This window comes from Pan troglodytes, chromosome 23 (genome assembly GCF_028858775.2).
Source record: "Pan troglodytes isolate AG18354 chromosome 23, NHGRI_mPanTro3-v2.0_pri, whole genome shotgun sequence".
Lineage (NCBI taxonomy): Eukaryota > Metazoa > Chordata > Mammalia > Primates > Hominidae > Pan > Pan troglodytes.
The window spans coordinates 28555263-28839737 of NC_086016.1; the positions used below are offsets into that span (position 1 = coordinate 28555263).

At 47.5% G+C, this 284475-nt stretch overlaps 8 protein-coding genes, 2 long non-coding RNA genes, 1 other non-coding gene and 2 pseudogenes across 68 annotated transcripts; 6 read left to right on the plus strand and 7 right to left on the minus strand.

The window, feature by feature from the left end:
* Positions 1–32192: 32192 nt before the first annotated feature.
* LOC100610752 (small ribosomal subunit protein eS1-like) lies at positions 32193–33319 on the minus strand (annotated as a pseudogene).
* Positions 33320–39130: 5811 nt separating this feature from the next.
* ASPHD2 (aspartate beta-hydroxylase domain containing 2) lies at positions 39131–53300 on the plus strand. The gene is made up of 4 exons (XM_003953855.6): positions 39131–39357; positions 43283–44392; positions 52157–52270; positions 52795–53300. The coding sequence occupies exons 2-4, from the start codon at positions 43507–43509 to the stop codon at positions 52902–52904; spliced, it is 1110 nt and encodes a 369-aa protein (XP_003953904.1). The 5' UTR covers positions 39131–39357; positions 43283–43506; the 3' UTR covers positions 52905–53300.
* A 1928-nt stretch (positions 53301–55228) lies between these two features.
* Positions 55229–55567, plus strand: LOC134809733 (uncharacterized). Its single transcript, XR_010156177.1, has 2 exons — positions 55229–55318; positions 55423–55567. It is a non-coding gene; the product is annotated as an uncharacterized LOC134809733 (long non-coding RNA).
* Positions 55568–61175: 5608 nt separating this feature from the next.
* HPS4 (HPS4 biogenesis of lysosomal organelles complex 3 subunit 2) lies at positions 61176–93523 on the minus strand. 46 transcript variants are annotated; one of them, XR_010156165.1, is made up of 17 exons: positions 93334–93514; positions 91382–91900; positions 88910–89000; positions 86663–86806; positions 82510–82617; positions 81982–82098; positions 80399–80493; positions 78214–78286; positions 75894–75930; positions 75721–75774; positions 75125–75221; positions 74284–74519; positions 73610–74136; positions 68133–68265; positions 67553–67661; positions 62434–63092; positions 61176–61522 (listed from the first exon to the last, which is right to left on the minus strand). XR_010156165.1 is itself a non-coding variant. In XM_063808258.1 (16 exons), exons 2-16 carry the CDS (start codon positions 91420–91422, stop codon positions 62921–62923), a joined length of 2034 nt encoding a protein of 677 aa, XP_063664328.1. In that variant the 5' UTR covers positions 91423–91900; positions 93405–93514; the 3' UTR covers positions 61783–62920. The 46 variants fall into 46 exon arrangements, 28 of the variants coding, with proteins under 28 accessions (XP_009436334.3, XP_063664324.1, XP_009436335.3 ...); XR_010156159.1 differs by adding an exon at positions 91065–91251 and having other exon boundaries at positions 73610–74519; positions 93334–93486; XR_008541687.2 differs by having other exon boundaries at positions 73610–74519; positions 93425–93523.
* Positions 93513–104257, plus strand: SRRD (SRR1 domain containing). Of its 2 annotated transcripts, none has more exons than XM_515044.9 (7): positions 93513–93717; positions 95634–95674; positions 97627–97886; positions 97988–98086; positions 99642–99796; positions 100611–100656; positions 101063–104257. In XM_515044.9, the coding sequence occupies exons 1-7, from the start codon at positions 93551–93553 to the stop codon at positions 101270–101272; spliced, it is 978 nt and encodes a 325-aa protein (XP_515044.2). In that variant the 5' UTR covers positions 93513–93550; the 3' UTR covers positions 101273–104257. The 2 variants fall into 2 exon arrangements, with proteins under 2 accessions (XP_515044.2, XP_009436340.1); XM_009438065.5 differs by having other exon boundaries at positions 93531–93717; positions 97581–97886.
* TFIP11 (tuftelin interacting protein 11) lies at positions 101527–122008 on the minus strand (the record flags this gene model as incomplete). The annotated part of the gene is given in 15 exon segments (NM_001080152.1): positions 101527–101968; positions 103738–103903; positions 104396–104538; positions 105621–105864; positions 106271–106439; positions 108424–108530; positions 108659–109186; positions 111470–111622; positions 113236–113363; positions 115867–116023; positions 116333–116486; positions 119619–119836; positions 120172–120257; positions 121631–121707; positions 121926–122008. Coding segments are annotated over 12 exon segments (2514 nt in total). The 3' UTR covers positions 101527–101612.
* Positions 122009–122041: 33 nt separating this feature from the next.
* Positions 122042–124099, plus strand: LOC107970385 (uncharacterized). The gene is made up of 2 exons (XR_001712943.4): positions 122042–122566; positions 122944–124099. It is a non-coding gene; the product is annotated as an uncharacterized LOC107970385 (long non-coding RNA).
* Positions 124100–135221: 11122 nt separating this feature from the next.
* Positions 135222–199439, minus strand: TPST2 (tyrosylprotein sulfotransferase 2). Of its 10 annotated transcripts, XR_010156173.1 has the most exons (9): positions 199329–199436; positions 154046–154117; positions 150217–151146; positions 145737–145935; positions 144371–144427; positions 142142–142192; positions 137661–137709; positions 137053–137134; positions 135222–135716 (listed from the first exon to the last, which is right to left on the minus strand). XR_010156173.1 is itself a non-coding variant. In XM_009438068.4 (7 exons), exons 3-6 carry the CDS (start codon positions 151056–151058, stop codon positions 137668–137670), a joined length of 1134 nt encoding a protein of 377 aa, XP_009436343.1. In that variant the 5' UTR covers positions 151059–151146; positions 154046–154117; positions 199329–199439; the 3' UTR covers positions 135222–135716; positions 137661–137667. The 10 variants fall into 10 exon arrangements, 5 of the variants coding, with proteins under 5 accessions (XP_009436343.1, XP_063664339.1, XP_003317201.1 ...); XR_008541693.1 differs by lacking the exon at positions 144371–144427; XR_010156172.1 differs by lacking the exon at positions 137053–137134.
* Positions 164635–164745, minus strand: MIR548J (microRNA mir-548j). The gene has a single exon (NR_035891.1). It is a non-coding gene; the product is annotated as a microRNA mir-548j (primary transcript).
* LOC100608082 (high mobility group protein B1-like) lies at positions 169902–170671 on the plus strand (annotated as a pseudogene).
* A 6694-nt stretch (positions 199440–206133) lies between the features above and the next one.
* CRYBA4 (crystallin beta A4) lies at positions 206134–239227 on the plus strand. 2 transcript variants are annotated; one of them, XM_063808270.1, is made up of 6 exons: positions 206134–206339; positions 217069–217309; positions 232107–232225; positions 234288–234429; positions 236854–236996; positions 238905–239227. In XM_063808270.1, exons 2-6 carry the CDS (start codon positions 217307–217309, stop codon positions 239050–239052), a joined length of 555 nt encoding a protein of 184 aa, XP_063664340.1. In that variant the 5' UTR covers positions 206134–206339; positions 217069–217306; the 3' UTR covers positions 239053–239227. The 2 variants fall into 2 exon arrangements, with proteins under 2 accessions (XP_063664340.1, XP_024208484.3); XM_024352716.3 differs by lacking the exons at positions 206134–206339; positions 217069–217309; positions 232107–232225 and having other exon boundaries at positions 232947–234429.
* Positions 208535–227076, minus strand: CRYBB1 (crystallin beta B1). Of its 2 annotated transcripts, none has more exons than XM_001172375.7 (6): positions 226870–227076; positions 225029–225227; positions 220958–221076; positions 217136–217268; positions 211138–211280; positions 208535–208930 (listed from the first exon to the last, which is right to left on the minus strand). In XM_001172375.7, the coding sequence occupies exons 2-6, from the start codon at positions 225206–225208 to the stop codon at positions 208747–208749; spliced, it is 759 nt and encodes a 252-aa protein (XP_001172375.2). In that variant the 5' UTR covers positions 225209–225227; positions 226870–227076; the 3' UTR covers positions 208535–208746. The 2 variants fall into 2 exon arrangements, with proteins under 2 accessions (XP_001172375.2, XP_009436345.1); XM_009438070.2 differs by lacking the exon at positions 226870–227076 and adding an exon at positions 225488–225569 and having other exon boundaries at positions 208552–208930.
* A 13069-nt stretch (positions 239228–252296) lies between the features above and the next one.
* LOC129138475 (iron-sulfur cluster assembly 2 homolog, mitochondrial-like) lies at positions 252297–254067 on the minus strand. Its single transcript, XM_054675674.2, has one exon. The coding sequence runs from the start codon at positions 254030–254032 to the stop codon at positions 253580–253582; it is 453 nt and encodes a 150-aa protein (XP_054531649.1). The 5' UTR covers positions 254033–254067; the 3' UTR covers positions 252297–253579.
* Positions 254068–284475: the final 30408 nt, after the last annotated feature.

Below are 284475 nucleotides of genomic sequence, written 5' to 3' on the forward strand. Positions count from 1 at the left end.
GGGGTTGTTGTTGTTGTTGTTTGTTTGTTTTGTTTTGTAGAGATGGGGTTTCACCATATTGCCCAGGCTGATCTTGAACTCCTGAGCTCAAGTGATCCACATGCCTCAGCCTCCCAAAGTGCTGGGATTACAGGCATGAGCCACTGTACCCGGCCCCACATCTTTCTTCTTTAGCTTCCTGTAGGATAGAGAGTTTTTTTAAACGAGGGTTTGCAGGTAACCTAAGAGTTTTGTAACCGCTTCTTGATCTACCCTTTATACACTGGAAGTCTATTAACATGCAGACACAGATTGGCAGTGTAAGATAAGTGTGTGTGTGTTTTTGTTTTGTTTTTTCAAAAGCCTACAGCACTTGTAGGCTTTTGTATTCCCAGGCAGTCTCCCATCCAAGATACTAAGTAGGCCCGATCCTGCTTAGCTTCCAAGATCAGATAAGATCGGGCACATTTACAGTGGCAAGACCTTATGGACAATTATATGTTTTCATGCCATGATCCCGCATGAGAATTCATTCACCATTGTTTGCTTCCTCACGGATTGTTTCCTAAATCTACAAAAAAGTTGAATTGACAGTATAAAACAAGACTTTGATTACAGTAGTGTCCCCTACCATCCTTAAGCAACAGAGAAAATGCCTTTTGGGTGAGTTTCCTTGGCCCTAATATACCCAAGTACCATCAAATGTTTCCTACACATTACATAGGATTTAGAGTCAGCCATCAAAAAGATCACATTACAGCCTTTCCAGAAAGTGATGTGAAGCGGGCAAAACTGGTGTCTTTTTAGTTGATGTTTTCTCCCAGGCCTGTATCCATTTGACAAACCAATTCTCCCGATGATGCCCAGAAGAAAGGACAGAAGACAAATATTGATGGGAATTAGAGCGACACAGCCCAAAGAAAACAATTTGGCCAAGCAGTGGCACCAAAATTGCTGTTCTTAAATCCTTCAAGTTCAATCTGTTCCCCAGCAATTGGGCAGAAGACCAAGGGGTGAGAAATAAGAAAGACAGTTCCATCTACAGTCTTTCCTCTGGTGTGAAATGCAACAAAATATTCAGCACACACACACATATACAAAGAATAGAAAAACTAGCTGTGATGTTTTGTGACTGTGTTGGTTATGAAATAGAGATCAGCAAAAATATCAGAATCTCTCTCTTGAGCCTGGTAATGCCAAGTTCCCGTAAGGGGAATGAATATTTATTCATTCAAAAATTGTTTATTGAACATTTGCCTCCAGTTGCAACATAAAAGGCTCAAGAAATCATTGCTTCCACCCAACCCTGAGAACAAGCCAGTTAAGATTAATAAATAAAAAAAAAAAAAAGTTTTTTCAAAAACCCCAAAGCTGTCAGAGATCTGGGGATACAAACGCACCCAAATTACTTAAATGCCAGAAAGAGATGAGCCCTTCTTGAGAGACAAGAATTTCCATGGCTCTTAATCTCTGGGGGCACTGTGGAAGAGTAAGAAGACAAAGAGCTGACTTTTTTCAAATGTGTAATGGCCACCTGGGAATTCCAAAAAGCCCCAGCCATAAAGGGAGTCAGTGTCCATCCTTCAACTGTATCCCACAGTGCTCCCATTGAACATACTGGCCATGCCTGAAGCTCAGAGCAGGACAGGAGAGCTTGGAGAGATGCCCTCTGTACCCAGGAAGGCACAGTCACCACAGGGCCAATCAGAATCCATGCAATCCTAGGTGGCCTTCAAAGAATTCAACCAGGCGCGGTGGCTCACACCTGTAATCCCAGCACTTTGGGAGGCCGAGGCAGGTGGATCACTTGAGGCCAGGAGTTCGAGACCACCCTAGCCAACATGGTGGGACCCCATCTCTACTAAAAATTAGCTGGGCATGGTGACGCACACCTGTAATCCCAGCACTTTGGGAAGCCGAGGTAGGTGGATCACCTGAGGTCAGGAGTTTGAGACAAGCTTGACCAATATGGTGAAATCCCATCTCTACTAAAAATACAAAAATTAGCCAGGCGTGGTGGCGGGTACCTGTAGTCCCAGCTACTTGGGAGGCTGAGACAGGAGAATTGCTTAAAACCGGGAGGTGGAGGTTGCAGTGAGCTGAGACCACGCCACTGCACTCCAGCTGGGCAACAGAGCAAAACTCCATCTCCAAAAACAAAAAAAACAAAAACAAAAAAGAAGCCTCCCCTAGAAGGTCCAAAATACCAGCTGGAGATGTTCCTGTCACTCTTCTCCAGCCATCCCATCATCTCTCTCTGTAGTTTAACTACAGATGTTTCTGAGACTGGGGGTTGATTCACACTGAAGCTCAACAGAATCATAATATATAGGCTAGGATTTTATAAGTACAGAGCACCCGTAACTTAGAATCCTATGAATAAATGCTCCCATGTGATTGTATTCTATAGTATCAGTGTCATATTTTTATTTGATTAACCAACTAATCACTTTGCATGATCTCTAGACATATTTGAAACTTCAAAGACCTTTTCTGTTTGCTAAGAACTGTATTGGCTATTGTTCTAAGATCATTGAGAAGGTAGCTAGAAGTTTTTCGGTATTTATTTATTTATTTATTTATTTATTTATTTATTTATTTGAGACAGAGTTTCACTCTTGTTGCCCAGGCTGGAGTGCATTGCCGCGATCTCGGCTCACCGCAACCTCCACCTCCCAGGTTCAAGCGATTCTCCTGCCTCAGCCTCCCAAGTAGCTGGGATTACATGCATGCGCCACCACACCTGGCTAATTTTGTATTTTTAGTAGAGACGGGGTTTCTCCGTGTTGGTCAGGCTGGTCTCAAACTCCTGACCTCAGGTGATCTGCCCGCCTTGGCCTCCCAAAATGCTGGGATTACAGGTGCGAGCCACCACACCGGGCCAGCTAGAAGTTTTTATATGTATGTGTGTGTGTGTGTGTGTGTGTGTGTGTGTGTGTGTGTGTGTGTATGTATATATATATGTTAGGTATATATACATGCACCTATATATACAGTCATGAACCATGTAACAATGTTTTAGTCAATGATGGACCACATATATGACAGTGGTACCATAAGATTATAATGCTTTATTTTTACTGTACCTTTTCTATGTTTAGACACAGAAAGATTTACCATTATGTTACAATTGCCTAGAGTATGCAGTATAGTAACATGCTGTACAGGTTTGTAGCCTAGGAGCAATAGGCTATGCCATATAGCTTAGTTGTATAGTGTCCTATAGCAGCTAGGTTTATGTAAATACACTCTATTATGTTCACACAATGATTGAAATTGCCTAATGATACATTTCTCAGATCATACCTCTGTCTTTAAGTGACACATGACTTGTAGTAGCACTGTAGTGTCCTCTGGTTAAGTATACGTGACTGTAGCAGACAGCAGCATGACTGACTGTAGCATGTGGCATGTAGCATGTAGTATGTAGCATGTAGTAGTATGCTGTGGCCGGCCGTGCACAAGGATCTGAGGCTATAGCAGAGAATAAAACATGGTCCTTACTCATTTAGATCTTATAATCTACTGGGAAGACAGACGCTAATCAATTACCTACACAAATAAACATATGAGCACAAGCTAGGAAATGTGCCAAGAATGAAAGATACAGGGGTGCACCAGGGGGACTTGTGATTGGGGGTGAATGGTCAAGGAAGTGATTGGTATTGAGACCTAAAGCAAGAGTGGAGCAGTAAAGGAACGTCAGAGAAAGTTTTCAGGGCAGATCGAGGATGTGGAGGGAGGACAACAGGTGCTTGGCACCTCTGAGGGACAACCAGTGTGGCTGGAGGCTGGCGAGAGGGGCGTCACATAGTGGGAGGGGCTGAAGAGGCCGCAGGGGCAGACCTCAACCCAGGGAAGTAGGGGAGAGACGAGAGTGGACCTCATGTGTGACACTCCTTCTGATGGCCACATGCGGACTCCAATAGTTTGAGTAGTTTCCAAGGAGGAGGATTTGGGGGCTCCACGCTCACCCTTTACCTTCATGGAGGATGCACAACACACAGAGAAGCGGGGGAGGCTTGTCAGGGAAGCATTCTAGGTGCATGTCGGGCTGCCCCTTTCCATTAGGGGTCCAATTTTTTCCCATTGGAAAACTGAGGGCTGCTAACCAGCCATGGTGTTATGCACCTGTACTTCCAGCTGCTCGAGAGGTTGAGGCAGGAGGATCGCTTGAGCCCAGGAGGTCGAGGCTGCAGTGAGCTATGGCTGCACCACTGCACTCCAGCCTGGGCAATAGAGTGAGACACTGTTTCAAAAAACTTGAAAAAGGGCTGGGCGTGGTGGTTCACGCCTGTAATCCCAGCACTTTGGGAGTCTGAGGCGGGAGGACTACCTGATGTCAGGAATTCGAGACCAGCATAGCCAATATGGTGAAACCCCATCTCTACTAAAAATACAAAAATTAGCCAGATGTGGTGGTGGGCACCTGTAGTCCCAGCTACTCAGGAGGCTGAGGCAGGAGAACTGCTTGAAACTGTGAGATGGAGGTCGCAGTGAGCCGACACCATGCCATTGCACTCCAGCCTGGGTGAGACAGCGAGACTCCATCTCAAAAAAAAAAAAAAAAAAAAAAAATTGAAAAGAAAGAAAGGAAAAAGCAGACAGAGGGCTAGGCTTCTGACAGGCCCCATAGGGAGAAGCCTATTCAGTGAACCTGGGACAGCTGGCAGGGCCAGAGCTCAGCTGATCATTCATGGGCTTGTCACTCAGTCAGTAAAAGAATGGGGATTCCGAGGAAGGACAAACAAAGGAAAGAAAAAAGATGGAAAGGTCACTCCATGCCCCAGATGCCTCAGAAACCCAGATCCTGTTTCCCAGGCCTGGCTGTCCTCCAAGTTTAGAATAATAGTGAAGAGAAAGAGCTTCTCCTGAGATCAGAACCTACCTCACTAGTAGATGTACTTCAGACAAACAAAACAAGGTAGAGAGACCTGGGCCAGGAGAGAGAAAGGACCCCAAAAAAGTGACCAAAGAGATCCCTGTCAGGATAACACAGTAACGACAATAATAATAATTGCTGGCATTTGTTGACTGCTAGCTAATTATTTTTTGTTTGTTTTTGTTTTTTTGTTTGTTTGTTATTGTTTGTTAGTTTTTTCTTTTTTGAGACAGAGTCTTGCTCTGTCACCCAGGTTGGACTGCAGTGGTGTGATCTCGGCTCACTGCAACCTCCGCCTCCTGGGTTCAAGCAATTCTCTTGCCTCTGCCTCTGGAGCAGCTGGGATTCCAGGCACCCGCCACCACACCCAGCTAATTTTTGCATTTTTAGTAGAGACGGGGTTTCACCATGTTGGCCAGGATGATCTCGAACTCCTGATCTCAGGTGATCCACCTGTCTCGGCCTCCCAAAGTGCTGGGATTACAGGCATGAGCCACCACACCCGGCTTGTTTTGCTTTTTGTATTTTATTTTATATATGTTTTTATTTTAGAGACACAGTCTGGCTCTGTCGTCCAGGTTGGAGAGCAACGGTATAGTCACAAGCTCACTGCAACCTCACACTCCTGCACTTACACCATCCTCCCACCTCAGCCTCCCACAGTGTTGGGATTACAAGTGTGACCCACCACACCTGGCTGTTTTTTACATTTTAAATACACCTTTTAAATTCTATAATACTTTTTAGATTTCCTAGCTATTCGATGCACTTTAATATCTCATTTACTTTTGTGGGTAAAGAAATTAGCCGTCTTCTTTTACAGATGCAGTGTCTGAAGTGCAAATAGGCGAAGTCACTTACCCAGGTTCACACAGCTGGTACATAAGGGAACGGCACCCAGGAGGTCTGGCTACCCCGTGAATGCCAGGGTAGAAATCACTAAAGGCCAACCTTCAGAGAGCAGAGCTACTTCCTCCCAGGGTGCTCAGAACAAAGCAGGGCTCTTTCAGCCTGGGGATGCCCTGGATGCAGGAGCCCGGCCTTATTTGGCTCATATCCCGGGAGGTGTTAGGGATGGATTAGGCAGTGGCTAAGAGCTGGAACTTTGGGTTTGAATCTCAACTCCATCTGTGATTAGCCCCTTAGTGGGGTGAGGGACCCTGGAGGGGATAGATTTCCTCCTGCCTCATTGTGGGACTCTCCAAGAGGGGGTTCCTACCTCCCCATGCAAAAGAAAGAGAAAAAGTTATACTAACTGTCATAGAATGTTGGGGCAGACACTCAAAAGTACCTAGCCGTATCTGTTTCCTTTCCCTTTGCTAACAGAATCCCAATCTTGTTCGGAGCAACTATGAACCCGGCCACAGAAAATGCATCATGGTTGGTTTTACTTAGGATAATCCTGTCACTCATTTTTTTCAGCCTCCCCTGCTGCTAGGGTTGATCCTCTTGACTCCTTTTGGCCAATGAGCCTCAGCAGAAATTGGCTTGGGGTAGAGGGCCTGTTCTCAGAAAGTATTCGCTTTCCTGATAAAAGAGGGCAGACACAATTGAAACAGCTCCAGCCCCAGGCCCCTGTCTTCCTACCCTGAACCCCATCATGATGTGACATAACTTCCACGGCCATCTCACAATGGAAGTGATCAGCTTGAAGACAAAAGCAATACACGAAGAATGATGGGGTGGACAAGCAGAAAACCCTGGGTCTCAGAAATCCTACTACTGGGCGCCTACCCAAAGAAAAAGAAATTATTGCATCAGAAAGACACCTGCATTCATGCATTTATCACGATACTATCCACAATAGCAAGTCGTGGAATCAACCCAAGTGTCTATCAGTAGATGATGGGATTAAAAAAAAAAATTGATACATATGCCCCATGGAATACTATGCAGCCATTACAAAGAATAAACTCATGTCTTGCAGCAACATAGATGGAACTCAGGCCATTATTCTAAGTGAAATGACTCAAAAGGAGAAAATCAAATACCAAACATTCTCGCTTATCGGTGGGAGCTAAACAATGGGTACTCATGGACATAAAGATAAAAATAATGAACACTGGGGACTCCAAAAGGGAGAAAAGGTGGGAGGGGCAAAGGGAGGAAGGGTTGTGGCGGCTATAGCCTTAGAAGATGTATTTCTTAAACAAGACTTAAAAGTTAAAATTACTCCTTCATCCATGGGCTGTAGAATGGATTTTATGTTAGTAGGCAGGAAAACAACAGTAATCTTCTTGTACATCTCCATCAAAGCCCATGGCTGACCAGGTGCATTGTCAATGAGTAATAATATTTTGAACAGAATCTTTTTCTGAGCAGTAGGTCTCAAAAGTGGGTTTAAAATATGTAGTAAACTATACCATAGACAGATGTGCTGTTACACATGCACAGGCAGAGTAGTGGATTTTGCATAATTCTTAAGGGCCCTGGGATTTTTGAAACAGTAAATGAGCACTGGCCTCAACTTAGAGTCACCAGCTGCATTAGCCCCTAACAAGAGAGTCAGCCTGTTCTTTGAAGCTTGAAAGCCAGGCATTGACTTCTCCTCTCTAGCTATGAAAGTCCTAGATGGCATCTTCTTCCAATAGAAGGCTGTTTCGTCTATGCTGAAAATCCATTATGTAATGTAGCTACCTTCCTCAATGATCTTAACTGGATCTTCTGGATAGTTTGATGCAGTTTCTACATCAGCACTTGCCACTTCACCTTGCACTTCGATGTTATAGAGACAGCTTCTTTCCTTCAACCTCATGAACCAACCTCTGTTAGATTCAACCTTTTCTTCTGCAGCTTCCTCATCTCTCTCAGCCTTCACAGAATTGAAGAGAGGTAGGGCCTTGCTCTTAATTAGGCTTTGGCTTAAGGAGATGTGGTGGCTGGTTTCATCTTCTATCCAGACTTTTAAACTTTCTCCATATCAACAATAAGCCTATTCTGCTTTCTTTTCATTTGTGTTTTCACTGGAGTGGCACTTTTTAATTTTCTTTAATAACTTTTCCTTTCCATTCACAACTTGGCTAAGTTGCAAAAGAGGCCTAGCAAAAGGCCAGTCTTGGCTTCCAACGTACCTACTTCACTAAGCTTAATCATTTCTACCTCTTGATTCAAAGTGAGAGATGGCAACTCTTCCTTTCACTTGAACACTTGGAGGCCATTGCAGGATTATTAATTGGCCTAACTTCAATATTGTTGTGTCTTAAGGAATAGAGAGGCCCAAAGATTGGAAGAGAGATGGTGAAACAGCCAGTCTGTGCAGCAATCAGAACACATACAGCATTTATGGAATAAGTTTGCCATCTTCTATGGGTGCAGTTCATGACACCCCAAAACAGTTACAGTAGTAACATCAAAGATCACCCATCGTAGATCACTGTAATAGACATAACAATAATTAAAAAGTTGAAATATTGTGAGAATTAACAAAACATGACACAGAGACATAGAGTAAGCACATGCTGTTGGGAAATTGGCATCAGTAGACTTGTTCCATGCAGGGTTGCTACAAACCTTCAATCTGTAAAAAAATCAGTCTCTGCAAAGTGCAATAAAGCAAAGCCCAATGAAACAAGGTATGCCTGCATCATTCTAAAACTATGTCACTAATACTATTGTTGGTGGCGCTATCACAGTGCCCAGCACAGAGTAGGCACTCAAATATTTGGTGAAGAAATGACTATCAGCCAATAGAGAAGCCCAAAGCAGGGCCGGTGTCACTGGCAAGCTGGGTCCCTTTAAACCACCAGATGGCATCCTCAGCATGGGATTCTCAAGGAAGGCCTTGAGAATCCTACAGAAACTGAATCACACTTCTGTTTCCTCACAACGGTTATTTTCTTTGGACAAAGACATCTGATGAAATGGATTCTTTCCGGTAAAACAAAATATGATTTGGAGAATTAGCAGGCTGCCCTTCATTCTTGGCAGTAAAAGAAACCAGCATCATTGTTACTCATTCTTGCCCAGGCTGTGTGTTACAGATAAAAAATGGGGTGGCTTTGGACCCAGGGCTCATACAATGCTGCCCCCAAACAGAGAACCACACAAAAGACTTTCAAAGATTCTAACTTGTACTGATGTTCTCTAGAAGGGACTGAGTGGAAAGTATATTACCAGGCACATCACACAGAAAAACTTCTATAAAATCCTCTGTACCCATTTCTGTCCCTAAGAGTCTCACATTCCTGGGAACCTACTTGAATCTCTCTCCTTCCCCAAACTCAGGAATTCTCCCACCCCCTACCCATCTGACTTTCTTCCACGTAGGGTTACCAAATGTACAAAATAAAAATGCAAGACACCCAATTAAATTTGAAAATTAAATAAATCTGTAGTATTAATAATAAAGTTCTGACTGTGGGACACCTGACCATGGTCTGGCCAATCAGAGGTTCCATGATTAGTGGAGAGATGGTCACATGAGCCAAGCTGGGCCAATGGGAAAGTGCAATATTTGGGACATATTTATACTTAAAAAAAAAAAGTGTTGTTTATCTGAAATTCAAATTTAACTGGGATCCTGCATTTTCTCTAGCAACCCTACCACCACACCCTTCTTATATTAAAATAATGCATAAGATGAACAAGTTCTGCAATGCTATGTTGTAACTTAAAAATCTGTTCGGGGCCAGATGCAGTGGTTCACGGCAGTAATCCTAGCACTTTGGGAGGCCAAGGTCTGAGGATTGCTTGAGGTCAGGAGTTTGAGACCTGCCTGGGCAACATGGCAAGACCCTGTCTTCACAAAAAAATTAAAAACTTAGCTTAGTGTGATGGTGCATGCTTGTAGTCCTAGCTACTGGAGAGGCTGAGGCAGAAGGATCCCTTGAGCCCAGGAGTTTGAAGTTACAGTAAGCTATTATCACACCACTGCATTCCAGCCTGGGCGACAAAGCGAGACTCTGTCTAACAACAACAACAAAAAATTTAATCTGTTAAAAGTTGAGATCTCATGTTAAGTGTTCTTGCCACAACCAATTTTTTAAAAAGAAAGAAAAATAAAATATGCTATTCATAGTGCATAATCAACATAATCCCACTAGCAAGTACAGTATCATACAAAATGAACCATTTGATTTGCAAATTTTCCAACGTCGTGAATCTCACAACTTTTGTGCCAGGTGAAACAGCTTGAGAGGACTTCCTTTACTAATAAAATCTCAGGCTGAATAAATTCATACATAGATACATACAAGCAAGGTCTCCCTTTTCAGTTCCCCATCCACCAACCTGCAGGACCCTCCTTGGTGTCCTTCCTTCTAAGAAGGCAGGGGTAGGGGCAAGTAGATATCCGTAGAGTTTAATATTGGGGGGCCGTTAACAAATACAGTAATTTTTTTTTCCTTTTCACATTTTGTTTCATGGCATGTGAAATATATACATGCTTTAAAATGTCACATGTGGCTGGGCGTGGTGGCTCACGCATATAATCCCAACACTTTAAGAGGCTGAGGTGGGCAGATTGCTTGAGGGGGGTCAGGAGTTCGAGACTAGCCTGGCCAACATGGTGAAACCCCATCTCTACTAAAAATACAAAAATTAGCCAGGCATGGTGGTCCATGCCTTTAGTCCCAGCTACTCTACTCAGGAGGCTGAGGCAGGAGAATCGCTTGAACCCGGGAAGAGGAGGTTGCAGTGAGCCGAGATTGCACCACTGCATTTCAGCCTGGGCGACAGAGAGAGATTCTGTCTCAATTAAAAAAAAAAAAAAAAAAAAACAGACAGAAAGAAAAAGGTCACATGCGATTATACGATCCAAGCAACACACAGGGCTAGTAAGCAAGTTAGTAATCTTTCTCAACCCCTGTCGTCCCACATCTTTGAAACATCAATGTTTCCGGTACTCTTTGGTATAGTTCCTTCCACATCATTCTCTTTGCTCATAAGGATACATATAAGAGACTTTGTTTTCCTCAAAAGAAGTTATTATGTGCTTTGCTTCCCCCATGCCCCCGCCCTTGATATATCTATATCTTTATGTCTATCTCTCTCAACATAGATTCAGGGAGAAAGAACATATCTCGAATGGACATCTCTCCAGGTCATTACACAGAGCTCTAAAGCTGAGTTATGGGCCAGAGTGTGCTGCATCCTAATTTATTCCACGGATCCCACAGAAATGCTCAACACCTTGGGTCAGGATTTTTATACAAGGTTGTTTATCACAGCACAGTTTGTTCCATCGAAAGCTAAAAAGACTATGAAGGACAATCAGCAGGAGGGTGTGCTTTTTTTATCTCGAGAGGCTTTACTAGTGGCTCTAGAAGTCATCTTTTCTTATCAGTCTGGACCTGACCTTCAATACTCCAGGATCCCATCTGGAGGAAGATGGCTTCCACCTGGCCCTCCTCTCCAGTGAATATTTGAAGCCTCGCTCTGCTCTGCTTCCCCAGCTTCCCTCCCCATAGTCCTTCCTTCCTTTCTTTCAACTATTTTCTACTGGAGAATTTTCTGAGAGGTTATATAATCAAAAGGATTTCATCAAATGATGAAAGAGCAACCATACACCATGGCCAAACAATTGCATGTCTCTCTAGAAAGACCCTGGTACATTTTGGCCTAGAACTCAACATTTTCCAAAAGAAGGGTCCCTTTTTCACTTCAGGGACTCCATATGTTGGTTATAATGGAAATCCAGGCCCTCTTCTCGTGGTAACAGTTCCTCAATTTTTCCTTTGAGGAAAGAGAGAGGGGCTCTGGGGCTACAGGCTTAAGTGGAACTGATCCTCCCTCCTGACACCATGAGGATCTGACCACAGCCTGGGCAATCAAAGATTCCACGGTAGCTCAGAGAAAGTCACGTGGTCCAAACTGGCCAATGGGAAACCGACTGGCTCTTTTGGCAGGAGCTCCCAGGCCTCTAGGAGGTGTGCCTGGATCCATTGGCAGCCATTTTATTGCCGCGCAGGGCAATCATGACTGCAAATGAAAACAAGAGAAAGTAAAACAGAGCCTAGAAAGAGAAAAAGACAGATCCCTGGTGATGTTGTTGGAGTTTCTAGATTCAGCTGGACTGAAAGTGAGACCCACTCACCTCTCACCTTTGTAATCATATGAACCAAACATTCTCTTTGGGATGAAGTCAGTTTGAGTTGGGTTTCTGTCCCTTGAAATTAAAAGAGGTCTTGGTAATAGAACACTATTTGTATTTCAAGTAATTAAGAAAATACATCCTATCGGCCAGGCGTTGTGGCCCCTACCTGTAATCCCAGCACTTTGGAAAGCTAAGGCAGGAGGATCCCTTGAATTTGGGAGTTTGAGACCAGCCTGGGCAACATAGGGAGACCCCATCTGTATACATAATTTAAAAATTAGCCAAGTGTGGTGGTGTTCACCTGTGGTCTCAGCTGCTTGGGAGGCTGAGGCAGGAGGATCTCCCGAGCCCAGGAGGTCAAGCCTGCAGTGAGCCATGATCATGCCACTGCACTCCAGCCTGGGCCACAGAGCAAGATCTTGTCTCAAAAAAAAAAAAAAAGAAAGAAAGAAAGAAAGAAAATACATCCTGTGTCCCCACCCCACCCCAACTTCACACATACAGAGAGCTATTAAGAATTCAGTCATACTTGCAAAACACCTATACTTCATCTGCAAAGTTATCATATCGATGTAATGTACAAACAGTTTTCCTACTTCTAAAAATAAGTCTGAGATCCGTAAGGATTCAAGACCCACAGGTAAGAATCAAATACTCTATGTTGGTGGCTCATAAGGCATCTTGAACTGCCAGAGAGATATGCCTGGAAGCGGACCTCAGCTAAAGAGGGATGGGGTTGAGGGGTAAATACCAGCTCCCCCTTTCCTTGGGAGGGACACCTTTGAGGCATGTTCTGCGCCGTCCCCAGAGTTCCCAGGGAGATCGGGGCCTCGGTTGTCCACAGCGCTCAGTAACATGCCTTTTATTGGCGTTCTTCCTTTCCGAGCCTCACTTCTCTGTTCCTTTTCTGGTGCATTCTGGTATCACCTCCAAATGAACCACTTCTAGAGGAATCCATGACTCAGGATCGGCTTCCAGAGAACCAAACCAGGAAAGCTCTATCCTAACTCAGGAGACTCCCAACAAACCAGAGTCCACCCACATCCTCAGACTAAAAATCCCTGTTCTAAAGGACTCCACACACCAAGCAAGCGGTGCTCACTGCAAAGCCACCTGATATGGTGAGTTAGCGCCTTGTTAAAAAAAGAAACAAATTTCCAAGACCCTGTAGCTCCTTATACCTGATATTCTAATTGTCATCAGTTTGTGAATTTTTGAACTCTTCTAATCCTCGTGTTCCTAGGACACAGGCATGTTGTGCTTTTAGGGGCATGATTTATTGTTCCTTGCCAATTCTGCCCATCCCTCCACTGTGTTAAAAACCCTATGTTTATGTGGAACAGCCTTCTTACTGTTTTAATTCAGCTCCCCGTGATCTCCCTGCCCACAAGAAGAATTCCTGAAGCAGATGCTCCTTCCCTACCCGCTGAGCCTCACTTTCTGTCTCCTGTCCCATTTAGAAGAGCAATAGTGAGCCGGGAGCAGTGGCTCACGCCTGTAATCCCAGCACTTTGGGAGGCCGAGGCAGGTGGATCACCTGAGGTCAGGAGTTTGAGAGCAGCCTGGCCAACATGGCAAAAACCCATCTCCACCAAAAATACAAAAAGTTAGCCGAGCGTGGTGGCGGGTGCCTGTAATCCCAGCTATGTGGGAGGCTGAGGCAGGAGAATCACTTTAGCCCAGGAGGCAGAGGTTGCAGTGAGCCAAAATCATACCATTGCACTCCAGCGTGAGTGACAAAGTGAGACTCTGTGTCAAAAAAACAAAAAAAAGAAGGAGGAGAGGAGAAAGAAGAGGAGGAAGAAAGAAAGCAGAAGAAGGAGGAGGAGGAGGAAGGAGGAAAGAGGAAGGAGGAAGGGTAATAGTGATTGGCCTAATGGCACAGTGAGAGATCTAGGCAGGCAGACCTGGCTCTATCACGTAATACCCCTGGGACTTTGGCCAGAGGTGTCAGTTTCCCAATCTGTAAAATGGATCTATAATAATAATAACTACTCTATATAGTTACTAGTGAGAACAAAGTGAGATAATACAGGTAAAATGTTTAGCACAGTGCCTGGCACATGGAAAATGCTTGAGAAATGGAGGCCTTTGTTGCCACTCAAGTCTAGCAGTCTTAAATATTTGTTGAATGAGTGAATGAAGTCAAGAGAAGGCCAAGCTGTGGGCAGTGCCTTTGGCTAAATCCCAGAGGACCTGAGGTCCTGCCTGTCTTAGCCACTCTCTCCTTTGTCTGTCTCTGTCTCTTCTAGTTCCATCCCTGCCTCTCTGTGTGTGTTTTTCTTCTCCTATTCTCTTTTTTTATGGTCTATTTCTCTCTCTCTCTCTCTCTCTGTGTGTGTGTGTGTGTGTGTGTGTTTCTGTGTGGCTCTGTTTTTTTCTCTCTGTCTCTTTTTCTCACTTTCTGTTTCTCTCCTGGTCTCTGTCTGTATCCCACCCCCGCCACATCACCCCCACACCAGCCTCCTCTTGCAGGGACCAAGTTGTCAGGCTGCTCACGTCGTGGGCTGCCTTGAAACCTGCCACGCACGTTCTCATAGTTAGATTTCTCCTGCGTCCACCTCTACTTAAAACAAAAAAATATATTTTGACCTTTGAGATTCAAATAAAAAGACCATAGAATGGCCTCAGGGAATAGCAGTGCCTGGAAAAAACAAACCTCGTTCCTAAACTTTGTGATTATTTTTTATTTTATTTCTGTCTCTGCTGCCTGAAGCAGAATAAACTTTGTGTTTTTGAAAGACACATAGCACGAGGGTATGGGAACCCCTGCAAGCCCTCAGTGGGAGTTGCCCCACAACCAATCCTCCAAGTGAAGTGCTCCCCACTACCCCAGTGCCCACCATGAACACCAAAGTGAGTTGAGCTGATAACAATTTTGTTTTCTGGAATCTGTCAACATGCGCAGCAGTTGCTTCCTAATCCTGCTGAGCCATTAGCCACAAGTTCCTCTTTTGTTACAATTTAGCTGCGAGCGTCAGAGAGTGACAAGAGTCAGGAGAAGGGAGAGCAGGGTAAGGCTGTGAAAAGATCCTGAAGAGGTGTTAAGAGCTCAGCAGTTGAGCCAGACATCCCTGGGTTCAAGCCTGGCCAGAACACTTAAGGGCTGGCTAACCTTGGGCAGACTGACATCTAACAAGTGTTCGGTAATTGCAATGTGTTTGGCATTGTGATAAGCTCCGTAAAGATGATCTCATTTAATCTTCCCCGCAATCCTGTAAATGACAAACTGGCTGCAGCTCAGAGAGGCTGGCTAACTCATCCAATGTTACGCAGCTTTGAATGTCTACTCTTTGAACAGTCCAATTCCTTGGCCCAATACCTGGAGACTTTGAGTGGGGGGAGGGCTGGTTCCTGGTACTCCCCACCTCACCTCTGAGTGCCCTAACCACCATGGTCACTCCCAGTGGAATTTTCACCCATCATACAGCTGCCTCTGGAAGCTGTGTAACTGCCTTTAGTGCTGGTGCCTCACTGGAGTGGAGTCCATGTGGTCCTACAAATTCAAAGAACCAGAACACCCTGGTTGTCAAGGCAGATGGGTAAGTGAGTGCAGGGCATTTTCAGCAAGCCTTTGGGGGTGGGGTCTGGGGGTCTGTTTCTTGAGCATCCAGAGCTCCAGCCAGTAGCTTCCTAGTGCATGACTGTGGGCCACTGAAGAAGGGGCAGGAAGGTGTGGAGGGTTAACCAGGAAGCTGGGCATGGTGGCAGGTGCCTGTAGCCTGTAGTCCCAGCTACTTGGGAGGCTGAAGTGGGAGAATCACTTGAGGCTAGGAATGTGAGGCTGAGTGTTCCATGATTAAGTCTGTGAATAGCCACTGCACTCTAGCCTAGGCAACACAGAGACCTCATCTCTTAAAAAAAAAAAAAAAGAGGGTGGGGGTAAACACTACTCAACTCTTCAGGTAGACTGTCCTCCAGGGAGGGTGAGATGACCTCCAGTCCAGCAATCTAAGACAGTTTCTTTCCTTTCACATATGAACATTTCTGAAATTAAGGTATATCTTACAATTGATGCTATTTTATAACTACTTGGCAGCACCATCTTCAGCATATGTAAAAGAACAGTGAGTCCTACAAAGATGTACCTTATATTCAATGATCTATGGCAGCTCAGAGGCTGGCTCTTATTGGCCCAACTTGGGCCACGTGCCTCTCCCTGGCCAATCATGGCGTCTCTAGTTGTAATGCCTCAGTCACATGCACCTCTGGGGTTGGAAGTTGAGGTCAGCCTCATCTGAGCAGCTGGATCGACAAAGGATGAGTGGTTTCTGGGACGAAAATCAAAATGTCATTACCAGGAGAGAGAGCTGTGGATTCTAGGGAGGTAGAAGCAACCACTGCATCCTCTACCCAGAATCATCATGAGATTCCATGAGAATATCGGTGTGAGACAATTGGCCCATAGAAAACGCTCAGTACTCTCTCCTGCTAATATTATGAAAGATGCCAAGTTGAAATGTTTTACCTGAACCTACTCAAGCCTCTACACAAAACTTCTAGTTTGCAGGAAATGCCCAATTAGAAGTGGAGGGTATACACAGGAGGTGTTCTGTGTCCTTTTTTTTTTTTAAACTTCTCAATGTGTTTGGAATTTTTCAAAATAAAAACAAATTAGTAAGACAGATGCCTAGGATGGGTGTGATGGCTCACAACTATAATCCCAACACTTTGAGAGGCCAAGGCAGGAAGATTACTTGAGCCCAGGAGTTTGAGACAAGCCGGGCAACATAGTGAGACCTTGTCTCTACCAAAAAAAAAAAAACAAATTAATTAAATTAGCAAGGTGTGGTGGTGCATGCCTGTAATCCCAGCTACTTAGGAGGCTGAGGTGGAAGGATCACTTGAGCCCAGGAGTCTGAGGCTGCAATGAGCTATGGTCATGTGCACTCCAGCCTAGGCGACAGAGCAAGACCTTGTCTATAAAAATAAAGAAAAAAGATGCTTACCATCACTAATAATTAGAGAAATGCAAACAGAAACAGAGATTGCCACTTCACACCCACTAGTATGCCATAATAAAAACAAAAACAGAAACAAGGTGGCAAGCATTGGCAAAGATGGGGAGAAACTGCAATCCTTGTATAGCTGCTGTGGAAACAGTTGAGCAATTCTTCAAGAAGTTAATGGAATTGCCATGTGATGCTACAATTCCACTTTTAAGTATATGCTCAAAGGAATTTAAAAAACAGGTTCTTAAACAAATACTTGTACGTGGATGTTCAAAGCAGCACTCTTCAGCCAAGAGGTGGAAACAACCCAAATGTCCATTAATGGACAAAAGAATAAGTAAATTGTGGCCTATACAATGAAATATTATTCAGCCATAAAAAAGGATGAAATGGGCCGGGCGCGGTGGCTCACACCTGTAATCCCAGCACTTTGGGAGGCCGAGGCAGGCGGATCATAAGGTCAGGAGATCGAGACCACCATGGCTAACACGGTGAAACCCCGTCTCTACTAAAAATACAAAAAATTAGCCGGGCATGGTGGTGGGCGCCTGCAGTCCCAGCTACTCGGGAGGCTGAGGCAGGAGAATGGCATGAACCCGGGAGGTGGAGCTTGCAGTGAGCCGAGATCGCGCCACTGCACTCCAGCCTGGGCGACAGAGCGAGACTCCGTCAAAAAAAAAAAGATGAAATACTGATACATGCGGTAACACAGATGAACCTTGAAAACATTATCCTAAGTGAAAGAAGCCAGACACAAAAGATCACATATTCTATGCTTCCATCAATATGAAATATCCAGAAGAGGCAAATCCATAGAGACAGGAAGCAGATTGGTGGTTGCCAGGGACTAGGGGTAGGAAAGAAGGAGGAGTAACTGCTTGATGTGTTTAGGGTATTCTTCTGAGGTGATGAAAATATTTTGGAATTAGCAGTGGGGTTGCACAACATTGCACCTATACTAAATGCCATTGAACTGTTTACTTTGCAAAGGTTCATTTTATGCTACGCGAATTTCACCTCAATAAAAAAAAGTTGATGGGAAAATGAAATAAAAATAAATACATAAGAAGCCCTCCCAGGAAATATTTATAGGAAAGTAGGGAAATAAGACAGGGAAGAGGCGACGGTTAGTAAAAAAGTACATCGAGCAAGTTAGTCCTGTGGGCGACTGGAGCTCCATCCCTCTGGGGACCCCAGGGGACCAGTGGAGAATACACACTTTGGTCTTCCTATTCCAAATGGTGAAGGAGTAGAGATATTTGTCTTCCAGCTCTCAGCAGTCATTGTATGAGGGCTGCTGTCAGAGGATGTTAATCCCTGATACTTTCAGGCCTGCCCCCTGTGTCAACAAACGGAGGTCTCCAGAGAAGGCCCTCAAGGCAAGGGACACAGGTGCACATAAGTGGTCAAGAACAAGGGCATATGTGGCATCTCCTGCAAGTTCTCAGATGAGAGTGTGTGATGAGACAAACAAGAGTGCCTCTTCTGCGGTCAAATGGCTTTTAAAAGCCAGAGGAAATATATATAACAGTTTCTCCTTTTGCGTTTGTGAGAGCAGTGAAGTGTTTTTGCTGAATCTTATTGAAAATTACATTTCTTTGCTTCTTTTCTTTCTTTCTTCTTTCCTTATTTCCTCCCTCCTCTCTCCCTCCCTTTCTCCCTTTCTCCCTCTTACTTCCCTCCCTCCCTTCCTTCCTTCCCTCCTTCCCTCCTTCCTACCTTCCTTCCTTCCTTCCTCCTTTCTTTCCTTCCTTCCTTTCTTCCTTCCTCCCTCCCTCCCTTCCTTCCTTTTTCTTTCTTGAGACACAGTCTCACTCTGTTGCCCAGGCTGGAGTGCAGTGGCACAATCACAGTTCACTACAGCTTCGACCTCCTGGACTCAAAGGATCCTCCTGCCTCAGCCTCCCGAGTAGCTGGGACTACAAGCACATACCACTATGCCCAGCTTATTTATTTATTTTTTATTTATTTATTTAATTTTATTTTTTGAGACAGAGTCTCGCTCTGTCGCCAGGCTGGAGTGCGGTGTCACAGTCTTGGCTCATTGCAGCCTCCATCTCCTGGGTTCAAGCAATTCTCCTGCCTCAGCCTCTCGAGTAGCTGGGACTATAGGTGCACACCACCATGCCTGGCTAATTTGTTGTGTTTTTTTAGTAGAGACGGGGTTTCACCGTGTTGCCCAGGCTGATCTCAAACTCTTGAGCTCAGGCAATCCTCCCACCTCGGCCTCCCAAACTGCTAGGATTACAGGCATGAGCCATCGCACCTGGACTTTTTTTTTTTTTTTTTTTTTTTTTTTTTTTTGTAGAGACAGGGTTTTGCTCTGCTGCCCAGGCTGGTCTCAAACTCCTGTATTCAAGCAATCCACTTGCCTCGGCCTCCCAAAGCACTGGGATTACAGGCATGAGCCCCCACACCCACCCTACATATATTTGTTTCCATAAAAACGTATCATTACCAGCTGATTAGGAAGCTGGAGTGGAAGGTCAGTACTGCTCTCCTGTTGATAGTGCTCCATGCCTGGCTTACAAGTAATTGGATTTTTGCAGGTGGGTCCCGCCTCTACGGATCAATCAGGAATGTGTCCCCAAATCCAGAAGAATCCCAGGGTTTGTGAAAAATGCATGCTCCTCTCTCCCCCACACATGCATATGTGAAAACCATGAATTCTTAAAGCAAATGCCCCAACCTGAAATTTACTAGTAAGAAAAGCTAGGGTTCCTGGGAATGAATCCCACAAGTGAGGAAATACCAGCCAATGGAAAAGTAGCCTCCCCTTGCCAGAGCCATCTCCCTAGCACTGTGATCACAAGATTCACACAGGCGTCAGTCACCGCATCTGCCCCACTGGTGGCTTAAAAGTGGGAGTGCTGAAGATGAATTGGAACAATGACTTGGTGATGTAAAGAGGAACCAGTGTATAGGCTTGAAATGCTGGGGGGAGAAATGACTTCATCTTCATCATTCTGCTTCTCTTCCTTCGGAAGGTCAAATTGGGTGTGCCATAGAAAGCCCCAGAACTGTGGGTATTTTGCCATTGACTTTAACTGATAGACTGACATGCACTCCCCATGGTAGCTCATATGTGCTCCACCTGTCACCGCCTCTTCAAAACATTGTTGGTTTCCATGGAGACAAAAAAGCACTTGCTGTAAGAGCTGCTGGAAATTTCAAGTCAAGATGTCCAGAACTACCCGGCCATATATTTTCTAAGACCTGATGTGAAAGAGAAACAATAGCACAACTTTGCAAAGAGGACAAAGGAAAACAAACCATCATAAGAATGGCTTGACACCGTTTCTAGATCCCAACATCCTGTCTGGATTTTTCTGTCCTTTTAAAAACAAGCTCTGGGCAGCTATCGGGTGAAGCAGACCTGCTGATCTGCAGGCTCCTGACTTCAGACATGATTTTATTATGGGCAAGAAACCAGTTTGCTCTTCTCAGAGTTTAAATCTTGACAGGTCAGTGCAACAACATGACTGTGAATACGCTTACAAAATGAACCCAGCATCTCTTGCATGCCAATCTACCTCCCACTCTCAGGGCTAAAAAAGAGCTCCTCGACTTGTGTGATTATACAGTATATCTATTTTTTAAATCTATTCTGTAAGGCAGTAATGCGAAATGAAAGATAATAGCATCTTCTAACAGCTGTCAGATTAACATACCATAAGACGAAATTTTAAAAGACAGCTTCTAAAGAGAACCCTCAATTTATTTTTAAAAAATAGATTCAAAAAAATAGAGAAACTAAAATTTTTGTTTCTCTGTTATGATATAAAAACTTAGCTATTCTGACAAAGGTCCCATTCTTGGCCTTTACTTTTCTGGTAAACTTCATTTGAGCCATTAGAAAACTATGACCTTAACCTTTTGGTTTTTATCCATGATTCCAGTAGTTAATGGAAAACTTCTGACTTCTCCATTTCAGTTGCTGGAATCACTATCCTTCTTCCAGTTACCCAAGGTAGAAAGCTGGGACTCAACCTGGATTCCTTCTTCTCCCTTAACCCCCACATCCATCAATCACCAAATTTTGTTCATCTCCTAAATGTTTCTCAAGTTCTCTTGCTCTTTTTCATTGCCACGATCATTGTCCCAGTTGATATGCTTGCTAAGACTGGTGCAGTAGCATCCTAGCTAATCTCTCTGCTCCTGATCTTGCCCTCCTCAGATCCACCCTCCATGTAGTAGCCCTGTTTTCCAAAAATTGAGGCTAGATATTATAGTATGAAAGCTGGATATCATAAAAACGCATAAGTATAGCTGAGGAGTTCCAGGGGTGGACTGTATCAGTCACAATTGATGCTCCCCCTCTTGGAAAGCCCAGACACCATTATCACAGCCAAAGCCTCCACTGCCCCAGTGCTGACCTTCTTGCCTTCTCTGAGATAAGGCTGGGGTCAGACACAATCTTCACTGCATTCACCATGGCGGGAGCCATAGCAGCTGGACACCCAAGTTCCTGACCACACCAGCCTCATGGAGACTTGACTCTGCTCATGATGTCTAGATACAGATGAAGCACCATGCAACAGAGCCTGGGATCTGGCCTTCCCAGCAGCTTCCCAGAAATGCTAGTTTAAGTGTGGAGACTGACTGCTCCGTGAAATAAACTTTAATTAATGAGAGTCAAGAGTCAAGAGGAAACATGGGAAAAATTCATCTCTCTTCCTCTCTTTGATGAACTGTTCTGAGGCACAGTGTTTCTCTACAGTCTGCTCGGAGATGTCCCACATGACTGAGCAACTGGCTGTGCCTCTTCTTGGAGCTGTGGCTTGCTCAGTATCCCATCCCTTTATGTTTGTTCCATCTCCATCTTTGGCTCATGCCTTGCCCTGCAATCTTCACCTAACTTTTGCTCACCCCTTAAGACTTGGCCCAAGTATCAACTTACCTATTCTCTTACCATTTCCATCCCACAAAAAGGTCTAAGTCAGGTGCCCCTTCTCAGTACTCCACAGAAATCTGAATCCTTGGAACTATCAGCTTTATTGAATTACCTGCTCTTCCGTCCCTCTTCCCTATCAGTCTGTGAACTCCTCCGAGAGCAGGGACCACGCTTTATTTATTTGCTTCCCTAGTACCTAGCACTGTGCCTAAAACTCAGTAAAGATCGGCTAAACCAAAGGGCTGATTTATAGGCACTTCATGAGGCTTCAAATGGTGAAAAAAGATTTTTACAGATGCACAACACCAAAGGAAGGCATTCCTGGACATAGACACAGCCTGAGCAAATACCTAAAGGAGGAAAATGTCCGTGTATAGGGGATATGCTTAGCCAGATAGGGGCTTTCTTGTGCAAGGTCTTGACAACCAGGCTGATGAGCTTGTATATCTTTTCCATTGGTTAACTGAGAGCCATTGAAACCAAGTTGTTCATTTAGGAGGCTTAAACCATGAATGATATGTAGGAGGAATGGGGAAGAGGGTACAGATTGGGGAATTGTGCAGATTGGAATTACCATGGTAGCAAAGAGAATGGGAAAGAGATGCTTGTGAGAAAGACAAGGGAGGTAGACTGTACGGGATGTGGCAAGCATTTATAAGTGAAAAGGATCAAAGTTGGCTTCTAATATTCAAAACAAGGGCTCTGGGAGAATGGCAGCGTTGGTAACTGAAAAGGAAAAGATGGAAGGATTTCAGATTTAGGGCTGGAAGTAAGGACTGAAGAATCGTCAGAAGCATTTTAATAAAAGATGAGACTGTTTGCTGCAACACACATGCACAGATACACATTATCACTATCACCACCACCAGCAGCAGTAGGTGCCAATCAAGTGAGTTCCAGCCTTCATTCTCCTACCACTGCTTTTATCATCAGTGAGGGGCACAGGAGTAAAATAACATTTCCACAAATTCAGAGGGCAAGAGCCATCTGTCCTGCCAACATATGCCTCTTTATTAATTTTTTTGACAGAGTTTTGCTCTGTCATCCAGGCTGGAATACAGTGGCATGATTATGGCTCACTGCAGCCTGAAACTCCCAGGCTCAATCGATCCTTGCACCTCAGTCTCTTGAGCAGCTGGGACTACAGGTGCACACCACCATGCCTGGCTAATTTTTCTATTTTTTGTACAGATGGGGTCTCCCTATGTTGCTCAGGCTGATCTAGAACTCCTGGGCTCAAGCAGTCCTCCCATCTCAGCTTCTCAAAGTGCTAGGACTCCAGGCATGAGCCACAATTTATGCTTTAAATGTAAGGTGAGTCAGCAACAGCAAAATTGTTAGCATCCCCGTTTGTTCATACTGCAAAGTCCCATCTCTCATGTTAACCTAGAAATCCATACTGTAAACATATTCTTGAGTCTACATGAATAATTTCCTTTAGAGCCAGATAATTTTGATGGGTTAGAAAAGAAAGCAAAAGAGTAGGGAAGAAAAAGTGAAAGTTACATAGCAATATAAAAATTCCTTTTTTGCCTGGCACAGTGACTCATGCCTGTAATTCCAGTACTTTAGGAGGCTGAAGTGGGAGGATAACTTCAGGCCCGGAGTTTGAAACCAGCCTGAGTGACATAGTGGGACCCCATCTCTACAAAACATACAAAAATTAGCCAGGCATTGTGGCATGTGCCTATAATCCCAGATACTTGAGAGGCTGAGGCAGGAGGATCACTTGAGCCCAGTTTAAGGCTGCAGGGAGCCATGATCATGCCACTGCACTCCAGCCTGGGTGGAGACTCTGTCTCAAAAAAAAGAGAAAAGGTAAATTCCTCTTTCCTTACATCAAGTCATTGGTGTTATGGAAAGGGAGAAACTTGGAAGCTGTTATTATTAGTATTGCACTTGTCCTCATTTTCACGTTTCAAGCCCCTACTCAGGGCCCTGCTGTGGCTGTTAATTGGTCCAGGAGTTAAGAGCATTAAGCGAGCATCCTCTTGAACAGCTGGCACTAAGAGAAGATAGAAAATAGAAGTTGCAATCTTCATTCTTTGAGGTTACTTTCTAAAATGAGCAATCCAAACACAAAGGATCATTTAGAAATAAGAGACTAGAGACTATTAGATAATGGACACTAACGGGCTAAAAGTAAAAATAAATAAATACGTATCTTTATAATGTGAAAGCAAGTGGGGCATTTAGGAAGGAGTGTTTTGGGAGACCTGGAGCATCATTTTTGAATGGAGCGGTTTGGAGAAATCTGTCTCTTCCTTTTCATAAAGTTATTCTGGGTGGCCTTCACCAAGGCGATCTATAAAGCTGTGAAGAGCTATTAGATCGAGTGTCTGGATGTTGCAAAGTGATTCGGAGATAAGTAGAGAGGAAAAGTCTACTCCAGAAGGGAGATATATTGTTGGGGGAAATCCATCCATTTCTATGAGGCAAGTATTTCTCAATGTGGTCCTCAAAACATCTGCATTCGAACTACTAGAGCAGCTGATAAATACAGGCCTCCATGTTCCTGATTCAGATTCTGATTGAGTAGGTCAGGAGTTTCAACCCAACCACAGGTGAGTCTCAGGCAACTGAGGTTTGAGAAGCACTGCAAGTCTTTCTCCCAGGCACTCTCATTCCCACCCACCTCTATAATAGCTCTCATGTCTACAATCACTTATTTAAATACACTTACTGAAGGTCGGGCATGGTGGCTCCTGCCTGTATGCTTAGCACTCTGGGAGGCGAAGGCAGGTGGATTGCTTGAGCCCAGAAGTTTACGACCATCCTGGGCAACGTGGTGAAACCCCATCTCTACAAATATTAGCCCTACTAATTTTTTTTATTAGCTGGGCTGCTCAGCTACTCAGGAGGCTGAGGTAAGAGGATCACTTGAGCCCAGGGAGGTAGAGACTACAGTAAGCCATAAGTGCACCACTGCACTCCAGCCTGGGTTACAGAGTGAGACTGTCTCAAAATAAATAAATAAATAAACAAATTTACTGAGTCTCGGTGCCAAGCTTTACTCTAGTCACTGAAGATACAGGAGAGACCCAAAGAGACCGCATCCCTGCCCTCATAGGGCTTATATGCTAGTGGATATGACAAACAGTAAACAAGAGTATAATAAATATGCAATATGGTTGGGCGTGGTGTCTCACACCTGTAATCCCAACAGTTTGGGAGGCCAAGGTGGGTGGATCACCTGAGGTCAGGAGTTTGAGACCAGCATGGCCAATATGGCAAAACCCCATCTCTACTAAAAATACAAAAATTAGCCAGGCATGGTGGCATGTGCCTGTAGTCCCAGCTACTTGGGAGGCTGAGGCAGGAGAATCACTTGAACCTAGGAGGCAGCAGTTGCAGTGAGCTGAGATCATGCCATTGCACTGCAGCCTGGATGACAGAGTGAGACTCTGTCTCAAGAAAAAATAAATAAATAAATATGCAATATGATAATAAGCACTGTGAGAAAGGACTGATGGAGTGCTGTTGTGCTTGTCAAAGAGGGCTTCTCTGATAAGGGGCATTTAAGCAGGAACTCAATCTTCTAAGTTCCCTGAGACCACCAATGGTTTGCCCGTTCAGCCAATCCTCCAAATGTATTCATTCACCAATATTAATTGAGGGCCTCTTGTGTGCCAGGCAAACCTGTCCAATATCCCCACATGGCCCCATTAGGGAGGCTTAAATTTCATTCCCTAGGATTCTCAGCAGTCCCACAGTTTTTCACAGCCCCTCTCAAGTCCCCTGAGTCCCTGGCACACCCTTACATTCCATGACCCCTGACCACCCACCTTCTGCATTTCTAGTTCATTGCTCTGAATCTACCACTTCCCAAATCAACATCGTGCATCAAACATCACACTCTTCATATGACACAACCTAGCAGAAGGTTTGATGAGGACGCTGTGTTGCCCGGGTCAAGGGAGCTACAAGGGGTAATGAAAGCTGTGAGTAACAATACAGTTGTTCATATTCATGCTAACTCTTCTTGTGGTCAAGCAAAATCCTGGAGTCAGTAGCTTGAATAAAAATGGTTAAAATGTGTGTGCTTTGGTGGATAAGGAGGCTGAGGACAGGAGAAAACTAAAAGTTGTTGGGTACTCCTAAGTCAGACTGTGTGTAAGTGGTTTGCTTATATTATCTCATTTGATTGCTATGACAATACTGTGAGGTTGGTAATAAGCCCATTGTTACAGATGGACAACTGAGGCTCCGAGAGCTTCAGTAACCCATGTCTAAGGCTGCATAGCCAATGATGGGTAAAACGGGGATTCAAACCTACATTTGAGCCTACAGCTCCTTGTTTTCTTCCACCAGGTGAAGTAAGAGTTTGTAAAGGCAAAAATTCTGAACTGTGCCTCTTAGGTTAACAGAAATCATGATGACTTTGCCAGCAAAAGACTGGGAGGAACATTGAGTACACAGCCTCTCAGTTCTAGGTAGGTCATATGTGTCAGCCAGTAGGTTGAGTTTATAACAGTCACGTCGTGACCTGAACACCCTCCCACTCCACTGCTGAATCAACTAGATAGAATCTGGCAGGGATGATATATAACTACCTTAGACAGGTGTAAGGGAGGGGAAAATACAGACAAAAAGACAACAAAAAGGAAGCTTGCAAGAAAAACGAAAAAAACTGAACTAACCCCTAATGCATCTGATTGAGGCTTCTGCAAAACTACCAGATGCATTCAGATCAAACTAACTATTAAGAAATGCAAAGAATTGGATGCTGTCTTAGGCTGAAACAAATCAAAACAAAAAAGAAATGCAAAGAAAACTTAGCTCCTTGGAGCTGTCCTAAATTCATTTACCATGCTTGAGCTTGTAACATTGATCCAGGTGACTCCCAGTTACAGTGTTCACTTTGTTCCCTCTAGGTATGTGCCAGGTGATGAGGAGACATACTGTCTGGGCTCTTCAGACAGGCTTCTTTCTCCCTGAAACTCAGAAAATTCCAACTACCTGCAGTGTGCAAAGGCAGCCGGCCAGGGAAGGATGCTGTCTCCAGGTCCTGGGGCCCCTCCCTGGAGGGAACAAATGCCTCTCGGATTGCAGCTGCAGAAAGAGAGAGGAGAATCGGGGAATGGAATGGTGTGCTGCAGAGGCAGTGGTTTGGACAGCGACTGGGTGACTCATGCCCCAGGCAGCTTTTTACAGGAGTTGCAAATTCCAGTAATAGCAGATCAGGAACATCTCTCGAGGGACACCCTACCAATCGAAGGTGTCTCTTGCACCATCTTGGCAGTGCTGAATGGGCATCTGAATAGCTTATCTATTCAGATCCTTTGCCGGATCCCAAAGGTTCTCCTTGCTTTGGCCCCTGGGCTTCCTGAAACCGGGCGGTTATTCTCCCCGGAAGTTGGAGGAATTGGATAATATTGTCTACAGACACCACACCTGAATCTTATCCCTACTACAAATAGGGATGCTATTTTCTTGTCCTGTGTCCTGGATGGTGAATTGAGTATCTTGTGTCCTGCCAAAAGCCACTCTATGGCCACCTCCTCTCTGTCCTAGGTTCCTGGAGGCTAACTTCCATCAATGAGCGTCCTCTCTCTGGCTTTTAGTTGGGTATACTCTACAGGCAGCCACGGCAGGAAATAAAAAGGTGGGAGGAGAGTGAGGTCATTTCTCCTGGCTTTCTCTTTGTGGAGTTACCACAAGCTGACTGTGTCCCTTATGAGAATAATCCAGCCCTCTCTAAACAATATGGGTCTCTCCAGGTTCTGGTAGCCACTCTCCAGGTTCTGGTAGCCTTCCTTTGTCCATTCAGGCCCAAGGAGATGACATCTCCCCTGTTCCTAGTCTCCCCCTGTTACTAGTCTGTTATTAGTCTGGGGTACCATATCCTTCTCGGAGTTTTCTTCAACGCTGTTCAATCCCTTTATTAAACCCTCTTCAGGCTGGGTGCGGTGGTTCATGCCTATAATCCCAACACTTTGGGAGGACAGGCAGGAGGATCACTTGAGGCTAGGAGTTCCAAGACCAGCCTGGGCAACATAGCAAGACTCCATCTCTACAAAATATTTTAAAAATTAGCCAGGTATGATAGCCCACACCTATAGTCCCAGCTACTCAGGAGGCTGAGGCTGAAGAATCACTTGAGCCCGGGAGTTGAAGGCTGCAGTGGGCCATAATTGCACCACTGCATTCCAGCCTGGGTGGCAGAGCAAGACCTGATCTCTAAAAATAAATAAATAAATAAATAAATAACTAGCAAGCCCTCTTCAAAGGACCCAATGTGGGAGCATATCATTTCCCCACTGCTGGACACCTGAGCGATACTAATAGTTTAGGTAGATGCAAACCTCACCCGCCTCTCCTGTCTTGTAGTTGAAATTGCTATTGCTATTGCTATTACCGTAGCTACATGAAGTAACAAGATCCAAGCCTTGTTAAGGAGAGGAGAGCAGAAACTATGTCATGCCACTTAGAATGAAACGCAAGTTGCTTACCATGGCTTAAAAGGTCTGAGCTGGTCTCCAAATTCCTCTCCCTCCACACTCCCTCTCGTCTGTCCCAGCCACAGCAGGCCTTTTGCCATGCTTGAAGCCAAGCTTATTCACACATATAAGCCTTTGTACTTGCAGTTTCTTCCTTCCCTCTACTTGCTACTGGGTCCTGGGTGAGGGATTACCTTAGGTTGTCAAGTTTAATCCTTCCTCCTGCAAACTCCCTGAGGCAGACTCTTTTTTTGTTGTTTTGTTGTTTTGGTTTTTGGCATCATTGTGTTCCAGGAGCTGCAAACTCAAGTGTCTTTGGAACATGACAGGTAACAGAAACAAGAGAAGGAGCCAAGACTAATAAAAATCATTCAGCCCTCTTGGTCTGGCTTTTGTTTTTCCCCTTTTGACAGAGACATGGGAGCAGAGAAATATTTCCTTACTATAAACACACACACACACACACACACACACTCATACACGTACTCATACATAGTGCAAAGAGGATGAGAATGGCAAGTGACAATTGTCACTGGAGCTGGAGAGCAAGAGGGATTGGGTGAGCACTGCAGCAAACCACACACCAGCCAATTTGCTGTTTTGCAGAAATCTGACCCAGGGTGACCAGATATTGCTGTTTTCCAAGAGAAACTGAAAATCTAGATTTTTATATGGTGTCTCCTAATTTTTAAATGTTGGCAATTTTTAAAACCCTGTGCAGGCCACATTAAGCATATCTTTGTGCTGGATTTAACGCAGAGGCTGCTGGTATACAATCACTGCTGTATGTTCAGTGGGCTTAGCATAGTATATGCTCAATAATTATATGTTGAATAAATGAATAGCCTTCCCAGTTGACTTCTCAGCATTTAGAAGCAGCTGACAGGTAGTTCACCTCCCCTGTGTTGGGAACATTTTTTTTTTTCTTTTTAATTTCTTTATTTAATACTGTTTTTCTTTTTCTTTTTTTTTTTTATTATACTTTAAGTTTTAGGGTACATGTGCACATTGTGCAGGTTAGTTACATATGTATACATGTGCCATGCTGGTGCGCTGCACCCACTAACTCGTCATCTAGCATTAGGTATATCTCCCAATGCTATCCCTCCCCCCTCCCCCCTCCCCACCACAGTCCCCAGAGTGTGATATTCCCCTTCCTGTGTCCATGTGATCTCATTGTTCAATTCCCACCTATGAGTGAGAATATGCGGTGTTTGGTTTTTTGTTCTTGCGTTAGTTTGCTGAGAATGATGGTTTCCAGTTTCATCCATGTCCCTACAAAGGACATGAACTCATTTTTTAAAAGTAGATTCAGAACAGGAAGAAGCTTCTCCATTATAGCTGGAAGCTTTAAGGTATAGCTGCTCCTGGACTCAGACGCAACCCATCAGAAATTTCTTGAAGATTAGATTTCTGTATCACTCAGACTGGGGCTGGTGTATGAATCAGTAAGTAATGACATGGCCATGTCCGTTTTTTACAGCCAGCATCCGTTCTGATGGTTGGCACCATGGTGTACAGATTGTTAAGTAATTTTAATATCACCCCCAACTGGGTGCCGACATGGAAACCTATTACTGGTCATAGTCTGTTACCACCAAGAAAGGCTCATGGAGGTGGGAAATGATGCGTGTTGTCAAAACAAGATCTAGTTCACTTAGGTGTTGAATTCTATTCCAGGTTTTATAGAGGGCTGATTCTCTCAAATCTCTTATTGGAACCTGGCCACGCTTCTCATTTCTATTTTTCCATCTGGGAGACATACAGGCTCTCACACCTAGTTTCCATGCCCAGCCAAAGCTATTGCAAAGCTCCTAGAGAACATGGAATGACTGGAGACATCCGGATAAAGGTCACAAGGTGGAAGAAGTGCAGGGTGACCCAGTGGAAAGCAGTGGTGGAAACAGGTGGATGGCTTTGGGAAGAGGTTCTAACTAATTCACTTTCCCTAGTGTATAAAAGCAAGCTTTCCCCCAGGCTTCACAAACAGCAGGCTCGTGTCTAGCTCTACCTACTTGCACGTAAGCAGGAAGTTCATCGTCTGTTCAAATGCTAAATAGATGTTAGCAGCACTTTATTGGATCAGCTCAAGGTGATTTCGATTTGTTCTGGGAACACATTTATCATCTTATAACACATGTGTGTGGCTCTGCTTTCTGGACAGATAGAATTACTCATGTGTATGTGTCAACCAACCAAATTAAATCATCCAATGTGATAAACCCATTTGGAGGGCTATTCCCTTTCATTTATTCTAGGGAAATAATATTCTAGGCAAACTTATTCCCTAGAATTTGTGACTCAGGTTTAACTTCATATTTCCCAGAGCAAAGCTTCCCAACTTTTATTTGGGGCAGTGGTTTACAAAGTTATTTTAGTCCTGGGGTCTTTTATAATAGCTTCCAAATACAGAGGCCAATATATAAAGCTGAGAAAGGTCAAGCAGATCAGAGGGAAGAACTGGGAAACCTGGGCATTTCCTCTGCCCCTGTCTCTTGTTGCCGACGTGTGGGGACTACCAGGAACCTCTGGAAACACACTTGAAACAGCTGCACTTGCAAATCTCCAAATAGCCCAAGCTGTGTTGGAAACTCACAACTCAAACTTTCAAAAACAAAGGGTTAATTTTACCGTGTCAAATTGCCTTCTTATAATTTATAATCTCATAATATTTCCAACATTCCTAAAGAAAAATAGAACAAATGTTTATGTACCCATCACTCAACTTTATCAAATCTTAACATTTTGTTTTGGTTATTTTTAAAGGAGTAAAATATTACAAATATTGTTGAAGCCCCTTTATGTGCTCCTCCCAAATCTCATTCTCCTTTCCTCCTTCCTTCCTCCTCAGAAATAACCACTACACTGAACTCGTATTGATCATCCCCATGAAAGATTTTTCCTATAAATACATATTAATATATAGTTTCCCCTAGTGAGAATATGTATATATGCAGTGGCTCATGCCTATAATCCCAACACTTTTGGAGGCAGAGACAGGAGGATGTCTTGAGCCTAGGAGCTTAAGGCCAGCCTGAGCAACATAGCAAAATCCCATCTCTACAAAAGATCAAAAAATTAGCCAGGCATGGTAGCATGTGCCTATAGTTTCAGCTACTCAGGAGGCTGAGGTGAGCCCGGAAGGTTGAGGCTGCAATAAGCCAAGATCATGCCACTGCACTCCAGCCTAGGCAACGGAGCAAGACCCTATCACACACTTACAAAAAATAATAATGTTGCAAACATCAATCTGCAATTTGCTCTTCTAGCTCAACATTGTGTTTTGGAGATTTATCCATCTTGATGCATTTAGCTCTGGCCCATGCACTTTAACTACTACATCATATAGTGTTGTATGAATTTTTTTTTTTTTTTTGAGATGGAGTTTCACTCTTGTTGCCCAGGCTTGTGCAATGACATGATCTCGGCTCACCGCAACCTCCGCCTCCAGGTTCAAGCAATTCTCCTGCCTCAGCCTCCTGAGTAGTTGGGATTACAGGCATGTGCCACCATGCCCAGCTAATTTTGTATTTTTAGTAGAGATGGGGTTTCTCCATGTTGGTCAGGCTGGTCTCAAACTCCTGACCTCAGATGATCCGCCCACCTCGGCCTCCCAAAGTGCTGGGATTATAGGCGTGAGCCACCGTGCCTGGCCTGTTGTATGAATTTGTGTGTGCATTTTCCTTTTTATCAATGCTGCCTCAAATTTTTCACGAAATGTTGCAACGAACATTCTTGTGCATGTATCTACTCTGAAAACTTCTCTAGGACCCAGTGCAACACACACACACACAAACACAAAGTAAAACAAAGTTTCACAAAACAATTGTCTTACTACACTTTCAGAAACTTTGTCATAATGTATATCATAGTTCTTTTTATCAGGTTGACATTTCCCTTCCATTCCTAGTTTGCTGAGAGTTGTTAATCATGAATGGGTGTTGAATTTTGTCAAATTCTTCTTTTTTCACAAATAGGACTTTTTATTTCCCACTGATTATAAGTCCGAACTTTAAACAGATTCTTGGACTGGTGGTTCATATCCATCAGCTTGCTCATCTTTAGCACCTATCTTGTCCCCAGTGGCTTTTCCAGAACTACTTCCTTCACCATGAAGCTCCATGAGTAGTTTTTCCAATTCATACTTGGGCTTCTTCAGCATTTTTACTTTTCTTTTTCCTTTTCTTTTTTTTTATTTTTTATTTTTTGAGACAGAGTCTTGCTCTGTCACCAGGCTGCAGTGCAGTGGCATGATCTTGGCTCACTGCAACCTCTGCCTTCCGGGTTCAAGCGATTCTCCTGCCTCAGCCTCCCGAGTAGCTGGGACTATAGGTGTGCACCACCATGCCCAGCTAATTTTTGTATTTTTAGTACAGACAGGGTTTCACCATGTTGGCCAGGATAGTCTCGATCTCTTGACCTCGTGATACACCCACCTCAGCCTCCCAAAGTGCTGAGATTACAGGCATGAGCCATTGTGCCCAGTCAGCATTTTTACTTTTCTAATGAAAACATCTGGAGAGGATAAATGGATTGGCAAGGCTTTTCTATGTCTTTTCCAATGCTGTCTGGAGTCAGTTTATTGACCACTTCTTTCAAGTCATTTGTCTGCACCTCTCAGTTCATGATTTCCATCATCTTCTTCCAGATTTGGTGGACCTGTTGATGCTAAGCATAAGAAGTCTTCCGTATTTGATTGTTGCATTTTTTAGTAAAACCAACACAGAACAGACAAAGCAAGTAACCATTGGTAGTCTTGACATCAACACAAGCTTCGATCACTGTCTGCCATTTTTTGACCATGGAACACATTTTGTCATGGGTAAGATTCATGCCATGGAAGTTAGTCAGGTAGCTTTTGCCCTGAACATCTTCAATAATCAGCTTGAATTTTCTAAATGCAACTTCATCATTCTGCAAATCAGCAAAACTCACTTCAAACACATGACCCATGAGGACATCAGATGCAATTTTGGTTCATTGGGTCCTGGTGACTAGCATCTTTCTGATATTTCTTATATTGAACATAGCAGGTGCTTTCACATTGTACAAGTCTTCCTTAGAAAATGGATCAACCACTTTCTTCTTGGCTCCCTTTTTGCCACCTTTCATAAGGTGCTTGTTCTTGCCAACCACCATGGTACTGCTCAGAAAGCCAAAAAGGGATTATAGGGGTTTTTAAAAGAAATTCTGTCAATAAGGTAAACTACAATAATTAATTTTCAAATGTTGAACCAACCTTGCATTCCTGAGATAAGCCCCACTTGGCCATAGGATGTTGCAATGAGTGCCAAGCTGCAAATATGAGGGCAGAGTTCTCCACAAGACTGCCCTCACTTCAGACTTCAGATACCAGCAGCAAATCTAGGGGTCCCTAGGGCCATCCTTATTTCATACTAGCTGGCAACAAGTTTGAGCATCCCAAAAGACTTCCTCAGGTTTGATAATTCAGAAAAATGAGTCACAGAACTCAGGAAAGCAATATACTTACAATTACAGTTTCATTACAGCAAAGCATACAAATTGGAACCAGCCAAAAGAAGACATATATAGAACAAAGTCTGAGAGGGCTTGAAACATAAAGGACACATTGATCTCTGGGCATCAAAGTGTGGCAATACTCTAAAAGTATGGCCAACCAGGAAAGCTTACCCAAGCATCAGTGTCCAGAGTTTGTATTGTGGCTTCATTATGTAGATATGATTGATTGAATCACCACCTATATCATTGAACTCAATCTCCAGTCCCCCTCCCTTCCCTGGAGATGATACCATTTAGCTCAAAGTCTCCACCCTCTAATCACATGATTGGTCTTTCTGGTGTGGCCAACCCCCATCCTGAGTTATCGCATTAGCACAAACTATTGAGTAGGGCCTGAGGGGTCTACCACAAATGCACAGATAACAAAGACACACTTATTATTCAAGAAATTATAAAGGTTTAGGGGTTAAGAATTGGGGACAAAGATGAGCTAAATTCTTCATTATACACACATGTTATGTTTTCTAATGTTGCTTGACTTGATTAGTTATTATTTTGTTAATGATGCATGTGTCTGTGCTCATGAAGAATATTAACCTGTAGCATGGTAGGTTTTGACAGATACCTTTTATCCAGTTTTTTAAAGTTTTCTTTTTTCTTTTTCTTTCTTTTTTTTTGAGATGGAGTTTTACTCTTGTTGCCCAGGCTGGAGTGCAATGGCATGATCTGGGCTCACTGCAGCCTCTGCCTCCCAGATTCGAGCAATTCTCCTGCCTCAGCCTCCTGAGTAGCTGGGATTACAGGCACCCACCACCATGCCCGATTAATTTTTTGTTGTTGTTGTATTTTTAGTAGAGATGGGGTTTCACCATGTTGGCCAGGCTGGTCTCAAACTCCTGGACTCAGGTGATCCACCCACCTTGGACTCCCAAAGTGCTATAGTGTGCACCACCACACCTGTAGTGTGAGCTACCGTGCCCGGCCTAAAATTTTCTTATATTCCCAGTTTTCTAGGAGTTTTAATCATAAATGGATGTTTGACTTCTGTCAAATGCTTTTTCTGCATCTGTTGAGATCATGGTGTCATTCTTCTCCTTTACTTTGTTAACAGAATGAATTCTATTAAAATACTTTCTGATGTTGAACAATTCTACATTCTTGAAAAATAATATTTAATGTGAATAAAATTTCTCTTTTATTTAAATTTTTTTGAGACAAGCTCTCATTATGTTGTCCAGGGTGGTCTTGAAATCCTGGTCTCAAATAATCCTCCCACCTCAGCCTCCCAAGTAGCTGAGATTACAGGTGTGAGCCACCATGCCCGGCTTTAAAAACCATTTTAATATCACAAATAACATACTAATACTTATTTGTTAAAAGTGAAACTTACTTTTTAAAAGTTAAAAGTTAAGCTATTTCTAAATATTTGCAAATGCAAAGCGTATTCCTGAAAAGATGAATAAGAAATTTGTTATAATGGCCATCTTCACTAAAGAAAACCAAGTGGTTGAGGGATAGGAGAGTGACGCGGTCCCAGTAACTTTCTGCATGTTGTTCCGGAGTATTTAAACACCTTTGAAAATATTAAATTAAAACATCGCAAAAAATGCTGGCGTTTCCCTTGCCTACTGCTCCCAATTCCTTGTTCCTTCTTGGTCCCCCCTGAAGTTACAACTCTTAGGAATTTGGTACGCTTCCTCTGAGGGATATTATTTGCATTTACAAACATGTAATTATTTTGCATTTTATATAGGAGAACATACTAGTGTGTTCTTCTAGTGCTTTCCCTGATTTTATATAAATACATATGTATACCCACATGTGTACAGGTGCGTGTTATGTAGATAAAATCACACCACAATCATAATTCTGCTTTTCTTTATTTTCACCCTATTATTTTTCTAGGAGCTTTATCCACGTTGCTATATATACATCTAGCTCCTGCTTTTAGTAGCTTCACAGTATTATGTAATATGAAAAAACAACTAGTCTTCCATCTATCCCAGAATCCCTCTAGGTTAGATATAGCATAGCGAAATTGTTGGTTTCAGTGTATACATATTTGTTGTTGTTTTAAGGAATACTACCAAACTGCTCTCCAAAGTGATCATACCAGTTTCTTTAATGCACCAAGCAAGCATCCCTCCCTCCCTTCTTTTTTTCCTTCCTTCCTTCCTTCCTTCCTTTCCTCCTTCCCTCTCTCCCTCCCTCCCTCTCTCTTTCTTTCTGTCTTCTTTCAGAGAGTTTTGCTCTGTTACCCAGGCTGGAATGCAGTAGTGCAATCTCAGCTCACTGCAACCTCTGCCTCCTGGGTTCAAGCAATTCTCCTGCCTCAGCCTCCAGAGTAGCTGGGACTACAGGCGTGCACCACCACACCTGTAGTTAATTAATACAAAAATTAATACAAAACTTTTTGTACTTTTAGTAGAGACAGGGTTTCAACATGTTGATCAGGATGGTCTAGGACTTCTGACTTCAGGTGATCCACTGGCCTCGGCCTCCCAAAGTGCTGGGATTACAGATGTGAGCCACCACGGCTGGCCGCAAGCACATTTTCCACTGACTTGCTGCAACCTTGATTGAGCAAGGCATGTTTTCTCTCTGGGCTTCCATCTGTAGGAGGAGGGAGTTGAGTGGACCCCGTGAGTGTATGAGACGGTGTAATGATAGGTTGTGTAGTCTCGGAGTGGGTAGGATGGCTGCGCTAAAGAAGGCAGCGAGAGCAGGAGGATGCAGGTGGCAGCCAAGCTGAAGGCAGGCAATTCAGATGCCCTTGGTCCTCCTCTCCACCTCTCCATGAGCACAGTAACAATTTATCTGGAGCTCTCACCCAAAATCCCCCTCTGAAAGGCATGGATATCCTTTTCTGCAGAATTCACCTAGTAGGGTCTCCAAGGGGTTGACAGAGGCCCAGGTCATTTCCATTTATTGAGACTCCCAGCTAATTAAAAAGATGAAGAAATGGTAAGCAGGGCTAACAAAATTGCGTGTATAGTAATATTGCCATTGAACAAATAAATACTAACAAATGCAGAGCAGTGGTCTACAGATATCATATAATTGCACTGGTCAAGGACACTTATAGGATTGATAGACAATATTAATTCATAATACAGTACAGATAAGATGGTGCAGGAATGGAACACATATTTACAATATAAAAATATCTTTTGTTTTTCAAACCTGCCAGGATAATGCTGTGATAGAATGTACGAGTGCCTTTGGAGAATTTTAAGTTTGAGCAACTTTCTGAATGTGAGATGAGTCAAATACCCCCCACCCCATTTTCTCCACCACCCAGGCTCAACCACTCTTAGGCTGACAGTGAAGACAGACATCCCATTTAATGTTTCTAAATCTGATGCCTGTGTTGATTATCCACACTTTGAGCAAATCTGTGCATATTATGGTTTCCCAATGCATGTGTTTTGGTTTATTTTAGTAGAATAAAAGAGAAAAAACATTCTTCCTCTTTTGGAGTTGAGAAAAGGAGAGAAATGACAGAGATGAAGTAGGGTCTAAGACATGGAAGAGGTGTATTCTGGGACATGGGAGAGGTGTACTCTGGGACATGGAAGAAGTGGGTTCTGGGACATGACAAACTGGGTTCTGGAACAGGGAGGAGGTGGGTACTGGGACAGGGTGGAGGTGGGTCTTGGAACAGGGAGGAGGTGAGTTCTGGAACAGGGTGGAGGTGAGTTCTGGAACAGAGAGGGGGTGGGTCCTGGAACAGGGAGGAGGTGGGTCCTGGGACAGGGTGGAGGTGGGTCCTGGGACAGGGTGGAGGTGGGTCCTGGGACAGGGTGGAGGTGGGTCCTGGGACAGGGAGGAGGTGAGTTCTGGAACAGGGTGGAGGTGAGTTCTGGAACAGAGAGGGGGTGGGTCCTGGAACAGGGAGGAGGTGGGTCCTGGGACAGGGTGGAGGTGGGTCCTGGGACAGGGTGGAGGTGGGTCCTGGGACAGGGAGGAAGTGCGTTCTGGAAGAGGGAGGAGGTGGGTTCTGGAAGAGGGAGGAGGTGGGTTCTGTAGCAGGAAGGAGGTAGGTTCTGGCACAGGGTGAAGGTGGGTCCTGGGACAGGGAGTAGGTGGGTTCTGGAACAGGGTGAAGGTGGCTTCTGGAATAGGGAGGAGGTGGGCTCTGGGACAGGGTGGAGGTGGGTCCTGGGACAGGGAGGAGGTGGGTCCTGGGACAGGGTGGAAGTGGGTCCTGGGACAGAAAGAAGGTAGGTTCTGGAAGAGGGAGGAGGTGGGTTCTGGAAGAGGGAGGAGGTGGGTTCTGGAAGAGGGAGGAGGTGGGTTCTGTAACAGGAAGGAGGTGAGTTCTGGCACAGGGTGGAGGTGGGTCCTGGGACAGGGAGGGAGGTGGGTTCTGGAACAGGAAGGAGGTATGTTCTGGAACAGGGTGAAGGTGGCTTCTGGAATAGGGAGGAGGTGGGCTCTGGGACAGGGAGGAGGTGGGTCCTGGGACAGGGAGGGAGGTGGGTTCTGGAACAGGGTGAAGGTGGCTTCTGGAATAGGGATGAGAAATGGATTCTGGGACAGACATGAGGTGGCTTCTGGGCCATGTTAGAGATAAATTCTGGGACACAAGAGAGGTGGGTCTGGGACAGAGACAGATGGATTGTGGGCGGGCCATCCTACTCTATGCTCCCAGAACCCACCCATGCAGTTTCCCTGGCGCCCCTAACACATCCCGTAGCCACTGTTAGTCTCCCCCAGGTCTTAGCTCAAACGTCACCTCCTCCAAGCAGCCTCCTTGGGGCCTCCATTCGCAGCTCATCAGTCCCCTGGTCAGACAACCGTCCTGCCTGTACTTCCCCTCCTAAACCCTACCCGGGGGTGAGGGTCCCCTCCCGCTAGACGGTGGCTCACTGAGGGCAGGGCGGGCCTGAGCGCTCACCGCGCACGCTCAGCGCAGCTGGCAGGGACGGGGACCCAGGCTGGCCCATCATTACTGTACTGAGCGAATGAGTTTTCCATGAGACTAAGAATCCGGTTTGATTTGCGGTTCCATTCCAAGTGCCTGAGGGCCTCAGAAGTCCGTGTTGAGTCCATCAATAAAGGAAAGAAGGCGTTAGGGCGAGAGGTAGTGAGGTGGGGGGGGAAGTGAAAGAGAATGAAAAGGAGGAAATGGAGACGAGGGCGACTCACAGAGGAACAGAGAGACAGAGGGAGGGAGAACTGAGAAAGACACAGAGCGAAAAACGAAAGAGCGAAGGAAGCGACGCGAGCCTTTCTTAATGAATGACTGCACGCCCGTCGCCGCCTGCGCGCACCCTCGGGCTGGGCGGGCGCTGCGTCTCGGGGCGCACTGCCAGGACCCTCCGGAGCGGCGGCGGGCGCGGCCTCGGGTCGCCTCCCGCACTGCGAGCGCAGGTGCCGGGTGCAGGGGGGTCCCCGGCTCCGCCCCGCAGGCCCCGCACCCCCGTACCCCCTCCCCCGGCGGCCCAGCGCGCGCGGCATTGTGGGAGTTGTGGTCTTCGCGGCCCCGCGGAGCGCAGCGCGGCGTCGGCACCGGCAGGGGCACCGGAGCGGCTTAGGCTCGGGCTCGGGCTCCGGCTCGGGCTCCCGCGGCGTGGGCTGGGCAGCAGCTGGGCGGCGGCTCCGCGGCGCCGGGCAGGGGCCGTCCGCGGGTCCGCGCCCTCGGGCGGCGGCGTCTCCTGGGTCCCGGCAGCCGTCCGCGCGCCCGGGCGCAGGTAAGCTTCGTCTCCGGGGGCTGCCGGGGCGGGAGGGCGGCGCGGCCGGGCCGACCCCAGGACAGGGGTTGGAGGCGGGAGCCCGGCAGCTGCAGGCCCACGGCCCTCCCTTACCGGCGGCGCCGCCGCCGCCGCCGCCGCGCCCGCCGAGGATGCTCCGGGACCCGGGCGCCCGCATCCCGGCCCGGCCGAGGCCAGTGCTCGTACGTGCTAAGCGCCGCCGCCTCGGAGCCGGGCATCACCCTCCCTAGACCTCCTCCTACTCCTCTTCCCTGCCCCATCGTGGTCCCTTCCTCCATCTCCCTTCTCCCCTGTGACCCCTCTTTCCTCACCTCCTGTCCCCTCCCCCAGCCCTCAGCATCACCCACTTCCCGTATTTCACGTGGTGACCCTCCTCCCCGTCCCACGAATTATGAGGCGCCATAAACCTCCTTCCACAATCTTGAGCTGATCGTCCACTTTTCCGGGCAACACTCACCTTTCCATCGTCCCATCCCCCTCCTCCCCTGACCTCCTGGTGGTCACCATCTGTGCTAACCCATCTTCAGCCCTCCCCTCTTTCCCACTTTCCAGGGCAGGTGGGTGCTGAGAAGCTGGCCAAGAGAGGGAAGGTCCCCAGGTCTGCGCCGGGAAGGGCTGGCCCCACGGCATCTCTCTGGCTCCTGAGTGGAGAGGGTGACAGGCATCACACACCTTGCCCAGTGCTGCTCACTGGGGGGCTTCCAGGGTGACTTGGCCTCATCCTGAGGGTGAGCAGACACTCTTTGGCATTAGGCAGCCTCTGGGAATGGACATCTGAACTAGGCTGACCAGGTCAGGCCTGAGACCGGCTCTCCCAGGTGTTCATGGTGTGAGAAGTTGTCTTGGATTGGACTTGCTCTCCAACTGGCCATGGATTTGGACTCAATTCCCCAGAGCCAACTGAGCTGGAAGATCTGGGGTTGCTTATTATTAAAGTGCAGAGCTGCAATGAGATGTCCCCATCCCTGATGAGGACAGAAATAACACAGATGACAATGAACAGATGCGCGAAGGAAGCTGGAAGCTACTGTGGTCACTGGGCAAGGAGCTGTCGGGGGAGAGAGTCTCTCCTCTCCCCACTGGGTAGATGGGGAGTTGTCACTAGGTAGCTGTGAGGATCAAATGTTTGAAGCAGTGCTTAATAAACTGCCAGTCACTCTGCAAATGTGTTTCTTTTATTGTCATAGTTCAGCTTTGAGCTTGTAAATCCACCTCCGGGTGCAGGGGCCTGTTGGCATATTTTGGCTAAAAGTGACTGACAGATATGAAAAGTCCTAACTTGAGCTCTCAGTGCTATTTATGATCTCGGGAGGAGGGTCTGAAGCTGGGGTTCAGAATCTTTTACATTCTTTTGCTTACAGCTCAGCCTTAGGGAGGGCTCATGGCTGGCTTAGTACAGAAGAAGGCTTTCCTGAGAAGAGTACAGGGCGGGGGTGTCCAGTGGAGAGGTTTCTCCATCATCCACCCTGTTTTCTGTGTCTGCATTTTGCTTGACTTAAGTGATCAGCAGGGCTGATGGGAACTAACACTTTACAGGTGCTTGTTAAATTATCACCGTCTCACTCGTAGAACATTTAAGAAAAAAACCTTTCCTCCTGACAGACTCAGTTGAAAAGTTCCAGTAGGGGTTAAGCTCAGTGATGGGGGAAATCCTTTTAGTAAAAGTGCTTGGTGTCACATAGATGATTGTTTCACACTGAATTTCAGGAACTCTGAGGTTCTGTTTGGGAGATGGCTTGCAAACAAAACATCTTTCATCTGGATTTTCTTTCCTTTTCCTAAAGAGTAACAGCTGCCAGTTTATGGTCTAACAAGGAGAGAAACAGGGGGCTGAAGGGGTTTCTTAACCTCCAGTGAGTCATAGCCTTTTCCTCTTCTCCTGAATCTGAGAAGAAATTGAGAATGTGTGGGAAAGAAAAAAAAAAAAACAAAAGAAAACAAAAAACAACTTAGCTTCTAACCTCCCCACTCTTGTATTTTTCCTAGAAACATAAAAAATTTCCATGAATATTCAGCATGTGTGTTTTTGACTTACTAAACATTATAGTCAAGTGATTATTCAACCGAAACTGGGAAAAAGCAAGTAGGCAGTTAATGAGCACCTAAGGTTTCCCTTTCATTTTTAGCTTAGCAAGTCTGGGGACAAAAAAGCCACTCAATACATGAGGCAACAAGAGTGTCCAGGATTTACCTTTAACTGTTGGAATTCCGAGTCTTGCTATACCTTTCTCTCGTGCCCCACCTTTGGAACGCTGGCTACTCATTATGGGATGCCACCCATCCTAGCCGTCGCCTGCATATATTGGGTGCTCATTATGACGTGGTCGTAAGTGCTGTCCATCCGCCATCATTCATCTTCATCCAGTGAGATGAACACGAACCCCATTTCATGGATAAAGAAACTGAGGCAGCCGGGCGCAGTGGCTCACGCCTGTAATCCCAACACTTTGGGAGGCTGAGGTGGACGGATCACCTGAGGTTGGGATTTCAAGACCAGCCTGACCAACATGGAAAAACCCCATCTCTACTAAAAATACAAAATTAGCTGGGTGTGATGGCGCATGCCTGTAATCCCAGCTACTCAGGAGGCTGAGATAGGAGAATCACTTGAACCTGGGAGGTGGAGGTTGTGGTGAGCCAAGATTGCACCATTGCACCCCAGCCTGGGCGATAAGAGTGAAACTCCGTCTCAAAAGAAAAGAAACAGGCTTAGGAAAAGCGATCTGCCCAAGGTTGGGATGAATCCTCAACTGGGCCCATCTCTAATCTGGCTTCTCTCTGCTACGACGCTGCAAGAATTTTCAGGCCAAATTTAGTCCCTGGGTAAAGGGAGGGTACAACTTTTCCATTTTTTAAGCTGTGAGAGGGTAGAGTACAAAAGGGATATTTGAAATTGTGCTCCCTGAGTATCAGACTTGTAGAAGCAGAGACCTGGCTGTTCTCATTGTATTAGAAGAAGCAGGATGAACAAAAGGTTTTGGAGAATGCTGGGAAACACGGCTGGGGTTTGAGAGACTTAGGCAGCATGACATTCAGGCCCTTTTAGGTTATTAGGACAATGAGAGTTCCGGGCCCTGTCCCTAACCCCCAGCTAGGTAAGTGGCAAAGCACTTCTGGCTGTTTTGGAGATGCTGTCAGCTGTGGGAAACTGAGGCAGAGGCCTGGAAGGGCTTTTATTTTCATTCTACCTCCCTCATTTTCCTTTCATGACCCTATGGGTGAGACCATAGGTAGTCTCCAAGTGGGTAGACAGAAAATGCCCTTTGCCGCAGGCATGACCTCAAGAGGGCCTACTTCCTCTTCCAACTTGGTATTAGCCCAACCTCTGTCAGAAGGGCAACAGAATGAAATAAGGATGATGAAATGCTTGCAAAGAGAAAGTGAAATGGAGAATATGCAGTTTTAAAGTCCCTTTGCCATTTTTAAGATGCTTTTGAATCCAGGATTCTTTTGAATTAAAGGTACAGCCATTACAGGAGTATAAGCATTGATTAAATACCTATGATGAAATAGCACAGCAAAATGGGTAGACATGGGCCTTGAAGTCAGATGGGGTTTGAGTCTCTGCCCTGGCTGTATAACTCTCGTGAGTTATGTAACTTCTCTGAGCCTCAGTTTTCTCATCTGTAAAATGGGGATAATAGCACCTCCTATGGAGGGCACAAAGCAGATGGGACCACTGTAATTATAAGCAGTACCTGATGCAGATGAAATACTACTGGCCTTTTGGGAAATGGGAGTGGCAGTAGAAAGGGGAGGGAATACACAAGATTGCAAAGTGTGACCCCCACCAGAACCAGATCCTACGTTCTGTAGGATCCTACAGAACGATCTAACACTTTACATTTCAGTTGAGGACTTTTCCAGGTGTAAAATTTATGCTGATTTTTTTTTTCCATCCCAGGTTTGGTTTTCCTAAACAAATCCTTTCACAGGGACCGACGGCACTTGATAATGTGACAAAAACCAGCCTCTTCCACCCCACTGCAGTGACTTTTGCTGGAAAGTGGAGCAGTGGGCACGGCCAACCTTGTCGTTCATCAATGCCGCCCCTGGCAGGATCTGAGGATCGGTGGCAGCCATGCCTCCCCCTGCCCCAGCCGCTCCTTCCCCCCGACGCTAATCTGCATGGTGTGGGCGCCCTTGGGACCCCCGAGGACTGATTGTCTGACCTTGCTTCACACGCCCAGTAAGGACTCCCCCAAGATGTCGCTCGAGTGGCTGGTGGCCTGGAGCTGGTCGCTGGATGGCCTGAGGGACTGCATCGCCACCGGCATCCAGTCCGTGCGGGACTGCGACACCACCGCTGTCATCACTGTGGCCTGCCTCCTGGTCCTCTTCGTGTGGTACTGTTATCACGTGGGCAGGGAGCAGCCCCGGCCCTACGTCTCCGTCAACTCCCTCATGCAGGCTGCCGATGCCAACGGGCTGCAGAATGGCTACGTGTACTGCCAGTCCCCCGAGTGCGTGCGCTGCACCCACAACGAGGGCCTCAACCAGAAGCTGTACCACAACCTGCAGGAGTACGCCAAGCGCTACTCCTGGTCCGGCATGGGCCGCATCCACAAGGGCATCCGCGAGCAGGGCCGGTACCTCAACAGCCGGCCCTCCATCCAGAAGCCCGAGGTCTTCTTCCTGCCCGACCTGCCCACCACGCCCTACTTCTCCCGGGACGCACAGAAACATGATGTGGAAGTGCTGGAACGGAACTTCCAGACCATCCTGTGCGAGTTTGAGACCCTCTACAAAGCTTTCTCAAACTGCAGCCTCCCGCAAGGATGGAAAATGAACAGCACCCCCAGCGGGGAGTGGTTCACCTTTTACTTGGTCAATCAGGGGGTTTGTGTTCCCAGGAACTGTAGGAAGTGCCCACGGACGTACCGCTTGCTCGGAAGCCTTCGGACCTGTATTGGGAACAATGTTTTTGGGAACGCGTGCATCTCTGTGCTGAGCCCTGGGACTGTGATAACGGAGCACTATGGACCCACCAACATCCGCATCCGATGCCATTTAGGTATGTTGCAGGGACAGGGGTCTCCCGGCATGCACATTTGCGAGCTCAGCCCCTCTCCATCAAAACATCGCGAAAGCTCAAATGGTCAGAATTGTGCCTTTTCGCATTGTTCACTTTTAGCAAAACCTGATGAATTGCATGTAAACAATTTGACAGCAGAGATTGAGTCAAAAAGAAATCTTGTGATCAGTGCAAACCTAATTTCTGACAGCAGCTCTGTGCAAAGAACTTTCTGCAGTGACAGAAATGTTCTCCATCTTCATTGTCCAAAATGGTAGCCACTAGACACATGTGACTAATTGAGTGCTTGAAACTTGGCTCCTGTAACTGAGGAACTAAATTTTAATTTAATTTAAATAGCAGTGACACATACGGCTAGTGGCTACCGTATGGGGACAGTGTCGTTCTAGAGCCAAGGACTTGTTAAAATGATTACCGAGCTTCATAATGATGTCCAGGAGGCTGTGAAAGATACTTAAGCATCTTTGCAGTCATCAAGGATGAAATGATCCTTGGTGATAAGCTTGTTTTACTCCGATTCTGAGAAAATTGGTCGTATGCGTACTGTGTGTGCGGCTGTGGTTTTGCAAACAAAGACTGGAGTTAGACGGCCTTTGTTTGCATCTTGGCCCCACCACGAGCTGTGCTACTGTAGGCAAGTCATTTCACCTCTCTGAGCCTCAATTTCACCATTTGGGAAGTGGAGGTAAAAAGATCTTCTCCTAAAGAGTTATTCTGAGGATCCAATCAGATAATGTGTATTGTATGTATGCACACAGAGCCTAAAATAGAGCAAGTATTCAATAAAAGTAGGCTTAAAACAACTTAATCATGGAGGTATTAGTTCCCCAGAATGCCTTATTCCTGGTGAGTGGCGATAAAAAGCTCGTCTCTGGGATGGTGGCATCACCGGTTAGTATCTCAGATTGGAGTGTGCAGAGACAGCCTTGGCAGCGTCCAGCTTTACAAAGTTCACAACGCTGCCTCAGCTTCAGTAGGGAGGAAGGAAGAGCAGCAGGAGGAACCTGGTGCATGGGTTGGAGTGGGAGTTTCATAACCACGTTCTGCAGAGGAGCCTCAGGGCTGCCTGGGAAGGAGCCGGAGCTGGGGGCCCCCGAGCCCTCTTCACCCTCAGCAGCTCTGCTTCTCCTGCTGTCTGTGTGGGGGTTCTGAGTAAGACGTGGTTTGGATGGAGGATATCACTGCACTAAAAGAAAAGAAAAGAAAAGAAAAGAAAAATATAACGAGATTTGAGCAATTGACATGGTAGGAATTTCAAGAGTAAAGGGCGGACTGGGTGGAGGCTTTGGGGGAGGTGGCCTGAATTCCTGGTCAGCAGTCAGCCGTGAGACTTTGAGCAGGTCACTGAGTCCCTCTCTGCCTCAGTTCTTCATCTGTAAAATGGGGAGATGGTACTTACTTCACAGGATTGTTGAGAGGATTCAATGAGTGGCATCTTACATGGCCCCTTGGCAGGATTCCTGGCACGTGACAGCATTTGATGAATGGGAGCTAGTAGCTATTATCAAGGACTGTGTTGGACCATGTGAAAAATGATCCATAAGACATGGACCCTGCCCCCAGGAAACAGTGGGAAAGGAACAGGCTTCGGAAGCAAACAGATCTGGACTCAGGTCCTGGCCTCGCCCCATTTGCTGAGTGACCTTGGGCAGGGCTCTGAACCTCCTTAAGCCTCCGTTTTATCTTCTCTAAAACAGAGATGACGATTCCCACTTGCGGGCTGTTTTGAGGAGTGGGAAGTAATATGTGTAAAATGCTTGGCAGGTAGAGGGCAGTGGACAGTAAGCTAATCTAAGTGATGGGATGATAATCCAGGTGATGGTCATTAGCAAAACTGCTGTGCGAGGCCCCAGGCCTCACTTGGCTGCAGACGGGGTGCCCTGGGGAGGTGGGTCTGACACTGGAGGATCCCCACACAGAAATCAGGTGCCGCCAGGGTGGAGCGAGGGAGCGGAATCATCCCCTGGGGCTTGGGGAAGCCGGGTCTAGGCTTGCTGGGGAGGCCAGTAGTGTGGGCTGAGGTTGGACAGGTCAGGTGGGAGCAAACCTCAGAGGCCCTTGATGCCAGGCTTGAGAATGGAGGCCGTGGGCAATGGGGAGTGATGCTCTTCTTTTGAAAGGTTTGCCTTTATGTATTGTTTTAAAACTTCAGAATGACATCTGGGGAAGGGCATTTGAGGACTGATGTGGTAGAATTTCAAAGAGGTGTGAGTAGGAAGTGATGGTAGCAAGGAAAATCTGGGGTTTGCTTTCTGTAGATTAACGCTTGTTGTTCATCTGTATGATATGCATGCATGTGTGTGTGTGTGTGTGTGTGTGTAAAACATGCCCACGCCGGCTCACACTGTGGCCTGTGGCCTGTCATTCCCTTCTCAGCCCAGCTAGGTACTTGCCAGAAAAAGTAGGCCCTCCGTGTTCCTGTAGATAGCAGGAAACCTTCTTGGAAGATGTCCCACTGTGGCGTGGCTTGTTCTCCACGGCCAAGGCGAGCTCCCTGGTTGGGTTTTCTCAGCGTTTCCTTCTTTACACTATCATGCCCACATTAATATCCACAAAGGTGTGTCGGATTTATGTGACCTTGTGTGTTGACAGAGAGGGAGTCCAGAGAATGAGGTCAGAAGCAGGATAAGCCTGGTGCGTACCTGGTGGCCACACCTCTGCTGGTTACCTGGCTGAAGGTAGAAGCGCCTGCAGTTCCAGAACCGTGCTCTTGAAATGCCAATGCTTTCTTTTCTTCTGCCTTCTGCCTGAGCTGTGACTGATGGAATTGTCCCTGTGGACCACTGAAGACCCAGCCACTGCTCCTCACTAACACAGCCCATTTGTTCGAGACATATTTGCTGAGCCCTGCTGTGAGCTACTTCTAGAGGTGGCATCACCTAGTCCCGACTTCATATGGGACCACAGGACAGCTTCAGGCCCACCCCCCACTCAGCATCGTACACAATGCTGGGATATTCCAGATGCACTGCCACAAACTTCCAGAAAACCACCTCTGAAACTCCTCTGAAACTCACCAGGCAGATGTTACCAGGGAGGCAGATACTTCATGAAAATGCATGAATATGTTCAGCAAATTCTAGCTAAAGAAGCACAGTTAGACTCTTGTTTTTCTTTTCTGCATGTCATCAGATTTCTAGGTGGTCTAGCCGGGTGGTAACAGTAGATCAGCTCATGTTCCCCTTGCCCACCCTGAGTGCCCGGTTGCCAGCCGCCTGAAGTGGGGGCCGCTGGTGGACACAGCCCTTTCTCTACCCTCCTTCCTGCCTCTTTCAGGGCTCGGTAGGGACAGAGCAGCAAAGCTTAAGCCATAGAGGAGCATATGGGACTATCTGAGGCCATGTGTGGGACCTGTCACTGTCCTTAAGAGCCACTGGAATGATCTGTTTAGGGAAGAATTGAGCTCTTCTGCCAACTAAGCTGGTTTGTGGGCAACAGGCAGGAATGGGGGCAGGAGCAGAATGAAGGGGAGGCGGAGAACAAGAAGCAGGGGGGTGTCAAGCCAGCAGGCCAGGCCATTTTTCTATCGCACCATGGCACGTGGCGATAAATCATTTAGTGGCCCACAGAAAGGGGAGCTTCTTTCTGAAACCCCGGGGTGGCTGTCCCTGCAGAGAACTGCCCATTCCTAAAGGCCTTCGCCACCTGAACCAGCCAGTAGGGGCACACGCCAAAGGAAAACGTAGCCTCTGAGTCCCTCCATCTGGGCGTCTTTACAGCCCTGACTCCCCCAGCTGCTGTTAACCATAGCGGGAAATCATGGCTTCTGTCAGGATGAGCGGTCTCAGCTGATTTAATGAAATGTACTATTGAGAGTTGAAACATATTAGGGTCCTCTTAGAGGGACAGAACTAATAGGATATATATATACACATATATATATACACATACATATATATACACACACACATATATATACATATATATACACACACAGACACACACATATATACATATATATAGATACACACACACACATACATATATATATAAAGGGGAGTTTATTAAGTATTAACCCACATGATCACAAGGTCCCACAACAGGCTGTCTGCAAACTGAGGAGCAAGGAAAGCCAGTCAGTTTCCAAAGCTGAAGAACCTGGAGTCCGATGTTTGAGGGCAGGAAGCTTCGAGCACTGGAGAAAGGTATAGTCTGGGAGGCTAGGCCAGTCTCACTTTTTTGTGTTTTTCTGCCTGCTTTATATTTGCTGGAAGCTGATTAGATTGTGCCTGCCAGATTAAGGGTGGATCTGCCTTCCCCAGCCCACTGACTCAGATGTTAATCTCTTTTGGCAACACCCACATAGACAAACCCAGGATTAATACTTTGTATCCCTCGATCTAATCAAGTTGAAACTCAGTATTAACTATCAGACATGTTAACTACAAGAAAATCAGCAATCAGGCCAGGCACAGTGGCTCCAGCCTGTAATCCCAGCACTTTGGGAGGCCGAGTCAGGTGGATCTCTTGAGGCTAGAAGTTCGAGACCAGCCTGGCCAACATGGTGAAGCCCCATCTCTACTAAAAATACAAAAATTAGCCGGGCACGGTAGTGCACACTTGTAATCCCAGCTACTCGGGAGGCTGAGGCAGGAGAATCGCTTGAACCCGAGAGGCAGAGGCTGCAGTGAGCTGAGATCATGGCACTGCACTCCAGCCTGGGCGACAGAGCACGATTCTGTCTCAAAAATAATAATAATAAATAAAGAAAAATCGAAAACTCCACAATCACTTTAATTCCTCTGTTAATAGTATAACAACTAGCATTTATATCATCATGTCCAGTTTTATAACAGCCTGTTCTTTGGAGTCAGGCTGACTCAGCAACACTAAATGGTAACTTTTTAGCAGGTCGTTTAACTTGTTAGTTACCCCATCTGGAAAGTGGGTGAAGTGATACCTGTTAAGTGTGTATTTAGCACAAAGCTGAGTAGGAAGACACAGTAGGTCTTCAGTTATTGGTAACAAGGATGAAAGTCCCATAGCAGCCCTGGAAGGTTCAGTATGCTAATGTCCCCTCTTTACAGGTGAGGGTATGGCTCAGAGAGGCTGAGTGCCTTGCCCAAAGTCACACAGCACATAAGAGTCACAACCAGTCGTCTGTCCCCAAGTCCTCCGTCCTTCTGTCTCCTCCATGTGGCCTCTTTATTTGAATTATTACTCTGAACGTACTTCCTGGAACCATTATTTCTGGTTCAAAGAATACATTAAAATACTCTGGCTGCTGGAAGGAAAGCTATTTCATTTTTATGCTAAAGGACATTAAATCAGAAGGGAATGCCAACTTGCCCAGGGTCATTGTGGTCACAGTGAGTCACTGAAGACAGACGAGACCACCACCCATCCCAGCTCCTCTTCCAGGACTCTGCTTCCCCCTGGGTGGGCCTTCCTGAGAGCTGTTGGGCTGACCCAACCCCTTCTGAAATCATCAGACAGCCACGGTGGCCCCTTCTTTTCTGGACATCAAGGTAGTGATGGGGGCCAAGTGTTTCTGCAGACACTTGTGTTGGAAAGGGCGACTGAGGGTCACACATGGCAGTGTTCCAACTGGACCCCACTGGCCTTTGAAGCATACGGCTTATTTTTTATTTTTTATTTTTATTTTTGAGACAGAGTCTCACTCTGTTGCCCAGGCTGGAGTGCAGTGGTGCGATTCGCCCAGGCTGGAGTGCGGTGGTGCAATCTCGGCTCACTGCAACCTTCGCCTCCTGGGTTCAAGCAATTCTCATGCCTCAGCCTCCCGAGTAGCTGGGATTACAGGCGTCTGCCACCATGCCTGGCTCATTTTGGATAATTAGTAGAGAGAGGGTTTCACCATGTTTGAGACCAGGCTGGTCTCGAACTCTTGGCCTCACGTGATCTGCCCACCCCTCAGCCTCCCAAAGTGCTGGGATTACAGGTGTGAGCCACCATGTCCAGCCAAGCATACGGCTTCTTACAAAGCTGCCGGTCTATTTCCTCTTGAACCTAAGCCATTACCTTAGAAGTGTCCTCCAGTTTCCCAGAATGAGGGCAGACGAAGAGCACACCATCCTCCAGCCTCAAAACGGATTAAACGGCTAGAACCCAAGGAGGAGAACACTGTGTGAGCCTTTGATTCTTTGATCGCAACTGAGATAGTCCTAGAGGGGAGACTACAGTAAACACAGTTACTGGGTAAGGCAAGGTTCTAAACCCAACCTCCCTGGATTTCTGGGGGTCCCCTGGTTGGGCGTCAGAGTGTAGTACAAATGTCAGTCTGTGACTTTCATCAAAGGAATCCATGACCCAGAATAGATGAAGCCAATGAAGGAATGAATTTTTGCCAGGAGTGCAGTGAAGATCTAGATGGTGGCTTATAAACAACAAAAATGTAGAACTCACAGTTCTGAGGCTGGAAGCCCAAGATCAAGGTGCCAGCAGATTTGGCGTCTGGTGAAGGCCTGCTTCTGGTTCATAAATGACACCTTCTCACTGTGACTTCACATGGTGAAAGGAGGTGGCCAGGAGCAGTGGCTCTTGCCTGTAATCCCAACACTTTGGGAGGCCAAGGTGGGAGGATAGCTTGAGGCCAGGAGTTCGAGACCAGCCTGGACAACGTAGCAAGACCCCATCTTTACAAAAAAAAAAGTTTAAATTAGCTGGGCATGATGGTGCACACCTGTAGTCTCAGCTACTCAAGAGGGTGAGGCTGGAGGATCTCTAGAGCCTAGGAGGTGGAGGCTGCAGTGAACTATGGTGGAGCCACTGCATTTCAGCCTGAGCAACAGAACAAGACCTTGTATCTAAAAAAAAAGATGTCAGGCCAGGTGCTGTGGCTCATGCCTGTAATCCCAGCACTTTGGGAGGCCGAGGCAAGCAAATCTCTTGAGGTCAGGAGTTCGAGATCAGCTTGGCCAACATGGTGGAACCCCATTTCTATTAAAAATACAAAAATTCGGCCAGGTGCAGTGGCTCACGCCTGTAATCCCAGCACTTTGGGAGGCCGAGGCGGGTGGACACGAGGTCAGGAGTTCAAGACCAGCCTGGCCAAGATGGTGAAACCCCATCTCTACTAAAAATACAAAAATTAGCCTGGCACAGTGGCAGGTGCCTGTAATCCCAGCTACTCGGGAGGCTGAGGCAGGAGAATCGCTTGAACCCAGGTGGCAGAGGTTCCAGTGAGCCAGGATCGCGCCACTGCACTCCAGCCTGGGCAAGAGAGTGAGACTCTGTCTCAAACAAAACAAAACAAACAAAAAAATTAGCCAGGTGAGGTGGTGGGTGCCTGTAAGCTACTCCAGTGCCTCCCAGCTACTCCGGAGGCTGAGGTAGGAGTATCATTTGAACCCGGGAGGCGGAGGTTGCGGTGAGCCGAGATCACACCACTGCACTCCAGCCTGGGCAACAGAGAGAGACTCCATCTCAAAAAAAAAAAAAAAAAGGGAAAAGAAAAAAAAAGATGTGAAAGGAGGCAAAGAAGCTCCCTTGGGCCTGTTTTATAAGGATGCTGCTCCCATTTATTAGGACCCCACCTTCATGATCTGATCACTTTCCAAAGGCCCCACCTCCTAACACCATCACCTTGGGGTCAGGTTTCCACATGGGAATTTTGCAGGGACACAAGCCCACAAGCCTTCAGACCATAGCACGGGCTCCAGAGGGGTGAGGCAGGTCAGGTGCTTTAGAAGTCAAAAACTCGCAGTAAGGCAAATCACCCCCTACCTCCTGGCCTTCCCTGAATCTTGCCTGCCTTCACTCTCCTTTCTCTGGTTTTCCTACAAGGTCTGAAAACTCCAAATGGCTGTGAGCTGGTGGTGGGGGGAGAGCCCCAGTGCTGGGCAGAAGGGCGCTGCCTTCTCTTTGATGACTCTTTCCTGCATGCTGCGTTCCATGAAGGTGAGTGGCTGCCTTTCCCACTTCCTTTTTTTCAATGAATAGACTTTTATTTTTTTAGAGAAGTTTTAGGTTTCCAGAAAAATCAGGCAGAAAGTACCAAGGAGGCCCCTTCATATCACCCCATAACACATATACACACACAGTATTGACGTGTTATTATTACCTAAAGTTCATGGTTGACATTAAGGTTCCCTCTTGGTGTTGTCCATCCATTCTGTGGGTTTCGCCAAATGGATAATGACACGGACCTACCACGACAGTATCATACAGAATAGTTTCACTGCCGTAAAAATTCCCACTTAAAGATCCCTCCATCTCCCCATTTCCTTTTGTCCACCCTGCTCAGAAGCCCATGAAGCCAGGTTTATGTTCTCAGTGAGAGAGGAGGTGGTCCGATCCGAGCCGAGGGACAGGATGGGGTCCCTGCCCCGAAGCTGAGCACGTAGGGTCCAGCCCTGCCTGGATCCTGGGTCCTGACTCCAGGGTGGTTTGAACCTGTCCTCTCACCCCTCCTTCCCCCCCAGGTTCAGCAGAGGATGGCCCACGGGTGGTTTTCATGGTGGATTTGTGGCATCCAAACGTCGCAGCGGCCGAACGGCAGGCCCTTGATTTCATCTTTGCTCCGGGACGATGAGAGTATTTCCCATGCTGGAGTCGGCGAGAAGGGCCGAGGCGGGGCCTGGGCAGACTGTGGTCCGGTCCAGTCCCTACCGGTGTTGTTTCCATGCTCAGAAACCTGCCTCAGCGGAAAGCTCTTATTTGGGATTTTATATCATGTCGGGTCCCTCTTTCCCTTGGTTATTGTAAATGGAAACTTTTCAGCTTGTATTTCCTTAGATTTTTTTTTTTTTCCTTCCAATCATTTGCTTCAGAGACTCCTTTCTGGCCTAACAGCGCATTCCTTTGATTGGTCCTTGAGTGACCAGAGACTTAGTGCCCTTGTAAGTCTGTCTTCTGTTGCTACTTGTTTTTTTCAGTGCTCTGAAATAGAGTAACTAAATGGTTGTCTGAATATAATAATGTAAAACTTCTTGTGGTCATCTTAAAAAAAAAAAAAAAACTAAACTAAAAACTGCAAACCAGAGAGCTAGAGAACTTGGCCTCTGATGCTGGCACACAGAGGACCCTTCAGCCACCTGACGGCAGGGGGACAGTCTGCAGCCCCCGGCACCTGACTGGCTTCAGTAGCCAGGTGGAGAGGCTGCCAGACACGGTCAGGGTGGCACACAGTGTCCAGGCCCAGGGATACTGTCACCATCGCTCACCTCACCCTAAGCCTTGTCAGGTCCCTGATGGCAAAAGCATTGGGCCAGTAGGACTGGAGGCTACTCTTTAAACATGGCTTTCCTGCAAAGCTGAAGCTGGTGTCCCCCAGCACCAAGCTGCGGCTCACACAGATCAGCCACGGAACGTGTGATCCGCTTACCTCACTGCCTACAGAAGCCCTACTGCCAAACTGGGCCTGGAAAATTCCCAGTTTTAGGTGTTTTGAGTCCACAGTGATGAACATTAAGGCCACCAGGTTGGCTGATAGGAGCTGTAGGGGGATAGGACCACGCTCACCCAGCGACATTTGGGGAAAGCCTTTCTCTGGCAAAACTGGAATAATAGATCTGACCAAAGTTTCTGTTTTGCTTTGGAGTTCTGTTGCCTATGTTTTTTTTTTTTTTCATTTATTTGTCTGTACATAAATGTTCAAACACTAGACTTGGAGATAGTGGAAGAGTTGGCCCTGTGTCTTTGTCATGGCACAAAGGTGTGCACTGCGTGACAATGACCCAAGCCAGTGTGTACTATTGAGGAGACAGAGAAGACCTACATGCCCAGAGGACCTGTGGCCGTTGTGCTGGTTTTCTGGTCTCCTGTGAAGAACATGTGGATCTCTTCCCGAAGGAAAAGGTCCCAGGAGACCAGTTTGAGGCACTCAGTCTAGAAATAGCCTGTGTTAGCTGATGTGTGAAAGCGTAGCCGGCCAGCCACACTAGAGATGCCTTTTCTGAATAATGTATTATGAGCAGTGTCAGATTTATAAAGCCGAGGAGTGGTTTGGAATATACAGCTGGTCGCAGGTGCAGGTCCAGTGTTTAGATCCGAATGGAAAACAGCAGCTTCTAAGAGGTACAACTGTCGGAAGAAAACACAATTGAAATGCACCAGGCAGGTACTAGCAAGTGTGCAAAGAGCACATGTCTACATTTGAGTAAAATGTCTACACAGATATTTGTCAGTGATGAGAATGCAGGAAAAGGCAGACATTTCAAACATACCTGAAGTCTTTTTACTCATTAAGTATCTTGTTAAAGAATCACTGAGGTGCATGATTTCTACACATCCTGACTACTCTGCTCTGTGTTTACAAAACCAACAGCCCGCGCAGGTACCTAGCTACCTGCATTCATGTGACGTGTCTGGGGAACAGAAGATAAATAAAGGATCTTGCTGAAAACCAGAGTGAAGTGGTGAGGTCATCTGTTGTAAAGAAAGACTTAGGCCAGGCTCGGTGGCTCACGCCTGTAATCCTAGCACTTTGGGAAGCTGAGCGGGGAGGATCGCTTGAGCCAAGGAGTTTGAGACCAGCCTGAGTAATATAGTGAGGTGTTGTCTCTACCAAACAAACAGACTAGCTGAGTGTGGTGGTGCACACCTGTAGTCCCAGCTATTTGAGAGGCTGAGGTGGGAGGATCACTTGAACCTGGGAGGCGGGGCTGCAGTGAGCCTAGATCGCGCCAGTGCACTCCAGCCAAGACGACAGAACAAGACCCTGTCCAAAAAAAAAAAGACTTGCTAGGCAGAAGGGGGCAAGTGACTTTGAGGCTCTTGTGTTTTGAGTGATGTCACAGAGACAGGTGGGTCACTAGAACTGATCGTGGATAGTGAATGAAGCAAAATGTCCCAAAGTAATGGGACTAGTGGGGTGGGGACAAGAGCACATCTAGGGTATGTTAAGGAGCAATAGATGTCTAACTGGGCAAAGAACAAGGACTCTGGCTTCAGAAAAGCTGAGGATTTAGGACTCCGTGCCAGGAGTTTGCACCCTCGGGACCTTGGGCAAGTCCCTTAGCCTCTCATAGCCTCAGTTTCTCCTCTGTGGGTATGTGCAGTATCTGGCATATAAAGGGCACTCAACAACCTTGTTTCCCTTTCTGCCACAGCTGAGTAGAGAAACAGGTGAAGAGGAAGGCTGCCAAACGGAAGAGATGGGAAAACACATCGGGACAGCAGTGGGTGTGGCCAGAGAAGCCAGTGGCTACTTTCAATTGCCTGTGTCTAATCACAGAGGAAGAAACATGTCCCTCAGTAGCTGTGTTTTTCATGTTTTTCCCTTTAGAAGAGAGGGAGACAGGGGGGTCTCCCAGCCAGGAGCCCTAGAAGCAGCCGGGCTGCCACGCGTTTCCACCTGCAAGCGAGGTTCCAGCCAGCAATCCTGGCTGGGCTGCCACAACAAGCGGAAGGGAAGAGCGCCACTCACCTGGGATCGCGATGTTTCTCACCCTCCTCAAGTGTGCATTGCCAACTAGGCATTGCTAAACTAATTTACATGTTGTAGCTCTGGAGGCTCAAGGTGAGAAAGGGGAGCCAGCCGGCTGCAAACGGGAATCCTGCCTTCCACCCAAGACAGCCTGGACTGGCCTCAAGCTCCCTCTGTTCCCATGTACTCAAGGCCAGACCAATTACTATTTGTAGAAGGTCACACCCCAGGTCTTCTGATCCCAAACCCTTTCTCCCAGGCACCTGTTCATCAGCCCCTAGAGTCACCCAGATTGTCTGGGTTCTGTCCTTGGTGACAGCGATTAAACTTGTAACACTGAGTGCTCCGTAGCATACCGTGGGGGAGAGGAGTGATCCTGGTGTGCTGGTCCTTGACTGTGGCTGCATGATGCAGTCACCTGGGAACTTGTTGGAAACCCCAAAGCCCACAACCCACTCCCAAAGCATCTTTTTTCATTGTTCTGAGAGTGGGGTCCAGGCACGGGTCTTTGTTTTAAACTCATTTCCGGTCATGATTCTAATGTGTAGCTCGGGCTGAGGGGGTCGCTGCTGTGAGTAGCAAGAATGATAAGGCCTTTGAAACCATTCAGCCTGGACGTTAAAGTCTGAGCTATGGCCCTGTGTAACACCGGGCAGGCCACCTAAGCTTGGTCTCTAGAGGACAGTCACTGTTTTTTGTTATCTGTTTTTGTTTTTTTGAGACAGAGTCTCCTCTGTTGCCCAGGCTGGAGTGCAGTGGCGCAATCTCGGCTCACTGCAACCTCCACCTTCTGGTGATTCTCCTGCCTCAGCCTTGCGACTAGCTGGACTTACAGGTGCCTGCTTCCACGCCTGGCTAATTTTTGTATTTTTAGTAGAGACAGTTTCATTATGTTGGCCAGGCTGATCTCGAACTCCTAACCTCAAGTGATCAGCCTGCCTCTGCCCCGCAAAGTGCTGGTATTACAGGCATGAGCCACCACGCCTGGCCGGCAGCCACTGCTTTTAAACCTATCCTGCCAACAGTATGAGCCTCTTGCAAGACCATAACATCCCCATGCTCAGTCCTTGGGTCTCCAGGGCTGGGCCCATGATCCAGATCTGACCAGTCTTCCAAACTCTGGGCCACTGAGAGATTGGGTCAGGGCTGGACACGTGATCCAAGTTCTTTTTCTGGGACGACTGTGAAAGAGAGGCCACTTTTTATTAGGTGGGGTGGTGGTGGGAGGTGAAGGGAAAGAAGCTGAGAGAGAAACCCACGGAGGCAAGCGGGGCCTGCGCTGTGGAGATCACGTGAGTCCTGAACGCAGCTCTGCCGAAAACCAGCTCTACCTCTGGACTTTTCTGTTACATGAGCCAATAAATGCGCCTTTTATTCGTAAGCCAAGTTTGAGTTGTGGTTTCTATCCTTGGCACCAAAAGTCCTAATCCACTCTGTGAGTGTCAAGTGAGGTTTTGGTAAGATGCTATTATGTCGTGGTCTGGGTGGATGGGAGAGGTGCTCCATACACATTGTCAAGATGTAAATATGAGTAGCAGAGGCTAAGCACAGAATGAGGTTTTTGAGGACCGTCATGCCTGCTGCCAGCAACCTTCCATAACATTTAACTCCCCAGCCGAATCTTGCTAACCAGATGTAAACACAGGGAACAGGACAGAATAAGGCCACATATTTTAGAACTGCTGACAGATGGCAGGGAAATACTCAAGCAGATTGCAGCATTAGGAGGCAGGAGGCAGCACACACAGGGATTGGTTTACTTTCCGCCTCTTTCCCAGGCACACACGTTGCTTCTAACTTCTGGGTACCTGCCCTTCCCCATATCTCCCCGCTTCCCATACATTAGCCACCCCCACGTTCAAGGTGAGGGCACCTGCTTCTTTGAGCATGGAGAGCACTGTGCACCCTACGAGGTTCCTTCCCCTACCTCATCCTTGTCAATTGCACATTTAACACATGAGGAAACAGGCTCAGAGCGGGCAGTTGACATGAACAAGGTCACGCGGCCAGCTGCAGGGTGAGCTGGAATTGGAAGCCGAGTATCCAGGCTCGCAGCACAGCGCATCTTCTGAAGTCTGGACACACATCCAGGCCTCACTTCCTCAACATGCAGAAGGACCACACCCCTCCGGCCCCCAGGTCCTTCTCCCTGTGCCGGGAGGCCATTTGCCTTCTCAGAACACTCAACAGGACCCTCCATTTGCTGAGGGCCCATGATAGGCCAAGTCCTTACGTCCATTTCCTTCTCCTGTCCATTTTAAAGAAGAGGACACTGAGGCTCAGAGACAGAAAAGCAACTTGCCCTGATTTCCAGCAATAAGTGGCAGAGCTGCGATTTGAACCCAGCTGTCTGACACCAAAGCCCATGTGCTCCTGCCACAGCCACACGAGCCAGTCCAGCCTGGGTGGGGAGGAAGGATGCACAAGGTGTCTTTGAGCAGCACACTCGGTAGAGGACTTGTCTCCCTCTCCCTCCCATGGGTTTGGCAGCCCGGGCCTCAAGCCCTTTCCTCGGGGTGCTTGGCCCAGCCGATAGCGAGGCAGGGCAGGGGAGAAGGGTTGCAACTTTTCGGCTTGTACCTCGGCATGCACAGGCAATCATAAAACACCTCCCAGCTCTTGACAGGATTCCAAAGCACTCTCTGGGTTTTATTTTCAGGGGAAGTACAGCTAATTTCAGGTTTGGACATTTAAATCCTGGATCAACAGAGAAGGTGTCCTATTTTCACCTTGAAGCCCTTAGAATCTTCACTGTAAGCTTCCCAAACTCAACAAATATGTTGAAGAAACATCTAGAGTATGTTTTATTTCTAAGCTAGGATGCTGAGCGTGGGTCTGACACCTGCCCTCCCCTGTCTCCTCACAGAGAGCCGGGTGGCAGTCAGAATCAAGAAGCAAAGCAGGAGACAAGTGCTTTCCCACACCCACTGCCCTTTTCCCAGGAGCAGCGGTGGGTTCAGGGGTTGGGAGAGGAGTGTGTGTGTCGGGAGCACAGGCTGAGAGTATTAGTGTGGGTTTCCTGCTCACTCCGTCCGCCAGCTCCTTCAGGGCAGGAATCTATCTCCTTGGCTGCCTTCTCCACTGGGGCTGTCCCTCCCCGCCCCAAACCTAATCAGTGCCCAGGCTCGTCTGCCCATTATCTGGCCTCCTCTCTGCTTCAGCCATTCCACTTCCCACCTGGACAACCATAGCCTCCTGGTGGTTTCCACTGTTGCCCAGCTTATCCCCTACTCAGGAGCTAGTGACCTTCCTCATGAGAACCAGCTCCAGTCACTCCCCTGCATTTTTTTTTTTTTTGAGACAGAGTCTCACTCTGTCACCCAGGCTGGAGTGCAATGAATCTCAGCTCGGCTCACTGCAACCTCCGCCTCCTGGGTTTAAGCGATTCTCCTGCTTCAGCCTCCCGAGTAGCTGGGATTACAGGCATGCGCCACCCCACCTGGTTAATTTTTGTATTTTTAGTAGAGACGGGGTTTCATCACGTTGGCCAGGCTGGTCTTGAACTCCTGAGCTCAAGTGATCCACCCGCCTCGGCCTCCCAAAGTGCTGGGATTATACAGGCATCACACCGCGCCCATCCCACTCCCCTGCTTAAAGGCTCCCCTGTGCCCCGCGCCATGGCAACCTCATGTGGGGCCCCAGCTCTTCTCACGCCCTCCCTGTGCTCTGTGGCTCGGCGCTACTGAGAGAGAGGGAACTGGGCATCACAAGGAGAAAGCAAGTTGGCAGGAGGATGGATTTGTTTCCTCTGGCTGCTGTAACAAATAAGCACACACCCAGAGGCTTACAACACAAACCCATGCTCTCACGGTTCTGGAGGCCGAAGTCTGAAATCAGTTTCACGGGACCGAATTCAGTATGTTGACAGTCACAGTCCCTCCGCACACTCTAGGGCAGAATCCACTTCTTGCCTTTTCTGGCACCTGGTGGCTGCTGGCATTCCTTGACTGGCAGCCACATCACTCCAGTCTTTGCCATCTTCACGTGGCCTTCTCCACGTGAGTAACCTCCCCCTGCCCCTCTCCTAAAAGCACATTTGTGAGGGCATTTAGGGACCACGGGATAAGCCAGGATCATCTCTTCATCTCAAGACCCTTCACTCAACCACATCTGCAAACATCCGATCCAACAAGGCAACAGTCACAGGTTCTGGGGATTGGGACCTGATCTTTGGGGGCCACCATTCAGCTCACTGCACACACAGGGAAGTGGCCTGTGGCACGGAGGCTCACACCAGAGAAAGGTCTGCTGCTACTCATCCACCCCCAGCAGGGCGGGGTGTTAAGAACGCAGTAACTGGGTGGCATGGGAAGTACATCTTAGCCACATTGGAAAAGACCACCAAATATGCAAGACAGACACCATGGAGGGCGACTTCAACAAAGCCCCTGGGCTCCACTTGCTACCACCCTCTGTCGGTTGAAGTGACAACGGCCCAGAAGTCTAGATGCTTCCCTCCAGGGGAGGAGACAGTTTGATTAGGCTCAAACATCCCCTCTAGGGGTCCTTTCCCAGTAGGAATCTGATTGCCACTTGATATGGTTTGGCTGTGTTCCCACCCAAATCTCATTTTGTAGTTCTCATAGTCCCCACATGTCTTGGGAGGGACCTGGTGGGAGGTAATCGAATTATGGGGGTGGTTACTTCCATGCTGTTCTTGTGATAGTGAGTTCTCGTGAGATCTGATGGTTGTATAAGGGGCTTTTCCCCCCTTTCACTCTGCACTTCTCTTTGCTGCCACCATGTGAAGAAGGATGTGTTTGGTTCCCCTTCTGCCATGATCGTAAGTTTCCCAAGGTCTCTCCAGCCCTGCGGAACTGTGAATCAGTTAAACCTCTTTCCTTTATAAAGTACCCAGTCTCGGGTATGTCTTTATTAGAAGCGTGAGAACGGACTAACACACCACTATTAATCACTCATGCGACCTTTATCCTTACAGTTCACAGGTGGCAGATGGCTGGCACAGACGAAGCCAAAACAGAGGCTTTTCTGCCCTGAAGAGTCACTAAAATCTGTGGTCCTGGATCACTGACAGTGGCACTCGGTGTCAACTAGGAGTCCAGGGTGGGCAGGCTGTCCTGCACACTGCCTTCCATTGGGAAACATGGCCATAAGAGGTTGTGGTGCCCATTCCAGCAAGAACATGCTGCTTGGCTGTCCGTCGCTGGGCCTGTACTCTGGGGGGCGCTAATTTTGAGGGGATGGGCCTGGGGCTGTGGGATTAACCGTGTCCTGAGTGACCCCCTGAAACCTCTGAAATATTAAAAAACGGGAAAACAGCAGGTTAAGTGTTTCTTCTCTGCAGCCTCTGGGCCACAGTTACCAAGCTTTAGAGATGACGGCTGCAGCTGCCAGTGCCCTGGGGCTCTGAGCAGAACCTCCACTGCAGAAACTAAGCAGGATCAGAGGAGGAAAGAAAGGGGCACACCTGCAAAGTGAAGTTTCAGGACTTTACTTTTCCTGAGTTAATCCAGGTGCATGAGACTTTTCCATATACACGGATAGGCTTTGTACGGTTCCATTTTGGGTCAGTGGAAGAATTTTCACAACACAAATGACATTATAAAGTTGTCTTCTCTGGCCTGGTACTGGGGACCACTGGTCAAAGGCAACGTGAGACATTGCGGGGGCTTCCTGGAGCTGCAGCAACCACAGCAGAGAACTTAACTTGTAATCAATTTTTTCTGGGAGAACATAGCAGAGGAGTAAGACAACATTTATCCTAGCTTCGGATAGGATCCTCTTCCATCTAGGCAGATGGGATCCAAGAGACAGCAGAGATCCTGGAGAGAGGTGATAGAAGAGGGAGACACAGGCTTGGTGTATTGGATCAGCTGCAGCTGGTGCTCCCTGGAGCAGCAGGCTGCAGCCTGGCACCCCTACAAACAGACGGTCCTTACCCAGCCACACTGAACCCAGGGAAGGAAAAGAGGGATGCGCCCACGTTACGCGTGTGCGTGCACACACACACACACACACACACATACACTGTCTTAACCCTTACCTTTGTCACAAAAAATGCTGCCATTTAATTACTCAGAACTCTAGCATTTTTTGGCTATTTTATTTCTAGCCCTTGGAAGCTTGTTTCAAGAAAAAGACACCATATCATAAACATCAGATATCAGTTCACTGACATGAAATTATTAACAATACAACTCTCAAATGGAATCTCAAGTACTTCCAGTAAACATTCAGTTAAGATTTTGACAAATATTTTCATCCTGCAATCTGTCTCATACTGTCAAAAAAAAGTCTGACTATAATGTAATAGAACTGAGGTTTTAAGTACCACACAAGCCCAGGAACACACAACTGAATGTCATTCCCTTTCACGCAGCCACCACTGAAAAGCACAGTTGCTTTTACCCCCAGACATCTTGTAAACTCCTATTTAGGGACACTCGCTCGAGAGGAACCAGCTGCACGGCCCACTTGTAGTCAAAGGCAGCGCAGGTTGGTCCTGTTGTCACTGAATTCTCAGGGCTCAGCCCCCAGGGCTTTTATAAAGGGATCTCTAAAGCCCAAACTCCCTTCCATATTATTAAGGCTTGCCCCCATTGTGGGTCCAAAGAAGACGCCCCTAGATTTGAGTAGAGTTCCAACAGAATTCAACCAAGTGGTCTCCGTGTGCTGCCGCTTCCCTGCAGGAACGATCCGGACCTCCCAGCAAGAGCGCACTGGAGAAACCTACCTGCGGCGTGGGCGTGGAGTCCGCCTGCTCACAGATCCGGCACCTCGCTGTGCAGTCACACCGCCTACCACCACCTGGTGTGGGGGTTGAACACACACACTCTGGGCTAGTGGACGATCAGGTTCTAGAAAAAATGCCAACTTGGAAGCTTGTGGCACCAATTCAAGCTGGGATGGAACAGCAGCAGGAGATATGAAATACCTCAGGCTCAGTATGGCAGAGAGGGAGCCAAGCCCGTCCCGGCCCCAACACCACCGATTAAATACAGTTCTTTATCAAGTGCTCTGGGTCTGCCGACCTGAAGAACTAACCCCTGCCCCCAAAACACATCCCAATCTGCAAAAGGAATAACAAAAACTCAAATATCATTATGTTCCTAAAAAAGGGAATGTTTTCAAGAAAAATAAAATAGAGGGGCCTTTTCAATTATAAAAGGCAGAGCTTCCTTTGCTGGTTTTCTCCTTCCCAGTCACCTCCTGGGTGCAGTTCAGAGCAAGTTCACCCCGTGCTTCAGCAGCTTCTGCTTCGCTTTGCCGGAGAGGCTGAAGGCGCCATCCTGAGGGTTTGGGAAGCCAGAGCTCCGTGCTGCAGGTGCCAGCTGCTGGAAATATGTCTCCTGGATGGGGTTGCAACAGGCATACACAGCCGTGGAGGCATTTCTGTTGGACGAAGAAAGAAGACAACGGTCCAATGCTGCTGGTGCTAATCTCAGACCACACAGAGACCTCAGTAAGGTTCTTGTCACAGAGGACCCAGGACACCCAATGTGGCATGTGCAGCTGTCATGGCACGGAATTCTATTTATTCAGCTGAGTTTCAGGCTTCAGTGCCAATACCATCTTTCCTTCCTTTCAGCTCACTAGACGCTGGAAGAGTCCGTGGCGGGACCATCCACAGTGGCAGCAGCCACAGAGCCTGGAGTTATAAGTACTGCATAAAGGAACTGTGGAGTGCCGGCTTTTTTGATATACTGGCAGCTATACAATGTGCTCTGCATACAGTCTCTGCTTTGCCCCTCACATAAGCTCTGCAGTGGTGGTATGGTCCCATTTCACAGACAAGGACCCTGAGGCTCAGAGTGAGTAGCTGGGGCTGCCCTGCCTCTATGACGAGGCAATGGCAGTGTCCGAGAGAGGAGTCTAGTCTGCTCTCCACACTGGGGGTGGCTGGATAGACTGAGAGGGAGTGAAGGACAGGAGTGGGATGTGACACGAAGTGACAGGAAGCCTGTGGACACAGAGAGGGAGGGATGAGGGCACTACACAGAGGCGGAGCCACCTGGGAGGAGCCAACTCCAGGCCAAGGTAAACCCCCCTGGTTTCTGGATCCTGCCTCTCCAACTATTATGGGCCTCAGTTTCCCCCAAATCTAGTGAGAAAGGGTGGAGTCAGGGACTGCTAAGGCTCCCCTCACTCAATTCTCTCCTTCCCTGTAAGGGAGAAAAATCCCATCCTATTCCAAGCTTCAGTGTCTCCTGCACCCACTGGCCCAGCAAGACAATCTCTTCTCACAGCCCTGTGGGAGGGCTCCGAGGCCAGGTGGTTATGAGCATGGATCTGGAGTCACACACAATCAGGTGCTAATCCCAGCCCTATTACTTCCTAGTGTGTGTCCTGGGCTGCTATTCAACATTTCTGAGTCCCAGCTTTTTCATCGGTACAGTGGATGTTGCAACAGTATGTGCCCTCATTGGTGTTTTTGTTTTGTTTTGTTTTAAAGAATGAGATTAAGTGAGTGCTTAACACATTGTGAGTGGTTAAGAAATGGTAGCTGTTCATATGTAGGAAGCTGAAACTGGATCCCTTCCTTACACCTTATACAAAAATTAATTCAAGATGGATTAAAGACTTACATGTTAGACCTAAAACCATAAAAACCCTAGAAGAAAACCTAGGCAATACCATTCAGGACACAGGCATGGCCAAGGACTTCATGTCTAAAACACCAAAAGCAATGGCAACAAAAGCCAAAATTGACAAATGGGATCTAATTAAACTAAAGAGCTTCTGCACAGCAAAAGAAACTACCATCAGAGTGAACAGGCAACCTACAGAATGGGAGAAAATTTTCGCAACCTACTCATCTGACAAAGGGCTAATATCCAGAATCTACAATGAACTCAAACAACTTTACAAGAAAAAAACAACCCCATCAAAAAGTGGGCAAAGGATATGAACAGACACTTCTCAAAAGAAGACATTTATGCAGCCAAAAAACACATGAAAAAATGCTCATCATCACTGGACATCAGAGCAATGCAAATCAAAACCACAATGAGATACCATCTCACATCAGTTAGAATGGCGATCATTAAAAAGTCAGGAAACAACAGGTGCTGGAGAGGATGTGGAGAAATAGGAACACTTTTACAATGTTGGTGGACTGTAAACTAGTTCAACCATTGTGGAAGTCAGCGTGGCGATTCCTCAGGGATCTAGAACTAGAAATACCATTTGACCCAGCCAACCCATTACTGGGTATATACCCCAAAGGATTATAATTCATGCTGCTATAAAGACACATGCACACGTATGTTTATAGCGGCACTATTCACAATAGCAAAGATTTGGAACCAACCTAAATGTCCAACAACGATAGACTGGATTAAGAAAATGTGGCACATATACACCATGGAATAATATGCAGCCATAAAAAATGATGAGTTCATGTCCTTTGTAGGGACATGGATGAAACTGGAAACCATCATTCTCAGCAAACTATCGCAAGGACAAAAAACCAAACACCACATGTTCTCACTCATAGGTGGGAATTGAACAATGAGAACACATGGACACAGGAAGGGGAACATCACACACCAGGGCCTGTTGTAGGGTGGGGGGAGGGGGGAGGGAGAGCATTAGGAGATATACCTAATGTAAATTGATGAGTTAATGGGTGCAGCACACCAACATGGCAAATGTATACATATGTAACAAACCTCACGTTGTGCACAGCACATGTACCCCAAAACTTAAAGTATAATAATAACAAAATTAAAAAAAAAAAAAGAAATGGTTAGCTGTTGTTTCTATTACTATTATTGAAATAATCTCTCAACAAATGCCTTGAGCTATGTGTCTCAACACTAAACCCCTCTCAGCTCTAAGGAAGGTGACATACTGCAGGGCCACAAGGTGGTTGGTGGAGCAGATGCTGACATTTTACTTGTTTCCACCTCCCACAAAACAGACACACACACCCCCAACACAGCCAGTTCCCAAACCAGTGACTGTAGATGCAAGTTGCCTCTGGGTTGCCAGCCTGGGGCAGCTGTGAATTAAAGCCAGAGAAGACACATTTCTGACAGAAAGATCTATTGAAATATTGGCTGGAGACGGTGAGAGGCAGCAGAACACCTGGCGCTCAAGTGTGGCGGGTGACAGGGAATCAGAAACATCCTAATCACCCACCCAGGCTCCCTGTCAGTCCACCACCCATGCCCCTCGCACTGGACCACATTGCCCCGACACTGAAATGTGTGTGGAAAGGTCATACATGTGCTTAACAGTTGGAGAAAATGCTTCAAATCCTGGCCCTGCCACTTAAGAAGAATATAACCCTGGGCAAGCTGCTTATCCTATTTGTGCTTCAATTTTCTCATCTGTAAAATGAGGATTTAAAAAATGCCCTTGAAGCCGGGCGTGGTGGCTCACGCCTGTAATCCCAGCACTTTGGAAGGCCAAGGTGGGCGGATCACTAGGTCAAAACATTGAGACTATCCTGGCCAACATGGTGAAACCCTATCTCTACTAAAAATACAAAAATTAGCTGGGCATGGTGGCAGGTGCCTGTAGTCCCAGCTACTCAGGAGGCTGAGGCAGGAGAATTGCTTGAAACCAGGAGACAGAGGTTGCAATGAGCCGAGATTGAGCCCCTGCACTCCAGCCTGGTGAGAGTGAGACTCCATCTCAAAATAAATAAATAAAAAATAATGCCCTTGACCAGATGGTTCCAAGGACTACGTGGACTAATATACACATTGCCAGCACTGCCCTTGACCTGCTAACTTGCTTTATTTTCTGTTACCAGTTGTCAACCAAATTCTCAGGTCCCAGTCTCCTCGGGCTTTTATAAAGTGATCTTTAAAGCCCAAACTCCCTTTCTGGTTTCATAAGAGAAGCATATAGAAAGAAAAAAACAAATTCGGTTGGTTAAATACTGTAAATTAAAATAATCATTAATAGATCTATATTTCTTCTGGCATGGAGGTGTTCAAGCTATGCCATAATGTGAAAAAAGACAACTGTAAAATTGTACATTAGTAGAATCCTATTTTCTAGAAGACTTAAAATAATTAAAAATACAATTTATATGTGCAAAAAATAAAAACCAAAAACCAATAAAACCTGGAGCAATATATACCAAACTGTAAAATGTGGTTATTTCTTGGTGTGTGATGGAGATGAGAGAGGAAAATGTTTTACTTGATACATTTCCAAGCATTCTGCATGACTGTATGATCAGGATGTATTACTTTTTTTTTTTTTTTTTTTCTGAGACGCAGTCTCACTCTGTTGCCCAGGCTGGAGTGCAATGGTGTGATCTCAGCTCACTATAACCTCTGCCACCCGGGTTCAAGTGATTCTCCTGCCTCAGCCTCCTGAGTAGCTGGGACTACAGGCACCCACCACCCTGCCCAGCTAATTTTTTGTATTTTTAGTAGAGACAGGGTTTCACCAGGTTGCCCAGGCTGGTCTTGAACCCTGACCTCAAGTGATCCCCCTGCCTCCCAAAGTGCTGAGATTACAGGTGTGAGCCACTGTGCCCAGCCATATTACTTTGTAATTAGAAAGACAACAATATTTCAACACTGCTTCTAGCAAGGAGACGGAGCCGCCGTCCCTAGTAATGGATGTAGCTCCATGATGGTGAGGACCTCAGGTTCCTTCACTGCTGGACCCCAAGCGTCTAAAGTAGGAAGGGAACCAGAAAGTCCATGGCACGTGACTGCACAACAGTGGATGATGGCGGCAATAGGAACAGACAAAGGAAGGCCTTAAGAAGAGTAACTAGAATGTTTTTCATCTACTTAGGAATAAGGCGCTGCCTGGGCCCCACAGGTGGTTCCAATGAGCAGGACCGTGGAGAGTAGGTGGGGGAGCGACTCAGGGAGGCTCACCTGACAGTCATTTCATAAAGCGCGGGCAGCTGGGCAAATTCGCTATGCATCAGGCTGACGGCCTGGAGGAAGCGGCGATCCTGCGGGGTGGCCACCTGCGGCAGGTTTGCTTCCAGAAGAGGACACAGAGTTGTGAAGAGCAGACAGTTACCTTCTGCCCTCCCACCCCCTGAAGCCCAGTACTGAACACGGGGACTGAGCACGGCTCAAGGCCATGAGTTGGCTGCCCGGGGCAGAGACAAAGGCCCGGGGCATTGGGCTTCGGCTGCCGCCGCCGTGCGATGCAGCACCCGGTTTCTGCGTGTGAATCTCAACATTCTGAGACAAACCCTATCACAGATATGTGAACATGAACTTCTCTCAAAACACTGGGAAACGCCAAAAACAGACACGAGCAGAGAAGCGTCTGCCCAGTGAACGCCACACTCAGTGAGAGTGGGCTCCCGGTAAGAGAGCCCTGAACGCAGGTCAAACAACTCTGTGCACAGTCGTGTCATCACGATGCTGGGGCTCAAGTTCTCACCTCCACCATCTAGAATCTGGCATCCCCGTCACCCCAGGCCCCTTGGCTGGTTCTTACCCATCAGCAAGCTCTGAATGCGGTCATAATGTGTGAAGTTGTAGGTGCTGCTCGTGGAGGCTGCCTCATCCCTGGGCAGCGTCTCTTTCAGGTGGACTTCCAGCCCATTCAGCGAAGCCAGGCTGCTGTGGTACTGCAAAGGGGGAGAGGGTCATGGGCTTGTAGGGCTGACCTCAGCAAGCCTTCTGAGGGCTAGTTAACCACAGACTTAGTTAAAAAAAAAAAATCCTCCAGCCAGGCACGGTGGCTCACACCTGTAATCCCAGTGCTTTCCAAGACCGAGGCAGGAGGATCACTTAAGCCAGGAGTTTAAGGCTGCAGTGAGCCGAGACCGCACCACCGCACTCCAGCCTGGGTGATAGAGTGAGACTCTGTCTCGAAAAAAAAAAAAAAATCATTCATGGAGTATCTTACTGCCTACTTGATCCAGCAAAATGGACTCTCACCAACATTTTTCTTTCACCCTTATGTTCCAATGTTTTTAAAAATAAGGATTATATTGTAGGAGATTTAGAAAAGAGATGAGCAAAAAAATAACAAGAAAAACAACCCATCATTTCACCATCCAGTAATAGCCACTGTCACCACTGTGGTGTATCTTATTTTAACCATGGCTTTCCTACCCAGGCTGCATGATTTCACAATACAAACAGCCTTGGACCATTCCGCATTGTTTCTCACTGGCCCTGGGTACAGAAGTCCCTCACTGGATGTAACACGGTAACTTCTCTCTGCTACACCTAGCACGGTCCTGGCTTTCTTGGAAGGACTGAGTGTCGGTCAAACAGCTTTCTGCACTTGATGGTTCAGAAGAGGAATACAGTTGAGGACGACTGTCAAGGAGATGGGTTCAAGTACCTGTATTTTTACAAACCTCCAAGGAGATAAAGTTTAAGTACAATTGAAAAGACTGGACTAAACTGTTTTGTGTAACTCTTTTTCTGTAAAATAAAAATGAGATCAAATCATAAATAATGACTGATAGTTTTTTAACCTAACAACACAGCATGAACTGCTTTTCTCGTCTTTAAATATTCTATCATATAATTCTTTAATGGCTGTGCGGTGTTCTTCAAGCTCCACTGAGGGCTTGACTCAGTAGGCCAGGCCCGTCATAATAGGCTTGGTCTGAAATGGGGTTTCCTGGGCCTGCTTCAGCCACAAGAAAGAAGGTCACTGTCCCCAAACATTTGCAGTTCCCAGGTAAAAAACATCCCAAGTTCAGCCTCTTTTTAGTCAAATGACCAGGAGCAAGTTACCAAGTTTTCTGTGCCTCATTTTTCTAGTCATCTGCAAAATGGGAACAGTACGGGACTATTGAGTGACTTAAATGAAATGACACATCCAAAAGTCCTTTGTAAACTCTAAAGTGCTATCCTGAGGCAGAGTCTTTTTATAAAGTCAAGGAAATGAAAATAATCATATAAAAGAAACGGTGTCTCTTTAGAGATCACAGATAATTTGTGGACTATTTTTCAACAGCTATGTAAGAAAAATAAGTGCATATAAAAAGTACAGAGATGCAAACAGAATGCTTCTGAAGTAAATGTCATGAAGCTTACATGTTATTTTGGGAGTATATTGGTGTTAAATCAGTTTTCCTGTATGAAAGTCTCAGAAATGATATTTCAAGTCAATAGGTGTGACATACGAAGTTATTTTCTATGCGCTCAGTTTTGTATCCTCAATGCTTAGTAGAGTGTCTGACTCCTAGTAGGTGCTCAATAAATGAATCCACTAAATGAATGAATAAATGAACACATCCAATGCCAAGCACTGCCAATTTATGAGCTATTTGGTTTAAACCAAGGGTGCAGAGCTATGTAAAAAGGTATGTGCTCAGGAAAGACAATCATAATATCTCATGTTCAGATCACTGAGAGAGCCTGACCAACACTGCGTTTAACACTGAGCCTCTTATTTGAACAGATGTGTGTGCATGTGCCGACACGCGCACGGGCACACATAAGCATTCACCTGAAGTCAAACCACAGCCTCACTGAAAGTTTTTGGACCTCAAGAACCTGCTAACAGTCATCCCTTCCATGCTGAGCTGGTGTCCAGAGGAAGAAACACTAAGAACAGAGAGTGAGCCATGCCAAAAACTGTTTCCCCACAGGCACAGAGCTTTGCTTCCAAAATCTTCTGCCTAACTTGCACTCAAGATAGGATCACTTAACCATAAAAACACAGTTAATCACAAGATGCTATGTCAGATGACATGTGGATAATTTTCACTGATAACCAAGTGCTTTCATACATACCAGGGGTCAGCAAACTCTAGCCTATAAACTAAATCCAGCCTGTTGCCTATCTTTGTACAGCCTGAGACCTAAGAATGGTTTTTATATTTTTTTACTTGGTTGGGGAAAAAAGTCAAAAGAATAATATTGTAACATGTGCAAATTATATGAAGTTCCAATTCCATGTCCATAAATAATTACTGGAATACAGTCATACCATTTATATACTGTCTATGGCTGTTTTTGTACTACAACAGCAGAGCTGAAAAGCTGTGCAAAGCTGAAAATATTTGCTTTCTGGTCCTTTACATAAAACGTTTGCCAGCCACCGATATATACTGCTACATAATGTGATCCTCACAACAGCCCTAGGCAACACAGAGCTGAGGCTAATTCCCGGGTTCTCTGACTTCTAGTGCACACGAAAGCAAGTGGCACAAATGTCAGTGTGTGACACAGCGTGCAGCAGGAGCAATGCATGGAACACACATTCACTTAGAGATACCGGTTTCCCAGTTGGGGGAAGGTGTTTTTTCATAAAATGTTTTATGGCAACACTCTCACACTAACTTCAAGCCTCATGTACTGTACACAGAAGCTCCATGTCCTATTGTAGTGATAAATAATTAATCTGATCACTGTTTGAAGGTCAATGAGATTATCTTGGGGTTTGAGTAATGGACTATCAGCGGCTCTATGCTGCCCCCTGGTGTGAGCCTATTCCGCTCCCTCTGAGGGAATTCCAGCCCCAATCCCAACCCTCCTGGCTGCTCCACCCACGGCTCCTTCCACCATCCCAACCCCTGCTGCCCCTCACCCTACCCCCACTCCCTGTGGAAGCTGATCCACCCAAAGACAAGACAGCCAAATGACACAAGGGCAGCTTGGCAGTATGTAACATCATTAAGGAGCCCTTGCAAAAGGGGTGTGCTCACCATAACTGGGGGTATTTGGTTTTTCTAGACAGTAGCAGAGGGGCTGCAGGGAAATCAGATAAAGTATTTTCAAGGCTAGTCTGGGACACAAAGGCAATCAAACACCTCTTCCCGATTATAAAACAGAAATCCTTTGGGTCTGATTAACAAACCCACTCTCAAACCAGTGGGCTGATCAAAGTTAGTCACTCCGTACTAGAAAAGATTAGCTTTTCAGGGATGGGTGCAATCATGCCTGTAATCCCAGCACTTTGGGAGGCCGAGGCGGGCAGATTACCTGAGGTCAGGAGTTCGAGACCAGCCTGACCAACATGGAGAAACCCCGTCTCTACTAAAAATACAAAATTAGCCGGGCCTGGTGGCACATGCCTGTAATCCCAGCTACTCAGGAGGTTGAGGTAGGAGAACCGCTTGAACCGGGGAGGCGGAGGTTGCAGTGAGCTCAGATCACAGCATTGCACTCCAGCCTGGGCAACAAGAGCGAAACTCCATCTCAAAAAAAAAAAAAAAAAAAAAAAAAGAAAAGAAAAGATTAGCTTTTTCTCTTCCATAAAACTGCAGTCTATTTCCCGGGGCCTAGCCAGCATCAAACCCTGCTTTCCACAGAAACCCATGGAGGCTGATGTCGTAACAGCATGGATAGACCTTGACAAACCAGGGGATATGGCCATAGAGCACGAGCCACAGAAGGCAGGACACTGACCCCCTTTCTTCAGCTTCCCAGCTATCACTGCAAGGGCAGGGCAGTGGGGGGACAGAGAGGCTGGGGTGGGGAACCAGAAACAAGCAAGAATTCTGGACCTGCCACTTGCAGGAAGTCTTTTCATCTCAATGAGGCTGTTTTCTTACTGGTAAAATGGGAGTTACAATGCCTCCTTCCCAGAACTGTACTAAGGCTTGGCTAAAACAAGAGATGCGAAGTATTTCACATATAGTTGGTGCAGAATACATCTCAAAGAGCAGCCCGGGCTATTTTTTCCTTTTTGTGGGGGAAGGTAAAAAGAGAGGTATTATATCCACTTTATTGCATTCAAACACTGGGCCCTTCAAAATGACATTTCTAAGGCTCGACACTGTGCAGAATAGATCATGAAAACCAAGGCATCGGCAGGGAGATGAGGCGTTTAACACTGCAGCCACAACTCCCTGCACTGTTATAAGAAGGAGATGGATAGTCACTCCTAGCTATGGTCAATGGGGATACAGGAAGCAAATGAGCCGTAACTCAGTGACCCAGCATCTGTGGAAAGGGGACAGAGAAGCCTGACAGCTCCAGAGAGCATTCTCTTGCTAGGAGCTCTGTGCAAGGAAGGTGCTGTGCAGTCTTATCTCTTCTTCTGTATTTCAAGGTGACTAGCTCATTTATGGAGGGTCACAAGCCCTGCATGATAGTAAGATCAGCTTAGAATAATACACATGTAAGAATAAAAACAAGGAAAGCCCCAAGACACCATTTGCCCTGCAGCAATTTCAACCTGCTGTTCTTACTGCTACCACTTTCCCTGCCTACTAAAGCAAGGCTGTTACTATAGCAACGAATCTCCAGCGTGGGCCCCAGGGAAGGTCAGTTTACCACTCTAAGCCTCTAAGCAGGGAAGGGGCTGCAATAGTTTAAGAGCCCTCCAGAGCCAGGCAGGATTTCAGACGTCCCAGCCTTCTAGGAAGGAGCTTCAGATCAGGTACGATGCTGGGGCTATGGAGGGAAACACTGGGTTTCCAGGGAACTCCCAACCCAGGCTGTGACACACTGCAGAGGAGTTTCCAGCTGACACGGAACCTAGAGCTGTCCAGGCTAGGAAATGAGGCCATGAGCAGGGGCAGCACAACAGTGACTGTGCACGTATGCGTGCAGTCTCTGCCTGCATTATCTCACTGCATCTGGAACAGGAAGGTCTACCACCATCCCTACGTGACTGAGGAGTTAGCCGAGGCTCAAGGGGACAAAGGTCTGTGGGCAAGTTCACACAGCTAGAGGACAAGGGCCAGGATTCCATCTCAGGCCTTCCCTTTCTCCAAGGCCTGCGCTCTGCAAAACTAGAAACAGCGGAAGAAGAGAACCAACACTTGTTGGATGCCAATGCACCACCAGTGCTATGCGCTTGACTCACTCTTACCCCCTACAAAAACCCACAGAGGCAGGTAATACCTCCATCGTCTAAACAAGAACGTCTTGCCCAGGGTCACACAACTGAGGGCTGAGCCTTTATCTCTTCCCTGGGTGTTGGCACAGTGCTGTGAGGGAAGCACAGGAGATCGGCAGAGGCCGCAGAGGGGCAGGAGAAGGTCTGAGGACACTCACCACTTCCTCTATGGCTGCGCTGTCTCCCAGTAGCGGCTCCTCAGCCAGCAGGGACAGCACCAGCCCTTTGACGCAGTGAGTGTAGAGATTCATCCTCACGAGCCCCATGCAGGACTCTGCTGGTGTCAGCCTGGAGCTGATTCCATCTGCAGAGGGGCCAGCACCCTGACAGTTTGCTGAGCCTGAACTGCATTCCAGACCAGGGGCTGCGTGGCTTTCACAGACCCCATCAACATCCTCATCCAGGCCTTGTTCCCCCGTGGGAAGCTTGTTTCCTCTCTGCCCTGGATCTAAGCGAGGCAATAACAAGGGCCTGCGGGTCCTTCTGGGGAGAGGGTCTGCTCTGGGAATGGTGGCTTGGCTGCTATGGCCAGGATGGTCTTCGAGCTGCTCTTGGGCTCCATGCTGGGTCAGCATCTCAGGAGCAGAGGGAGGGCGCAGGCTGCTGACGGCTGTGTCCTCAGGAGGCGTGGGTTCCAGGCTGCTGGAGGCGCTGAGAGATGCCTTGCAGTAAGGAGCCCTGCCATCTGGAACAGGCACATGTAGGAAGGCAAAATGACCTGAGGCCGTTTCCACTTCCTGAGCCTCTGGAATGTGGATTTCAGACAAGTCGAGTTCTTCTTGGAGAAAGACTAGTTCCTTCCCCAGGGAGGAGCTGAGGCCAAGAACCTCACCCCTGGCAGAGTTGTGCAGTCCTGCGGGCCTGATGCTCTCCAGATCACGGCCAGACAAGCATCCGTTCTCCTTCCTGCCATCTGGACAAGCTTTGTCAGGGGATGTGGGATCTGGGGTGGTCCAGGCCATGGATTCCACATGGCCAGTGGCGTTTTCTTTCAGGGCAGATGTGGTCCCACCCTTTGGATGGTGCTGGGCTGAACCATCCTGGAGTCCTGCTGGAGATGCTAGAGACCTGGCAAACAAGAGAGATGTGAGGAAGGGGCACGTCGACAGATTGCAGGGCAAGTGCCCTTCCACAGTGAAGACTAAAGCACAGGCATCAAGGACAAGGGGGTGCCTGAGACCACAGAGCCTAAGAGGCCACCAGAGTTAAATCACAAGAGTAAAAATAGGGCTTTACGTAGTGACACCAGGCTCACCTACTGAAAATGGCAGAGCCCACTGAATAAGACTGACCCACATTTGGAAGGTCTCCTACGCATCAGGCCCTATACTAGGTGCTGTACATATACTATTTTCAAGTGTCACAATGAACTCATCAAAGGGATACTATTGTGTCTACTTTTCAGATGAAAAAACTGAGGCTCAGGCAGGGAATGGACTTGCCCAAGGTCCCATAGCTGGTATAAGAGAGCTGGGATGTGAAAGCCAATGTCATCTCTCTATGCCACTCTGTTTCTTAACAAACTCAAGATTCAGATGCTCCTTTACAAGACAGGGCATGGGGAAGATGGAATTAAGGAACGATGGGATGTATCAGAGGTTTGTTTTTTAACCAATCACGCGATGGGGTCCCTCAGGCGTGGTGTAAGGTTAACTCTCTGTGCACTCCATTACCTTGTCATCTGTTCCACCGGGAACTCGTGGAGACTAATGGCTTCCTCTTTGGTCACAAAAACAGGGATAATCTGGACATTCAGGGGCAATGCCGCTCCTGGAATTGCAAAGCAATATGAACAGGGCTTTCCCCCGAGCCAGAGAGGGCAGCGGGGCAATAGCTGCACTGGCGTGATGCATCCAACCCACACGCGGGCTCGGAAAGGGGTGCTGTGAGTGCATTCCTCAGCCAGGACACAGGTTGCCAAACCGCACCTCAAACTCCTGGGCCCAGTAAGGAAAGAGTCCCTGCAGGCAACATGACTCCCAGCTTTGGAGAAGGAAGATGTTCGGGAGAGAAAGGTTGAAAAGCACTTTCACAAGAAGACGATATAAGCTAAGAAAGGGATCTGCTCCAACTCAGGCTTCAGAATAAATCGAAATAACTCTCCTGAGGACGCCTCCACATCCTGCAAAAGGTCTTTCTGGCAGTCGCTGTTTGCCTTACCCTCTCCCAATCACAATCTCCTGGCACTTGACTGAGCAGTCTCACAATATGAAGTTAAGGAGGGTCTGAAAGCAGGGATTTGACAGCATGTCTAAAATCGTAGCTTTACCATTAGGGTTCTGGTGGGTAACTCGGTTCTTGAAGCTCCATAACATCCATTTTCCTATTATGAGCAGAGGAAATAAACATGCAGATGGCTTGGCCCTTCGCATAACTTGTACAGGGGTAGGTAGCATAAAAGACGGCCGTTCTCAAGAGGCAACCATGTGCCTCACTACTTACCATGTTCCTGCGGGGCATCCCCTCCCGTAGGGAGTCTCTGAAAACAAACACACACAGAAGTTGGCGCTGGGCACCACATTCTCCTCTTGACCTAACCATCAGGAATTTGCTGTGCCATCTGTTCATAAAACTTAGCCAGGCCCAGAAAGCTTGTCCCAACCACATGCTAAAAGCCAAGCAGATGGAACAGAAGCTCCCCCAAGCTGCTGGCTCCCACTATGGCTGGGATGAAGCAAGAACCTGGGCCCACACAGGCTGCAAGGCAGCAGCTCCACCCAAACTCACATCACACTCTACATTCTGATTTTCTCAGTCTCTCTCCCTTCTGGGAATAAAATTGAGGATTCCTGTTCTCTTTTACACCTTTGGGGAACTCATATTCTAGAATACAGTCACATCTGCCACAGCCCTGATGTAGAATTCACATAAATTCCATTATAATAAAAATGTCGAAGTACTGTGACTCTCACGATAAAGGATTTGACTTAAACAAAATGCTATACCCGATCTCTCATTTGTTCTGGTTCACAATCAGGGCCTAAAACCTGATGATTTTCTCAAAAATGAAAACATCTCTCGTCTCAATCTGAGGGTTCCAAAAGAACCCACCAAAACAAAACCAAACCAAACAAGAACTGCTCTTCTAGCCAAAATGACTTTCAATCTTAGAATGATATGGTGTTCTTCCTTTTTTGGTGATTTTTTAAAAAACCATGTTTTAGATTACTAAGCCTAACCTCAATTTACTCTAGACAGAGCGTTGAAAAAAAAATCACATACAATCCCTCATCCCCAAGCTAGTACTATTAATATTGGGTATTTTTTCCTTAAGCCTATGCATTTTTTATACTTTTGAGGCCACACTATATAAAATTTCATATTTCTGCTTAAAACAGTAACATGCAATTCCTGCCACTAAAACATCTTTGGCCATTTTAAACGGCTGATTAAAATTTTATGAAGGTTTAAGTGATATGAGTAAATTAATCATTTACCTACCTTAGACCAGTAATTAGTAAACTTTCTGTGCAAAAGACAAGACAGTAAATATTTTTGGCTTTGCAGGGCATATGGTCTCTGTCCCACCTACTTGGCTCTGCTATTATAGCTCAAAAGCAGCCAAATAAAACTTCATTTGTAGGCAGGTGGCCCACAGGCCATAATTTGCCACCTCCTACCTTAAGCATTCAAGTTTTGTCTGATTTTCCACTTTCATAAAGCTTGTTGTGATCAAGTTTTGAGTATAAATTTTTTTCAGCAGTTACATTATTTCCTTAAGATATATTCCTAGAAGTCAAATTATTAGGAAGAAAATAAAGGGCATCCTTAACGTTCTCATTATCAAAGTGTTTCCCAGAAAGGCTACTCGAATTGACACCCATAGCCACAGTGGCTGAGGAGGCTGAATAGAGCCCAACCAGCATTTTACATGCCTGTTCAACTAATACATGTAAAAAGAGAGCCTCATGATACACTGGAAACCACAGCTTCATACACAAAACAAAAAAAGGACTGGAAGGAGATATGCCAGATGCTGGCAGTGGTTATCCCTGTACAGTTCAAAGATGGGCAATTTTATTCTCAATGAGCATGCATGACTTTTTTTTCAATATAAAAACAATTAAATAAATATAAAATGGAAGTATTTTAGAAGAGTTTGTTTTCCTTATTTTTTTATTTTTATTTTTTGAGACAGAGTCTCACTCTTGCTACCCAGGCTGGAGTGCAGTGGCGCGATCTCAGCTCACCTCAACCTCTGCCTGCCAGGTTCAAGCGATTCTCCTGCCTCAGCCTCCCAAGTAGCTGGGATTTACAGGTGTGCACCACCACACCCAGCTAATTTTTGTATTTTAAATAGAGATGGGTTTCATCATGTTGGCCAGGCTGGTCTTGAACTCCTGACCTCAAGTGATCTGCCCACCTCAGCCACCCAAAGTGCTGGGATTACAGGTGTGAACCACCGTGACCAACCCCCTAAATCTTTCTAAAGACACATCCTTTACAGTCTGTCTCTGAAAAGTCTAACACCTCTTTGACATAAAGAGACATCAAATTCTTATGGGAAGTCGAATTCAACCAAGATTTCCTTGGTTTGAAGAAAAAACAACTATTCAGGCCTAGCTCGTGGAAGAAAACATTTTCTTTCAGCCTCGCCAATGGCTTCACTACTGAGGAGAATGACATTGGAGGACTTGGGGTCCTGACAAGACCAAGTGAAACAACTGCTCCACGGCCTCTGCTCCTGATCCCTCCAGCCTCAGGCTCGGTGACCGGTGCTCTGGGGGATGCTGTCCAGCCAGGTGGGTGGACTTTACAATACCTGCTCCTGACGTGCTGTTCGGTGAAGCAGGACCTTGGCGGTGAGGGATGGCGGGAGTTGGGTGCTGACAATCCTAGGAGGTCACACACAGAACAAGAATACCATGAGACGAAATCACCAAAACACTCCAAATTTTAAAGGTGCCTAACAGCCCGTGTTGACGAGGATCTTGGGAACTTGGCTGGTGGGAGTTTCAACTGGTAAAACCCTTACAGAGGGCACTCTGGCAGTTCCTACCAACATTTAAAATATCCAAACCCTTTGACTCAGCTTGTACCAAGATGTATGCGTAAGAATATTCATTACAGGGAGAATGGTAAAAACAATTAAAAAATGAGTAAACCACCAAAATGTTCATCAACAAGACAGTAAAGCACAACACAGCCAGAATCCCAAAAAGTATGCAGTCCTCATAAGAATGAGGTAGACCCATATGAACCGGTAAAGAAATCTTCACTATATGCATTGAGAAACCATGTGATCCTATTTAAGGAGATAGCAAAAATAAACAAAAGCAATATATGCATACATGTACCGGTGGGGACAAACACACAGAAAGAGCAAGATGCCCACCAAACTGCCAATGGTGAGGACAGGTTAAGAGTGAGGGAGAGGCTGGGCACAGTGGCTTACTCCTGCAATCACAGCACTTTGGGAGGCTGAGGTGGGAGAATAACTTGAGCTTAGGAGTTTGAGACCTCCATGAGCAACATAGTGAGACCCCATCTCTACAAAAAAAAAAAAAAAAAAAAAAAATCAAAAACTTGGCTAGGTGTGGTAGCAAGTGCTTGTTGTCCCAGCTACATGGGAGGCCGAGGTGGGAGGATCACTTGAGTCCAAGAGGTCGAGGCTGTAGTAAGCTGTGTTTATGCCACTGCACTACAGCCTGGGCAACAAAGCAAGACTGTGTCTCAAAAACAAACAAACAAACAAAAACGGTGAAGAAAGAAGGGGGGCTTTTAAATTGTGCTCTGTGTGTTCCTCTATTGATTGATTTGTTTACAGTGAAAACGTATTCATGTATTAGCCGTATAATGTAAATACAGGCTGGGTGCACTGGCTTATGTCTATAATCCAAGCAGTTTGGGAAGCTGAGGATCGCTTGAAGCCAGGTGTTTGAGACCAGCCTGGGCAACATAGCAAGACCTCGTCCCTACAAAAAAAAAAAAAGAAAAAAAAAATATATATATACATTTAAGAAATGCAAAATGAGAAAAGGGGAAAAAAATACTGTCTTTGGTGGGTATGTCACTGACGAACTTGGAAATCCCACAGCTGATTCAGAACCATCATGATAAGAACCGGGGCAAGGAAGAAGAGTGCAAAGCCCACCAGGGTCCATGCTCGGTTCTTCCGCATCTGTCATCTCATTTCATTCTTCACAAGGGATGTCTATTTCCCAGAACAGAAAATTGAGGCTAAGCAACTTGCCCAAGGCCGCATGGCTGGCGAAAGAAGGCAGGATCTGGGGCCGAGCCTGTCTGGCCCAAGGGCCCCTGCGAGAGCCTCAGTGCTTCTCCAGTTGCACAGTAGTCGCCTGCTCCTCAGGAAGCTCCGGGCACAGCGCAATGGCCCTGCCTGCCCTGGGCTGTGACAGCAAACCCTCCATGAGGAGAGAGGCCTTAGATGACCTAGAGTGGCTCTTGGGCACTCAGATTCACCAAGAAGCCCTCCAACTACATGAAGAAGTGAAGTGAATTCTCAGAGGCCAACCAAGACACTGGCCCAGCCAAGAGGCTTGAAGGCAGCTGGATAAGGGCCTGTAAGGCTGCTTTGCAGAGCTGAGCTGAGGCAAGCACACCAGGGTCTCTGGGCAGCAGGAGGAGGGTCACAGCAGGCCCCTTCCATGCCTCTTGACTACAGTGCTGGCTGCTGGCAACGCTCAGGACTCTGCATTAGCATTTTGCAGACTGACAACTATTCCAGCATGCCCCATACTGAGAATTATAGGGACATTCTTAACTCTTTTCTGAACACAACTATTTCCAATTTCTCAGCTTTGCTCAAAGACAGGCACACACCTGTCTTTCTAAACTAAGTCAAATCTAAACTACCTGATATTTGCTGAACCAGCCCACTTGGAACTGGCCAGAGACTGGGCTCCCCACTGTGATCTGGAGGCGGCTGATGGTCAGTTGTGCAGCAAGGGAATGGGGCTGGAAGAAAGGGGTCTGGAGTTACTCACAGTCCTTTATAGAGGATGCAGCCAGCGAGAATGTGAGGCGAGCGCTGGCAGGTCTGCAGAATGCGGGCTGCCTTCAGCAACAACAGGGGCTCCACCTGTGCAGGGCAAGAGGCATCATGCCCACCCATCAGCATGCTCACAATCAGGAAGGGAGAAAAGGGGAAAGGGTTGTACAGAACAGCTGGACAGGGTGTAGCTCAAAGCCTGGAAAAGGAGAATGTGTCACACAGTGAAAGCTGTGCCATGGCTTGGGACTATTCTACCTCTCTATACTCAGAACTGCTGACACCACTAAATGCCAAATTCTTAGAACAAGGAGGCCTGTCCAGAAGCTAGAAGGTGCAGCAAATATGGCATATGGCTATTCAAAGGGGTCAAAGTAGATGGCCTGGGAGACTGACTATCTACCCTGACAATGCTAAGACCTCACGGCAGCAGAAGAGGAGGGTGTATCCTATAAATACATGTCATGGTACCAGGTGAAACCCACCTACCCTATCCTCCACTTTCCTTCTGAAGCACAATCCCCATGGTGATACAGGTAGCTTGATGTCTGACCAGGTTCCATGACTCTATTCCATCACATAAAATGAAAACATCATGCTCTTTCACTCGGGGAAATATGCCTCAGTTCCACATTCCTTGTATGGAGTCAGGGGCCTAGAAGTCCCTAAAAATACAAGAAAAGCATCTGGACCTGGTCAGGAAGAGCCAGCAATAACCAGCAGCCTCCTCAGACTTCCACCTGCCAGCTAGAACCAGCAAGTATCCACCAGCTGTTACAACTAGTGTTAATGGAGCCTCCAGAGCTGCTGACACATTAAGAAGTTTATTCTTCATAGCCTCAAGACTGTGCCATCCCAGCCAGCCATTCTATAAAGCTCTGGGGCCAGCTACAGGAAGTTTTCCAGACTGGAGCAGGGAAAACCCTTCCCCATGTCTGGTGGAGTCATGCTCTGTGAAGGCTGAGTCACAGTGCTACACCCCTGCTACAGGGACATTATTTACTATCGCAGTGAGACACAGGAGAGGGCTGTGAGTCAGGGCTCAGGTAGCTGGCTCTTAATGGGGCAGCACAGGTGGTCAGGCCAGCCACACAAGCAGCCTAGGTTTCACTGAGTGCCAACCGCAAACGGAGCGGCTCAGAGATACAAAAACAGTTCCCAACCATTCTCTCTCAAAGACAGCAACCTTGTTTTTGAAATGTTCATGCTGGGCATTTTTGATGCTGAGAATAACTAGATCATATGATATGAATATCAAGAGAGGCGGCCTTCAGATTACTGAGTTCAACACTTCTGAGGCATGAACAAAATACTAATTCCCTTTACTGAGCATTTACTTGGTGTCATTTGAGGTACTGCTTCACTTGATCATCAAAACAGCTCTAGAAGGCAGGTATGCTGACACCATTCTTTGGATAAGGGAAATGAGGCTGAGAGGTGACCTGCCGTGTCATGGCCCTGCCTGAGAAGTGACATTCTACTCACTTTTCCAGATACAGTTCACTTCAGGAATATTAAAAAAGTATCCAGAAGCCCTAGTCTTACATATAAAATGAATAAGGAGGATGAAAATGTTACTTTAGTTTGGTCCAAGTTCCAGAGGGAATTGAAAATCTTATGCAGATCACTGGTGTTTTTCAGAATTTGCTCGATGAAGGTGTCCCACTCCGTGCTCAGTTCTTCCTGAGAACAGTTCTAAAACAGAAAGAGCCTCAGGTCAATATCTGAGATTTTGAGGGACAGATTCTTTGGCCAGAGTCCCAACTACCTCAAAAATTGTTCCTCACACAGGAAACTGACCGGAAGGGAGGACCTGTTTTAAACCTATCCCAACACAGATCCACGGCGCCTGCCACGTGGGGGTGGCAAGCAGGGCCTGCGCTTTTTAAACATCCCAGGGAGGAGATGGGGATAAACATTTGGAATAAATGTGACCTATGCCACTAGGCCCAAAGGCATGAGGGGGCTCCAAGAGCTCCTGACCTTGTCCCCAGACACAATGTGTTTATATGAAGTATACAAGACCCCAGAGTAAGTGCTGCATTCTGGCAATACCGGTTTTTACAAAGAGGCCCAATGTAAGACTCCTCAACCCCATACTTGTACCTCATAAGCTAGGGAAACAGGTCCATTGTAAAAATTAAAGAATCCAATTAGCTGATCCAGAAACCGCTTGCAGCTGACATCAGGGAGCTCCACAGCACAGCCCAGCACCTGTAAAGAGAGAAACCAGGAAGACAAGCATCTTCCTTCTCTTTGAGTCCAAGCCCAGAATCCTGGCATCCAGGGCTCTCAATTACCTGACTTCACCGGCCCATCGAAATTGATCTTCTATTGTCCCTGAGTCCACACCCTTCATTCTGGCCAAGTTAATCTCCACGGACAAGTAAGTTCTGTACCTCAATTCATGTTTTCCAATCTCAAATGTCCTCTTCCTTATTGTTCATTTCCCCAGAACTTACTCATAACCTTCAGTGCCCACCACCGATTTCAGTATCTCCATGAGGTCTGTTCTATTACCTCGAGCCAATAATGCTGACCTTTTTTCTGACCCTTGCACTGTTAGGACTGTTATTTGGACAGTAGATGTTTAATCTGGATTCCGTTACAAACAATGGACTGGACTCAAACTCCTTCATGAATGGCCATCATGTTTCTCCAGCTGGATAGAGTGCTTTAAGAGCAAGAACTGACCGCAATCTTCCCAGTCCTAGATCTCCAAAATGCTGAGCGTAGTGGTTAGTTCCACAGAAGATAAATACTTGGCCGGGCACGGTGGCTCATGCCTGTAATCCCAGCACTTTGAGTGGATCATGAGGTCAAGAGATCGAGACCATCCTGACCAACATGGTGAAACCCCGTCTCTACTAAAAATACTGGGCGTGGTGGTGTGCGCCTGTAGTCCCGGCTACTCAGGAGGCTGAGGCAGGAGAATCGCTTGAACCTGGGAGGCAGAGGTTGCAGCGAGCCGAGATTGCGCTACTGCACTCCAGCCTGGCAACAGAGCGAGACAACGTCTCAAAAAAAAAAAGTACTTGCTGAGTTAGAAAGTTATCTGGTCATATGTTTAAAGAGCCTGAAAAAGTTCCTATTACTTGATGTAGTAATTCTACCTCTAGGAATCTGTCCTAAGGGAATCATCAGATACTTAAACTAATAAACCCTGACAGAAAACAAATAAACAAAAATTCCCTCTGAATGTAAGCTACAGTAGCACAAGGATCTTTGCTTTGTTCCCAGATGTAATCCAAGAGCTTACAACAGTCTGGCATGTAAGAAGTGTTCAATTCTTCCAATTGATGAACAGACTGAATGCAATTCCAATCATAATCCCACCAGCTTTTCTTCAGAAACCAACAAACTGATTGTACAATGAAAACACAAAGAACCTGAAATATCCAAAGCTATCTTGAGAAAGAATAAGGTTGGAGGACTTATACTATCTGGTTTCAAGACTTACTATAAAGCTATAGAAATCAAGACAGTGTGGTACTCACACAGAATCTTCAAACAGATCTGTGGAAAAGCCGAAAAGAGTCCAGAAATAGACCCATGCTTAAATGGTCATCTGATCTTTGGCAAAGGAACCAAAGGGAAACCCAATAGGGAAAGGAAAATGTTTTCAACAATGATGCTGGAAGAACTGGTTATCCAGGTGGAAAAAAAAAAAAAGATCCTTGACCTCTATTCACACCATTCACAAATATTAACCCAAAGTGGATTACAGATCTAAATTTAAAAGCTAAAACTATCAAATTCTTACAAAAAATAAAAAAGGGAGACTATCTCCTCCAATGGAGTAGGCAGTGGTTTTTTAATCAGGCAAGACACAGAAAGCAATAACCATAAAAAGATAAAATTGATAAGTTAGACTTCATTAAAATGAAAAACTTCTGCTCATCAAAAGACAACAAGAAAATTAATAGGCATGCCACAAACTGGGAGAAATTATTTCAAAAAGATGTATCTGACAAAGAACTGGTATCTAGGATATAAAAAGAACTACAATTTAATTAAAAAAATAAAACCCAATTTAAAAAATGGGCAGGGCTTTGAATGGACACTTCACAAAGGAAGATATTCAAGTGGTCATTAAGCACATGAAAAGGCCTCACTATCATTAGTCATCAGGAAAGTGAAGACTAAAACCACAATAACACACCACTGCACATCCAGCAGAATGGCTAAGATGAACAGACTGTCAATCTCAATGCTGATGAGCATGTGGAGTAACTGGAATTCTCATACATTCTTGGTAGGAATGTAAAATGGTACAACCACTGAAGGAAAAGGTCTAACCGTTTCCTATAAAATCCAACATACACCTACTCTATGACCCAGTAATTCCAGGACTGGATATTTACCCAGGAGAGATGAAAACATGTGTTCACCAAAATACTTGTATAGGAATGTTCCCAGAAGCCTTATCCTTAATATCCCCAACTGGACACAGTTCAGATGTCCATCAAAAGAAGAACAGATTGTGATATATTCAGACAACGGAATACTGTTTGATAATAAAATGGAACGAACGCTGATAGATGCAACAACATGAACGAATTTCACAAGTGTTAAGTGGCAAGACAGACGCCTGTAAAGCATGTAACCACAAACAAGCATTAAATTTCTTTTTTTTTTTTTTTTTTTTGAGATGGAGTTTCGCTTTTGTTGCCCAGGCTGGAGTGCAACGGCGCGATCTCAGCTCACTGTAACCTCTGCCTCCCAGGTTCAAGAGAGTCTCCTGCCTCAGCCTCCCGAGTAGCTGGATTACAGGCATGTGCCACCACACCTGGCTAATTTTGTATTTTTAGTACAGACAGGGTTTCTCCATGTTGGTCAGGCTGGTCTTGAACTGACCTCAGGTGATCCGACTGTCTTGACCTCCCAAAGTGCTGGGATTACAGGCCTGAGCCACAGCGCTCAGCCCCAAACATTAAATTTTAGTTGATGATATGCATGATAGAGTATCTGTGTGGAGAGTACACTAATGTGTGCAACTTTGAAAACTGTAACAAAATAATTTGGGGCTGGGTTACAGTGTCTCGCGCCTGTAATCCCAGCACTTTGGGAGGCCAAGGCGGGAGGATTCCTTGAGCTAAGGAGTTCAAGACCAGCCTGAGCAACATGGTGAAACCCTGCCTCTAGAAAAAGTTTAAAAAATTAGCCGGGCATGGTGGTGCATGCCTGTGGTCCTACCAACTCAGGAGGCTGAGATGGGAGGATCGTTTGAGCCTGGGAGGCAGAGGTTGCAGTAAACCAAGGTCACACCTCAGCACTCCAGCCTGAGCAACAGATTGAGACCCTGTCTCAATAAAATAAAATAAAAATAATTTGAATTAATGGGAGGATAAAGGAATGAATAGATAGGTAATAAAACAACTATAATAAAATGCTAATTGTAGAATTGAGGAGGTATATGAGTATTCACTGTAAAATTCAACTGTTCAGTACTTTTTAAAATTTTCATAATAAAATGTTGGAAATAATACCTACAAAGTTGAATACAGCATCCCACACTTAAGCATCCCTTTACCTCAGGAAGCCTTAAAATAAATGTAGCCATGGGAAACAGCACTTTAGATTATATGCTACTATTAGAATGTAAAGGAATGATTTTTATTCTTTTTTTTTTTTTTTTAAGACAGGGTGTCACTCTGTTGCCTAGGCTAGCGTGCAGTGGCAATCATGGCTCACTGCAGCCTGAAACTCCTAAGCTCAAGCAATCCTCCCCTCAGCCTCCCCAGTAGCTAAGACCACAGACATGAGCCACCACACCCGGTTAATTTTTAAATTTTTTGTAGAGACGGGGGTCTTACTATGTTGCCCAGGCTGATATCGAACTCCTGGACTCAAGCAATATTCTTTTTTTTTTTTAATGGGTTCTCTAAAACCTAACATATATCTATCAGTTTTTTCTGGGTCACTTACCCAGTAAGTGTAGAGAGCATGGAGAAGAAATGATGATGATAAAAACTCAATTTACAACACAGAGTAAACAGAATTTCCACAAGTTGGCCTGTCTTTGAAAGGAAAGGAGAAACCAGCTGTGTGCAATGCAGAATATGTTAGAAATGTTTTGGAAAGCACTTGATGATGAAAACCTGCAGAGAGTACGACAGGAAGCGAGGGTGATTACTAAACACAGTACATGGATGAGGTTGGTGGGGGCAGATAATTCTAAATTCAAGACTCAGAAACAACATAACTTCCTAAACTTATCATTGCAACACTTCAGCACTGATTCTGCCATTCAACTTACCCAAAGGTAATCTCCATCAACTTTTATAGCAAACTTCAGTTTTCTCAGACGAACAAGAGTAGGAGGAGAGTCAGAAATGTCAGAAACACAGCGGACAACTCCAGCAATCTGTCCACAAAGCAACTCCTGTTGGTCTAGCAGGGTCTGTGGGAAAGGAGCACATTCCAGATAGGAAGCTGAAATTCTTGAACTCTTAAGTCATTTCTTACAGCATACTAAAGCCTGCAAGCCAAATCCAGTCTGTTACCCGTTTTCCTATGGCCTGTAAGCTAAGAATGGTTCTTATACTTTTTAAAGGTTACAACAAAGAACATGTGATTGAAACCTTATGTGCCTTGCAAAGCCTAAAATATTTACTTTCTGGCCCTTTACAAAGTTTGCCAACCCCTACCTGAGATGACTGAACCCTAAGAGAACACCCAGCAGGAACACATGAGATGACTGCACAGAACCGCATTTCTGTTGCTAGGATTATAGGCATATGCTTAGCAGAAGCATGAGCCTTTCACTCCTACTCAAATCCCCCATACAGAGTGGCCAGAGGGATGCAGATTAACCCCAACTATCCATGTCAAGAGCACAGTCACAGGAGGGAATGTACAGAATCTCCTAATCAACCTTAGCCTTAACTAACGCACAGGACAGCCAGACAGTATAGGATACACAGGAAATGCACACACCACCCATGAAGAATTCTTACCTAGAAAACTGAGCTTGAACCTAACCAAGACTCTAGATCTTACTACTAATGTAAAGGAAATACAGTGGATAGGAGACATTAAATGACACCACCATGAGGAACAAATCAGCCAAATCTAGAGCGTATGACCTGGTTTCTTCAATAATTCAATGGCATAGAGGAGGGGGAAAAAGATGAGTGGCTGGGTGAGGACTGTTATTAAAAGGACTTAAAATACAAAATAACCGAATAGAATATGTGGATGCTGTTTGGATCCTTATTAGGAAAAAGAAAAAGAAATGGAAGGATGGAAGTATGGGTGCATGGAAGGAAGGAAGAGCAGAATAAGTAATATCCAAGACAATAAGGCAAAATTTGAATACAGTCTGGGTATCAGGTAATATTAAGGAATTACTGTTACTAATTACTGTAACTTTCGTTAGGTGTGGTAATGTTCAAAATAATGCCCTTTTCAGTTAGAGATGTTGCTTGATACTGGTGAGATGACGCAACATCTAGAATTTGCTCCAGGAAAAAAAAAAGAGAGAGAAGAAGAGGTTCAGATAGGTCACATAAAATTGGCAAAGTATTGCCGGGCGTGGTGGCTCACGCCTGTAATCCCTGCACTTTGGGAGGCTGCGGCTGGTGGATCATGAGGTCAGGAGATCGAGACCATCCTGGCTAACATGGTAAAACCCCGTCCCTACTAAAAATACAAAAATTAGCCGGGCGTGGTAGCGGGCGACTGTAGTCCCAACTACTCGGGAGGTTGAGGCAGGAGAATGGCATGAACCCGGGAGGTGGAGCATGCAGTGAGCAGAGATCACACCACTGCACTCCACCCTGGGTGACAGAGTGAGCCTCCATCACAAAAAAAAAAAAAAAAAAAAAATCGGCAAAGTATTGATAATTGTTGAAGCTACTGATGGCATATGAGGGTTCATGATACTTGCCTCTCTGTTTTTGTATATGTTTGAATACAAACTTATTTATTTATTTTTTTTGAGATGGAGTTTCGCTCTTATTGCCCAGGCTGGTGTGCAATGGCGCAGTCTCTGCTCACTGCAACCTCTGCCTCCTGGATTCAAGCGATTCTCGTGCCTCAGCCTCCCAAGTAGCTGGGATTACAGGAGCGTGCCATCACGCCCAGCTAATTTTGGGATTTTTAGTAGAGACAGGGTTTCATCATGCTGGCCAGGCTGGTCTCAAACTCCTGACCTCAGGTGATCCATCCACCTCAGCCTGCCAAAGAGCTGGGACTGCAGGCATAAACTACTGTGCCCAGCAGAATAATAACTTTTAAAAACCAAGCTGATCAAAAAATTGGGGGTAGAGGGAGGCGGACAAAAATCATGATGGAAATAGAAAGCTAAAGACGATGAAAGTGCCGAGCTGCCTGGAAATTTTAAGACCAGAACAACAAGAAACAGTACAACTAAGAATAAGACAGTAGAAATGTCATTGTCTGGATTAGCCAAACTGTCCTAATGTAAACCCTATACTTTTGAAAAGTCACCATTTGGAGGCACTGGGATCCTCACTGAACAATAAAATGCTGTGTGGCTTACCTGGGAAGGATAAAAGTAACAAATGCCAGCTCTTGTTGGATCGCCTTCTTCCTTTACCTTGGAACCATCATAAAGAAAAAAATAATTCCACCTGGCAAGAGAACAGAGTGGAGCCATGTTTCCTTTAATCCAGTGATCACGGCATTTAAAACACAGCTTCCTGTTTCCCAGCCCAAGGAGGGCTCATTACTGTGTTTGAAAGCCTTCAGGTGGCCCCAGAGAATAAAGAACCCCAGTAGCTACAAATTAGATAAAACCATTCTGTAAGCGCAGGAAATTCAAACTAAAAATATGCCTCTATCCAGCCGTTAGACCATCTGCCGGAGAAGACACAAGTAGCTAGAAAAAAAAACGAGGCGCCCACAATGACTGCTCTTATTTGAAACACTGAACCTTAACTATACAACCACATGGTCTGATACGCTGTCTTTTAAGGCTCTGATAACAAAATAAGTTAGGGATGTATTAGATGCACTCCTCATAAGTGCTGAGCACAAAGATTTCCAGAAACAGCCCTTCTACCAGGAATTCATGCATTCACTTAAACATTTACTGAGGGCCCACAGTGTGCTCCGCGGTTGCTGAGCAAACACGCAGTTTCAATGCAGGATAGTGAGTCCATAAGTTCGTAACAGGGAAAAAACAGGGGCCTATGAGAATTTACAGAGAAACTCTGAACTCCTCTCTACCATGCCAAACCTCACCAAGTATCATTCAAGCACACTTCCTCATTAACCGTCTCCTGATTCCCTCGGCCCAGAGATATCTCTTTGTTCTGAATTTCCATGACCCTCTGTTCTTCCTCAAAGACTCTTACAGACTACACTGCAGTATAACTATATTACATAATGTTATTATCTGATTACCTCTTTAAGACCACAAAACAAACACCTCAAAGGCCAGGCCTCAATTTTGTTTTGTTTTTACAGGGTCTCACTTTGTAGCCCTGTAGGCTGGAGTGCAGTGGTGCGATTGCGGTTTAGTGCAAACTCAATCTCCCAGGCTCAAGCCATCCTCCCGCCTCAGCCTCCCAAGTAGATGGGACTACAGGAGTGTGCCATCATGCTCGGCTATTTTTTTTTAAATTTTTTATAGAAACGAGTCTCACTATATTGCCCAGGCTGGTCTCAAATTCCTGGACTCAAATAATCCTGCCCTGGCCTCCCAAAGTGCTGGAATTACAGGTGTGAGCTACTGAGCCTGGCTGGACCTGTTTTACTTCTAAGTCTCTGAGAACACATTTATGAGGCTATAGCATAAAGAAGCAATGGGACCAATGTGTCATCTGCTCTCTTCCCTGGATCTATGCCCTCTCTGAAGCCTCCCTCCATGGCTCCCACCCTGCCTTCCTGATGAAAAAGCACCAACTTGGCTGGGCACAGTGGCTCACACCTATAATCCCAGCACTTTGAGAGGCCTAGGTAGGAGGACTGCTTGAGCTTAGGAGTTTGAGATTAGCCTGGGCAACACGGTGAAACCCCATCTCCACAAAAAACAGACAAAATTAGCCAGGCATGGTGGGGTGTGCCTCTGGTCCCAGTTACTTGGGATGCTGAGGTAGGAGGATCACTTGAGCCTGGGGGATTGAGGCTACAGTGACCTGAGATCATGCCACTGCACTCTGGCCTGGAGGATAGAGCAAGACCCTGTCTCAAAAACAAACAAACAAACAAATAAATAAATAAATAAATAAAGCACCAACTTGGTCTCTGGCACTGTCCACTTTCCCAATACCTAAGGCTGGATGTACAACTGGCTGCAGGGTAAGCTCAGATCAAAAAGCCTCAAAAAAGTTTCAAAGCCAACTCAGAAACTCCATGTGCACCCCATCCTCCCCTGTCCCCACGTTCTCTTGATGAAAGCATCCCTGCTTGTGCGGGCACACAAAAGAAAACTTGGGTGTCATTTTGAACTGCTCCATCTTTTTGACTTCCACATAAATAATCAGTCACTAAATCCTGCTAATTCTAGCTAAACCTGCTTTTCACCTTCATCTCCTCTATGACTGATGTTTGCTAAACCTAATTATGGGAAAGGATTAACGCATTTAGGGTTGAGAAGGGAACTGGGTTTCAGACAGACATTGAGTAATACCCTTTGATACCCAGTCTGGCCAAACCTCTCCTCATGGTGTAATTCTCAAATGCAACCATACCTCATCTCTGCAAATTGAAGACTACAATATTCACATTATCATCAAAGCTGGCTGCATGATCAGGCTGTGGCTATCTTTTCTACAATCTCCCAGCAATGCCAGACTCATTCAAACATTGGGAGAGGCTTGCAAGGTTCCAACACGTTAGCTTTGGAGAGCGATGGCTCACGTGCTTGATTCAGCTGCTCTGAGGAAAATGGCATTTTTATTGTCATGTTAATAAAATTAACACAATCTGGCTGGGGATTTTCAATTAACCCCAAAACTCTAACCAACAGCCCAGCAAAAGCTATGCCATGGCAGGCCTTGCTACTCACCACGAGGCTGACTTTGTCTCTGTGGAGGTAGAGGTGGCCATCTACTGTGCAGTCATCCTCATTCTCTTCATTTAGCTTTTCTTTTCCGGTATCACTGCTTTCTCCCTAGCTGTGACCGTTCCTCTATCCCCCAATCCAGTGAATCTGGACGTGGTGGGTTTCAGTGTTTTCAGTCACAACCGCCACTTGGTTAGTTTTCACTCAGCATGGAAAGTTCCACTTCCCTTCCTTGCAGGTTCTTCAGTTTCATGTATATTTCCATGCCTCTTACAACTCAGGGAGAAACTATAACAGAGAATCCTAGTAGAAAAGTCAAATCCATTCCTCTGGTTTCCTGAGTATCACTGTGGCTGTCTGCAGAACCACCTCTTCAAGCTCCTGTCCAGGAAAGCCAAAAGTGGGAGATGTATGCTAGAGCTGGTGTTCTAAAGAAATTTCTAGCTTGTCTAGTTCAAACCCATCCTGAAGACTCTTATTAAAAGTTTTGAAGTTTCCAGTTCAAACATCAGTGCCTTGGCTCTGAAATAAACACAAGGAATAGATATTTCAGAAACTCGTGAGAGAGCATGTGACCCAGCAGGATTAAACGAATGGTATATTTCAAAAGAGCTTTCTGTGAGGGTGACAATCATGCTTCAAAATCAAAGAGGGAGGCTTACAGAGACTTCAGAGTAAGGGCTTTAGTTTCTCGAACAGTTAAGGGAAACACACCACAAGCTTCACGGAAGATAAAATGAAATGATAGGGTGAAAATGCTCTAGGTGTGGACAGCTATACAAATAAACCAGTTGCTGTGGTAATAATGGAACCCAAATTAAGGAACTGTCATCTTGACAGTCCAAAAGTAACCTGAACATGCAGAATTCCAGAGCGGGGCAAGTTTCTAAAAAATGAAGAGAACTTTATCAAATGGCTTTCAAACTTCCACAAGAGAAAGACAGCTCAGTGTATCACGGAATTTCAGAGTCGGAAGGAACCCTGGCATCGTTTACTCTACTCTCCTGCACTCTTTTCCAAAAATTACCTTGGCTGTCTCTGCTTTACACCCTCCAGAGATACGTGGTTCACTATGTTACATTTCTCCTTCCAACAAACTAAAATCTGCGTTCCAGATTTTACATCTGCCTCCCACTCGCTAGTCTGGATAACGCTCTGCAGGAAAACACAAAACAAGGTCTAATTCTTCCATGTGACAACCTCTTGGTCACTTCAAAACTATTGTCTAATTCTTACTGTCACTTTCTCCAAGCTTAATGCTTTAGCAACATGGTCTCAAATGCTTGCTCACCATTCTGCAATCTGTGGGTACATAATACAGTTTGTTAAAAGTCTCTAGAGACGACCCCCATTGAATATTTGACGGCCTGTAAAATCTCTATCTCTTCTAAGCTCTAGATATTTTGGATTGGGCCTCCACAGGACCACACTCATTGTATTCTATGGAGCATATTTGGGTGCCTGTGGAGGGGGTATCTCTGTTACTGGAACCAAGGACAGCAGCCTAACACTCCCCATCCCTTGTTCCCAGAGGACTGGGCCCTACACTACCGAGGTCCTCTCTTATCTCTGAAAGGTCCAGAAGAGACCAATAATGGCCCTGGCTTAGGGACAGACGTCGGAACGTGAGCAGAAAAGGATCTGGTAGCCTGGGAAGTAATAGTAACAACCCGGGGCAGGGGCTGGTGATAGTGCTGTGGGAAGGGGCCTCAGTGGGGCAGCAGGGCTGGAAAACGGACGCTAATGGCTGGAAAAGGGCCAGGAAGCTGCTGGGCACAGCCCCCGGGGCGCAGGCAGCGACTGATAACAGCACTAGGGCTGTGCGGTGTCTGGCCCCAGCTCTAGGGGACTGGGAAATGGTGGGCGAAGGCCTAAGGATCAGGCGGGGTCGGGTCACGCTCTAAGCTGGGGGCCCGCCCCTCGGTATCCCCGCGCTCCGAGCGCCGCCCACCCACCGGAGTAGCCAGGCATCCCAGTGCTCGGGGTTCGGGACTCTGGACCAAAAAGGTGGGCAGCAGCTGGGTACCTGCGACTTCGGCCCCGTACCTGCGCGCGCGGCAGAGAGGCCTTAGGTCACGCGCCGCCCCGCCTACCTCCCGCTCCAGCTCCTGGCAAGCCGGCGCGCGGCGATGACGTGCCGAGTGCGCCGCACGCCGCTGACGTCAGAGACCAATGGCTGCGGCCGCAGCTGCGGCGCTGGAATCCTGGCAGGCGGCCGCTCCGCGGAAGAGGCGCTCCGCGGCTCGACGGCCGCGGCGGAGGGAGGCGGCGCCCCGGGGCCCCGAGGCGGAGTTCGAGTCTGACAGCGGAGTCGTGCTTCGTCGCATCTGGGAGGCTGAGTGAGTGCAGGGTCGGCCCTGATGGAATCTTTGCGCCCATGGGCAATTCTGAGCCACAGTCTCCCCATCTGTAGAGTGGCGATATAATTAATGCACACCCTTTATTGTGAAGATTTAACGTAGGTAACGAGCTCATTAAAGATGTGGATTATAGTAAGCGCTCAGTTAAAGGTTGTCTTTCCTTTTATTACGGTTACAGCTGCGTGACCTTGGACAATTTATAATCTCTGTGCCTCAGTTTTCTCATCTGTGAGATGGGGATGAAAATAGTACATACGTAGGTTTGTTTTGAGGATTCAATGAATTAGTAAACGGAAACCATTTTCTGGCACGTGGTAAGCACTGTGCCAATGTTTGCTATTAATATTATGCTGATGTTGATATTATTGGTGGTGGTGACACAAGGGAAGCAACATGAACACGTGACTGCTATCATCAGGCAGCTGCTATGTGCCTGACATTAGCTTAATCATTCTACACACTTTATGTTAAATATTGCAGGCATACTAGGACCCTGGTAGCTCACTGATTCTCAAAGAGACAAAGAAAATGTGTGGAACCAGATTTCAAACCCAGGTCTTTGTGACAAAAACCAGTGCTTCCAGCTTTCCATTATGCTTGTTGCTTATCCCAGCCCAGATTCTCACATACCTTGCTCCGTACCTTAGAAAATACATAGAGAGTACCTAATACAGAGGAAACACTCAATAAATGTTACTTATTGTTATTTAGTATTATTATCTTTATTCGCAGTTTTGTTTAGGCTCAATAAATAACAGCTTTAGTTAGCACTTAAGATCAGCATCCGAAGGGCCGTCACAAGGGGAGAAATTAGCTTAATTTTGTGTGCTCCTCTCCCCTAGAATTAGGGTCAAGAGGCAGTAATGTCCCAGAGTTTACCTCTGAAGAGAAAGTTGCTGACCATTTGGCTCAGCCTGCATAAAAAGCACCTGCGATTATTTTTAAGCTCTCAGAGGATGCCAGTGAGAGTGAATGTGCCTGGGGGTTTGGAAAACTCAAGGCATTTTTCATATCCCTTGACACTGTCACGATCTCCTCAACTGCTTCAGTATTCCCCAGGAGCTCCTTGCTTCTCCCAACACCCAAGTGTGGTGCAATCACCATCGCTCTGAGTAGAGATTGAGCCAACATTTTACACGCATATCTGTGTACACATTTACCAGTTCATAAAGCATTCCTGTGTACATCAGAACTCTCTACCCTCTGTCAGAAACGTGCAGCAGCCTCTGGGCCGACTTTCAATTCTCTGTACTCCTTTCTGAACCCCATAATCACTGTCTCTGGCTGTGGCTTGTCAGTTTAAATCCAGTTCATTTTAATTCACTGTTGACTTTGTTTTGCTCTGGGTCTGTAAAACCAGTTGACTTGAATAAAGAAAGCCCAGACACTTGGTTTTGTCTCTTTACTTTCCCCTTAAAACTATTTATAATAACAAATACCATTTGTTGAGTACCTGCTATGTGCCAGACACTGTGCTAAGAATGTTAACCCATTTTATGCCTCTAAACTCCTCCGTGTTGGGAATGATTTTTATCCCCATTTTAGAGATGAGGAAACTAAAGCTCAGAAAGGCTAATTCTGAGCACTTAACAACCATTTATTGAGCTGCAATTCTATGCTAGGCTCTGTTGTAGACTGAGAATAGACCCAGATCTCTCTCTGGGAATCAAGGACCTCCTCCAGCATACTCTCTCCTGCAGTCTCTGAGCCCCAGCAGTATGTGCTCTGGCTCTGGACATATTCAACATATATCCCCCTCCTATCACTTGGTAAGGGTGGGCCCTGCATTGCAGGGCACCTCATTCTGTAAGCATTCAGGTCATGATCAGGAAAGTTACTGTTGGGGCAGCCCTGAGATGGGTGGGACATGACTGTGCCATTTTTTTTCTCAACAGGAAGGACCTGTTTATCTCTGATTTCTGGAGTTCAGCACTAGGTGGGTACCACTTGGCCAATGGTAGGGATTGTGGGGCAGAAAAGAGAATCAGTCCTCATTTGAGGACATTTTGCTTCACAGAGGGATAACTTGCTGGGTTCTAACGCCGCCCGCCCCTTACAGCTGTATGTCTTTTGGCACTTAATTCTGATCCTCAGTTTCTTTATCTGTGAAATGGAGATAATGTGTATATCCTATCGTTTTGAGAATTGAAGCTGTTTAGTTAAATGCTTGCCTGCTGTATACAAGGCAATAAATGTTGTCATTATTATTGCTGAAATTTATATTTATCCTGTTCCTTTTCCATATTACAATGTAGCCTTTTCCTCATGCAGTGATAATCTCTTCCTAAACATAGTGTGTGGGTGGCGACATAATATTTATGCATGGAGTGGACATACCACAGGTATCATTTTTATTGTGGGACATTTAGTTTTCTTCTGTTGTTTTTCAGTTATTATTTTAGGACAGTGTCTTACTCTTCACCTAGGCTGGAGTACAATGATGCAATCATAGTTCACTGCAACCTGTACCTCCTGAGCTCAAGTGATCCTCCCACCTACAGCTTCCCAAAGCGCTGGGATTATAGGCATGAGCCACCACAACCAGCCTTTTTAAGTTATTATACATAATTTTGCAATGAGTAACTTTATGCATAAAGCTTTTACCAAACTTAGGATGATCTTCTTAGGATATATTCCCAGAAGTAGAATTAAATGAAAGGCGGTGACCAACTTGATATCTATTGTCAAGTTATCCAGAAAATTTTCACCAATTCTTTTATCAAAATTGACCTGAAGAGCCAGTTTTTCCTGGCCTGGGGTCTTGTTTAAAGATGTCTTTGCTGCTTTTTTTTTTTTTTTTTCTTTTGAGACGGAGTCTCACTGTGTCACCCAGGCTGGAGTGTAGGGGTGTGATCTCTGCTCACTGCAATTTCCACCTCCTGGGTTCAAACAATCCTCCTGCCTCAGTCTCCTGAGTAGCTGGGACTACAGGTGTGTGCCACTACCCCTGGCTAATTTTTGTATTTTTGTAGAGATGGGGTTTCACCATGTTGGCCAGACTGGTCTCGAACTCCTGACCTCAAGTGATCTGCCCGCCTCGGTCTCCCAAGGTACTGGGATTACAGGTGTGAGTCACCAAGCCTGGCCCTTTGCTGGTATCTTAAGTGAAAAATTGGTATCTTATTGGAATGCACGGCTTTTTTTGTTTTGCTAAATTCAGTACCAGTACAATAAAAGGAGAGACAAGAGAACCTACCTCTACATGAGAAGACTTAAACAGAGTATCACTTTATTTTTTTGAGATGGAGTCTTGCTCTGTTGCCCAGGCTGGAATGCAGCGGTGTGATCTCGGCTAACTGCAACCTCCACCTCCCTGGTTCAAGTGATTCTTCTGCTTCAGCCTCCCAAGTAGCTGGGACTACAGCTGTGCGCCAGTACGCCCGACTAATTTTTTGTATTTTTAGTAGAGACGGGGTTTTGCCATGTTGGCCAGGCTGGTCTTGAATTCCTGACCTCCGGCGATCCACCCACCTAGGCCTCCCAAAGTGCTAGGATTACAGGCGTGAGCACCTGGTTTGTTACAACTTTAAAAGTACGCATTTCAGAGCATAGTCTACATTTACTAGGAGGGTCTTGTTAAATTAGAATGAGTTCACATTAGAGTTTTAGATGGAAACTGCCCTTGAGTGAAACCCAATTTCTGCTTGCAACATGCTCTTGGGTTTTGGGAGTCCAGGGGCCGGGACAGTTTGTCAATTGGTGGTGAATGTGACTGTATGTCCAGGCATGTTTGGGAATGAGGCTGGCAGCTTCTCTCTCTCTGAAGAATTGAAACCTTTTACTGCCCTGATCTCTTTCTCCCCAAATATGTGAACTTCTTTTGTGGATGATTTGGTTCACAGGGTCAGAACATGCCCTCTAACTGCATTTGGGGGCCTGCTCTTTCAGAAACCATCAATAGATGTCTCACAAAACATCTGGAACAACTGAAGGCCCCTGTGGGGACTCTTTCAGACATCTTTGGAAACCTGCATCTTGACTCATTGCCAGAGGAGTCAGATGTGGCCACTGATTCTATCCCAAGAGAGACCTTGGTCACAGGAACCTGCCATTTGAAGTGTGTGTGTTACGGCATTGGGAACTTTGCCACCTGCATCGTAGCTAGAAACCAGCTAACGTTTTTGCTGCTTTTGTTGGAAAAGTGCCAGGTACATTTTTGGATTCATTTTCATCTCCTCCTCCTCTGGTCCTATACATGGGTGCACACAGATGTTTGGGTTGAAGTAAACAACTCATTCTTCCCTTCTAGATTCCCAGAAGTCACTGTTGGGTATATGACCCTCTGTTTAGCCAACTTGAAATTGAAGTCCTTAACACCCTTGGTGTGACTGTTCTCAGTGAGAACGAGGTAAGTGGTTTAAAGGGGAGCAGACAGAACTGTAAAAATCCTGACCAGACTCACCCCAGGCCCTGCCTGTGGACACCAGCATTCTTTGCAGTGGCAGCCATTCCTCTCTTACCGCCTGCTCACTTTTGTAGTGCCTGAACGATGTAACCAGCCAATCAGTTACCTACATTTTGGCTTGTGTTGTGCCCATGAGAAAAAAATGACACAGATAGCATGAACCAGAACATGTTAGGTCTGCACCACTTTTTTGAGAATTATTTGTCTGGAAATTATGCTAACTTGGTATTTGCTGTTGCTACTGAAACATAAAAGTCTAGGTGCCTCAAGTGAGGTCTTTGTGGTTGGATTTTATCCTGTCCCAGGGAGGTAATAAAAGGGGATGCAGCATTCCTCTTTGATGCTATAACCCAGTCAAACCCATAGCACCTGGCTGTGAATTGTGGATTAATTCTCTGCCCATGTTTGCACCCCCCAAAATAGCTGGGATTTGACATTTCTGAGACCTGTGGAATAAAGAAATGCATCCCTAAAGCACAGGGCCAAAGCCAGTATGAGCAAATCCCTCCGATTTCGGTTTTGTATTGTCTTGGGGATTAGAATCTTTTGATTCCTGTGTGTGTGCTGAAACTGCCATCTTATTGCTTATTATGTATGAAAATTTGGCTCAGTTGAGAGAAGAGTCATTCCCTGATATTGGCAAGGTCCTAAAACACTGTCACTCAGTTCAGATGATCTTTCTGGGTGCCTGCTCTGTGCTAGGCAGGGAGCTTTGGGGAGACCAAGAAAAATGGGAGCCAGTCCCTGTGTTCAGGGAGCCCATGGTCAACAAGTGAATGAGGAATGAAATACTGAGGCAGAACCTTGTACTACGACAGGTGTTTGGAGGGATGGAGGAAGGATTCCTGGGTCTGAGCTGGGCTTTGAAGGTCTACCAGGAGTTTGCTAGTGGGACAGAACCAGGATTGCAGGTAGCTGTGCAGTGCTAGCTGTTCAGGAAACCACTGCCAGTTTGTTATTAACACAAGGGAAGCTGCAAGGAGAGGAGAGGCAGGCCAGAGGTGGGCAAGGGTCAGACAAAGGGCCTTATGTTCCCTGCTGGAGTTTGGCCGGAGAGCAGTGGTTCTCAGGAGGGGTGATTGTGCCTCAGGGACATTGGAAGAGGACTTAGTTATGCAGATCTGCAGGAAGTGACACAGGAAGTATGGATTACTGAACATAGGAGAAATACATGCGGTAAGTAACGTCACTATCCCTCCTGTTCTTGCCGTCATAGACCCAGGAAGCCCCTCCGTCAGTGCAGGGCTTTGTGTTCATGAGAACACAATGTGTACATTTGTTAAGTAAACATGAGTTCTTTCGGGACATCATGATTTCCTGACTCTTTAGTCCTGTAACTATAGATTTCATATACGAGTGTAACTGTTGCACAAAATGAGCTTTTTTCCTTTTGATCCTTTAGTTTGTCTCATGATTATCCCCATCCTTACCTCTCCCTCACCTTGCTGTAAAGAATAGGTTGTGGGCATGTTTACACCTGTGAATATCGTATCCCCAGGAAGGGAAACGGAGTATTCGCGGGGAGCCTACCATCTTTTACATGCTCCATTGTGGGACGGCCTTGTACAACAATCTTTTATGGAGTAACTGGTCAGTAGATGCCCTTTCTAAGATGGTCATCATTGGGAACAGTTTCAAAGGACTTGAGGAGAGGTAAGTCTGAGAATGCTGAGATTCCGTCAGGCCCTGAGGTGAAGCCCATACCTCAGATTGACCCACATGCAGAAAACATTTCCTTGACGATTCCATACTGGGGAAATGCTTTTCCATAGGGAACTAGATGAAGGCTTAAAGACAGATGTCAAATCCTGATTCGAACTATGAAGCAAGTTAAGGAGTCTTTTTGCCACAAATTCCTCCCTTCCATTATGATACACAGAAATGGTTTTGAAAACAGGGAAAAGCTATTTGATTCCTCTGCCTACAGCTCCACGTCCTCATTCTGTTTCACGTGCTTAGGAGTCTGCTCAGTCATTTCTCTTGATGAAATGGGCACAATTACTGGAATATTTGCTTTTTTTTTTTTTTTTTGAAATGGAGTCTCACTCTGTCCCCCTGGCTGGAGTGCAGTGGTATGATCTCAGCTCACTGCAACCTCTGTCTCCTGGGTTCAAGCGATACTCCTACCTCAGCCTAATGAGTAGCTGGGATTACAGATGCACATCAGGACGCCCGGCTGATTTTTGTATTTTTAGTAGAGATGGGGTTTTACCATGTTGGCCATGCTGGTCTTGAACTCCTGACCTCAAATGATCCGCCCACCTCAGTCTCCTGAAGTGCTGGGATTACCTGCGCCTGGCCCACATTTTCAACTATTTAACTGGTTTACTCCACATCTTGAGTTTTTTCCTGAATTCTTACTATGCTTCAATCATCTTGCCCTTCTATGTGTCTTAAGTTGAATGAAACTATCCTCATACCTCCTAATCATGTTTTTTTTGTTTTTTTGTTTTTTTTTAATTTCTAGGTTGTTGGCAAGGATTCTGCAGAAAAATTATCCCTACATTGCAAAGGTATCTATCTAAATAAAGGGGCTGGGATGGAAAAGGGTGTGAAACTGTGAAGAATTCTATCTTTACAGGCGTAGGAGGAAACTCATGGGCTAAGTGGCGCTAGTGTACTGTCAACTCTCTCCATGGGTCTGTGTTCCAGAAAGCTATGACTCTTTAATGCATCTCTTAGTTTTTTCCTTATTTCCTTTATTCTCAGTATCACAGTCCATGATATCCACTGTCCTTGGGGCGCCCAATTCATTGTGCAAAAGCATTTAAATCAAAATACCCTATTTGTTATTTTTTTAAAAAGTAAAGTGGGGATGACAAGTAAAGTGGGGATGACAAGTAAAGTGGAAATTTATCCCAGAAGAGTGGGGATTACTGTGACTATCTGAAGTTTTTATACTTGAATTTTTCTGCTCAGATTTTAAAAGGACTGGAGGAGCTTGAGTTTCCTCAGACTTCACAATACATGGACATATTTAATGATACCTCTGTCCACTGGTTCCCTGTGCAAAAGCTAGAACAGCTCTCCATAGATATTTGGGAGTTTCGGGAAGAACCAGATTATCAGGACTGTGAGGACCTTGAAATCATCAGGAACAAGAGAGAAGATCCTTCTGCTACTGACTGAACTCGCTGTGAGGTACTCAGTGTTGGCTGAGGTAGAAGCTGCCACCAGAGACTAAAGGGAAGGCTGCCATGGAGGAACTACAGAGAACTCCTTTGCCAGGAAAGAACGTCAACTTGGCTGTCCTGTTTTGAGGACGATACCCCACATGAGGACTTGGTATAAAGATTCCTGCACTACGTGGCATTGTCCCGTTTTACATCCTTCCCTCATGACCTGGCCTGATGTGGAGTAGCTCCTGAGCAAAGAAGTTACCCTTTTGAAGGTGATCTAAAAATACTGTTTATTTACAGTACATCCCTCTCAGGGGCAAGTCTCTGACTGGTTCTGGACCTGCCACAGTTCACTTGGCCATGTCGATCAGGCTCTGCAGTGAGGTGGGCACCCACGTCTTCTCACCCTGGACAAAGACCACTCCCCGGTCGATGTAGATCACAATGCGGCCAAAGGTGTAGAGCTGCTTCCCTTCGTGTCGCTTCCCAATGACGGGCATGAAGACAATGTTGTGCTCCTCAGCCTTGGTCTCAATGAGGTCCTTAAAGTTCATGGGCACAGAGCTAGCGGCCACGCCAATGCCCCTCTGAGCCATGTTCTCAGCCTCCCGCCTCTCCTGCATGGCCTCGTACTGGAAGTCCTTCCTCCGCTCCGTGTGGGTGAGATAGGCAATGTTCTCCCGTGCTCCTGGCTGCATGTAGGCACCTAAGATACAGGAGGACAGGGCGGTGAGGAGAGGTGTTTCCAGGTGTATGGAAGTTGACACTGTGGCTTGGCCCAGGTCTTGGGTGTGCCAGAGTGCTTGTGACTCACTGAAGGGCAGCTCTGCCTCAAAGATACAACTTTGGAGGAAGTTTAGACGACTGGCCAATATCACATAAAAACTGTTCAGAAGGTTCCTGGCTAGTATCTAGTAACCAGATTATTAATATTCAACATTTTAAAATGAAGTATCTGCAAGGGATTTCTTCCTTCAGAGCTGGAAACATTAACAGAGAGTCCTCAGCCACTCTTCTGTTCCCACCTTGCTCTGTAGAGTTTCCACTTCACACCACCAAAGAGGCAGCTTTTAGTACCTTGAAAACATAGGGCCCACACTGGCTTTATTTTTAACCTACCCACACAGGCCCCCCATCCTGAAAGAAGTTCACATATATTTAGGGAGCTGAAATGAGTGTTTAAAGGATAATACCAAGACCATAAATGCTAAGTGCTAATTGAGGGGTATATTCAGGGAACAGTTTTGGAAACATGAGGCCAAGGGTAGCTAAGGAAGAGTTTTTAGAAAAAACTTGATAATTACAGAAGCAGAGAAGTATATTTGCCTTATTACTTAATCTCTGTTTTCACAGAATAGGCTATTTTTCTTTTTTTTTTTTGAGACCGAGTCTCGCTCTTGTCACCTAGGCTGGAGTGCAGTGCTTGCAATCTCGGCTCACTACAACCTCTGCCTCCCAGGTTTAAGCGATTCTTCTGCCTCAGCCTCCTAAGTAGCTGGCATTACAGGCATGTGCCACCGCGCCCGGCTAATTTTTGCATTTTTAGTAGAGACGGGGTTTCACCATGTTGGTCAGGCTGGTCTCGAACTCCTGACCTCGTGATCTACCCGCCTCGGCCTCCCAAAGTGCTAGGATTACAGGCGTGAGCCACCGTGCCTGGCCTAGGCTATTAAATAACAAGAATTAAAGACTCAGGAAATAGAAATTCCAGTTCTAACTGCCACCCTTTAACTATGTGACCTTGAACAGGCTCTTAGCCTCGCTGGGCTTATCTGTAAAACACAGACTAGATGATCCCATTTCAATGCTGTGAATCGGCTAATGAGCAACACTGGAGCACAGGACTGGTTGAAATAGGCTCCCAAATGTAGAAACATAAACATACTCTCACTTACTTATGATCTAGGCAGAATGACTTACCTAGAACTTGGGAATAGATATAGTACACGAACAGTGAACTGCCTGTTTTTGACAACACAGACACCACCTATTGAAGGCTATACACAAGCATGAACTCACTTTCCCTTTTAGCCTATAAAGTAGATCTTACTGTTTAACAGGTAAAATGGGGCTGATTAAGGCTGAGCAATCACCAAGTGTCAGACCGTGTGCCGAACTCCACACTGTAAGATGCGTCACCTAAGCAGCATGCTCAGGCCTGAATGAGCCTTAAAAGGCCACACAGCACAGTGGTTAAGAGGGCGGGGCCTGGGGTTAGACTGACATCATCTGAATCCAGCTTAAGTCAGTCTCCACTCAGGCAAGATGCCCCTCTCAGTCATGGTAGACCTGGGCAGTGGGTGCCAGCTGACCATGTACCCCAATCAGCAGGGTGAGAGTCTGTTGCTATGTGCAAAAGTGTGACCTAAGGTTTAGGCTGCCTACAGGAACCAGAAAACTCTGATTCTGTGTCATTTACATGTGTAAAATCTGAAACTCGGGGCCAGGACATCCAAAATGGGAATCCTCACTTACCAACGTTGGAGGACACCGCCCGGTTCATGATATCAAGTGCCTCATTAAATTTGTCCTTGACAGATGGATGTGCCAGCACTTGGTCTGAGAACATCGACTTCCAACCCAGGTACCACTTGGTGATCTCCTCATAATTTGGGCTGTTACTGAGCCAAGAGCACAGCACCTGCCAAAAAGAAAAATTACTTGCATCCATCGTGGCAACAAATGAAGGCAAGATTTCTGAAGTGGCCATTTGTTTTGTTTTGATCCTGGTCCTACAGGCTAGTGACACTACTTTACAGGGATTTATAGTAGCTAAACAGTCTAGCACTTATGAATATGGATTTTGGAGTCAGCCTGGTAGCTAAAGTGCCCTTGCATGTAAACTCTCTGAGCCTCAGCTTCCATGTCTACACAACAGGGATACCATATCCCCTACCCCATAGGGTTGCTGAGAGTAGCTGAGATAAAGCAAATAAAGTGCTTGGAACAGCTTCTGATACATGGCAAATGTCCAATAAATGGTGCCCACTATGAAGATGACCTAACTCATTCCTACCCTACCATGTAATTTATTTTCATTATGGAATTTTACCTACAGTCAGGCCTTGGCAGAAAATTAACTTAATCCCCACCCAGTTCCCTCCCCCAGAAATCCAAGCAAAACAAAGTGTACCTGAAGCCACTTGGGGAAGAAGTGCTTTTCAAGAAGTCCCACCAGGCTAGAGACAGAGATCATCCCTTCCCAGTCAATCACCCAATAGAATGCATCCATGTGCTGCTGGTGGGGGTTAATGACTAGCTCACCAAGACACATCCCTGGAAGAGAAACCCGGTCTGTAAGGCACAGCTTTAGTACTGGCAAAGCCAAAGAAGCACAAAGAGCAAAGACAATGTCCGTTTTCATCTCAGCTCACAGCAACCTCCACCTCCCAGGTTCAAGTGACTCTTGTGCCTCAGCCTCCCGAGTAGCTGGGAGTACAGGTGTGCACCACCGTGGCCAACTAATTTTTGTGTTTTTATTAGAGACAGCGTTTTGGCATGTTGCCCAGGCTGGTCTCAAACTCCTGGTCTCAGGTGATCTGCCCACCTCAGCCTCCCAAAGGGCTGGGATTACAGGCATAAGTCACAACTCCTGGCTTTTTTTTTTTTTTTTTTTGAGACAGGGTCTCACTGTTGCCCAAGCTGGAGTGCAATGGCAGATCTTGGCTCAGTGCAACCTCTGCCTCCGAGGTTCAAGCCATCCTCCCGCCTCAGCCTCCCTAGTAGCTGGGACCACAGGCGCCCGCCACCACACCTGGCTGGTTTGTATTTTTGGTAGAGATGGGGTTTCACCATGTTGCTCAGGCCGTAATCTGCTTTTAAAGGTCAAATTTAAGCTCCCGACATAGCGATTCTTAAAATATATATGTGTATATATATACACATATATGTGTGTGTGTGTATACATATATACATATATATGTGTGTGTGTATATATACATATATGTGTGTATATACATATATGTGTGTGTGTTGTGTATATATATATATATTTTTTTTTTTTTTTGCTAACCTGGAAATAACTCCCTAATAATTTAGAGTAAAATACCACAAAAATTTTAGAACTCCAATGGCTGTCCTATTACCAGAAGCCAAAACCAATCGGGAAAACCACAAGGCACAGAGTCCGATATTGTCACTGTCGACTATTAGTGACTGTTGTAAACAAACAGCAGAAAGGACCCAAGTTACATTTATGTTCAGCCTCTGAACAAAATGGTACCTTTTTCACAGCAAGGAATATTGTGTACTAAGCACTTTCATGAACATAAAGGCGATGCTTTAAATCATCACTGCTAACCACAGAAACCAGGGCACCAAAGCTGCTGGGCTTGGAATGCATTTCCCCTTATCCTTACCCAGCTTGGGCACTATGTTTTTGACCATGAATGCTTCCCAGGAGCCAGGAGTGAAGACATCCTTCCAGGGCTGGAGGATGAGCTTGGCAGAGGAGTCGCTGGGGTGCCACTTCTGCAGGGCGCTGGACAGCTTACTACGGATGGGGGAATAGAGTGGCTCCAGCCGTGCCTGCATAAGGGGCAGCCATGGGTGGATCCAAGAGTGGATGGGAACAGTGTCTGTGAGCGGGTTCCAGTTTTCCACCTGCGAAGTGGGGAGGAGAAACAGTTCATGTCACCTGTGGGGCAGTCACACAACACCCCCGTGTGGCTAAAGGCAAGAGCTGCCCCTGGAGGAGGCCCCCTGTGCTCTCTGAGGCCCACAGTCCTTTGTACATTGCCAAACAAATATGCCCATTCATTTGATTACATCTCAGAAACAGCACAATTCTAATTTTAGTGACAAAATCAAGAAAATGAATTCCCTCCTGAGGGTGGCTTGGGGGAAAAAGTGCTGAGAAAAAGGCTGGAATTAACACTATAGGTCAATAGTTGTGTTGACAAATTCTGTTAATTCCAGGCGTTTTAACAGCACTGAGATAATGAAGACACGGACTGAACAAGTCCCTGTGATTAGTGATGACGACTGTTTCCCATGACTCTCATCCCACCTCCTTTTGCAGCTTGGGGAAGATGAGTTGGTCCAGTATGTTATCTAAGATCCACACAGGAATAATGTGCACCCAACTATCCAAAAAGTCCACCATCGGGTCACAGTTCCTTGGCTGCCACTGGGTGACAATATTTCGAACAAAAGGCATCCAGACTTCCCATATCAACCTATGGGAGAAAGGCAGAGGACAGGCTGGTTAATTACACTGATTGGTTTCAAAGTACACCACCACCACCCGCCTCTCTAGAATCAGGAATAAAAATGCAACAGCATGGAAATCCAATCAGAGGAAACCATCAGGCCAGTCACCATACTGGCCAGAGTGAGCCTGCCTCTTCCTTGTTCTCTTGACTCTCCTCTCAATCTGAGGCCTCGGTCTCCTAGGTAGTGCCCATCCACCTGGCAGAGCTGCTTTAGGGTCACAAGGGCCTCTTCCCAGGTATCAAGTGCTTTCCCACCTATAGGCTTCTATTCATGAGCTGATGCCTCTCACCCTCTTATCACAATTTCAACGTCACCTCCCCTAAGACCTCTGTGCCAACCCCCATTCCAAGTAGGTCGCTCCTGCAGTTCTCTATCGCTGTACCTGGTGTGCATCCTGCCTTTATTTGTTCACTACCTTATTTCCCATCTGCTTTTTTTGCTGTATTGTAGACAGAGGCTGTCTGCTGTACTCCTAGGGTAAGCCCAGCACCTAGCACAAGCATGATACGCAACAGACATTTGACAAGTGTCAGCTGAATTCATGGCCAAATGTAATTGTACAACCACTATGGAAAACAGTGTGGAGATTCCTTAGAGAACTAAAAGTACAACTACCATTTGATCCAGCAATCCCACTACTGGGTATCTACCCAGAGGAAAAGAAGTCATGGCTGGGCACGGAGGCTCACGCCTGTAATTCCAGCACTTTGGGAGGCCAAGGCAGGCCTTGGCCTCGATCACGAGGTCAAGAGATCGAGACCATCCTGGCCAACATGGTGAAACCCTGTCTCTACTAAAAATGCAAAAATTAGCTGGGCATGGTGGCGAGCGCCTGTAGTCCCAGCTACTCGAGAGGCTGAGGCAGGAGAATCGCTTGAACCCGGGAGGCAGAGGTTGCAGTGAGCTGAGATCGTGCCACTGCACTCCAGCCTGGCGACAAAGCAAGACTTCATCTCAAAAAAAAAAAAAAAAAAAAAGAAAGTCATATACGAAAAAGATACTTGCTCACACAAATTTACAACAGCACAATTCGCAGTTGCAAAAATGCGGAACCAACCCAAATGCCCACCAATCAACGAGTATACTGGTATAAATAAACTGGTATAAATATAATGGAATATGACTCAGCCATAAAAAGGAATGAAATAATGGCATTCGCAGCAAGTTGGTTGGAATTGGAGACTATTATTCTAAGTGAAGTAACTCAAGAATGGAAAACCAAACATCTTATGTTCTCACTTATAAGTGGAAGCTAAGCTATGAGGATGCAAAGGCATAAGAATGACACAATGGACTTTGGGGACTCGGGGAAAGGGTGGGAAGGGGGTGAGGGATAAAAGACTACAAATTGAACCAGGCACGGTGGCTCACGCCTGGAATCCCAGCACTTTTTTGGAGGCCGAGGCGGGTGGATCACGAGGTCAGGAGATCGAGATCATCCTGGCCAACATGGTGAAACCCTGTCTCTACTAAAAATACAAAAATTAGCTGGGCGTGTTGGCGCGTGCCTGTGATCCGAGCTACTTGGGAGGCTGAGGCAGGAGAATCGCTTGAACCAGGCAGTTGGAGGTTGCAGTGAGCTGCGATCACGCCACTGCACTCCAGCCTGGTGACAGAGTGAGACTCCGTCTCAAAAAAAAAAAAAGGACTACAAATTGGGTTCAATGTATACTTCTCAGGAGATGGGTACACCAAAATCTCACAAATCACCACTAAAGAACTTACTCATGTAACCAAATACTACCTGTTCCCCAAAACCCTATGGAAATAAAACATTTCAAAAAAAAAAAGAATTCATAGCCAAATGAATTTAAATTCCTAAAGCACTGTCAGCATGAGCAGAGAATTAATCAAGGCCAGCACTGCTGCCTTCCCCCACCTTCAGCAATCCTTCCCAACACCCCAGGAGAAAGGAGCTGGGGTACAGAGCCCTGCTCTGTGGTGTACCTGTGAAAGGCATCTGCCGAGAGGTCCTGTCCGCCATGGGACAAGAGCTGGTCATTCTCTAGGAGGCTTTTCCACTTGGAGATGATCTCGGTGCCATAAGTGCAGTCCTGAGGAGAAAGGCGAGCAGCTGAGGGGCAGCGGGCTCTCCAGCCCTCCCTGCCCATTGAACCAACTCATCAAGCAAGGGTAAGCCCAACCGAGAGGCAGGGATAGGTTGATTTTCCCAACAACTCACTCTGAGGGGATCCCACTCCTTGAAGTACTCCTTCATGAGTGGATAGACGATGGCCACAGCGAGGTCCACACGGTCGGACATCCTGTACTCCTCATAGTACTTGTCCTGCAGGGTTTCAAAGATGCGGGCACACTCGTCCAGGGTGAGGGGGTTGCTGCAGTCGGGCTGCATCCGCCGCTCGCACTCCTCCACCATCTCCAGGACCTTGCTGAGGTTGGAGATGACCCGCTCCTCGTGGTCCAGGACCTCGGTCATCTTCTCCAGCTCGTGGAAGAGGTTGACCACCATGTCCCGCTCATACTGTAGCTGCCGGTCATTCTGGATGATCTCCTGCTCTGTGAGGTCGATGAGCAGCTGCAGGTTGTGCTCCAGCTCGGGCAGCGCGAAGCCGGGGGCCTTGGCCTCTTTGCCAGACTGTGGCAGCTGTTGGGACTGCAGCGGCAGCCCATCATCGGGAACGTTGTGCTTGTGGCTGATCTGACTGTAGCTGTAGTAGACCTTCTGCTCCCGGCCTGTCATGTCTATGACCTTGGAAAACGTAGAGGGATGAAGGTTAACACCGCTGCAGCCCTGTTAAACACACAGCTAAGCCCAGGGGAAGGCCCCATGACAGGGGAAGTGTGTAGAAACCACATTATTCAACAGAGCTGGAGAAGGGCAGTGTTGTAAAGTGGGAACCATACTGTCCTAGCCTAAAGGAGAGTCCAGGGACAAAATCAGATGCAGCAAGCAGTTCTAGGTTGGATCACTGTGAACAAGCCAGATGGAGAAGACTTTTTAGGGAAACATAAAATTTAAATAGGGACTGAGTATTAGTAGATGTGAAAATTTATTTTAATGGAAAGGTAGAAGCTGTACTGATCAAAGAAGGTAACATACAACCAGAATATCACATTTTGATTTAAAAAATGCACATAAGCATAGAAAAAGATCTAGGATGTATACCAAGATGTTAACATTTGGTAATCCTGGAAGGATGCAAAATATTTTCTACATTTTTACCTATTTCCTAATTTTCTAAAATGTACTACACACTGCTATTGTAATAACAAAGTTTTTTAAATTTAATTTAATTTAATTTAATTTAATTAATTTATTTATTTTTTTGAGACGGAGTCTCGCTCTGTTGCCCAGGCTGGAATACAGTGGCACAATCTCAGCTCACTGCAAGCTCCGCCTCCTGGGTTTACGCCATTCTCCTGCCTCAGCCTCCTGAGTAGCTGGGACTACAGGCGCCCGTCACTACACCTGGCTAATTTTTTGTATTTTTAGTAGGGACGGGGTTTCACTGTGTTAGCCAGGAAGGTCTCAATCTCCTGACCTTGTGATCCGCCCGCCTCGGCCTCCCAAAATGCTGGGATTACAGGCGTGAGCCACTGCGCCCGGCCTTTTAATTTTAAAACAAAATAAAATATACAAAAGGCTAACTGAACAAAGGCAACCTAGACAATGAGCTAATTCCAATATTTTAGGAAAACAGGAAATGTGAATATGGACTGCACTTCTGAAACAGAATGATTCATCACCACTTTTTAAGTAAGAGTGTGATCCATGAACCACCAGCTTTAGACTCACTGGAGGAAAAAAAAAAAAAGAGTCCTGAGGTTCAGTCTAGACTCAATTCCTGGGAGGCACCTAGACACCCGTATTTCTTATCAGGTCGTCCAGATAACAGCACATTTGAGAACCCCACTAAAGGCTTTCTTTGAGGTCTATGACACACTACATATCCTACAGCAAATGACAACAGGCAACTGTCACCACTGTTCTTTGACTACTTGGAAAAGTAATGGAAAACTTTTTTTTTTTTTTTTTTTGAGACGGAGTCTCGCTCTGTCTCCCAGGCTGGAGTGCAGTGGCACGACTTCCGCTCACTGCAAGCTCCGCCTCCTGAGTAAATGCCATTCTCCTGCCTCAGCCTCCCGAGTAGCTGGGACTACAGGCGCCCACCACCACATCCGGCTAATTTCTTGTATTTTTAGTAGAGACGGGATTTCACCATGTTACAGGACGGTCTCGATCTCCTGACCTCGTGATCTGCCCGCCTAGGCCTCCCAAAGTGCTGGGATTACAGGCGTGAGCCACCATGCCCAGCCAAGTAATGGAAAACTTAATACACTACATGCACGTAACAGTGGCTGAAAATTTAATCTACCTTAAAAAAAGAAAATACTCAATGCTGGCTAAGGAGCCCTGGGGACTCTCTCCTGCCCTCCTGGTCAGAGAGAGTTAATACAACCTTCTGAGTATTTAAATGCCTTAAGTACTTTTGTATTCAACATGGTGATTGCACATGTACATGTCTATCCTTAAAAAATGTCTGAAACAAAGTTTTATATACAAACTAACCAGCCAAAAACCCAAACTAAACCAGATAAAAGCTAAATGTCTAACAACGGAGGTAGGATCAAATAATACAGCACAGCCACTCTCTGGAATTACGTGCTCATTATAAACACTTTGCACTGAGTTTTTAACAACAAGAATGTTATTAAATTCACTGATGTAAGCTCCAGAAACACAGGAACATCATTTGGTTTACCAGTGTAGTGCCGTGAAGAGTGCCTAGCAGAGAAGGAACTTGGTAACTATTACTAAATATGGGAGTGTAATGAATAGGAACATGATATTAATACTATGTGAGCATGTTCCTATTCATTACACTCCTATAAATAAGTGAGAAAAGCAAGGTACCAAAAAAAAAAAAAGAAAAGAAAAAGCCTAGCTAAAAGATCCAAAAAACCCTCGAACATGTTCAGTGATTATTTCTGGGGTGTGGATCCTGTACCAGGTGTCCAAGGGCCCCTGTACCTTGACTTGAGAAAGTTCCTTCTGGGGAGCAGTGAGCTTCTTGCTAATCCTGCCCTTGGCCTTCAACTCTTCCACGGTCTTGTAAGAGTATTTGGGCTTCTTCTTGCTTCCACTTGGGTCTTTCCTCCACTGGCTCAGCTCCTTCTGAAACTCCTGAACCAGAAGAATACAGTCAGATGCAGCAAGGAACAACCACTTTTTACCACAGGTGAGGTAGCTGAGACCATTAGCAGATGTCACCATTCACTGTCTTAGATTTATTTACAAGCTCTATATGAAGGAAGGAAAGGATGCACCTGTAAGACACCAAAACTATCTAATGATACTCCTTGACCCCATTCGCCCTCTTACAAATAATGAGGTTCAGAAGGCAGGTGCACCAGATGGGAGGGAGAAACAAAAATAAAGATAAAGGAAGCAACATTTATTGAGCATCTACTATGGGCAGGCACTATACTACTTTTAAATGTACCTCATGTAAAACTTAGAAATGCAATGTGAAGGATTTTTTAAGTACATAAAACCTTGTTTCTAACTTTAAAATGAAGATAAATAAGCAGGCCCTAACTCTCAAAGCAAAGGTATCTCTTATAATCAGGGTCTGCAAAACCTTTCTACAGGAGGAGCTAAGGCAAGCTTGTCCAACCCGCAGCCCAGGACGGCTCTGAATACGGCCTGTTTACGAACACAAATTCGTAAACTTTCTTAGTGTGACGGTAGTAGAGTCCAGCCCACAGAAGTTGGTTTTGGGGTTGTCACTATGTTTTTCTCATACTGGTTAAGACTTGTCATTTTTTCTCTAAAAGTATCTAGACATCTGGCTACTTTGGGAAAATCAGAGGATCAGGCAATACTGAGCCCACATCCTCATAAGCAACAATCACCTAGAGCTGAATAAAGATTTACCTTCTAGACAGACTACAGCCTCACCTCTGTGCCACAGTCCCCACCACTCTTTATTGTCTAGCACCTGGCTCATCTTACTTGCTTCTGTGGTGTGCCTGGCACCTGTAGGCTTCTGAGAACCCCTGACTCACAGTGGTCAATCCCACATTTATCAAATAACTCTTTCATCAAAAGGTCAGTGACATGAAGAGTAACATGTTTCTTTGCAGCATCCTGCTTTCCCCCATAAATTCAAACGGGAAAAGAGTAATACTTCAATCAAGAGAGCTGGCCCTTTCTATCACTGGGGAAAAGGGACACACAGCTGCCAGCAGATGGCTCCCTGCTGTACTTGGGATGAAACCTGAGCACCTAAAAATGGCTGTCATGGCTGTCTTGTGGACCACCCACCCCTCTGAATGCACTTCCTTCCCCTCTGCTTTGTGTACCGCCCTCCCACCGCAAGGGCTTCCTTTATGGTTTCTTAACCACCAAGCTCAGAGCCTCTCAGTGTCCTCTGGCTTGTCAGCTCACCCTTCTGCCAAGTCTCAACTGAAATGTTTCCTTTCCCAAAAGGTTTCCCTGACCAGTCTATTTATAAAAGTAGGTCAACACCACCTCCCAACCCCCAACCTTATTTTCTGTCTAGGCAGCTCCTAGCACCTTCTGCCATTTCAACTGCCACTTCCACACCACAGCTGCTTGTTTACTCTCTGTCCACCCTAGCCCTCTCATCATGGTGCACCCAGCCTTCAGCCCAGTACCTGGCATATGGTACATGTACAATAAACATCTGAGGACTAACAGAATGAAGGGATAAATGAACAGCCATTCGAAATGGACAGGACACCATCCACCCATGTCTCCTGACTTCCAGTTACCTCTTCAGCTTCTTCCTCTGAGTCAACCACAGGGAAGTCTTGCATGGACTGAGTGGTGCGCTCGGATCCATAAGCCCCCACAGCACCTTTTCCCTTTCTCTGCTTGGCTTCAATTGGGTTAATGATACCTGAGGAATTTCAGCAAAAACAAGAGAGTCTTACGATCACAGCAATTCATGTATGTGAATCAGCCACTCAGTGAAATGACAGTTTCTTGCTCCTTCCACAAAGTAACATGCTACTCAGGAAGGAGAGCTATTCTCTGCCCTCAGAACACTACTCTTGTCCCTTGTGATTTGAAACTTATGAGCATTTATGCTACCACAGAACAGTCTGCTGACTAGTTTATTTATATCCCAAATAGATTTCCATTTCCACTTGGATTGTTTAGTGGACAGGAAGAAAACAGAACACTACATTTATAACTGAGAACTCCAGCACACTAAATTCTACGCTTCACTTCTTTGGGAGCCTCTATTAGGGAAAATGCAATAATTCCGATACTATACTGATTCTGACTGAAGTGAAGCTGCAATTTAATATAAGACTCCTCACACATTTTACTTAGGAGTTCCTATCTCCTATGTTTAACTTTTTTATAACAAGTTTAAGCCCTGGAAATAAATGTAGTTTTTCTCATAAAAGAGTTTACGAATAGGACCACAACATTTCAATGAAGACGTTCCCCTGACTCCAAATTTTCCATCCCTGCCCCCCTTCCATTTAGTTCCACTGAAGTCTTAAATAAGAGCTATCCCTGGGCCAGATGTGGTGGCTATGCTTGTAATCCTAGCACTTTGGGAGGCCAAGGTCTTGAACCAGCCTGGGCAACATAGTAAGACCCCATCTACAAAAAAAGAAAAAATTAGCCAGGCACAGCAGAGTGTGCCTGTGGTCCCAGCTACTTGGCAGGCTTGAGCCCAGGAGGTTGAGGCTGCAGTGAGCTATGATCATGCCATGCCACTGCACTCTACCCTAGGTAACAGAGTGAGACTTTGTATCAAAAAAAAAGCAAAAAAACTGTCCCCTCATTCTCATTCAGTGTATCTTTACTCAAGTTCATGTATTTTTCATGTACCTAATGTTTTCAACACATAACCTGGATTTCACTTTAATGATTATTTAGAGGCCGGGCGCAGTGGCTCACACCTATAATCCCAGCACTTTGGGAAGCCGAGGAGGATGGATCACTTGAGGTCAGGAGTTCGAGACCAGCCTGGCCAACACAGTAAAACCCCGTCTCTACCAAAAATACAAAAATTAGCTGGGCGTGGTGGCGGGTGCCTGTAATCCCTGCTACTCGGGAGGCTGAGGCAGGAGAATCACTTGAACCCAGGAGGTGGAAGTTGCAGATGAGTTGAGATCGTGCCACTGCACTCCAGTCTGGGTGACAAGAGTGAAATTCTGTCTCAAAAAATAATAATGTTATTATTATTATTTAGAGACTGGAATTTGAATACGTAGGATACATTTGATTATATCTACTTGGCAATCATGCATAGGAAATAGCTCAAGAAGAGGGGGAAATGTTCCTGTAGGAAGAATCCAACTGTTTGGTTTGAGAGGCTTTGGTCTCAAGAAGGTAACAGTGTGACAGGGGCTGTGTCTCAATGGGGCTGGCCATGAGAAGACAGGAGGAGACTGGGCTACTAGAGGAAGATGGAAGTAACCAATGCAGGATTTGCTCAGCCAGTTTTATAGCCATATGGCTCTAGCTATTACAAAAACTACGCACAATGTTTTACCGATATTCCTGAAGGACAAATAGGGGTTATTTCCACAAAATTAAAACCCTTGTGAGTAGGGATGGCAAACTCAAATGACTCTGGGACCAAGAAAAGTTCCTGTGGGTTGGGGTGGAAGACAACAGGGGGTAATGGAGACTGCCTCCAAGAGAAGGCCATGTCCATCGTCCCAGGAGCAGTTCTCACTTGCCTCAACTAACTACTGCCAGGCAAAATCTAGAATTTTAGGTGAAATTGTCTGTTTTTTAAATATTAGCAACTAATTCATTTTTGTTTTTATTTATTCTATTTATTTATTTATTTATTTATTCAGGGATGGAGTCTCGCTCTGTTGCCCAGGCTGGAGTGCAGTGGCGTGATCTCGGCTCACTGCAACCCCTACTTCCTGGGTTCAAGCGATTCTCCTGCCTCAGCCTCCTGAGTAGCTGGGATTACAGGCACATGCCTCCACACCCAACTGATTTTTGTATTTTTAGTAGAGACGGGGTTTCACCATGTTCGTCAGGCTGGTCTTGAACTCCTGACCTCAAGCGATCCACCACCCGCCTTGGCCTCCCAAAGTGCTGGGATTACAGGCGTGAGCCACCACACCCAGCCTCATTTTTGTTTTTAGAAGCACTGGTCAGGACCAGAAAAAAAGCCTGTTTTCAACCTGTTTGCAGCCTGTTTTAGACCCTAACCCTTTCCTTGCTGTTGAAACAATTACTTATTTAACTTGAGCTTTGATAAAGCAAGGTAGCTTAGGAGCGCAAATGTCTTGTGCTGGCAAACCAGGCTGGAGAGATAAAGTGCTTTTAAAAGGGAAAAGCAAACCTCCTCTCCCAACACCCCTCTCCTTCCCTCTGCCTGCCCTCCTCCATCATGCAAGACGACAAAGGTGCAATACCTTGTGCATTCTTCCCGAGGCCCCGTCCAGGGACGTAGCCCATCTTCTGAAGAAGCTTCTGTCCAATTCCTTTTGTGTGTCTTTCCCAGCTGCCGAAGTCCATGAAAGATTTGGTTCCTCCTGCAAAACCTTTCTGGCTGGGCTTAAAATTGCCACCCTGCAAAGAAGAAAAATCAAAGCTTAGTTAATGGAAAAACAAAAAGAAGAAAAATCTAAGAAAGCTTGGCCAACAGGAAAATGGCCTAAGTTATACAGCACTATGAAAAGTGTCATATGAACCAAAAATGTGTGTGTCAGGAAGGAAGAGACTGCACTACACACTTCACAACTCACAGAAACCTGCCACCAAAAGGAGACACTCACGAAATTCACTCCAGATGAGTTTCTCCCTGGCTAGAAAATGCTTGGGCCACAATGACCTTTGAAGGATATTCCTAGGGTCACAATCCTGCAATAAAGACTCTACCGTTTTTAGCTTCCTTGGTCCAAAATCCTTAGGAAAGTCGTCCTGCTTAACAGGTTTCTCTTCGTCATCAGAATCTTCCAACTCTGCCTCCTCCGCTGCCCCTTTCTTGAGCCCTGCGCTGATGAAGTTGACTGGCGCAGAGTAGTCACGGGCCCTGTAGGCACAGAAACAAGGCCCCACCAGGTCGGTAAAGAACTCTTTTCTCTGCAGCGATCCTTCTGCAGAAACTACGTGCTTGAAGACTCCTTAGAGTGAATCTCATGGGAGGTTTTTTAAAAAAGTAACACATTTTTTAATGTGTCAAAAAATCCAAAGGACCCCAGATTTGGCTTCCTGTAGTCACATTTAACATTTTACCTGACATATCCCTCTACGGCTGAAGAGTTATCACATCAATGTAGGGTTGATTACAAATTCAAAATATGATGTGATAATACAATTTTCCTACATTTTAAAAAATTAATTTATCATAAAAAGCAATTGTTTTGAAAACTATTTCAAGTACAAAAATCCAACAGGAGCAAAAATTTTGATGGAAAATCATAAATAAAACCCATTGAAAGATTATATGAATGTAAACCATGTAACAATTATATTAATCAAACTTAGAAAAAGCTCCTAGCCATTAAATTTATTTGAATGTGAAAATTTCCAGCCAGGGCAACATGATGAGACTTCGTCTCTATAAAAAAAATAAATAAAAATTAGCCAGGCATGGTTGTGCAAGCCTGTGGTCCTAACTACATGGGAAGCTGAGATGGGAGAATTGCTTGAGCCCAGGAAGTTGAAGCTGCGGTGAACTATAATCATGTCACTGTGCCCCAGCCTGGGCAAAAGAGTGAGACCTTGTCTCCAAAAAAAAAAAAAGAAAAGAAAATTACACTAAAGTCCCCTAAGAAATAAGAAATTAACTCTATAAAATGAAATACATTGATTTAAACTCTGACTGCTTCAAGTACTTACATTAAGCCATTAACCTCAGGTCTTTTTTGTATAAAATAAAATTGATATATTTGTACTGTGTGGTTTAAAAAAGAAAAAATTACAATAAAAAACCCTGGAGCCAGGTACAGCGGCTCATGCCCATAATCTCAGCACTTTGGGAGGCTTGAGGCCAGGAGTTCAAGACCAGCTGGGCCAACATAGCAAAATCCCATCTCTAATAAAAATACAAAAAATTAGCTGAGTGTGGTGGCACACGCCTGTAATCCCACGCCACTCAGGAGGCTGACGCATGAGAAACACTTGAACCCAGGAGACAGAGGGTGCAGTGAGCTGAGGTCACGCCACTGCACACTCCAGCTTGGGTAACAGAGACTGTGTTTCAAAGAAAAAAAGAAAACCTGGGAATACAGCAAATAAAGTGATGCCTTGTAAAATGACCAACCTAGTAATTCAACACCCTCAGGGCAACAACAGAATTTAGGGAGTTTTTTCCTAAAATTGTAATATAACTTAGTGATTTAGATCCCAAACTCTAGAGTCAGATAGGTCCAGGTTCCAATTCTAGCTTAGCCTCTGCCTAGTTTTTTTGACCATTAGCCTCAGTCTCTTAATCTGTAAAATGGGGACAATAATGGTACCTTTCTCATAAGGAAAATTAATCCAGGTTTATGAAATAGCCAGGACAAGTAAGCAGCCAAGAGATGTTAGCTATTATTATTATCTTATGATTATGCAATTCTTGTTCCCTGATCTATTTGTCATCCACTTTCAGACTTCCTTGTGGATGAGAAGTTTGGACTAATCTCTATACTCTTTCTCCCCCAGCCTCCTTTGAAAAAGGCACATTCTCAGCTGGGTGTGGTGGCTCACGCCTGTAATCCCAGCACTTTTGGAGGCCGAGGCAGGCGGATGACAAGGTCAAGAGATCCTGGCCAACATGGTGAAACCCCGTCTCTACTAAAAATACAAAAATTAGCTGGGTATGATGGCACGTGCCTGTAGTCCCAGCTACTCGGGAGGCTGAGGCAGGAGAATCGCTTGAATCCAGGAGGCAGAGGTTGCAGTGAGCCAAGATTGAACCACTGTACTCCAGCTGGGCGACAGAGCAAGACTTCATCTCAAAAAAAAAAAAAAAAAGAAAAAGAAAAAGGCACACTCTCAATAGGATAGAGCCTAGAGGCCACAGGTGAGGCCACGGAGGAAAAAACCCCCAACCTGGCACACCCTGGTTGAGTGAGGTTCAGCCAGGGCACACATAACCTTGTGCTGGGGAGAAGACGTGCAGCCTGAATCCTCATCGCCCACCACTATCCTAGACCAGTCCTCCACTCCCTGTGCAGGGACCACTGGCTTGGCCTCCTCACAGTCTTCCACTGTGGCTCCATGCCTATTGAGCACACCAGCAAAAGGGTCTTCTCAAAACATAACCCAGCCCCACATCACACCCTCTCTATCACACACACTATGCTACCCTTCCCCCTCTCTGCTCCAGCCCCCAAGCCTTTCATATCCTTGTGGATACCGTGATGCTTCCCATCAAGGGCCTTTGCATATCGGGACTTCTTCTACCACCGTAGTTACCTTCTGTCAGTCATATCAGCTTAAGGGTCACTTTTCTCCACAGAAATCTTCCTTGACCTCTCAGAATAGGTGAAATGCCCTAAAATGTGTTCTCCCTCATGTCCTCATGTCCCTCATGTCCTACATCACAGTCACAAGTTTGATCATCTGAGTTGTTAATGCCTATTTCCATCTTCTAATGTCTGGGCTCTAGGAAGGCAAGAATGGGTCTATAGCACAGGCCTAATACATAGCAATCGCTTAATAAACACTGATAATTAAATCAGTGAGGCCAGGCGTGGTGGCTCACGCCTGTAATCCCAGCACTTTGGGAGGCTGAGGTGGGTGGATCACTTGAGGTCAGGAGTTCAAGACCAGCCTGGCCAACATGGCAAAACCCCGTCTCTACTAATAATACAAACATTAGCTGGAGGTGGTGGCGTTTGCTTATAATCCCAGCTACTCGGGAGGCTGAGGCATGGGAATCACTTAAACCTGGAAGGTGGAGGTTGCAGCTAGCCAAGATCACGTCACCGCACTCCAACCTGGGCAACAAAGTGAAACCGTGTCTCAAAAAATAATAATAATAAATAGAATAAATCAGTGAAAGAGCAGCACTCTAGCCTAAAGAGGAAACCAGACCTCTCGAGATGATGTCACAGCTAACAGTCTCAACAAGGCCAGGTGAGAAGTATACTTATCAGGGTATCTCCTCCACTCCCTGTCCATCTTCCCCGTCTTCCCTAAAGCAAGGTGAAGCAGCCCCCATGCCAGGCAATACCTTTTGCCTCCAAAGCTGGGCCTCTCATCATCCGAGTCTCGCTCTGCCCACACCCCGTAGGTGGCTTCTTCCTTGGTCTGCCAGTGGCGCTGTCGGTTGGGGTTGAACTCATTCTGGAGATCCCAGTCAGTGATCTCAAAGTTCTCCCGCTCGTCATCATCATCATCAATGCGGCCTTCCCCATCCCGGTATAAGTGGGACAATGACATGGCCAGTCACTAAAGGAAGAGACAAAAAGAGCACAGGCCGTAAGTCCTGGGGGCAGCAGTCGAAGGATTCCTTGTGAGTCTCTATTCCTTGCTGCTTTCAGAACTTTCTCCAAATTCAAAGTCCATTAAAGTTGGCATTACTATTCAATAAAGAAGATATTAAAAACCTACTTTTAGATAACAATCAGTATTAAAACAGGTGAACAAAATACTATTCCTAACAGTCTATGATTCTTTAAAAGTACATATCTCCTTGTCCCAGTCAATATCATAAATATCACACATATTCACACATACACAAACCACACAAAAATAACTAAGTAGGTTATTTTGTACATTATTACCTTAGAAAATGAGTAGGTATCTTCTTAGATCCCAGATTCTTTTTTCTGTTACTGAGGAAAGAATTATATCTGGATCCTTGGTGGTCCTAGGAGAGTGATTTTTTTTAGAATATGCTTTTTGAAATACATTACTTGATGAAACAAAATTTTCAGTTTTCCTCACAAAACATGAATTTCTTCTGATGAGCTGAAAGACTGTAGTAATTATGAACACTATTTTAATAGTCAGATGTCCAGGGATTGATATAGAGAATCTACCCCACAGTAGCTGGGTGACCAGATTCAGTTGTCTTTCTTAAATTGGGATTAACTACTATACCAACCTTAGAGAAGGCTTACAAAGCAAATTCAATGAGTTCAAAATAAGTGCTCAAGAAACGATAGCTTCTACTTTAGTCCCATGATTAGATTAATCATTGTATTAGTCAGGGTTCTCTAGAGCGACATAACTAATGGAATAGACATACATATATAAAGGGGAGCTTATTAACTACTAACTCACACGATCAAAAGGTCCCACAATAGGCTGTCTGCAGGCTGAGGAGCAAGGAGAGCCAGTCAAATTCCAAAGCTGAAGAACTTGAAGTCCAATGTTCGAGGGCAGGAAGCATCCAGCACGGGAGAAAGATGTAGGCTTTCTCTTTTCACATTTTTCTGCCTGCTTATATTCTTGCCGTGCTGGCAGCTGATTAGATTATGCCCACACAGATTGAGGGTGGGTCTGCCTTTCCCCACCCACAGACTCAAATGTTAATCTCCTTTGGCAACACCCACATAGTCACACCCAGGATCAATACTTCGTATCCTTCAATCCAATCAAGTTGACACTCAGTATTTACCATCACAATCATCATTATTATTATGGGACTAGGGAGTAAACTTAGCAAAGTGACTGTAAAATCAGGCAGGCTAAAATCGAAGCCTGAGTTCAAATTCAACTCTATCAGATACCCAGTGTATGAGAATTAAATGCACGTGAAGCGCCAAGCATGGTGCACTATACAATAATACACTCCATAGGTGACAGCAATTGTGATTCTTGTCTTGCTGAAAGCGGCCTTAAGGCACACGGAGTTCACTACTTCCACAGGCAGTGTCAAACTCTGGTCACCTCTGGCAAAACGTTATCTCTGCCTTCTTCTACTCACTGGTGCACCGGTTGGGTGCAACGGGTCCCAACCTCTTCCAGGAGTGTTTAGGACAGAAGGATTTTCAGAAAAGACGGGGAATCTCAAATACATAAAGTTAAATAATACCACTGCCTGCGTGGGCATAGTAAATGGTAATAAGCCCTGAGTAGTCACAAGTTATGAAGCCTTTATCAGTAGATGCTAGGTACATGCTGGTCGCTTGAGACCGATTATCAACTGTCTGCATCAAGACACTTCTGCAAGGTAGGTACCGTTAGTTTTCACGCTTCAGATAAGAAAAAGGAGGTTCAGAGAAGTTAGTAACTTACCCTAGGTTCCACTGCTCATAGGGCTCAAACTCAGGAGTGCTAGAAGTCAGGCCTCGGGCTTGTCTCTCTCTTGCTGTCTAGGTTTGGTGAAGGAGGCTCAGGTTCTTAAATGAACCCAAGCCCTAAATCCCAGTTGACCCCAAGCAGCACCGCCCCTCTCCGTGCCTCGGCAGAGCTGTCTACGAAATGGATTCCCCTCCCCACACCCCAACGGCTTGGACCGAAGCTCGCCTTCCCTGAGCCTTCGTCCCTACTCCCACTGGCGCTGAGTCCCCTTGTGGCCAGCCGTGCTCAACTGTCCGAGGGTCCAGCGTACCAAATTCAGCTTCACAATCCGCGCGAGAAGACGCCGCTCCTACCCCAGAACCCGGAAGCACCGTGGCCGGCGCGCCGGAAATGACGTTAGTCGACAGCGGATGTCCTGCTAGCTGCCAGGGCAGCGTGGGACGCTACGGCGGATATGGCTGCAGAGCGGCCGGCTGGGATCTTAGATAGGAGGGGTGGATTTGCAAGGCCTAGAATAGCTGGGGAGTGGTTTCCCCGCGGAATCGGCCTCCCTGCCGCTCCTGCTTTGTACTGTGACGCTCAGCCTGTGATGACTGGTGTGGAATCCGCTGAGCCACCTTGGCCTAAGGAGACTTTACCACTCTGAGATTGTAAATCTGTAAAATAGAGATGTAGGATTAGCCCATACGGTAGTTGTGGTAAATACTGTGAGACAATAAGGGGCCTGGGACACAGCATTCAAATGGGAATAATGAAGGTCAAGACTGTGATTCCTGTATCTTTGACGCTCTCGGTATAAGCACCGTCGTGGGCACAGGGCAGTGGCCTTTATGCAGGAGTTTAAGAGGGAATGAAGGAATGAATGGGCAAACTCTAGAGTTCCCAAGTATTCTCTCCAGGAGCTGTTTCCATTCTTTTCTTTTCCAGCAGGTTGGTAAATTCATTAATTTATTCATTGATCTAATTAAAATATACTGAGTGCCCCTCACCTGTGCTAGGCCAATGTGATACAATGAGCAGAACAGTCATGGGCCCTCCCTGGGAAGCCCTCACTAGCCCAAGGACTCCTTGTAGACATTTAAGTGTCCACAGGCTCTGGAGTTCCAACCTTGAGTGCAGTTTAGCAGCTGTGGACCTTGGGCAAGTCATTACATCTAAGCCTGTTTTCTCTTCTGCAAAATGGTTAAGGATTCAATAAGATAAAACTGTAGGCAATGAAAACCGTACCTGGTAACAGTAGGTGCTGAAGAAGTGTTAGCTATTAATTTTTGCTTAATTTTTCTCTCTCTGCTCTATGTGATGAAAAGATTCAAGAGGCAATTGTTGGAATGTAAAAAGAGCACGGGACTTGGAGTCAAATACTTAAGTCTACCATCAAGTAGTTGTTAAGAATTAAACAACAATTTTTGTGTACCCAGTTAAATGTGGGCTGCTTAGGAATGATGACTGTGTCTTAATGATCTCTGTATTCCGAGTGACATGTAGAATCATTGTGCCTGACACATAGTATGTACTCAGGAAAGAAATGGAAAATGTGGTTTTAGCATTGAAGGCTGGGAGAGAGGGTCTAACAGACTACAAGCCCTGCCAGGAGCAGAGTAAGGGAAACAAAGGAGAAAAGTGTTTTTAGTCTGTGCCTGAATGTATTTACATCTGTCTGTAGCCCAAAAGCCAAAAGCGTACGTAAGCTTGGCTTTTCTGTAGCTATGTTTATGGCTTTACAGCAGATTTTATGGAGCTGCAATTACTTTGATCATGAGGGACTGATGCTAGTGGATTTACTTCACCAAATGGAACTCACTTTGTGGCTTCTGAAGAAGGGACCTTTGTGGACTGTCATGGAGTAGTTAAGAGTGCAGGCTCTGATTTAGTGATCAGAGTCTGCATTGTCAGGAATGGGACAAAGTGAAGTTATGTGGCACTTGATAGGATGCCCTGAGAAGATTGCAACATCACCCCTGTGATATTCCTGCTGAAGATCCATAACCTGGATGTAATCATGAGGATATATCAGACAAACCCACGTAAAGAGACATGCTGTATACAAAACTGTAATCTTAGAAAGTGCCAAGGTCATGAAAATCAAAGATAGACCCTGGAACTGTTCCAAACTGGAGGGGACCAAAGAGGCATGACAACTAAACACAACACATGATTCTGAACTGGATCTTTTTGCTTGAAAGGAAGTTACAGGGACAGTTGGAAAAGTTTAAATGGGGCCTATGATGCCATGGTAATGATGTGTCCGTGTTAATTTCCTGATTTTCATGGTTGCCTGTAAGTTACATCAGAGGATGTTCTTGTTTGTTGGAAAGTAAATCAATGTATTTGGCAGGGGATAAGGCATCAAATGGTCACCTTAATTTCAAATTATTACAGGGAAAATGTTTCTCTCTGTACTTAATAACTTTTTTGCAATTTCTTAAAATGAAAGCTCTGGAGTAAAAACTTCAAGGATCCAAATCTCCACTTTGCTACTTCTTAGGTATGGGCCCGAGGGCAGGTTGCTTCACCTCTCTACACCTCAATTTTTCCATCTGTAGATTGGGGATAATGACAGTACTGATCTAAGAGAGTTGTTTTCAGAAAAACAAAAACAGAAAGTGATAATTAGTGCATGTAAAGCTCCTGGCATGGTAAGAGCTTTCTAAATGATTGTGGCTATATTCTTATTTATTTATTTATTGAGACAGAGTCTCACTCTGTCGCCCAGGCTAGAGTGCAGCAGCACAATCTTCGCTCATTTGCAACCTCTACCTCCCAGATTCAAGTGATTCTCATGCCTCAGCCTCCCGAGTAGCTGTCATTACAGGCGCAGCTGTAGTGATTCTCATGCCTCAGCCTCTCGAGTAGCTGGCGTTACGCCGCCACACCCAGCTAATTTTTGTTTTTTTATTTGTTTTAATTTTTTTTCCCCCCAGACAGAGTCTCACTGTGTCACCCAGGCTGGAGTGCAGTGGCACGATCTCAGCTCACTGCAACATATGCTTCCTGGGTTCAAGCAATTCTCCTGTCTCAGCCTCCTGAGTAGCTGGGATTACAGGTGTGCGCCACCACGCCTGGCTACTTTTTGTATTTTTATTAGAGATGGGGTTTCAACATGTTGGCCAAGCTGGTTTCGAACTCCTGACCTCGTGATCCACCTGCCTTGGCCTCCCAAAGTGCTGGGATTACAGGCGTGAGCCACTGCGCCAGCCTTCATTTTTAAAAACCCAATGTCATACCCCTTTCAGTCTCAAAAATCCATGGTTTTTCAGGATTTCTGGGATCAAATGCCCAGCCTTTGAAAAACAAGGAAAAGTTTTACAAGGCAACCAGAGCTTTAGATTCAAGGTCTCATATCTATCGTGATCTCCTGTCATTTCCCAGAGGGGAAAAAAAAAAAACAAAAACATTGCTTTGAGATTTGGGAACATCCACACTCATTTCTACATTCCCAATGAGGTGCTCAGACATGTGGCCTTCGCAGAAGGGGTTGCCAAAGCAACAAGGCTCCTTGGGCAGAAGGAGTCTGGCAGGGCCCTCCAGCACTCATGGGTCTATACCTCTCTTTTCGCAGCTGAGGCGGTGGGGGAGCCCCTGGCAGAGTGGAGGTGCCAGCACCACACAGTGAGTTTAAGGACAGGGCCAGGCCTGAAACCCAGGAGCTCAAACTCCCAGAGAGGTGCTTTCTTTGCAAAACCATGCATGGGTCCCACATCATGATTCCTGTGTGTTCAGGGCCACAGAGCCAAACTCTGCAGACATCATCTCTTTGATTCTTCAACCTTCTAAGGTAGTTTGTTATAACCCCAGAGTCCACATTCCTAACCTCTTATTTCTACAGCCTATGCCATACAGCACACTTTCCATATTGCCTACAAAAGATTTGGGGAAAAAAATATCCTCACTTAGTTACAACTTTAAATAGGTTGGTACCATAGAAACAATCCATAAGTGGCATTTCAAAGCTGATATATTTAAAGACTAGCACATGTACTTTTTCTAGGACAGTGACATTATACAGTTGCACATGGCTTATTCTTATTTTGCATTTTGTCCCAAAAATATATATGGTGTCCTGAACTTGGCAGAATTGAGAACCCAGATCAGCTGAGATTAGCAATTTGATTTCCCTCTAAATGTTTCTTACAGATGGTTTCTACCCTACTTATCTTTCAAGAATTCGTGAAGACTCTATCCTTATATGGAAAGCTGGAACATGAGGTTCCTTAGGCTCGGGGTGTTATCTGTAAATTAAATATCCGCAAAACACAGTAAGGGGAGAAACCACAGCCTTCATCATTCATTTATTCATTTGTCATTAACAAATATTTAATGAGTACCTACGTGTTATCTATTGCAGTATAACAATTACCTCCAAACCTAGCAGCTTGCAACACCAGTAAACATTATCTCACATAATTTCTTTTGGTAGGAATTTGAGAGTGGCTTAGCTGGGTGGTTCTGACTCAGGGTCTTTCATGGGGTTGCAGCCATCTGAAGGCTTGACCAGGGCTGGATGACCAACTTCCAAGGTGCTTCTCTCACATAGCTGGCAAACTGGTGCTGGTTGTTGGCAGGTTTCAGTTTCTTGCCATGTGAGCCTCTAAACATGGTTACCAAGTGTCGTTATGACATAGTGGCTAGCTTCCCTCAAAATGAGCAAAGCAAGAGAGAGCAAGGCAGAAGCCACAAGGTCTTTTATGGCCTAGTCTTGGAGTCACACTGTCATTTCTGCAATATCTTTTTTTTTTTTTTTTTTGAGACTGAGTTTTGCTCTGTCATCTAGGCTGTAGTACAGTGGCGTGATCTCGGCTCACTGCAACTTCTGCCTCCCAGGTTCAGGCAATTCTCCTGTCTCAGCCTCCTGAGTAGGTGGGACTACAGGCGCATGCCACCACACCCAGCTAATTTTTGTATTTTTATTAGAGACGGGGTTTCACCATATTGGTCAGGCTGGTCTTGAACTCCCGACCTCAGGCAATCCACCTGCCTCAGCCTCCCAAAGTGCTGGGATTACAGGCATGGGGCACCACGCCTGGCCCATTTCTTTTTTTATTTTATTTTTTATTTTTATTTATTTATTTATTTATTTTTTGAGATGGAGTCTCGCTCTGTCACCGGGCTGGAGTGCAGAGGCACAATCTCAGCTCACTGCAACCTCCACCTCCCAGGTTCAAGCAATTCTTCTGCCTCAGCCTCCCGAGTAGCTGGGACTACAGGTGTGCGTCACCATACCCAGCTAATTTTTATATTTTTAGTAGAGATGGGGGTTTCACCATGTTGGCCAGGATGGTCTTGATCTCTTGACCTCGTGATCGACCCGCCTCGGCCTCCCAAAGTGCTGGGATTACAGGTGTGAGCCACCGTGCCCGGCTGCGCCTGGCCCATTTTTGCAATATCTTATTGGTTACACATTCAGCCCTATATAGGGTTGCCAGATGTAGTAAATAAAAATACAGGATGCCCAATTAAACTTGAAGTTTAGATAAAACAATGAATAATAGTATATGTATGTCTCGTAAAATATTGCGAAATACTAAAAAATTATCTGAAATTCAAATTTAACCACCATCCTGTATGGAACCCTAACCCTATTCAGTGCACAAAGGAAAAACATGCCAAAGTGGGTGTGAATACCAGGAGGCCAGGTTCACTGGGGGCCATCTTGGAAGCTGGCTTCTACAACCCTAACATGCTGGGCATGGTAGACTATGGGAATAAATGGTAAACAATGAAAAATAATGATTCCTGTTCTCATGCAGTTTGTAGCCTGTTGAATAAAATCAACTTGAATCAACCCAGCAGGAAAATAAATACAAAACCTTAACTATTATAAAAGTGCTTCAGAGAGAAATAGCTGATGCTTGGGACAACGATGGGGTCCTCATCAAAATAGCCATTTTTTTTTTTTTTTTTTTTTGAGACAGGGTCTTGCTCTGTCTCCCAGGCTGGAGTGCAGTGGCATAATCATAGCTCACTGCAGCCTCAACCTCCTGGGCTCAAGTAATCCTCCTGCCTCAGCCTTTCGAGTAGCTTGGACTACAGGCTGCAGTAGCCAAACTCAGCTAATTTTTTAAGATCTTTTTGTAGCGATGAGGGCTCACTATGTTGCCCAGGCTGGTCTTGAACTCCTGGCTTCAAGTGATCCACCTTGGCCTCCCAAAGTGTTGGGATTATAGGCGTGAGACACCTCACCTAGCCCACTTTTGCTTTATAGATTTGAGTTTTTACATGTGATTTGATTTGTCTCTATGGGCGTATAAGGGGTATATGGAGGGTTCTCTTGCTAAAATAAGGAAATAAAACCCTGAAATGCAAGGTTTTGAATCTTAGCAAAATCCGTAAGCACACACAAATGAATGCACATAAACATGGCGAAAACTGAATAAGGTCTGTAGTCTAGTTAACAGTTTTTACTAATGCTAATTTCCTGGTTTTGCTATTGCACTACAGTTGCATCAGATATCAGCATTGGGGGAAGCCAGGTGAAGGACACATGGAACCCTTTGCACCACTTTTTCCACTTCACATGAGTCTACAATTATTTCCAAATAAAAAGTTAATAAACAACCCATTAAAAAAAAAGCAGCTGTTGTTTGGAAATGGAAACAAGGTTAGATCAAAATAATCCAGACTTGGCGGGGTGCGGTGGCTCATGCCTGTAATCCCGGCACTTTGGGAGGCCGAGGTGGGTGGATCACCTGCGGTCAGGAGTTCAAGACCAGCCTGACCAATATGGCAAAACCCCATCTCTACCAAAAATACAAAAATTAACTGGGCGTCGTGGCATGTGCCTGTAGTCCCAGCTCCTTGGGGGGCTGAGACTGGTAAGTTGCTTGAATCCAGGAGGCGGAGGTTGCAGTGACCCGAGATATCGCCACCGCACTCCAGCCATGATAGAGCAAGACTCAGTATCAAAAAAAAAAAAAAAAAAAATCCAAATTCATGAAAGGACTGGAGGAGGGCCTGATGTGGTGGAACCAGGGATTCTGTCTGAAGAAAAAGAATTCTTTTTTTTTTTTGAGATGGAGTTTCGCTCTCGTTGCCCAGGCTGGAGTGCAATGGTACAATCTCGGCTCACTGCAACCTCCACTTCCCGGGTTCAAGCCATTCTCCTGCCTCAGCCTCCCAAGTAGCTGGGATTACAGGCATGGGCCACCACGGCCAGCTAATTTTGTGTTTTTAGTAGAGATGGGGTTTCTCCATGTTGGTCAGGCTGTTCTTGAACTCCCTACCTCAGGTGATCCGCCCACCTAGGTCTCCCAAAGTGCTGGCATTACAGGTGTGAGCCACCATGCCCAGCAGGAATGGAATGCTTATTGTTAATTATCCTGAGCAGTGTGGGTTTAGAACACAGAATGAGGCCAACTTTGAGGACAGGGGTAAGAGGTGTCCTTCTGGTTCTGGGCCCAGATGTGGGGTCCGGAGAGGCCTGGAACACTTCCATTGGTAGGACCAGTTGTCCCTGGTCCCAAGGAACAGGCTGGGGAAACCCTCAAAGAAGCCTGGGTTTTTTGGTGACCTAGCCTCTTAATTTAAATAGTAGACGAAAGAAATGTTTTCATTTTCTACCCCAAAATGAAGAAAGGGAACATTCTGGTGACATTGGTGTATCCCAGAGATCTGAAAGCCATTTGCTGACCCACAATTGAGGCTGATCAATTGTTTTTTAAGGATAACTGTGGCCAATTGTTGATGGATTTTCTGTTGTTGTTGTGGTTTGTTGTTTTTTGAGACAGGGTCTCGCTCTGTCAACCCAGGCTGGAGTGCAGGCAGTGGCACAGTCAAGGCTCACTGCAGCCTTGTCCTGCTGGGCTTAAGTGGTCCTCCCACCTCAGCCACCTAAGTAGCTGGGACTACAGGTGCTTGCCACCATGCCCAGCTAATATATTTTTTTGAGACGGAGTCTCACTCTGTCGCCCAGGCCGGAGCGCAGTGGCACCATCTCGGCTCACTGCAACCTTTGCCTCCCAGGCTCAAGTGATTCTCCTGCCTCAGCCTCCTGAATAGCTGGGATACAGGCGTGAGCCACCACGCCCAGCTAATTTTTTTGTTTTGTTTTCTTTTGAGACAGGGTCTCACTCTGTCACCCAGATTGGAGTGCAATGCCTCAATCTTGGCTCACCACCACAACCTCTGCCTCCCAGGCTCAAGCGATTCTCCTGTCTCAGCCTCCTGAGTAGCTGGGATTACAGGCGTGCGCCACTACCACCCAGCTACTTTTTTTGTATTTTTAGTAGAGAGGAGATTTCACCATGTTGGCCAGGCTGGTCCTGAACTCCTGACCTCAAGATGATCCACCCGCCTTGGTCTCCCAAAGTGCTGCGATAACAGGTGTGAGCCACCACACCCAGCGCCCCGCTAATTTTTTTTTTTTTTTTGTATTTTTAGTAGAGACGGGTTTTTACCATGTTGGCCAGGCTGATCTCAAACTCCTGACCTCAGGTGATCCGCCCGCCTCAGCCTCCCAAAGTGCTGGGATTATAGGCATGAGCCACCACACCCAGCTCGAGCTAATTTTTTAAACTTTTTGTAGAGACAAGGTCTCATTATTTTGCCCAGGCTGGTCTCGAACTCCTGGACTCTTGTGACATTTGTTCAGGGGGAAGCCAACACCATGTATGAAGTTTAACCACCCTGAGATGGCCATGTCCTGAAGAAGCCCAGTCTAGCCATGCGGAGAGACTACATGCATAAGAGGTACCCCACTAAGCCTCTAGATGCTCCAACCATCCCAGCCGAGGTACCAGACAAATGAATGAAGAAATCTTCAGCTGCCATCTGACTAGAGAACCACCAGCTCACTCTAGTTAATTCCCAAAACTGAGCGTTTTTTTTTTTTCTTTCAGACAAGGTTTCACTCTGTCCCCCGGGCTGGAGTGCAGTGGCATAATCACAGCTCACTGCAGCCTCCACTTCCCAGGCTCAAGTGATTCTACCTCAGCCTCCCCAGTAGCTGGGACTACAGGCACATGCCACCGGGCCATTTTTTTTTTTTTTTTTTTCTAGAGACCAGGGTTTCACCATGTTGCGCAGGCTGGTCTTGAATTTCTGGGCTCAAGTGATCCTCCTGCCTTGGCCTCCCAACTTACTGGGATTACAGGCCACTGGGATTACAGTTCTAGCCACTGCACCCGGCTAGAACTGAGAGATTTAACAAGTTGTGGCCAGGCGCGGTGGCTCACGCATGTAATGCCAGCACTTTGGGAGGCCAAGGCAGGTGAATCACCTGAGGTCAGGAGTTCGAGACCAGCCTGGCCAACATGATGAAACCCCATCTTTACTAAAAATACAAAAATTAGCCAGGTGTGGTGGCGGGTGCCTGTAATCCCAGCTACTCTGGAGGCTGAGGCAGGAGAATTGCTTGAACCCAGGAGGCGGAGGTTGCAGTGAGCCAAGATCACAGCATTGCACTCCAGCCTGGGTGACAAGAGTGAAACTCTCTCAAAAAAACATACAAACAAACAAACAAAAAAACAAGTTGTTTTAAGTCACTCAGTTTGGGGCTGCTTGGTTGGGCCACAAGAGATGAGTGGAACAATGAATGAGACTGGATGTCCTCTGCTACCCAATGACTGGCAACCATGAGCTTCCTGGGTCTGTAATTCCATCAGCTGTCCATCCCTTACCCTGGAAGGGTAGAGGATTTATTCTTTGGGTAGACATAGGTTAAGAGTTTTTTTGTTTTTGTTTTTGTTTTTTGTTTTCAATGAAAAATTGCCAAGCCCTTTGGAGGCCCTGATGGCTCAACCAGGTTGGTGGCTGCTAACGACAGTGAAGATCTATATTCAGTCCATCTGGCACATGTGCAGAAGACCCTTCTCCAACCCCAGATCATGACTACAAATGGCTATCAGTTGGATAAACATACATCCTGATGAGAAGATATGGTTGGTTCATCACAACCTTTTATTTCACAATATTAATAGTAATCATTATAGCTACCATTTATTAAGCCTTCACCATGGGGCTGTTAAGTCTTCATTGCTTAGCTTTACTAAACTAGATAATGTGTTTGCTTATCTCATGGATTTCTCTTAACCATCCCCTGAGATCCCCCTATAGTTCTTATCCCTTTACCCCCATTTTACAGAAGAGGAAAAATGAGGCTCAGAGAAGGGGAGTCACTTGGCCATAGTCGCACAGTTGGAAAGTGGTAGAGCCAGGATGAGACGCTAATTCTGACTCCAAAGCTAGTTATATATAATAATAGCACCCAAGTAATGTATAGATTACCATGTTTTCACGTATGGCAAATTAAGGAATCAGAATGAATGATGCATGCTGCCCAAGCTGGACAGAGGATGGGCCAGGGCACCAGTGACGGCTGACCCACTGCTCCATGGAACCCCCAAGAAAGGCTCTAGAACAAAGCTCTGATTTCACAGTGAGATTAAAATTCTGCCCAAATCAGGGTACATGGGTGGAATTCATCAGAAAAGTTAATATGTATGCCTTTCACCCCAGCAATTCTAATTCTCATTTTGCAGAGACTCACTCATACAGTGGCATCAAGAGGTTATATGTGCAGGAGAACGTCCACTGCAGCTTTGCCAGTAGCGATGAAAACTGCTAACAGCCTAAGGGCCTGGCCAAAGTGGAACGCTCAAAAAAGATGGTTTGCTCTAGAACAGGCAGCTGGTAAAAGGAGTGGTGTTAGATCAGCACATGTTCACATCAGAAATGCTCCAGGAGCCAGGTGCGGTGGCTCATGCCTGTAAACCCAACTCTTTGAGAGGCTGAGGCAGGATTGCTTGAGCCTAGGAGTTTGAGACCAGCCTGGGCAACATAGTGATGCCCCTCTTTACAAAAAATAAAAAGTTAGGTAGGTGTCATGGTCCAGCTACTCAGGAGGCTGAGGTGAAAGGACTGCTTGAGCCCAGGAGTTAGAGGTTGCAGTGAGCTGTGTTTGCAGGAGTTAGAGGTTGCAGTGAGCTGTGTTTGCAGGAGTTAGAGGTTGCAGTGAGCTGTGTTTGTGCCACTGCACTGCAGCCTGAGCAGCCAAGCGGGACTCTGTCTCCAAAACAAACAAACAAACAATCCTCCAGAGCAATCTGTTAAATTACATTTTGGAATAACCTATTCAAAATGGTTTTTTCCATACGTCTTTAAGATGATAATATTTATATGTTCAAAAATTTAAAGTCTGGAAGACTATGTACAAACAGAAAATGGTAGCATTACCTTTAGGAGCTATTGAGAGGAAGTACAAATAGAGCCACTTGCCTTCTTACTATCAATTCTGATTGTCCCATGTTTTATAATATATTCATGTAGTACTCTAAACAAAATCTTTTCAGATCAAATCAGGGGAGATGAAATGAGAGTGGATTCTGAGCCTAGTTTTTTTCAGGGAACAAGACCCAGTGCTACCACTTAGGGGCTAGAAACGGAAATTGTATTTATTTTATTTTGTTTTATTTATTTTATTTTTGAGATGGAGTCTCACTCTGTTGCCCAGGCTGGAGTGTACTAGCACGATCTTGGTTCACTGCAACCTCTGCCTCCTGGGTTCAAGCAATTCTCCTGCCTCAGCCTCCCAAGTAGCTGCAACTACAGGCATGCGCCACGACGCCCAGCTAATTTTTGTATTTTTAGTAGATGGGGTTTCGCCACGTTGGCCAGGCTGGTCTGGAACTCCTGACCTCAGCTTATCTGCCCACCTCAGCCTCCCGAAGTGCTGGGATTACAAGCATGAGCCACCAGGCCCGGCCTCTTTATTTTCTTTCAGTGTTTTCCCAGGAAGTTCTCTGAACATCCAGGGTCTTCACAGATGGACTTCTCATAAAAGGTAACTCCTGGAACCAGACATAAATTTTTTTTTGGTGTGTGTGGTGATGGGATACATAGCTGTCGCCAGATTCTCAAAGGGACAGTGTCACACTTAACAGAGCAAGGAGAGTAATCGGTGATTGGTGAATGATCATGTATCAGGACTGTGTGTCAAACATTTAAAAAATAAAAAGTAATTGCTGAAGAAATGAACAAAAAGGGTCACACCTTCAAAAAAGCCTAATTTCCATTCCAGAGCAATCTCAAGACAAGGAAAAATAAGAGCTGCTTCACACTGAGAGCTTATCTGGTATCAAGGACCACCGCCAATGTCATCCATTAGCCATCCCCAATAAACCCATGAAGTTCAGCCTGAACAGCATAGAAAGACCTCATCTCTACAAAAAAAAAAAAAATTAAAAGGTAGCCAGGTGTGGTGGCACATGCCCAGCTACTCAGGAGGCTAAGATGGGAGGATCACCTGACCCTAGGAGACCGAGGCTGCAGTGAGCTATGATCACGCCACTGTACTCTAGCCTGAGTGACAGAGCGAGATTCTGTCTAAACACACACATACACACCATGAAGTTTTAACTTCCCCATTTTACAGATGAAGAGACAAAGTCTCAAGCCATACAGCCAGTAGGTCAGCCTGACTCCAAAAACCCATGCCCCAAGCCACAATAAGTCACTGCTTTCCAAAAGCCTCATATTATCATGAGATATAAGGCAAGGAGGTATGGGTAAAACACCTTAACCCTTAAAGATACAAACTTATTGTAGGCCCAGTTGGTCCCTCAGCATTTGGGGACTGTGCTATAAGGGTTAACTCAGCAGGCTTGAAGTGTCCAAACCCAGCACATCTCAAAGAAAAAACTGGCCTTAATGGGCTCCTGGGAGATAACCTCTAAGTCCTTGGAATATCCTCCCAAGTAAGGGTGTCTTTGTATACCTCAGGCCTTGGGCCATACCAGGCCAGATAGTTTGTGCTAATAATGTGATTTATGGTGGGGACCTTGGGCCATGCTGTATCATTTTGACCTCTGGAGCAGCTGGTGATTAAGTAACTAAAGTCGGTCATGTGATTGCCCTATGTGACTGACATGCAATAAAAACCTAGACCCCAAGGCTAGGGTGAGCTTTCTGGCTGGTAATATTTAGTACGTGTTGTCACATATCATTGCTGGGAAAATTAAGTGTGTCTGTAAGACTCTACCAGGAGATGACAACTGGAAGCTTGAGGCTGGTCTCTCCCGGACTCTGCCCTATGCACCTTTTTCTTTTGTTGATTTTATTTTGAGATGGAGTCTTGCTCTGTCACCCAGGCTGGAGTATAATGGCGCGATCTCCGCTCACTGCAACCTCCGCCTCCCAGGTTCAAGCCTCCCGAGTAGCTGGGATTACAGGTGCACACCACCACGCCCAGGTAATTTTTGTATTTTTAGTAGAGACGGGGTTTCACCATGTTGGCCAGGCTGGTCTCGAACTCCTGACCTCAGGCGATCTGCCTGCCTTGGCCTCCCAAAGTGCTGGGATTACAGGCATGAGCCACTCCACCCGGCCTCTTTTGCTGATTTTAATGTTTATCCTTTTGCTGTAATAAACCATAACCATAAGGATAACAGCTCTTCTGAATTCTGAGTTCTTCTAGCCAATCATCGATCCTGGGGGTGGCCCTGGGGACCCTGACACAGGAATTCGGCTGTGCCTTACATGCACCTATATTCTCCAGCTTTTTGCTCATCACAAATCTACCTGACAAAATCCAGTATGGAAAGAAAAAAAAAAAAAAAACCCTATTCATTCAGTAAAGTAAGGCACAAACAAATGAGCCTCTGTTCACTTTATTCAAAGAGTATTTTTTTTCTCTGTGAAACTAGGTAGAACTGAGGAGGAATCAAAGAAAGCCTCATATATTAAACTCTTAAATAGATTCTTTGAATTCAAAGTAAGGGTCAATAGGAGAAGCACAGGTTGTGGGCCTTGTCCCAGCAAACAAAGCCACCAAGGCAGTCCTGCAAATTAAGGAGGATGGCAAATCTGTCTCTTAAAAAAAAGTTCTTGAGGGGAAAAATATAAAATACCTAAGTTTCAAAAGCCGGACTACTTCCATACCCTTCATTCTCTACCCTGGAGTGTCCAGAGATAGAGAGTTTCAAGGTACGTTTTCAATGATTCAGCTTTTGCAAACATATGCAAATACATTCCTCATCAGCAGTCCTGTTTTGGCGATTAATAGCAAGCAATATGCTTGGATTAGAGGTCCGATTTCCACTTAAATGCATTTTCTTCTCTTCTTGGCAATGAAGTCATTTGCGGAGATCTGAAAGTGGGGAAGACTGTGTTAGGCTCAGAGTAACAATTCTGAAATAGATCATTTATATTTATACATGTGATTGCAGAACATACTGTCTTCATCCATTCGCATAAGCATGTAATGTTTTAAGAATGCATCCCAGATGGCCAGAGAGAGTTTAAATTTAAAAACGTTTCCTGGGTTCTTCCCCACATCTCATCTTGCATCCACTTGACCTCAAATATACACTTTTCTTATGGACACAGAGCAAATGACAGTGATTATGTGATAAATACTGATGAATTCTTGGAGGCAAGAGAAGGACTCATGTTTGTTCAAGGCCAACTCTGTACCCAGGATCAGCTAAAGCACCTCTATATGGTATCTCATTCGAACAGTAAAACAAGTAACAAATCTGCTTTTGTCAATGAGAAGGTCCAGGATTCTACTAATGATCTGCAGAAAGGGAGCGAGGGAACAGTTAGTGAGGAACAGGGAGGAAAGCTGTTTTTCATAAGAGGGTTCTTTTCTTTGGAATAGAACTATGGGATCTTGGGTAGGTGTGGTGGCTCATGCCTGTAATCCCAGCACTTTGGGAGGCTGAGGCGGGCAGATCACTTGAGGCCAGGAGTTTGAGACCAGCCTGGCCAACATGGTGAAACCCCGTCTCTACTAAAAATACAAAAATTAGCTGGGTGTGGTAGCGCACACTTGTAACCCCAGCTACTTGGAAGGCTGAGGCACGAGAGTCACTTGAACCCCAGAAGGTGGAGATTGCTGTGAGCTGAGATCGTGCCACTGCACTCCAGCCTGGGGAACAGGGTGAGACTCTGTCTCAAAAACAAAAACTCTGGGATCTTAGTGCAACTCAAGATGGGAACCCTGATAATGACAGAGTCCTTGCAGGTTGGAGCAAAGTAAATTGAAAGAAAAACTAAAACATATGCTGATTGTTTAAAAATAGATAAAGAGACTAAAAATAAGAGTCCAAGCTGGAAGGTGTTTCCATGTAAAATAACCTCTCTTGAGGTTTCCTTTAACCTGATCATAGAGGCTGGGGGACAGAAGGAAGTGAGGTCACTCATGCAGCCTTAACTCCAGTGCCCAAGTCCACAGCGAGGGCCCAGCACTTCACGGTTTCCAAGCACTCCCACCTGGGCCAGCTCACGCCATCTCATGGCCAACCTCAGAGGTGGGCAATGATGAATCCCCATTCTCCAGATGAAGAAAACAGGGGCTGAAGGAAGTTAAACCTGGAGATCTCAAATCTTTGAATTACCAAGTTCAAAAAATCCCTTTCCCCACCCCTTAGTAGAATATGGATGGATAAATGTGCACTTAAAATCATTCACTAAAAGCAAACCTGGGAGGAATTCTGTCCCTTGGTGGCTGTGTAGCCTTGGGCAAGTCAAAGCCCTTCCTTCTCTGTGCTTTGGTTTTCTCTTCTGTAAAATGGAATGATCATGTCATCCGCCTCCCAAGGATGCTGAGGGTTAAATGAGTAACACGGGACCAGTACCTGGCCCAACGGCCATGGGGGTTACTCTTAGAACAGAACGACTTGTGACTGTTATTAGAACATTAATTGCTTTGGCCCAACGCTGACGCTGCTTTTAGAAGCCAGACTGGCAGACAGCATTCTGTGCAAACATGGTTCCAGAATCTCCCCCTCCCCCATCATACTGGTGCTTCCTGCCCCGTCCCCAGTGTCAGACAAACCTTTTTCTGGTTGGTTCAGCGTTAATCCCTCTCCCTGTCCTTGATCCAGAGCTAGAAAACTAAGCCTTGATTCTATAAATAGCACCCCCAGTCTGTCACCATGGAAACCTCTGATGGGGCTGGGTCAGCCCACCCTAGTGGACATGTCTACCCCAGGGAGGCTCTGGAAGGATAGAAAAGTGGCTTTTCAGAAAAGTGGCTCCGGGGCCACCCAGAAGCAGCGGGAACCCCCAGTGAAGTCCACAGGCTTACCTGGAAATCACGAGCTTCCTAAGTGGGAGGAGGTGCTGCTCTGGTTCACCTGGACAAAGACAATACACAGAAGAAGGGGTCACGGCCAGGTGAGGGATGCCTCGCTGTCTTGAGGCTCGCCCCTCGGCATCACTGAGTCATGCACATGCTTATTCACGGAGTATTTACTGTACATCTACTATGTGCCAGGTGCTGGGATAGCGTGGTGAGCAGGACAGACCCAAACCTAGGATCACGGAACTTACGTTCGAGTTGAAGAAAGAGCCTATTGAACACGCACAGATGCAAGAAAATGTCAAACTTGGGCAATGTAACAGGCTGCTATGAGTGATCAGTATCTGTGCTACTTCAAAAACGGTGGCCAGGAAAGGACTCTACAAGATGGCATTTCAGCTGTGGTATAATAATAAATATTTGTTCATTGTCCCCAGTTCCTGGCACATAGCTCCCCAAACTCTTGGAATCTCTGAAGGAATAAGGGTATCTTGACCGGGCACCATGGCTCATGGCTGTAATCCCAGCGCTTTGGGAGGCCGAGGCGGGTGGATCACCTGAGGTCAGGAGTTCGAGACCAGCCTGGCCAACATGGCAAAACTCTGTCTCTACTAAAATACAAAAATTAGCCGGGTGTGGTGGCGGGCACCTGTAATCCCAGCTACTCAGGAGGCTGAGGCAGGAGAATCGCTTGAACCCGGGAGGCAGAGGTTGCAGTGAGCCAAGATCATGCCACTGCACTCCAGCCTGGGCGACAGAGGGAGACTAGGTATCAAAAAACAAAAACAAAAACAAAAAATGTATCTTTTGCATGCTAATGACATGACTAATGGCTGGGGGCCCCTAGGTCGCTTCAGGATTAGGGGAAGGGGTCTCAGAAAGACCAAGGCATGATTAGAGGGTTGGAACTTTTTTTGTTGTTTGAGATGGAGTCTCACTGTGTTGCCCAGGCTGGATGGAGTGCGGTGGTGCAATCTTGGTTCACTGCAACCTCCGCGTCCTGAGCTCAAGCAATTCTCCTGCCTCAGCCTTCCAAGTAGCTGGGACTACAGACGTGTGCCACCACAAATGGCTAATATTTTTTGTATTTTTAGTAGAGACAGGGTTTCACCATGGTGGCCCGGCTGGTTTTGAACTGCTGACCTCAAGTGATCTGCCTGCCTCAACCTCCCAAAGTGCTAGGATTACAGGCGTGAGCCACCACACCCAGCCAGAGGGTTGGAACTTTAAGCCCCACCTGCCTTCTCCCCTCCCTGACCTCCTGGGAGGGGAGAGGGGAGAGGGGCTAGGGGCTAGGAGCTGGAGATTGGGCAATCACCCATGACCCATGATTTAATCAGTCACGCCTCTATGATGAAATCTCTAAATGACAGAATTTGGAAAGCTTCCTGGTTGGTAAACACATTGAGAGGCTGGGAGGGTGTCATGCCGGGAAAGGGCATGGATGTTTTGGGACCCATCCCCCATCCCTCACCCTATGCTTCTTCCATTTGACTGTACCTGAGTTGTATTCTTTTTTATGAGACAGGGTCTCACTCTGCCACCCAGGCCAGAGTGCAGTGGCACGAACATGTGCCACATGTGCCATACCCAGCTAAGGCTTTCTCTTTTTTGTAGGGAGATGGGGTCTCACTGTGTTGGCCTTGAATTTAAAAAAAAAAAAAATTAATGCGATCTGAGAGCTAGGGACCATGGCTTTTGAGCATTTCCTGGTTGTTTGGGGAGAGGTCCCACTCCCTTTGTGGGAATCAGAGATCTATCTTTTGCTGACGTCAAGAAAGTAGCCAGAATTAGTGAGCACTAATTTAGTATTTGTTTTAACCAAAAAGATGATGTCGGCAGAACAACACAGTGGGGATGAGGATAATTATCCACAAACTGAAACTTCTCATTTTTGCATGTTGCCTTCGTTTTTGTTGTTGTTGTTGCTGCTGTTGTTTTTAAGAGACAGGGGCTCCAGCGATCCTCCCGCCTCAGCCTCCTGAGAACCTGGGACTGCAGGCATGCCACTGCACCCAACTCCTGCGTGTTGCCTTTTTTTGTCCACCTGAATATGCCTTTTTACATTAGTTGCAATTGTATAGTATGAGCTGCTTTGTTTTGCTTTCTTACTATTTTTTCATCATTTGGGTTTCACTAGCACCATTTTGGATAGCTACAGATATTCTGTGGAGTGCATGTACCACCGTTTACTGACTGCTTACCTAAGAATGGTTCCAATGTTTGCAGTATTTTAAATGACATCACATCCTGATTCTGCCTCTCTTCTGTTGGGTACTGAAGCTCTACTGAATCATTCCCTTAGAATTCACTTTTTAAAAATGGAATCATGCTTGAACCTGGGAGGTGGAGGTTGCAGTGGGCTGAGATGGTGCCACTGCACTCCAGCCTGGGTGACACAGTGAAACCCCATCTCAAAAAAAAAAAAAAAAAAAAGGAATCAGCAGGAGCAGGTGGAAGGGTTCAGATCTTTTGAAGACTCTTGAACAACATGGCTAAAAGTGTTTTACAAAAGGGTTGGGGTCAGGAGCAGTGGCTCACGCCTGTAATCCCAGCATTTTGGGAGGCCGAGGTGGGTGGATCACTTGAGGTCAGGAGTTCGAGACCAGCCTGGCCAACATGGCGAAACCCCTTTCTACTAAAAATACAAAAATTAGCCAGGCGTGGTGGCCGGTGCCTGTAATCCCAGCTACTTGAGAGGCTGAGGCAGGAGAATTGCTTGAACCTGGGAGGCAGAAGCCGCAGTGAGCCGAGATCACGGCATTGCACTCCAGCCTGGGCAATAAGAGGAAAACTCCATCTCAAAAACAAAAACAAAAACAAAAGGGTTGGGCCAGTTTATACTTCCCCGCTGTGTATGACATATGCAAGATGTCTAGCTGACCTGGGACTGGTTTTTGTTGCTTTTAGGAACAAAATATGAAGGAATGGCATACCCCCACGCTCAGGAAGGCTGCCCGGCAGATAAGTTGTGTCAAGCCTCTATTTCCAACCCTCATCTCCCTACTGTCCTCCACTGTGCACACAATGTCATTCTGGATGTCGTAAAAACTGGAAATGGTCTTGAAGAAGCTGTTTAGTAAATGGTAGCACGTGCATTCCACAGAACACTACGTAGCCATCCAAAATGGTGCCGGTGAAACTCAAAAGATAGGAAAATATTAAGAAAGCAAAACAAGGCAGCTTGAACATGAAAACTGCAATGAACATTCCTGTAAATCACATTGGGGTAGAAACAAAGAAAAATATAATTGCAACGAATGCAGAAGTGCATATGCACTCCAGAGGTTTCGGCCACACTCCCCACTTTCAGGCGTTTACAGTTCCCTCTGCCGGGAAGCCTTTTCTATCCAGATCTTTGTGTGGCAGACCTAGTTTTAATCCCTCAGATATTGGCTTATGGGTGTTTTCCAATATCAGTGACCAATTCTCTGATTATCTGGATACCAACTGGGTGTTCAACAATTCAGTTCAGTTCTGACACCGGCTCCCAGACTTACTTAGCATCAGCTGCCATAGATTAAAGGCCCAGTTCCACAACTGCCCCACTTTAGATGCCAGCTGCAATGGGGTGCACAGGCTATCCACACTTCTTCCCAGCCAACTTCAAATCTGGAGGTTCCCACAACCCGCACTCTGGTTTGATAATTCACTAGAACAGCTCACAAGACACTAGGGAAAACACTTTACTAACTGCTACCTGTTTATTATAAATAATACAACTCAAGCTTGGGCAACATGCCAAAACCCTGTCTCTACAAAAAACATAAAAATTAGCCGGGCATGATGGTGTGTGTCTGTAGTCTCAGCTACTTGAGGGGCTGAGGTGAGAGGATTGCTTGAGCCCAGGAGATTGAGGCTGCAGTGAGCCATGATCACACCACTGCACTCCAGTCTCAACAAGAAAGAAAGCCCAAGAAAAAGTCCCCACGAAGTCCCTCCAGCTGCATTCAAGCCGGAAGACGAAGTGAGAGGCTGCTTCCTGGCAGAACGGCCACTGAGATGTGGCCCCAGCTGGATCAGTGCTTAGAGACCCTCTCTGGTCCAGCACGCATCCCCATAGCCCTTTATTTATTTATTTTTATTTTTTTGAGATGGAGTCTTGCTCTGTAGCTCGGGCTAGAGTGCAATGGCGTGATCTCGGCTCACTGCAACCTCTGCCTCCCAGGTTCAAGCGATTCTCCTGCCTCAGCCTCCCAAGTAGCTGGGATTACAGGTGTGTGCCACTACGCCCGGATAATTTTTGTATTTTTAGTAGAGACGGGGTTTCACCGTTTTGGTCAGGCTGCTCTTGAACTCCTGACCTCGTGATCTGCCTGCCTTGACCTCCCAAAGTGCTGGGATTACAGGCAGCCAGCTCACATCCCCCTTTTTACAATGGGAAAACCATCAAGCAGAGTGGAGAAGTGACACATCTAAGGGCATACAGCCAGATGGTGGTATAGCTGAGAAAGACAGAATTCGGAATTCCCCTTGGGGTTTCTAACCTGAAAATATCCTTTCAGATTGGCTGGTGTTTTATAGTCCCCTTTCAAGACCTAAGGAAGAGAAAAAGAAATATCACTATTATGAAAATGGCCAAAAAATAAAATTTAGTCATTCCCAACACATCCAGTCATCCACCCATCCACCTCGCCACCCACCCATCCCTCCATCCAACAAACATTGATTAAGCTCCTCTTCTTCTAGGCATTATTCTAAGCATTGTGTCTGGTTGACATGATGTTAACCAGATAATGGAAATTCCTGTTCCCCTGGAGCTACCATTCTAGAGGGGGCACCAGATAACACACAAGAAAAATAAACACAAATAAACAAGGACATAGCAAACCATGGGAACTGTTGTGAAAAAAGTACAGTAAAGAGGTGGGATTAGGAGTAACCAGGGGGCTGGCTTCTTTTGAGTGGGTGGTCAAGAAGGGACTCTTGTGCCAGGCGCAGTGACTCATGCCTGTAATCCCAGCACTTCTGGAGGCCAAGGCAGGAGGATTGCTTGAGTCCAGGAGTTTGAGATCAGCCTGGGAAACACACTGAAACCCCATTTCTAAAAAATTAAAAATTAGCTTGGCATGGTGGCATGCACTTATCGTCCCAGCTACTCTGGAGCTACTCCAGCCTCAGCTGGAGGATTGGTTGAGCCCGGGAGGTTGAGGCTGCAGTGAAGTATGATCACATCACTCCACTCCAGCCTGAGTGACAGAGCGAGACCCTGTCTCTAAGAAAGTGAATAAATAAAAATAAAAAGGGCCTCTTGAAATAGATAACCTTTGAGCTGAGACCCAAACGACAAGGAAAAATAGGTAGGCTAAGCTCAGAAGAAAAAGCCCTCCAGGCAGAGGCAACAGAGCAAAGGCCCTGAAGTTAGAACCACAACATTTCAGGCCTTTCAGCTAGTAGTCACATTTTAAAATAAAATGAAACAAGGGAGATTAATTCTAATAATATCTTTTATTTAACCTGATATAGCTAATTTTTTTTTTTTCTATTGAGACATGGTCTCACTCCCATAGCCCAAGCTGGAGTGCAGTGGTGCGATCACGGCTCACTGCAGCCTCCACTTCCCAGCCTCAGGTGATTCTCCCACCTCAGCCTTCTGAGTAGCTGGGACTATAGGCACGTGCCACCATGCCTGGCTAATATTCAATATTTTTAGTAGAGATGAGGTTTCACCATGTTACCCAGGCTAGTCTCAAACTCCTAGGCTAAGCAGTCTGCCTGCCTTGGCCTCCAAAAGTGCTAGGATTATAGACATGAGCCATCATGTCCAGCCTATGTAAAATATTAACATTTCAATATGTAATTTATATAAAAATGACTAATAAGAAACGTTACATACTTTTTTGTCCTAAGCCTTCAAAATCTAGTGTGTATTTTATACCTAACAGGACCTCTCACTTTGGACTAGCCTCCCATTACAGAATCAGGGGCCACACATGGCTAGTGGCTACCGTATGGGACACTGCAGGCAGAGACGATTTCATCAGCATAGATGTCCTTTTAGCCACTGTGTTTACTGAGCCCCAGGATCCATTATTGGAACACACAGGGTCCACAGCACACACAGAAGCACACAGGCATGCATGCAAACTCACAGGGCTTAGTGAGAGGACTTTTCTTTGCAGTAACAGCCAAGCTATGGCAAAAACTAAACCAGGGATCTAGCACTTGCCAAGACTTGTTGACCGCCCCAGGGAAGAAATCTCTTTGGATGAAAATGAGAGACAGCTTCCATTTTAAATAAACAAACACAAAAAGCTCCAAAGAGTTGATGTTAACCACCAGTGCTCATGAAAATTATTTGTGTTTTATAAAATACATAAAGTCAGGCTTTACTCCAGGAACGTCCGACCCATAGCCTGGGCCAAGCCAGGGGCAGCGAGCCACCTTTTAAGGAGACCCCCGAGGAGCCACTGCTGGGCCCTTGGCTGAGAACAGTGAAGTAAGCAACATCCAGCCCACTACTGCAGTGTCCCCAGCCGGCCCTTGCCTCTGCTTCTGAGAAGCACCTGGGGCTGGATTGTGAGATCACTACCATCTTTTTAATCCAGTTAACTAATTTTTTATTTTGATAATACACGTACAACCCATAGGCAGATAAAAGTATGTAAAACACATAAGTAGGGTTTAAAGATTACTATTATTAAAGAATAATAAAATAAAAATTAATAATATTTATAATAAAAATAACAAACCACATCTGGGTTGCAGCCATTCACCTGTCAATGTCGGCTGGTACGTACGTTGAATCTCTGAGTATTTCCATAAATAGATGTCTGCAAAATCAACTAGTGTCAAGAGGAAGAGGAACTCACGAGACCCACAGACAAAGCTTACACTTCAATTACAAGGGCACAGCCCCCAAAGCTCAGTGTTAGTAAATTCTCTTTGTTAAAGAGAGATCAGTGAGTGCTGGAGAGGTGCTAATGACTTTTTAGCACCAAATGGAAACTTTCTTCTTGAGCCAACTGAAGAGTTACGGAACTAAGAGACGATTAACTTTTTTCCGTTGTGATTCAATACAATAACTGTTTACTTCCTAAAATCAGCACATGCTCAGAAATGCTGAGCTTAGCTTAAATTAAAGACTCTGGGTCTCAATGAAGTAAGGGCTGTGAAAGCTCTTCCTCAGGCCTGGGTCCCATTTTCAAATATTTGCCTATAAGGAAGTTAGAACACAGCACTTAAAGTAAACTAGAAGCTGTAATGGCAACTTATAAATAAGGCCATCAACTTGTTAACTGTTCTTTAACCCAGTGGGTGTTAGCGTACTTTAACACTTCAAAAGCATTTTGTCAGTCACTGGAGGCTCACACCTGTAATCTCAGCACTTTGGGAGAGTGAAGCAGGGGCATCCCTTACGGCCAGGACTTCTAGACCAGCCTGGGCAACATAGCGAGACCCCGCCTTTATAAAAAATAAAATTAGCTGTGCATGGTGGCGTGCACCTGCAGTCCTAGCTACTCAGGAGCCTGGGGTGAGAAGATGGCTTAAGCCGAGAAGTATGAGGCTGCAGTAGCTATGACTGCACCAGTGCACCCAGCTTGGGCAACAGAGCAAGACCATGCCTCAAACAAAACAGTACAAAACAAAAAAGTCATTTCCCTTCACCACCTTAACTAAGGAGAATTTTAAGCGTAATTTAAACAGCCCTAAACTCACATTTGTCTGAGAAATCCACATTAAACCTTATAAGACAAGAAAGGGACCAATAGTTTATTTATTTAGACCCCCTCTCAACAAAGACTTGAGGTGCCTTACAAACAGATAAACAAATAGCCAGGGAAATAGGGGTAAAAATGTAAATAAAATTAGAGAAATAAGATGAAATTAGTGTACAAGCTGGCCTGCTGTTAGATGTTAGAGTACGAGAGACAGGCTACCAGTTGGCTTTGAGCTTCCCTGCAGCCCAAGCAAAATGGAAATACAAGCAATCATGTAGTTCACTGTGTCCATCAGACAGGAACAAATCAGATGACCAGGAATTGAGAGACTGAACATTTCCTCAGGTGGCTGGAGTTTCCACATCTGCAGAAGCCCCAAATCCCCAAGAGTACACTTCCACAAGTACAGGTGCACACTCACCCGCTGTGTGTTGTTGATGACGAAGGGGTCAGGGTTGCCATAGTTGGGGGGGTTTGCATAAGGGTCATAGCCGAGCTGAGCCAGCATGGGGGCGATCTGGGCCATGTCCCGCACCACATCCCCAGGGATGTGGCCAGTCCACTTGGAGAGCGCTTCCAGGTTAACAGGCTTGATGACCTGGTCCGTGGACCGCTCGATCCTGGGGAGAGAGGAGACGCTGGAAAGGGTAGGGCAGACACAGATGGCGCCTGAGCGGGTTCCCTGCTCAGCCACTCTGGGGCAGCAGGAAAGATTGGAGAAACCTGGCCTCCACCCAGCTCTGCCCCATCAACTGTGAGATGGCAGGTGAGTCATTTTTGCCTCCTCATACCTCCTCTGTACAATGGGAACACAGCATGCAGTGAGAAGTCAGAAGAAAGTACTAGCAGTATACACCATTGGTACATACATTCTGCTTTCTTCTCCAGCTTAAAAAATAACAACAGTTTAGGTCAGGCACAATGGCTCACACCTGTAATCCCAGCACTTCAGAAAGCCAAGGCAGAAGGATCACTTGAGCTCAGGAGTTTGACACCAACTTGGGCAACATGGTGAAACCCCATTACAAAAATAAGCTGGGCATGGTAACAAGCGCCTGTAGTCCCAGCAGCTGCGCAGGAGGCTGAGATGGGAGAATTGCTTGAGCCCGGGAGGTTGAAGAAGCAGTGAGCCTGAGCTGTGATTGCACCACTGCACTCCAGACTGGGCAACAGAGCAAGACCCTGTCTCAAAAAAAAAAAAAGAAACACTTTTTAATGTGTATGACTAACATGAATATTTTGTCCCTAAAAAAAGTTATAAAACACTAATGATAAAGCTGAAAGCCACTGTGTTCATCACTGCCAGCCCATCGGCTTCCTACAGACACTCAGCCTTTGCACTGTGGAGCACACCACCTTCTCTAACCTTTTCTTGTAGAGTAGTTAAGAGCAAACCAGGGAGCCAGATTGCCTGGGTTCAGACGCCAGCTGTTCCCCAGCTGTGTGGCCTTGGGAAAGTTACTTCACCTCTCTGAGCCTCAGTTTCCTCTTCTGTAATTGGCAACGATAGTAGTACCTACCTCACTGGGGTTGTCTGAAGAGTAAATGAGTTAATACAAAGAAAGTGCTTACAAGAGCGTAGGCACATTGTAAGTTTTTTCTTTTTGGAGATGGAGTCTCACTCTGTTGCCCAGGCTGGAATGCAGTGGCACAATCTTGGCTCACTGCAACCTCCACCTCCTGGGTTCAAACGATTCTCATGCCTCAGCCTCCCAGGTAGCTGGAACTACAGGCATGTACCACCATGCCCAGCTAATTTTTGTATTTTTAGAGGAGACGGGGTTTCACCATGTTGGCCAGGCTGGTCTCGAACTCCTGACCTCAAGTGATCTGCACGCCTCGGCCTCCCAAAGTGCTGGGATTCCAGACATAAGCCACTGTGCCTGGCCAACACATTGTAAATTTTTAATAAGGGTTAGCATGCTCTCTCTCCTGCGCACACGCTCTCTCTCTCTCACACACACACACACGCGCGCGTCTGCAGCTGTAAAACAAATACGCTAGTGTTTTTTCCCTACTCAATACCTCATTCTTTTTGCCAGCTATGTAGCCTTCCTCCATCACTTATTTTTCCATTCCCCTGAAGACAGACATTTAGGTTGTTTCCAACTTTTCACAGCTACCATGGAATAACCATCATCTTCAACCTGCTTCCTAACTCTCCCTGTAACAGGCTTCCCAAGCCACCTGAATGATGCAGATCTTACCAATTATAACTCAGAGGCCTGACAGGATGAACGGTGGGGAACCCCCAGGATCAAGGGCCTAGTTCTAAATGCTTTCATCCCAACTAAGAGGTGACTTGGGAAAGAACAGAAAGAGGCAGCAAAAGGAAGACAAGACCGGGCGTGAGGTGAGGAGAACAGGGGAAGGTGAAAGGGTGTGGACTGGTGGGTAGAACACAGATTCAGAGGCTGCAAACCTGGATTTAAATCTTAACTCTACCCAATATGTCAAAAATCTTGAGTATGTGCATGGCTTTTGCCAAAATCCTTGTGTCTCTAGGACTTTATGGTGCAGAAATGAGGTGGACACATCCCAGAACATGAATGAGGGCAATGCTTGATACATATCAGTAAAACTGGAAATAACCGAAGTGTCCAACAATAGGGAATGTGAAGTCGAATATGGCAATCCGTGTAGCAGCCTGTCGCACAGCTATTCAAAATGATGCTGCAGGTCAGGCGCGGTGGCTCATGCCTGTAATCCCAGCACTTGGGGAGGCTGAGGCGGGCAGATCACCTGAGGTCACGAGTTCGAGACCAGCCTGGCCAACATGGCGAAACCCCATCTCTACTAAAAATATAAAAATTAGCAGAGCGTGGTGGCGGGTGCCTGTAATCCCAGCTATTTGGGAGGCTGAGGCAGGGAGAACTGCTTGAACCCGGGAGGCGGAGGTTGCAGTGAGCCGAGATCACGCCACTACACTCCAGCCTGGGTGACAGAGCGAGACTCCGTCTCAACAACAAAACAACAACAAAAATGCTGCTACCAAAGAGTGCTGGCTGCCACTGGCAAGGGCTCCCACACCACCGTGGAAAAAGGCTACAGAGGAGTATGTTTCGTTGGACTCCAGTTTCATCAACAGGCCCTGAAAATGGTGCAGTAGGCCACACATCAAGATCTGGGTGGTGAGATCATGGGTTGTTTCTCCGTTCTTCTTTGGTGTATCTTTTCTAATTTTCTATAGTCAAGATGTATTACTTTGGTAATCTAATATTTTTGTCATAATAATTTATAAAATCCTAGCTCCAGCACCAACTGGCTGGGGTACCCGGCATGTAGGAACTTTGTTGCTAGCGGAGAGCAGCTGCGAGCCTCTAGCTCTGCTCTGGGCCTGGGAAGGGGCCCAGCAGGGACCAGCCATGGGAAGGACCACCCTTTCACTGAGCTCTCAGGCTATCCAGAGCCTGATCAGGATGGGAAAGCGTGGAAACTGCATATTCTGCTCCACCATTGTTCAAAGTGCTCTGGGTCTCAGGATAGGGACAGCAGCTTTTCCAATGGAAGAAGGCAGGGAGCAAGGGACAGAGGGAGGAAGGAAAGGAAAGGATGAGGGGGAGTGAAGGGGAGGATGGGAGGAGTTCTGGACATGGGGAGTTTAAGAACACAATAGGCCAGGGGCCTGTAATCCCAGCACTTTGGGAGGCCAAGGCAGGAGGATGGCTTGAGCTCAGGGGTTGGAGACCAGCCTGGAAGACATACTGAGATCTCATCTCTACTAGGAAAAAAAAAATGAGCTGGGTGTGGAGATGCTCGCCTGTAGTCCCAACTACTCGGGAGACTGAGGTAGGAGAATTGCTTGAGCCCAAGAGGTTGAGGCTGCAGTGAGCTGGGATCGTGCCACTGCACTCCAGCCTGGGCAACAGAGTGAAACCCTGTCTCAAAAAAACAAAAACAAAAACAAGAAAAACCCCAAAAAACAGACCTGGGTTCCAATCCCAGCACCATGCTTTGTTAGCTGTGTAGCCTGAGGCCAGTAACTTCTCCTCGGTGAGATTCAGTTTTTTGGTCTATAAAATGTGGATAAGAGGTGTTCCTATGTCCTCAGGTTGCTGTGAGGATTAAAGGAGATAAACTTATTGGGGGCTTAACCCAATACTTGCCATACAGTAGGCACTCATTAAATGACAATGGTGAGGATGAGTACTCCATCAATAAAAGCAGTATCAACACTAAAATAGTAATAATAGCACCTAACATGTATTAACCTATTTGATGCCCACAGGTATCTATAAGGTAGGCAAATTATATTTCCATGTTACAGATGAAGCAATGGAAGCACAGGGGTTGAGTCGCTTTGCCCAGGGTCACACAGCTAAGAAGTGGCAGAGCTGAGGTTTGAACCCAGACATCCTTGTTCTGGAATCTGTGCTCTTAACCTTTACCCACTATTGCCTTACTATAAAGCATATTCAAAGTTTGCAGATTCTAGGCTGGGTGTGGTGGCTCATGCCTGTAATCCCAGGACTCTGGGAGGCTGAGGTGGAAGGACTGCTTGAGGCCAGGAGTTTGAGACCAGCCTGGGCAACAGGGCAAACCCCATCTCTACCAAAAATACAAAAATTAGCCCAGCTTGGTGGCGCATGCCTATAGTCCCAGCTACTCAGGAAGATGAGGTGGGGGGATCACTTGAACAGGGAGGTGGAGGCTGTTACTCCAGCCGGGCAACAGACCGAGACACTGCCTCAAAAAACAAACAGCCCACGAAGTTTGCAGATTCTCTCAGAAAGGAGAGGAGTAATTGTTGTCATTTTTTGGGATAATGAAACGGAGGCTCAGAGAGATATAGTGACTTGCCCAAGGCCACACAGCTCAAGAAAGGCAGTGCTGATTTTCTTGCCTGGCGCCTCTGACTCCAGGGCCGGAGTCTGAGTGGAAGCATCAGGGGCTCCACTCACTTGGACAGGGAGACACCACCAGGCTTGCCAATGAGGTCTTCATGGTGGAGAACAGCGTCGCTCCAGGCGATGCCGAGGAAGTCGAGGATGAGCTTGAGTGAGCGCCTGGGGTGCAGCACCAGCTGCTCGTAGTACACAGGCAGGCACTTCTCCTTGCCCACCTCCATGCACTGGGCGTACATCACCTCGATGGCCTTGTTCCACTTGGTGAGGCAGTCACGGTAGCTGCTGAGGTCAAAGCCCGCGATGGTGACTTTGCGCGTGATCATGGAGTGCACGGAGGCCCGGCCGTCCCGCACCATCAGCAGGAACTTGGAGTTGGGGAACAGGCGCGACAGGTAGACCGAGGACTTGAGCGTAAATGGGTCCTTGTTGCAGAGCACGCGGGCCGGCTCTCCGTGCTTGGCAATCACCTCCAGGATGAAGGCCTGCATGGCGGCGTCCAGCACCTCATCCGTCACCCCCGCCTCGTCCAGCCGCAGCTTCTCACGGCCAGACTTGGACCAGGCCTGGCGCATGGCCAGCACGCGCGGGATGATGCGGGTCTCCTCGCCGCAGCGCACCTCGGGGTGGGCGTCCAGCATGGCGCGCATCAACGTGGTGCCACTGCGAGGCACGCCACCCACGAAGATGAGCGGCATGGCCTTGCCGTAGCGGTATTCCACGTGGTTGGTGCCCACCATCACCAGCTCCTCCTGCTCAGGCCGCATGGCCCCCCGGGGGCTCCGCAGGCCCGCCAGCACCGCCCGGCACTCTAGCACCTGCTGTCCCAGCTGAACCGCCAGCACCAGGACCAGGGCGCAGCCGGCTGCCAGCAGCACCCTCCGCACCGACAGGCGCATGCTGGGCCGGAGGCGGGGTAGGCCTGGCCTGAGGGCCCACTTCTGGGGCTTCAGCGACAGGTTAGCGGGCAGCCCGCCAGGCTTACATCTGGGGAGAGAGGGGGACATGCATAGTCAGGGAGGTCTGTGAGCTGTGAGCTCTCCAATAACTGCAAAGCCCTATAACTGCAAACAAGAGGTTGCTGACATGAATGCAGAGGGCACCTTTCATAAGCACTAGCTGTGTGCCTGGCACCCTACTGGGCACTTTTTTCAATTTTTTTTGTTTTTTTAAAGAGACGGGGTCTCACCAAGTTTCCCAGGCTGCTCTTGAACTCGTGGGCCTGGGTGATCCTCCTACCTGTCTCCCAAAGTGATGGGATTACAGGCATGAGCCACCCGGTCCGGCGGATCATGAGGTCAGGAGATCGAGACCATCCTGGCTAACACGGTGATATCCCATCTCTACTAAAATACAAAAAATTAGCTGGGCATGGTGGCGGGCGCCTGTAGTCCCAGCTACTCGGGAGGCTGCGGCAGGAGAATGGCGTGAACCTGGGAGGCAGAGCTTGCAGTGAGCCTAGATTGCGCCACTGCACTCCAGCCTGGGCGACAGAGCGAGACTCCGTCTCAAAAACAAAAACAAAAACAAAAAAAAAGGCTGGAGTGCATTGAGTGGTGAGAGATCATAGCTCACTGCGGCCTCGGACTCCTGGGCTCAAGCAATCCTCTGCCTCAGCCTCCCAAGTACCTGGGACTACAGGCACACACCACCGCACCTGGCTAATTTTTAGAAACAGGGTCTCGCTTCAAGTGATCCTCCCGCCTCAGCCTCCCAAAATGATGGGATTACAGGCATGAGTTACCCCATCTGGCCCAAGAATATTAGTGATTTCTACCATAATCATTGGTTATTTACTTATTCCAACATTTAATGAGCACCTGCTATGTGCTGGGAGCCTCAGCCTCCGAAGTCTACTCTTACCATGGACCTGTGCCTGAGAGAGACTGATGGGTTCTACCTGTGTAATTGAGGGAAGGCCTCCTGCAGGAGGTAGCCTTCATGCAGAATTTTGAGTGGTGGGTAGGAAACAGGCAGGTGGAGAAGGGAAACAAGGATGTTCCCAGCAAAGAGAATAGCCAGCGCAGAGCCACAGGCAGGAAAGGATGCAGCACGACTGGGGAACTGCAAGTGACTTAGTGAACGGAGGGTCTGGTGGAAGCCAGTGGGAAGACAGCATGCCTCTTTGGATGTGAGGTTCCACCCAAAACCACCCAAGGGCCCAGTATGCAGCTGGGCCTATCCACCTGCAAGGGCTTGGGCTGCCTGGGCCTTCTTAGGCTATAGCAAGTGGAAAATAAACATCAAAGCGGAGGGAACACAGTCTCAGGCCTGGGGTAGAAACTGCTAAGAGGCTAGGACTTCCTGGCCATGTGGCTTGGGAGAGTCACTTCCCTCATCTTAGCCACAGTCTCTTCAGCTGTAAAATCAGGGTGGATCCACTGACCTCAGAGGCTGCTGTGAAAATATGAGAAGCAGCTGACAAACCAGAGATGGATCTCAGGCTGGGGTCACCGGCCTCTCTGTGCATTGGATAATTTCCCTCTCTTCAGAAAAACGTGCTGATGAAGTTCTGCTGAAGAGGTTGGGGCTTCATTTGTACCCTCGATTCAGGGTCTGTGATGGGGAAAGCTAATTCAGAGCTACTTCCTGCGGGGAGGCAGGCTGAACAGGACATGAAGCCATTCCGAAATCCCTGCAACAACCCTTTGTCTTCATCAGGTGCTCAGTGAAATTCTCCCCTGAGACCTGTGACCAGAATCCTGTCAGTTATTAGGATTTCAGTGACAGCGTCCCCACCTTGACTGATTTTTTTTGTGTGTTTTTAGTAGAGATGGGGTTTCACCATGTTAGCCAGGCTGGTCTCGAACTCCTGACCTAAGGTGATCCGCCCGCCTTGGCCTCCCAAAGTGCTGGGATTACAGGTGTGAGCCACCGCACCCGGCCAGCTTCAGCATTTTATGTTCAGCAAAGGTGTTCGCAATTATGGAGCATAAACTCTGCTAAAGCATTTTCCCTGCAGTATCTAAGCTCAAAGAGATGAAGCAGCTTGGCCAAGGTTGCATGGCCAGGGCAGGAGTCCTGGATCAGACCAGGCCAAGGCTGAAGAAAACAGCTCAAAGCAGGCAAGTCAGAAGTGAGCAGAAGACAGCAACGACCTGCACGATGGCTTAAGAAGAAAAAGCAGGGTGACTTGGGACACAGAAAGCAGCCTGGAACCCACAAAGCAGAAAGTAGCTTCCTGGTTACCCAGAGCTAGGCACCCCACTGTGGAAGGAGATAGAGGGCCCAGCCCAGGGAACCAGGCCTGCCCAACACCCTCATAACCCTGCTGGACCCTGGCAAGGGAGGTGTCCTGGCATCCTCGCAGTGAGGATGATAGGTGAGGGCTTCCAACTTGGAGTACTATACTCCAAGGTTCAAATCTCACTTCTGCCACTTGCCAGCTGGTGATCTGGACAAAAGATATCACTTCTCTGAGCTTCTACTTTCTTCTCCAAAAAAGGAATAATAATACCCTCTTCTCAAGGAAGCTATTCAGAAGGCCAAGGAACTCCTGTGGGGTGCTGAGAAAGCATACCTAAAACACTAACATTAGGAGAACGGGACATAACAGGGTTTGGGTTCTGGCTGTGCCTTGAATCTGCTCCGTGACACTGGGCAAGTCCCCCGCCCACTTTGGGACTCAGCCTTCTCTCTCCTATCACCTGGAGAATCGTCTTCCTAAGAGACAAGGAAGATGCTCATCTCTCTATGATGCTTGCTGGGATGCAGCTTTTTCTAGTACCAGATTTCCAACCTGCTGGCTGAATAGAAAGGTGAAAACCAGCCAGGGGAGTTTGCCCAGGCACCCAATCATGGAGGCTGGGGGCATGGAGGGGACTTTTGGAGGGCGGTCTCAGGAGGGGCCAGGACTCCAGGGGAAGTTCCTTCTAGGTGCACTTACCTCCCTTGGGCACTCTCATCTCTGGGCTCCAGCCCTTGTGCCTGTGTGCCAAGGCTGTCTGCTGGCAGAGCCCTGGAGAGGCAAAGGAGATATTGCATCAGGGATGGGCACCGTGGAGAGGGGCCAAGCCTTCAAAGAGGCAGAGTGAGGGTTCAGGCTCCCAAGAGCACCGGACAGTGACATTTGGGAGAAGGACTCTGGAATGCAGGGGAGGCTGCTTCAGCTCAAGATACCACAGCTGGAGTCTCAACTTACCTGCTCCTACAGGGAATGAACTGGCTCACTTCTTAGGAGAGAGGTGTGAGCTGAAGTCTGAGCTAAGGCGCCGCTGCCTTAGGGAGCCCCTGGTTTATGCCAACCAGGCCTCTCCCCTCCTCTTGGCCTAGGGACCTTGGACTCCAGGAAAAGTAAATATAACAATAAGCAACAACAACCACCACTACACACCACTATTGCCACCTGAGATGGCTGGGTATGGTTGATCAGGTTGTGGACTGCACAATTCCAAATGGTACCACAGGCCCAGCCTACAAGGAATATGCTGCCTCCTGGAATTGAACACAACATCCTACTGTCACCACCTAACACTGACCAAATGCCGACCATGCAAATACCTGTGTCATTTAAACCCCAATAAAAGGAAAAGTGTGATGATCCCAATTTTACAGATGAGAAAGCATGACACCAAGAGGAAGAGCAACTTACCCAAGGAATGGATGGAAAGAGTTTCACCATCCAGATCTGTAAGACCTTCCTAACACTTAATCTCCCATGGTTACAGGAACGAGGCTGTGTCCACGATGAGTCCTGGTATGTAGCCAGAACCAGGCCAAAGTGGAATCAAGGGGATCCTTATAGCTTTAGGGCAGGGAGTATATATCTCCCAGTGCTGTGTCCTTACCATTTAGGGTAGGGAAGATTTTTAGTCCAATTCAAACCTTCCCCCCATTTTACAGATGGGACAACTGAGGCCCACAAGGAGAAATCATTTTACAGACTCACATACTGAGTCTGAAGCTAAACCTCCTGCCTGTCAGTCCTGTTTCAAGAGGTGGGTAGTTTGGAATGCAGCTCTGGAGTTGGCCAACTCCTTGAGTATACATATCACTCCCCTGAGACTTTTCCTATTCTGTAAACAGGAGATTTTAACCAGGGTAACAACACTTTAAAATGTCAGCTTTTTAAATCTCAGCCAGGCCTGGCGTGGTGGCTCACGCCTGTGATCCCAGCACTTTGGGAGGCAGAGGCAGGAGGATCGCTTGAGCCCAGGAGTTCGAGACCAGCCTGGGCAATATGGGGAGACCCAGTCTCTACAAAAAATAAAAAGTTATCCAGGTGATGGTACATGCCTATAGTCCCAGCTACTTGGGAGGCTGAGATGGGAGGATTGCTGAAGCCCAGGAGGTCGAGGCTGCAGGGAGCTGTGATTGCATCACTGCACTACAGTCTGGGCAACAGAGCAAGACCACGTCTCAAAAAAAAAAAGAAAAAAAACCTCAGCTTTTATTATTTGTGCCAGGATGGCAATAAACAGGCTGCAGGCTGTTGACTGCATTTCTTGGTCCTCCATTCCTTCCTATTCACTCACTCCTTTTCTCCATACCATTTTCCTATTCCTGAAATATCAGGCCAATTAGGACATCTAAACCCAGATGGAAAAGGGAACCAAGGTGTAACCACAGCAACTAGACCCCCCCACAGCAGGCCACCCCCAAACTATAGATACTCAAGCCCCGGCAATCCTGGGACATGGGCGGTCAATGATGTGAGGCCTGCTCTCTTGGAATAAACAAAACCAATTAGGATCCAGGCACTTGAAGCTCTTCCAGAGGCAGGATGGCTCGCCCAGCTGCCCTCAGACAGCTCTTGAAATACCAGCGAGCCCAAGAGGCCTGCCAGCCAGGCAGCTCCCATGGCCCACGAGCCCAGCCATCCCCCTCCAGGGAACACAGGCCCTTTCAGAGCAATGGAACAGGGTTGTCAGGGCTGTCAGTCATTTGGAGCTGTGCATCCAACATGCAGCTACCAGCCACATGTAACTATTTGAACTCACCTTATGCAACATTAAATACAATTAAGAATCCAGCTTCTCATTTGCACTAGCCACACTGCAAGTGCCCAGAAGCCACACGTGACCGGTGGCTACTGTACTGGACAGTGCACATTTAGGATGGGGTGGGCCAATGATGGCCCAATCCAACCCAGGGCCTGTTTTCAAAGCACCCTTGAACTAAGAATGATTTGTAAATTTTATCAAGGGAAGAGGGTGAAGGGAAGAGGAAGAGGAGAGAGAGGAGGAGGAGCAATGGCAATAGAAACCACATGAACACCACAAAATTGGAAACATTTACTATCTAGGCATTTATAGAAATTTGCTGACCTCTGCACTAGAACATTCCCATCACTGCAGAGTGTTCTGCTGGGCAGTGCTGATTAGAGGGCAAATGAGAGGGAGAGGTAGGAGTCAAAGAGCCTTCCTTTTTTTTTTTTGTTGAGATGGGGTCTCACGCTGTCCAGCCCAGGCTGGAGTGCAGTGGCATGATCTTGGTTCACTGCAGCCTTGACTTCCTCGAGCTCAAGCGATCCTCCCAGATCCTCCCATCTCAGCCTCCCAGGTATCCAGGACTACAGGTGCATGCCACCATGCCTGGCTAATATTTGTATTTTTGTGTAGAGATGGAGTCCTGCTATGTTGCCCAGGCTGGTCTCAAACTCCTGGACTCAAGCAATACTCTTGCCTGTGCCTCCCAAAGTGCTGGGATTTCAGGTGTGGGCCACTTCACCCAGCCCCTCCTTTTCTTGTAGGAGGAATATATTAAATACACAGCACCCCTGTGTATTTAACACCAAAGCAAGGGCTTTCCATGCCCTACCTGGTTTCATACTCACATCAGCCCAATCAGGCGGGTGGTGCCATGTTCTCCATTTTAAGCTAAGAAAGGCCCACGTGGGTGCAGGGTGAGCACGACTCTACCACACAGCAAAATCGCCAACAAATAGAAAAAAGACAAGACACTTAAGAAAAAAGACAAGAAGGAAATAAGACTCAACTGCTACCAGGTAACCAGGCAGGGGGTGGTACACGCCTGTAGTCCCAGCTACTCGGGAGGCCGAGGTGGGGGGATTGCTTGAGCCCAGGAGATCAAGGCTGCAGTGAGCTATGATCGAGCCACTGTACTCCACCTTGGATGACAGAATGAGACTGCCTCAAAACAAACAAACAAACAAAAAACATTGCTACCAGGGGTGGTACTCGGGTGGTAGGTGATATTTTTCTCCTAAAAACATAACTTGATGGTGTCATCTTATTGTCTTTCCATATGATAAAATAATAAAGTGACTAGTAATTTTTGAATTGTATGCCATACATGTTATGGGCCCAGACTGCTTGGGTTCAACATTCTGCTGTACCAGCTACTGGCTGAAGGACCTTGGCAAGTCACTTAGCCTCTCTGAGACTTGGTTTTCTCGTCTGTAAAATGGGGATGATAATACAGGTCAAGTAGCCCTAATCCAAAATTTCAAAATCTGAAATGCTCCAAAATCCAAAACTTGTTGAGTGCCAACATGATGCTCACAGAAAACGCTCATCGGATGTGGGGCATGGTGGTTTACACCTGTAATCCCAGCACTTTGGGAAGCCGAGGTGGGAGAATCACTTAAGCTTGGGAGTTCAAGACCAGCCTGGGCTGTTAATACAGCGAGACCCCATCTTGAAAGGAAAGGGAAGGGGAGGGGAGAGGGAGGGGGACAGGAGGGGCGGGGAGGGGAAGGGGGAGGACATGGCACCACCCGCCTGATTGGGCTGATGTGAGTATGAAACCAGGTAGGGCATGGGAAAGGAAAGGGGAAAGGTAAGGAAAGGAGAAAGAAAAGGAAAAAGAAAGAAAGAAGAAAGGAAGGAAGGAAAAAAGGAAGAAAAAGAAGAAAAGCAAGGAAGGAGAAAGAAAGAGAGAAAGAGAAGAAAGAAAGAGAAAGAGGAAGGAAGGAAGCAAGCAAGCAAGCTCATCAGAGCATTTTGGAGTATGGATGCTGAACTGATTAGTATGATGCAAATATTCCAAACTCAGAAAAAATTCAAGCTAGGTGTGGTAGATCATGCCTGTAATCCCAGCACTTTGAGGGCTGAGGCAGGAGGCTCGCTTGAGCCCAGGAGTTTGAGACCAGCCTGGGCAACAAAGTGAGACCCCATCACTACAAAAAAAATTTTTTTTTAATTAGCCAGGTGTGGTGGTGCTTGCCTGTAGTCCCAGCTAATTGGGATGCTGAGGCAGGAGGATCACTTGAACCCCAGAGGTCAAGGCTAAAGTGAGCCATGATCATGCCACTGCACTCCAGCCTCGGTGTCAGAGGGAGCCCCTGCCTCAAAAGAAAAAAAATCTGAAATCCAAAACCTTTCTAGTCCCAAGCATTTCAGATAAAGGGATACGCAACCTGTAACACCTCCTAGAAGGGCACTTTGAAATGTGCCTAGTGCAAATGAGAAACTAGTCTTGTAGGAGTGCTGGGAGGTATCAATAAATTAGGGCATGTCGGAACAGCACCTGGCCAAGAGCAAGTGCTACCTGTCTGCTGGCTCTTGTTTTCAGCAAATCCTTGTATGGTGGAGATTTTCATCCCCATCTGAGAAGTGAAGAAATTGAAGCTCCAAGAGATGGAGTGATTAGCAGAAGCCACACAACAAGTAAGAGGAAAGGCCAGTTTCCAAATGCGGTTCTGTCTCCAAGGTGCCAACCCTAGCGTGGTGTCATGCGGCTCATAAAACAGGGGCAGCAGCCAGGCACAGGGGCTCACGCCTGTAATCCCGGCACTTTGTGAGGCCGAGGTGGACAGATCACGAGGTTAGGAGATCGAGACCATCCTGGCCAACACAGTGAAATCTCCTCTGTACTAAAATACAAAAAATTAGCCGGGCATGGTGGCGCGTGGCTGTAATCCCAGCTACTCAGGAGGCTGAGGCAGGGGAATTGCTTGAACCTGGGAGGCAGAGGTTGCAGTGAGCCGAGATCATGCCACTGCACTCCAGCCTGGGTGACAGAGCAAGACTCCGTCTCAAAAAAAAAAAAAAAAAAAAGAAAAAAGAAAAAAATAATAATCAGATTAAGCCAGAATCGGTTGTTGGAAACAGAGGGGTTTCATTTCAGCAGGTGTGGTGACTCACACCTATAATCCCAGCACTTTGGGAGGCCGAGGCAGGTGGATCACGAAGTCAGGAGATCGAGACCATCCTGGCTAACACGGTGAAACCCCCCTCTCTACTAAAAAAAAAAAAAAAAAAAAAAAATTAGCCGGGTGTGGGGGATCGCGCTTGGGAGCTCCCAGCTACTCAGGAGGCTGAGGCAGGAGAATTGCTTGAACCTGAGAGGCAGAGGTTGCAGTGAGCCAAGATCGCGCCACTGCACTTCAGCCTGGGTGATGGAGCAAGACTCCATCTCAAAAAAAAAAAAAAACAAAAAACAAATGGGCAGCAAGAGACCATGGGAGGAAACTTTGCTCCCTCTTTCCATTGACCCTGAAATGCCCCTGGAAGGGAGGGGCTAATCAATCTAAGAGATCCCCTTAGACTCAGATTCATTCATTCCACCAATGTTTACTGAGCAAGTACCATGTGCGGGGCCCTGCTCAAGATACTGGGATACATCAAGGGCAACAGACAAAGGTTCCTGCCTTCATAGAGCTGACATTCCAGTGGGGAGCCAAGAAACCAGTGTGTGAGACAATGACACCAGTGATAAAGGCTCAGAAGCAAATGCCCATGATGAGAGGTGGAAGCATTCCACAGGGGTTAAAGAAGGAAAGAAGGGAGTGACATTTGCATTGAGACCACACTGAATTTTGGCTCAAATCTATAGGAACTTTCTAAATCATCATTTCTCCAAGCTCAGCAGATCAGGAGGTTCCCAAGAGAAAAGCGGCAGGGGGGCAGGGAGGGGACAACAGCGGGGAGCTGGCAGTGCACAAAGCCAGCTCAGGAGGTCACTGCACTTACAGAGTGGCCCTGGAGTAGGGCCCAGTGCCCACGTGCTCAGGCTCAGCCATCAGCCCTGCAATTCCTCCCCATGGGAACCAGCTCCCAACATTCCATTGCCATGGCTATTCCCAACCCTACCGGACCATGCTGACCACACCACCTCCCACCCACCACGCCCCAACCTTCTGCAGAGCTGGGGAGATGCAGGTCTCTTGGGCAGGGTCCCTGGGAATCGGGGACCTCTGACCTACTGCGGGGGGAAGCCAGCCAAGAAAGCCCTCCAGATTCCAATGGGGTGTGAGTAAGGGAAAAATAATTCTGAAGCTCTGGACACTGCTTGAGCATAAAAAGCATGAAGAGTGGTTCAAGAGGGAAAAAGGGCAGGGAGGCTGGCATGCAGCCTTAAAAATATTAGCTCAGGCCGGGCACGGTGGCTCACGCCAGGCATGGTGGCTCATGCCTATAATCCCGGCACTTTGGGAGGCTGAGGGGGATGGACTGCTACAGGAAAGGAGTTTGCGACCAGCCTGGAAAATAAGACAAAACCCTGTCTCTACAAAAGTTAGCTGGGCTTGATGATATACACCCATAGTCCCAGCTACTTGGGAGGCTGAAGTGGGAGGATGGCTTGAGCCTGGGAGGCAGAGGTTGCAGTGAGCCAAGATCACACCACTGCACTCCAATCTGGGTGACAGGGAGAGATTCTGCCTAAAAAACAAACAAACAAACAAAAAAACATTAGTTCAGACTTAGAGCCCTTATTATATACCAGGCACTGAACTAAGGGTTTTACATATATCATTGCATTTTGTCTTAACCATTGACCCTATTTGACCCTCCCTTATTAACCATCCATTTCCTGGGGCTCAGAGAGGTAAAGGAACCTGCCGAAGGCCATGCAGCTGGGAGGCAGGGGAACTAGAAGGAAAACTCAAGTCTCTCTCTTTCCAGAGCCTGTGTTCTCCTCCCTGTCTTGCTTTGCATTTTTTTTTACCTAAAACCATCAAAGCAGGGTCCCACACACTGTCCCAGTCTCCCATTCAGAGGCCTAGTTCAGCACTCTGTTAGGGACTAGCCAGGGGTGGGGACTGATGAGGCTGGGGGTCACATCCTGGCTCCCCCACTCAGAGGCTGGGTGTCCTGGGTCAATCTCAGGCAGCTCTCTGAGCCTCAGTGTTCTCATCTGAGAAATGGGAATAACACCTGGAAGAGTGTCATGGGAACTATGTAACTTCCATCAAGCCAGGCAGAGCCAGCATAAGAAAACTATTACCATTTAATTCTTTTCCTTTTCTTTTCTTTTCTTTTTCTGAGACAGGGTTTTGCTCTGTTGCTCAGGCTAGAATACAGCGGTGCAATCATGGCTCGCTGCAGCCTCAAACACCTGGGCTCAAGCGCATTCTCCCATCTCAGCCTCCCAAGTAGCTAGTGCACCACCATGCCCGGCTAATATTTTATTTTTTGTAGAAATGGGGTCTTAATACATTGTCCAGGCTGGTCTCAAACTCCTGGGCTCAAGTAATCCTCCTGCCTAGGCCTCTCAAAGTGCTGGGATTACAGGCATGGGCCACTACGCCTGGCCGCCTTTTGATGTTAGGATCAGTCATTACAGCACATGGATAAAGACTGGCAGGGACATACACACAAACTAAGGAATGCGTGGTCCGGTCAGGTGGGATCAGGGGTGACTTCTTCTCCCTGTTCGTTGTCATTTAGAGTCAAAATGTACAGGGCCAACTGTGCATTTTTACTCTAATGACAACCCTGGAGGGTGGGCGCTATTATTAGCCACGTTTTACCAAAGGGGAAACTGAGGCTTACAGAGGTGAAATGCTTTGTTGGAGGTCACACAGATGGTAACTGGTTGAGCCTGAACTGAAACTCAGGCTATCTGATGCCAGAACCCAAACTGTTCCCCCAACTTTCAACGACCCTGCTTTATCATCTCTCTTGGGGGTAGGCAAGCTTCTGTGAAGTCATAAAACCCATGTTTTTGGCTCTGTGGGCCACAAGGGCTCCACTGCGACTTTGCAACTGTAATGCAAACAACCAAGATGACACATACATGAAGGCAAGTGGCTGCGTTTCCATAAGACTAGTTACGAAAACAGGTGGTCAGCCAGATTTGTCCCGTGGGCATAGTTTGCCAACCCCCTGGTCTATATCACGAAAAGACACTATCAGCCAGGCGCAGTGGTTCATGCCTATAATCCCAGCACTTTGGGAGGCCAAGGCAGGCGGATCACCTGAGGTCAGGAGTTCGAGACCAGCCTGGCCAACATGGTGAAACCCCATCTCTACTAAAAATACAAAAATTAGCCGGGCATGGTGGCGGGCGCCTGTAGTCCCAGCTACTCGAGAGCCTGAGGCAGGAGAACTGCTTGAACCCGGGAGGCGGAGGTTGCAGTGAGCTGAGATTGTGCCATTGTACTCCAGCCTGGGTGACAACAGCGAAACTCCATCTCAAAAAAAAAAAAAAAAAGACACTATCAGCAGCACCTGCCCTCAGTGCAACCTGGGCAAACTCACAAAGCACAAATACAGTGAGCCGAGGTGGAAGCCAGTTTTGGTTCTGGGACTTTTCTCAGTAGGGACTGTGGGAGGACCCAGGTGGCCAGCCTTTGGTAAGAGAAAAATGTACAATTCGGGAAAACAAATAGTTGATTGAAATGAAAAAGAAGTGCACACTCATGCATAGGGAATCATCCAGCATCCTGTCTGTTGCCACGTAAGGACTAGCAGAGAGGCTTGTGTATGCCTGGCAGTTTTTTTTTTTTTTTTTTTTTTAAAGAGACAGGGTCTCCTTCTGTTTCAAAGGCTGGAGTGCAGTGGAGTGATCACTGTTCACTGCAGCCTTGAAACTCCTGGTCTCAAATATTCTGTCTGCCCCAGCCTGCCAAGTAGCTGGGACTACAGGCAAGTGCCACCATGCCCAGTTAATTTTTTATTTTTGTGGAGACGGGGTCTCACTATGTTGCCCAGGCCGGTCTGAGTTTAATCCTCCCACCTCAGCCTCCCAAAGTGCTAGGATTATAGGCATGAGCTACTGCACCTGGCTGGCAGTTTTATATACAGTCGCCCCTCGGTATCATAAGGGATTGTATTACAGAATATCCCTCGAATACCAGTATACATCAAGTCCCTTATATAAAATGATGTAATATTTGCATAAAACCTACACGTATCCTCCCATATACTTTAAATCAGTGCTAGATCAATTATACTACCTAATACAATGTAAATGCTATGTAGGTAGTTGTTACACTGTATTGTTTAGAGAACAATCACAGGACAAAAAAAGCCCTGTTAATCTTCAGTACAGTTGCGACCACCCATTTTTTCCCGAATATTTTTGATCCACTGTCGGCTGAATCCCCGCATGCAGAACCCATGAAGACGGACAGCCAACAATATATTTTGACCCTCGTGACAGGCTTGGAGGGTAGGCACTATTATTATTAGCCACGTTTTACAGAAGGGGAAACTGAGGCTTAGAGAGGTGAAGTGCTTTGTTGGAGACCACACAGATGATAAGTGGCTGAGTTTGATCTGGAACTCAGGTCTATCTGATGCCGGAACCCAAGCTCTTAACTACCTCTTCCAAATCTCGACCCCACCCCATACACAGATGGGGAAGCTGTGTGCCCCAGGTCAGACAGCTGCTCAGAGTAGTGCCTGGCTCAGACTCCTGGGCCATCTCCCAGTCTTGCCCCTGACACCTGGCACAGCCCCTGCTCAGGACTTCCTGCCCAGAAACACAGAGGGCCCCTGCCTGGTAAACAAGGCAAACAGGAAAGGGCCAGCGTGATCTTGTAGGGACTGGTGCTTCCTGAGCCCTCACCCCCACCCACCATGGGATCCTGTCTCTACTCCTCTGTCCAGAAGCTGTCAGAGGTGGGGGACTGAGCACAGGGGCAGGAATCCTCCACACCTGGCTGATTCCTAGCAATGCAGCCCTGGGTTGGGGGTCAGTGGGGAGGTGTTATCTAACTACTTTGTGCCTCACTTTCCTCATCTGGGAAATGGGGAGGCCATTAGCACTTGTGAAGACTAAATAAATAAACTTGCAGTGGCTCATGCCTGTAATCCCAGCACTTTGGGAGGCCAAGGCGGGTGGATCACCTGGGGTCAGGAGTTCGAGACCAGCATGGCCAACATGGTGAAACCCCGTCTCTGCTAAAAATACAGAAATTAGCCAGGCGTGGCGGTGAATGCCTGTAATCCCAGCTACTCGGGAGGCTGAAGCACAAGAATTGCTTGAACCCAGGAGGAGGAGGTTGCAGTGAGCCAAGATGGCGCCACTGCACTCCAGCCTGGGTGACACAGCAAGACTCTGTCTCACAATAAATAAACTCACATAAAGCACTCAGAACAGAGCTTTGTTGCTACCTGACTGTTATTCCTTCCCTTTAGGGTGGTGGTTAAACTTTGGTGTGCTTCTGAATAGCCCAAAACTTTAAAAGGCAGATTTCCTGGGGCCTGCCCTCAAATATTCTGATTTGGAAGAGGCAAGGTGGAGCTGAGGGAATTTGCATTTTAACGTGGAGCTGAGGGAATTTGCATTTTAACAAGCGCTGCCTCCCCTTGCCCCCTCTCTGTGAAATACCCCTTAGGGCACTGAACTCAGCGTTCTAGTAGGCTGGTGCAAAAGTAATGCAGTTTTTGCCATTGAAAGTAATATCAAAGACCGCAATTACTTTTGCACCAGCTAACTATTCACTGGCTGCCCACCTGGGCCAGGCTCAGGAATGCAATCGTCATGGAGTGCAGGGGTCAGGAGTGTAGACCTAAAGTTGGACAGACCCAGGGTGCGATCTTGGTGTGGCCACTCACCAGTGGCCTTGAGCCAGTGACTTCTTGTCTCTGAGCCTCACTCACCTGTTATAACGTTTAACATTTCCAAAATAAGTCTGAAAACGGCACCTACCTTGTGGAGCTGTTGTGAAGCTGGCAAAGAGTGTGAGCTCAGAGGCATCAGCTACAATTCTGTACCATTATTTATTAGGACGGACACAGTCCTGCCCATAATGAGTGTCACGGCCATCGAGCCGGCAGACAAGCAACCCAGTGGGATGGATGCCCAGACAGACTGGGGTGTGCAGGAGGCGGTGGGAACACGTTCAGGGCACGCTGGAGCACCCGGTGTCATGTCTTGCCCAGAAGACCTAATAACACCCAACAGACAGGCACCACCACAAAGTGGCATTGACTCCCACTGCAGGCCTCCCACGGCAACCCTGTGGGGGAGACAGCCCCTCTCTGGCTGGATCATGAATAAGAAATCCAGAGGTGGAATGGGCTGCTCACACTCTGCTCACACTCACACAGCAGGTGCAGGGCAGCATGAGGACTCAAACCCAGGTCTAATGGGTTCTTCCACCATTTTGTGCCATGGATCTCTTCAACCATCTGGTGAAATCTATGGGCCCCTTCCCAGAATAATGCTTTTAAATGGAATACAATAAACTATAGAGGATGAAAAGGAAACCAACATAGTAAACTTTGGCTAAGAATGTGATTACAAAAATTGCTGTGAAATATTATCTGTAACCTATCTGCTCCTTTATTAAAGCAATCAATAACAAGATCTAGTAGCAGACAGAATAATCACTGTCATCTGCAAGCAGACACATCTGTGGCACCTAAAATGTGATATAAAAATATGGGCCAGGCGCAGTGGCTCATGTCTGTAATCCCAGCACCTTGGGAGGCCGAGGTGGGCGGATCACCTGAGGTCAGGAGTTCAAGACCAGCCTGGCCAACATGGTGAAACCCCGTCTCTACTAAAATACAAAAAAATTAGCCGGGCGTGGTGGCAGGCACCTGTAATCCCAGCTACTTGGGAGGCTGAAGCAGGAGAATCACTTGAATCCGGGAGGCCGAGGTTGCAGTGGGCCGAGATCGCGTCATTGCACCCTAGCCTGGGCGACAAGAGCGAAACTCCATCTCAAAAAAAAAGTGTGGTTTCTATTGGTGATGCGAGTGCTGCCACTACTACTGTGATTCATCACCTATGTTGTCACCTGGAGGAAATGTTAAACTAGGGTCAATAAAGATGTAATTTTCCCCCCATCCAAATTCCTAGGCCCCCGAATGCAGCCTGGAACCCCAATTAAGAATCGCTGCCAGCATCTGGCTCTGTTATGGACACACAATCTATGGCTGTTAGGGCCAGGGAGCCATGGTCCTGCCTCAGGAGTCTAGATTCACCTTCCCTCCCATTCCTGCCCGTTTCCTCGCCCCACCATCAAACACAAGAGCAGTAGGGATTTGCACCAGAAACACTTGATGGCATATTGTGGAGCATGGTTTGCATGTTCTGATTTTATTTTAAGAAGTAAAAGTGGCCAGGAGCAGCGGCTCATGCCTGTGATCCCAGCTGCTCACAAAGCTGAGGCAGGAAGACAGCTTGAGCCCAGGAATTTGAGACCCAGCCTGCGGCTATCAACATAGCAAGCCCCAAATATAAGTAGGTAGGAGATGGCAACTGTTATAAAAGAACCATGGCTCCTCTCCACGCTGGCATCACACACTGGCATGTGACCTTGGCTACTAAGTTAGCAGTGTGAAGGCCAACAGGGACCAAAGTGGGGGTGACCCTGGCAGAGGCACTGTACACATGGCCCTGAGGGAAAGCAAACATCCGCAGTGGATGAGGGGAGGCACAGGCAGGTGGTCAGAGTCCCATGCTGCCAGCCAGACTGGGCGTGCACCTGCATCTACCCCAGACCCTTGGCAGCATCACCTCCACTCTCTGGGCCTGAGTTTCCTCATCTGTAAAATGGGCCCAATAATTCTTACTAGCGATACTGCTGTGAGGATTAAGTGAGATAGGGGCTTAATAAGGGAAAGATCAGAGGGGTGTGGCTAATGCCTTGCAGCTCTTCAATAACTGTGAGTCCCATCTGAATCTACCGATGAGAAATCAGCAGTGGTGAGCAGGAAAAGTGGGGAAAGGAGATTGGCAAGCTCTAGACTGTGCCAGGCTTTGAATGCCAGGTAAGGAGCTTGGAGTTATCCTGGGGACGGTGGGAAATTGTGAGCATTGGTCTGGTTGTGACCTGGGAGGGGACACAGGCTCTCTCTGGTGTAGGATGCCTGAAAAGACAAGGGCTGGAGGCCAAGTGATAGCTGCTGGGGGACCCAGGGAGCCATCTCAAAGAAGAGAGATGGGGTCAGACGTGGTGGCCCATGTCTGTAATCTCAGCACTTCAGGAGGCCGAGGAGGGAGGATTGCTTGAGCTCTGGAGTTCAAGACCAGCCTGGGCAATGTAGTAAAGCTCCATCTCTACAAAAAAATTAAAAATTAGCCGGGTGTGGTGGCATGCTCCTGTAGTCCCAACTACTTGGGAGGCTGAGGCCAGAGGATCACTTGGGCCCAGGAGGTCAAGACTGCAGTGAGCTGTGATCACACCACTGTACTCCGGCCTGGTTGACAGAGGGAGACTCCGTCTCAAAAATATATATATTTTATATAAAATTTATATATTATATAAAAATTATTATATAAAAAAATATATAATACACACACACACACACACACACACACACATATATATGTCACCCAGGCTGGAGTGCAATGGAGCAATCACAGCTCACTGCAACCACCATCTCCCAGGTTCAAGTGATTCTCCTGCCTCAGCCTCCTGAGTAGCCGGGATTACAGGCACTGGGCCACAACACTGGCTAATTTTTTGTATTTTTAGTAAAGACAGGGTTTCATCATGCTGACACCAGGCTGGTCTCCAACTCCTGACCTTAAGTGATCTGCCTGCCTCGGCCTCCCAAAGTGCTGCGACTACAGGCATGAGCCACTGTGCTTGGCCTCGAACAAAACAAAACAAAACAAAAAAATTAAAAAGGAGGGAGATGGGAGGAGAGAAGGGAGAAAGCAGCAAAGGAGACAATGTGGGCAGGAGGAGGATGTGATGTGGAGAGAGCCCCCTACTGTGGTCCTCACACATGACTCACTGGCTGGACAGACAAATCATAGCTTCTCTTGGGGTGGGCTTGCTGGTCTCATCCGTCAGATGGAGAGACAGAGAGAAGGAAGGGACAGAGTGGTGGGGGAGACCCTGGCCACCCTAGGGAGAGCAAAAGGCTTGCCTGGCAGGGCAGGAACAGGGTGAGGCAAGCAGGGCATTGTCCTTGAGCACAAAAACTCAACGGGGTGCCAAAAAACTCAGTAACCAAGATCAATAATGTTTCAATGCAATCTTTTTTAGATTAGTGGAAAAAAATCCATGACAAACAAAAAATATAAAGTGCTTAAATAGGACAAGTGATGTTGTGCTATGCTAAGCCACACTGGAGCCAAGGCAGAAAGAAAAAAATCAGTAATACTGATCCTGACATTATTTACAATTTTTATATGTTGTTTTTCATGGATATTTTTGCATTTAGATTGTTTCATAACAGCTTTACTGAGGGACAATGCACATATCATATAACTCACCTATTTAAAGTGTACAGTTCATGGGCCCGGCGCAGTGGCCCACGCCTGTAATCCCAACACTACGGGAGGCCGAGGCAGGCGATCACCGGAGGTCAGGAGTTCGTGACCAGCCTGGCCAACATGGTGAAACCCTGTCTCTACTAAAAATACACAAATTAGCAGGGTGCAGTGGCAGATGCCTGTAATCCCAGCTGCTCAGGAGGCTGAGGCAGGAGAATCGCTTGAACTTGGGAGGCAGAGGCTGCAGTGAGCCAAAATCGCGCCACTGCGCTCCAGCCTGGACAACAGAGCAAAACTCCATCTCAAAAAAAATAAAAAAATAAAGTGTACAGTTCAATGGTCTTTAGTATAATCACAGGGTTTAATATATTCACAGGTTTCTAGTATGTTCAGAGTAGTACACTCACAGAGTTTTCGTATAGTCATAGTCAATTTTGCTACATTTTCATCACCCAAAGAGAAACCTCGTACCCTTACGTATCAAACTGTAACCCCCTTCTCCTCCCAGCCCCAGGAGACCACTACTCTACTTTCCGTCTCTATGAGTTCGCCTATTCTGAACATTTCATAAAAATAGAATCACACAAAGCATGTTCTCTAATGACCAGCTTTTTCCACTTAGCACACTCTGTTCAAGGTTCATCCGTTAGTTTTGATTTTTCAAATTTTGCATTAAAATATTATCTTGATCACTTGATCATCCCCTGCTGCCTAGGGCTCTCCCAGGTCAAACCCTGGTTTCTGCAAACCCCCACTTAACAGCAGGGTTCTATTCACACCTTCACGCAGGAGCCAGGGAGCTTGGGGCTGCCAGAAACCTCCTAGCCTGGAGAGCAGGGCCTTCTAGGAGCCTCTGAGGAAATCCACACGGTGTGACAGACCGGGTATAGGAGCATATCATATCAATGTATATGTATCATATACATATCAATGCTGTAATACGATAAAAAATAAGAGAAGATGATTTCTAGATTTGATGCATAACTTTGGGTCCTTGAGCTTGGGAATGCAGAGCCAGCAGTGGCCTCGGAGAAAGCCTGGGCGAGCTCAGAAAGGAGAGTGTGGCCAAGGTCACACAGCAAGTTAATGGCACGGCCAGGCCTGAACACCTGGCTGGGTTCTTCCCATGTACCCAGAGGCCTTCTCTGCCGGCATCATGCTGGCTTGCTCTCCTAACAAGATACGGTAGGATGGTCTCCTGGTTAAAGTGTGGCTCCGGAGTCAGGCTACAGATGCTGGCTACAGAGCTACATGACTTTGGGCAAGACACTTAACCTCTGTGGTCATCAGGTTCCTCATTTGTAAAATGAGAATCATATTGCAGCAGTGCCATATGACTTTTGTAAGGATTAAATAAGATATTGCGCATTGCAGTACACTGAGCTCCACAGAGACAGCGCCGGGGCAAGTGAGAGCCGGACGGGCACTGGGCAACTGTGCCTCGCTGAGGAAAAATAACTAAACATGGGCAAAGGAAATCCTAAGAAGCTGAGAGGCAAAATGTCATCACATGCATTTTTTGGGCAAACTTGTCGGGAGGCGCATAAGAAGAAGCACCCAGATGCTTCAGTCAACTTCCCAAGAGTTTTCTAAGAAGTGCTCAGAGAGGTGGAAGACCATGTCTGCTAAAGAGAAAGGAAAATTTGAAGATGTGGCAAAGGCGGACAAGGCCCGTTATGAAAGAGAAATGAAAACCTATATCCCTCCCAAAGGCGAGACAAAAAAGAAGTTCAAGGATCCGAATGCACCCAAGAGGCCTCCTTTGGCCTTCTTCCTGTTCTGCTCTGCGTATCGCCCAAAAATCAAAGGAGAACAGCCTGGCCTGTCCATTGGTGATGTTGCGAAGAAACTGGGAGAGATGTGGAATAACACTGCCGCAGATGACAAGCAGCCTTATGAAAAGAAGGCTGCGAAGCTGAAGGAAAAATACGAAAAGGATATTGCTGCATATCGAGCTAAAGGAAAGCCTGATGCGGCAAAAAAGGGAGTTGTCAAGGCTGAAAAAAGCAAGAAAAAGAAGGAAGAGGAGGAAGATGAGGAAGACGAAGAGGCTGAGGAGGAAGAAGATGAAGATGAAGATGATGATGAAGAATAAGTTGGTTCTAGCGCAGTTTTTTTTTTCTTGTCTATAAAGCATTTAACCCCCCTGTACACAACTCACTCCTTTTAAAGAAAAAAATTGAAATGTAAGGCTGTGTAAGATTTGTTTTTAAACTGTACAGTGTCTTTTTTTGTATAGTTAACACACTACCGAATGTGTCTTTAGATAGCCCTGTCCTGATGGTATTTTCAATAGCCGCTAACCTTGCCTGGTACAGTATGGGGGCTGTAAATTGGCATGGAAATTTAAAGCGGGTTCTTGTTGGTGCACAGCACAAATTAGTTATATATGGGGATGGTAGTTTTTTCATCTTCAGTTGTCTCTGATGCAGCTTATACGAAATAATTATTCTGTTAACTGAATACCACTCTGTAATTGCAAAAAGAAAAAGTTGCAGCTGTTTTGTTGACATTCTGAATGCTTCTAAGTAAATACAATTTTTTTATTAGAAAAAAAAAGATATTGCATGTGAAGCACTTAGTTCCACGCCTAGCAAACAGCAGGTGCTCTAGGTCTTATCATCATTATTACTATTATTAGTATCTGGAATCTAGCATCTCATGGAGAGTCCTTTGTAGGACATGGAATGCTATCCCAGCAGGCACAGGAAGGAAAATTTAGGCTTAGGTACTAGGGAGCCATGGCAGATGTTTGAGCAGTGGGTGAGCAGCATGACTTTGAAGCTGCATAGGGCTGGCCACCAGTCCAGTACCCACCTACAGGGAACATCTTTGCCAAGGTCCTTCCTCGCAGGCTCCAAATCCCTGGCAGTCCTCCCAGTGCTGCTGGGCAAAGCCAGAGCACAACTCCCACAGGCTACACCCCCTGACATTTCCAGCCTTGTTTGCTTCCTGGGTGCCAGCCGGGCTGGTGAACACCAAGCAGTCAACAAGCTGGGGGACTTGAAGCAGCCCACACAGCCTCAATCCAGAGATACAAAGACCAGGAGGCCCAGAGGCCCGGCGGGGGCCGCAGGGTGGCAGAGGAGAAACTGTCCTTATTTTGGAGTCATGAAGGCAAGCCTAGCTCCTCCTTTGCTGTGTGACCTTGGGAGAGTCCCTTTCCCTCTCTGAGCTCCAGTCTGCCCATATGCGAGAAGGTCTTATCTGCTTCTGTATGCTTAGGGGCTGCTGGAGAGATGCAACACAATAAAACAACAATGGTGTCCTTTGGCAGCACCCTCACCATGAGCCAGACACTGTGCTGAACGTTCCAGGTGTGTAACTTCACTAACCCCTCACAGCTCTACAAGCCAGTCCATGTGCCATTTCTACTTTTAAGATGCACCTAATTGCTCAACTCATTGGTACAACCTCTATATTACAAACTGGAGGGAGAAGGCATAAGTCTCTTTGGAGTAAAAGATTCAATCCTATGTTCTTCCCCCTTTTCTAAGAGGTAACTGCTGTTGATCAGTTTGGAGGGGAGCCATCTACACTTGCTTTTTCTTTTCTTTTCTTTCTTTTTTTTTTTTTTTTTGAGACTGACTCTCACTATGTCACCCAGGCTGGAGTGCAATGGAGCGATCTCAGCTCACTGCAACCTCCGCCTCCCAGGTTCAAGCGATTCTCCTGCCTCAGTTTCCTAAGTAGCTGGGATTACAGACATGTGCCATCATTTCCAGCTAATTTTGTACTTTTAGTACAGACAGGGTTTCACCACGTTGGTCAGGCTGGTCTCAAACTCTCGACCTCAAGTGATCTGCCCGCCTCGGCCTCCCAAAGTGCTGGGACCAGGGGCGATTTTGCCATTCAGGGAACCATCGGTAATGTCCAGAGATAGTTTTGGTGTTACAATTAGGGATCATCTCATGGGTAGAGCCCACGGATGCTGCTAAACATCTTACAATGCCCAGGTAATCCCCAGCACAAAGAATCATCCAGTCCCAAATGTCACTAGTGCCAAGGTTAAGAAGTCCTGGATTCTACATAGCCTCCTGAAACTGACTGGGTTCACTGAACATGAGGTCTTTCCGTGTCAGCATGTTTGTTCTATCATCCAGGAAACACTGCTTGAGCACCTACTGTGTGCCAGGCCTTGTTCTAGCACCGGGGCCAAATCAGTAAACAAGACAAAGCCCCAGCCTCCAGAGGGCACTGATATCCTTCCAGAAGAAAAGACACATCAACATGCAACACCTTGATGGACCTCCTTCCCTCCCTCTTCTTCTTTTTTTTTTTTTTTAAGACAGAGTCTCACTCCAGCCCAGGCTGGAGTGCAGTGGCGTGATCTCAGCTCACTGCAAGCTCCGTCTCCCGGGTTCACACCATTCTCCTGCCTCAGCCTCCCAAGTAGCTGGGACTACAGGCACCCGCCTCCACGCCCAGCTATTTTTTTTGTATTTTTAGTAGAGACGGGGTTTCACCGTGTTAAGCCAGGATGGTCTCAATCTCCCGACCTTGTGATCCACCCGCCTCGGCCTCCTAAAATGCTGGGATTACAGGCGTGAGCCACCACGCCCGGCCCTCCCTCCCTCTTCTTAATTGTTCCAGAGCATCCCAGCAGGAACAACACACCATTCAGTTAGCCAAGGCCTTCTGACAGACATGTAAGCTGCTTTCATCTTCTTGCAATGACATACCATCACAAAGGACCATGCCTCCTTGTGCCCATGCATGAAAGGTGCCCTAGGGCCTTACTAGGGTCTTGCAAGCAGTAAGGCCACCTGGGAGGCTGCTAGTCCCATGCCTTAGAAGGTACTTAACCAGCTTTTTAACCAGACCCCAGGTGTTTCCATGCACAATACGATTTGAGAAGCACAGCTCTAGGTAGCTACCTGTAGGGGATCGACGGGCTCAGGGGCCACTCTCCCTTTATATTTCAGCAGATACTGCCGAAGTGCCCTCCCAAAGACCCTCCTGCCAGCAGTCTGCATGTTCCCCTTCTGCACCAACTTTGTGTTGCCGGAGGTTGCCGTTTTTGCCAAGCTGACGATTCCTCCCATTTTCCAACTATGGAGACTGAGGCTGAACGAGGTTGTCTAGACAACCAGCGCCAGGGGCCAATGACCTCTAAGGCCTCTCCCAGTTCTGACTTTCAGGATCTGGCCACAGCCTAGGTGTCTTCGTACCAGCCTCCTGATCAACCACTCTCACTCTCAGTAGCTGCTTGGAGCAGGAAGGAGGAAAGGTTACAGCTCACCCAGCAAAGGAAGCAGAGTTCCTGAGGGAGAGAGCAGGCTTAGTGGGCTGGACATCTGTGAGCACCACTGGCGAGGCTGCTCCTATGCCCGTTCATGTCCAGTCATGCAGGACGGAGGAGCAGGCTGGGGACAGCGCAAGCCTTGCCCCGTCATGAATAACAGGTAACGCCGGAGGGCCGAGCAGAGGAGGGAAAGTGCTCCAGGGCCAAGAAGCCAGATGAGGCCCCAACTTTGCTCTCACCAGTTGCACATCTTAGCCTCAGTTTCCTCCCCATAAAAATGGGCTCCTACCACTCACTGCAGAAGGCTGCAGTGAACACTTATGCACAGATCAGTCAACAAACAGCAGCCACCACCTGAAGCCTTGCCTTGGGCCGGTGCTCTCTTACTTTTATTCAACTTACTATAGCCTCACAGCAGCCGACTGGCACTGTTATTCTCCCCATTTGACAAATGGGGAAATTGAGGCCCAGAGAGGTGCAGTGCTCTGCCCTTGATCGAACACTGAGTTATAGCCATGGGAGGGGTATCCTTGGACCTGCAAAGTCAGCATTACTCATCTGAATTCTGCCTCTGTGGAGCTGTGTGGCCCTGGGCAAGCTGCTTCACCTCTCTGAGCCTCCACTTTCTCAGCAGTGAAATGAGGACATAACACACAGAGTGGAGAGGGGAAGCCATCTGCAAACAGAGAATACTGTCTGCAGACCCCCCACTGAGACTTCATAATGCCACCTCCAAAACACCCAGCCCAGGAAGACCTGTCACCTGTGGGCATCTCTGATCTTTCCTGAGCTCTAGCTGCAACATGGGCCAGGCCATGCAAAGCTGGCAGCCCCCAGAGAGGGAAAGCCACTTGCTCTAGTTGACACAGCTGGTAAGTAGTAGAGAGCAGAGCCAAGCAGCAAGAGATGAGGTTTCAAACCTGAGAGCGGTACAGGCAGCAGCCAGGGTGGAGGCGAGGGTCAGGCTCGAGCTGGCAGGTGTCTGGAGTGGGGACCACCAGGAGCTGGCAGACCCTTGGTGGCCAAGGTCTCTCTCCTGCTGGCTTTTAGCTGGGAGGCTCCTTTGAAGGATCAGTCAGCCTTGCGATGGGCCTGCCTCTCCTAAAGGCTCCTCCCTCTTCTGGATCCAGTCTTGTTGCTCACCTGTGGACTGGCAGCGGGCACCTCCTCTCTGGGGAATCAGGGCTTCTCTTGGCGGCTGTGGCTCAGGTCTCCTAGGCCATGCAGTCTCCCTGTGGCCAGACTTGCCCTGGTCTCCGGAATTCCCTCTTGTCATTTTGGCCAGAGGATGTCAGCCCCTGCCTAAAACCTTCCACAGAATTCTAGCTCCTTCCTGTAGTTTGTAACAGCGCCACCCAATAGAAATGCAGTGTGAGACACACTTCAAATTCTCAGTTTTCCAGTAGCTATGTTACAGAAGTAAATTTAATAACATTTTATTTAACTCAATATATATAAAATATTATCAATCAATATAAACATTACTGAGATAGTTTATAGTCTTTTTTTTTTTAATTACTTAGTCCTTGAAACCCAGGGTAAAACTACTTTCAGCACATCTCAATTTGGATGCTAAATTCTCAGTAGAAATAGCTAATCTGTACAGAGATTTCATAAAATTGATAGTTGAACAAAGTACATCCACACACCCTAACTGTTGTACACACACTTAAAAGTTTTCCAAGAATGGGAATGAGTATCTGTTCTGAAATTAAAATAAAGACTTGAAATTCAGTTCCTCAGCCACAGCAGCCACATTTCGAGGGCTCTGCAGCCACACGTGGTTTGTGGTTGACGTGGTGGGCATGAAGGTTAATAAACTCCTGGCCAGGCACGGTGGCTCATGCCTGTAATCCCAGCACGTCGGGAGGCTGAGGCAGGCAGATTACCTGAGGTCAGGAGTTAGAGACCAGCCTGGACAACGTGGTGAAACCCTGTCTCTATTAAAAATACAAAAATTAGGCTGGGTGCGGTGGCTCACGCCTGTAATCCCAGCACTTTGGGGGGCCGAGGAAGGCGGATCACAAGGTCAAGGGATCGAGACCATCCTGGCCAACATAGTGAAACCCCGTCTCTATTAAAAATACAAAAATCAGCCAGGCGTAGTGACACGCACCTGTAGTCCCAGCTACTCGGGAGGCTGAGGCAGGAGAATCACTTGAACCTGGGAGGCAGAGGTTGCAGTAAGCTGAGATCGCGCCACTGAACTCCAACTTGGTGACAGAGCAAGACTCTGTCTCAAAAAAAAAGAAAAAGAAAAAGAAAAAAAAATACAAAAATCAGCTGGGCATGGTAGCAGGCGCCTGTAATCCCAGCTGCTCGGGAGGCTGAGGCAGAAGAATCACTTGAACCCGGGAGGCGGAGTTTGCAGTGAGCCGAGATTGAGCCACTGCACTCCGGCCTAGATGACAGAGTAAGACTCTGTCTCAAAGTCAGTAAATAAACAAACAAACAAACAAACAAACTCCTTAAGGCCAGGACAACACTCCCAATCCCTCTGCTCTCCTCTCTTCCCCCGCTCATATCGTATTGTAATTGTCCATCTTGGAGTTTCTCAGTCTCTGCACTATAGACATTTGGACCAGATCATTCTTTGTGGGAGTATGGGGTGGGGCTGTCCCGTGCATTGTAGGATGTTTAGCAGCATCCCCGGCCTCTACCAAGGAGATGCCAGTAGCATCCCCTCCCTGAGTCCTGACAACCAAAAATGTCCCCAGGCATTGCTGACTGCCCCCTGGGGGTGCAGTCATCCCCATCAAGAACACTGGTCTATTGCGGGGTGAGAGGGGGTGAGACTAAGCCGATTCTTTCCATCTCCCAGGTACCTGTCCAGTGCCTGATGCACAAAGGTGCCCAAGCCTGTACCTGAACAGAAGAGGCTTACTCCACCCTGAGACTCACCTCTTCCAGGAAGCTTTCCACAATGCCTTAGCCCAGTTAGTGTTTCTGCTGGGATCCCACAGCCCCCTGCGCTCACCACTGGTGCAGTCCCCTCCAAGGGTAGGAAATGGGCCTTGCTCACTGTGTATTTTCAAGGCCTAGCCTGGAAGTTGGTATACAGACCTGAGAAACAGGGATGACTTAGGTTGAAAGCCATGCAAGGCCAGTTTTGCCCATTTTAATTCAGGGCTTCCTCATCCCAGCAAAGGTGCTAATATCAGTCACAGTTCCATCTATACACCAGGCAATGAGCTAATATCCACAGGATTTAGAGAGGGAAACTGAGGCTCACACACGTGAAGCTTGTCCTGGATTCCAATGACCTTGAGGCTTAAAATTCCCGGTTCCTCCTCTTATGGATCAAATGAAGTCATGCATGAAAAAAGATATTTGTAATACATCTCAAACAAATATTTATACTGAGAACATATAAAGAGTTCTGTGAAATCAATTTAAAAAAGGACAGGCAACACAACAGAAAAATGGGAACGTCTGAAGACATACTTCATAAAAGAGGTTATCTAAGTGGTCAATAAGCATATGAAAGGTGCTCAAACTCCTATCCATCGGGGAAACAAATGCAAATTTAAAGTACATTGTGGGATCATTACATAACTAAATAACTAAAAAAAGAAAAGGATACCAAGTGTTGGCAAGGATGTAATGCAACCAGAACTTTCATACTCTGCTGGCAGGAGGGAAACCTGGTTCAACCCCTTTGGAAAACTCTGGCTTAACTGAGACAAAGCCTGAATGTGCACCTTCTCTACAACCCAGCATTTCTACTGCTGATTATACATCCATGAGAAATGCATTCAACTGTTCACCGAAGGGCACATATCAAAATGTTCCCGGTGGCATGATCGTTAATTGCCCCCAACTGGACACTATCCAAATGCCCATTGGCAATAGAATGGATAAACAAGTAAATACAAATAAACAGATATATACTAAACAGCCAGGAGAAAGAACAAGCCAGAACCTTACGCAATAACAACACCTGTGATGAGCGAAACAAGTCGGCACAAGAGAGACCGTAACGCGTGGTTCTGTCAGAGGCACTGGAACCACAGCAACTCCATCTCTCCAGCACGGGCTGGGTAAATGAGGCTGAGACCTGCTGGGTTGCATTCCCAAGAGGTCAGGCATTCTTTGTCACAGAGACAGGAAGTCAGCAGGACTGGTTTCACAAGATACAGGTCGTAAAGACCCCATTAATAAAACATGATGCAATAAAGAAGCCGGACAAAACCGCCAAAACCAAGATGGCAACAAAAGTGACCTCTGATCATCCTCACTGCTCATTATAGGCCAATTATAATGCATGAGCGTGCTAAAAGACACTCCCACCACCAGCGCCATGACGTTTACAAACGCCATAGCAATGCCAGAAGTTACCCTATATGGTCTAAAAAGGTGAGGAACCCTTAGTTCTGGGAACTGCCCACACCTTTCCCCTTATTTAGCATATGATCAAGAAATAACCATAAATATAGCCAACCAGCAGTCCTCTGGGAGGCTCTGTCTATGCAGTAGCCATTCTATTGTTTGTTTACTTCCTTAGTAAACTTGCTTTCACTTTATGAACTCATCCTGAATTCTTTTTTTTTTTTTTTTTTTGAGATGGAGTCTCGCTCTGTCTCCCAGGCTGGAGTGCAGTGGCCCGATCTCGGCTCACTGCAAGCTCCGCCTCCTGGGTTCACGCCATTCTCCTGCCTCAGCCTCCCGAGTAGCTGGGACTACAGGCGCCCGCCACCACGCCCGGCTAATTTTTTGTATTTTCAGTAGAGACGGGCTTTCATCGTGTTAGCCAGGATGGTCTCGATCTCCTGACTTGGTGATGCGCCCGCCTTGGCCTCCCAAAGCGCTGGGATTACAGGTGTGAGCCACCGCGCCCAGCCTCACCCTGAATTCTTTCTTGCACAACGTCTAAGAACCCTCTCTTGGGGTCTGGATCGGGACCCCGTTCCAGTAACAGTTCCATGGATACAAAGTACAAACACAGGTGAAATTCTAGGGGGAGATGTCAGGATGGTGGTTACCCCGGTGGGGCAAGGGGTAACTGCAGGGGGAGCAAGGTGTCCTGGGGCAGGGAGGGGTGCTATGTACGTTCAGCTATTGATCCAGGTGCTGGTCACACAGACACATTCATCTTTTGAAAATTCATTGAGCTGTATGCGTATGAAATATGCATTTTTCTGTATACATGTTAGACTTGAATAAAAATAGTCTTAATGAATCACACTTTCAGCAAGCTTGGTGGCTCACACCAACACTTTGGGAGGCTGAGGCAAGAGGATCACTTCAAGGCCAAGAGCTGGAGGCTGCAGTGAGCCATGGTTACACCACTGCACTCCAGCCTGGGCAACAGAGAGACTTTGTCTCCTAAAAAAAAGAAAATTAATGGCCTGGCACGGTGGCTCATGCCTGTAATCCCAGCACTTTGGGAGGCTGTGGCAGGAGGATCACCTGAGGTCAGGAGTTCAAGACCAGCCTGGCCAACATGGTAAAACCCTGTTTCTACTAAAAAATACAAAAATTAGCCGGGCGTGGTCGCAGGCACCTGTAATCCCAGCTACTCGGGAGACTGAAGCAGGGAGAACTGCTTGAACCTGGGAGGTGGAGGTTGCAGTGGGCCGAGATCATGCCACTGCACTCCAGCCTGGGTGTCAGAGCGAGACTCTGTCAAAAAAAAAAAAAAAAAAAAAGGAAGAAAGAAAGAAAGAAAGAAAGAAAAGAAAGAGAGAGAGAAAAAAATTAATTAATCACACTTTGTCAAATGCTGAGGAATGGTGTTGCTGGCTGGGGTATGCTACCCGCCCCACTCCACCCCACACACTTTTCCCGGCTGCTGCAGAGGAACACACAAGACTCTTTGCATTCATTCAATCAACACTTGCAGGACGGCGCTCTCCCAGGGCTAGTCGGTGCCGGGTGCCAGGAACTTCAAGGACAATTGAGCTTCAGCCTCTGATCATGCCACCCACACCCTGGCTCCTGGCATGGACACCTCCCAGGCCCACACTCAATAAATGAGCAGCCAGGCCACGGTGGCTTTTGATCAGATGCCAAGGAGGTTATGTCTGCTTGTCTTCCTCTTTCTCTACAGCCCCATGAAAACGTTTACAGGGTTTTTCCTTATGCGGGGCCAAACCCACCCATTCTGGCACAGGTATTAGGAGGTCACACTTGGCTACTGTGGCCCTCTCTCCTCCCTCCAGTTCAGGAGATACTAGCGCCCCTGGATGCTCCCCACAGGCTGACATCTCCTGAATTGTCATCTTGAGCCCAAATCTCTCTCCTCACTTGGACACAGTTGCCCACTCTCTTCCTCCCTGCACCTGGGTGTTGAGCCTGGTCCTTTCCCCAGCATACCCCACCTGCAGCTGGTAGCAGCTCCATCCTTTCATGCTGGTGCCAAAAACCCTGAAGGCAGCTTTGATTCTTCTTTCTCACCCTAATCCAATCCAGCAGCAACTCCTGTTAACTTCACCTTTAAAACAGAGCCAGAATCCGCCATTTCTCACCACCCGCACTGCCAGACATTTGTTTCAGGCGTTCACTTCTTACCACTCTGGTCCAAGCCACCTCATCACTAGCTTCCCTGATTCTGCCCTTGTCTCATCAGTTGATTTTCAGCAAGCAGCCACAGTGACCTTAGGAAAACGGAAGTCAGGCCATGGCCCTCCTCTGCTCCGCATCCTCCCGTGGCTCCCACTTTACTCAGGAAAAACCAGTCCTCATTTGCCTTACAGGTTTGACCCCACCCCTTACCTTTCTGCCCCCAACCCCACTGGCCCCTGCCTCTTCTCCAGCCATGCCGGCCCCCTTGCTGTCACTCAAACACACAAGCACCCTCCCTCCTCTGGGCCAGTGCCCTGGCTGTGCCCGCTGCCCGGATGCCCTTTCCCCAAACATCCACTTGGCTCACTCTCTCACCCTCCTGTCCTCTCTCACATCTCACTTCTTCAAGGCCTCTTCTGATCAACCAGTTAATGCTGCAACCTGCCCCGCCAACACAGCACTCCAGAAGCCCTCACCCTGCGTGATTTTTTTTTTCCCCCAGCACTCACCGCCTTCTAACACATCATATGATTGACTTACATATTCTGCATTCATTGTCTGGGGGCCTTGAATGCTCTGTTTCCTGAGCACTGCAGCTCAGTAGGTGCTCAATTAATATTTACTAGATAAGAGTTGTCACTCTGCACCCCTTCTCCTAAGGCCACAGAATCCTGACCGGCCCCTCTCAGCATAGCAACCGTGAAATGGCCAGTTCTCCACTAGTCTGTCACTTGGATGCTTGACAGCATTTCAAACTCAACACAATCAACCTAAACTCCTAATAGGATCTCCTGAGCTTGGTTTCTTTTCCAGGCTTGCCTGTTGGAACAAGCCAGAAACCCAAGATCATGAACCTCTTCCTCCCCATGAACCCCTGATCCAATCACCACTGAGTCCTGTGCATTACACTCAACACCCCCAGGATCCAACTGTTTCTCTCCATCACCAGCAGCCCAGTCCAAGTCCCCACTGTCCGCCACCTGATCATGCTTCCACCCCTGCCTGTCCCCATATGGTGGCATGTCACCCCCGCCTTCACTATACTTTCAAAGCTTCCCACTGTCTTCAGTATGCAATTTCTTCACGTGGCTTAGAGGGATGTCATGATCAGACCCCTTCTCCAGCCCCATGGACCTTCTATCAGCCCCAAGGGTGCCATGCATCCCTGGCTTTCTTATTTTCATTCTCAGTCCACCTTCGACCCCTGGTGCAGACACATAACCTAGGCCTGGCCAATCACAGCATTTCATTCCCAGACTGCAGTGTTGGTTCAAAGATGGACGTTTGACCCAATCTAGGTCAATGAAACTCAACTGGAGACTTTTACAGAATTCTGCGGGGAGGCTAAGCAAGTAGGTTATAGGGCTGGAGGTGTGGGGCCATCTCTAGTCACCACCTGCAAAGCTGGCATGAGAGCAAAGCCAACCTAGGAAGGTGGAGCCGAGATGGAGACATAAATCCCTAAAATTAGTTGAGTCCTTGGATCTAGCCATACCTGAGGCTCACCTCTTACATAATCCAATAAATTTACCTTTTTGCTCAATGCTATGGAAGCTGGGTTTCTGTCTCTGTTTATCAAGAGTCCTAGCTAATAGATGTGTCCATACCCTCTTCCCACCTTATCTTGGGCTGCTTATCTCCTCAGCTAAAGTATCTCCTTCTTCAGGAAGCCTTCCCTGAATACCCCGACTAGATTAAGCTCTACCCTCCTATGTCTCACAGTCCCCTCTGCCTACCACTCACCATTCTGTATGGTAAATGCTGTTTGCCCTTCTGTTTCCCATATTCCACTGTGAGTGCTCACGGGCTGGGAGGCATTGCAGTCTGGTGGGTTTTTTTTCTTCTTCTTTTTCTTTTTTTCCTACACTTATCACAGAGCCTGACACTGAGAGGCATTCACATTTTATTTTTTCAGGTCATTTTGCTCATCAATAAGTTTCCTCAGATATCAGGGAGTAGTGAAAAAAGAATGTGTTTTGCAGAAAGATGCGCCTGAGTTTGAATTCCCCACCTGTTAGTTTTGTGACCTCAGGTAAATCACTTAACCTCTCTGGGCCTCATTTCTCTCATCTGTGAATTGGGAGAGCAGCTAAATACACATAAGGGCTTTACTACCATATTAGAGCTGGTTAAGTGTTTAATCAATGATAGTTCCTGGCTCTACCTTCTTCCTCCAGGGACTGCTCAAGCAATCTTCCCACCTCAGCCCCCCGAGTAGAGAGGACCACAGGTACACACCACCACACCTGGCTAATTTTATTTTTTGTCGAGATGAGGTCTCACTATGTTGTCCAGGCTGGTCTCAAACTCCTGGGCTAAAGTGATCCACCCTCCTTGGCCTCCCAAAGTGCTAAGATGACAGGCGTGAGCCACGGCGCCCTGCCTAGTTCCACCGTCTTATCTGAAGGCTCGGGGTGACGGCTGGGGCCAGTCATTGACTCCGACTTCCGCCCCAACAATGCGGATTTGAGTTTCCACACAAGATGTGACTCTAGAGTATCTTTATTAACATGTCAGAAGGTTTCCTGATGTTTCTGCTTACAAAGTCTTCAGCTAACTTCCCTCTTCCCCTGGCCCCAACTGTAGTTTATGGCTTTTCTGATTGCATGACTTTCCACTTCTTTGTTGTGGAGGTTTTGCAATGGCTGACGGCCAAAAAGTGAAAAGGCTTGACCAAGAACAAAGCAAGCAATAAATAAATACTTGCTGGATGTAATGTTCCTCAACAAGATGGCCTCAACGTTTTTTTTTGTGGTTCATCCAGGAAGCATGAGGCCTTCATCCTGGTAATATTTTGGGCATATTACTAGGGGCAGCAGTTGGCTCTAGGTGGGGGTTTTAAGAGCAGAATTTGCCAGCCCCAATTCTGGGGTAGTGCATACTACGAATCCGGTTTCCTGAGCATTCACCTGCTCCTCTGTTTCCTTCCTGGACAGACTGTGATATCTTCTTCGTTTTCACTCACTCCTAGAAGCAGGAAGAATCGGAAGAATTGCAAAGGCTTTAAGAGCTGCTCAGAGTATGAACACTTAAAACATCACAGGGAGAAACCCACGAGAGAGAAGGGGCATGATCTCATGGTTCACTGTTTTGGGGGACAGATTCACAATTGGGGAACAGCCTTTTCCTAATGGTGCAGGGCTTTGGGGGACCTGGGTTTTATGGAAAGTATTTCCATCTGCAAACTTGCCTGGCCATTACCAGGAAGCAAAATGCCATGGGGAGAGTCCCTTAACTTCTCTGAGCCTCAGTTTCCTTATCTGTAAAATGGGTGAAGAACAACAAAATTTTCGTTGCTATGAATTACTGAGCACTTCTATGCATTAGATGCCATATAACTATTATCTGTCACCCACAAAATAATCATTATTATGATCCCTGTTGCACAGATGAGGAAACTGAGGACCAGAGAAGTGTCTGGAGCAAGGTCTCAAAGCTCATGCATAAGCCAGCTGGAGTTCTAACTCGAGTGTGTCTGACTTGAGAGTTGCTATCAGCCCACAACAACAGGCCTTCTCTTGATGCCTGCCTCACGGGTCACTGTGAGGTTCCAATGGCATCACACACACAAAAGATAAAGATACTCCCTGAGGCACCTGTCTGCCCAGGAACGAGCAACCATAGGTATTTGGGAGGCGACTGGCTGGAGACAAATACAAGTCCCTTGGATCCTCATTATCTGCTTTTCTCCTGGGCTCCCCTCATGCCCAGTCCTAAGTAGAGAGGGTCTCAGAGAGCAGAAATGAGGAAAAGGCGACAGTGAGCAACTGCATCCTTGCAATGAAGGAGCACTCACCAGCATCCTCACCACCCAGAATGTAGGCTCCCAACCATGGGCTGCACGGTGCCTATCACCTCCCACAACTCCAGCCCCGCCAGGGACTTGCCACCAACCAGGAGAACCCAACTAGAAGGGGTCCAGGAGGAGCCATCCTTTCCTACCCACTCTTGGAGGGGCTGCATGCCACTGGCTTTCTGGACCATAAAATGAGATGTGCCATGAACTTCCCCACCCTGTCCATCCCGGGACCATCTAAGGGACTCCAGCAGGAGGACACAGTCAAGATTTGAGCCCTCCCTATGAGGACCTGTCCCCACTCAGTCTCATTTCCCATCACACACCCTAGATGCAGGGGTAAGAATCTAGGTTTGACTCCCGCCCCTCCACTTCCCCAGACAAGTGGTCCAATTCCCCCGTGCCCTATGTCTTTCATCTGGAAAATGGGGATAACACAGCACTTCCCTGGAGGTTGAGATGAATTTGCACCTAGGAAGTCCTTAGCAGAGTACCTGACACACACTAGGGCATCCACAAACATTGGCTGTGACTATTACGACTTTGACACCGAATGCCTTCTTGACCCTGTACTGATACTATTCCCTCTTCCCACAATGCCTCCCTTCCCCTTTTGCCTCCTCTCCCAAATAATTACGGCAATAACAGTAATCATCACACTTACCAATTGCTAAGGGCCTCCTACTTGCAAGACCACGCACAGAACACTTCTCAAAGACCATCTCCTTCCTGCTGCATCCTCCGGAGACAGTGACACTATCATTTCTATACCTCCCCTTGTGTCCATCTAAAACATCAGCTCTCCCAGGGCAGGAACAAGGTCTCTCCTGCTCACTGCTGGATTCCCGGCATCCGGAATAGAGCAGGCACATAGGAGGTGCTCATATTTGCTGCAGAAATGAGACCGCACTGAATCCTCACAAAAACCCGCTGCTGTAAGTGATGATGGCATCCTTTTAAAATGAAGATGCAGGCCGGGCGCAGTGGCTCACGCCTGTAATCCCAGCACTTTGGGAGGCCAAGGTGGGCGGATCATGAGGTCAGGAGTTCGAGACCAGCCTGACCACCATGGTGAAACCCCGTATCTACTAAAAATACAAAAAAATTAGCCGGGTGTGGTGATGCGTGCTTGTAATCCCAGCTACTCAGGAGGCTGAGGCAGGAAAATTGCTTGAACCTGGGAGGCAGAGGTTGCAGTGAGCCGAGATCGTGCCACCGCACACCAGCCTGGGTGACAGAGCGAGACTCCATCTCAAAATAAATAAATAAGTAAATAAATAAAAAATAAATAAATAAAATAAAATGAAGATGCAAAGGACACAAAAAAAAATTTAAGGAAATTATCCGAGGCTGCATCACACTAAATGGCAAAACACAGACATGAACCTGGGGCTGTGGAGTGCTAAGCTCACACTCTTACTAATTAAGGAAATCCCACGTCCCAATGGGGCTCCACCCCATATGCCTTGGAAGGCTTCTCTGACAGCTGCCACTGACAACGATGGAGCTGGTCTTCTTGAAACACCATCAAAGCTGGACTTTGAAAGTAACATTCCTGGGAGACTCTCTGTACCAGCAAAGCCCCAAGTCAGATCTATAGGAGCCTGAGGGTCAGCACGGGAGATTGACACCCAAGTAACAGGATAATTCACAGAATGAAATAAGAGTTTGGTTAGGGGAAGCAAGTCATGTCATCACAGACATCAGAGGAAGGAATCTGAGCTGAGTCGAAAAGAATGCCAGCATTTTAACACGTGCAGAAGTTAGAGGAAGCGTCCCAAGTAGAAGGAACAGCTCAAGCAGAGGGTAGAAGTGTGAAAGCACACTGGAAATTTGGAGAATGGCAAGGAATTCACTGTGAACAGAATAGTCTTTGTGGAGGAGGGGAAGGTAAATAATCATGGCAATAAGAATAACAACAATAATAGTAAGACAAAGCCGGGCACAGTAGCTCATGCCTATAATCCCAAGCATTTTGGGAGGCTGAGGTGGGAGAATCACTTGAGACAAGGAGTTCAAGACCAGCCTGGGCAACATAGCAAGACCCTGTCTCTAAAAAAAAAGGCCGGGCGCGGTGGCTCACACCTGTAATCCCAGTACTTTGGGAGGCCGAGGCGGGTGGATCACAAGGTCAGGAGATTGAGACCATCCTGGCTAACACAGTGAAACCCCGTCTCTACTAAAAATACAAAAAATTAGCCGGGCGTGGTGGCAGACGCCTGTAGTCCCAGCTACTCGGGAGGCTGAGGCAGGAGAATGGTGTGAACCCGGGAGGCGGAGCTTGCAGTGAGCTGAGATTGCGCCACTGCACTCCAGCCTGGGCGACAGAACGAGACTCTGTTGCAAAAAAAAAAAAAAAAGAAAATTAAATTAGCCAAGCGTGGTGGTGCATACTTGTAGTCCCTGCTACTTGGGAGGGTGAGATCACTTGAGCCCAGGAATTCAAGGCTGCAGCAAGCTATGATCATGCCACCGCAATCCAGCCTGGGTGACAGGGCAAAACCCTGTCTTTAAAAAAAAAAAAAAATAGCGAACATGCATATAGTGCTTACTGTGTGCCTGGGGGGTTTTCTACACACTTTACAAATATTTGCTCTTTTTTTTTTTGAGACAAGGTCTCACTCTGTCGCCCAGGCTGAAGTGTAGTGGCACTATCTTGGCTCACTGTAACTTCCACCTCCCAGGATCAAGCGATTCTCCTGCCTCATCCTCCTGAGTAGTAGCTGGGACTACAAGTGTGTGCCACCATGCCCAGCTAATTTTTTGTATTTTTTTAGTAGAGATGGGGTTTCACTGTGTTAGCCAGGATGGTCTCGAACTCCTGACCTTGTAATCTGCCCACCTTGGCCTCCCAAAGTGCTGGGATTACAGGCGTGAGCCACTGCACCCGGCCATTTTTTTTTTTTTTTTTTTTTTTTTGAGGCAGAGTCTCACTCTGTCTGCCACCCAGGCTGGAATGCAGTGGCACAAGCTCGGCTCACTGCAACCTCCATCTCCCGGGTTCAAGTGATTCTCCTGCCTCAGCCTCCTGAGTAGCTGGGATTACAGGCTTGAGCCACCATGCCTGGCTAATTTTTGTATTTTTAGTAGAAATGGGGTTTCACCATGTTGGCCAGGCTGGTCTCAAACTCCTGACCTCAGGAGGAGGTCTAGACCTCCTAAAGTGCTAGGATTACAGGCATTAGCCACCATGCCTGGCCAAGTTTCATTTCTTAGATCTCACCCACAGGAGTGAGAGAAAACATTATCATGTAGCTGGAGGAAGGAATATCAGTAATGTTCATGAGTAAACATCAAAATGTATTATTATCTTTAAGAATTACCGAAAGGAATTTCAATTAAAATCAATTATATAGGTTGGTCTTGAACTCCTGACCTCAGGTGATCCGCGCGTCTCCGCCTCCCAATCGCTCATTTAATCCTCACAACTAATCTATGAGGACAGTGCTCTGTCATTCCATTTTACAGCTGAGGAAGCCAAGGCACAGAAAGGTGAAGTCCTTGCCTGAGATCTCACAGCAGGTTTTAGCACCCGTGTGCTTCATCTGCTGCACCTCCACTACCCCAGCTCTCAACGTGGGTTCTCTGACCAGCAGGAACAGCGCTTAGGAACCTACACAAAATGCAGATTATCAGGGCTCAAGGAGACCACGCTGAATGGGAACTCTGGAAGTGGGGTACAGCAACCTGTGTTGAAGAAGCCCTCCATCCACGGTGAGGTCAGCAACCTCCGACCCTGCAAACCTGACCACGCTCTGCAATCCTCAGGACTGTGCCATGGGGACTATGCTTGGGGACCCCAAGGTCCTCAGAGAAGGAAGATTTTGCCCAGAGTCCCGCAGTAGGTAGAGGAGAGCAAACCAGGCCTCGAACCAGAATCTCCCATCTCTCAGAAGTCGGTGTCTACACAACAACCCCTGAGGGATGTCAAAGCAGCCACCAGCTCAACACGGGGGTGCACTGTTCCCAGTTTCTGAGGCATGGAAGACCCAGACCCCATTATTTCCAAGTTATTTGCATGATCCAGAACAAGTTACCTCAACTCTCTGGGCCTCAGTTTCCCCATCTGTGAAAAGAAAAAGCTGGACCCTATTTCTTTCTTTCTTTCTTTTTTTTTTTGAGACGGGGTCTCACTCTGTCACCCAGGCTAGAGTGCAGTGGCGTGATCTTGGCTCACTGCAGCCTTGACCTCCCAGGCTCAAGCAATCCTCCCACCTCAGGCTCCAAAGTAGCTGGGAATAAAGCATGCACCACCATGCCCGGCTGATTTTTGTACTTTTTTGTAGAGACAGGGTTTCGCCATGTTGCTCAGGCTGGTCTTGAACCCCTGAGCTCATGCAAGTGATCCGCCCGCACTGGCCTCCCAGAGTGCTGGGATTATAGGTGTGAGCCACTGTGCCCAGCCTGGAGGCAAGACTCTATTTCTAACCTTGTTTTTCTTCCCAAAACTCTTAGCCATCAAATATGCACTGCTGGTCTACTGTGCACTTGAGCAAGGAATGACCACGTAGCAGAATGAAGGGCAAAGGCACCTACTGCATGCAGCTTCCAGCAGTGCTCAGAGGAAGGGTAGCCGACACTCCCCCAGTACCCCAAACCAAATCAAACCAAAAGCAGCATCTGCCGTCCTGCTGCTAGCCCAGGCTTCCTCTTCTTCCCCACAGCCCTGGGGCCCAGTGGGGAAGGGAGGGCCCTGGGGGCGTGGAAAGGGTGTGGGTTGAGGGGAAACCATGGCCTTGTAGGGCGGCCTTGCCAGGTGCCTGACTCCACAGGGCCTCTGTCTTCCACCTGGGAAGTAGCTACTACCACTTTCTCACACCTCCAAGGGTTTCTGGCTGAGCCCCTGGGCTCTGCAAGGGTCCGGATGGTTCTGTGGCAGGATGTCAGCCACCAGCCAAAGCAAGTGGGATGAAAAGTTTTTAATGAGAGAAAGGAAGGGCCGTGCTGGCACCTGTGTGGGCTTGGGGTCGGCAGCGGGAAGGAAGGGGGAAGTGGTGCAGATTGGGGCGGAAGAAGACAGAGAGAGACAAAAACAGAGAGAGGCAGAGACAGAGGGAGATAGAGACAGAGGAGATAGATGGGGAGAGAGAGTCAGAGGAGAGGCAAAGATGGGAGTAAGACAGAAAGAGTGACAGAGACAGGGAAAGACGTGAGTTGGGGGGATGGGTGGGAGGGAGAGAGAGGCAGGGAGACAAAAATAGAAACCAAGACAAGTTGGGTACAGAGGCTTACGTCTGTAATCCCAGTACTTTGGGAGGCTGAGGCAGGTGGATTGCTTGAGCCCAGGAGTTCAAGATCAGCCTGAACAACATAGTGAGACCCCATTTCTACAAAAAATAAAAAATGAACCAGGTGTGGTGGTCTGTACCTCTAGGCCCAGCTACTCGAGAGGCTGAGGCAGGAGAATTGCTTGAGCCCAGGAGTTCAAGGCTGCAATGCTGCCCCTGCACTCCAGCTTGGGCAACAGAGCAAGACCATCTCAAAAAAAGAAAAAAAAAAAAAAAGAAAAAAGAAAGAAGAGAAGAATAAGAAAATCACCAGACAGAGAAGGAGAGAGATGAGGAGCAGCAGCAGCCTGGAGCAGGAACCTCAGCTCCTACACCATCAATGGGCACCTACATCCCTGCACCCACATCTTAGCTACACAGCCATCCCGCCCTTCAGTCAAGGCCCCTGGGTATCCAGGGAAGAAGGGGAATGTTGAGAGAGAGGTGACTACTGGCCCAGCCCCCTCCAGCCCTCTCACCTGTTGTGGGGCTCTCCAAATTCCAAGCTTCTGAACACTACCTTCCCAATGTTAATTACATCCAGAACCCCCTTTAATCGTATTCATTTTTGTTCAATGGATTCAGTATTTTTAAAACATATTTTCAAGGGAAACTATAATCCGCTGGATTAAATTAAAAACATGCCCTAATTAAAAAGTTAATGCAAAAATAAAATCGAAGGAAGCAATGCTTTTTTATGCCTTCTGGCTAGAGACGGCCGCCAGCCTAAGGAAGGATCCCCAAAGGAGCCGGCTGTGTCCGATCTTTGTTAAACAAGAGGAGTCTGGGGAGAAGCACTAAAGACGCGTTAGCACCTAATGGAGGCTTTCTCCGGAAAGTCATCAGAGGGTGGGGAGGAAGACTTTCGCTCTGTGATTTAGCACTTCATACTAGGCAACAGCAGCCTCCAGGGCCAAATTCAAGTCCTTTGGCATCGCACTGAGGCTCTGTTGTGACTTAACTCCTGCTGACCTCCAATTTTATTATAACACCACCGATTCCCCCAACCCTCAACACACACACACACACACAAACACACACACACACACACACACACACTATAGTCTTTGTGCCTGAACTCTACCAAACATACCAGGCCACAGAGTCTCACACCTCCAAACTTTTGCACTTGTGATTCTCTCTCCTTGGAAAACCTTTCCTGACCTCCTCTACAAAGCTAACTCCTACTGGCATCATTTGCACCCCTTCCTCCAGGAAGTCTTCCCTGACTGCCTCCTGTCCCTGTACCAGTATCCCCCAAGGTGCTTAGCATCCTGTGTGGCTTCTGGTGTTGCTTCTCTGCCAACCCCATGGAATGTGCAGGGCTGGGACCCCATCCTAGTCCCCACATCCTCTCAGAACCCAGCATGGTCCCCAAACTTCCAGCACAGGGTGCACAGGTATTTGTTGAGTAAACAGAAGGATGGATTGAGAAAGAAATGAAGGCATCAGAACACTCTGGGACAGAAGGAAATCTAAACTAAACCCTCTCTGTGCTCTGGGAAAAAGTTCTAGGCAGAAGCTCCTGTCCAATAAGAATCAGTCAACTTGACTCAAATTGGCCTCACCTACTCATTGGTCCACAAACTCTGGGCCAATGGCCCAGCCTCTATTCAGTTTTCTCGCCTGTAAAGTGGAGACAGTAGTATTGCCTATGATAGAATTGAGCTAAGAAAAATAAACGTAAAGAGCTAAGTACCCAGAAAGCACCCAAGTCTTAACTGCAATCATTACTATTTTTATCAGCATCTAACACTCACCAAATCAAAGTTTAGTAACTCGTAGGGACCCAAAAGATGATTAGAAAAGCAACTGGCAGACTTTCTCTTCAAAGGCCAGCAATGTGGGCTCTCTGGTCTCTATTACAACTACTCCACTCTGCTTTTGTTACACAACAGCAGCCACAGACAAAATGTCAATAAATAAGCATAGCTGTGTTCCAATAAAACTTTATTTACAAATACAGATAGCGGGCCGGATGTGGCCTATGAGTGGTAATCTGCCAATTTCTGATCCAGGCCCTCACTATTCCAAATGTGGTCTTTAGACAAAAACCATCAGAGGCCCCTGGAAACTGGTTAGAAACACAGTCTTAGTCTCTGCCCCAAACCTGCTAATCAGAATCTGCACTTTAGCCGGGCGCTGTGGCTCACGCCTGTAATCCCAGCATTTTGGGAGGCGGAGGCAGGCAGATCACTTGAGGTCAGGAGTTTGAGACCAGCCTGGCCAACACAGTGAAATCCCGTCTCCAATAAAAATACAAAAATTAGCCGGGCATGGTGGCAGGTGTCTGTAATCCCAGCTACTTGGGAGGCTGGGGCAGGAGAATCGCTTGAACCCGGGAGGCAGAGGTTGCAGTGAGCCGAGACTGCACCACTGCACTCCAGCCCGGGCAACAAGATCGAAACTCCGTCTAAAAAAAAAAAACAAAAACAAACAAACAAACAAAAAACAACCAAAAACACAGAATCTGCACTTTAACAAGTTCCCCAAGGGGATCATATGCATGTTAAGATCTGAGAGGCCTGGGTACTCAACTTCATAGGCTGACATCTCACGTCAGAGATGTGGGTTACTTTTTCTTGCCTGATGCCTCCACCAGAACGTTAACTCCAGGACAACTAGGACCTCGTTGCTTCTTAAATCTTGCACCCCAACATCCAGTTGAGGGTTCTCATGTGTCCTTATTCTGGTGGAAGACGTCACTCAGTGGCTATCCGTGCAGTGCTGGGATCAAGGCATGACTTCCACTGACAGCCTCTGAAGTTGGGCAGATGGGCTTTGAGTCCTGGTGCTGAATCTCAGGCCTGTGTGACCTCGGGAAAGTGACTATTTCCAAGCCTTGGCTTCTGGGAAATGGCGTGGTCAATAACAAATATCTCACTGTGGGGAACAACAGTTAGGTAGGGACCTGTACCAGGTAAGGTGGCACGGCACCCTAGCGCCCAGAGACAGGAACTCCCCACACAGGGAGTATGCAATGGGGACAACCTCCAGTCCCAGCACTCTGGGAGGCTGAGGTGGGAGGATCGCTTGAGCCTGGGAGGCAGAGGTTGCAGTGAGCCGAGATCACACCACTGCACTCTAGCTTGGGCAACAGAGCGAGACTCCATCTCAAAAAGGAAAAAAAAAAAAAGAAAAAAACAAATAAAAGGCCAGGCACAGTGGCTCACACCTGTAATCCCAGTACTTTGGGAGGCTGACACGGGCAGATCACTTGAGGTGAGGAGTTCAAGACCAGCCTGGCCAACATGGTGAAACCCCGTCTCTATCAAAAAAATACAAAAATTAGCTGGGCATGGTGGTAGGCACCTGTAATCCCAGCTACTCAGGAGGCTGAGGCAGGAGAATCACTTGAACCGAGGAGGCAGAGGTTGCAGTGAGCCAAGATCATACCACTGCACTCCAGCCTGGGCGACAGAAGGAAACTCCATCTCAAAAAAAAAAAAAAAATGCCTTGAGGGCTTAAAATGGCAGACAGGGTATCAGGAGGCCTCAGACAACCTCCAATGTCCTAGAAACACAGAGCTGGAAGGGCTCTTGGAGCGTGTCAAAAAAAAAAAAAATTGTGCCATGCACGATGGCTCACACCTGTAATCCCAGCACTTTGGGAGGCCAAGGCAGGCGGATCACAAGGTTAAGAGTTCGAGACCAGCCTGGCCAATATGGTGAAACCCTGTCTCTACTAAAAATACAAAAATTAGCTGGGCGTGGTGGCATGCGACTGTAATCCCAGCTACTTGGGAGGCTGAGGCAGAAGAATAGCTTGAACCCAGGAGACGGAGGTTGCAAGGAACCAAGATCATGCCATTGCACTCCAGCCTGGGCGACAAGAGCGAGACTTCGTCTCAAAAAAAAAAAAAAAAAAATTGTTTTTAAAGCAATGGAACTGCTTATTCAGGTGGCACGAGGCAGGCCTGAGGCATCCTCAGATCCCCTGAAGAGCCGCACTTACGTGACAATGGGGAGTGGGGGGAACCACAGTGACTGGGAGAGTCCAGGCCACCTAAGGGGCAGCTTCAGGCCACTCCAGTTTGGCCTAAGCTCCTGGGTTTCCAAGAGAAATGAGAAATCAGAATTTTTCTCTAGAAATGTTTGAATGTTATAGCATGGGAGCTCAACAAAAAACATGCAGCAGGGTGAACTCACCCATTTAACATGTACGGAAACTGGGGCTCAGAGAGGGGAAGCTCCTTGCCCAATGTCACACAGCAATTTGGAGGAAGAGTTGGGACTTGGCTGCTTCCAAGCTCTGCTGTGCATGAGAGTGTGGGAGTGGGAGGAACAGAGCGAGTAGGGAGGAGTGGGTGGGAATCTGGACTTTACAGGCCAAGAGCCCTGCATGTTCTGATCATCAGGGAAGGAGTGTGGACAGAGGGATGGAGAGCGGATCAATATTTATTCAGAATAGTTATAACAACACCTGACGTTTTCTGTGTGTTTTCTATGTGCTAGGCCTTAAGATGGGATATCAAGGAGGAGTAAGAATGAGAATTCAGAGTGCAGAGTCTGGGCTGGGTGTGGTGGCTCACGCCTGTAACCCCAGCACTTGAGAGGCCAAGGTGGGATGATCGCTTGAGCCCAGAAGTTCAAGGTTATAGTGAGCTATGATTGTGCCACAGCACTCCAGCCTAGGCAACAGAGCAAGACCCTGTCTCAAAACAAACAAACAAAAAAACCCAAAACAACAAAAAAAGAAAGATTCTGGATCCAAATCCTATGTCTCCCACTTCCTAGCTGGGTGACCTTGTGCAAATTACTTCACCTCTCTGAGCCTCAGCCTGTTCACATCATATGGCTGTTGGGGGAATTAAATGAGTTAAACCACATACAGTGCCTAGAACAGTGTCTGGCACCCAGCAAGCCCTGTTGATATTGCCTGTATTTATAATTGTTGCCTTTTGACAGACGGAGGAACTAAGGTTCACAAACGAACATGTTCAAAATTCCAAAGAGCCTGTTTAACCCCAGGGCCTCAGCTTTTGCCTGGTACCAAGATAAGTGCTTTACCACCATTCCCTTCCATCCAGCACCCCTGGAAGATAGGTCCTACTTATACCTGCATTCAGCAGATGAGAAAACCAAAGCATAGAGAAACAGCCAACAGCCCCAGAAAGATGTGGAGCACCTGGATTCTAATACAGGCCAGTGCCCCCTAGCTCCCTATCACACTGCCTGCTTTCTGGGCTGCCTGCCTGCTTTCTGGCTGCAGAAGCCCCAGTCAAAAGTCTTACTGATACAAAGTCACTCGGCAGACGGGCTGGCTGCCCGCCATCTGAGCACATAGGATAAGAAGTTTCTCCCTGGGCCATCAGCCCCAGACGTTCCCTAGGGCCTGTGGGCACTGCCCTCTGAGGTCCTTCCCTGCAATTTCTGGGGGCTGGCCAAGATCTCAAGCAGCTCTGAATGAATCATTCCCACAAATCCTCCTCTGGCTGCAGTCCAGGGTGGGGGAGACCTGAGAAGTGACGGGAGGGGACAGTCATCCCAGATCTCTGGAGGGGCCCCAGACCGGGTACATGCAGGTCCTCAGAGGGCACGGGGACTTGCAAGCAATAGGAATAGGCAGCAAGTCGGGGAGCAGGAGCTGCTGCTACCCAGAGAAGCTTCCCTGGTGCCACGTGGGGCATCAAAGCCACACAAGCCACATGCATTTTTCCAAAAAAGTACATTCTGGTCACCAACCCCAGGCTGTGAAGCTATATCTGATCTGCCACTCTTACTACAAATACACCCACAAAGTCACATCAATAATACATTTCAGGCCAGGCATGGTGGCTCACACCTGTAATCCTAGCACTTTGGGAGGCCGAGGCGGGCGGATCACAAGGTCAGGAGATCGAGACCATCCTGGCTAACACGGGGAAACCCTGTCTCCACTAAAAATACAAAAAAATTAGTCAGGCATATGCCTGTAGTTCCAGCTACTCGGGAGGCTGAGGCAGGAGAATGGCGTGAACCCGGGAGGTAGAGCTTGCAGTGAGCCGAGATCATGCCACTTGCACTCCAGCCTGGGCAACAGAGCGAAACTCCGTCTCAAAAATAATAATAATAATAATCATAATAATACATTTCAACAGCCTAACCGATCCCAAGGTACCACCACATCTTAGTTCTGAATGGTCTATGCCCATTCCTCAGTAGGGTACACTGACACCCAGAGAGCGGCAGTTCCTTGCCTAGGGAGCCTTCCCACCCCGTCTCCATGTCCCTAGGCTGCTTTCTTTTTTTTTTTTTTAATATTTAATTGATTTTTATGTATTGACCTAATACCCTACAATCTCGCCCTGTTGCCCAGGCTGGAGTGCAGTGGTGCGATCTCAGCTCTCTGCAACCTCTACTCAAGCGATCCTTCCACCTCAGCCTCCCGGCTATCTGGGAATACAGGCGCGCACCACCACGCCTGGCTAATTTTTGTATTTTTTGTAGAGATGGAGTTTCACTATGTTATTCAGGCTGGTCTCGAACTCCTAGGCTCAACCAATCCATCCACCTCAGCCTCCAAAAGTGCTGGGATTACAAGCATGAGCCATGCACCCGGCCTAGGCTGCTTTCTTAATGCACAGGAACTCAGGATTTTAAAAGGACAAGGAAAGGCAAGTATGCAAAAAAGAATAAAGTCACGAGGTGCCAGATACAGCGGCTGGGAGGCGTGGTCTTAACACCATTCCCAAACAGCAGCTGCCCAGATGAACCAAGTTGTCAGGAAACTGGAACACGCAGATAAGTGCTGGTCTAAGTTCCTGAACCAGCAGAGTACAGTTCAAGCTGGGGTGAACTACCTACCTTCTCAAGGAACTCTTCCTGTGTGAAAACGCTGAGTTCTGACCTGAGTTCTTCCGGTGCAGCCTCTTGCTGAAGCAAAGAGTGTGAAGGAAGAAACACAGGGTCCTAGGGGTGGGGAAGGTGCTGAGAGGAGGGGGAAGATGTCTGTGTGTGCAGAATGTTCACAGATGAAGCGTCTGTAACTCAGGACTGCTCATCTCAGGCCTGGGGGGGTGGCCCCTCTTGAAATAAGCAGCAACTCACATAGGACACTCCTGTGGCCACCCAGAGAGGTCACCTTCAGAGTAGCGTGGGGGGGTCCAGATAGGGTGTGGGCAGGACCAGACTTAATTTTGGGGTCAAGGGACAAGTCTTCCCCTTCAGTTATGGTCTAGGAGAGCCATGGAGGGTCTCCCTGGCCTCCACAAAGCCTCAGCTGGCAAGGGGGCTCCGGGCTGGCCTGGGATGGGAAGATCCGAGCAGCTTCCACCTTCCTTTCACCCCCTCCTAATACTGTGTGCCAGCTCCTGGGGTGGGCTCTGTAAGCCACTGGGTCCTACACTGCCTGTCCTTACTTCGGTATTTTCACAGAGTCTTGCTCTGTCACTCAGGCCGGAGTGCAGTGGTGTGATTGATCTTGGCTTACTGCAACCTCTGCCTCCTGGGTTCAAGCGATTCCCCTGCCTCAGCCTCCCAAGTAGCTGGGGTTACAGGCACGCACCACCACACCTGGCTAATTTTTGTATTTTTAGTAGAGACGGGGTTTCACCATGTTGGATAGGCTGGTCTCGAACTCCTGACCTCAGGTGACCTGCCCACCTTAGCTCCCAAAGTGCTGGGATTACAGGTGTGAGCCTCCGTGCCCAGCCTGAAAACAGTTTATAACTAACACATCAAAGCCAGTGATTTCAAGGGTTATGACTGCTTCAGAGAACACTAAATGTATTTAAGATTATTGGAACCCTCATACACTGGTGGTGGGAATATAAAATGGTACAGCTGTTCTGGAAAAATAGTCTGGCAGGTCCTCAACAGGTTAAACCTGGGTGCAGTGGCTCACACCTATAATCCCAGCACTTTGGGAGCCTGAGGTAGGAGGATCGCTTGAGACCAGGAGTTCAAGACCAGCCTGGGCAACATAGTGGGACCCCTATCTCTACAAAATAAATAAATAATAAAATAAATTTAAAAAATATTTAAAGGTGAAACCTAAAGTTACCTTACGACCCAATCATTCCACTCCTAGAAATATACCTGAGAGAACTGAAAATGTATGTCCAAAGACCTGTACATGAATGTTCATAGCAGTATTATTCATAATAGTCAAAAATTAGAAACAACCCAAACATCCATCAGCTGACAAATGGATAGAATGTGGTATATCCACATAATAGAATATTATTCAGCCATAAAAAGGAACGAAGTACTTAAAAAAAAAAAGGAATGAAGTACTGATACAGGCTGCAAGGGGCTGAACCTTAGAAACATTCTCTGAAGTGAAAAGCATCAGATACAAAAGGCCACATAGTATATGACTGCATTTATATGAAATGTCCAGCACAGGCAAATTCATAGAGAATTTGAGAGTCAGTAAGTGGTTGCCAAGGGATAGGGGAAGAAAGGACTGGGGAGTGACCATGAAACAGCCTTTCTTTTGGGCATGATAAAAATGTTCTAAAATTAGACAGTGGTGATGGCTGTGCAACTCTGAACATCCTAAAAATTACGGAAACATATACTTTAAAAGGGTGAATTGTACGGTATGTGAACTGTATCTCAACAAAGCTGTTATAAAAAAGTTTGCATGAGATTTTTAAAAATCAGGTAATACAAAGATATATATTAAGTAAATAATAGTACAATTGGGGTTCAGCGGAGTGGGGGGAATTCAGAAATGATGCAACAGTTCCGTTAGGACAATGAAATAAACCCAGCTTTACAGTTATGGAAACTGAGACTAGATCGGAAGGAAAATGCGTCGCCGAGGCCACATCACTACTAAATCCGGTGTGTCACAGATCTGTTCAAATCCAGAAGCCTACCCTCACCAGCAGACCACCCTGCTGAGATGAAAGGGTTATCACATGGAGGCTAGGGAGAGGTGTCCACCCACAGCCCAGTCTGGCAGACAGACATGCAAGGGAATGTCTGTTGGGAAGTGAGAAAAAGGGCTGGCTAACTCTGTGGGGTTCAAAACAGGAAGCACCCAACAATACCAGGAGAATGCCAGGGAAGGCTTCCCGGAGGAGGTGCTGCTTGAGGGGGCTTCTGTAGGATAAGTAGGAGTTCAACAGCCCGCCTCCTCAACATCCCCAAGGACATTAAGTCAGGAGGCCTGTGAGTGAATTTCAGCTCTGCCACATCCTAGCTGTGAATCCTAGGGTCACGGACAGGTGACCTCTCCAAGCCTCAGTCTCCCTATCTGTAAAAGGGGAAGGGGGCAAGAGGTCAGGCACGGTTCTTTCTAATGACTGTGCTGAGGTGGATGGTTCCTTCCCTAGGGAACGGGCCTTTGAGTGGGAATGCCAGACCTTGACCTCTGTCCCATCTAACAACGACTCTGCCAGGTCAGGCGTGCTCAGCCTCTGAGCCCATGCTCCCTGTCCCCTGCTACCCGTCCCAGTCCCGGCTTTCTGGGCACCTCCCATCCAGCTCACACTGAGAAGCGGAGTTTACGGAGGGAGGTTGGGGGCGGGGGTGGGATCCTCGGGTCAAATTCCTCTCCGCTCCTCACCAGTGACCTCCAAGTTCACTAGGGCTCCCCAACCCAGTGCTCCCAGCGCCCACCTCCCCAGCCGACGATTTCCGCCCCCAACGCCTCCACTTCTGACGCTCCTCGCAACTCCACGGCTGCTGCAAGTTAACTTCCACGCGCCCTGGCGCCCGCCTGGGGGTCCCCGCGCGCCTGGGCGAGGTTGGGGACTCCGGAGGCGGGGACGCGCCGCCCTCCCCCCCAGTCCCCCCGCCAACAGACGCTGAGCGTCTCCCAGGCGCTGGGTCCGAAGCGGGAAGCGTGGTAACGGGGGCCCGGTGGATGCCGCACCCCGCGGAAAGCGCTCGGGACGCCGAGCGGGTGCGGATCCCAGAACCGCGCGCCCGCGCCGCCTGCCTGCCTCCCAGATCCCAGCTCCCAGCCCCGGAGCCCGAGCAGTCGCGCCGGGCCCGGAGGCAGCCGCCAGGACGGAGGGCTGCCAGGCGCCCGAGGCCGACCCGCACGGCCCCCAGCCCGCGCCCGCGGCTGCAACCCGAGGCCACCCCCTGCCGCCCCAGGGCCACCTACCGTGGCGAGACGCGGCGAGGCAGCCCCACGCACCCAGCGACTCCCGGCTCTCCAGCCGCCCCAGCCGGGGAAGGGGGAGGTGCCCGCGCGGGGGCGGGGCCGCGGCGACGTGACGTACGGGGGCGGGCCCGATACGCGGCCCCGCCCCGCCCCATCCCCTCCACTGCGCCTCGGGACCGCGAGGTGAGCAGAGGCTGGCCGGGGAGTTTCCCGGAGGCTCGCCCTGGGAACCCCGCCCCGCCGCCCTGGAAGCCCCTGTCTGCTCGCTGGCTTACCCCTAGGACGGGCAGCTCACCACTTCTCCCGGACAGTTCTGTTTAAGAGAAGTTCCTTTCTGCCTGTAAGCAATGAAGTGGAATGATCACCAAAAAGTGGTGTAAGAAAAGAAAAGTAGACCCGCAGCGGGGTGTATTTGTGCTACTGTTTGTGTAAAACACAGAAAAAAGAAAGGGGTGGTCTGATGTATAGTCATACACACCAGTGGTTTTGGAGGGGGGTTTTGTGGATATACCACATTCTCTCCATTTATCAGGGATTTTGCCCTGACATCCCTCCGCCACCACGACATTTGGCAATCTCTGAAGACATTTTTGGTTGTCATAACTGGGGAAGTGGAGAGGCGATACCGGCATCTAGTGAGTAGAGGCCCGGGATGCTGCTAAACATCCTGCCGTGCATAGGACACCCTTTCCACCCCCAGCCCTGCCACTACCCCCCCAGAAAAAACCCTGCAAAAAATGCCGAATAGCGTAAAGGTTGTGAAGCCCTGATATACACAAATGAAACAAAACTCCTGACTGATAAATCTCAGCACAGTCTAAGTTCTATAACCTTTCAGTGCTTCTGCTTCTTCATGTGTAAAATTGGAAAAATAATAGAGCTATCTATGCATCGTATGCTTGTGCATTGAATACCTGAAGAAAAGGTAGGGTAGGCATGCAGGCTTACTTTTCACTGTGAACTTTGGTTCTTTGTTCTCTTTTAACTTTCTATTTGCCATATGTATATATTATCTGTTTAAAATAAATTTCTGGGCCAGGTGCAGTGGCTCACACCTGTGATTCTAGCACTTTGGGAGGCGAGGTGGGCGGATCACTTGAGGCTAGGAGTTCAAGACCAGCCTGGCCAAAATGGTGAAACCTCGTTTCTAATAAAAATACGAAAATGACTTTGGGAGGCCAAGGTGGGTGGATCACATGAGGTCAGGAGTTCGAGACCAGCCAGGCCAACATGGCGAAACCCTGTCTCTACTAAAAATACAAAAATTAGCCGGGTGTGGTGGTACATGCCTGTAGTCCCAGCTACTCAGGAGGCTGAGACAGGAGAATCGCTTGAACCTGGGAGGCAAGGGTTGCAGTGAGCTGAGATTGCACTGCACTCCAGCCTGGGCAACAAGTGAGACTCTGTCTCAAAAAAAAAAAAAAAAAATGCAATCCCAGCACTTTGGGAGGCCGATGCGGGTGGATCACCAGGTCAGGAATCCAAGACCAGCCTGATCAATATGGTGAAACCCTGTTTCTACTAAAAATACAAAAATTAGCTGGGCATGGTGGTGCATGCCTGTAGTCCCAGCTACTCAGGAGGCTGAGGCAGAAGAATCGCTTGAACCCAGGAGGCGGAGGTTGCAGTGAGCCAAGATCGCACCACTGCACTCCCACCTGGGCGACAGAGTGAGACTCTGTCTCAAAAAAAAAAAAAAAAAAAAAAAAAAATGAGCAGGGCATGGTGCTGCTCACCTGTAATTCCCCCTACTTGGGAGGCTGAGGCACGAGAATTGCTTGAACCCAGGAGGCAGAGGTTACAGTGAGTGTAGATCGCACCACTGCACTCCATCCTGGGTGAGTACACACACACACACACACACACACACACAGAAACTAAGGCACACAGATATTAAGTAATTTGCCCATGGCCAGCCACATGTTCATTCATTGGTCATTCATTAATTCATTCATGTGTCCAATAAATAGTTAGTGCTTGCCTTATGGAAAATGCTGGGACTGATAAAGCTGCCTCCATGGAGCCAGCCATTACTGGTCTGGAAACAATACAACAACATTACATAGTGTTTATTGCGTGCATGTTAGAGACTTCATATGACTGATTCGATAGACACATAGATTAAACACCAGCAGGGTGTTTTATAATGTCCTTTTGTGGATGAAAAAAATGGAGATCAGAGGAAGAGGTGTGAATGGGGGCATTTGTTTAATAACATTCTAGCAATGGCATTTCCTGAGCTCTCTATGCTAGGCACAGATTCAGCAGCTAACAGGGGGACAAAGGTCCAAGTTGGGGAAGCTAGATCCTTCAACGAGCCTTCACAGTAAAGTGAGCACCTGTAACTGATGAGGCAGGAGCAGCAGAGATTAACCTGGTCCAGGGAGGGAGGGCCAGGGGTGTGTATACATGCCAGAGGCATGGGTGGGGATCCTTGGAAGAGTGCACTGGTCACAGAATCCAGCAGGTGCAAAGGCCTAGCAGGAAGGAAGCGAGCGTGGGGCCTTGCATGAAGTGCAGAGTGGACAGGATGTGGTGGAGGTGAGAGAAGAGATCAGAGGTGTCTGCAGGGCTGGATGCTGCAGAGCTTTGTGGGCTGTGGGAAGGAGTCGGGGCTTTTCTCTTGCAGTGATGGAGAGACAGGGAAGGTGTTCAACAGGGGAAGGGCATGGGGAGCCTGACTTTCTGCAAAGATCTCTCTAGTGCTGTGTGAAGAAGAAACAGGCAGAAACTGGTTTGGAGGGTGTTGAAATAATTCAGGAACCCAGAGAGGGGATGTGGGCATGGAGGGGGTGTTTTGGTTCCGGAGATGTTTGGAAGACAGAATTGGCAGATCTCAGTTGAGAGGCTAAGGAGGAGGATCAGAATGATCGTCTTGTTGTCTAGGTTGGGACTTCTCTCAGTACCCCTAGCTCAGTGAACCTTTCCAGGTCTCAATCTGTCTGTCACCTCCTTGAGGAAGGCTAATTGCCCCTCAGGACATCGTGGTGGACCAGACAGCAGACTGTGCAGCCCAGGAATTTGATGTGACTTTGAAGGCAGACAAAATAATTCATTCTTCCTGTCTGCATCTTCAGCCGGGAACACCTAGAGCAGATACCTCTTCTGTCTTCCTCCCCAACCTATCTTCCCAGCATCTAGGCAAAACCCAGTACTTAAGAGGCCTTCAGTCAATATTTATCAAAAGCAGGAAGAATAGATGTAGCATAATACACATTGATCCAAAAATTCTTTCCAGCTCTGACATTCAAGAGGATGAGGTTGATGTTATGTCAATAATTACACTTTAGGCCAGGCTCAATGGCTCACTCCTGTAATTCCAGCACTGTGGGAGGCTGAAGAGGGAGGATAGCTTGAACCCAGGAGATTGAGACCAGCCTGGGCAACATGGTGAGACCTTGTCTCTACTTTTTCTTTTTTAATTAAAATTTTTTTAAAAACCACTTTATTTATTTTTATTTTATTTATTTATTTCTTTGAGACAGAGTCTCACTCTGTTGCCCAGGCTGGAGTACAGTGGTGTGATCTCGGCTCACTGCAACCTCCGCCTCCTGGGTCCAAGCAGTCCTCCTGCTTCAGCCTATTGAGTATCTGGGATTACAAGCATGCGCCAATATGCCTGGCTAATTTTTGTATTTGGAGTAGAGATGGGATTTCTTCATGTTGGCCAGGCTCGTCTCCAACTCCTGACCTCAAGTGATCCACCTGCCTTGGACTCCCAAAGTGCTGGGATTACAGGTGTGAGCCACCATGCCCAACCACAAAAAACACTTTATTCAGGTGCTTGCTATGTGCTAAACACCTTATAATTATTATATTCAAGCTGATCATTTACCCTTTCCAAGCTTTTGGTGTTTTATTATCATTACTCCCATTTTACAGATGTGGAAACAGAGGCTCCAGCAGGTAATTTGATTTGGCCAAGGATAATAGCTGGTAATTGTCAGAGCTGGAATGCAAACTCAGGTCTCTCTCACCCTTTCTAGTACACTGATAGAAGGCAGTGGCTCGGCAGTGGGCAGGAAGTAAAAGTAAGTGGGCAGGTTTTCTTCTCCTGCTGGAAGGGTGTAGTATTATTGTTCCTAGCTGGGGATCCAGGCTTCACAAAGCATTCGTTGATCCTAAGTATCTGACCCAGGCTATTGGCTGTCGTGGCAGTTTGGCTCTAACAAGGCTCATCTCTTTAGAACCTCTGCAGGGCACCCTGGAACCATGTCTTTTCCCCAGAGCCCAGTTACTGTGTATTTATCAGCATCTCATGCTGGCACAAAAGCATTCAATGCCTCTGGGTGATCCTCCTGCCTCCACCCCACATATACACACTGTCGGCGTTGGGCTTATGCTCCAATGTCTAAAAGATTATGGGTTGCCTCTTGTCAATGAGAATGAGAGCCGCTCTCTCATAATCAAGATGCTTTGCCTTTCCAAAGGCCTGAAACTCAAAGATTCACAAGCTGGGATCTATCTAGCTTTGAAACAATATGAAGTCCCCAATTTCCTCAGGCATTGTATTTTAAAACCAGTGTTTAGGGACACTCCTGCTTGAACCCAGGAGGTGGAGGTTGTGGTGGGCTGAGATCGCACCACTGCACTCCAGCCTGGGCGATAGAGTGAGACTCTAGCTAAAACAAAAAACAAAAACCAAAACAAACAAACAAAAAGCCAGCATTTAGAGCCAAACCCATGCAGTCAAAATTGCCTTGGAGAAGCCCCCGAAAAGGCTGAAGGCAACATAGCCCCTTGGGAAGTCCAGCTTCACTGGTTTCCGTCAATATTAAACTTGGACTCATCATGATTTCTGGGGTTGAGCACCTGATGAAATGAAACCTTAGTTTTGGTTTGAAGGCAAAAGTGTGGCTTATCTTTAAGCTCTGAAATTCTGCTCCAGGTGGTGAGATGCTCATGTTTTGAGAGATATGTTGAAACTAGGACCCATGGAAGGAACACCAGGTTTATGGTTCCTAAGTCACACTCACTCTCAGCCTTACTACATGTTATTTTCTTTAACTTGCTTCTTTTAGTCTCTATTCTTTATTTTTTGCTTATAATTTTATATGTCCTCCTTTGTTATTACAAGGCATTTTGTTTATTCATAAATTCATTAGCAAACAATACATTAAATATAAAATGACTTTAATTGTTATTTTCTTCTGGTGTTTATTTTGCCAAGTATACATATCTTGTTTCAGTGATGCTAATATGCACATTTTAAAATGCCTATGAGGCCAGGCGCAGTGGCTTACGCCTGTAATGCCAGCACTTTGGGAGGCCGAGGCAGGAGGATCAAGTAAGGTTGGGAGTTCGAGACCAGCCTGACCAACATGGAAAAACCCCCGTCTCTACTAAAAATACAAAAAATTAGCCAGGCATGGTGGCGCATGCCTATAATCCCAGCTACTCGGGAGGCTGAGGCAGGAAAATCGCTTGAACCTGGGAGGCGGAGGTTGCAGTGAGCCAAGATCGGGCCATTGCACTCCAGCCTGGACAACAGAGCAAGACTCCGTCTCAAAAAAAAAAAAAAAAATGCCTGTGAGATGAAAGTGATCCAGAAGACCTGGACTCTGTGTTTTGTTTTTAATTTTTTGTAGAGATGGGGTCTCCCTGTGTTGCCCAGGCTGGTCTCAAACTCCTGGGCTCAAGTGATCCTCCCACCTCAGCCTCCCAAAGTGCTGGGATTGCAGGCGTGAGCCACCATGTATGGCCTTGTTTTTGTTTTTAGAGACAGGGTCTTGCTCTGTTCCCCAGACTGGAGTGCAGTGGCACATTCATAGCTTACTGCTGCCTGGAACTCCTGGGCTCAAGGGATCCTCCTGCCTCAGCCTCCACAGTAGCTGGGACTACAGGCATGCACCACTGCACCCAGCTAATTTTTTATTTTTTGTAGAGGTAAGGTCTCACCATCTTGCCCAGGCTGATCTCAAATTCCTGGGCTCAAGTGATCCTCCCACCTTAGCCTTCCAAAATACTGGGATTATAGGTATAAGCCACCGTGCCAGGCCAGAATCTGGACCATCAATGCAAAGAGATTTTATTTTATTTTATTTTTGAGATGGAATCTTGTTCTGTCGCCCAAGCTGACATGCAGTGGCACGATCTCACTGCAACCTCCACCTCCTGGGTTCAAGCTATTCTGCTGCCTCAGCCTCCAGAGCAACTGGGATTACAGGTGTGCACCACCATGTCCGGCTAATTTTTTATATTTTTAATAGAGATGGGGCTTCACCATGTTGACCAGGCTGGTCTCAAACTCCTGACCTTAAGTGATCCACCTGCCTCGGGCTCCCAAAGTGCTGGGATTACAGGCATGAGCCACTGTGCCTGGCCGCAAAGAGGTTTTAGAACTGACTTAACTGATGAATTTCTAGTATGTTTAGCTTTTATAGGACTTATCAGATTGATACACTGAAAAAAAATCTGTTAAATCTAAATAAGTTGAAAATAATTCTTTCAATAAGTATAAAAATTCTGAGTGATCAGAAAACAATTGTGTTATGTTTTGATTGGTATTATTTCTCTTTTTCCTCCTGGAATTATAAAATCATAGTGCATCTTACCAACAATAGGACCTTGAAGGTAAAGAACTACGGAAGTCAATTTCAGGGGGCTCATATGACTGTGAAGATGGACTCCACTGCAGTAGAATTTTAGAGCTTTACTCACAGACCTTAAGAACTTAGAATGGGGATCCATGTGGCTTGGCTTTGGAATCAGAGAATCACAGAAGCTTAGAGATAAATATCAGAACCTTAGAGAGTCATAGAACTTTGGAACCTCAGAATCTTGGGGCTGGATGGGTATTTGAGCTGTCGTTTTATAGAAGAGAAAAACAAGTCCCAGGGAATGGAAGCAATTTGCCTAGTTCTTTCCAACTTCTAACAGTACAGCAGGGTTAATACCCTTTTATTCCCGATTTCTGTCCAGGAATCCTGGTCTGCAGACAGCCCTGTCTTCTAGTCCAAGATGCTGGCCAAGAGTGTTGAGGTGGGGAGAATGAAAGTGAGACGAGGGAAGGTGAGTGAGACCTGTGCAAGATTATGTGAGGTGGTGTCTCAACTTTGAAGCTCAGCAAAACCACAGGGTGGGGTGTCATGAGGCCCTATCTTTCTTGCCAGCTTTATCTCCTGACGTACAAGTGTATCCGTCCCACCCTGTGCTTCTGCCAACACAACCACCAAGCTAATGTTCCCACCTCAATAAGCTTCACCGGGGCCCACCACAACTCTCTCAACCTCTATGCCTTTGTTCATGGTGCTCCAGGGCTGCCAAGTTCAGCTGTGCATGTTGGGCACAGCACAAGGGTATCACATTTACATGGTAGATGTCCCAGATTTATACCAATAATTTCTAACAGATGGCAGTAAAATGTCTTGAGGAAGAGGCATCTTTTTATCATTTGCACAAAGGTGCCATATGGGGTAGCGGGGACACTGCTGTTTGCTCTGCCTGGAATATCATGTCCCCTATTCTCCATCAAGCAAGCTCCTGCTCCATCTTTCAAGGCCCCCTTCAGATATTCCCTCCTCCAGGAAGATATCCATAGCAACCCCGACACCCCGTTCCACCAGGCTGTCTGCATAGATTAATGATTAATAACATCAATCAATATTAACTGTTGATATGGGAAACAATAGTGTCTGGCACCGATTTCCAAATGAGATGATTCTTGACGGACCCCAGCCCCAGGATTGAGTAACACTGAATCAGATACAAGAAAACGATGCTCTTTTCAACCTTTATTGATTAAATCAAAGAGGAAAAAAGTCTCAGTTTGGTGCAAACATCTTTCACACTTTTCTTTGTTTTGTTGGTTTTTTTTCTTCTTTTTTTTTGAGGTGGAGTCTCACTCTGTCACCCAGGCTGGAGTACAGTGGCGTGATCTTGGCTCACTGCAACCTCTGCCTCCCGGTTCAAGCGATTTTCCTGCCTCAGCCTCCCAAGTAGCTGGGATTACAGGCACCCGCCACCACAGCTGGCTAATTTTTTATATTTTTGTAGAGACCGGGTTTCACCATGTTGGCCAGGCTGGTCTCGAACTCCTGACCTCAAGTGATCTGCCTGCCTCGGCCTCCCGAAGTGCTGGGATTACAGGCGTGAGCCACCGCACCCGGTCCTCTTTCACACTTTTCAACACTGGCTAATCTCCCATTTTGTCGAAGAGTGAACAGGTTGCAGGCAGTGGTATCTGCTGGAAATTTGATACTTGGCCTTCTTTAAATTGTATTTGATTTATTTATACGATTGCCTGCTTCCTTCCTTCCTTTCTCTCTCTCTCCTTTCCTTCCTTCTCTCTTTCTCTTTCTCGCTCTCTCTCTCTCTTTCTTTCTTTGACAGGATCTCACTCTGTTGCCCAGGCTGGAGTCCAGTGGCATGATCACGACTCACTGTAGCCTCAAATTCCCAGGCTAAAGCCTCAAGTGATCCTGCCACCTCAGTCTCCCGAATAGCTGGGATTACAGGCGCACGCCACCATGCTGGGTTAACTTTTGGAATTTTTGTAGAGATGAGGTTTCGCGATGTTGGCCAGGCTGGTCTCGAACTCCTGACTTCAAGTGATCTACCCACCTCACCCTCCCAAAGTGTTGGGATTACAGGGGTGAGCCACCACGCCCAGCCTGTGTGATTGCTTTCTATGTATATGATGCTGATTTTCCACTTCTTGGAGCATTATAAGGATTTATTTACAAATCAGTGCATTTAAGGACAAAAAATAAGTCTATTTAAATAAAAATATGTCAAAAGTAGACCAGGTGGCATGCAGACAGTACAAAAAATCCTGAGGGGGATGCTCAACTGGTTACAGTTTGAAAAAAATTTATAGATTTGTCTTGAGGAGTACAGGCTCTGGAGCCAGACAGCCTGAATTCAAGTCTTGACTTGCTAACTATGTGACCTTGGGAAAATCACTTCCCCTCTCTGAACCTCAATTTCCTCATACCAACCTCCTGGAGCAGTCTTCATAATGAGTAAGGCCAAGTACTTGTCCTCCACCCCAACACATCCATTCAGGACCCAGAAACCAACCTGCCTCCTCTGACCTGCTGCACGAATGCCCTGGCTGGACCATCTCTTACCTAGTATCCTTGGACAGCATCTCACAGGTGTATCTGGGTTTCCCCTGCTAGGTGGAGCAAGCTCCTTGACAGCAGGAACTTGGCCTTATTCATTTCTGCCTACACATTTGGTAGACTCACATAACAGGCAGAAAGAACTTTTCAGTGTTTGCTGCTTTTATTATCGTTGTAATTATTAAGAGCGAGGAAGTCACATCCCAGTAACTATGGGGGACCTCAAGGCACACATCTGTTTACAGATCCAGGAGAAATTTTGGCTTTAGGGAATTTTATTTGCCTGGGAAAAATGGGGGAAATAATTGAACATGAAGAAGGGTTGGGGCAAGGTAGCAGAGTGAGGTGTGGACTCACTTGGGGGGCTCTGTGGCCAGGACAGGGAAGGACCCCTCGAGGTGCCACTGCTTGTCACGCAGGCGACGCACGGACTGCATCTGTGGCTGGAAGGCTCCCCACTCATTCCAGTGCCGGAAGTCGCCAGGCTCTAGGAGGTACTGGTACCCGCGGTAGCCAGGATACTGATAGCCAACCCATCTGAGAGGAAAGTGAGAAGGACAGAGTGGAGACAGCCTGCCTCGTTGCCTGGCACCCAGACCCCTGCCAGACCAGCCTGTCCTTCATTGATCCCTGCAGTCGGCTGCTCTCTCACTTCTATCCTGGCTATATCCCTTCCTGCTCTGTGCCCTGGGCCAAGGACTTTGCCTCTCTGATAGGCCTCGGTTTCCTTTTCTAGGAAGTGAGCATGGTCACGGTGCCTGATTTTATTAAGAGTGCTGGGGGGGACCAAATGGAGAATGCACCTCAAGTGTTTGCTAAGCATGTTGCCTGTGCATGGTAGGAATATGAATACACATCCCATTAAACGTGATGATGCAGGGCTCAGAGAACAAATCCAAGGAAGCAAGAATAGGACTTAGGGACTGGTTAACAATGAAGCAAATGAAAGACAGGAAGTGTTATTTCAAAAAATTGGTTTTCTTGGCTGGGCGCAGTGGCTCAAGCCTGTAATCCCAGCACTTAGGGAGGCTGAGGCGGGCAGATCACAAGGTCAGGAGATCGAGACCATCCTGGTTAACACAGTGAAACCCCGTCTCTACTAAAAATACCAACAAATTAGCCAGGTGTGGTGGTGGGCACCTGTAGTCCCAGCTACTCGGGAGACTGAGGCAGGAGAATGGCGTGAACCCAGGAGGCGGAGCTTGCAGTGAGCTGAGATTGCACCACTGTACTCCAGCCTGGGGGACAGAGCGAGACTCCATCTCAAAAAAAAAAAAAAAATTGGTTTTCTTTGTAGGTAAGTGCATCAGTGCGTAGCAGCTGGGAACACATACTCTGGTATCAAATATATGTGGGTTCAAATCCTACCTCTGCCATTGATTTACTAGCTGTGAGAATCTAGGTGGATAAGGTATCAGAACCTCAATGTACTGTCTGTACAGTGGGGATGATAATGCACCCACCTCCTTGGTTTGTTTTGAAGATTTAATAGTTATTCATTTAAAGTGGTTAGCACAGTCCTTGGTACATAGTAAGCACTCAATAGAAGTTATCATCAGTGATTAATTTCTAACTTCTCTCATTGTTGCTGAGAGGGTCTTTCCAGGCCTCTGCCAGACCCCCTCCCTATATTGTAAAGCCTGGTTTAAGTTCCATCCTCTGCAGATAAACCTTTGACCTGCCCTCTGCCCTAACATACACAGCCAAATCCTAGAAACCTCTCCTCCTCTGACCTCCTACAACACAGTTGCCCTGGCTGGCCCATTCTTTACCTAGTATTGTTGGACACCATCTCACAGGTATATCTGGGTTTCCCCTGCTAGGCCAAGTAAGTTCCTTGAAGGTAGGAACTTGGCTGTATTCATCGCTGCTTTCCCCAGTGTACCTAGCACAGTGCCTGGCTCACAGACAAGGCTCAGTATATTTCAGATGGCTTGAATGGCAGGGATATAGGTTTCAGGGAGGCAGAAAGGAACAAGAAAAAGGCCATAGCCATGATGGTGTTACAGGAGCTCAGAACAAGTCTGGGAATGGAGAGACAGAGCCTTACGTTTACCTAGAGGAGATCAAGGGTGTCTGGCATGGTCATTTGGAGGCAGGGGGATGGATAAAGTGACTCCTTTGATCTGGCCCTTCCATGTATCCTCATGACATAAGGTCATGGGGCTCCGTTTTGATAGCTTCAGATCCTGAGCGTTCAGAGCAGGAAGGGCACTCTTGGATCAGGGAATTTTGTGTGCCCATTGCCTAGCTGGCAAGACTGAGAGGCAGAGAGGTGTTTAGGCTCACTCGAGTTCCTCAGCATGTCAGTAGTAGGGTCAGGGCCATCTTATGATGCAAATTCACTGCTCAGAACTCGTTCTGTTCATTCTCCCAGAAGCTCCTGATTTCCCTGAATATTCCCTGTTCCTGGATGCATCCAGCCTCATCTATCCACATCAGCGCCGGCCCTTTTAGTTGATTACTCCTTCAACCCCAACTAGGCTTAGCAGCTCCTATTTTCTCCATCTAACAGCTTTTTAGAGCTGATTTGTTTACACTGACCTGGAATTCCTCAAAGTGTGACTCTATTCCCCAGAGGAATAGAGCTCTGTTGGCTGAATCCCAGGAACCAGCACTGGGAGACTGTGGTAGGGGCCACGGCCTTCTCTAGGAATCTGATGTTATAACCTGTAAGGGGAGCAGCCTCTGATTCTGCCTGTGCTTGAAGCAGGGGACGCGGACCTGGCAGGAGGGATGCTTACGTTCCACTGGAGACCTTCACGCTGCCCACGCGGTCACTGAAGCCGTAGACCCAGAGACTGGGTGCGTCGTCCCCCTGGATCTCTATGGTGTTGCCCTTGAAGTTAGCCCCTTCAAACAGGGAGATTTTGTGCTCCTGGGCATCCTGGGGAAAGAGAGGCCGGGTCAGGTGTGTGAAGTACAAATGGGACAAAGAGAAGAAACTTAGCGGGGCCTTCTGGGTGTGGAGCGAGAGAGATGAGCCTGTTCAGGCTGCTGGGGGACTCTCCGGGGACCACTGCTGTCTAGTCTGGAAGGAGACATAAGGAAAATGGGATGACAACTCCCACGTCATAGGGTCCTCGTGAGGATGAAATGAGTGTATCCGTATAGAGCACTGAGCACGATGCCTGGCATACATCAAGTGCTCAATAAATGCATTTATTGGCCAGGTGCCATGGCTTATGTCTGTAATTCCAGCACTTTGAGAGGCCCAGGTGGGAGGATTGCTTGAGGCCAAGGGTTCAAGACCAGCCTGGGCAACATAGCAAGATCCTGTCTCTCAAAAAAATAATTTTTTTTTTTTTAATTTGCCAGGCATGGTGGTGCATGCCTGTAGTCTCAGCTACTTGGAAGGCTGAGGCAGGAGGATTGCTTGAGCCCAGGAAGTTGAGGCTGCAGTGAGATATGATTACACCACTGCACTCCAGCCTGGGTGACAGAGCAAGACCCTGTCTCAAAAAAAAAAAAAGTATTTATTATTTTTAAAATTATGATCAGGGACAAAAAGGCTCAGAGAGGTCAAGCTTATTGATCAACATCACACAGCCAGGGAGGGGCAGAACCTTTCAGAGAAACACTTCATTCCTAAGCAGTGTCCCTGTGCCATCAGGAGTTTAACCAATTGCCCTTTTGTAAATGCTTCTTACAAACCAGGTGAAACGTGGAACATTGGTGGAACACAGATCTAGGTTCAAATCCTGCCTCTAGGCCGGGTGCGATGGCTCACGCCTATAATCCCAGCACTTTGGGAGGCCGAGGCGGGCAGATCATGTGGTCAGGAGATCAAGACCATCCTGACTAACACGATGAAACCCCGTCTCTACTAAAAATACGAAAAAAATTAGCCGGGCGTGGTGGTGGGCGCCTGTAGTCCCAGCTACTTCGGAGGCTGAGGCAGGAGAATGGCGTGAACCCAGGAGGCAGAGCTTGCAGTGAGCCGAGATCGTGCCACTGCACACCAACCTGGGCAACAGAGCGAGACTCCGTCTCAAAAAACAAAAAACAAAAAACAAAAAACAAATCCTGCCTCTGACATTTATGCACTGGTGATCTTGGACATTTTACTCTGCCTCCTTCAGAGCCTCAGTTTGTTCATCTGTAGAATGGGGTTATTGCCAGGCATGGTGGCTCACATCTATAATCCCAGCACTTTGGGAGGCCAAGACAGGTAGATCACCTGAGGTCAGGAGTCCAAGACCAGCCTGGCCAACATGGTGAAACCCCATCTCTACTAAAAATGCAAAAATTAGCCAGGTGCAGTCACACGTGCCTGTAATCCCAGCTACTCGGGAGGCTGAGGCAGGAGAGTCACTTGAACCTGGGAGGTGGAGGTTGCAGTGAGGCGAGATCACACCACTGCACTCCAGCCTGGGCGACAGAGCAAGACTGTCTCAAACAACAACAACAAAAAAGAATGGGGTTACTATTGCTTCGTGGGATTGTCATGGCTACTCAACTCACGGTTGAGTCCAACTATAAAACAGGCCTGGCCGGGCGCGGTGGCTCACGCCTGTAATCCCAGCACTTTAGGAGGCCGAGATGGGTGGGATCACAAGGTCAAGAGTTCGAGACCAGCCTGACTAACATTGAGAAACCCCATCTCTACTAAAAATACAAAATAATAATAATAATAATAATTAGCTGGGCGTGGTGGCACGCACCTGTAGTCCCAGCTACTCGGGAGGCTGAGGCAGGAGAATTGCTTGAACCTGGGAGGCAGAGGTTGCAGTGAGCCAAGATTGTGTCACTGCACTCCAGCCTGGGTGACAGAGCACGACTCTGTCTCAAAAAACAAACAAACAAACAACCAGGCCCACCCTTGAATGTGGGCACATGATTCAGTTCTGGCTTGCACTTATTTTTAATGCTTTCATGACCCTGTATCTTGTTTTTAAAGTTCGTCTGTTATTTCTGAGGGCATGGATCATCCATCTTTTCAAAAGTCATCATGCACTGTTTTAGGCCCAAGGGTTTGAAGAGCCAAAGAGATGAACAGGAAATAGCAGAGTGATGCCAACCTCAGTGTCTAGGTTCAAACCCACAGACCTTGGTTCAAATCCCAGCCCCAGCAACTCCCAGCTGTGTGGCCTTAGGCCAGTCATTTTCTACTTCTGAGTCTCAGTTTCCTTGCTTTTAAAATGCATGTTATCATAGCCTGTCGCATAGGACAGTTGTAGGGATTATGTAAAAGGCAGGTAATATACCCAGTACGTAGTTGGTGCTTAAAAATGGATGCTGTGATTATCTACTGTTATTATCTACTGTTATTCACCACCACTAGGAGGAAGAGGAGCCCAGAACGTAAGTGCATCCTTCTGTGAAAGACTCCAGTAGAAGATTATAGATGAAGAAAGAACTGGTTAATTCTTCCAGAGAAAAGCAGAGCAGATCAGGGAAGGCTTCATGGAAGAAGTGACACTAGAGAGGGACCTTGGAGGTTAAGGAGGAGTGCACAAAGCTGAGAAGGGAAGGAGGGTTGAGGGAAGGCACTGAGGCAGAGAAGGCATAGGCAAAAGCTGGGAGGTGGGAATGTGCAAGACAATATCTGTGTGGCCAGGGTGCAGGAAGGCAAGTGCAAGGTGCCAGGCAGGGATGTAAGCACAGGGGACCCTTTGGAGCATGGCAAGACAAATGCCCTTAGTGCAATTACCAGCCAGTGGTAAAAGTACAACAATGATTACTTATTACTGTTACGGTCTTGAGGGCCTTGGGAAGGTTGTTAGTCAATGGCTCCCCACTGCTAGAGGGGTCAAGACTGAACTTGCCACCACCTATGAGACCCTACAAGACCCTGGCCTCCACCACCTCCCCTCCCATCTTGCCTCCCTCTTTCCTCCACTCCCTCTGCTGCAGCTTTGTTGGCCACCTTTAATTTTCTTGGTCCCACCAGTCCATCGTTGCTCTAGGAGTTTTGCACACACTGTTCCCTGGAAGGCTTTACCATCTGCTCTTCACATGGCTGAGTTGGTTTCCAAACTCTGGGAGCTGGCTTCCCTGATGACCCCCTGACCACTCCCACCTCTAACAATATCTGAGCCCCCCGTTCCTGCTTCTGCTTTCCTAGTTAGATTGCATGGCCTTTGTGTAACACCTACCACAGTTTGCAATTGTAGATGGATTTTTATGATTAGCTTTTTGATAGCTGCCTCCCTGGGTAGCTTAAGTCCCATGAAGACAGGGACCTAGTCTGTTTGATGCACAGTTTTGCACTCAGAGCCTAGAACCAGAGCCTGGCAGAAACAGGCCAACTGGTTGGGCGCACGGGCTCATGCCTGTAATCCCAGCACTTTGGGAGGCCCAGGCGGGTAGCTCACTTGAGATCAGGAGTTTGAGACCATCCTGGCCAACATGATGAAACCCCGTCTCTACAAAAAATACAAAAATTATCTGGGCGTGGCGGTGCACACCTATAATCCCAGCTACTTGGGAGGCTGAGGCAGGAGAATTGCTTGCCCCAGGGAGGTGAAGGTTGCAGTGAGCCAGAACGTGCCACTACACTCCAGCCTGGGCAACAGAGTTAGATGTGTCTCAAAAAAAAAAAAAAAAAAAAGGAAAATAGAAACAGGCCAACCAAAATGCCTGGGTTCAAGTAGAAGATGGTCAGGTTTATTTTTTTTTTATTTTGAAAAGATCCCTCTAACTTCCCATGACAGGGGGCTGGAAAGGAGTCAGGGAACCCAGCAGGGAGAGAGCTGAAGCTGACCAGGTCAGAGATGATGGTGGCCTGGACCAAGACTGTGGCAGGGCAGAGAGAGGAAGGGTTAGACCAAGCTTATTTAACCTGCGGCCTGCAGGCCACATGTGGCTCAGGATGGCTTTGAATGTGGCCCAACACAAATTTGTGAACTTTCTTAAAACATTATGAGATTTTTTTTGCAATTGTTTTAAAGCTCATCCGCTATCGTTAGTGATAGTGTATTTTATGTGTAGCCCAAGACAATTCTTCCAGTGTGGGCCAGGGAAGCCAAAATATTGGGCACCCCTGAATTAGACGGTTGGATCTCAGCCCTGGCTGCACAGACGGACTACTTAGAGGGCATAGAAAAGATAGCAGTGCCGGAGTTCCAGCCCTAGAGATTCAGAATTAATTGGTCTGGGGTGGGGTCTAGGCTTTGAGATTTCTAAACATTTCTAATAACATATTTTATTTAAACAAATATACCTAAAATATTATAATTTCAATATGTAACCAATATAATGATATCAATGCATTGTTGACATTCTTTAAAATTTTTTTTACTATGTATTCAAAACCTAATATGTATTTTACACTTATGACACATCTCCATTTAGCCAAAATTCAAGTGTCCAATGGCCACATATGGCTAGTGCCTATTATGTTGAATAGCAAGCTTCTAGAAGCTACTGGAAATGCCCTGGTTGATCACTCTTCCAAACAAACCCCTTAACATAGGTTGGCATATAAGAACCATTCAATGACTGAGAGAGACATCTGTGAATTCTTACAGAGAGTGCATCATGAAGGCAAATAATTCAGTCTTACATTCTGCGAAAAGCGTTGGGAATGATCTGTTTGAATAATCCATTAAGATAAATTTGGTGATGTCAAAACAGCTGGTGGTTGCCACTTGATAGCCTCAAATGCACATTCATGAAAATTCTTATAAATGTTCCCATCATGGAAGACAAAAGTCGGTTACCATCAGCAACTAACATTGGTGAGTAAGATGTAGCTGGTTCATGACTCATCATCAACTTAATTCTGGAAAAAACTGTGAATCACTTGGAGATATCACCACCATTTTGACCTTGAATCTTCTGGAAGTTGACTTAGTTAAATATTATAAGAAACTAATTCAGTATATTGTCTTATTATTAAGAGGTTCAAGCTGCATTTCTACAGTATCCCTCTCCTTTTTTTTTTTTTTTTTTGAGATGGAGTCTGGCACTGTCACCCCGGCTGGAGTGCAATGGCGTGATCTCGGCTCACTGCAACCTCTGGCTCCCGGGTTCAAGTAATTCTCCTGCCTCAGCCTTGCTAGTAGCTGGGATTACAGGCATGTGCCACCACGCCTGGCTAATTTTTGTATTTTTAGTAAAGACAGGGTTTCGTCATGTTGATCAGGCTGGTCTTGAACTCCTGACCTTGGGTAACCACCCACCTCGGCCTCCCAAAGTGCTGGGATTACAGGCGTGGGCCACCATGCCCGGCTACAATATCCCTCTTCTTAGCCATTGCATGATCTGCAACCAGCATGTTTGGTGTTTCGAATGGGCACTGAAATTTGAAAAGCTTTCCTAGGCCTGGCATGGTGGCTCACGGCTGTAATCCTAGCACTTTAGGAGGCCCAGGCGGGAGGATCACTTGAGGCCAGGAGTTCAAGGCTGCAGTGAGCTATGATCACACTACTGTACTCCAGCCTGGGGGACACAGCAAAACCCCATCTTTGGAAAAAAAAAAAAAAAAAAGCTCCCAGTAAGGTCTAAATGTGCAGCCAGGGATATCAAGAGAATCAAGGAAGATGCTGAAGTTTTTAGCTCTAACTTGGAAGCTTTTGTGCTTATCATTTGCCCAGGGTTCCTAGCTGGGTATGTAGTGAGTGTGTTAAGGACACTGATGAATTGATGAGCTCAAGAATCCACGGTCCTTTGACAACTCGGAGGCTGCCACGCCTCCCTACCCACCATCATCTCCTTCTTGCCCTTGTCAGATCTCAGACTTACACCTGCCCTGCCCCGCCTGGCTGATTCTCCAGCCCCAGCCGGAGAGCCACTCACCATTTTGATGGGCCGGAAGGACATGAGCCGATCACTGCGGTAGCTGCTCGACCATGTGTTCCAGCGAGGGTACTCGCCCTTCTCCAGGATGAACATCTCCCCGCGGAAGTTGGACTGCTCAAAGGCGACCCAGCTGGATACAAGAAGGACCATGAGGCAGACAGGAGACATATGGTTAGTAGAAGCCCCCACGCCCTACTTGCCTTTCTCTCTCCCCTGGCAAGGCAGCCCTGAGGCCAGTAGGAAAGTCCAAAGGGGGCTGAACATGTCTGGGTTTGATTTTAGGCTCTGACACTTACAGGCTGTGTGACTATGGGCAAGTGACTTTACCTCTCTGAGCCTTTGTTTCTCATCTACACTCATATGCCTGTTTCCTTGGAGTTGGTGAAGGATTAAGTGAGATAAATGTGTGTGATTATCTGAGCACACTGTTTCTCTAGATGTAGGGTTCATACATGCTTCAAGTACTATCAGGACTTGGAGCCAAGGAACACATAGACATTTGAAACTTGACGCCAGCTAGGAGAAAGGCTCTGTTTGATGTTAATGTGCCTTTAACACTTACTAATCTCTCCTTTTTCTCTTTTGTAACAAAGAGAGAAAAGACCACTAGCCCAGAACCTCCAGCAGACAATGGTGTAATAGCAACATAATAATACCACTTTTGTGTTTATTGTTAATTTTGTATGGATACCTTTTACTTATAGGAAATAATACTAGCCTTCCATTTGTAAAAAGTGGTGTGAGGGTTCTTTTAAAATGTGTTTATTTGTGGTTAGCAGGATCATTTTAAATGAAATATATTAAATGAACGACAGTCTCGGAGGTACAGGGGTAAGGGAAAAATTGATACAGATGTTTGCATCCTTGCTGGGTAAATACTGGCCTGGTATTCGGGAGATACTCAGTAACTAGTATGAGGCAATGGGAAGGGAATGATGGTAATATCTACTCCCAGATACCTATGGTAATATAATGTGATAGCGCTTATGAAGATGCTAGGTTCCTTACATGGACTAATTAGAAGTTTGAAATTAGATGGAAGATTTTCCTGGCTTTCCCAGTGAAGATTGATTAAGGATAAGAAGTGAGCTTGTGTTACAGGGACCAGGGATTGTGGCAGTGCAGGTGGGGTAGATAAGACAATCCCCATTCCATAGATGAGAAAGCTGAGACTAAGAAACTCCTTGACCTTTGCTCCCCGTGTGTTCAAGAGTTCTTAGGAAAAAAGAGACGGATGAGGGGACACTGACACTAGCATCTTCTCCCAGGGGGCTGCTGGGACCCTGCTCTCCCCAGAAGGAGATAAGGATGATGGGCTATCACCATGGGCTGAGACAGAGTGCATCACAGGAGCCTCAGGTCTTTGTCTGAGAGATGAGTTAACCACATTGGAGTAAATTAAAGATATGTTTGTCTTCCCAGAATAGAGTTGCATTTGCCTCAGCTCTGTCTGGTCTGGAGTAGAAGAGAAATAAATGGGAGAATAGATGGATGGATGGACAGATGAATGGGTGGATGGATGGGTGGATGAAAGGATGGTTGAATAGATGGATAGGTGGATGGGTAGATGGACAGATGAATGGATGCATGGATAAAGGGATGGATGAAGGGATGGTTGAATTGATGGATAGCTAGATGGGTAGATGGATGGGTGGGTGATGGAGAACACATGGTGGGTACGTGTGTATAAATGGAGAATGGATGTATGTATGGATAGATCAATAGACGAATGGGTAGATGCATGGGTAAGTAGATGGATGATGAATAAATGGGTGGATAGACGCATGGGTGAATAAGAAGGGAGCCTTGGAAGGTGGTTTCATGTAGGAGTTAAGAGGACAGACCCTGGAAACAGACAGACCTGAATTCTAATCCAAGCTTTGCCATTTGCTGCATGCATTTGGGCAGCACTTACACCTGCTAAGCTTTAGTAACAGAGAAGAAATGATACATCTACTTTGTTGCATCTACCTCATTGGGAGATTATGAGGGCCTAAAAGAGGGAATGCATGGAACACATACAGCACAGAGTAAGCCTCCAAATTAATACTGTTCCTGATTAAAGGGAGAAGGAAACTGGAGGTCTAGGCTTCTGGAAAAACAGACACTGATGTGTTCTTGCCACCATGCCCAAGGTCCCCCTAAAATCTCCCCTATCTTCTTCAGCAGGACCAGTGAGGATCTAAATTTTAAATGTTTATATCTATGCCTTTTCTTATCTCCCATGGCTCATTTCAACCCGCAAGCAGGGAGAGAGGGTAGGGCAGGAATTTTAATTTATAAGATATGGAAACTGAGGCTAAGAGGGGTTAAGTCCCCAGCCTAAGGTCACATGATGGTGTTGGGTGTTGGGCTGCAGTCTCCTGGGTTTCAGGCAGGCAGGCCTCCTCACGTTCCCCATGCCTACCTCACCCTCTTCATTCTTTTTTTCCCATGGCCCTGCCAGCGCCCACACAGACCCAGGCCCCCGGACCACAGGCCCGTTTCCATGCCCATCAGGCACGGCTCCAAGGCACACGTCAGACACCAGCTGCATCTTTGTTTGAGGAGAAATACTCTGGGTTTGAGTCACTGGTACCAAAAAAAGCCTGAAAACCCATGCTGGCCACATCCGGTAGCTTCTGCTTCCAGCTGGGTTTTGGGGCTGAGGGTGGAGCTGAGGCTGCGTTGACCACACTGAGGGTGCAGGAGGTAGAAATGGTCCCGGGTAGCCTCCAGGATAAGTTGGCTAAATTCACCGGGCAGGGAGGTGGGTACGTGACCATCAGAGTCACTTGCCATGTTTGGGTGCCCACAAGGTAACAGGCCCATGCTGTATGATCTCCCTCAGACCTCAGCATAATCCTGTGAGGAGTGGTGAGGGCCATCCTTCTCCCCATTTCAAAGATGGGGAAACTGAGGCTTGCACACTGAACAAGGCAAACAGGGGAAGTCAGGACTCAAACCCAGGCTTGTCTGACCTCAAAGCTCATCTCGGAATGGGCTCAGAATGCAGGATGACTGGAACCCTTGCAGGCTTTCAAAGTAGGGGAGACAAGAGCAAACGAGCTGCGTGGATCTTGTCCTGGGGCTGCCCCTCCACCCTGACCTCAGCACACACAGGCTGGACATAGGGCAACCACTCTACCCAAGGATGACTATCCCTGTTTTATATGGGAGTCACTAAGGCCCAGAGACACCCACAGAGACAGGAACAGGCAGTGAAGCATGGTGATTAAGAGCTTTAGGAATGAACTCAATCAACCTGAGTTGAATCCTGGCTGTGCCACTTACCAATAGGTGACCTTGGGTAAGAGACTCACCCCCTCTGAGCCTCAGTCTTTCCATCTGTCAAGTGGGCATAAGAATAGCCTCTGCCTCCTACAGCACTGTGAATCATCTAGGTGTGGTCCCGAGTCAGTGCCTGGCACCTGGTGGGTGTGCCACAGATGCTTATCATTACTCCCAGGCAGCTGGACGCCCAGGAGAGGGGACAGCGAGTGGACACTTCACTCTTTGACCTCTCTCAGCCCTCGGTAATGGGCTAGAGTTTTTGCTATAGTAGAAGCAGCATTTCTCCAGAGCCCAGAACCATGGCTTACTGCCAATGTGATCTTATGCTAATTGGATCACCTCTCCGAGCCTCAGTTTCCTCATCTGTAAAATGAGATTGAGAACAATTCCTCCCTCTTCAGTTTGATAATGAGGATTGGAAATAATGTATGTGCCAGGAGTACGAACGGCCGCAGGCACAGAGCAGATGCTGGAGAAATGGCAGCTACTGTTGTCTGGTCATTTTACTGTGGCAGAGAGTGTGCCCCTCCTCCGCCCAGTACTCACGGTCCCGCGGAGACAATGATGCTGCGCACACGGTCGAAGCCACGGTCTGCCAGGTTCGAGCACTCCCCCGAGAATTCTGCTCGACGGCCCTGGAAGTTTTCCAGTTCGAAGACCACCAGCTGCAGGAGAGAAGCCCCCATGCCGAGGGCAGAGTGAGGGGGGAGTCAAAAATTCATTAAGTATCTACGTAAATAAAAGCCAGCAGTGCAGCAGTCACATAAAAGTGTGATGAGCCACAGTTTGTGAAATGATCCTGTCCTCCCATCCCCCAATTCTTTGCTGATTTTTGTTTTTTGTTTGTTTGTTTGTTTGTTTTTCTGAGTCTCACTCTGTCGCCCCAGCTGAAGTTCAGTGGCGCAATCATGGCTCACTGCAACCTCCGCCTCCCAGGCTCAAGCGATCCTCCCACCTCAGCCTCCGAGTAGTTGAGATTACAGGCACCCACCACCATGCCTGGCTATTTTTTGTAGAGACAGGATTTTGCCACGTTGCTCAGGCTGGTCTCGAATTCCTGAGCTCAAGTGATTGGCCTGCCTTGGCTTCCCAAAGTGTTGGGATTACAGGCATGAGCCATTGCACCTGGCCTCATGCCCTAATTCTGAAGCTAAGATCTGCGCCATCATTAGGAACTTACGAACCTCCCTTTCAGGCCTTTCTTTGTGCTATTCCTCCTGCCTGGAATGCCTTCTCCACCACACATATCCAGCTTGGAGCTCCCACTGCCTAACTGAAGTTCCCTAATACGTACTCCAGCTCATTATTCTGTTTTAGGCTCAGGTGCCACCTTCTCCAGGAAGCCTTCTCTGATTGCCCCTTCCTCCATCGGCCTTGGTTGAGCATCCCCCACTGTCCTCTCCCCATTAGCAGCACAACTAACCCACCACACAGTCACTGCTGTTTTGCTTTGGGGTCTCCCTCTCTCTCTGCACTCCCTCTCTCCCATTACCCAGCCCCTCCAAAGACCAAGGACTCCTCCAGGGCAGGGCCTGAGGTTGATCAATTTCCGTATCTCCAGCCCCAGCCCCAGTACCTGCCACAGAGCTGATGCTCAGGAGACACTTGCAAATCCAACCCTCCATAACATAGGGGAAAACTTGAGCTAATCTTCTCTCCTCACTAAGCCTCATGTTTGGTTCCTTGTCCACTTGCTTTTCCAAGTTGGGACAATGTTGCCATTCACATGGACCAAGGCACAATTTTCTGCCTTCTTTGAGCCTCAGTTTCCCCAGCTGTAAGAGGAGGAGGTTCATATAACCATGACCCAGCACTTCCACTTCTACCCTTGGTTGCCCAAGAGAAACTCCTGTATGTGTGCCCCGGGATGTTGCGGGAAGTCAGGGACCCCAAACGGAGGGACTGGCTGAAGCCATGGCAGAAGAACGTGGATTGTGAAGATTTCATGGACATGTATTAGTTCCCCAAATTAATACTTTTGTAATTTCTTATGCCTGTCTTTACTGCAATCTGTAAACATAAATTGTAAAGATTTCATGGACACTTATCACTTCCCCAATCAATACCCTTGTGCTTTCCTATGCCTGTCTTTACTTTAATCTCTTAATCCTGTCAGCTGAGGAGGATGTATGTCGCCTCAGGACCGTGTGATAATTGCATTAACTGCACAAATTGTACAGGATGTGTGTTTGAGCAATATGAAATGTGGGCACCTTAAAAAAGAACAGGATAACAGCAATTGTTCAGGGAATAAGAGAGATAACCTTAAACTCTGACCGCCGGCGAGCCAGGCAGAACAGAGCCATATTTCTCTTCTTTCAAAAGCAAATGGGAGAAATATCGCTGAATTCTTTTTCTCAGCATGGAACATCCCTGAGAAAGAGAATGCGCACCTGGGGGTAGGTCTCTAAACTGGCCCCCCTGGGCGTGGTCGTCTCTTATGGTCGAGACTGCAGAGGTGAGATAGACTCCAGTCTCCCATAGCTCTCCCAGGCTTATTAGGAAGAGGAAATTCCCGCCTAATAAATTTTGGTCAGACCGGTTGATCTCAAAACCCTGTCTCCTGATAAGATGTTATCAATGACAATGGTGCCCAAAACTTCATTAGCAATTTTAATTTTGCCCTGGTCCTGTGATCCTGTGATCTCTCCCTGCCTCCACTTGCCCTGTGATATTCTATTACCTTGTAAAGTACTTGATGTCTGTGACCCACACCTATTCTCACACTCCCTCCCCTTTTGAAACTCCCTAATAAAAACTTGCTGGTTTTTGCAGCTTGTGGGGCATCACGGAACCTACCGACATGTGATGTCTCCCCCGGACGCCCAGCTTTACAATTTTTCTCTTTTGTACTCTGTCCCTTTATTTCTCAAGCTGGCCGATGCTTAGGAAAAATAGAAAAGAATCTATGTGAATATCGGGGCAAGTTCCCCAATACCAGGAGACAGGGATAAGAACGTCCAAGCCATGCTGTTCACGAGAGCAAAGCTAGCAACCACTGAAATCGTGCTTAGCAGGAAAGAGATGGTCATGCTCTGAAATATCAGGCAGCAGCCAGAATGAATGGCCGGCAGTCATGCGCAACAATATGGATGGATATTAGGGATCTCATAGTAAGTGAAAAGTACAAAGAAAAGCCCAGAATAATCACATTGCATATTTCAATAAGTTAAAAACAAGTAAATCGGCCAGTTGCGGTGGCTCACACCTATAATTCCAGCACTTGGGGAGGCGGAGGCTAGGAGTTCGAGACCAGCCTGGATAATATGGCAAAACCCTGTCTCATAATTTGGTCTCAAAATAAATGAATAAATAAAACAAGTAAATAAATATACATGTGTATGTGTGTATACATTTTTAAAGGAATAATGCATAAAATTGTATACAAAAGCAAGCAAGCAGATTACAGACACAGGTTGAGGATAGGACAGTATTTCCTGGAGTTGGGGAGGAAAATGATGGACTCAAGGGAGACACCTTAGAGTTAGGTAGAAAGTTTTTAACCAAGTCCTGGCTTTTATATGGGTGGTGGGTTTGTAGGCGCATATTGCATTATTAGAAATTAAATAAAACTAATGATTAAATAGGAACATAAATAAAAGCCTGCCACGCACTGACCACATGAGAGCGTGTCATGAACTAGGGGTTGCAAAACGGCCTACTTCTGTGACCTGAGGTTGAAACCACACCAAACCAAATCCCAGGGGACTGGACACCTTGCTCCACAGGATGCCTTTCAGCCCAGACCACCTCGAGCAGTTTTGAGGGTCTGAGGCCATCCTGCTGCCCCAGTGAGCCTCCAAGGACAGCTGGTTCCCTGCTGCTAAGCCAGCCCACTTCCTTTTCTTCTTTTTTTTTTTGCTTTCGATAAACTCTAAGCATGTGCGTGTGCAGGTGTAGCCTGATTGCCAGGTGTCCCTTCAGCTGTGAAGTGGTATGGTTTGGTTGTTGTTATTGCACAACTCAACTATAGGTCCCCTTTTTCTTTCTTTTCTTTTTTTTTTTTTTTTTTTTGATGGAGTCTCACTCTGTTGCCCAGGCTGGAGAGCAGTGGCATGATCTCAGCTCACTGCAACCTCCGCCTCCTGGGTTCAAGTGATTCTCCTGCCTCAGCCTCCCAAGTAGCTGGGATTACAGGCGCCCACCACTACACCTGGCTAATTTTTGTATTTTTAGTAGAGACAGGGTTTCACCGTGTTGGCCAGGCTGGTCTCGAACTCCTGACCTCAGGTGATCCACCTGCCTCGGCCTCCCAAAGTGCTGGGATTACAGGCATGAGCCACTGCGCCCAGCCCCACTTTCTCCAAGTGTGTGAGAACCCCTGGCTATTTTATGGGCTCCCAGATTGGCTGGGCCACACTTGTGTCCCAGAAGGAGGAGGGAGGAGGAGGCCAAGGTGAGGGAAAAAGAGAATAGGGACAGAGGATAAGAGTCTGGGGAGGTGGAGAAGAAGAAAAGGGAGAGTAAATAGAAAGGAGAGAAAATAAGCCAAGAACAAGGAGGAGAAAGAGGTGCGGAGGAGTAAGAGGTGAAAGAGGAAGAGGAGGAGGAGAAGGAGGAGGAGGGAAGGAAGGAGGGAAGGCATGGCACCCCGCCACTGCACCCCCAGGTCCTTACCCTGTAGTTCCCAGGAGGCAGTTCCCCCACCTTGGCGGTGGTAATAGGCACGGTTGTTGGGGCCAGGGTAGTGCCGGGACTAGGGGATGTTCCTGCAGGTGGGGCCCCCTTCCCCTTGGTGTCAGGCCCTGGGTTCACCGCCACTGTGGCCGAGGCCGAGGCCTTTGCAGCCTGAGACATGGTTCCCGCCTGCAAAAGTCTGTAAAGAAACCCTGGGCTTCAGGGATGACACCCCCAAACTGCCTCCTGCCCTCATAGCCCCACGTCCTGTGCTTTCAGCCTCCTTGGAGCTCGTTTCCTCTCTATCTCCTTCTGAAACGGTTAAGCCTGGAAGTTTTTCTTTCATCCCTACTCCCCAGCCAAGACCTTCCCGTCTGGGGGCCGCTCATCCCACATATATCCTTCCTCCAGGCTTTTGACCATGCGGTTCCCTCCACCAGCTGTTCCACCCTCCATTACCCCGCTAGGTCCTTCCTTAGCCCCCTGCAATTTTCCACACTGCTTATCACGCTGATTTGCTTGTGCAACTCCAATTTGCCTCCCTAGACTAATAACAAGAAGTCCCATTTGGGAGTACTTAAGGTGTGCCAGGCACTGTGACATACATTAATTAACCCATCTGACCATGACCCTAACCCAATGGAGTAGCTGCTATCGTGATCCCCTCTGAGCAGCAGGGGGCTGGAGAAGGAAGGGGCCCAGCTCAGGCCCAAACAGCTACTAAGTGGTAGGGCTCTGATTTCAACTCAAGGAAATGGAGCCAGCAAGTGGGCTTTTAAAGTATTCTGCCGTTTGCTTAATCTGATTTATTCACCGTCCATCCCTAACACTTGCTCTGCACCTGGCACATAGGAGATGCCCAATTAACATTTGTTCAGAGAATGAATGAATGCATGCTCCCAGCTCCTTTCCCCGTCCGCTTCCTCTGAGGGGTTGGTGTATGGGTGCAAATACAGGCCGGGGACTGGGGCATATGGGAGGACTCAAGAGGATGTATTTACTGCATGTGGAGGGTTCTGAAAATGAGGACTGGGGCTGGGTAGGCTTTGGGTGGAGAGGGCTTTGGTCAATTCCAGTGGTTCCTTGTTGCTTTGGGGTCATGGACTCCTTTGAATGTTTGATGAATACCTCAACTTTGTCCCCGGACAAAAATAACGCTCCCTTTAACTTTGGTGACAATGTTAAGGGATTTGAGGACCCCCTGCTAGCACAGATTAAGACCCTCTGGTCAAGCTGATTCCCGAACACATTCTGTAAGGCGGAGCTAGTTGGGATAAGCACATCCCTCCCCCAGCCTCCTCCAGGAAGGCTGTGCATATTCTGGGGTGCCCCCTGTTCACCAGGGGTGAGGCCAGACATCTGGGCCACATCTGTGGCTTTAAACACTCCCCCAGGGCTGGCAGCTGGACTCATGCCTTCCTGGAGATATTCTCATTCTCTCTCTCTCCCCGCTTCACCCTCTCCCTCTGTTCCTCCTCTCCTCCCTCTCTTTGCCTCTCTATCTGTTTCTTACTTCTCTCCCTCTTTCTGCCTATCTTCCTGTCTGTTTCTCTCCCTCTCTGTTCCTCTCTCCCCCACTATCTCGCCCTCATTGTATCTTTGCTTATCTCTCTATCTGTTCTTTTTAATTATCTTTAATTCGCTCTCTGTGTATTTCTGTCTTTTCTCACTCTCTCCCCTCTCCTTCTCCCTCCCTTTCTTCCTCTCTCCACTTCCGTCTTTATCTCCGTGGCCCTGCTCTCTGACTCTCATGGCACTGCTATCTCTGCCTCCCTCTCTCTGTCTCCCTTTTCTCTTCCCCTCCCCTTCAGCTCTCAGCTGGGCTGTGGGTTCCCTCTTACCTGGGGACTTGCTACTTCCTGCTGGAGGACAGGCAGGCGGGCAGGTGCTATGGGTGACTAGAGTCCGACCCCCCATTTTATAGTCTGGCAGACATCAGGCCCTATAGTCTGTGGCACAAAGGGGAAGCTGGCTCAGCAGGCCTGGGCAGGGAGTGGGGGACTGGGGCCCTGACTCGCCTGGATCACTGCAGACAGCAGCACTTTCCTTTGTGAGACCAGCACACACAGCAGAAACCCTGGCCACAGCAGCTTCACCTTCCAACCCTATCCCGACTCCTTTCTCAACAACCCCAGCCAGGGATGGGCCCCCAAAAGGGTCCCTGCTGGCTGCCAACATGGGGCAGGGAAAAGGGGAGACCCTGGGAGGCAGGAGACCAGAGTTTGAATCCTGACTCAGCCACTGCGCGCTGTGTGGCTTTTGGTAGGTCTCTACCCCTAGGGGGGCCTCTGTGTCTGCAATTATAAGGTGGGCACGTGTCCCTATTGGATGCCGCACAGAAAAGAAGGTGACAATGAGCACAGAAGCGTTTTGTAAAGGCAGATGTGGGTTTGATACGGACAGCCTTTTTTACGGAGTGCTTACTGTGTGCCGAACCCGTGTTATCTCGGTCAGTCCCCGGGACAATCTGCCTTATTTGGTACTTTCATTATGCCCATTTCACAGAAGAGGAAAGTGAAGGCACAGAGAGGTCAGAGCCAGCCCAGGCCAGCCAGCTCTGGGCCTTTGTGCTTTCTCCTCCTGCTGTCCAGCCTTGACCTTGGCCTGAGGCCCCCTGGCCTGACTTCCTCTTTGTAGGTTGGGGTGGGAATGGGAGAGTCGCACTGTGCTCAGCTGGGTTGGATATCGAAGACCTGGGTCTTTTTCTTTTACCCACATTGGGCCCCATCCTTTCCTGACCTATCGACAGTGATCCCTCTCGCCACCCCAGTTCCCCACCTCTACCCAGGCCACGTTATCTGACCTGGAGGACAGTGCTGGTGGCCAGAAATATGACTGCCTGTCTCAGAGCCTCCTACCCTGGCAAGCCCCAGATGCCCACCACATCTTGTTCACCACTGGCCCCAGCACCTAGCTGGGCCTGGCTAGGTAGAGCTTGGCACATCGTGGGTTCTCAGTCAATAACTGGTGACTCAATGGTGGTTCCAATGGATCGGAACAGAAGGTAGAGTACGGAGGAGATAGGGAAACCAAGGCAAGGAGAGAGAAGTAAGGAGGCAGATAGAAGTAACAGACAAAGAGAGAGGTGGAGACAGAGACACAGAGAGGCACAGGGGACAAGGACAGTGAAGGAGCAAGAGACGGAGAGACAGAGGTCAAGGTGGGGCGATCAAGCCTCAGGATGGAGGAACACACGCCAGAAATCACAGGGCCCAATCCTCTCATTTCACAAATGGAGAAACCGAGGCCCAGGTGGAACAAATGACTTCAACACAGTCACACGGTGGGAACTCACAGTAGAGCTGGGGTCAGAAGGAGCCTAGGGAGCTGCTCAGCTAGGTCACCAGCAGTCGGCTCCCCAGTCCCAGGCAGGATGTATTGGGGGGGCATCTGGATAGGCTCCTGTCTCTTCTTTTTCGGGGTTCTAGGCTCCCCGTGGAGCCCAGCTCTGTCTTGAGCTCTCCCTGGCCTGGAGCCAGCTTTGCCTCTGTCCCTCCACCCACCCAGCACCCCCTTGCTTCCTAGCCTCTCCTTGGCCTTTTATCCTGGGCCAAGACTTGGTGGGTGGGGTGTGGGCAGGAACTGCAAGATGGGGTAGCCACTGGAACTGAGGCCAAGATGCCTGTGGTGAGGGCCCACCCACCAGTCTAGGCTTCAAAGCCAGGTCATCTGGGGCAGTTCCGTGCCCCCCCTAAAGCCCCAGGAATGGGCTGTCTGCCAGAGGGTGGGGGCAGAGAAGGGGGATGGCCCACCATGCTGGTGGCTCCACTCTGAGCATTTATTATTATTATTGTATCCTTCATTATATCTTTTTCTTTTTTGCCCTGTCTTATGGAGCCAATTTCTTTTCTTTTCTTTTTTTTTTTTTTTTTTTTTTTTGCATTTTCTTGTACTCCTCAGTATAAGGATGAACTTTCTGGGATTAACCCCAATTACAGATAAGGAAACTGAAGCAACTCCCTTTCCTTCCTCTCTCTCAGCCACTTTCTCATAAAAATGGAAATGTAAAATAAAATTGGAACTCACATCTTCTTTACTCATGAACACAGGCTCTTAAAAACTATGCACCCCTGCTTTTTGATCAACAATTAATAATAATCATCTTTCTAATTAGCAATGATGATGATGAAGATGATGGAAATACCATAATTTTTTTATGTTGCAGGAGCAATTCCAGCTGCTGTTCATGTGCTATTCACATTTATGCTCACAATACCCCTGTTTCTTAGACTAATCCCAACTTACCTCGTTACACCCATTTTACACACAAGTAAACTGAGGCTCAGAGTGCGTAAGTAACATGCTTAAAAGTTACCCAGCCAGCAAGAGTGGGATGCAAACCCAGGCAGTCTGGCTGTAGAGGGTGCATTGTTAACCTTTAATTTTCATGCCAACCCTTCATCAAAGTCATGCATTCCTTTTTTTTTTTTTTTTTTTTTTTTGAGACAGGGTCTTGCTCTGTCACCCAGGCTCGAGAGAAATGGCGTGATCTTGGCTCACTGAAACCCCTGCCTCCAGGTTCAAGCAATTCTCCTGCCTCAGCCTCCCTAGTAGCTGGGATTACAGGCGCCCGCCGCTACTCCCGGCTAATTTTTGTGTTTTTAGTAGAGACGGAGTTTCACCATGTTGGCCAGCCTGGTCTTGAACTCCTGACCTCAGGTGATCCACCCACCTCGGCCTCCCAAAGTGCTGAGATTACAGGCGTGAGCCCTTGCGCCCAGCCTAAAGTCATGCGTTTGATAGAGCTGCATTTCACCCTCTTAAAAGGAAACTGGTGTGGCCATTTTACAGGTCATGAGCAGGACTGAGGTGTCCTCCAGGTCACACAGATGGTAAGTAAGAAGCAGGGCTGGATTTCATCTCAGATGATCTGGTTTCCAGTCATGCTGTTTTCCTATGCTTGTTACACCCATTTTACACACAAGTATGTATGTATGAGGGAGCTCTTAGGTCCCTCATACGCCAATTCAGAGGGCAGGGTTTCGGGACAAGAGGCACACAGCAAATTGTACAAGTCCTGGATATCTGGCAAGTGTGCTACAGTTTGCAAAGCATGTTTGCAACTAACAGCTCCTCTATGCTGCCCACAGTGCCATCCGGATTCATCTTCAGGCGTTGTGGACCCAGCAGGCCCTGGCCTAGCCCTCTTCTCCTGCCTCACTTCCCTTCAGGTCCCCTGAGCTCCAGGCCAATTGGGCTACCAGCTCTTTCTTGTACATGTGCCCCAAGTTCCCACCTCTGAACTTTTTCTTAGAATGCCTCTCCTTCCATCTCACTCTGTACATATCTTCCTCATCCTTCAGAGTCTAGTTCAAATGCCTCCTCCAACAGGAAGCCTATCTGGATTGCTTCAACTGGAAGAGAAAGGGGAAAGAGAGGAGGAAAGGAATAGGCATTTCCTGAATGTTTACTCTGTACCAGGCATGTTATGTAACCTCACAACAACTCTGTGATATGGTTTGTTTCTGCCCCATTTTATAGGCAGAAATTGAGGGGAAATGACTCGCTGGAGCTCACATAGCTAGGAAGGATGCTTCTGGACTCCTCATCTAGTGCTCATTCTCCTGCTCTAGTCAGGAACCTTGTGGGGCTGATGAGGGCCAATATTCCACCTCTCTCCTTCTTCGTGGCTGATCCCTGGGGGTGGTGATCTGGTCCATTCCCTCCCTGCTAAAGCCAGAGCTGCTGACGGCTTGCCATTGGCTCTTCAGCCAGGGCTGGCTTTTGTTTCTGTGGCCCAGTTGCTGAGTCGGGGCTTTGTCTCCCAGGGGCCCCTCTTCCCTCCCTGCCTATAAGAGCCCGACCTCGGCTGCTCTCAGATCTGACATGTTCCCTGGGCCTATCTCGGTAAGTCCCAGGTTTGGAGGAAGGGTGGGATCAGAGTTCTGAGTGAGCATCCTGGGAGGCGAGGAACCCAGGTCCCCAGTCCTAGGGATGTCACTGTGTCATCCTGAATGCCATCCTCATCCTAACCAAGGATGAGCCCCAACCATCAAGACCAGCACCTGCTTCCCTCATTTAAAAACAAATCATTCCTGTAGCCCTATTGCCTAAATTTCCACCATCAGAGCTACCTCTTTGAGCTAGGTGCTGTCTTTGGAGGGGCTCTCTTATGCTGAGCGTTTCAGCACCCACCCACCAGCAGCCACAAAAATTTTCCCATAACAAGCAGATAAGAGAATACAGAGTGGGGCTCAGAGTCAATGAGACCCAGCAAGGGTGAGTTTTGAGATGGGGATAGGATGGAAGATGGCATTGGTGACAGATGGAAAGGACAGGAGAGGGACAGGCCAAAGCCATGCGTTGCCCCTAGCCCAGTCACTCCTGGACTCCCTATGTGGATCCTGACCAGGTCCAAGCCAGCCATCTGCATAAAGAGGAGAGCAGAGGGTCAGGGTGGAAGATTATAATGTTCTTCTCTTCTGTAGGAAGGGGCCACAATGACCCTGCAATGCACAAAGTCAGCGGGACCCTGGAAGGTAGGAAGAGGCATGGGGAGGGGGTGTTCAGGGGGTATGGGGAGGGTTCAGGTCCCCATGAATCCTAGGAGGGGGGCATTATAAATGCCTATTTCACAGAGGTGCAATCAAGGCTCAGAGTTGAGAAGGGACTTGTATGTCACATACAGGGAGGTCGAATGTGAACTTGGGTCTTCTGGTTCCCAAAGTTGACCGTTACACTCTTTGGCAGAGGTTGCAGTCTTTGGGCATGATTTCTTTGACCATCTCTGTGTGTGTTTGTTTGTTTTATAAAGCTTTTGGATTTATCATCAGCCTTTAAAAGCCTGGAAGAACCACATAAAAGTCCAGATCTAGTGATTGTCTTGAGAAATTGGAAGGTCTGGCCTGCATTCCCACTTGGCAACCATTGGTGGCACTGGGAAGAGGCCACCCATTTACCTGGCACCTGTGCTGTCTAGCGTCTCACAGTTATCACTGCTCTTGCCTTCCTGGCTCCTGGAGGAATCTGAGTTTGCAATCCCTGCTTTACCTGCCAGATCCTGGGGCGAGCCCCCAACCTCTCACCCTCCACGGGACTCTGATGCGGATCTCCACCTTTTTTTTTTTTCCTGGCACAGATGGTGGTATGGGATGAGGACGGCTTCCAGGGCCGGCGGCACGAGTTCACGGCCGAGTGCCCCAGCGTGCTGGAGCTTGGCTTCGAGACTGTGCGATCTTTGAAAGTGCTGAGTGGAGCGTGAGTCTAGGGGGACACTGAGTTGGGGTAGAGGGTGGACAGGAAGGGACCTAGAGACGGGTGCTAGGACTTTTAGATATTCTAGGTCCTCTCTCCCTAGGCTCTTACTGTTGTGCCCTCCTGAAGTGCTGAGGAGCGTGCAGGACTGCCATGTAAGATTATGCAGGTTGCGCACTGCCCAACAGTAGGAGGGTGCCATTTACACAGACCCTGCCCACTGGGTGAGGCAGTTCTGCAGGAGATCCTTAGAATCCAGTGTTGGATCTAAAAATGTCCCTCCTAGCCATAAATTGAAAGCCAACATCACTCGCCTAAAGTAGAAGGTAACTGTAAAAATAAACATAATGTTTTAATGCTATTAATTTTTAGCTAGATAGTCTTGCTGCTAAGCATGTGGCCTGATCATTTTTTGTAAAAAAAAAAAAATTAAAAAACAAAAAAGAGAGTGAGAGAGAGAGATTAGTGAGACACAGAGAGGTGTTAAGGACACACTAATAACACACCAAGACTTTCTAGACCAGTGCCATTCAGTGGACCTGTCTGCAATGATGGAGATGTTCTACATCTGCACCATCCATTTCAGAGCCACTGGCCAGATGTGACCATTGAGGATTTGAAAGGTAGCCAGCATGAGTAGAGAACTGAATCTTGTTTAATCTTAATTTATTTAACTTTAAATTTAATTAGCTACATGTGGCCAGTGGCTACCATATTAGATAGAAGGTTCTAGAAGGTTGGAAAGCAGGTAGAAAGGAGATGTGGCCAGTAGCTACCATATTGGATAGAAGGCTCTAGAAGGTTGGAAAGTAGTTAGAAAGATGTGGCCAGTAGCTACCATATTGGATAGAAGGTTCTAGAAGGCAGGAAAGTAAATAGAAAGGAGGTGTGGCCAGTAGCTACCATACTGGATAAAAGTTCTAGAAGTTTGGAAAGTAGATCGAAAGGAGATGTGGCCAGTAGCTTCCATATTGGATAGAAGGTTCTAGAAAGTTGGAAAGTAGATAGACAGGAGATGTGGCCAGTAGCTATCATATTGGATAGAAGGTTGTAGAAGTTTGGAAAGCAGATAGGAGATTTGGAGTCACTTAATGCTACGCCTGTGAGTGCCACCTGAGGTCATCTTGGGTGATTTTTGCACATCTCATGCTTTAGTAAATACTCTTTTAGCTTCTGATTTGTGCAGGTGGGGAATGGGGGTCAGATGGGAACAGAGGCTTTCTAGGGGTATGTCCAGCAGGCTGACAGACTCAGCCAGTAAGCAGACAATGAGCTTGGATAGATTCAGACAGTTTATTACTTATACAGACAGTAAAGGCAAGGTGCAGCCTCCTGTGTCCCTTGTCCTACTGGATGACACCAAAACAAAGGGGGCTGAATGACAGGCAGTAGGAATGGTAGGAACCCCGTGGCTGAAGAGCTGCTTCCATGCTTCAACGATAGCTTGCTGCTGTCGCCTGTGGGGAGGCGAGGTGGAAAGCCCCACATCTCAGAGTGGCCAGAGAGGCAGATGAGGGGCTGCCTCGTGGCAGCCTCCCACAAGAGAGGGAGGAAAATGAGAGACGGCCATGCGGTCGCTCCTCGCAAGACTGCCCGTCTCCCACACCCTGGCAGGATCACAGGGAATTCCACCAAGGTGAGGTCAGTCTGTGATCAGCTTTGCCTCCTTGGCCTCTGTGGACACGGACAGAGGAGCAAGGTTGTCAGGGCACCTGTGTGAAGCAGTTTCCCTACCTATGGGACACACAGCAAGTCAGGTCTAGAGCTGGGTTCCTCAACTCTGGCGCTACTGACGTTTCAGGCTGGATCATCCTTTGCAGGGAAGGCTGGCCTGTGCATTATGGGATGTTTAGCAGCATCCGTGGCCTCTACCCGATAGATGGCCTTCGCAGTCCCTCCCCTAGTCGTGACAACCAAAAATGTCTCCAGCCATCGTCAAGTGTTCCCTGGGGGCACAGTCACCCCTGAATGGTTGTGATTGTGACCGTTCTAGACTCAATTGCTGGTCTAGAATGCAGGGTGAGGGGGACGCTTACCTCCTGCACGCTCTACCCTCTGTCTGCAGGTGGGTGGGCTTCGAGCATGCTGGCTTCCAAGGGCAGCAGTACATTCTGGAACGGGGCGAATATCCAAGCTGGGATGCCTGGGGCGGCAACACGGCCTACCCCGCCGAGAGGCTCACCTCCTTCCGGCCTGTGGCCTGTGCTGTGAGTTCTACCACTGCTGCGTCCTGGGGAGGCCCACGCCCCACACGTGGGCACTTCAGAATCAAAGGTCCCAGAGTTGAAATTCTCATGTCGCCACTTCAAGCTGTGTGACAAGGGCTGTTCAGTCTCTTTCCTCTCTAAGCCTGAATTTCTTCATCTTGAAATGGGGCAATAGTACCAATGTTCTTGGGAAGAAGAACGTATAACATCTGACCAGATCCTGCCTTAAACTCTCTGCTCACAGCAACCCCGGTTGTGATAGGAGCCCCTGCCAGTTTTGTGCCCTTTTTTTTGTGATTCAGGGACCCTGAGAGAATCTGGGTACCAGGGATGGTAGGGCCAAGTGGGGAGGAAAGGTTTCATTTCTTGCTCCTAATTCAGTATCAGTGCTCCTGATCTTACATTTTACTGCTGTTTTTGGAGTGTGGGTGGAGGTGGGCATTATTATTCCCATCTCACCAATGAAAAAATTGAGGCTCAGAAAGGTGTATTTTAGGCTGGGCATGGTGTCTCACACCTGTAATCCCAGCACTTTGGGAGGCCAAGGCGGGTGGATCACTTGAGGCCAGGAGTTCAAGATCAGCTTGGCCAACATGGTGAAACCCCGTCTCTACTGAAAATACAAAAAAATTAGTTGAGTGTGGTGGCACATGCCTGTAGTCCCAGCTACTCAGGAGGCTGAGGCAGGAGAATCACTTAAACCGGGGAGACAGAGGTTGCAGTGAGCCAAGATCTCACCACTGCATTCCAGCCTGGGCACCAGAGCAAGACTCTGTCTCAAAAAAAAAAAAAAAAGTGTGTTTTATTTTTCAACTCTTATTGATTTAAAATGACATAAGTCACCATATTTACCATCCAAAATTCTGAAGGAAAATCCTGCTATGGTTAGGGTTGAGTATCCCTTATCTGAAATGCTTGGGACCAGAAGTGTTTTGGATTTTGAATATTTCCTCCAGATTTTGCAATATTTGTAATACTTACAGCTGAGCAGCCTGAATCCAAAAATCCAAAATCTGAAATACTCCAGTGAGCATTCTTTGGTGTCATGTCGTCACTCAAAAAGTTTTAGATTTTGGAGCATTTTGGATTTCGGATTTTTAGGTTAGGGATGTTCAACCTATACATTTTTGTCTCTATGTATATACACATCCAAATCAACATCTACATCTATATCTGTATAATCTATATATCTTATCTATATTGCACACATAATTTTGTCATAAAATTGGAATCATAATGAATCTAAGGCTTGGAAACTAGCTTTTCTCACTGAGCAAATGTGTCACAATCATCAGTCCAGGTGATTAAATCTCACTTCCATTGTTTTTCATAGCTCCCTAGTGTTCTGTTTTGTGAATAAGTCCATTTGTTCATTTATTCTGCAAACAGTCTAGATATTGTGCTAATATAGGGACCCGTGGTGGGCTGCAACAGAAACAATCCCTCATTCCCAGCAGTTTGCAACTCCTGATTTCATTTAGTCCTCAAAAGAACCCTGAAAAATGGGTTAGTTTCATTTTATAGATACAGGAACAGAGGCTCAGAAATCCTGTCTAACCTCAGTCAGTTGGTAAGTGGCAGCTGCCTCCTAGTAGGAAGGATTTGAGATGATATCTCTACACCCCCTTTCTTTCCTTCTTTTTTCTTTTCTTTTCCTTTCCCCTCCCTCCCTCCCTTCTTTCTTTCTCTCTTTCTTTTCTTTCTCTTTCTTTCTTTTTCTCTTTCTTTCTTTCTCTCTCTCTCCTTCCTTCCTTCTCTCTCTCTCGCTCTTTCTTTCTTTCTTTTTCTTTCTTTCTTTCTTTTGATGGAGTTTTTGCTTTTGTTGTCCAGGCTGGAGTGCAATGCCACAATCTCGGCTCACTGCAACCTCTGCCTCCCAGGTTCAAGCGATTCTCCTGCCTCAGTCTCCCAAGTAGCTGAGATTACAGGCATGTGCCACCACACTTGGCTAATTTTTTGTATTTAGTAGAGACAGGGTTTCACCATGTTCGTCGGGCTGGTCTTGAACTCCTGACCTCAGGTGATCCACCCTCCTCGGCCTCCCAAAATGCTGGGATTATAGGCGTGAGCCACCGCGCCGGGCCTCTACACCCTTTTTCTTAACCACAGTGTAATGCCTCAGCTTACCACTGGATCCCCAATTTTGGACATAAAGGTTGACTCCTTTTTTTGTTTGTTTGTTTTTGAAAAAACTGTTATTATAAACATTCTTGCAGCCTATTTATTCCATTATTATTTTCTTTGTGGAAATTTCTGGAAGGGCAAATGGCAAGGTTTCTGGTACCTGTTGCCTTATTGCCCTTCCAAAAGGTTTGCAAGGAAGGCTGATTTGGGAGACAAGGGCAGGGAGTGTGGAGGCCAGGAGAGGCTCCTGGGTTTCCAACTGGGAGCCTGGTGGTCTGACTGTGTTCCCTGTTCCTGTAGAACCACCGTGACTCGAGGCTGACAATCTTCGAGCAAGAGAACTTCCTGGGCAAGAAAGGAGAGCTGAGCGATGACTATCCTTCCCTCCAGGCCATGGGATGGGAAGGCAATGAAGTAGGGTCCTTCCACGTCCACTCTGGGGCGTAAGTGTATTCAAGGCTCTACCTGGCAGGGGAGGGGCTACTGGGAGGGGTAGGTGTACCTCCTGTGAAAACTGTGTGCTGGGGACTTTTGTGCTCTGATGCCCACATTCCAGAGGAGAACACTGAGGCACAGGGAGGTATCAGGCAGAATTTGAGGGACTGAAACCCAGATCAAACTGGTTTGAGCCCAGAAGATATTTATCAGCCCCTGTAATTAGCTTCAAGCACAGCTGGATCCAGGTACTACAGCAAGTATCTCTCTCCCCCTACAACCCCCAACCTGTTGCCCTGCCTGCCTCTGTGTGACTATATTCTTAGACAAGCTCTTCCTGTGTGAAGGCAAAGGTGGTGGCTTCATCTTTACATCCAGCCCTAGGGAAAGACAGTGTCCAGGCTCAGTGATTCTATTAAAGGTTCCAAGAAAGGTGCTCATTGGTCCAGCTGGGTCCTGTGCTCAACTCTGAACCAATCACCATGCCCACAGGAATGGGGTGTTCTGATTGGCTAGGTTTGGTCATGTGGTCATTGCTAGATTCAGCCTCATTTTATCACCTTGGCTGAGAGTGAGAGGCAACAGCCTCTTTGGCTAGAAGAGGGGAGAATGAATGCCCCTAGCCATAAAACACAGGTGTGGCTCCAGCAACCTGCTCAAAGTCCATCAGCAGGTAGGTAACAACCCAGCTTCAAACTCAGCACTGACTGGCCCTTTCCTTTCCACCCAGGAGGTGGCAGGTGAAGGCTAAGGTGTGAGATTCTTATTTAGGGAGGACATCAGAGCCACTTTCTGAGGTGCCCCTTGGCTCCTGGTAGGCAGGGGGCAAAGATGGGAGGTAGGGTTTTTCATCTTTTTTTTTTTCTTTTTTTGGCTTTAGTTTTCTCAGGAACCACCAAAGAATCATGTTGTTTTAGAGTAAGAGGGACCCCTTGTGATTCTTGAGTTCACTTCCTCTTTTACAGAAAGGGAAATGGAGGCTTGGAAAACCAGACACCAATCCTTGTCCTGAACAGAGTAGAAATCAATGAGTTGGGCCAGACGCGGTGGCTCACGCCTGTAATCCCAGCCCTTTGGGAGGCCGAGGTGGGCGGATCACCCGAGGTCAGGAGTTCGAGACCAGCCGGCCAACATGGTGAAACCCCGTCTCTGCTAAAAATACAAAAAATTAGCCGGGTGTCGTGGCTATGCCTCTAGTCCCAGCCACTCGGATGAGGCAGAATTACTTGAACCCAGGAGGCAGAGGTTGCAGTGAGCCGAGGTCATGCCACTGCACTCCAGTCTGGGCAACAGAGCGAGACTCTGTCTCAGAAAAAAAAAAAAAAGAAAGAAATCAACGAATTGAAATGATAGCTTTTTTTCTTGGAAGTGCCTCTGGATAAGGAAGGAGGGAGAAAGGGGAAAGAACAAGACTTCCCATTCCTTCACTTGTTCACTTATTCAGCAAATATTTAGGAACTCCTTCTTCTGTGCTAGACTTTTATATATTTATGCAGGTGGTGATAACGATGAACAAAACATACGCGTTCCTACACTCAGGAGCTTACCTGCTGGCAGGGGAGGCTGATATTTTACAAATAATTTGAAAACTATCGAATTACATGAGTGCTACAAAGGTATAATAAGGGACTGTGGCCTGATTTGGGGAACGAGTCAGATTGCCCTCATAATTAAGATGAGCCATGAAGGACAAATACAACTTGTCTAGGAAAAGAAAGGCTGGGATGGTGCTTCTGGCAAAGGGAATGGCATGATCAAAGGCCCTGTGGTAGGGGAGAGAGCATGGCACATTGTGAGCACTGAAGAAAGGCCAGGATGGCTGGAATTGTGTGCGTGTGCATAGATCCCTTTGCCCCTGTGTTGATCACCATGCTGGTGTCTCTGTAGAGTAACTGTCTGCCTTTTCTCTTTTCCAGTTGGGTTTGCTCCCAGTTTCCGGGCTACCGAGGATTTCAGTATGTGCTGGAATGCGATCACCATTCCGGTGACTACAAGCATTTCCGGGAGTGGGGCTCTCATGCCCCGACCTTCCAGGTGCAGAGCATCCGCAGGATCCAGCAGTGAACAGGGGTGTGGCACGGAGGAGCACATGCGTGCTTATCTGCAATGGAGGCGCTCTGGAGGGTGTGGCGTGTTCTCTCCTTCTGCCTCCCCCTGTAACCTGTGTGAACCCATGTGAACTGGTCCGTGCACAGTCAGCACAAAAAACTCAAACGAATAAAAAAGAGAAAGTCCGGTATTAATTGTGCTTTTCAATTTTATTAATCTTTTCAAAGAACCGGTTTTTAGCCTTGTTTTCTCTATCATTATTCCACTGATTTTTACTCTTAACTTCAGTATTTCCTTTCTTCTATTTACTTCAGGCCTACTTTGTTCTTAGTTTTTCTAGCTTTTTTTTAAGGCAGACTTTTGGGTCATTAATTTTAGGCCTCTCTTTCCCCCACCCAGTATGGTCATTTAGCTATAAATTTCCCTCCAAGTATGGCTTTAGCTGCTTCCCACAAATATTAATTTGATGTGTTTTCATTATCATTCAGTTTGATATTTTCTAGTTTCACTTGTGGTTTTTTTTTTCTTTTGACCTATGGGCTATTTAAAGGGATGTTATTTAAATTCCAAATACTTTAGGATTTTCTAGGTGTTTATTGTTATTGGTGTGTTTTTAAAGACCAATGTGGTCGGAGAACATATTCCTTAAGATTTAAGTCTTCTGCAATGAATTAAGACTTATTTTATGGCCCAGCACATGGTTTTTTTATTTTAATTTTATTTTTTGTTTGTTTGTTTGTTTTGTTTTTAATGAGTCAAGGTTTCACTCTGTCACCCAGGCTGGAGTGCAGTGGTGCAATCTCGTCTCACTGCAGCCTCGACCTCCCAGGTTCAACCAATTCTCCTGCCTTAGCCCCACAAGCAGCTGAGATTACAGGTGTGTGCCACCACACCCGGTAATTTTTGTATTTGGTAGAGACAGGGTTCGCCATATTGCCCAAGCTTGTCTTGAACTCCTGAGCTCAGGACATCTGCCTGCCTCAGCCTACCAAAGTGCCAGGATTACAGGCCTGAGCCACTGCTCCTGGCCCCATGGTCTATCTTTGAAAGGCTTGGTAGTACACTTGAAAACTATTTATATTCTGCGGTTGTTGGGTACAGTGTTCTGTAAATGTCAGATCAAATTTGTTAACAGTGTTGATGCGATTTTTCTATACCCTTGCTGATTTTTTTTTTTTTTTTTTGAGACAGGATCTCATTCTGTCACCCAGGCAGGAGTATAATGGCACAATCACAGTTCACCACAGCTGATTTTTAAAAAATCAATTTTAGTGACTTACATAGAAAGAATCATTGATTATTTGGATTTATCTGTTTCTTCCCTTAGTTTTGTCTATTTTTGCTTCCTGATTTTTTTTTTCCTTCAGGAATTGTGATGCTCTGTTGTTAGGTGTACATATATTTATGATTGCTATGTCTTCTTGATAAATTGTTCCTAGCTTGTGGTTTTCAAAGCCACGCATGGAGAGAGTCAGTTCTCTCCCCTAGCAAAACTTCTTTTCACGCGCGTCCGTGTGAAGAGACCACCAAACAGGCTTTGTGTGAGCAATATGGCTGTTTATTTCACCTGGGTGCAGGCGGGCTGAGTCCAAAAAGAGAGTCAGCGAAGGGAGATAGGGGTGGGGCCATTTTATAGGATTTGAGAAGGTAATGGAAAATTACAGTCAAAGGGGGTTGTTCTCTGGTGGGCAGGGGTGGATCTCACAAAGTACTTTCTCAAGGGTGGGGAGAATTACAAAGAACCTTCTTAAGGGTGGGGGAGACTACAAAGTACCTTCTTAAGGGTGGGGGAGATTACAAAGTACATTGATCAGTTAGGGTGGGGCAGGAACAAATCACAATGGTGGAATGTCATCAGTTAAGGCTGTTTTTACTTCTTTTGTGGATCTTCAGTTACTTCAGGCCATCTGGATGTATACGTGCAAGTCACAGGGGATGCGATGGCCTGGCTTGGGCTCAGAGGCCTGACACTTCTCATACCTTTTTTCTCTCTTCCCAATTCTCTCTCTCACACACACTACCCTGGAGTTTCTCATTTAACACCCTCCATGCTCCAAAGAAAGCCTATAAAACAAAGAAACCCCTGTTTCACTTGAAGACTAAGTGGCAGGATTGGTCTCTTCTCTCTATCTGTCTTTTTCTCCTCCCCTCCTTTCTTTCTGCTGGCTCTGCATTTTATAGGTTGTCTAAACCTCTCTCATGAGCCCTCTAGCTCTTGTTTCAGGCTCTCTTGGCCCATCTTCCTCTGCCCACAAATGTCCCTGATCAGTCTGATAGGGACAGGAAGGGGTGGGGACCAGAACATGCTGCTGGAAAAGATAACATTATCTGGCTCAGGAAGGGGAGGGGAATGTTTAGGAACATTTGCGCCTCAGTAAATTTTAACTCCTCATTGTATCGTACCATTTATTCAACAGATCATTTGCCTGGGACATACAATGTTAAACATGACACCTAAAGTTTTTTCTCTCACTCAGTTTAATGGGGAATGAATGCAGAAAAGTACAGAGCTGTTTGCAAATATCCTATGATAGGGGCTGTGGGGGCGGGAAGCATGGGGTTGGGGGGCGGACCCTTCTTGTGCCTATCTCTACTCAGACCGTCCCAGAACATCTGACCACTTGCTTGACACCTCGATGTGAACGTCTGTCTAATACACATCCCAAACAAAACCGGACCAAACATAACTGAAGCTACACTTTTCAAGTTGTTCAGGCTAAATGTCTGGAATGATCCATAACCCTTCTCTTTCTCTCACACCTCACATTCTAATCCATTGGCAATTCCTACTAGCTCTACTCTTTTTTTTTTTTTTTTTAGATGGCATCTTGCTTTGTCCCCAGGCTGGAGTGCAGTGGCACGATCTCAGCTCACTGCAACCTCTGCCTCCCAGGTTCAAGTGATTCTCCTGCCTCAGCCTCCCAAGTAGCTAGGATTACAGGCATGTGCATCACACCCAGCTAATTTTTGTGTTTTTTGTAGAGACAGGGTTTCACCATGTTGACCAGGCTGGTCTCAAACTCCTGACCTCAAGTGATTTGCCTGCCTCGGCCTCCCAAAGTGCTGGGATTATAGGCGTGAGCCACGGCACCCAACCACTAGCTCTACTCTTAATATGTATTAGAATCCAACCCACTCATCATGCCCACTGCTGCCATTCTGGTCCCAGCCACCCTCTTCTCTCTCCTTCTCATAGTCCCTCTGCTTTTGTCTTTGCCCATGAGTGATCTGCTCTCTGCCCAGCATTCAGAGTGGTCCTGCTAGAAACGTAAGGCAGATCTTGTCACACTCCTGCTTAAAATCCTCCCATGCTCCCCACCATGCCAAGAAAACAACAATAAAAAAACCCAGTATTATTCCCAGTCCTGTGAAGCTTGTCATCATCTGCATCTCCCCACTCTCCCCACAACCTATTTTGATCTCATGTCCCTGTATTGGTTGTTCTTTAAAGATGCCAGATGGCTAACATCTGTAATCCCAACATTTTGGGAGGCCAAGGTGGTAGGATCCTTTGAGCCCAGGAGTTCAACACCAGCCTGGGCAACATACTGAGATCCCATCTCTACATAGAAAATTTTTAAAAGTTAGCCAGTTCTGGTGGCGTGCACCTGTGGCCCTAGCTACTTGGGAGGCTGAGGTGGGAGGATCACTTAAGCCTGGGAGGTTGAGGCTGAAGTGAGCCATGATCGTGCCACTGCATTCCAGCCTGGGCAATGAGAGACACTGTATCAAAAAAAAAAAAAAAAAAAAAAAAAGCACCCCGAAAGAACAACAACAACAAAAAGCCAGGTGCTGTGGCTCATGCTTGTAATCCCAGCACTTTGGGAGGCTGAGGTGGGAGAATCACTTGAGCCCAGGAGTTTGAGACCAGCCTGGGCAACATAGCAAGACCCTGTCTCTGTATTTAAAAAAACAAAGAAGAAGAAGAAGAGGGCAAGTGTATGAGTCTGCTCCAGTTGCTATAACACAATACCACAGCCTGGGTAACTTAAACCACAGAAATGTTTCTCATAGTTCTTGAGACTGGATCCCAAGATAGAGGTGTCGGCAAGGCTGGTTTCTCCTGAGGCCTCTCTCCTTGGCTAGTAGATGGCCCCTTTCTCCCTGCATCTTCTTTTATTATTAATTATTATTGTTATTACTATTATTATTATTAAGACAGAGTCTCACTCTGTTGCCCAGGCTGGAGTGCGGTGGTGAGATCTTGGCTCGCTGCAGTCTCCGCCTCCCAGGTTCAAGAGTTTCTCCTGCTTCAGCCTCTCGAGTAGCTAGAATTACAAGCGTGTGCCACCATGCCTGGCTAATTTTTGTGTTTTTAGTAGAGACAGGGTTTTGCCATGTTGGCCAGGCTGATCTTGAACTCCTGACTTCAGGTGATCTGCCTGCCTTCGCCTCCCAAAGTGCTGGGATTACAGTTGTGAGCCACCTTGCCCAGCCTCTTCCTGAATCTTCACATGGTCTTGTCGCTATGCACATGCATCCCAGCTGCCTCTTCCTCCAACAGGACACCAGTCCTGTTGGATTAGGGCCCCACCCTAATGGTCTCATTTAAACTTCATCACCTCTTTCAACACCTTACCTTCAAATACAGTCACATTCCGAGGTACTGGGGGTTTGGGACTTCAACATATGAATTTTAGGGGCACATAGTTCGGTCAAACACTCTCCCATCTGAGCTATTTCAGCTGCTAGAGGGGCACACAGTCCAGCCCATAACCCAGGCTCATTCCCATCTGAGGTTTTCAGCTCGTGCTGTTCCCTGTTCCTAGAACACTCTTCCCTCTGCTATTTCCCATCAACACTCTCCCGTAGAGCCAGATTCATAGACTGTCAGACCTTCTAGATCTGGATCTAGAACAAGGACGTTTCTAGATCATCAAGTCTAGCATTTCCCAACATTTTGTCTTTCCTTGTCATCCCCCTAGAGAGTCTTTTTAGATGTTATTTTCCTACACCTCCCCCCATGAAGTTTTGTTTTTAGAGATGGGGTCTCATCATTTTGCCCAGGCTGGTCTTGAACTCCTGGGCTCAAGTGATCTTCCCACCCTGGCTTCCCAAAGTGCTGGGATTACAGGTGTGAGCCACCACACCTGACCCCACCCAATGAAGTTTTAATATCACAAATATAAAGTATGTAATATATGTCTGTACAAACTCTGTATATATATCTGTGTTTTATACATAAAGAGTAAGATGGTTTTTTTGCTTCCCAAGATCAATTTTCACCTCTTGGGGGTCCTACTGAAGTACTGGGGGTTGGGGCTTCAACAACATTCTTAACAATATTGAGAATGCATAATTTTATCTCATCGTGTGTGTGTGTGTGTGTGTGTGTGTGTGTGTGTGTGTGTGTGTGAGACAGCGTCTCACTCTGTCACCCAGGCTGGAGTGCAGTGGCCCAATCTTGGCTCACTGCAACCTCTGCCTCCCGGGCTCCAGCAGTCCTCCCACCTCAGCCTCCCAAGCAGCTGGGACTAAACCATAGGCCCATGACACCACGCCCGGGTGTTTTGTTTTTTGCAGAGACTGGGTTTTGCCATGTTGCCCAGGCTGGTCTCGCACACCTTGGCTCAAGTCATCCACCTGCTTCACCCTCCCAAATTGTTAGGATTCCAGGCGTGAGCCACCACACCTGGCCTTCATCCCTTTTTAACATGTAGGGAAATGGAAACCCAGGGAAGTGTGGGGACTTGATCAAGGCCATACAGCAAGTTAAAGGCAAAGCCAGGATTCACACACAGACTTGTTCATTCATTCGTTCATTCATTCATTAAACATGTATCAAATGTCTGCTGTGTACCAAACACTGTTACAGGTTCCAGGATCTAACAGGGAACAAAGATAAAATCCCTTGCCTTGGGGAATTTATATAATTGTCCGGAGGTACAGATATTTCCCCTATACCTCCATGGCTGCTCAGTCAGGATTTTTCAGACTGTTACACAGATGTTGTAACATTGTTCTTCGAAAAAAAAATAAAAATCATGTGCTTTAGTTTTGGGTATTGTTGGTGTCCACACTGCAGGACTTCTCAGTGCCTACAATAGTTTAACATGTATTGTGAATCTCTGGAAGGGAGAATAGAATATTCAGAGTTTTCCAAATTTATTTGACCACAGAACAATTACGAACTCGTTCTTTCCCTTCTGTGGAGCACCTTGCATTATGAGTGGCCTGTGGAACACAAGGTAGGAAATGCTAGAGTTAGCTGGGGATAGCCACTCACAGCCTAGTATGAGTTAGTTTCCAAACGAGCTTTATGAAATGGACTTTGGAAGTTGTAAGTGTTGCTGTAGGGACAGGGGTACTGTCCAGGAAGGGGTTCCATGGTCAGTCCTAGGGAAATGGGATTAGGAAGACATAGGGGTGAGGACAATTTAGAGAGGCCCATGAAGTCAGTCTCTGTGGACTCTGAGGCCCAGAATGAGGGCTGGGCCTGGCTACCATCTTCCAGCTAGAAGTTTCCTCACTCAGAGCCCCTGAGGCCCTAGAAGGCATTGGATGTAGAGGGCTCTGCTGCACCTACCACAGAGAGGCCACTGTTTGACTTTGACAGGAAGGCTGAGTTGGCACCAGCCTCCAGAAGAGGCCATCATGGGTTTGGGTTTGCATCCTGGGTTTACCAGCATGTAACCTCAGTTTCCTCATCTTTTAATGGAGAAATTCTCATCTCTTTGCTTGCAAAAAGTTAAATGATATATTATATATATGCCTGTGCCCAGGGTACACACAAAGAACTTGGTAAGCTCTCAGTAAAGGTTGATGGAAATTGTTAGTATCATTCTTAATATTGTTATTAGAATTATTATACATTTCTCGGTCCCTTTGCTTTGACCTCCTCCCTCATCTCCACCCAAAACCCTTTACCCGAGCATACCTTTCTCAGAATAATGATGATAATAATATCGATGATACATATTGTGTTTATCCCTTTCACATGTGATATAATTTAAACCTCACAGGGCCGGGCCCGGTGGCTCACGCCTGTAATCCCAGCACTTTGGGAGGCCGAGGCGGGTGGATCACGAGGTCAGGAGATCGAGACCATCCTGGCCAACACGGTGAAACCCCGTCTCTACTAAAAATACAAAAAAATTAGCCGGGTGTGGTGGCGGGCACCTGTAGTCCCAGCTACTCGGGAGGCTGAGGCAGGAGAATGGCATGAAGCCTGGAGGTGGAGCTTGCAATGAGCCGAGATCGCACCACTGCACTCCAGCCTGGGGGACAGAGCGAGACTCCATCTCAAAAAAAACCAAAAAACAAAAAAACAAAAAACCCTCACAGTAACTTCTTGATGCAATTATTGTCTCTTTAAAGCAGAGACGTGAGGCTCAGAGGCTCTGAGAGTTCAAGCAACTTGCCTGAGACCACCCAGCCTGCAGGACCATTGAGCCCACCATAGGTTGTGCAAGGTTTTGGGGGGTGGATGAAAGAGATAATGGGCACAAATAAAATGTATAAACAATAAGTTGCTGGGTTCATGTCCTCCCTTTAAAGAGTTAAATAAGGGGCCGGGTGCGGTGGCTCGTGCCTGTAATCCCAGCACTTTGGGAGGCCGAGGCAGGCGGAACACGAGGTCAGGAGTTTGAGATCAGCCTGGTCAACATGGTGAAACCCTGACTCTACTAAAAATACGAAAATTAGCCAGGCGTGGTGGTGTGTACCTGTAATCCCAGCTCCTCGGGAGGCTAAGGCAGGAGAATCGCTTGAACCTGGGAGGCAGAGGTTACAGTGAGCCGAGATGGTGCCACTACACTCCAGCCTGGGTGACAGAGCAAGGCTCCATCTCAGGAGAAAAAAAAAAAAAAAAGCCCTTCACACTTTAGTATTAACAACTATAGAGTTTCTTATAGGAAAGCCTCAGGTCCTTGGACAAAGCGGGCCATACTTGCTGCAGGAAGGAAGAAAGGAAGGAAGGAAGGAGTGGAGGAAGGAGGGAGGAAAAAAGGAAGGAAAGAAGGAGGGAGGAAAGGAAGGGAGGGAGAGAGGGAGGAAGGAATGAGGGAGGAAAGGAAGGGAGGGAGAGAGGGAGGAAAGAGGGAAAGAAGGAAGGAAGGAAGGAAATTGATGGTGGTGATCATTTTAGGAGCCACCCCAGTTAGAGCCAGGAGTAAGGCTGGCAACCATAAAAAATGGGAGCCCAAATGTGAGCTGATGCTAGAGCAACAGACAATAAAGAGACAATTTGTCAGGGGCGATCTTGAGAGGGGAGATAACAGAGCATGAAATTATTTTTCATGTCTTGCCAGGGGACCAATTTTCTTAGGTTATGAAAGAAAGAGAGTTTAAATTATTGATGCTATTTGGTCAGAAGTGAGTGGTAGGCATGGAACACCCATCACCTGGAACAATGCACACAGCCGACAGGACTGAACACAGGGTCCAGGGCTGTGGATCCCAAACCAGCAACCTCTTTGCCCAGAGAGGGAAGGAGACTTGTCCAAGACCACACAGTAGGCACTATCCATGTTGCTCCTTGCAGCCTGTTCCCTAGGTGCTCACACCTGTGAGTAGGTGATACAGCACAGAAGAAAAGACACTGGGTGTTGCACACACGTGGGTGTGAATCCTGGATCCTGTGTTTACCAGGTAAGGTGATCTTCAGTGAGCTGCTTTGCCCCACTGAGCCTCAGTTTCCTCGCCTCTTAAAGAGGAAGGCTGTTATGAGGGTTCGAGGAGTTGATACCTGGAAAAATGCTTTGAAAATAATCCACAATGTGAGCCTTCTCTTTTTTTCTTTTTTGAGACTGGGTCTTGCTCTGTCACAAAGACTGGAGTGCAGGAGCAATCACAGCTCACTGCAGCCTCTACCTCCTGGGCTCAAGTGATCCTCCCACCTCAGCCCCCTGAGTAGCTGGGCCATGCCTGGGTAATTTTTAAATTCTTTTTGTAGAGATAGGTCTCACTATATTTCCCAGGCTGGTCTCAAACTCTCGGGCTCAAGTGATCTGCCCATTTTGGCTTCCAAAAGTGCTGGGATTACAGGCTTGAGCCACCGTGCCCGCCTCTCTTTCTTTCTTAAAAAAAAAAAAAGATTTATTTTTAAAAATTGTATTTTTTTTTTTGAAACTTAGTTTTGCTCTTGTTGCCCGGGCTGGAGTGCAATGGCGTGATCAATCACAAGTCACTGCAACCTCTGCCTCCTGGGTTCAAACGATTCTCCTGCCTCAGCCTCCCAAGTAGCTACCATTACAGACATGTGCCACCACACCCAACTAATTTTGTATTTTTAGTAGAGATGAGATTTCACCATGTTGGTCAGGCTGGTCTTGAACTTCAGATCTCAGGTGATCCGCCCGCCTCGGCCCCTGCAAAGTGTTGGGATTACAGGTGTGAGCCACTGCACCTGGCCAAAAATTGTATTTTTAATTGACATATAATAATTATATACATATATAGGGTACAATGTGATGTTTTGATATGTGTTTACAATGTGGAATGATTAAACTGGGCTAATTAACAAATTCATCACCTCACATACTTATTTTTTTGTGACGAAAACACAAAATCTACTCTTAGCAATTTTGAAATATACAATGCACTAGTATTTATTATAGTCACCATGCTGTGCAACAGATCACTAGAGTTTATTTCTCCTGTTTAACCGAAACTTTGCACCCTTTGATCAACATCTCCCCTTTCTCCCCTTTCCCCTTCCACCCCCTCCTCCAGCTTCTGGTAACCACCGTTCTACTCTCTACTTTGATGAGTTCAACTTCTTTAGATTCCACATATGAGTGAGATCATGCGGTATTTGTCTTCTGTGCCTGCCTTATTTCACTTAGCGTAATGTCCTCCAGGTTTATCCATGCTGTCACCAATGGCAGGATTAACCTCCTTTTTCTTTCTTCCTTTTTTTTTTTTTGAGATGGACTCTCTCTCTGTTGCCCAGGCTGGAGTGCAGTGGCTTGATCCCGGCTCACTGCAACCACCACCACCTGGGTTCAAGCGATTCTTCTGCCTCAGCCTCCCGTGCAGCTGGGATTACAGACACTTGCCACCACGCCTGGCTAATTTTTGTATTTTTAGTAGAGACAGGGCTTTGTTACATTGGGCAGGCTGGTCTTGAACTCCTGACCTCAGGTGACCTGCCCACCTTGGCTTCCCAATAACCTCCTTTTTTTAGCCATTGTGCATATATACACCACATTTAAAAAATCCATTCATCTGTTGATAGACAGATGAATGGACTGTAGATTGATTCCATGTCTTGGCTATTGTGAATAGTGCTGCAATGAACATGGGGGTGCAGGCATCTCGTCAGCATACTGACTTCAATTCCTTTGGATAGATATCCAGCAGTGGGATTGCTGGATCATATGGCAATTCTATTTTTAGTTTTCTGAGGAACCTCCATCCTGTTCTCCATAACGGCTGCACTAATTTACATTCCCACCAACAGCACATAAGGGTTCCGTTTTCCTACATCCTGGCCCTCACTTCTCTTTTGTCTTTTTGATACTGGCCATTCTAACAGGTGGGAGGAGATATCCCATGGTGGCTTTAGTTTGCATTTTCCTGATGATTCATAATGCTGAGCATGTTTTCATATATATGTTGACCATTTGTATGGCTTCTTTTGAGAAGTGTCTATTTAAGTCCTTTGCCCGAAAAAAAAAAAAAAAAAATCTCCCACTAAAGAAAAGACCAGGACCACATGGCTTCACGGTGAAATTCCATCAAACATTTAAAGAAAAACCAATACTTATCCTTCCCAAACTCTTCCAAAATAAAGAAGAAGGAATACTTCCAAGCATATTTTACAGCATTATCCTGAATGCAAAGCCAGACCAGGACACAAGGAAAGATAATTACAGGCCAATATCTCTGATGAGAATAGGTACCAAATACTAGCAAACCAAATTCAACAGCACATTAAAAGGATCATTCATCATGATCAAGTGGGATTTATCCCTGGGACGCGAGGGTGGGTCAACATAGACAAATCAATAAATGTGAGCTGGGTGCGGTGGCTCATGCCTGTAATCCTAGCACTTTGGGAGGCTGAAGCGGGCAGATCACCTGAGATCAGGTGCCATTATTTGAGGTCAGCCTGGCCAACATGGAGAAAATGTTTCTACTAAAAATACAAAACTTAATCGGGCATGGTGGCACATGCCTGTAGTTGCAGCTACTCAGGAGGCTGAGGTGGGAGAATCGCTTGAACCCCAGAGGCGGAGGCTGCAGTGAGCCAAGATTGTACCACTGCACTCCAGCCCAGGCGACAGAGTGAGACTCTGTCTCAAAAAAAAAACCAAAATCAAAAACCAAAACAAAACAAAACAAAGATGTGATCACTACATTAATGAATTAAGGACAAAAACCATAAGATCACCTCAATAGATAGAGAAAAAGCACTTGATAAAATTCAACATTATTTTCCTGATAAAAACTCTCAACAAATTAGGCACAGAAGGAAAGTACCACAACACAATAAAGGCCATATATGACAAGCCCATAGCTAACATCATACTCAATGGTGCAAAGCTGAAAGCTTTTCCTTTAAGATCAGGAAGGCCACTCTCACCACCTCTAGTCAACATTGCGCTCGAAGTTCTAGCCAGATCAATCAGATAAGACACACACACACACACACACACACACACACACACACACACGTCTTTCTTATTCTTCCCTTGCTCCCTCTCCTGCCCCCTCTACCCCAGTGAAGGAGGAGTTTGCAGTAAGCCGAGATCATGCCACTGTACTCCAGCCTGGGCTACAGAGATAATGTCTGAAAAAAAAAAAAAAAAAAAAAGAAGGTTAATCCTGCCATTGGTGACAACATGGATGAACCTGCAGGACATTATGCTATTATGCTAAGTGACATAAGGACCTGGTTCCTCCTCCTGCCTCTCCACCTGCGCTCTCACTACTGCTCCACTAAGATCCCCAAGAGCAAAGCTGTGACAAAGACTTCAGTGGGAGTCATCAGAGAAAAAGGAACACAACCACCTAGCATGAAAGGGGGTGAGAAGCTGAAGATCCTACACATCTAGGGTGTGTTTATGAGAGGAAGGGAGGGAGGCAGAGAGGGAGAGAGGGGAGAGAACAAGAGGAAGGGAGTCAGAGGGGAGAGAGAGAGGCCAGAGAACGAGAAAAAGAGGGAGAGAGAGGAGGTGGGGGGACAGACTGAGAAGAGAGAGAAGAGAAAAATGGAGGGAGAGAGAAGGGAGAGACAGAGGAGAGAGGGAAGAGAGAGAGGGAGAGAGAGGAGAGAGTAGGGGTCAGGGGAGAGAGGGGAGAGAAAGATGGGGAGAGACACAAAGAGAGAGAGGGAGACAGAGGGGAGAGAGGGGAGAGAAAGATGGGGAGAGACACAAAGAGAGAGAGGGAGACAGAGGGGAGAGAGGGGAGAGACAGAGGGACAGAGAAAGAAGGAGAGGAGGTGGGGAGAGAGGGAAGAGAAACAGGAGAAAGAGAGAGAGGAGAGTGGAGAGACCAAGGGGAAAGAGAGAGAGGGAGAGAGAGAAAAGGAGCACTGGCAAGCTTTTGTTTGTGCTCCCCTGAGAGAGGCCTGTATGGAATGCCTATTCATTATTAACAAGGACAAAAGCAGTGATGATTCCAGTAACAACCACCCTCACCACAGCCATCTGTGGAAAGGAGAGACAGCATCTACTGAGCGCTCTGCTCTGTGCTGGGCACCTGGTGAGGCCCTCACACATCCACAATCTCTGAGTCAGCAGCCACCAGGGGGCTGGCCCCTCACCTCAGCCGGGAGGAAACTGAGCAAGAGAGGCCCCCACCCGGCCTGCGGGTGGTGAATCCCCACCCACCGCTCCTACTTCCTGGGGCCTCTGTTTACCAGTTACTGTAATTAGAAGATTAATAGAGGGGAAATAGGGGAGGGGGTGGAGAGGCCCTTCCTTTTTCTGCTGTGAGTTCCTGGAATCTTCTCTTGACACAAAACATCAGGGAGGCAGGCCTGTGGGTCATGACAGGTTCCTCCCCACTGGAGAGAGGTGGCCTTCTGCTATTTTATCCTCCCCGGACCTTTAGCAGCTTCTGGGTGGACCCTCAGTTTTAGATTAAACAATCACCCTTCCTCTTCTCTGACTCAAGTCACTGAATGGGGTTGACCCATCTTGATTCCAAAAGGGAGGACATAACCCAGGTTTGGCCAATAATAGTCATCGTGATTGGGTTCAGGATGGACGAGCACGTGATCCAATTTGAGCCAGTGAGAATCGGCTCTAAAACTCTGGTTGGATCAATTCAGAAAGAACAGCTCTCTTTGAGCAGAGCTTAAGAAGCTCATAGGATGTAATTTTGGACCTTGCCATCAAAGTCACCCTGCAAACAAAACTGGTGCAGGAGAAAGCCGAGGCTGGAGATGGTGAGAATGAGCTCAAGCATCTTGTTATTGCAGACACCCCATTTGCTTTTTTTTTTTTTTGACAGAGTCTCACTCTATCACCCAGACTGGAGTGCAATGGTGTGATCTCGGCTCACTGCAACGTCTGCCTGCTGGGTTCAAGTGATTCTCCTGCCTCAGCCTCCCGAGTAGCCAGGATTACAAGCGTGCACCATCACATCTGGCTAATTTTTGTACTTTTAGTAGCAATGGGGTTTCACTGTGTTGCCCAGGCTGGTCTCAAACTCGTGACCTCAGGTGATCTGCCCGCCTCAGCCTCCCAAAGTGTTGGGATTATAGGCGTGAGCCACCATGCCCCACTCCCATTCGCTTTTTATCACAGGAGCCAAAGAACACTCTCTCCCTGGTTTGCGTTTTTTTTTTTTTTTTTTGGTCCTACTAAGACATTTTAAGATGAGTTTCTGTCATTTCCATTTGAAAAAGTCCTGACTAGTTTACTCCCCCGAACCAACCAGAAGACACAAAGCAGAGCTCACCTTCCTGGAAATGGGCCCTTTACCCCCTCTTTTTTTTTTTTTTCTCCTCTAGTTTGGAAATTCTTTCTCTCCACTTCTGCCTGTCCCAGGCTTCATTGGCCACGATCGTCCTCCATTGCTGGGTCTCAGTCTCCTCCTCCCTCCATAAATCTCCCCCTTTCTCAGATGAAAAGACCAACACTGAAAAGGCAAGTTGATGTGCTCCGGTTGGCACAGAGCCCTGGAAGCAGAGCTGGGATTTGAATTCTGGGCTCCTGATTCTCTGTCCAGGGCTCTTAATTCTGGCAGAGCAGGAGATCGATTTCTTTTCTTTCTTTTTTTTTAAATGAAGCTTTTATACATAGCTATCCACATATGTACAAGCAGCTCTTAAGGCCAGAGAAGTTAATTCCAAATTTTAGAGCTGTGGAGGCTCTACAGATTATATGGAGTTTCAGCTAGTGATTAAATCTGAGGTAACAGCATCTGGAGGCGCAGCCTTAGCACTGAGGGGAGTTGGAGGGAAAAATTAAGCCAAGAGTAAAATCTTCCCGTTCTGAAAATAATAGTGGCATAACACAATACTCCTGGACTGTGGGAAATAAAATGGAGAGGGACATGATTAGAAGGAAACTTCTAGAATTCTACTAATTCCACGTTCCTCAAATTGGTACAACTGGTGACAATCTCAGAGTCACCTGTCATCGCATCAAAGTTTGACAGAGAAGGATGACCCACAGGAGCAGCCTTGCTGTGCTTGAGGATTGTTTGACACTTGAAATGAGCTTCGGATCAGTTCTTGGCTGAAGTCCACCTGGGCCCCTTTCGCGACGGCTAAGCTATCAGAGTCAACCACCACTCTTGCCCCACCCTGTTCAAATACCCTGTGGTCGGGGTTGATAACTGTATCCAGTGAACACCTGTACTGGAATCCGGAGCATCTACCTCCCTCCACCTGCAGCCTGAGGAATTCTGATCCTTTGGTGATTTCCAGAAGCCTCTGGACGCAGCTGTCCGTGAGGCGGATCTGCCCGTCGCCGGCCTCGGGGCTGGAGGACACGCCCCGGAGTCCCAGGGAGGCCGCGAGGAGCCTGCCCCTCGGCCAGGGAGTGACCGATGTCTGCGTCGCGGCCCTTAAGGACAACCCCTGGGCGGCAACCATCTTCCTCCACCCAGGAGATCAATTTCTTTGTTGAGGTTCCACCTAAGGCTGTAGCACTCACTCACTGAAGTTCCTAAGAAACCTCAGTCTGTCCTAGGAAACCTCCTACTGAGACCTGCCCCGCACTGCCACCTGGTGGTAAGATATAAAAACACACCCTCCACGGTGGGATCAGATTGCGCGCCTGCTCCGCCCCCACCCAGCCCTCTCCCCGGTGGTGGGGTAGAGGGATGGTGGAAAGGGAACGAAGAGCTAGTTCCCAGAAGTGTAGGTATCTGGGATTGAGATTGGAGTGGGGCTACACCTCCTTCTCTGTTTTCAGTACCAGCCATAGCTCTGTCACTGTGCCTCTAGTTTCTTTCCTCTTTGCAGACATTGGCCACTTGTGAAACTAATTGTATTCCCTCTTTGCATTGTCTTCCGGGACACCTGGAACCAGCGTACAGTTCACTGTTAGCAACTGGATAGAATCGCATGGCAGGAATTTAGAAGAGGAGCTTAATCTCTGAGTCCACATTCCTTCCCCTGGGCCTCATTTTCCTACCTTATTTTATATTTAGTTTTCTGATGATGTTCAGGACATCCTTCCAGCCACCTTAACTCTCCTCTTTTTAAGGGACAGGAGGGACAAAGCAAGGTTATACAATTAGAAGGAGCTTGCCTACCTTCTGCAAGTCTCAGTTTCCTCCCCTATAAAGTGGGCACAAGAATCCCTGCCTTGGAGGGTTTTGCGTGTGTTTCAGGAGATGCTGGATTAATATTAGTGTCCACCCTATTTCCCACCTCCCCATCCTCCAGGCTCTCTGCCACTTATGTGATGCAGGCTAGGATGCAAAGGAGATCAACAGCGCAGATCACTTTTTCCCCAGCGCCATTTGTGCTCTGCAGGCCCAGTGGGTGCCCCTACTACAGCCTTGTACCCTGAGCCCAGTCCCTACCTGCCTTCTGGAAGATGTTGGCTCCAGAATTCTCTGCCTCCCTCCTGCAGGCATTGTGGCATTCACAGCTGATTTGCAGAGAGCCCAGATGCATCTCATAAATAAGGAATGTACTGTTCTGCAGGACGGCTGTGGCGTGGCTGTGTGGGGGTGGGCAGGCTGGAGTAGACAGGAACCACGAGAGGCAGGGAGGACTGTACAGGGGTTGCTGACCAGGTGGAAGATGATGGGAGCCTCAGAAGGTGTCGTGGGACAGGGTCAGGGAGAGGGCTCTATGCGGCCAGGATCTGGATGCAGATTGTTGAGACTGAAATTTGGCTCAGATCCCTTCTAGTTGTGTCTGTTTATCTTCAGTTTCCTTGTCTATAAAATGGGGAGAGATTGTGTGTCCCCGGCATCACTGGACTGTTAATAGCTATTGCATTTATAGCATTTATCCCAGAACCTGAAACACAGTAAATGCTCAGTAAGTGTTATTATTTGCCCCAAACTGTCTTAGTGCTTTCCCCAAGAGCTTTGTGTTGTTTGTACTATGAGGAATAATGAGGGTGGTGTGGGAGTCGGCCTCTGTGTCTGCAGAGAGGACCACAGGCCACAGGAATAGAGACAGGTAGATAGGATCAAGGTGACAGGAACAGATGTTCAGAGCAAGAGATGAAGACACCATCATCAACCCAGACAAGCCAGGTAAGTCCCTGAAAGGGGACTGCATTTCTGCAGCCATTTCAAGGTGGGCACTTGAGACATTTGATTGGCTTTTAAAGGAAAGACTGACCTTTAGAAGGCATAAGCAGCTGGGGTCCCTGGAGACCCTGGGATGACACCGTCAGCATGGCTGTATTGAAACAGAGACCTCAGGCAAGCCACCTTTCTTCTCTGGGTCTCTGTTCCATCTATAAAGTGGTTTCTGAGAAGCCCTCCAGAACCGCAGCATTGGAAGCTTCAAGATTTAGTCATTCTTCTGGCAAACATATGTGGAAGGCCTCCTGTGTAGCAGACCCTTTACCATGCCCTGGAGATGCTGGGGTGCGACAAAAAAGTAGGCTTCTCCCATGATGAACCTCACGGGTTAGTTGTGGGGGCGGCGGGGACGTGGGGGGTGGAGAGAGAGAGAGAAAGAGAGAGAGAGAGAGAGAGATTGTGTACAACAGAAAAGCAAATGGATATGTAATTCTAAACTGAAATCAGCCCCAGAAGGAGAGGGGCCCCAGTCAATCCAGGGACCTAAAAGTCAGGGAAGGTTCCCTGAAGACCATGAGGCTGGGCTGCTCCTGGAAGTGTGTGCCTGGGGTGGGAGCGTGCTGAATGATGAGGGTGGAACCTTGGGCTGGGGGCCAGCCATGGCAGGGTAAGGTTGCAAGGGAAGGTAAAGGTTGCTCTCCATCTTGAGACCAGAGGGGCTGCGAGCAGGGGAGTGATGAGGTCAGCTTTGCATTTCCAGAATCTTCAGGCTGCTGCAGCAAGGAGAACAGACTGGGGGGAAGCCCAGTAGGGGATGTTGGAGGCCAGGACCGTGGTGGTGGTGACTTGGTGGGAGGGGGAATGACTTGGCGAAATGTTCCAGAGCATCGATGGGGCTTGGAGTGCATTGGGTGTGGGGGCGTGGGAGAAAGAAGGGTGACTGCAAAACTGGAGGAAGGGTGTTTTTGTAAAGCCTCCTGCAGAGCTTGTCTTCCCCATCCCAATTCCTTCTAGCCCCATCTCTGGCTCTGTCAGCAGCTGTCCACACAGGAAAAAAGATGAGACTCATCTCCTGTGGCTGAGAGGGGTGGCGGCAGGCGGGCGGGGAGGAGGGAAGGCAGCCGCTGTGCTGGCGGCTGCGGTCTGCACCTTTCTCTCAGCCTCAGCAGAAGCAGCAGCAGAAGCCACTGCAGCAGGGAGAGGATGGCCAGGCTGCAGCACCTGCTGGGGCGACTGGGAGGGCCTGGGAGCAGGTGCAGGGCGTCTGGAGGGGGTCTGTTTGCAGATGGATGAGAGCAACACACACTCTGCCCCCCTTCTCTGTTGTCTGGACACAAAAGGCCAGACAAAGAAGCAGCAGGGACGGAGACACGGCCCTGCACGCACGTAGGCAAGCGCACACGCTGGAGACAAAAGAGAGGCAGAGGCGAGGTGCATGGAGCAGGGAGCCTGGGGGCAGGGGGAGGCTCCCTGCGACCTCAGGCAAGGTCTCCTGGCCTCCTGAGCCTTGCTGTGTGCACCATAAAATAAAGATGCTGGGGGAAACCAGTGGTCCCTGGACTTTCATAGTTTGATGGGGTTTTTTTTTTTGTCTTAATGGAAAATGGGTCATAGACTCCATAAAGTAGAGGATACATTTTCAGGTCCTGCCAATGGAGAAAAGACCTGATAATTTTTTTTAAGTGCCGCTAATGTAGTAGAGTATCTACACTGCCCTGAATTATAGTCAAAGCAACAGCATCTGCTCACACAGAAAGAACAGCAACTGTGTCTGTGGACTGGACTTGATATGTGTGTGCACTGCAGACAGTGTTGGTGTCTGTTTAGCTTCTAAGATCCTTTATAATAACTAACCAGGTATAAGAACTCTAGGTCTTGTGGGGAGTCTCTAATGGCCTTGAGAGAGAAAGAGAGAGAGAGAGAGAGTGAGAGGGAGAGGGCAAGAGAGCGAGACAGAGAGAGAGAGAGAGAGAGAGAGAGAGAGACTACCAGGCTGAAGTCAAATCACTTGCATGAGGCCCAAAAACTGGGAGCAGAAACCACAGAATATTCACAGGAAGGAGGAAAAAATTCAGAAAAATAATAGTTCAAAGTCATATTTCACACTAATATGAGAGAGAGAGAGCATTTACTGAGCAATGTGACAGGGCCATGTGTTTTCTGGACTCAGACCACTTAGTTCTTTCAAAAGCCCTGCAAGTGAGGTTATGTAATCTCCATTTTACAGAAGAGGAAACTGAAGCCCAGAGGGTTGAAGTTCCCTACCCAAAGTCACATGGTGGGTAAGGGGCAAGGGTGGGATTCAAATTTAGTTCTGTCTGACTCCTGAGTCCATGTATTCACTGCCCGCCCTGGCTGGGAGGAAGGCAGAGAAAGGAAACAAGACAGAGTGTCAGGTGGCAAAGAGCCTGGCAGTCCCTGGTGGGTTCCTCCCCACTATTCCTGCAGACTGAAGGAGACCAGGCCCCGGGTGCTGCCCATCACCTCTCAAACCCTGTTTCCTTGTGTGCCCAAGGCAGACAACAGTGCCCAGCTCATGGGAGCTGTTGTGTCAATTGGATGAGGGCACATGCTTGGTCTGTGCAAGGGGCAGCCTGGAGGTGGCAAGAAGTTGATGTACAGGGATCATCCTTCAACCATAAGAGATAAAAGCACGTGGAGGGCAGGGCACAGTGGCTCACGCCTGTAATCCCAGCACTTTGGGACGCTGAGGCGGGTGGATCACAAGGTCAAGAGATTGAGACTATCCTGGCCAACATGGTGAAACCCCGTCTCTACTAAAAATACAAAAATTAGCTGGATGTGGTGGCATGCGCCTGTAGTCCCAGCTACTCGGGAGGCTGAGGCAGCAGAATTGCTTGAACCTGGGAGGCAGAGCTTGCAGTGAGCCGAGATCATGCCACTGCATTCCAGCCTGGCAACAGAGCAAGACTCCATCTCAAAAAAAAAAAAAAAAAAAAAAAAAGTGGGTGGAGGAGTTCCATGACATCCTCGACCTGGGGTGGGACATGTCGGGTGTGTCCGACAGTCTCCCAGAAGACCTCAGCAGGACTGAGTTCTAGTCGCTAACAACTTGCTCATAGTTATGGAGTAAATTGTGCTCTCTCTACTCAAATTCTTATGTTGAATCCTTAAGCCCCAATGTGACTACATTGGAAGATAGGGCCTCTAAAGAGGTAATTAAGGTAGAATGAGGTAGAAAGGGTGAGACCCTAATCTGACAGGACCGATGTCCTTATGAGAAGAGGGAGAGACACCCGGGTTGTGTGCGCACAGAGAAAAGACTACATGAGGACACAGTGAGAAGCTCCCATCTGTGAATCGAGGAGAGAGGCCGCAGGAGAAGTTGACCCTGCTTCTACCTTGGTCTTGGACTTCCAGCCTCCTTAAGTTGTTTGTTAAGACACCTCAGTCTATGGTATTTTGTTATGACTGTCCTTGCTGACAAGTATCCTCTTTAATGTACCTATTCCAGATTTCTCCTCTTCCCTGTCTCCCTAACCTGCTCCCTTACCAAGGCTTCCTGGTACCAATACCTCCTAAATAAACAACTTGCATTTGAATCCGTGTCTCAGGATCTGTATCTGGGGTGATCCAGGCTTATATTCCCCATTTATCCTTTATCGAGAGAGACTGCTGACCTTCATACATTTAGGCGCCACTGGGGGCAGGACAGAGATAAGATTTTGGAGACCACTGAGCTCTAGTTGACCATGGCATTGATCCTGAGCCCATGCCCAGATGAACAGACCCTGGAGTGACCCAAGCATGGCAGTGGGGTCATTGTTCAGCTGGCTGAGGGGTGGTACCTCCCTTCCTAGGGGAAAAAAGGATTCAGGATGATGCAGATGGGTTTTCAGAGAGGCTGAGGGCAGCTTCTGGAATCAGACAGCACTGGGTTTCAATCTCAGGTTTACTACACACATTCTAGCTGGCTGACCTTGGATAAGTCACTTTCCCTGTCTAAGACTCGCTTTCCTTACCAGTTGGAGATGACACCGATACTTCCTTAGAGGGTGCTAAGACAGAGTGTGGGTAAAGCACTTGGAAAGTCTTCTGGCAAGTAAGTGGGCAAGGGGTCAAGTTCATTGCATCTGACGGTGATTACAGGGCCGGGGAGGGGGTGGCAGGGAAATAATTTTGTAGTTTCAAGGAATTGTTGAAAGGCACTTTCTTTCTGGGCCATACCAAATGCAGCTCTCCTCTCCTCTGCTCTACAATCACTCACTGCTGAACTCAGGGAGCCCCATGCTCACCACAGGTAAAGATGGCCGCTTTGATGACTCAAATGAGATTTTCTATCTGGGTAAAACCAGGAGCTGTTTGCTCAGGGAACAGCTGTCAGAAAAGAGATCCCCTGATCCCCTGATGGACCAGTCTCCATCAGTAACATGGCTGGAGGGAAGACAAAATTTGGCCTTGCCCAGAGCCCTTCCTCCAAGGGCTACAGGTGTGGCCCGGCAGAGAAGTGGAGCTGGGAACACGGGAGGGTGTATGTGAGGAAGCCCACCTTGCTACTGACTCCATAATCCCTCTGACTAAGGCAAGGTGGGGGAATAGAAAAGGAAACGTGGAACAGAGAGGTACGTACTCAAAAGAACGGAAAAGAAGGATTCAAACAAATACTTGCACATGCCTGTTCATAGCAGCGCTATTCACATTAGCCAAAGGGTGGAAACAACCCATATGTCCATCAGTGGATGAATGGATGAATAAATTGTGTTCTGTTCATACAATGGAATATTATTCAGTCATAAAAGGAATAAAGTGCTGAGCTATGCTACAATGTGGATGAACCTCAAAAACATTATGCCGAGTGAAAGAAGCCAGCACAAAAGGTCACATATGACAATGGGCTGGAGGGAAAACTGGGAAGTAACCGCTTAAGGGTGTGGGGTGTTATTTTGGGGGTGATGAAAATGTCTTGGAACTAGCTAGACCTGGTGGCAGCATTACATCGTGAATGTACTCAGGGCCACTGAATCATACGCTTTAAATGGTTAGTTTTAGAGGATGCGACTTCCCTTTCTTTTCTGTTTGTTTGTTTCTCTTTTTGAGACAGAGTTTTGCTCTGTTGCCCATGCTGGAGTGCAGTGGTGCAATCAGAGCTCACTGCAGCCTCTAACGCCTAGGCTCAAGTGATCCTCTTTGCTCAGCCGTCCACGTAGCTGGGACCACAGGCACACACTACCATGCCTGGCTAATATTTAAAAGGTCTCTGTAGAGATGCGGTGGAGCCGGGGGTCGATCTCATTATGTTGCCCAGGCTGGTCTTGAGTTCCTGGACTCAAGCGATCTTCCCACCTCAACCTGACAAAGCGTTGGAATTACAGGTGTGAGGCATTGTGCCCGACCTTAGATTATGTGAATTTCCTATCTCTCTCTCTCTTTATTTATTCATTCATTTATTTTTTTTTTGAGACAGAGTCTCACTCTGTCACCCAGGCTGGAGTGCAGTGGGCATGATCTCACCTCACTGCAACCTCCAACTCCCGGGTTCAAGCAATTCTCCTGCCTCAGCCTCCTGAGTAGCTGGGATTACAGGCGCCGCCACCATGACTGGCTAATTTTTGTATTTTTAGTAGAGACGGGGATTTCACCATGCTGGTCAGGCTGGTCTCAAACTCCTGATCTTGTGATCTGCCCCCCTCGGCCTCCCAAAGTGCTGGGATTACAGGCATGAGCCACTGCACCTGGCCCTCTCTCTCTTTTTTTAAAGAGGCACCCAGTGGGCTGATAACAGAATTGCAATGGGAACCCTGGCCTCCAGAGCCACTCCTGTTTCTCCAAGGGCTGTTCTAGGACTAAAGAGAAGAGAGACTCAGGTTCCCCTTTCCTTGATATGTTGCCAGTGTCAGAATTCTCCTGGAAATCTGGGGTTTCAGAGTGGTATCATGCAGAGCAGGAATACTGACGTGTCTCTTTGGGGTACTCTTATCTGCTCATGGGCTCCTGGGGTCCAAGTTAGCCCTACACATGTTTCCTGGAAGGTGTTTACCATCTCGGGGCTTGCTCTTCCTAGCATATGTCCTAAGTATACCCACAGGATAAGGTGAGGGTCACAGTTACATTGATGGGGAGGAGAGGATGCCAGCTCTACTTCTCAAACCAGGCACGAACTGCAAAGGATGTCCAACCCTCCGTAGGGAAATGGAAGATGCTAGGGAAGACTTTGCTCACCACAAAGGCACTCAACAGATGGGCAAAAGGAGGGCAAAGGACCAGCTGAATCCCCCAGAAGGGCTAGTCTGGTCTACCCCATGATGCAGAAATGTACCATGTTAGAGAACTGGGAGCAGAGGAGGCCACACAGGTATTGGCATCTGCTGAACATGAGGGTCCACTCCTTCCTTGCGTTACTCAGTTCACGGCTTGTCCCGAGTCCATCTGAGTTACAGTCTATTTGCAGTGAGCCACAGTATCCTCTAATGGTCACCCCTTTTGCTCCCCTCCGCCACCTCCCCACTGCTTGCCTTGAAAAGATTTTGTAACAGCGAAACAGCAAAAGAACTAACATAACTAACTCAATTTTTGTTTAAGGGGCCTTTTCCCATTCCTGTACGTAGGCTAGGATAATTTTAGAGCACTGAGATAATATGCAGAAAAAAGCAATCACGTAGTTTTTAAAAACTAACTCTGGGATTAAAGGAGAAGTATGTAAATCATCTATGTTTTGTGCAAGATTTATAAAAGCATTGTGACCTGACCAAGGACAAAGAAGTTCACAACCTTCTTGGACCCTCACTGGTGCCCAGGTGTCAGTGGTAATTGGTCATCTGTTGATCCCAATTCAACCTCCCTTCTCTTCCCCTTTGCTGTGTCGCCCAGGTTGGAGTGTAGTGGTGCGATCTCAGGTCACTGCAACTTCCACCTCCCAGGTTCAAGTGATTCTCCTGCCTCAGCCTCCTGAGTAGCTGGGATTACAGGTGCACGCTACCATGCCTGGCTAATCTTTGTATTTTTAGTAGAGACAGAGTTTCACCATGCTGGCCAGACTGGTCTCAAACTCTTGATCTCAGGTGATCCGCCCACCTCGGCCTCCCAAAGTGCTGGGATTACAGGCGTGAGCCACCACGGTCAGCCTCTTCCACTTGACTTTAGCATAAAAACAGCATAAAATTTGTACTGACTTAATATGACTTAATATGGTACTTTAGAACAATAAATAGTCCATTAACTTCTTGGTTTTGCTAGCTCTTTAAGTAAACCAGATTTTCCTCCCATCAACCCTTATCTCTGGTGTCTGGCTTTCAAGCAGTGAGCAGCCAAACCTAAGTTTGATTATAATATCTCTAGAACCAAAGATGCTTGGAGATAGGATCATAGATTCACTATTGCTCATCCTTAAGAAGCCCCAGGGAATAGGATGAAGTGTGAAAGTTTGGGGTGAACAGGTGGCTTCATTTTTTTCCAAGTAGATATTGGAAATGATAGACTGACACTCAGGAGAATTTGGGAATGGATTATAAAACAGGTGGCTTGGGAATACTTAAGAAAGGAAGTGGTGACCTCTATGGATCCCCTGTATTCAGTTAGAATGTGTCATGCCAAATTATATTTCCCTTTTTGTTTTTGTCTAGGGAGACTAGACTGGTGAATTAGGGGGAAGTCGTAGACTTGTGTGATGACAAAAGCTCAGGCAGGGGGATCCCTTGAGCCTAAGAGTTCAAGGCTGCAGTGAGCTATGATCCTTGTCACTGCACTCCAGCCTGGGCAACAGGGCAAGGCCTTGTCTCAAAACATTTATTTATTTAAAAATTTTTTTTGAGACAGAGTCTCACTTTGTTGCCCAGGCTGGAGTGAGTGGCGCGATCTCGGCTCACTGCAAGCTCCGCCTCCTGGGTTCACGCCATTCTCCTGCCTCAGCCTCCCGAGTAGCTGGGACTACAGGTGCCCGCCAACACGCCCGGCTAATTTTTTGTATTTTTTAGTAGAGATGGGGTTTCACCGTATTAGCCAGGATGGTCTCGATCTCCTGACCTCGTGATCCGCCCGCCTCGGCCTCCCAAAGTGCTGGGATTACAGGCGTGAGCCGCTGCGCCCGGCCAAAACATTTTTAAAAAAGGACTTTTGTGATTACATTGGTCCCACCCTCAAAGTGGGCTGCATACTCTGGGCAATGCTGTGACCACACACTGCCTTGCCTTTTCTCTAACTCTTTCACATGGGTCTTACCACCCTGGCAGGACTGTTAACTCTGTCAGGGTAGAAGGCTGTGTCTAAAGCCTCCTTGGGACTCTCAAGCTTCCTGCAATGGTCTTGGGCTGGGCACATTGGAAATGTTTTATAGGTTTGTTGAATTGGGTTTGTATTTCCTGAAGACCAGGGCTGGTCCCAGCAACAGATGTGTAGTCCAGAGAAAGCTGGGGAAGTTGGAATCTAAAAGGACAGGCTTAAACCTACCTGAGTCCCTTACGGTGTCTGTGGGCAGCTCTCATTGCCTCTCTGAGCCTCTTTATGTGAGCGATGAAGATGATAAACAATATTCACAGAAATGTGACAAAAGAGATGTTGTAGTTTAATAATATAAATATGTCGTGAGCCCTTACTAGGTGCCAGCAACTGTGCTAAGCACACTTCCTTCATTTAGCCTGATGATGTGGATTCCATTATTATCTCTACTTTATGGACAAGTAACTGAGGAAGGGTGTGGAGCTCGCCTAAGGTCACATTTGGTCAGAGGCATGGGCAGAACTGAAATGTAAACCCAGAATAGTCTGGTTCTGAAGGTCGCTGGAATGTTCTAGCACAGTGGTTCTCCAGCTTGAGTGTGCATCAGAATTCCTTGGTGGGCTTACTGAAACATAGATGTCTGGGCCTTCCTTTCTTTCCCCAGGGCTCACTGCAGCTGGGACTACAGGCACACACCGCCAGGCCTGGCTAATTTTTTTGTATTTTTTGTGGAAATAAGGTTTCGCTTTGTTGCCCAGGCTGGTCTGGAACTCCTGGGCTCAAGCAAGCCTGTCCCCCAGGCTTCCCAAAGTTCTGGGGTTACAGGCAGGCGTGAGCCACCACACCCAGCCTGAATTGTATTTTTCTCTTCTTTTTTCTTTTCTTTTCTTTTCTTTTTTTTTTTTTTCAGATGGAGTTTCGCTGTTGTTGCCCAGGCTGGAGTGCAATGGTATGATCTCGACTCACCGCAACCTCTGCCTCCCCGGTTCAAGCGATTCTCCTGCATCACCCTCCAGAGTAGCTGGGATTACAGGCATGTGCCACCACGCCTGGCTAATTTTGTAGTTTTAGTAGAGACGGGGGTTTCTCCATGTTGGTCAGGCTGGTCTCGAACTCCTGACTTCAGGTGATCTGTCTGCCTCGGCCTCCCAAAGTGCTGGGATTACAGGTGTGAGCCAGCCACCGTGCGCGGCCTCTTTTCTTTCTCTTTTTTCTTTTTTTTTGAGATGGGGTCTGGCTCTTGTCACCCGGGCTAGAGTACAGTGGCGCGACCTCGGCTCACTGCAACCTCCGCCTCCCGGGTTCGAGTGATTCTAGTGCCTCCGCCTCACGAGTAGCTGGGATTACAGGCACCCGCCACCACACCCGGCTAATTTTTTAGTAGAGATGGGGTTTCACCATGTTGGCCAGGCTGGTCTTGAACTCCTGACCTCAGGTGATCCGCCCGCCTCGGCCTCCCAAAGTGCTGGGATTACAGGGGTGAGCCGCCGCGCCCGGCCCCGAATTGGATTTCTAACACGTTCTCAAGCAATGTGGATGCTGCAACTCTAGAACCACTACTTCGGGACCACTTCCTAGCATCCCTACTCTAGAAAATAGTAGGTACTAAGAAGAGGGCAGTTAAATAAAAGACTAATCCGGGCGCGGTGGCTCGCGCCTGTAGTCCCAGCTACTCCGAAGGCTGAGGCGGGGGCAGGAGGACTGCTTGAACCCAGGAGTTCGGGGGGGGGGGTGCGGTGAGCTATGATTGTGCCGCTGCACTTCAGCCGGGGTGACAGAGTGAGGTCCCATCTCTAAAACAATAAGAATAAATAATAATAAAAAATTAAAGATTAAACCTATAAATGTTGTTAGGCCAAATGCTGTACACGCATGAAGTTAACAGTTATGGGTTCAAATCTGGACTCCACCATAACCATGTGCATAAAGAGGCATACACCCGAGGTCTTCCTGGTTAAGCCCTTGGCGCTATGCCAGAACAAGCGTCTTCTGCCCTCTTACTCCGGGGTTCAGGCTTCTGCGCCCCTGGTCTCGGTCGCGCGCAGCCCCCGCGCCTCTCCAGCCCTGAGCTCTCTGCGGCCTAATGTGGCAGGGCAAGCGTTGCCATGACAGCGCCGCGGGTGGGGATGCGGGAGGCTGAGCGCACCGGCCAGCTAGCCCCTTTGTGCGGCGGGGGCTGCGGAGTGCTCCCTCCAAGACCGGTTGCACCCCGCTTTCCTGGCCAGGACTCTGGGCGCAGGTAAGGAGGGGTTGGGTGTGAGGTTGTAGGGGCGCAAGGAGGCGGGAGGAGGGTGGAGGCGAGGGCCGGGGGTGGGGCGCCTCCGCCCGCCAGCCGCTCCCGCATTAAAATTTCATGGGCGCTGCAGCAGCTACAAAGACGACGCCGGCTGCGCTCGCGGGACCAGAGGGAGGGAGGCTGCGGACGAGTGCGGGGAGGAGTTTGAGATGGGAGGCGCTTGCAGGGGCTCCCCCAGTTCTGCGCTGTGAGCCGGGGCACAAAGAGCCCTCTGCACTAGCGCCGCAGGACCGCGGACCCGAGGTAAGACGTCGCCCCATCCTAGCAGCCTTCCTTCCCAAGTGTCCTTGTCCCCTAACGGGGAACAGCCTAATTCCCCAAGGCTGGGGTCGAGGGTGGGTCCCAGAGTCCCAGGGCTGGGTTCAGGGATGCAAACGCCGCCTGAAGTGTCCCGCATTGGATGGATGAAGAGGCTTTACAGCCTGTAATTCTCAAACACAGCCAAGACTCTGGCTGGGATAGGGGGTGAGGTCAGGCAAGGGGAGGATGCTTTGGGAGTCCAGTGCGAATGGGGATCTTGCAATCATGATTATGAGGGGGAACAAAGACCCTTTCCTTCCGACGACACAAGACACAATTTGGGAGGTGGACCCGCGGACCTTCTCGGTCCACCAGGTTAGCAATTAACTGGCCAAGCCACGGGCAGAGCCCAGAGGGTCTCGGAACTGGAGGTGGGGGTGGGGTGGCGGGGCAGGGTCCTTGAGCTCCCCTTCCCTCATACTCAGCCCGCCCCCGCCCCAACCCCCCCGAGCCTGCCATTCCTTCACTTCTCAGATGTCCGGCGTCAAATTTGGCTCCAAAAGGATGGAGAGGGCTGGTAGGTAACTCACCCTCGTTGAAAACAACAGTGACATCAGTTTATGGAGAGGTTACTCTACGCAGGGACGTACTTGGTGCTTTGCAAGCGTTATCACAACAGTCTCACGAGGTGGTAAGAAACAACCCCATTTTAAAGATGAAGAAATGGAGATTCAGAGAGGGTTATCGACACCTCCAAGGTCACACAGCCAGTGATTGTGAATCCAGATATGTAGGACTCTAAAGCCCATGTTGCATCTCCTAAAGGGTCTGAGGAGATCCCGGAACCCACCAGCTCGATTCTCTCTACCTCTCCTCGGCTCCAGGACACTCCCTGGAGAGGCTGGGGATTTGGGAAGAAAGGGGCCAGACCTTTCCCCTCTTCCAGCGGAGGGCCCTGGGGTAGAGAAATTGTTTCTGGGATTGTGCAGGAGGAGGCCTGGGGGGCGCGCCCTGGATTCCCCACCCTCATCCCAGGCTCCGGATCCGAGGCTGCCCGGCGCCTGGGATTGCTGGCGCGCACACCCCACTGCAGTGCCGCCGCGGGGAAAACGCCCCCACCTGCTGCGGCGGGAGGGGAGGAAGTATGAGAGGGAGGACTGCGAGAGAACTTGAGGGAACGGCTTTGTTTTTTCTCGGGGCCAGGCTGGGACTGAGCACGGCTCAAAGCAAAACACTTGCTCTGGACTCAGTGCTTTGCAAAGCGCATTCCCGTTTGGGAGCATCTGGGAGCCCCGCGATGGCCCAGGGAGGGAGGCGGGGGTAGACGCAGGGCAGGGATGAGTAATTCCACTTGACAGACAGGGAAACCTGAGGACAGTGGTTCTCAGACTTTAGGGGCGTTGCTGCCAGTAAGCAGATGTCTGAGCCACGTGGCAAGGAGGATGAGTCAGCAGGTTTGGGGTGGGGCTGGGTATCTGATGTTTACTCAGACCTCCTCATCCTCATCCTGCAGGTGGGCAGATGCTTGGTTGAGGGAAGAGTGCCCCCACCTCGCCCCTCACCCTTCTAGGCAGAATCATCCAGCAGCCTGGGCAAACCATTTCCGGACACTTTGCCAGCTCCTAGCTTTGTGTGGCATTGAATTGATCCCACTCTAAGTTTGGTTAATTTCATGTTGAAAGCATTTTACGTAAACACCTTCCAGGTCCCCCATGCCCGCCTATTTTACTATTTAGTGATCCTTGCCATTGAGAACTGTTCTGAAATCTACTCATTTTAAGCCTTAACCCTACTCCTTAACAGGGAAGAGTGGTGAAGTCTTCACAGTCCCCCAAAACAACCATAACCCCTTACCGCCAGCTTTAGGAGAATAATTCTCTATGCTTGCATTAAAAATGAGAATTTTGGGCTGGGCACGGTGGCTAACACCTGCAATTCCAGCACTTTGGGAGGCTGGGGCGGGAGGATGGCTTGAACCCAGGAGTTCAAGCCAAGCCTGGGCAACATGGTGAGACCCCTGTCTCTAAAATAAATAAGTAAAAATACATGAGAATTTTTATAATTTTTTCCGATTTTAAAAGACAAATTCAATAAGTTTAATAAAATGCATGATAATTGTAGAGGATTTAGAAAAGACAAAAAAAGAAGAAAACTCCATTTTCTTTTTTTCTTTTTCTTTCTTTCTTTCTTTTTTTTTTTTTTTGAAACAGAGCCTTACTTTTTGCTCAGGCTGGAGTGCAGTGGTGTGATCTTGGCTCACTGTAACCTCCACCTCCTGGGTTCAAGTGATCCTTGTGCCTCAGCCTCCCAAGTAGCTGGGACCACAGGCATGTGCCACCATGCCCAGCTAATTTTTGGATTTTTTGTAGAGCCGGGGTTTTGGCATGTTGGCCAGGCTGGTCTCGAACTCCTCACCTCAAGTGATCTGCCCGCCTCAGCCTCCCAAAATGCTGGGATTACAGGCGTGAGCCCCCACACCTGGCCTGAAAACTTCATTTTCATGTATTTCTCTCTGGTATATTTTCTATTATTGAAATTGGCTGGGCATGGTGGCTCACGCCTGTAATCCTAGCACTTTGGGAAGCTGAGGTGGGTGGATCACCTGAGGTCAGGAGTTCGAGACCAGCCTGGTCAACATGGCGAAACCCTGTCTTACTAAAAATACAAAAATTAACTGTGCATGGTGGCATGTGCCTATAGCCCAGCTACTCTGGAGGCTGAGGCAGGAGGATCACTTGAATCCAGGAGGCGGAGGTTGCAATAAGCAGAGATTACGCCACCGTACTCTAGCCTGGGTGACGGAGACTGTCTCAAAAAAAAAAAAAAAAAAAAAAGAAGAAGAAGAAGAAAATAAATTGCATTATATGTATACTGCTTTTGAAAAGTTACATCAGATGTGTTTCTCCATGTTATTACGACCTTTGCAGAAATCATTATGAGAGATTTCAGTGTTTCATGGAGGAGATAAACATGGTCTACTTCGTCAGTTCCCTATTGTTGGTCCTGCTAGTTGTTTCCAATTTTTCTTTTCTTCTGTGCCTTCATTTTAAGGTCCTTTCTCTGGCTGTGATCCATGCTTCTTCCCAGGGCAGGATTACACTCTTTGAATTTACTTATTCATCAAGACAGTGCAGAGTGGTGGAAAGAGAAGCAGCTGAGAGTTACGCAGGTCCGTGTGCAAATCCTTCTCTCCATGTGTGTCCACTTCAGTCAGGGAGTAATCTCCCTTTTCTGAGCCTCAGTTTCCTCATCTATAAAGTGGCAATCACAATCCCGGTTTTAAAAAGCGGCCATGAGGCTATGAACCAGTGCATGTTCGGTGCCCTGTAGGTGCTTACTAAAGCTAGTGAATGTTATCATGCACCCACTGGGTGTCAGCTGAGTTCACTTACGTAGCACCTGAGTCTTGTATGGATACTTAGTGATTTGCTTTTATTTCTGTTGAGGCTGCTGGTTTGTCTCCTGGGTGATTATTAGCCTGTTCGAGCAGCGTGTTTCTGGGGCATTGGGTCCATTGTGCAGATTCAATGGGCTGGTGAATAACTTGTAAGCCAGTCTTTGTTTCAAGAGGATCCCTTCCCTTGTCTCTGAGGCCTGACTCATCTGTCAGCTTGAGCTCCGAGGAACAATAGCCAGAGATTCTCAAGAGCAGAGGCGAAGTCTGGCTAAGAGTGACATCTGTCTCCCTATCCCATCCCACTCTGATCAGATCAGATGAGGCAGGCGTCCCCTTATCCCTTGTGGTGCCAGGTGGGCCCCTCTGGAAGCTACCAGATGAGTCATGGAAGGGAGGTGGGTGCTGAGCTATTGTATACTCAAAGGTGTGGAGGAGATGATGAGTAGTAACTAACCCTAACTACCACTTTGTTACCGTTTATCAAGGTTCTTGCTGAGTGCTGCCTCATGGAGACTCCATGATAAGGCAGGGATTAGGCATTGCAGGTGGGAAACAGGCTCAGAGAGGTGAAGTGATGAGCCCAGGGCTACGCAGCGAATTAGCTGTGCAGTCAGGATGTCAACCCGTATCTTGTTTGACTCTGAAACATGTGTTTGTAACTACTACACTATGCCACTCTCCTAAAAGTGAACTCAATCATTTGCCTACAGACTGTGAAAGCAACCGGCATAAACTGAACAGAGATGATTTATCAATCATGGGCCAGTTTTCTCACAGTAATAGTAATGCAGATGGCCATCGAGTTTGCAGTTTACATATACCTTCCTTGGATCTTTTATCATTTAATCCATATATATATACACACACGTATACATGGATCTGCTGTGTCACCCAGGCTGGAATGCAGTGGAGCAATCGCGGTTCACTGCAGCCTCTACCTCCTGGGTTAAAGCGGTCCTCCTGTTGAAGCCTCCCAAATAGCCACAGGCACAGGTACACATAACCACGCCCAGCTAATTTTTGAATTTTTTGTAGAGGCAGAGCCTTGATCTGTTACCCAGGCTGATTGTGAACTCCTGGCCTCAAGCAATTCTCCTGCCTCTGCTTCTCAAAGTGCTGGGATTATGGTGTGAGCCACTGTGCCCAGTCCCTGCCCCTATTTGAACACACCTTCTGCCCCTTTGGGGTCCAACAGGCCTGTTTAGAATCCCGGTTGCCTTATTTTCTAACTGAACCTCAGTTTCCTCATCTGTAAAGTGGGGATAATAAAACCCAGCTTGTTTTGCCATGTAGATAAAGACACTCCCAATTAGCATCTGTTCTTAATAAGTGTTAGTTTAGCTTCCTTTTCCTTCTTCTTGGTTTTCTTCCCTCTCTCTCCACCGCAGGGGTTCCCTTGTTTGAAGGAGATTTGAATTCTGAATCTCCTCTTTTGTGGACATTGTGTTTGAATTCGTAAAGAAACAGCGCTTTAATTCTCCTCTGCAGAAGCATCTGCTTCCCCCAGCATGTCTCCTGCGAGGCGCGTGGCACATTTTCATTATTCTCTGGAGCTTCCGTTATCTCTGGGTGCTGGCTCATCCAAGGCAATTTGGGCCAACATCTCTTGTACGTCTCAGATCTCCGAGTAGTCATTTCATTCCAGAGTCGGGGAAAAAGACCAAAAACCCAGAGGGATTCTAAAATGCAACAAATGTATGTTTCCCTGGCAGCTGCCCATCCATTACTAAGAACAGTACATGCTGTTTAGGGGGAAAAATGAATATCTCATGGGTAGTGTTAATGAACTGTGTGGTCGGTGATAATAATAATAATGATGTAAGAAAATGGTAGAATTCAAGCTAAGTCTCATTCATCTTCTCATTTGATCCTCATGACAACCCTGTGAGGTGGGCACTGTTATTATCCTTAGTTTGTGGATGAGAAGACTGAGGCTCACTGTGGTAAAGGACTTGGTCAAGGTCACACAGTTTGCCGGTGGCAGAGCAGCACAGGAATCCATGCCATAAAACCCATGTTAGGATGTATTGGTTGACACTGGCCTGATCAAAATACCTCCTTGTTTCCTGTTCTGCTTTTGATCTGCATCCAAGGAGATCAGTTTTGGGAAACGCTGTGATTTGAAACAGGACCTTAGCATCTATTCTCCACTGTACCCATGGGTATGTATTTATTCTCTCACTGCTGTCTCTTTTTCTCTTGATGACAGTTGGAGGCATCTGTCCACCCATGTGGTTCCAGACACGTTCATGTGGCCACCATGACCCCGTCGGCATCACAGGAGTAACCAAGGTGATCCTCCCTCTCTTCCTGTGTCTACTGGGGATGGTAGAGACCAGCTTAATGCTTTGAGATCAGATCCATCACGAAATCCGTATGTCCTGAGACCTCCTGAATCTTAAGGTGGGAGAGACTTCTGATGACCCTCTGGGTTCCAGTTCCCCAATCGTGGCTTTCCCGACTGACCTTGGCTTGAAGTGGGTGGTCTGTGTGGCCTAGTGAAAGCTGAGATGATGAGGCCCTGGTGCTCACAACTGGTTCTTTGTGCGGCCTTTGATCTGGCACTTTTTACTTCCAGTCCTCTTTCATCACATACAAATGAGTTTTACAAAAATAACTTTATTGAGGTATAATTTACATACAAGGAAATGCACCCGTTTAAAGCACACATTTCAATGTGTTTTGACAAAGGTATACACCTGTGTAACCATTGCCACAATCAGGATGTAGAACATTTTCATCGTTCTAAAATGTTCCCCTGTATTCCTTCCCAGCCAATCCCCTCTCAGCCCCAGCCCCAGCCCCAGTCCCAGGAAACCACTGACCTGCTTTCTCAGAAGCAGATTGGATTCTTTTTTTTTTTTTTTTTAATGTTCCATATATATGGACGCTTCTGTGTTCAGCTCTTTTTTTTTTTTTTTTTTTTTTTTTGAGACAAGATCTCACTCTGTTGTTTGGGCTGCAGTGCAGTGGAGCCATCTCGGCTCACTGCAACCTCCGCCTGCTGGGTTCAAGTGATTCTCCTGCCCTCCTGCCTCAGTCTCCCGAGTAGCTGGGATTACAGGTGTGCACCACCACACCCGGCTGATTTTTATATTTTTAGTAGAGATGGGGCTTTGCCGTGTTGGCCAGGCTGGTCTCGAACTCCTAACCTCGAGTGGTCGCCTCGGCCTCCCAAAGTGCTGGGACTATAGGTGTGAGCCACTGCTCCCAGCTGAGGCTCATACTTCCTGTTGCATGTCTCAGTAGTTCAATTCCTGTTCTATCCAATTTTATTGAGGCATAGTTTAAAAGTCATATAACTCACCCATTCAATGATTTTTAATAAATGTACCAAGTTGTGCAACCTTCACCATAAATCAGTTTTGGAACAGTTCCGTTACCCCAGTAAGATCTCTCATACCCATTTACTGTTCATCCACATCCCATCCTTAACCCCAGGAACCACAAATCTATTTCTCATCTCGGTAGATTTTCCTTTTCTGGATATTTTGTATAAATGAGATCATACAATATGTGTTCTGTTGAGCCTAGCTTCTTTCCCTCAGCATGATGTTTGTAAGGTTCATCCATGTTGTAGTATGTATTAATAGTTTGTTCCTTTTTATTGATGAGTAGATTCCGTTGTGTGGATAAGCCAGACTTTGCTTTTCCATTCATCAAGATAGGGGATTTTAATTTGATCAGTGCTGCCTAACTGTGGTATATACATATAATGCTACAGGATAAATATGGCTTATATTTCTGGAACATAAATATCACACACAGATTTACTTAAAGTTTAAATCATTGAGTGGTGAAAATAATTTTTGGAACATGTACTGTGTGCCAGGCACTGGCTAAGCTTTGAAAATCATTAACTTTGGACAGGTGTGGTGGCTCATGCCTGTAACCCCAGCACTTTGGAAGGCTGAGGCCAGTGGACTGCCTGAGGTTAGGAGTTCAAGACCAGTCTGGCCAACATGGTGAAACCCCGTCTCTACTACTAAAAAAAAAATAAGTTAGCCGGGCGTGGTGGCACACATCTGTAATCTCAGCTACTTAGGAGGCTTAGGCAGGGGAATCACTTGAACCCAGGAGGCAGAGGTTGCAGCGAGCCGAGATCATGCCACTGCACTCCAGCCTGGGTGACAGAGTGAGATCCTGTCTCCAGAAAAAAAAAAGAAAGAAAGAAAACTAATTAACTTTGAGTCACACATTGAGTACGTAGGAGTGAGAGAGCCACAGTTTCCTCCAGGTTTCTCTAGCCCCAAAGCCCATACCTTCCTTTGTACCCTCTAAGACGGTGTCAGCTAAAGGTCCCTTGAAAACTCCATCACCTTATTAATATGATGACTCTAGGTCCACAGAGCGAGGGGAAAGGGTCACTGTGGATCAAGCCAGGCTCCTCTGAGCAGTCCAGGATCTATTTACAGAGAGCAGCAAGTTCCTGGGACAGAGGAGACAGAAGGGAATTTCCAGGTTCTTCAGGACGTTCACAACCACACTGAGAAGCATCTTTGCAGATAAGTATTTAAACTTACCAGCCCATAGCCTACCAGCCTGCCCTCTTCTGGTCTGTGCAGGAAAGTGTAGTATCCTAGAATACCAAAGTGGGAGGGGAAATGGGTGATGTAGCTCATTCTCTTTTCTACCTCTATGGAAGAAAGAAAGAGCCTGTCCCCATTTTGTGGGGTCCCAGAAAGGGTGATTTTCACACTTCACATTTGGCATTAGGGCTAGTATTTTACAAACATTACCGTCTGGAACTTTTGAAGGCTGAGTTAAATGACTTCATCTTGTGTACTTGTAGAACTGCTATTAGAAGGAGGCTGGGGACTCCCTGATGATGTGAACCAGCCCTTCTCTTCTCAGTTTCAGCACTTTGTGATCATATTTATAAACCTTAGACAGGGCTCCTTGGCCTTACAGTTAAGTGAAGAGTTAACACTGTGACTTTAGATGCATTTTTCTCAGTGCAAGTGTCTGAGCTCATCTCCAGTTCTGGACTCGTGCCCCCACTCCCAGGTGCTGACAGCAAGCTCTGAAGATATGCTGAGAGAGCTCCCTGACTCTCCTGACTCAGGTCTGCCAGTTGATGAAGACAGCACAGTTGTTACCAAAAACAAAACCTGGCAGATGGTCCTAGGTCAGGATTAGTGGTCATTCTCTGGTCTTCTCCAGACTGGTGACACAGGGTGGTCTTAAAAGAGTCCTAGTCCAGCCTCTGGCTCCCCGAATTTCCTCTGGTGCATGGGGCATCAGGAAAGGGCAGGGGAGAAGGAGGGGGAGCAGAAAAATAACTGAGGCTGGGCAGAAGGGTCCCTTCCATTTCCCATCCATTGCTTCAAACAATGGGTGATTACCGTGCACCTTGAGTGAATGTCCAGGCAGGAAGGGTTCCAGGGCCACCCAGTGTGGCAGGAGCAGAGCTGGGATCAGAATTCTGGATTCCTGACTCTCCGTTCAGCTGCTATTCAGCTATCACCAAGCTGCTGAGTTTGTCCTACTTTCTCCTGGGTCACATTCTGCTGTTGTTGGGAAACAGGGAGTGAGTGAAGGGAACCTGGGAACCCTTCTCCCCTCACCTTTTAAGGATGTTCTGGGGTGGAATAAAGAGAGGTGGAGGGTGGGGTGCCTGGGCCCAGCCTCCCTGGCTCCTGGTCCTTCTTTCTTCAGCAGGGAGTTCTGGCAAGGCCTGGGCCTGGGGAGGGGGCCTGGGTGCAGTTTTCTCCTGCGGTGTGGTTGGCTCTTTTGTCTTCCAGGATGGGCCTGTGGGGTCTGTGTGGGGAAGGAAGGAGCTGGGAGCCTGGGCTGCCTGTGTGTCGGCTGGATGCTGCCAGGTAAGCCTGAGAGGGATGTAGGGAGGGAGGGAGGGAGGTCACATGGAGCTTGGTTTCATGGGGGTAGGTTGTCCTCTCACCTGTGCCCCCTCCTCAGGCCCAGAACGCTCCTGCTCGTGAGAAGATGGCCAGGGAGCCAGGTGGCTGGAATGCTTGCTCTGTGTGGTCTTGGTGGGGGTGGGTGGGATGGAATCAAGACCATTGTGGGTGAGCTCGAGCAGAGAATTTAGCAAGTCCCTTCATTCAGCACCGGCAAGGACCAAGCAACTTCTCTGAGCCAGATGCTGGGGACGCAGAGGTGAACCCAGAGACATGATCCCATCTGCTCAGATCTTCATGTCAGAACACGCTTTATTACAGTCTCGGCAAGGGGGTGAGCTCCTCGTCCTGGGAGCAGTGTGTGTGTGTGTGCGCGTGTGCACATGTATGTGCATGCCTGTGTGTGTGTGTATGCATGTGCGTGTGTGTGCATGCGTGCATGTGTGTGCGCGTGTATGTGTGTGTATGCGCGTGTGTGTGTGTATGTTGGGGGTGGTGGTGTGCAGAGATCCTCCCAGTGGGAATGTTGTAAAATGAATTGAAGCCATCAAAGGCCTCTGAAAGTCCTTCCCATCCACTCAAACCCTTGCCCCGTCTCTGCCCATGATGCTCCTGGAGCTTGCTATGGGCTCCCTTTACTGCTTTTCCTCTGGTCCCCTGAGCTAACCCTGCCTAGTGGGGTATTCTCAGCTTTCATTGCTTCCTCTTTTTAGACAACTTTTTTTTTCCTTTTTCTCAGAGACAGGGTCTCACTCTGTTGCCCAGGCTAGAGTACAGTGTTATGATCACGGCTCACTGCAGCCTTGAACTCCAGGGCTCAATACATCCTCCCACCTCAGCCTCCTGGGTAGCTGGGACTACAAGTGCATGCTACCATGCCTGGCTTATTTTTTGTAGAGACAGAGTCTCATTATGTTGCCCAGGCTGGTCTCGAACTCCTGGGCTCAAGTGATCCTCCTTCCTCAGCCTCCCAAAGTGCTGGGATTACAGGTGGGAGTCACTGTGCCTGGCCTAAGTTTCTTCTAAAAATTTTTCATGTCCAAAACCCTCACTTCCACCCTGTGTGTGTGCTGGGGGCATGAGAGAGAGACTGGGGGGATCTCTGAACATGTGTCCCCTCAGATGCAGAATTAGGCTGGGGGGATGTGGGAAGTTGGGGATGGAGGCTGTGGCCTCATCCTCACTCGCTGTCTTCTCCCCCAGGTGGCTCCATCTGGGCCGCATCTCCAGGACTCCTGGCCTGGACTTCTCTTTGGACCTCGGGTGACCTTGGATTCTGGCCACAGTGACTTAACGGTCAGACTCCGGTGGTTTTCTAGCCCGCTGGGTGACTCCCTGAAGATCTCATCCTCTTCACACCTGTTGGGATGGAGCCTCCCATGGATAGGAACTCTTCCTGGTTGATGCTCAGCAGATGACTGATCTGGCTCTGGAGGACGGCTCTGGAGGACAGCTCCAGGGGTATGAGGGAGGCCTGGCAGCCCACTACTCCCTCCTCACCTGCTCGGGCCCTGCCTGCTGGGCCCTATTGTCTGGGTCTGAGGGCCCTTTCCTGCCCCATGTGAACTTGATTCCTCCTCGCGTTTCTGCCGGTGACCAGACAGAGCCTGGCCTGGGCCAAGTCCCCACTGACCACACTTTCCCCAAGGCTGGGTCTCAAAGGACCCTACAGGATGGGGACAGGAACAAGGATGGGAGTCGGGGAGGGGCTGTCAGGCAGAGGGCAGATGCAGCTCCTCGGGTGCCGCTGGCTGGAGTCCTTTGTCTCCATTTGCTCAGTGCGTAATTGTCATTTTGTGGGGGACTTCCTTGGTGGGGCTTTTCCATGCTTTTCCTCTCCCTGATGGTTACAAAGAGGAGACAGTCAGGATCTGGGAGGAGCTGGAGCCTTCCCCCTGTGCTGTTGAACTCTGGGAGGGGCAGCCAGAGGGGCTGAGAGTGCACCATCCTGAAAAGAGAGGGTCTTTAAGAGATAAGATTTAGGCTAGGGAAATTCACTAGAAAGAGACAGGTGGCCCTGGGTTTTTTTTCCTGCCATCCAAAGGGAACCAGTCTTACCCAAAGGCTTGAGGGGTCACCTTAGCCCAGTCTCAGGACACTCTTCTTCAATCAGATCGCTGCTTCTAGTTGCACTGCTCCTGGATTCTGTTCTTGGGGAACAGAAGGTGGCAGGACAGGAGGTGGCAGGACAGGCCCCACAATCTGCAATTCCAGCTCCCTCCAGAGGAGACAGTCCCAGCATTTGCAAGAGAGCAGCTTGTGGCCTCCCTTAGGCAAGTTTAAAAGCCAGATGTCCTTTTTCCCAGAATGGGGAGTGGTGTGTACTATTCATCAGCTTGGGCTGCCACAGCACCATGCCACAGACTGGATGGCTTAAACATCAGGAATTTATTTTCTGCCAGTTCTGGAGGCTGGAAAGTCCAGATCAAGGTGTTAGACTTGGTTTCTGGTGAGGCCTCTCTCCTTGGCTTGCAGGTGGCACCTTCTCACTATGTCCTCACATGGTCTTTTCTCTGTGGAGAGGGACAGAGAGCATGAGCAGGCTCTGGTGTCTCCTCCTCTTCTTATAAAGACACTAATATCACCATATTAGGGCTTAAACCTATGACCTCATTTAACCTTAACCCCTTAAAGGTCCCATCTCCAAAAACAGTCACATAGCAGGCTACTGCTTCAACATATGCATTTGGGGGAGGGGACACCATTCAGTCCTTAACAGGGTGGTCACCGCAAACATGGAAAGTCAGAGCCTTCTCCCCTTCAGAATTCCCCGCCCCCACCCAGGGATGGGGAAGAGGAGCAGAGGTATGGGAAGCAGACACGGAGAGGGGCAGGTACCATGCTGGGGTGGCTCAGGAGTGCTTCAGAGGACATATGGAACTGGCAGGGCTCAGTGCAGGGAGGCGGAGGCCCTGGGAGAGCCGTGTCCTGAGAAGGGCCTGGGCTACAATCCTGGGCAAGTTACTTCACCTCTGAGCCTCCGATGCTCTGTGAAATGGAAGGAATGTGCTTGCCTGTCAGGTGCAGGGAGAATTCAGTGAGATTGTGTGCCTAGCACAGTGCCTGACTCCCAGTAGGTGCTCAGCAAATGCTCCCATCCATCTGGGAGTATAGACTTAGGGTTTATCTATTTTTTTTTTTTTTTTGGCTCTCTGGACTTTAAAACTCAGCATCTTCTGAACCAGAGGCATTTCTGATTAGCCCTTCCCTACCTATTTTCCTAGTATCACTCTTTAATCAGCTTGGGGAGGTGGCAGCATTTCATGGCCTCCGTAGTAACTCACAATGCTTCCTGGGGTATTTAAATTCCACTGTCTCATCAGCACTGAGCACCTACTTTGGGCCCTTTCCCGTGCTAGCCATTTGGGGGAAATATAGGTGAAGAGTGGCTGGGGTTTGAACCTTTAGGATTTCACAGCCATGCTGGATGGGATAAAACCAGCTCACATGGAGAATCAGAGAATGGGACAGTGCCACAAAACAGTCTACTGAGGCACAAGTTCTGAGTGCCTGGGAAGTGGTAGAGAGACCCCAGAGAGGGCTGCTGCAGTCTGGAACAGCTTCCTAGCAAGCTGTACCAAACAGGGCCTTGAAGGATGAGAAAGATCTGGCTGAGATGATACCCGACCCTCTAGGGAAATTCTTAAAGTAACTTCTAGGAAATATCATTGCTCCTTAAAAAAAAAAAAAAAAAAAAAAAGCAGGTTCTAATTCAAATTCCGCTGCACTACTGAAGTAGTGCAGGACTTATCAGAACCTTTAAAATGCTAATGGCAATTTCAAATACTCAGGGACAGGGCATAGGATGAAGTGTTCCTTGACTTTTATGGCCATAGAATCTTTTTCTCATGGAACATCGTTTAGAACTGTGGGAGATGCTAGGCTGGGATTTCTATGGGAAAAGTACAGCAGTGATAGAAGATGGCATAATTAGGGTACACTTAGGTGCTTTGTAGCATTGGCTGAAAAGGAAGCAGACCGGGTGGGCGTGGGGGAGTCTCAACTTGGTTCCAGGAGCCAGGCCAGCTTGATGCAAGTTTTTTTTTTTTCTAATGGTGGGAGGGCAGGCCAATAGTTGGAGAAACTAGAGGCCTGACAGTCGGTGATGGAAGAGATGTCTACTAAGCACGGTTGTCAGATCTTTGCGGAGAGATGCTGGTGTGCGTGTGTCTGTCAGAGTGTAACAGGATCCAGCCCTCTGGGAAGGGGCTGACCAGAACCAGGCAGGGGGTTTCTGTCTAGGATAAGTAGGGTCCATTTTCAGGGGAGCTGAAATATTTGCAGGGGGTGCTCTGAGACCCACAGCCAATAAATAGGGAAGCAACATGCTTCTGGGCAGGGTCCATGTGGTTAGGGTTGATTTTGATGGTGCTGGGGGGCTTAGAGTTAGACCCCCTGCCCTGGTCAGGCCCCACTCCCTGGCTGGTGGGGGCGGGAGGCCTCTGAAGCTGCAGCTGGAGGGGCCGGGGCAGTGTTGCATGGTGTGATTAACCTACTAACCCAGGGCTCAGCCGGGACGCTGTGGCGTGTGACGAGGTGCCTGGCCTTCTGCCAACCAACTAACCCACTAACCAGGCCCGAGCATGCCCTACTAACCACCCCCCCCGCAGCCAGATCCTACTAACCGTGCAGCTCATGGGCCTTTCAAGGGGCTGGGATATGGGGGCAGCCAAGGCTCCAGAAGGCTCTGCCTATGGGCTGGGATCTTTGTGCAGACCCACGTTCCAGGACAGAGAATGCAAATAAGACTCACCAACTCTGCCACTTCCTGTTGAGTGAGTTTGAGTAAGTCACCTCACTTCTCTCAACCTCAGTCTCCTCAGTGGTAGAATGCGAGTTCTGATACCTTACAGGTTGCAGTGAGGATTCCCGTCAATATAAGGGTCTCAGCACATGGCAGACACTTAAAAAAAAAAAGTATGAGGATGGAGGAAGGCCCCTCAAACCTGGTTGAACACGTCTGCTGCCTAGGTCCTGGCCTCTCTGGGTGTTCTGCACACAGATCCTTCTGCCTGGGGCAAGACACTTGCTTTGAATCCCTGTCACTTCCCCACATTCTTCCTCCATCTCAGCTTTCTTTTATGTAGGCAGCTCTTTTGTTCGATTACTAACCCGTCTAACCCCTGGGGTGCCTCAACTGCACCCCAATCATCCCTTAACAAACTAACGGACCTGCGTGCGTTCTTCCTTTTCTCTTAGCGACTCCTGTGTGTGTCTGCTGAGGTGCCCTGTCCGCTGGTGCTGTGCTCTGACTTACTAACCCAGCCCCTACTAACCCTGTTTTCTCTTCTTACTAACCCCAGCCCTGCCGAGCTCTGGGCTCCCCCCGGGGGCTGGTCCCCCTCCTTTTGGCAAGCAGATGACTTGGGGCTACTGGCCCTGTAGACAGATGTCCCACTTTGCTGCCCCATATTGGCTGTTTGTAAGATCAGAGTCCACTGGGCCAGGTCTAAGGCAAGGGATGGCCCTATTAACAAGACTCAGAGGAGGAAGAGGTGGTCCTGTGGATGTGGGAGGCTGGACTCTGAGTATGACATCTCTCCTATGTGCAGAAGTCTGGTTGCCACTGGGAGTAGGTGGGACCAGGGAAATCTCTGGGACGTGAGTGTGGAGGCCTGTTGGTCTAGACTCTAGACTGTGGAGCTCTGAGCTTTTGTGTCCTCTGGAAGGAAGCTGGGGAAGAATCCTCTCCATTGTTAAGTGACAGGGATAGAAGCTGTCCTGCACAGGAAGTCACGAGGGGGGCGTATCCCACGAGGAAGGCAGGAGGGGGCGTGCCCCTCACCGGAAATTAGCAGAGGGGCGTGTCCCACACCGGAAGTCAGAAAGCGGAGCGTTTCTTACACCGGAAGTCAATGAAGCGGGTCTTTCCTACGCTAAAAACCACTGAGTGGAGTACTTAGTACACAGGAAGTCGGCCAGAGAAACATTTCTCATATTTGAAGGCCGGAAAGAGGGACATTTCTGACACCGGAAGTCAGTGAGAGGACTCTTTCCCACACAGGAAGTCAGCTAGAGAGCCGTCTCCCCTCTCTGGAGCCGAGAGAGGCCGGTTTCCCCCATCGTAAGTAGACGTGGGGCCGTGACCGGAAGTCCTTGGGAAAGATCCGTCCCATTCCCGGAAGCTAGAGGGCGTTAGTTGTCGGGTTGAAAAGGGGTGTGGGGAGGGGAAGCAGCTTTACCCCGGGCTCGGAGTTTGCAGGAGAGAGAAGTGGGGAGCAAGAAATGAACCTCAGGGGCTCACAGGGTTCCCGCAGATGCTCAGGCCGGCCAGGAATGCATCTCTGGCTCTCTGTTCCCACGGACGTCACTGCCTCAGCCAGCCTCCCCCAGAGCCCGCCAGCCGCTAAGCCGGGGCCACACCTGGGGGTGATTTCATGCCTCACCTCCAGTAGGCACCTTGGTTTCTTTGGGCTAATCTCTGGCTCCCTTGCACTAACTCTTGCTCTCACCCAGCTAATCCCTGTCTCACCCTGACTGCCCCAGGGGCTGACCACTAACAACCAACCTGGCCCTGTCTGGGGGTTCCAGGCTCCTGGCCTGGCCCTGACCGGTTCTTAATTAACCTTTCCTTCACCTTGACTAACTCCTGCCTTCCTGGTCTGTTCCTTTCAGCAGAAACTAATGGCTTGTGGATTTTTTTCTGACTAACAACAGGTCTAACATTCCTTGTTACTGTTAACAGCTTGGATGTCGGCATGGCTGGGAAGGGGCTAACACAGCTTTGAACTTGGCTAACACAGGTTTGAACTTGACTAACACAGGGAAAAGCATAGCTAACAATTTTGGGCGTGGTGGCTGCTCTGAGTCAGAGCAATCAGAAGTCGGTAAAGATGGTAGTTTTCTAAAGGAGGTGCCAGGGCTCTGGTGTGGACCAGGCCTGATGGAGCAGTGGTACCCACCAAGGTGGGGTCAGAAGTATAGCCAGTCTTGCAAGGTTTTGGCCATTGGGCATATCTTCACTCCTCATAGTCTGCATTTGGTTTCAGTTCTTAAAAAAATATAGCCTTATAGCTACAGTAGTTTGCACAAGTAGATGCAGCTCTTATAAACCTTAAAATACCTGTCTGGTGTCTACAGAGCATATGCCATTTTGTATAGAGTCACCCGTCCCCAGGCCAGGGCCTAGAGTCTTCATTTTGGGGACTTTGTGTTTTGGAAGTTCTAGGACATAAAGCTTTAGATCAGAGTATTCAGAAGGGTTATAACTCCGTCAGTCATTTACATGTTAGTAGTATAAATTATCTGAGCTTCCTGTTCTAACTTTTAGCTCTTCTAGCATAAACTCTTCTGTGCAATTTAGCTGCACCGAGGAAACGGGAGTTTTTCTGGAAGGGACTTTTGATCTCTTTAGACTGAGGGAACGTCCTTTGGGAGTAGAGGGGCAGGGAGCATACGCAAGGGATTCCAGGTGCAGGTAAAAGGTGGCACTAGTTCAAGGTTTTGCTGACTCAGTCTGGTAGTCAGAGTCTGCAGGAGAAGACAGCTCAAGGCAGGGCCTGGAGGATTGGATCAGTTTAGGGACAGGTCAAAGGCTGGCTTAGAGACCTTAGAGGCAGGTTGCTTGGGTCGTTGAATGCTAGTCTGGTGCTGAGAGCCCTTTTCTCTGGCAACTGTGGACTCAGAGCTAACCAATTGTAGTTGGCAGTGGGGGTGAAGGGTGATCCAGAGGCCTGAGCTGCAGAGGGCACAAGAGAGAAAAGATGTCTTAGGAAGAGCTTTGAGAACATGCCTTGGCTGCTGGCAGGGACCTTGGATGGGGTAGTCTACACCCGAAAGTGCCTGCCTGCCATCCTCTAGTGGCTGCCTTACTCCATTTCACTCAAAGCAGGAAGCTCAGAAACACCTCCTATTCCTGAAAGTCCTCTTTGTTTAACTGCAAAGGCTTGATGCTGCTAAGGATCTACTATGTGCCAGGCACTGCTCTGGGCGCTGGGACCTGCACCTGGGCTTTTTCGTCATGGTGCTTTTATAGCCTAGTGGGAGAGTTGGTGAAGTAGATAGTGATTCAGTGAGATGGGTGTTATGATTGGTCAGGGGTCTGTGGGAGCACCAAGGAGACAGACAAGATTGATGTGCACCTACTCTGTGCCAGGCGTGTGCCAGGCATTGGGGATGTAGTGGTAGTTAAACACCATTTGGTCTTCAGGAGCTTTAATTCTAGTGTGTTGGGTGCAGGGGGGTGGAATGGGGACAGAGAGACACCTAATCCACCCTGTGGTGGCTTTCTGGAGAGGGAGGCATCTAAGCTGAGCTGTGGCTGGGTGGAGTGTGGGTGGGGATGAATTCTGGGCAGCGAGAGTGGTGGACACCAGTTTCTGGGGATCAGAGAGGATCCAAAGAGGTCCTGGAAGGTTCATGTGGAATGTAGCAAGAGATAGGAGACATGGACATGGTGCCGGGTCTGGTTGCCAAGAAGTTTAGATTTTATCCTTAGGCCTTGGGGAGCGACGGATATGATCTGAGAAAGGGAGTTAGTGGATTTGAGTTTTAGGCTGGCCATTTGGCTTTTCCAGCCCAGGTGGAACTCAGAGGTGTTTGCAATGGGCTCTGGCCACATTTTAGACAACTGAGCAGAACTTTTTGAAACTAGGAAGACCCTTTGGTCCACCTTTTGATAAACAGAATCCATACATGTCTACCCCAGTTGGAAGTATCTCTGCAATGACTGGAAAGTAAAGAGGACCAAGGTGAAAATAAAGGCTCGGAAGGGGAGCAATCTTGAAAACATGTCATCCCATGGTGGTGGGAAGTCCCTGGAGAAGATCAGGGGAAACACAGTCATAGGCTGCAAGTCTACAAGATAATTCCATTGGGGAAGGAGCCCATTTGTCATGCATGGCTGCAAGGGGCAGATA

Excerpts from the sequence above, each read along its gene's own strand:
- ASPHD2 (XM_003953855.6), top strand. The coding sequence starts at position 43,507 with ATGGTGTGGGCGCCCTTGGGACCCCCGAGGACTGATTGTCTGACCTTG. Across the intron at positions 44,393-52,156 it reads CCGCATCCGATGCCATTTAG|GTCTGAAAACTCCAAATGGC; the intron begins GTATGTTGCAGG and ends TTTTCCTACAAG. Across the intron at positions 52,271-52,794 it reads GCATGCTGCGTTCCATGAAG|GTTCAGCAGAGGATGGCCCA; the intron begins GTGAGTGGCTGC and ends CTTCCCCCCCAG.
- SRRD (XM_515044.9), top strand. The coding sequence starts at position 93,551 with ATGGCTGCGGCCGCAGCTGCGGCGCTGGAATCCTGGCAGGCGGCCGCT. Across the intron at positions 93,718-95,633 it reads CGTCGCATCTGGGAGGCTGA|GAAGGACCTGTTTATCTCTG; the intron begins GTGAGTGCAGGG and ends TTTTCTCAACAG. Across the intron at positions 99,797-100,610 it reads TTCAAAGGACTTGAGGAGAG|GTTGTTGGCAAGGATTCTGC; the intron begins GTAAGTCTGAGA and ends TTTAATTTCTAG.
- CRYBA4 (XM_024352716.3), top strand. The coding sequence starts at position 234,142 with ATGTCTCCAGCCATCGTCAAGTGTTCCCTGGGGGCACAGTCACCCCTG. Across the intron at positions 234,430-236,853 it reads TCCGGCCTGTGGCCTGTGCT|AACCACCGTGACTCGAGGCT; the intron begins GTGAGTTCTACC and ends CTGTTCCTGTAG. Across the intron at positions 236,997-238,904 it reads TTCCACGTCCACTCTGGGGC|TTGGGTTTGCTCCCAGTTTC; the intron begins GTAAGTGTATTC and ends TCTCTTTTCCAG.
- CRYBB1 (XM_001172375.7), bottom strand. The coding sequence starts at position 225,208 with ATGTCTCAGGCTGCAAAGGCCTCGGCCTCGGCCACAGTGGCGGTGAAC. Across the intron at positions 217,269-220,957 it reads ATCATTGTCTCCGCGGGACC|CTGGGTCGCCTTTGAGCAGT; the intron begins GTGAGTACTGGG and ends TCTTGTATCCAG. Across the intron at positions 208,931-211,137 it reads GTGAAGGTCTCCAGTGGAAC|ATGGGTTGGCTATCAGTATC; the intron begins GTAAGCATCCCT and ends CTTTCCTCTCAG.
- TPST2 (XM_016939855.4), bottom strand. The coding sequence starts at position 160,084 with ATGGCTGAGCCTGAGCACGTGGGCACTGGGCCCTACTCCAGGGCCACT. Across the intron at positions 145,936-150,216 it reads GGTGGTGTCTCCCTGTCCAA|GATCGAGCGGTCCACGGACC; the intron begins GTGAGTGGAGCC and ends CTCTCTCCCCAG. Across the intron at positions 137,710-142,141 it reads ATCTGAAAGGATATTTTCAG|GTGAACCAGAGCAGCACCTC; the intron begins GTTAGAAACCCC and ends GTCTTTGTCCAG.
- LOC129138475 (XM_054675674.2), bottom strand. The coding sequence starts at position 254,032 with ATGGTTGCCGCCCAGGGGTTGTCCTTAAGGGCCGCGACGCAGACATCG.
- HPS4 (XM_009438059.5), bottom strand. The coding sequence starts at position 91,422 with ATGGCCACCTCTACCTCCACAGAGACAAAGTCAGCCTCGTG. Across the intron at positions 75,775-75,893 it reads GGATGCCCCGCAGGAACATG|GAAAATGGATGTTATGGAGC; the intron begins GTAAGTAGTGAG and ends TGCTCATAATAG. Across the intron at positions 63,093-67,552 it reads CTTTATGAAATGACTGTCAG|AAATGCCTCCACGGCTGTGT; the intron begins GTGAGCCTCCCT and ends TTCGTCCAACAG.